Source organism: Salmo salar, chromosome 22, assembly GCF_965601325.2.
Source record: "Salmo salar chromosome 22, fSalSal1, whole genome shotgun sequence".
In the NCBI taxonomy this organism is placed as follows: domain Eukaryota; kingdom Metazoa; phylum Chordata; class Actinopteri; order Salmoniformes; family Salmonidae; genus Salmo; species Salmo salar.
The window spans coordinates 52,378,129-52,666,486 of record NC_138312.1 but is presented as its reverse complement, the minus strand read 5'-3'; the positions used below and the strand labels follow the sequence as shown (position 1 = coordinate 52,666,486).

At 41.7% G+C, this 288,358-nt stretch overlaps 1 protein-coding gene across 1 annotated transcript; it reads left to right on the top strand.

The window, feature by feature from the left end:
* The first annotated feature begins 97,560 nt into the window (after window positions 1-97,560).
* cdh22 (cadherin 22) lies at window positions 97,561-256,884 on the top strand. The gene is made up of 11 exons (XM_045705651.2): window positions 97,561-98,871; window positions 136,830-137,124; window positions 175,586-175,705; window positions 184,204-184,371; window positions 188,052-188,239; window positions 192,037-192,293; window positions 195,156-195,292; window positions 206,133-206,254; window positions 230,219-230,336; window positions 240,332-240,583; window positions 255,033-256,884. The coding sequence occupies exons 1-11, from the start codon at window positions 98,650-98,652 to the stop codon at window positions 255,548-255,550; spliced, it is 2,397 nt and encodes a 798-aa protein (XP_045561607.1). The 5' UTR covers window positions 97,561-98,649; the 3' UTR covers window positions 255,551-256,884.
* Window positions 256,885-288,358: the final 31,474 nt, after the last annotated feature.

Sequence of the window (288,358 nt, the reverse complement as noted above, 5' to 3'; positions counted from 1 at the left end):
GCATATCTTTGGGAGATTAAGCCCTCTGCCTGGATTTACAGAGTTTTCTGTCATTCTGCGTGCGCTTCTTTGTTTCTGCAGCATAATGGGCTTTGTAAGTTAATACCCATGAGACACAACACTACTGAGCTGGGATTGTGATATGTCCCAGTTCGAAGTCGCTTCCACTCTGATTGGAACACACAGAACGAGTGGATTTGGCAGAGACATTAATCGCTGCGGTCCTCCTTTCTTTTCTATATTTCCTCTTCTCTTTTTGAGTTTTCACTCAGAGTGATGCCATTCTGATAAGGATCGTTTTGCATAGTCAACATTGGCTTCTAGTGATGGGGTTCTGATTGACTGATGAAGTCGAGGTCAGTCAGTCGGCTTCTAGTGATGGGGTTCTGATTGACTGATGAAGTCGAGGTCAGTCAGTCGGCTTCTAGTGATGGGGTTCTGGTTGACTGATGAAGTTGAGGTCAGACAGTTGGCTTCTAGTGATGGGGTTCTGATTGACTGATGAAGTCGAGGTCAGTCAGTCGGCTTCTAGTGATGGGGTTCTGGTTGACTGATGAAGTTGAGGTCAGTCAGTCGGCTTCTAGTGATGGGGTTCTGATTGACTGATGAAGTCGAGGTCAGTCAGTCGGCTTCTAGTGATGGGGTTCTGATTGACTGATGAAGTCGAGGTCAGTCAGTCGGCTTCTAGTGATGGGGTTCTGGTTGACTGATGATGAAGTTGGACAGTAGTATACATGGGCTCCAGGGCCCATGGGGCTCTTGTCAAAAGTAGTGTACTGTATTGTATAGGGAAAAGGGTGCCATTTTGGGACTTAATGTCAAATCCCTATAGTGGGGAAACCTAGTCAGTTGTACAACTGAATGCATACTATTGAAATGTGTCTTCCACATTTAACCCAACCCCTCTGGATCAGAGAGGTGTGGGGGGCTGCCTTAATTGACATTGACGGCACACGGGAAACAGTGGGTTAACTGCCCTGCTCAGGGGCAGAACAACAGATTTTTACCTTGTCAGCGCCGGGATTTTATCCAGCAACCTTTTGGTTACTGGCCCATCGCTCCTACCACCCGGCTACCTGCCGCCCCAGTAGTGTACTCCTTTTGTCCACAGTTAACAGTACATGAAGACACATGCCTCTGGTAAAAATAAAGAAATGTGGCGTTTCTTTATTGGATGACCTTAAATGGAGAGGGAAGGATGTCACATGCAATAGCAAACAGTTGCCTGAGTGTTATATTTATGAGATGGGGACTGCCCACGGTTTACAGGTTTTCGATCTGTGAGGTTTCACAGTGGGCAGTGCGGGATGTCACACCTTACTGTTTCATCAGCTAAATTAACCATTAAAGGTAACACGAAAAGTAGCACTTGCCTTATAAGTGTGAAGAAAATATAAGACGTTATGGAAAAGAGGGTAAAGTGAGATGTTTTAGAAAATACACTGCCTTTTGTACAATACTTGATTGTGTCTTAATGCCTGCAGTGCAGTCATGTCCTCTAGTAACCCTGTAGATTGAGTATGAATGTTTTTTTTTAAAGAAAATTACTATTTTTCTTTTTGATTTTTCAAAATATCCCCCAGTAGAACGGGACTACTGTTATGGTCTCCAAACTACATTTTAAACATTTAAAAGTTAATAAAGTTTAATTGTTTCTGTGATTTGCTACTCGATAATTACTTTCCTTATTACTTTGCACTTTTCGTGGTCCTTCATAAGTTTCTTCAATTACCTGATCGGTATAAATTTCCTCAAGTTTACCTACTAAATTGATATTCTGATTTTAAGTTTGATCTTTTGCACCGCAATCAACTCAAACATCTTGAACAAGGAAAAGAAAATGACATTTGAATGAGTGGAATATGGCTCTGCCCATAACTGGCTGGGTTGCTATTTTACAAGGCTATGAAATAATACATCATTCTACTTGTGAAGATGAACTCCTAATTAAACTCCACTTCTTATCTTGCGAGGTGCAGTGTAACAGTGGTTTGGTGCGTTGTTTACGACAGCTGATTTATTTTACAAGGTGGTCTGTAATACGCAGATAAACAGCTCATTATACTCAAGGCTCCAACAGCTCTCATTGATAAAGGACACCTGGCAGTTCAATTTAAATGGTCTGACCTTCGTTCTTATGTCAGTTTCACCCTAGGTTTTACCTGAATGAATGACCGCTTGACCAGAATGGAACCCTTCACCTCTATAGCCGACGTTTCCCTTTTCAGCGTGTCTCTTATAGAGTTAATATTGCAGCCTTTGAAGCTATCCATTTTGTCTTTCCAAGTCCTCATTGTAACAGACAGGGCTATAATCAGTTTGTTGATGTGGGATGCTTGTGGATGCATAACTCACAGTTAAATTCGGTCTTAACAAGCAAACAGCTGCAAAAGGACAATAAAATACTCCTTAACGTGGTATTTTACCACTCCCCGGCTTGTTGCCTGATACCGCTTAAAATATTATTTTACCACATGTATCCCAGTGACCACAAGACAACGAAAAACACATATTTTTAACGTATTTTGCCTATAGGAATGAGTTACATGAGTTTTGTTGCTGTCAATATCAGTCTTACTATGCTCTGTTTTACTAGTGCATTTGAGGAAGTATTTTGAGTGATGGGTCCCCTAAAGTCCCTCCTTTCCATTGGGTGACAGTTTGATAGTGTGTTTATTAAGGCTGGGCCTCCTGTGCTTTTCCTTGTGGCTTCTCAGTGACAATGTCTCTGGTGCACTGAAGCCTCTCCAAGGCACCCTCGCTGTGTTGCGCTAACCAGCCCTACGCTGTTCCAACACCACACGCCTCCCCAGTAGCACAAGTCTCACTTTATGGGCTGCCCAGTCTTCTAATCGTGTCTGAGCCAACTGCATATTTAGGAGGCAACATGCCACAGATGTTTAATGTGCCTCCAACTGCTCAGCACAACAGGTGGTTCTATTCAAATCTTCTGTCTTGAAAGGAGAAACATAGATGCTGTCTTCTCCCAGATTGCTGGCAAAGAAAAAATGGAGGGCATAAAAGGTGATGGGAATGGCAATTGATGTTTTTGGACTGTTGTGGTCACGTTTCAAGATGACAGGTGGTGGGGAGGGGGCAGGAAGGGGTAGGGGGCATGAAGGGAGGAGGGAGCAGGGAGGGGGAGGGATCAGGGGTATGTGGGAGAGGTTTAGTCTCCTTGATGTAACCATACTAAAGCCCAGACTGCGTAGAACATATTATTTTGTATCCAGGCTTAATTGGATTTCAGGATAACAAAAAATGAGAGACAGAAGTTGGTGTCAGTGTATCGGTTGTGTAGTAGTTGTTTGTCGTGGAATATTCTAATCAAGTGAGAGAGACTTTGTCATTTCTTCAAACAATGATCTTTATTTAATATCGATTAATTATTGCAATAATGAAGCTGGTCGATCCCACACTCTCAAGTGTGATGCCGAGAGCTCAACGAGCAGAACCGAGCCACATTACTTTATAGTTAAGACACATCCTCCTGAATACGTGACAAACAACAGATGTCTAGAATAGGTCAAAAGGTTAGGATTTGTATGTGAGAAAGGAGTATCCTCCAGCCAGATAGCATTTACTGTAAAGACTGTTCCAATTATATATAAACCGGGGTTTGGCCCCTAAGACGAGGTTCCTCCCATCAGCTGTCCACACCAGAAACATCTCCCTGGTACCTCACAGTATACAAACACCAACTATTTCTATGGAATGCATGCTGCAGGTTTTATCACCAAGCCATCATAAATCAATTGCTAGCGCCAAGCCCCAGAGGCCCATCTCAGTCCCACAGACACAGATGAGAGAGTACTCATCAAACCTTATTTGATGCATAAGCATTATTAAAACATAATCTTGTCATTTTTCGACCATATGTTCTACTAACCTTGAGGTGCGATATAACGGTCAATGACTTCGAAGTCTTTTTGTTGGCAATTTTGCAAAGATCCACAATTGTCATTGATTTAATTATTTTTATCTGATGTTTTACTGTGGTCCCTTTTAAATATATTATTTAATATATAAATATACATTTTAGTTAATTCACTGTTTTAAAAGGCAGGGCTCCTGAGTGGCGCAGCGGTCTAAGGCACTGCATCTCAGTGCTTGAGGCGTCACTACAGACAGCCTGGTCTTAATCCAGGCTGTATCACACCCGGCCATGATTGGGAGTCCCATAGGGCGGCGTCCGGTTTTGGCCGATGCAGGCCGTCATTGTAAATAATAATTTGTTCTGAACTGACTTGCCTAGTTAAATAAAATTATAATAACAGACAAAATGTTCAGTTAGGCTAAAATGTCAGTCATACCCAGCGGCAAAACTGATCCCTGTGACATAGGTTTGTAATTATGATGTTATTACAAATCTATGATGTCATTGGGACCATTTTTGCCTGCTTGTTAACCTGCTGAGACTGAAAATAAATGTCTGAGCATTTACGATATGAAACCTATAACGTAGTTAGTGAGTTTAATAATAACGAGCATGAAGCAATACAAAATAAGAGAAACGTCTGACATGGAAACATAAACAATACCTGATGACTGCTAACTAAAGAGTGCTATATAAAGGGTAAGTAATCAAGGGAGTAATGAAGTCTAGGTGTGACTGATGATGATGAGACGCAGGTGTGCGTAATGATGGTTGCCAGGTGTGCGTACAGATGGGTTGCCAGGACCGGTGGTTAGTAGACAGGTGACGTCGAGGCCGTCTCTGAGAATGAAATAGAAGTGATAACAACAGATAGCAAGCACAAATGTCCTAGTTGTAAATGAATGCCCCCATCCTATCATAGTGGTGTTAACAGTGAGTGTACAACACTGGGATAATTTAGCTCCTCCCATGTTGCTCCTGAAATTAACTATGGTGTCAGGGAACGGATATTCCTTTCCAAGATTGCACATTTGGAATGAGGCATGGAGGCACTGCTAACGAGCAGCGTGACCACAAACAGGAGCCGTACCTCAGAGAAACCAATGTTGGATTTAATCCAACCTACTGAATGCTATAGGAACATTTTGAGAGGTAATATTTTCTAAGTCACTGTTGTGTAGTTCTAAAATATGGTGAAATCAGTTCAGAATTGTAAGGGTAAATTATTCTAAGTATCTGTTAACTAGCTGTTAAGAATTACTCCATATTACTAACCTAAATGACAGAGTGAAAAGAAAGTCGGTAGAGAATACAAATATTCCAAAACATACATCCTGTTTGCAATAAGGCACTAAAGTAATACTGCAAAATCGGTGACAAAGAAAGTAACTTTTTGTCCTGAATACAAAGCATTATGTTTGGGGCAAATACAAGACATCACCGAGTACCACTTTTCATATCAAGCACAGTGGTGGCTGCATCATGTTATGGGTATGCTTGTCATCAGCAAGAACTAGGGAGTTTTTTGGATAAAAAGAAAAGGAATAGAGCTAACAGACACTGGGAGACAAATCCACCTTTCAGCAGGACAATAACCTAAAACGCAAGGCGAAATATACAGTGGCTTGTGAAAGTATTCACCACCCTTGGCATTTTTCCTATTTTGTTGCCTTACAAAGTGGAATTAAAATAGATTTTTTTTGGGGGGGGGGGTTTGTATCATTTGATTTACACAACATGGCTACCACTTTGAAGATGCTAAATATTTTTTTGTGAAACTAACAAGAAATAAGACAAAAAACTGAACTTGATCGTGCATATCTATTCACCCCGCCCCAGAGTCAATACCTTTTGGTGCAATTACAGCTGTAAGTCTCTTGCGGTATGTCTCTATAAGCTTGGCACATCTAGCCACTGGGATTTTTGCCCATTCAAGGCAAAACTGCTCCAACTCCTTCAAGTTGGATGGGTTCTACTGATGGACAGCAATTTAAGTCATACCACAGATTCTCATTTGGATTGAGGTCTGGGTTTTGACTAGGCCATTCCAAGACATTTAAATGTTTCCCCTTAAACCACTCGAGTGTTGCTTTAGCAGTATGCTTAGGGTCATTGTCCTGCTGGAAGGCGAACCTCCGTCCCAGTCTCAAATCTCTGGAAGACTGAAACAGGTTTCCCTCAAGAATTTCCCTGTATTTAGCGCCATCCATCATTTATTCAATTCTGACCAGTTTCATAGTCTCTGCAGATGAAAAACATCCCCACAGCATGGTGGTGGCAGCATCACGGGGATGTTGTTCTCGGGGTGATGAGGTGTTGGGTTTGTGCTAAACATAGCGTTTTCCTTGATGGCCAAAAAGCTCAATTTTAGTCTCATCTGACCAGAGTACCTTCTTCCATATGTTTGGGGAGTCTCCCACATGCCTTTTGGCGAACCCCCCTCCCCCCCCTACGTTTTCTAATATAAAAATGCCTATCATATTTACAGTTGAAGTCGGACGTTTACATACACTTAGGTTGGAGTCATTAAAACTCATTTTTCAACCACTCCACAAATTTCTTGTTATCAAACTATACTTTTGGCAAGTCGGTTAGGACATCTACTTTGTGCATGACACAAGTAATTTTTCAAACAATTGTTTACAGACATATTATTTCACTTATAATTCATATCACAATTCCAGTGGGTCAGAAGTTTCCATACACTAATTTGGAAAATTCCAGAAAATGATGTCATGGCTTTAGAAGCTTCTGATAGGCTATTGACATCATTTGAGTCAATTGGAGGTGTACCGGTGGATGTATTTCAAGGCCTACCTTCAAAGTCAGTGCCTCTTTGCTTGACATCATGGGAAAATCAAAAGAAGTCAGCCAAGACCTCAGAAAAAGAATTGTAGACCTATAAACACCATGGGACCACGCAGCCGTCATACCTCTCAGAAAGGAGACCTGTTCTGTCTCCTAGAGATGAACGTACTTTGGTGCGAAAAGTGCAAATCAATCCCAGAACAACAGCAAAGGACCTTGTGAAGATGCTGGAGGAAGCAAGTACAAAAGTATCTATATCCACAGTAAAACGAGTCCTATATCGACATAACCTGAAAGGCCGCTCAGCAAGGAAGAAGCCACTGCTCCAAAACTGCCATTAAAAAAGCCAGACTATGGTTTGCTCACGGGGACAAATGGGGACAAAGATCATGGGGACAAAGATTGTACTATTTGGAGAAATGTCCTCTGGCCTGATGAAACAAAAATAGAACTGTTTGGCCATAATAACCATCGTTATGTTTGGAGGAAAAAGGGGGAGGCTTGCAAGCCGAATAACACCATCCCAACTGTGAGGCAGCATCATGTTGTGGGGGTGCTTTGCTGCAGGAGGGACTGGTGCACTTCACAAAATAGATGGCATCATGAGGCAGGAAAATTATGTGGATATATTGAAGCAACATCTCAAGACATCAGTCAGGAAGTTAAAGCTTGGTCGCAAATGGGTCTTCCAAATGGACAATGACCCCAAGCGTACTTCCAAAGTTGTGGCAAAATGGCTTAAGGACAACAAAGTCAAGTTATTGGAGTGGTCATCACAAAGCCCTGGCCTCAATCCTAGAGAAAATGTGTGGGCACAACTGAAAAAGTGTGTGCGAGCAAGGAGGCCTACAAACCTGACTCAGTTACACCAGCTCTGTCAGGAGGAATGGGCCAAAATTCACCCAACTTATTGTGGGAAACGTAAAAAAAAGCTTGTGGAAGGCTACCCGAAACGTTTGACCGAAGTTAAACAATTTAAAGGCAATGCTACCAAATACTAATTGAGTGTATGTAAACTTCTGACCCACTGGGAATGTGATGAAAAAAATAAAAGCTGAAATAAATCATTCTCTCTACTATTATTCTGACGTTTCACATTATTAAAATAAAGTGGTGATCCTAACTGACCTAAGACAGTGAATTTTTACGAGGATTAAATGTCAGGAATTGTGAAACTGAGTTTAAATATTTTTGGCTAAGGTGTATGTAAACTTCCGACTTCAACTGTATATGTTAAGGACAGACAAGGAATACGTTGTGAAATATTTTTGTTGATTGATGTTTTCTTGTTATGTAAGGATGAGTGATTCGCTATATCCTCGACAACTTAAGGTAGAAGCATTCTTCTAAGACAGCATGATTTTTAAATGTTTTATTTCAGATAGCTGTCGAGCCTATCTTTCGGTTTATAATCTAATGCTGAATTGCAGGTTTAGCAGAATATATTGTCTGCAAAGAGTGTCCCAGCGGGATATTGGTGCGCTCTTTTTTTCAAGCGATATTGTGATTTTGAATATTTTCTGGTTGGATTCATAGTCTCTCCTCTTTAACTGTCCTAACTGCCCCATTTTTATAACCACCGATGATCAGGGATTGAGTCTGTTGGAGGGGATCAGTTTGAGCAAAGTGATGTGTGGTATGACTGATTTACAAATAGTATTCACTGTCAAGTAACACGCTTTGTGCAATTAAGATTCGTATGCTACGCCTCCCCTGGTTTAGGCATTCCCCACCGACCAAACACTTGCGCACAACCAGACATTGAATGATTGACTGGAGACAGCTTGTCAATTAAAGAGCATGTCCTAGGATTTTTTGTATGCAGTAAACCCAGTGGATAATGCTGTAAATAATGGTCAAAGAAAACCCCCACAAAAAACTACCAAAACGCCTGGCCCTCACTATAATATCTAATATTCTATTTTTTTATATATATCTCTTTCACCCCAAAACACCCACAATTAAAAACCTAATTAAAAACCTCTAAATAAAGCAAACGAACAACCAGGATTTGGAGGGGCACCCACTGTCTTCAAATGAGACCAACCTCTATGGAACTAATCCCATTTCCCTTGGGGATGGCTCTACGAATCACTGGCTGATAATGGAACATTGGTAATTCCAGTCACAGTGAGGCCTGTGGGTCCCATGGTAATTTCAGTCACAGTGAGGGCTATGGGTCCCGCAGGGGCCCGGGCCACTGGCAGATCCATTATTCATGGTTCAACCTGTGCTTGTAGAGAACACTGACACCTGATCTTCCAAAATCAAACAGGGGCCAGGGAGTGTGCTTGCCCCCCCCCCCCCACCCCGGAATTTCAAGGAGGGTGAGGGGTAAGAGGATGATGGGTGGAGGTACCTTTCTCTGGAAGTTGTCAAGACAATGATTCCTCATCTTGGTTTTCTTTCCCCTTGCTGTTGACAAGCCACAGTAATGATACCGACGGCAAACAATATTGCTGCTGTGGAAGTTGCCAGTAGGTTGCTTTTAGTGATATATGTTTTATTAGTTTGGTCTTAGAATGCTTAGAACCTTTTTTAGGCACGTTTAGAAACTTTTTAGACTGACATCCTGAAATAAATTTTCTCAGATAATGGTGTATTGTCAGTGCAATGGAAATGGCAATAGAATCTCATTTTGGTGTCTGAAATATGTTTGTGATCATTCTCTTTTGGCCCATTTAGGTTATATAGGCACAGTGAATTGCAGCGATCAGATGATAATGCAGCTTTGCAGTCAGCGGGACATGATCAGAGTGAGGGGATTTTGTGAAGTGGTTTCATGCAAAAGGTAGTCTCACCTGTGGATAGTGCACATAGCCACTTTAAGAGCTCATATTGTCTAGAGGAGATTATCTGCAGAAATAAAATCGATCAAATTGCAGATGATTTCCTCAAAAAAAGGTCAAGTGCCAAAGCACCTTTCTATTGTACAGGGCTGGCAATTTACCCAATTTTTGGACCTGAGATTAAGTTGTGAGACAGGGGCCACTTCAATTTCTTACATTCATCACAAGGCTTTATTCATAAAGGACTTAATCCATTTCTGTGAAGAGCATCAATCGTTAATCTTTAGCCACTGAATTGAATAATTAAAACATTTAGATTTTGTACAATCATGCACCAAAGCAATGGCACGAATAGGCTGAAAAAAACATTTATTTATTTATTATTTATTGAATATTTGTACATTTTCAATGAACTGAAAGATGTACAGAGGGGGAAAAAAGTATTTGATCCCCTGCTGATTTTGTACGTTTGCCCACTTACAAAGAAATTATCAGTCTATAATTTTAATAGTAGGTTTATTTGAACAGTGAGAGACAGAATAACCACAAAAAAATCGAGAAAAACGCATTTAAAAATGTTAGAAAATGATTTGCATTTTAATGAGGGTCATTGTCATGCTGGAATACCCATCCACGACCGATTTTCAATGCCCTGGCTGAGGGAAGGAGGTTCTCACCCAAGATTTGACGGGACATGGCCCCGTCCATCGTCCCTTTGATGCGGTGAAGTTGTCCTGTCCCCTTATCAGAAAAACACCCCCAAAGCATAATGTTTCCACCTCCATGTTTGACGGTGGAGATGGTGTTCTTGGGGTCATAGGCAGCATTCCTCCTCCTCCAAACACGGCGAGTTGAGTTGATGTCAAAGAGCTCCATTTTGGTCTCATCTGACCACAACACTTTCACCAGTTGTCCTCTGAGTCATTCAGATGTTCATTGGCAAACTTCAGACGGGCATGTATATGTATTCTTGAGCAGGGGGACCTTGCGGGCGCTGTAGGATTTCAGTCCTTTATGGCGTAGTGTGTTACCAATTGTTTTCTTGGTGACTATGGTCCCAGCTGCCTTGAGATCATTGACAAGATCCTCCCGTGTAGTTCTGGGCTGATTCCTCACCGTTCTCATGATCATTGCAACTCCACGAGGTGAGATCTTGCATGGAGCCCCAGGCCGAGGGATATTGACAGTTCTTTTGTGTTTCTTCCATTTGCAAATAATCGCACCAAATGTTGTCACCTTCTCACCAAGCTGCTTGGCGATGGTCTTGTAGCCCATTCCAGCCTTGTGTAGGTCTACAATCTTGTCCCTGACATCCTTGGAGAGCTCTTTGGTCTTGGCCACGGTGGAGAGTTTGTAGTCTGATTGATTGATTGCTTCTGTGGACAGGTGTCTTTTTTACAGGTATATAGCTGCGGTTATGAGCACTCCCTTTAAAAGTGTGCTCCTAATCTCAGCTCGTTACCTGTATAAAAGACACCTGGGAGCCATAAATCTTTCTGATTGAGAGGGGGTCAAATACTTATTTCCCTCATTAAAATGCAAATCAATTTATAACATTTCTGACATGCGTTTTTCTGGATATTTTTGTTGTTATTCTGTCTCTCACTGTTCAAATAAACCTACCATTAAAATTATAGACTGATCCTTTCTTTGTCAGTGGGCAAACGTACAAAATCAGCAGGGGATCAAATACTTTTTTCCCCCCACTGTAGTAGATGCTCAATATGTAATGTTTGTCTATTTTTTTATCATTTACTGTAAGCAAAGACACATTTCCATTCTGTGTACACTTAAGTTTTCTAATCTTGGAGAAACAGATCAAAAAGGTTGGAGAGAGTCAGAACAACAGTGTTGGGACGTGGATTCGATTGAATGTTGACTTGGGCAGGTATAGGTGCTGCAGGGGCCATCGCTAACCATTAGACCAACCCCAGCCACGGGCCTACTGTACACTACCAGTCAAAAGTTTTAGAACACCTACTCATTCTTTATTTGTACTATTTTCTACATTGTAGAACAGTAGTGAATATATCAAAACTATGAATAGCATATATGGAATCATGTAGTAACCAAAAAAGTGTTAAACAAATCAAAATATATTTTATATTTGAGATTCCGGGGGGGGGGGGGGGGGGGGGGTCGGTCCCCCCGGAGGTCCCCAGAAAGCATATAAACACGTCATAAGCCATGAATTACTTTGGGGGAATTACAGGAAATTAGCTATAAAACCACAACATTTTCTCTCAGTCTCATAATAATAATAATACGTAACAGCCACTGGCAGCCTGTGGCGCGATTTTCAAAACGTTAAAAATCCTATTACTTCAATTTCTCAAACATATGACTATTTTACAGCTATTTAAAGACAAGACTCTCGTTAATCTAACCACACTGTCCGATTTCAAAAAGGCTTTACAACGAAAGCAAAACATTAGATTATGTCAGCAGAGTACCAAGCCAGAAATAATCAGACACCCATTTTTCAAGCCAGCATATAATGTCACCAAAACCCAGAAGACAGCTAAATGCAGCACTCACCTTTGATGATCTTCATCAGATGACAACCCTAGGACATTATGTTATACAATACATGCATGTTTTGTTCAATCAAGTTCATATTTATATCAAAAACCAGCTTTTTACATTAGCATGTGACGTTCAGAACTAGCATACCCCCCGCAAACTTCCGGGGAATTCGCTAACATTTTACTAAATTACTCACGATAAACGTTCACAAAAAGCATAACAATTATTTTAAGAATTATAGATACAGACCTCCTCTATGCACTCGATATGTCCGATTTTAAAATAGCTTTTTGGTGAAAGCACATTTTGCAATATTCTAAGTACATAGCCCAGGCATCACGGGCTCGCTATTTAGACACCCGGCAAGTTTAGCACTCACCATAATCATATTTACTATTATAAAAGTTTGATTACCTTTTGTTGTCTTCGTCAGAATGCACACCCAGCACTGCTACTTCAATAACAAATGTTGGTTTGGTCCAAAATAATCCATCGTTATATCCGAATAGCGGCGTTTTGTTCGTGCGTTCCAGACACTATCCGAAATAGTAAAGAAGTGCCGCGCGCATGGCGCAATTCGTGACAATAAAATTCTAAATATTCCATTACCGTACTTCGAAGCATGTCAACCGCTGTTTAAAATCAATTTTTACGACATTTTTCTCGTAGAAAAGCGATAATATTCCGACAGGGAATCTCCTTTTCGGCAAACAGAGGAAAAAATCCCAAAGGCGGGGGCGGTCGGGGTCACGCGCATAACCCCAGTGTCCCTTGATCGGCCACTTGAGAAAGGCGATAATGTGTTTCAGCCTGGGGCTGGGATGACGACATTCTGTTTTTTCCCGGGCTCTGAGCGCCTATGGACGACGTGGGAAGTGTCACGTTAGAGCAGAGATCCTTAGTAAATGATAGAGATGGAAAAGAAGTTCAAGAAATGGTCAGACAGGCCACTTCCTGTAAAGGAATCTCTCAGGTTTTGACCTGCCATTTGAGTTCTGTTATACTCACAGACACCATTCAAACAGTTTTAGAAAATTTAGGGTGTTTTCTATCCATATGTAATAAGTATATGCATATTCTAGTTACTGGGTAGGAGTGGTAACCAGATTAAATCGGGTATGTTTTTTTATCCAGCCGTGTCAATACTGCCCCCTAGCCCTAACAGGTTAAGTCATTTAGCAGACGCTCTTATCCAGAGCGACTTACAAATTGGTGCATTCACCTTATGATATCCAGTGGAACAACCACTTTACAATAATGCATCTAAATCTTTTAGGGGGGGGAGGGGGGGGGGGGGGGGTAGAAGGATTACTTTATCCTATCCCAGGTATTCCTTAAAGAGGTGGGGTTTCAGGTGTCTCCGGAAGGTGGTGATTGACTCCGCTGTCCTGGCGTCGTGAGGGAGCTTGTTCCACCATTGGGGTGCCAGAGCAGCGAACAGTTTTGACTGGGCTGAGCGGGAACTGTGCTTCCTCAGAGGTAGGGGGGCCAGCAGGCCAGAAGTGGATGAACGCAGTGCCCTTGTTTGGGTGTAGGGCCTGATCAGAGCCTGAAGGTATGGAGGTGCCGTTCCCCTCACAGCTCCGTAGGCAAGCACCATCGTCTTATAGCGGATGCGAGCTTCAACTGGAAGCCAGTGGAGAGAGCGGAGGAGCGGGGTGACGTGAGAGAACTTGGGAAGGTTGAACACCAGACGGGCTGCGGCGTTCTGGATGAGTTGTAGGGGTTTAATGGTACAGGCAGGGAGCCCAGCCAACAGCGAGTTGCAGTAATCCAGACGGGAGATGACAAGTGCCTGTATATAATAAAATATATACTGTGCATTCGGAAAGTTCAGACCCCTTGACTTTTTCCCAATGTTGTTACATTACAGCCTTATTCTAAAACACACAGTACTGCATAACGACGAAGCAAAAACATTAAACAAATGTTTTTAAAGAAAAATCTTATTTTCATAAGTCTTTAGACCCTTTGCTATAAGACTTGAAATTGAGATCAGGTACATCCTGTTTCCATTGATTGTCCTTAAGATGTTTCTACAACTTGATCCACCTGTGGTAAATTCAAACTGGGCAATCGGGTGAGAAGGGCCTTGGTCAGGGTGGTGACCACACAGCCAAGACAACGCAGGGGTGGACAAGTCTCTGAATGTCCTTGAGTGACCTGGACTTGAACCCGATCGAACATCTCTGGAGAGACCTGTAAACAGCTGTGTATCGATGCTATCCTTCCAACCTTACAGAGCTTGAAAGGATTTGCAAAGAATGGGAGAAACTCCCCAAATACAGGTGTGCCAAGCTTGTAGCGTCTTACCCAAATAGCCTCAAGGCTGTAATCTCTGCCAAAGGTGTTTCAACAAAGTACTTAATAAAGGGTCTGAATATTTATGTAAATGTGATATGTAATATATATATTTTTTTAACATTTGCAAATATTTATAAAAAATGTTGTGCTTTGTCATTATGGGGTATTGTGTGTTGATGAGGGAAAAACAACCATTTGAACAATTTTAGAATAAGGCTGTAATGTAACAAAATGTGGAAAAAGTCAAGAGATCTGAACAATTTCCAAATGCACTGCATGACAATTTTCTTAAGAAATATTCCACACCTTCTCTCTGTTATTAAGTAGCTACATACAGTGCATTTGGAAAGTATTCAGACCTCTTGACTTTTTCCACATTTGTTACATTACAGCCTTATTCTAAAAAATTTCAAATTACACACAATACCCCATAATGACATAGCAAAATCAGTTTTTTATAAATGTCTGCAAATTTAACATTTTGGGTGTTTCAAGACTCCAACAAATGTGGTGACAGTCAAATGGGATCCACATAGCCGTAGGAATCATCAGACTGAGTTATTAATTTCACTGCCAGCTCGCCATCCATTGCTGTCCTCCTCATATTTTAGGAGACTAAATCAAAACACACTAGTTAACTAGCTAGCTCGCATTATTAAAAGAGCTGATTTGCAATCAAATCCACGGACAGGAAACTAATAGATGTAACCCAGAATTATTGTAGCTACGCCAACAGCCAGTTGGCCATATATTCAAGCATGGCATTTAGTAGTAAAATCACCAAATATGTTTTAAACAAGCAATAATAGCATATATGGCATATAGATATTAATAAAGCAAATATTTGTCCACATATGCCACATTTGAAGTACAATGGAGATATGACATTCCTCTTAAGATTTTCAGGGGCATCTTTAATTTATGGATGTGTTACACTTCAAATAAAAACAAATTGTAAATCATATGAAGGGCCGTCACCTTTTGAATTAATTTTCTGTTCTGTGTCACTGGGTTGGACAACTCTCAGCTTTAATACCCTTGAAATAAATCTGACTTTAGCCCAACACAAGTCATTACTATCCTGTTTGTGCATGTAATGCCTTGCATAGTAACTATTGTTTGGGCAACATGGAAAGCAAAGCAAGGCTGTTGTCCTAAAGCAAGGCTGCCCAACCCTCTTCCTGGAGATCTACTCTCCTGTAGGTTTTCAGTCCAACTCTAATTTAGCATATCTGATTCGGATAGTTAAGGTCTTGTTGAGCAGCTAATTAGTAGAATCAGGTGTGCTAAATTAGTGTTGGACTGAAAACCCACAGGACCGTAGATCTCCAAGAAGAGGGTTGGGCAGCCCTGTCCTAAAGCTAAGAATGCGTTCCCTTTACAATGATCAATTTAGACAGCCAAAAGTCAGGCATGTTTACCTCCTAACTCCCCGTTTCCCCTTAGGGACTTAGCTCTCATCCATTTATATGCAGATGATACAGTCTTATACTCAGCTGCCCCTCCCCAGATTTTGTGTTAAATGCTCTAAAACAAAGCTTTCTTAGTGTCCAACAAGCTTTCTCTACCCTTAACCTTGTCCTGAACACCTCCAAAACAAAGGTCATGTGGTTTGGTAAGAAGAATGCCCATCTTCCCACAGGTGTGATTACTACATCTGAGGGTTTAGAGCTTGACGTAGTCACCTCATACAAGTACTTGGGAGTAAGGCTAGACGGTACACTGTCCTTCTCTCAGCACATATCAAAGCTGCAGGCAAAAGTTAAATCTAGACTTGGTTTCCTCTATTGTAATCGCTCCTCTTTCACCCCAGCTGCCAAACTAACCCTGATTCAGATGACCATCCTTCCTATCCAGATTATGGAGACATCATTTATAGATCGGCAGGTAAGTGTCTCTCGAGCGGCTAGATGTGTTTTACCATTCAGCCATCAGATTTGCCACCAATGCTCCTTATAGGACACATCACTGCACTCTATAATCCTCTGTAAACTGGTCATCTCTGTATACCTGTCGCAAGACCCACTGGTTGATGCTTATTTATAAAACCCTCTTAGGTCTCACTCCCCCTATCTGTGATATCTACTGCAGCCCTCATCCTCCACGTACAACACCTGTTTTGTCAATCACATTCTTTTAAAGGTCCCCAAAGCACACACATCCCTGGGTTGCTCCTCTTTTCAGTTCACTGCGACTGGAACGAGTTGCAAAAAACACTAAAACTGGACAGTTTTATCTTATTCAAAGACTCAGTCATGGACACTTACTAACAGTTGTGGCTAGATTGTGTGATGTATTGTTGTCTCTACCTTCTTGACCTTCGTGCTGTTGACTGTGTCCAATAATGTTTGTACCATGTTGTATTGCTACCATGCTGTGTTGCTCTCTTGCTATGTTGTCGTCTTAGGTCTCTCTTTATGTAGTGTTGTGTTGTCTCTTTTGTTGTGATGTGTGTTTTTGTCCTATATTTATTTTGTATTTTTTAAATCCCAGGCCCCCGTCCCCGCAGGAGGTCTTTTGCCTTTTGGTAGGCCGTCGTTGTAAATAAGAATTTGTTCTTAATTGAGTTGCCTAGTTAAATAAAATAAAAGCCTATCTTGTTTCTACTCAGAACTCTCAAGGAGGGAATATGGGTTCTTTGAACACTGGGCATTGTTCAACTCCAGTCTCCAGATGGTTTAATAATTAGTTAAGCGTTATCCTATTTACACATACATTAGGCTAATTCTGAAGTCAATATCCCTAACATGCTACAGTATAAGTTTCATGGTGATTTGAGTTTCTTGAATTAAAATCCATTCAATTCATTATCACATCTCTTAAGATCAGCTATTGGTATTACAGTAACAATGTCTTGTCATGTTTTGAATGAATGAAAACACTGAATTAAAATACCTCTGTAGGTCTGCACCACTTAACTTTTGCTGTTTGATGCCTGTGCTGAATTGCATTCATGGAGAGGTATCTTTTTATTATTCTATATAATTCACTTTGTAGTGTTTCATCCTTTTCAAGTCATTATTTAACGTGTCAAAACTTGAAATTGGATTGGGATACTCCAAATGCTCAGAGTATCACTGTATTCATGCATAGTATATTCTGCAATATAAATTGGGTGGCTTGAGCCCTGAATTCTGATTTGCTGACAGCCATGGTATATGAGACCGTATACCATGTGCATGACAAAATGTGTATCTTTACTGCTCTAATTCTGTTGGAAACCAGTTTATAATAGCAATAAGGCACCTTGGGGATTTGTGGTATATGGCCAATATACCACGGCTAAGGGCTGTATCCAGGCACTCCGCATTGCGTCGTGCGTATGAACAGTCCTTAGCCGTGGTATATTGGCCATATACCACACCTCCTCGGGCTTTAATGCTTAAATATGACATGTTGCTGCTTCCTTTTGAAGTTGGAACCAAGTGTTCTGTATCCAATGTACATACATCACTAGGCATTGTTTCAACAAGCAGCAGTTTTTGAACACAAATGTTGATTTGGAAAGTAGTACACCCAATTCTAACATGGTTGCCTGAGTTAACAAGAGGTCTAACGGAGAAAACACTAAGAGAAGCATAAGACAATTAATGAACTTTCATAGCTATTCTTAGTTTAGCCCCTCGACAAAAGTCTTCATTTTCACTTTGCATTCCAATTTCACCATCACAACCTCCTGTGTATTCTCAGCTGCAAGACAATATACAATAGGATTTAACAAATTGGCTATTTGTCTCAGAAATTATTCCGTACTGAGGAATTTATTTTCGAGCAACTCCAGTGGTTGTGATTATGGGTCAGTGTTTGGCCACAAAGAGCCATGCAGGTTTGACGAGAGTGGGCGAGCTGACAGCCAATCAGAACCCAGCTCTGATGTGGAGTGACCCGTGGATGAAGAACACCCCGTCTTCCTCTCCTCTTGCTCTTCCCTTCCCTCCATCACCTAGCTGCAGATTAATGTGTTTGACAGGCCACTGAGAGGAAAAGGCAATAAACGCTACTCAAAGCAGAGGGCTATCATGGGAGCCCTTGTTGGGAGAAAATTACGCATCTTCAGACCCGCAAGGCAGTAGCAGGCAGGCATGACAGAACGCTGTTAGACAGTACTCTCCAAATGCCGTATTGGCCTCATCTGAAAAGGGACGAGAGGCTTGGGCCTGGATGGGCTACATTGCAGATCAGCTGTTATTGGCCCATAGTTAGACGACGTTAGATTAGGCCTCGACAAAGGTCTAATCAGTAAATGACATGATGATCCAGTTTACGGTGGGAGTCTGACAAAGAGGCTGTGTTCCAGTCACTCCTACACAACACTGGGCTTCATCCTTTCCTTGAGTATGTCTACGTGCATGTGTGTTTTATACACACTTAACATTCCGCCTTAGATTGTACATTACACACACCCTTTTTGCTTACGATTTATCTGAATTAACTGGGGAATGCTGATTTGGATTGAAGGTAATTTATCCAAATTGTTCCTTCCTGACCACATAAGTCTAGGATGTCCTTTGTGTCCGTCTTCGATACGATGACAACTCAAGCTACTTTGACTAGGATTTCGATAAGGATGACACAACCTATTATTTCAAATTGTCCTTAAATTGTCCCAATCGAATTGTTTGGATGCTCAGTCACAATAATATAGCTAAAGAACAGAGAGAAACTTTTTTTTCAGGGTTTTGTGGAAGTCTTCTGAGACATGACTCATTGCAAAATAGTGTCTGTGGCTAATTAACATCCAAGCCGAAAGCGAAGGAAGATACTTGTTGAGTAACAGGGCCTCCTTGCTGTGCTTTTACCCTAATTACACAACAAGCCTTTAGTTCCAGAGTTCTCATTAGCTCCTATCAGTTATTCAAATCGATGCACTCAAAGAAATAGTCCATTAAACTGAACTACACCTCCTGGAGGGAATAGCGCTGGAGGGAATACCGGACGTTTTACTGTCTCCTGACCAATTGTGCTTCTGGACATCAGAACATCTATCACTAACCTCGACTTGGATGAGGATTTCTAATTCTATGAGTCGGAGGCGAAGTACATTGATTATGCCGGACCAGGCCTAAATTCCCGACACCTTGAGGAGGAGGAGACGGCATCATAGAGGCGGGATACGTGATGAGACTGTCGGAGAAAGGATAAATCGCCTCTACCCTCCGTTCTATTGGCCAACGTGCAATCACTGGATAATAAACTGGATGAGCTCTGTTCGAGACTATCCTATCAACGTGATCTGAAGAACTGTGATATACTATGTTTCTCTGAGTTGTGGCTGAACAAGGACATGGTAAATGTAAATCTAGCTGTTTTCTTTCTATACATCGGTAGGACAGAACGGGTAAGCTCAAGGGGGGAGGTGGTGTGTGTCTCTTTTTGTTAACTGGTGCGCAATCTCTAATATTAAGGAAGTCTCGAGGTTCTGCTTGCTTTAGTTAGAATACCTCATGATAAGCTGTAGACCATACAATTTACCAAGAGTTTATCAACATTTTTCATAGCTGTCTATTTACCACCATAAACCGATGCTGGCACTAAGACCGCACTCAGCAAGCTCTATAGGGCCATAAGCAAACAAGAAAATGCTCACCCAGAGGCGGCGCTTCTAGTGGCCGGTGACATAAATGCACTGAAATCCGTTTTTATCTCATTCCAGCCAGGTATTCAACATCCATCCATGTCTGAGGACATCAGGAGATGACGTGGAAACCAGCCATTAGGGGCAACAGTGAGCACTGTTACCTTCAAGTAGGTTTCAGTTGTAGAAGGGATGGTGGATAGGCATAAGCATCTGACTCAGCCTGGTTTCTTCCTAGGTTCTGGCCTTTCTAGGGAGTTTTTCCTAGCCACTGTGCTTCTACACCTGCATTGATTACTGTTTGGGGTTTTAGGCTGGGTTTCTGTACAGCACTTTGACATCAGCTGTTTTAACAAGGGCTTTCTAAATACATTTCATTGACTCTGATTCCAAAGGTTGCGATAGAAAGGTATTTTTGATCATTTTTGTTTAAGCTTATCCCAAACCTTAACCCTTACCTTAACCATTCTAAGTTAATGCCTAACCTTAACCCTTACCTTAACCATTGTCGTGTCTTTGGGGTACCATTAAACTGAAGACATGTTTATCAATTAACTCCCTGTAATTATTATCACGCGATTAAACTGATTAATCGTTTAATTGTAATTAACTAGGAGATCGGGGCACCAAGGAAAATATTCAGATTACAAAGTTATAATTTTCCTAATATAACTTTCCTACATTATAACATTATATATTATATTCTATTATAGTATAGGCCGATTATCTTCTGGTTTAAATGGTGTATTTTACCTCGCGTCCAGTCTCATTCCAAACGTCGTAAATTGTTGTATCTGCATGAACCCAGTCTTTACTAAGAGTCATCCATACATCAATTGTCTTAAAATCATTTATTTACTAAACTAATTAATTCACAGAAAGTATACAAACAGTAATTATCATCACAAAGAATTGGTAGAGTAATGTGCCCTAGTGGTCTAAACAGGCGTGGCTGGTGTCTTGTAGAACAATGGATCATAAAATGTTCAGCTGAGGAGGTACACAGAGTTCATCAATATTGACAATTGAACGCTCACTCATTCGGGAACAATTGCAATCAATATATATTTACGCTCAGTGTGTCGTCGGGATCCTTGTTGGAGCGTCGCCCCGTTGGAGAGTTTTGTCCACGTTCTCTCTCTCTCTCTCGGTTAGAATGGATTCATTAATGTCGTCATAGAATGGATGTCTCGTTGGTCTTCGCGTTCAATTATATAATTTACTTAGCTGCAGACTAATAATTAATATCAAAGACTTGTTCTTATTCTGTCGGTATCAATAGTCTAAAAGTTAACCACGTGGTATGGTTCACTTTCAGTAGAGTACTTGGATGGTCAAACCTATTGGCCAACTCGCAATGGAGTGGAGGCCGGGGTCTAAAGAAAGTAGATCAGGCTATGGTTTTATAGTGAACATGTCACATGACACCTGGTCCTGTCTGTGTCCCTGGGGGCGTGCCGATGACTGAGTTAAGCTTGGTACAGAAATATAATTCTATCACATTAACATCAGTACATAGCATCTCAATGTATTACAAATAGCTTTATCCTTATTAATACATTCTATACAACCATGTTGATGCAAGTCTCAAGGCTGAGGTTATTATATAAACCGTTTTATGGTAATATGGCTATATTGTCTCTTCTGAGTATCACAAAATTGTACCAAGCGGACCAGTTCGTAGCTGGATTCTTCACCAATCTTCCATACCTTCTCCAGAACACAAATGTCATTCGGTTCCCCAATTCTGTGAGTTGGAAGAATTTCCTGTGTCTCTCTATGGGACCCCTCTGTGTCTCAACTGGGCCATGTGGTTGTAAGATTCTCCTCTGGAATTTTACAACCCTTTCACACAGGGCCTGGGTGGGGGGAGGTAGGTTGGGCGATGGTGCAAGGGGGGAGGGGGTCAACTGTCCTCCCTGTACTCAGAGGCCAACGTCATGACACCATTCAGAGTTAATGCCTGTACTTAACCCTTACCTTATCCATTCAGAGTTCATGCCTGAACTTACCCTTTTACACTTTGAAATTTGATGTTTGGAACAACTTCGACATTTTGACATTTGAGAAACATGGATGAACCTTTAATTCTGATGCAAGACTGTGAGAACTGGTAGTTTATACCAGCATGTCACCTGTGCAACTAGAGGCGAAAAAACTATAGACCACTGTCGTGTCTTTGGCTATGCCGGATTAAGTGATATGACATGCTAACTTATAAAATGATTTCTCTGTAATTAATATTACCTGATTAAGCTAATCATGTAAATGTAATTAACTAGAAAGTCGGGGCACCACGGAAGAAGGTTTATAGAGCTGTTATCTTCCGAATAAACTCTTAAAATACTTTGTAATATTTTACATCGATAGCAGTCAATATTAACCCTTGTCTTATTTTCAGTCTCATAATGAAAGTTGTAAATTCTTGGCTATCTTCACGAACCCTGGCTAACAAGTTGAATCAGCAATACAAAATTGGGTTTAATTATTTATTTACTAAATACCTAACTAATCACACAGAATTACAAATACACAGAATACAATGATGTCATACAGAAAACGTCCTGGTGGACGGAACCTGTATGAAAGCTGGTTACACAAAGGAAAGGGGGTTGGGCTTGAATGAAAGAGCGGGAAGATTTAGGAACACAGAAACAGCAGCTATGCTATCGTAAATACATTATCTTATGCATTCTAAATTACCGGCCATTTGGAAAAGGAAAATGCAATAAATATTTACTCTGAGCTGTGCTTCGGTAGATTGGTCGTAGATGCTGGCCGGGTTGGCCAACAGACCTTCCTGTCCTCGCAAGAATGTCTCTGGTGGTAAATTGGATACGTGGTGGTATCTTCGTCCGTCTGTTAGACTGGATCCGTCGTCCGTCCTTTCCTAGCCCACGTAAGCAGCGGCCGCTGCTAACTCAACGGCTAGGAAGTAGCACTTCTGTAGTGAATAAGCTCAAAGTTCATACCATTCGCCACCAAAGCTCATGCCGAGGTTGGCTTAGTTCTGTTCTTGACATGTGTGTCCTTCTAACGTAGAGGCTGCAGACCTCCCGTACTGGAACCACTTGTTATCTTTTCGTCAAAGGCTTATATAGTGGAGAGGGGGAGGGAGGTGTTTCATCGTTTATAACCCCTGTCTCTTCACAGGGTTGGGCCACTGATCGAGCAGGGCACTTTCCTTATGAAAACCCAAATCTCTCATTCGGAAGCTAAAATTACATTTCATCTCCTAACAAACATTTTCAATATCAAACATTTCAATTGCATAACAATTCCATGTGACTCTGATAACTAGAGGGCGTATACTTTCTCAGATACAGTTTATGTCGTCCTGTCATCAGTCATAATGTCTCAGATGACAACCGAACTGACATACATACTCATTACGTTCCCAAGCATATTTCCAACTGGTTTTATTAACAAAATATGTGGTACCTTTCCCCATTTGTTTGATGTTCCCAGACTCTCTATATTTAACACAGGGTATTCAAGTCCTTCAGTAGATTCAGAGAGGGGAAGGGGGAAAGGTATTTATGGGGGGGGGTGTCATAAACCTTACCCACAGGCCAACGTCATGACACCACCTTTACACTACACACATAGACGCATACAAAGCTCTCCCTCACTCTCCATTTGGCAAATCTGACCATAACCGCTTGGTATGGTAACCGCTTGGTATGGCAATTGCTTGGTACGGCAACTGCTTGGTATGGTAACCGCTTGGTATGGTAACCGCTTGGTATGGCAACTGCTTGGTACGGCAACTGCTTGGTATGGCAACTGCTTGGTATGGCAACTGCTTGGTATGGCAACCGCTTGGTCCGGCAACCGCTTGGTACGGCAACCGCTTGGTATGGCAACCGCTTGGTATGGCAACTGCTTGGTATGGTAACCGCTTGGTATGGCAACCGCTTGGTATGGCAACCGCTTGGCATCCGACTGCAAGGCGCTACAGATAATAGTGCATACGGACCAGTACATCACTGGGGCCGAGCTCCCTGCCATCCAGGCCCTAAAAAATTGTCCAACTCCAGCCAACCACGTCATAGACTGTTCTCTCTTCTACCGCACGGCACTCAGTACCGATGGACCAAGTCTGGAACCAACAGGACCCTGAACAGCTTCTACCGCTTCTACCCCCAAGCCATAAGACTGCTAAATACACTGCATGACCAAATCTGTGTCCACATAGTGTAGTTTGTCCTAGTTGCTATTGGTTAACTATTTAACTATCTGCATTGACTCTTTTGACTTATCACATACCTTGCTGCTACTGTTTGTCAATTCTGTTGCCTAGCCACTTGTTCCTTACCTCATTACCTTTTCCACATTTTGTTACGTTACAGCCTTATTCTAAAATTGATTAAATTATTTATTTTTCTCATCAATCTACACACAATACCCCATAATGACAAAGAGAAAACAGGTTTTTAGAAATCTTTGCATATTTATAATAAACAAACACCTTATTTACATAAGTATTCAGACCCTTTGCTATGAGACTCGAAATTGAGCTCAGGTGCATCCTGTTTCCATTGACCACCTCTGAGATGTTTCTACAACTTGATTGGAGTCCACCTGTGGTAAATTCAATTGATTGGACATGATTTGGAAAGGCTCACACAGCTGTCTATATAAGGTCCCACAGTTGACAGTGCATGTCAGAGCAAAAACCAAGCCATAACGTTGAAGGAAATGTCCATAGAGCTCCGAGACAGGATTGTGTCGAGACACAGATCTGGGAAAGTGTACCAAAAAATGTGTGCAGGATTGAAGCTCCCCAAGAACAGAGTGGCCTCCATCATTCTTAAATGGAAGACGTTTGGAACCACCAAGACACGTCCTAGAGCTGTCTGCTCGGCCAAACTGAGCAATCTGGGGAGAAGGGCCTTGGAGGTGACCAAGAACCCAATGGTCACTCTAACAGAGCTCCAGAGTTCCTCTGTGGAGATGGTTGTCCTTATGGAAGGTTCTCCCATCTCTGCAGCCCTCCACATCAGGCCTTTATGGTAGAGTGGCCAGACAGAAGCCACATCTCAGTAAAAGGCACATGACAGCTCACTTGGAATTTGCCAAAAGGCACCTAAAGGACTCTGAGACCAAGAGAAACAAGATTCTCTGGTCTAATGAAACCAACATTTGAACTTTTGGCCTGAATGACAAGCGTCACATCTGGAGGAAACCTGGCACCATCCCTACGGTTAAGCATGGGGGATGTAGCATCATGCTGTGGCGATGTTTTTCAGCGGCAGGGACTGAGAGACTTATCAGGATCGAGGGAAAGATGAACGGAGCAAAGTACTGAGTGATCCTTGATGAAAACCTGCTCAGGACCTCAGACTGGGGGCGACAGTTCACCTGCCAACAGGACAACGACCCATAGCACACAGCCAAGATAACGCAGGGGTGACTTCAGGACAAGTCTCGGAATGTCCTTGAGTGGCCCAGCCAGAGCCCGGACTTGAACCAGATCGAACATCTCTGGAGAGACCTAAAAAAGATGTGCAGCGACACTCCCCATCCAACCTGACAGAGCGTGAGAGAATCTGCAGAGACGAATGGGAGAAACTCCCCAAATACTGATGTGCCAAGATTGTAGTGTCACATCCAAGAAGACTTGTGGCTGTAATCGCTGCAAAAGGTGCTTCAACAAAGTACTGAGTAAAGGATCTGAATAGTTACGTATGTAAATATGATATTTCACTTATTTATTCATTTGCAAACATTTCTAAAAACATGTTTTTGCTTTGTCGTTATGGGGTATTGTGTGTAGATTGACAATTGAATCAATTTAAAATAAGGCTGTAACAAAATGTGGAAAAAGTCAAGGGGTCTGAATCATTTCAGAATGCACTGTATATGTACATATCTACCTCGTATCCCTGCACATGGACTCGGTACTGGTACCCTCGTGTATATAGCCAAGTTATCCTTACTCATTCTATATTTATTCCTTGTTATTTTTTTCTCTCTGCATTGTTGGGAAGGGCCTGTAATTAAGATTTTCAGTTTTAGTCTATCCCTGTTTTATGAAACGTTTGACAAATATCATTTGATGTACTCCCCAGCCTTAAAGTACAGCTACACTGAGACACATGACCACGGATGCAATCGTACATGAAGCCCATCATTGTCTGTTTTTGTCCATCAAAAGGACAACTCAAGTCAACTACACCCTTAGTATAGAACCCATAGGGGAAACCTCTGAAGAACCCTTTTTGATTATAGGTCAGGCCTGGGCAATTATTTTCCATGTAGGGCCACATTAAAATATATTATTACAGGATTATACATCATGTGTATGACTGTGTTGACAGATCTATCTACTGTAAATCACGTCCAGATATGCTACTTATTTTAGTTTTTTAACATGCACAGAAATAAACCACTTCCGTGTACGCCTTTTTGGTAGGTATTTTCATTATTAAACATGCAATGAACTACACGGAGGGAAAAGTAGACTGCATTCAACACCACAGACAGAACTTGTGTTAACGGGTATGCACAAAAACACAAAGAGAGAGAGAGTTCAACATTACATTTAAACTACTCTATCAGTGTGAGGAATGAAGTCTCTGATAGGCATTGACTAGAGCAGTGAAGTCAGGTATAGTTTCTGACATTGCTATGCGCAGGATTGCTGAGAGGTGAGCATCAGTAAGAGATGATGCCTTGACTTGTTATATTTCATCACTGAAAATGTCTGTTCACATCCATAGTTTGACCCAAACAGTACAAACATCTTTTGAGCATGACTCCTAATCTTTGGAAAGTTTTGTTCATGCTGAGATGCATAGAACCTCGTCAGTGACATTGTTTTGAATAGTTCTCCAATCACTGCATCAGACTGAAGATCGATAAGCTCAAGTTCCAGGTCAGTGGGAGCGTTATCCACATTGAAGGTGAAAGGAGAGGAAACCAACAGCATGTCATTTTCCAACACTTTGAAATCCTCAAAACGACGAGAAAAATCACTGTTCAAAGCACGCAGCAGTGATGTATACTTCTCCCGCTGGTCATCTGATAGGGAACAGACTAGTTGTGTCGGAAGGTGGGTGAGATTGTTGGCTTCTACTTGACGGGTCAGGAGGAGTAATTTTCCCTTGAAGGCTTTGACAAGGCTGTACATCGGATGTGCAAAAAGGCCCTTTCGTACACATCACTGACAAACTGAAATGGACCACCCACACATACATTGTGGCGAGAAGGCGCAACAGAGCCTTTTCAACCTCAGGAGGCTGAAGAAATGTGTCTTGTCACCTAAAACCCTCACAAATTTTTACAGATGCACAATTGAAAGCATCCTGTCGGGCTGTATCACCGCCTAGTACCGCAACTGCACTGCCCACAACCGCAAGGGTCTCCAGAGGGTGGTGCGGTCTGCCCAATGCATTACCGTGGGCAAACTACCCGCCCTCCAGGACACCTACAGCACCCGATGTCACAGGAAGGCTAAAAAGATAATCAAGGACATCAACCACCCGAGCCACAGCCTGTTCACACCGCTATCATCCAGAAGGCGAGGTCAGGACAGGTGCATCAAAGCTGGGGCCGAGACACTGAAAAACAGCTTCTATTTCAAGGCCATCAGACTGTTTAACAGCCATCACTAGCACATTAGAGGCTATAGGCATAGACTAGGAATCACTGGCCACTTTAAGGAATGGAACACTAGTCACATAAATGCTTACATATCTGGCATTACTCATCTCATATGTATATACTGTATTCTGTACTATTCTATGGTATCTTAGTCACTTAATAATGTGTACATATCTGGCATTACTCATCTCATATGTATATACTGTTTTTTCTATACTATTCTACAGTATCTTAGTCCGTTCCGCTCTGATATTGCTCGTGTATATAGTCTTAATTCATTCCTACTTATATTTGTGTGTATTGAGTATATGTTGTGTAATTTGTTAGATATTACTTGTTAGTTAGTACAGTAATATCGGAGCTAGAAGCACAAGCATTTCGCTACACCCACAATAACATCTGCTAATCACGTGTATGTGACCAATAAAATGTTATTTGATTGCGCAGGCAGTATTGAATCAGGTCGCGGGCCGCATTCGGCCCCCGGGGTGACCTTTGACCAGGCTGTTATAGCTGGAACACTTTTGGTTCCAAGTAGAACCCTTTCCACATAAGCACAGTTTTTGCGTTTTTTGACGCACAACCATCCCCGTTGTCATTCATCCTGCAATGGATGATGACTCCCATTTAAAAAAGCGTTAACCAATCCGAAATACTCAGGCACAATCTCAATGTGGCCACGGCCTTTAGTGTTCAAGCAAACATGGCCGCCGTTTTAATCACATCAAATCGATGCACTCAAAGAAACCGTACATTAAACTGAAACTACACCGCTCAGGAACTCCTACTCCCACTTCATTAGTAGTGGTCACACAAACATGACCGACAAACTTTATCATATTATCTCAGTGAAGCTGCCTCGCCCTCCTGCCAAAATGGCAAACATCAATCTCACCTGTAATTACAGAGATGCCAACCAATTGCAGCAGAGATTGTGAAAGAGGTTGGCAAAGGTCTACGACGTTAACTCCACTTTGACTAGGTTTTCCAGGTAAGGAACATGCAATTTTCTGCCCCTGATTAAATGTTTGAGTGCTCAACTCTGTAAATAACATGGAGCTCACCAGGCTCGGCTGCCTTGGAATAGCTGCAGCCATATTCTCCATAATGAATGTGTAACCTATGATTTTGCCCAGTTAATTATTCAGGAAAGACCGGCGGCGCTATTTACACATGTTTTGAGGTCTAAGTAAAAACAGTCCAGACCACTTAAAGGGTAGGAAGCATGAGTTTTTACTCACCAATGTAACAAGGCTGTGTGGTCAAAGACTTAGTAACTTAGTTGTATACATGATCTGGTTACCTATAAGTACAAACATAGTAATGTTTTGGGGTTATTACATCAGTTCTAAACTATCCACAATATACTATTTCTCAACGTCATATGGAGGATTTACTCTGTGCTACAGAGTTCGTATGCTAACTAACGTTAGCCTCAACTCATGCTATTCACAGATTTTATGACTATTATCTGGTGGAAACCCGTTAGCACGCAGGCTCTGGTGCTTACTTGCAGTGGGCTCAAGACGAAAGAGAAAATCATACCTGTTTAGTACTTCATCTGTTCTCCTGTTTGCTTTATCAACTCTGTCGATTAGGCTACGGGAGTTTTGTAACTTTTAGTGCTAATGCATTAGCTAACATCTGGAATCTATCTACTTTGGATTTTGGCCTGGTGAAGTGCCTGCCTCCCCCTTGCTTTGGTAGCTAACTCTGTCTGCTATCAATCTGTAAGTCTCTGCTCTCTTTACTTTTAATCTGCCATTATGTTTTAGTTGTGTTCTAGCTGGTTTCCAGTAGTTTGGCTCTAGCTTGCCGACCATTACTGTGGTGGTTGGCTAGGCTAGCTAGGTTAATAGCTAATTGGCTAAATGGCTCATGTTAGCTGTCTGGCTAGCTTGCTGGCTAAGATAACTGTATATAACTAACATTCTTTGATATCTGGTTAGATGGCGATATGTATTTCAAAAACTTTGGTTTACTTTAATGTAATAACTTCAAAGTATTTGCTTGTATGAATTAATTAATTAAATTACATTTTCGTGTCAAATCGCCAGTTGGTAACCCATCCCTTATGGGATTAATTAACACATAAACAAACCTTACAATAATTTGCTGTGACAATTCATTGATAATTCTTCTTCCGGTGTTCTTTGCAGTTCGCATCATGTAAAGAATGAAAAAATGTAAGATACAAATCAATACATAATAGCAAATAAGGTTTTCCAAACTACTATATATAGCAGTAAATAAAATATACATAACATATACAGAACAATTTAACAGAAGGCATTTGAACCCAGTCTGGCACAAAGAGGAGATTCATGTGGGAGACAAGTACCCTACACAATCTATATACACACGTGCCATTTACCACATAGAAGCTTAATATTTGTATAATTCAATTATAGGTAGCCCTTTTTCTTTTATTCCAAGCTTTACCTAAATATTCCACAAATGGAAATACACAATGAAAAATAAATTGAACCCACTAGCGATGAGTGCAAACGATTTCTATTGGAGTTTACATTATAGGGAGCCTGGCTTCCCGGGTCCTCCATATTACATCACACCCTGTATTTCTTTTCTGTCATTCTTTGGAATTCTGATCGGTTTTATGTAATAACTCAAAATAGAAATGTGTGGTGTAAATTTGCATTGGGACTTTTAATGTGTATACTAATGCATATCCATATGTTACATGTGGTTACGTTTATGCTACCTACCCCTTTTAAGTCAGTGGTCAAAATCACTTTCGCAGTCAAAAATCAAGCCGAGGGTCTCCCGAGTAGCGCAGCAGTTTAAGGCACTGCATCACAGGACTTGAGGCGTCACTATAGACCCGGGTTCGTTCCCAGGCTGTGTCACAACCGGCCGTGACCGGGAGACCCATAGGGCGGCGCACAATTGGCCCAGTGTCGTCCGGATTAGGGGAGGGTTTGGCCGGTGGGGCTTTACTTGGCTCATTTGCGCTCTTGAGACTCCTTGTGGAGGTCCGGGTATCAGCAGGCTGACTCCGGTTGTCAGTTGAACGGTGTTTCCTCCGACACATTGTTGCGGCTGGCTTCCGAGTTAAGCTGGCGGGTGTTAAGGAGCGCAGTTTGGCGGATCATGTTTCGGAGGATGCATGACTCGACCTTCGCCTTTCCTGAGCCCGTTGAGGAGTTGCAGTGATTAGACAAGATTCGTAAATTGGATCGCAATTGGATATCACGAAAATTGGGGAGAAAAGAGGGCACATGGCTTAAACATTTTTAACATGAACCTAATAGAAACTGTTTTGTAGGAATGAGGTTTATATAGTAGGCCTAATAGCCTACATTATCACACCATATTGGCTATATGCCTGGCCTGCCAATATTGTTATTCTCAGACCATATTATATTGCAAAACTCAACCTTTGATAACAAATAGATTAGTCGGTGTAGCACTTGCGAGACACAGCTGAGCATAAATTTAAATAATTTGCAAATAATTAGCTTTTTTATTTTACTTAAATGATGGTACCTGCTTGTGATGGTCATGGTGCTTTCAATACAACTGGGAACTTGGACAAAAAAATGAGGTCAAATCATAAGGTCAGTGTTGGATGACCGTTCAAAAATATTTTTCCCAGTCAGATCTCGTTTTTTTCTGAGTTCCCAGTTGTCTTGAATGCACTGAAGTGCGCAGCAGAGGGTCCACCACTCATGGTCGCTGCTCTCTCCTTCCTTTCCGCCGGTGAGACTAACCAGAGCAAGGGGACAGTCTTCCACCCGATGGCAAAACTCGAGTCGCACCGCATCTACCTCATGTACAAATTCATGTTGTTCCTATGACCAGAGAAAGTAAAATATTCCTTGATATTAAAATAGACACAGCGAGCTGCTAATAATAATAGAAACGCAGGGCTATCAATACACTTGGCTACTTATTCATTGCAGCTGCAGCGCGAGTGGAAGTAGGGAGAAGTGTGTTATGTTTTTTTAATAGTGTTGAATAAAAAGTGTTGACAGTGCTGAATAAAAACTCACTCTGGGATAAGCATCCCGCTACCGGATATTAAACATGTAGGTACATACAAGTGTCTTATATCGGTTTAAAGTTTAAATTCTTGTTAATCTATCTGCACTGTCTGATTTACAGTAGCCATTACAGTGAAAGCATGCCATGCGATTGTTTGAGGACGGCGCGCCCACATCAAAATATTTTTCCACCGACACAGGTTTCATAAATTCACAAATAGCGATTAAATATTCACTTACTTTTGAAAATGTTCCTCTGATTTGTCATCCAAAGGGTCCCAGCTATAAGATGTCGTTTTGTTAGATAAAATCCTTCTTTATATCCCAAAAAGTCAGTTGAGTTGGCGCCATCGACTTGAGTGAAACATGCAGAGAAACGAATCCAAAGATCTACCGCTAAACTTTGGTAAAACAAGTCAAAATATGTTTCTATTGACTCCTCAGATACCCTAAAATGTAATCAAACTACAATATTTCATACACAAAGAAGTATGTTCAATAGGAATCTGATATTAGCAGGTGCGTCTTGTCTTCCTCGCACGCCCAAACACGAATTTCCAATAGTGTGTCCCAGTACTAAAACTCATTATTCTTCCTCGTTTTGGAAGAAACAAGCCTGAAACCTTGAACATAGAGTGCTGATACCCTGTGGAAGCCATAGGAATTGCATACTGTGTGCGAGATTTAATTATTTCCCTATACTTTCCATTGTAAGAGCATGGGCTCTCAAAACAAAATAAAAATGTTGGATCCTAAAATATCTATTGTGTTATAGTCTCCTACGTTATTGTAACATTTCTACAAACTTCAAAGTGTCTTCTTTCCAATGGTATCAATTATATGCATATCCTGGCTTCAGGGCCTGAGCAACAGGCAGTTTACTTTGGGCACGTCAGTCAGGCGGAAATTGAGAAAAAAGGACCCTAGCCTGAAGAAGTTAAAAACTGCAGCTCTTTGCTGTATTCTTTGACAATCTCTCTCTGGTCATCTATAAAGACAAATTAAATGGTTCAAAATGGGAACCCTTTACCTACCCGGTGCACAGGGCTTCTGAATCAAGTGCACTTACAACCAACAGTGCAACATAAATAATATATATTTTTTATAGGAGCGCAAGTGTTAAAACGGCTACCTGGAGCCTTCTGAGCGGTTGGCTGTAGATGCCCTCACTCACTAGTGACTTAAGTTAACTCTACTTTGGTCTGACCCAACTACAGGCGGTCCTGCAAGAACCAGGCAGATATTATGTCCATATCCATCAGCACACACACACACATAGAAGTGATCTTTGTGGTTTCTAAAGGAAAGGAAAGGAACATGTCAACAGTGGTAATGGAGCTATACACTTGGATCTGTACATGACATAGCATGACACGTACATACAGTATATTTACACATTACTACTACAGATAAGATGTCACCATTTTAACTGTGTGGGAGAGAGAGGGTGTGTGTGAGAGAAGGCGAGAGTGTTTTTCAAGTTTTGTCACGTGCAGAAGTACATAGTATAACTGTGTGTGTTTTTGTCACTCTGTTTTCTCTACCATTACAGTATGTGTCATTGTGTTGTGTGGTTTTGAAGTGGTATAGGCTGTGTGTGCGGAGGACGATGGAATTCTGAAGAGAAAGGTTTGTTTTTGGAAGACTTTGCAGAGTTGGCAGCTGCGGAAAGGGGTGCTGCCTGGGCTCCAGACTGGGTGCATTGCAAACGGTTCCCTATTTAGTGCACTACTTTTGACCAGGACCTATAAAGTAGTGCACTAAATAGGGAATAGGGTGCCATTTGGTACACAACCGTTGATCTGACAGGTGAATATGGTGCGTAGGCAGGTTTCAGGGGAGAACCCACAACCAAAGCATGTCACTTCCCAGGAGAAATGAACGCTCTTTCGAGAGCGTGTTCTGCTCTGCAGCCAAAACTAGGGGTTTAAGGGTTGACAGTGACGTGTTGTTTCTAAACGTGAAGTCATGTTAGATATTTTGATTGACAGCTCAGTCACATATTTCCAAAGTTGATAACGAATTAGGCCTAGTTGAAATATGTATTATTATTTCAATTGTTATCTTCCCCGTACTATTTTGTATTTCCATTGAAAACTCCCAAAAGAGGTAGATTAATGGAGAATCCCCAGCTAACACAATGTTCCTGTAACATTCCCAAAAGGTTATTGTTTAGTTTGCCACAACATTCTTCGAACCAACATTTGTAAACTGGGTCTGCTCTGACCTTTCCCTTAAAAACAATAGCTAGTGCACTTCCTTTGTATCTGGGACTCTGAGGCCTACTATAACAGCTACAGTAAAAGGCTTCTATGACAAAAGGTCAATGTGGCTCTGTTGTTCTTCTGGGCTCCTCTAGATCTTATGCAGAAGGGAGAAGAGGTGATGGATCACCCTCTGAAGGGTAAGAAAGCACTCTGTGTTCTGAACATTAAAATGAGAACACTGGAACTTCTGATATTAGAAAAATACTGTCCACAAAAAGGCCGGTAGCAGTATACTACTAGTATCTTTTCTAAAGTAAGTTTCATAAAAAGTGATAGATAGATCTATCTATCATTGAAAAGCAGATGTTTTAGGCATAGTTATAATGAGACAAGTCGATTCTGGTGTTCATTTTGACTGTTCGTTGCAAAAGTGATATATTTTGGTATTTTAGTAGTAAATCTAGCATTTTTGCCCCTAGTGGTTCAACTCTACCATTGAAATCGTGATGTAGATGTGCTTCTACATCATCTCAAGGGAGGGGTTCGATATGAAATGCACTCCCTTCTAGATATACTGGGTGGTACCACCTCAAGGCTTACTATAAAAGCAGGTGACAGCGTGCCTTATTTGGTAATGGTCTTGGTAAGTGGAGTGTGCCAATATATTTTGCATGATGCTTCCTTGCCTAGACTACTGACGTTACACAAAATTAAAAATGCAGTAAAGCACATTTCTATATATGACCAAATTCAACGTTTTTGTGTACCGTTTCATACACATCGATGTGCTTTTACGAAGAAAAAAAAAAGGAGGCTATGAGGATTATACGCTTATATTCGTGGTTACATCCATCGTAACAAGAAATAGATGAGCATGGTGGTCATGTCAACTCGTTGCATTTTTCCCCCAACTGCTACGACTGATTGGTGGCGCAGTCCTGTTAAAACAGTTGGCTCATAGTTCAAGACTTTTAATCCCACATGGGGAAGAATTTGTTTTTCTTTCTTCCAAATCCTTTTGGAATATTCATCCCGTGCCCACACACTTCTAATTCGTAAAAGTTTTGACCATTTGAAAAAGAGCTACTGTGTAAATATGGCAATGCGGGTTGGATTGAGTTGAGGCCATAATCTTCATTTTCTAGGTGATGATTGCGCTTTGCAAGTGGCAATAGATGGTAAGAACTCGGCTCCTTACTACTTACTATGAGCTAACTGTCCAAAGCCGCGTTGGCTTGTAAAGCACATAATTTTATTATCAGAGCATGCCAGTGGACTTCTGGTAAGTATGCTTTAGGGAGAAAGCGTTTAGGTCAGGTACAACTATGTTTACCCACCCTCAAAATAAATATAGTTGAACAATCCCCCCCACCCACAACTTCTCATTTTTTTTTATTATTTGAAGGGGTTGGGCAAAGGTTGAGAGTTAGCATTTAATCTTGAACCTGGTTAATCTAAAAGACTTCAATTTTGGCCTTGGCCATGGCCGCTCTCTTGCCTTTCCTGTGGAAGGTGCACCTTGGAACAAGAGACCTTGTAAATCAGGTGGTGTGCAATCTCCTCTCCGTGGCAGCTAGATTCACCATTTAACTAACAATGTGGCCCGGCTAAATGGGCCTTGTCCAGTCAACATCTTTGGTCCCTTGTTTTATAGATTCTGCAGTCAAGTCCGTCTCCTCTAATGGCTGAGGCTTGGTAGAACATGCTGCTTTGTTGAACACGATCGAACAGGGAAGGGAACTCTAAAGACTAATGTATGTCATCCCTCGGGATTTCCCACAGCAATGGGCCTGTTTGCCTGTTCTCCCCAAGCAAGAAAAACGGTTACCTTTTAATGTCACTGAGATCATAAGACCGACCATAAAGGCTTGTCGGATGCGATTGGAACATACAGTTTATTGATGACAGACACTCTTTGGCTCTTACTTTGTGGCTTTCGCCCCGTAAACAGAATGAACATCTTTTTTTCTGGTTATGGCTAAGAGAACAGGAGGGAATTCTTTCTGGCAGGGTATGATTAGCAAGTTCTATGCGCAGCAGGCAGCTAATTTTAATATTAATTTAGCTTCTGTTTTCAGTTGAAACTAATGTGAAAATGGAGCAAAAAGTGAAAGCTACCCAGTCGGTTATGGGAATGTAGAAATATAGTGGCCCAATATCAATTGATGTGTCCATGACACTTGTTATGCCAAAATGTGTCCATAATTTCTTCAGTACTACTATCTAATAATTATCTTCTGTGATCTCATCTTATTTCTTTATGTGATAATATGCCACATGTAGCTCTTCAGCAAAAAATATACCTATTTGGTCTTTGTGCATTTAATGTAACAAAACCAAAACATTTTCACAGTGCTTGTTGTGGCTTATCTGTTACTGTCCCTCTTTGCGAATTCTCTTGTGACATGACTTATAAACACCATTTTCCTTTCCTAATTCCCTCTGTCTGATCTGCACCCCTGTCTCAGTTCCCTCCTTCCTTTTGCTGCTATGATCTAGCCTCTCTTTGTCACTCACTCGCCCCTTTACAAGGCAAAACAGAGAGCTGCTTGAGAGCTTGTGCTTATCAGGTCAATGAGTGCCACATAATGGAGAGAAGTAGAAACAGGAACTAAAGAGAGTCAGCCCATATTGGGTGCCACTGGGTTTTCTGAGATACATTTAGAGGTAGTGAACAAGGGTAATGATGTCGACGAACAAGTGCCAGTCTTTCATTGAGGGGAAAGGTTACTCCCGAGTGCCCAGGTATCTCGAGAACATTAACTTAAGGTCAGACCCTGTGACAGTGATTGAAAAGTAAGTGAAACTTCATTGGAACTCTTAAGGGCAACCGGACCAGCATTTCTCTCAGGATACCGCAAAAAAAGCATTTGAGAGAAAGTTTAAATTTGAGTGTTAGAGGCTGTAGGCCTTATCTTTTGGATGTGTTGGCTGTGTGTGTTGGAGAGGGATTTATTCAGACTGACCACTGGCCGTGTGTGTTGGAGAGGGATTTATTCAGATTGACCACTGGACCTTCTCCAAAAGTACAGCTGAACCTTTCTTTTCTCCTCAATGACGCGAGATCGCTGGTCGAATGACAAATCAATAACGTTGATAAGAGGAGTATTAAGACTGACATCTTTGCCATTGTCATTCTTCCATTTCTCTGAAGCTGTTTTGTTGAGGCATTTTCTATTTCTAAAGTTCCCTGGGACAATTATTCTGGAAGCACATCTCAGACATGAGCCTTGCTATCAATAACACACAATAGTGGATTCTCAAATGACGTTCATCCTGGCCGTCTTTGAGAACTTGAATCATAATTATAGTCATATTCTATTTTCTGAAATAGTTCAGAGTTTCCTAGCTTCACTGAGGAGGGGAATATTGATTATCTAATGATAGATGTTCAATCACTTTCTGACTGTATGTAATATTCATTTTTGGACTAGTTTCCCAAAAATGACCGGAACATTGTCCCAAAACAACTGGATCTTTGAGTATCTTTTGCTTTTAGACACATACAGGTGTGTCTTACTCAAAACCTGTAGCACAATATTTGGCTTCAGTGTTGTTATTTAGAACTGTGAAATGTGTGAGACTCCAATACTTACCAATGCAATTAACTGTGCTCATTTTCTTTGGATTTTATATTCTATAAAAGCGTATTGGTCAGTCACTCCTGTGTCAGACACAGTGTGCACAGCAACTGTATTGTAAAGTAGGGGGGGATTATCAGGGAAGTGGTTCAAGTTTAAATGTCACGTGCACAAGTACAGGGAAATGCCTTTCTTTTTTCTTTTCGGGGCTCTAAAACCAACAACGCAGTAATCAATGTAGTACCAAAAATAACACAAGGTAGAACAAAAACATACAATATATTAAAAAAAAAATTAAAATATGAAGAACACGATAAAATAAGCTATATACGGGGTAAGTTCCAGTGTCAGTGGCAATACCATATTTACAATGTGCAGGGATACTGGAGTGATAGAGGTAGATATGTACAGGGGTAAGGTGACTAGGCATCAGGATATATGGTAAACAGAGTAGCAGCACCATATACTGTATGATAATTGTGTGTGTGTGCAGAGTCAGTATAAATGTGTGTGCATCATAGGAGGTTGGTGGCACCTTAATTGGGGAGGATGGGCTCGTTGTAATGGCTGGAGCACAATAAGTGAAATGGTATCAAACACAAGGTTTCCATGTGTTTTATGCCATTCCATTTGCTCCGTTCCAACCATTTATGGTGAGCCGTTTGCTCTTCGGCAGCCTCCACTTGTGTGCATGTGTGTGTGAGCAAATGAAGTGTGTGTGTGTGTGTGTGTGTTGGAGTGTCAGTGTGTAGAGTCCTGTGAGTGCAAAAATAAACTCAGATAGTCATTTTGTAAGCTACATTTTAGTCATATAGCAGACGCTCTTATCCAGAGCGACTTACAGTAGTGAATGCATAGATTTCATACAATTTCATACATTTTTTTATTTTTTTTTCTGTGCTGGCCCCCCGTGGGAATCGAACCCACAACCCTGGCGTTGCAAACACCATGCTCTACCAACTGAGCTACAGGGAAGGCTATTCAGCAGCCTTATTGAATGGTGATAGAAGCTGTTCAGGAGCCTGTTGGTGTCAGACTTGTTGCTCCGGTAACGCTTGCTGTGCGGAAGCAGAGATAAGTCTATGGCTTGGATGGCTGGGGTCTTTAACGTTTTTCCGGTCCTTCCTTTCACACCGCCTGAATCAAAGATGGTGCTGTACTGTATGGCCGTGGTTCTGCGAGCTCCGAACCAACTTTGCTATTTTGTGAATATTTTGGTGTTTATTTTTACTTTTATTTTCACAAAATCTATCCACTATCATTTATTTTAACCGACCAATATCTTTTGAACATCAGAACGGAAGTTACTTACCTAAATTCCGGCTTCAACTTCGACTCATCTGCCCTGGGATTTTTCTGTAATTCCAACCCAGTTTGGCATTAGAGGCAGGAGATGGGGATCCTGGGTAAACTCAAAGAGACTGTTGGCCTTGTTAGAATGGTGTATTGCCAATTACTGCAAAATGATTTCTTTGCATTCTACTGAGCTGATGCCTCACCGACGATGACCGATGGGAAGAGAAGTAGATGTCCAGAGTAAGAACAATAGAAGTTGTTTTATCTTGGACAACAGTCAAACCAAAAGCCAGAACTTTTGTGATCTTAATAAAAAAAATTGTAATACAATAGTTTACACATTTTAACGCACTTCATTAACAAGTTGATTTCTGAACTTGATATTTCATAAAAATGGCTTTTTGTTCCTTTCCAGAGTGAGATGACAATCTGGACAGGATTAAGTTTTTAGGCGACATCAACTGAATCACCAGGGACAGAGAGAAATAAGCATGAAATTGACTTGTAAAAGGCCTCTCTGTCAAAAGGCCTCTCTGTCAAAAGGCCTCTCTGTCAAAAGGCCTCTCTGTTAAAAGGCTCTTGTCCTCTCAAATTCATCTAAATGCACATTGAAATTAGGAAGATTCTTAAACGCTGAGATCTGGTGAAATAAATAGTGCAATTATGCGTATGTGATTTCTGAAGGATTTTCTTTGCTGCATTACTACAACCATAAGGCAGCCTAAACCAACATTTTAACTGTTCTGACATGAATAGGTTTGTAAAGGCATGCCGCCTCTCCAGAAGCCATCTCGTCTTATCGTGACAGCAGCCAAACAGTACACAGTAAGGCAAATTTCCCCTCTTGATGCAAGGTTAATCAGGTGGATATAAATGAATGTGGCACCCAATTCCACACAGCGATTTAGCTCTGTATGCCACCATGTCCATATCCGATTTGCACAGCTGTTTAACTTTTGTGATCAAATTCGGCATTCTCAATTTGTCACAAAAGCATGAAAGAAATGAGTGCTTGGTTGGTTTGTGGTTTCAATGGTATTTACAGGGATTAGGTTTCAGTTGCAAAATCATGTGGCCTTATTGATGTATTTATTGTTGAGCACCTTTTGTGATCGTGCAGTACAAACTGCTATTACCAAAGAAGAGCTCACAAAGACTTAGCCTACATTTGATTGTTCACATTTGAAATTACAGGAGGAGATGTATGCTGCAGGAGATGTATGCTGCACTCTCTTCACCATCCAAGGTCCTGACCTTTTCTTTTTTGGCCATAGTTTGGGAAGTCGTGGGCAGCCAAATCAGAGAACTCAGTACAGACCATACTCTGGGACTTGCATACACAGAACCTCTACACCATCATCACATTGCCATTTCCTGGTATTGATTTGTCCAACCCTTTCATATTCTGCTTGGCCAAGGGATTCAGGACGGTAAACACAACAAAAAAGACAGCATGTCAGTTTTACCAGTTGAATACTAATTGTCTCTTCGATTAAAAAATATCATTTTCAATGAACTTGTACCATACAGTATTTTAAGCTGAAAAGTGGTCATCAAAAAGTACAGTTCTACACAGGTCTACCTCCCGACCCCTTTCAGTTATCGAAACCAATCTAGTTAAATATTTCCATGATCACATTTGATAGACGGTCAATGAATGTAGCTCTTTAAAAATGTTGATAATCTGGGCGACGTGGTTGACCTCTAACCTTCACACAACCTTTGCCTCTTTGTCGTTTCACAACTTCATCGCCATTTCTGAGAAAAATGGGGGTTAGATAAATGTACGGCCGTCACGTTCCACCCCCGTCTCCTCTCTTTTGGCCATTTTGACGCATAATTGGACCGAAGTACATGTCAACATAATGGAGATAAGTTCACTGAAATTAGGCCGAATTGTGTTTTATCTTTTCAAATCTTTAATTCTAATTGTTCTGACGTAGCATGTCAGCATAATGTGCTGTCAGTTAAAAAAGCTAAATCAGTGGGGGCATGAGACGATTGCTCAACATTGTTGGAATTGAGGTTTATGCTGAGATTTATGTTTGTGCCTCTGTCATTCATTGTTGAGTAAAAAGCAGACTGAGGAAAGGACATACAATTGTAGAGCTCTCCTTTTTCAAAAGAAGTGGTGTTCATTATTTTTCAAGTGTCTGTAACACTGTAGATCCTATTGTACTTAGCCTACTCCTCTGCTATAAGCACAATAGCTTAGTCTACTCCTCTGCTATAAGCACAATAGCTTAGCCTACTGCTCTGCTATAAGCACAATAGCTTAGCCTACTCCTCTGCTATAAGCACAATAGCTTAGCCTACTGCTCTGCTATAAGCACAGTAGCTTAGCCTACTGCTCTCTGCTATAAGCACAATAGCTTAGCCTACTCCTCTGCTATAAGCACAATAGCTTAGCCTACTCCTCTGCTATAAGCACAATAGCTTAGCCTACTGCTCTCTGCTATAGGCACAATAGCTTAGCCTACTGCTCTGCTATAAGCACAATAGCTTAGCCTACTCCTCTGCTATAAGCACAATAGCTTAGCCTACTCCTCTGCTATAAGCACAATAGCTTAGCCTTCTGCTCTCTGCTATAAGCACAATAGCTTAGCCTACTGCTCTCTGCTATAGGCACGATAGCTTAGTCTACTGCTCTCTGCTATAGGCACGATAGCTTAGCCTACTGCTTTCTGCTATAGGCACGATAGCCTAGCTTACTGCTCTCTGCTATAGGCACAATAGCTTAGCCTACTGCTCTCTGCTATAAGCACAATAGCTTAGCCTACTGCTCTCTGCTATAAGCACAATAGCTTAGCCTACTGCTCTCTGCTATAAGCACAATAGCTTAGCCTTCTGCTCTCTGCTATAAGCACAATAGCTTAGCCTACTGCTCTCTGCTATAGGCACGATAGCTTAGTCTACTGCTCTCTGCTATAGGCACGATAGCTTAGCCTACTGCTTTCTGCTATAGGCACGATAGCCTAGCTTACTGCTCTCTGCTATAGGCACAATAGCTTAGCCTACTGCTCTCTGCTATAAGCACAATAGCTTAGCCTACTGCTCTCTGCTATAAGCACAATAGCTTAGCCTACTGCTCTCTGCTATAAGCACAATAGCTTAGCCTACTGCTCTGCTATAGGCACGATAGCTTAGCCTACTCCTCTGCCATAAGCACAATAGCTTAGCCTACTGCTCTCTGCTATAGGCACAATAGCTTAGTCTACTCCTCTGCTATAGGCACAATAGCTTAGCCTACTGCTCTCTGCTATAAGCACAATAGCTTAGCCTACTGCTCTCTGCTATAGGCACAATAGCTACATCACTGACTGGAGGAAATTATGGCTGTAGATTATATTGTAGAACAGACATTAGAACAGGCAGTATTAGCAACTTTTTTTTAGAATATGTGTTGCATATGTGGTGTGGAAGGTAGCTGAGTGGTTAGAGCATTGGGCCAGTAACCGAAAGGTTGCTAGATCGAATCCCTGAGCTGACAAGGTAAAAAAAATGTAATTCTGCCCCTGAACAAGGTAGTTAACCCACTGTTCCTAGGCTGTCATTGTCAATAATAATTTGTTCTTAACTGACTTGCCTAATTAAATAAATAAAAATGTGCAGACAGACACAGACCCACAAACATAACTCCTGAATCAGATAGTTTTTTTTTTTTTTTGAGATGCTCCGTCTTACTCTTGTATTAGAATTGTCTGTCCTTCCCTTCATCCCTTAGCACGCTAATGTGAAGCATTATCCTCTCTGTATGAGATACTGTCATGTTGTACTACCCATGTTTTATTTCTGTGTCCTTCTGCTGATGAGATCTCGGCGTGCTATTTGAAAGGACAAGGGAATTTATTTTCTTTCTCTTCCCAGCTCTGTGGTAAATAATGTGTTTTTTCATCACATTTTTCCATTCGTCTGTGTGTTGGAAGAATTTTATGAAAATAAGGAGATGTTTGAAGTTGGGAAGATTTAAATCTCTTGGCCTTTTACTTCAGTTTGCCGGTCTCTTTGATGTGCACAGTACCTACAGATGTAGGATCTTAATTTGAGCCAGTTTGCTACAGTCTTAGAAAAAAAGGGTTTTACCTCGAACCAAAAAGGGATCTCCTATGGGGACAGCTGAATAATGTTTTTTCTCTAAGAGTGTACAGCTGGAAAATAATCATGCAGCAACAGGAAATGTGAATTATTTTGTGGATTATAATGAATAGACATTTTTGTAGGTGACAAACTTCAGAAGTCTTTTTAAACCTCAAATATACTTCAAGTTTTACATTTCCTGCATTGTAGGAAAGATCTCCTGCACAGGGTGTTCAAATTAAGATCCTACATCTGTACACTGCTGATTGAATTTGCAGGAGCTTTTTGGACCTTCAGTTCATAAAATAATATTGATATCACTGAATCCGTTTTATCTTTGGTTGGTGCCTACTCCTATCTGACAATGCCTTGGGTGGCCTCGTAAAGTGTTCTCACACAGTGTTATACTTTACATGCAAGAATGTTGAATGAAAAGCTTGATTGAGTGAGATGTTTTTTTTTCTAAACTGGCTTTTGAAGCGGTATTTACTGGAGATAGGGATGCGTTTGGTCTGAAAGCTTTGCTCAGACACTTGGCTTCCCTGCTAGTCTCACTTAAAGCGTCTGCTGTAGACCCGTTTTCAAAAAGTTTTTTTTAATAGCTCTCCAAATCTCAAACCGCCAATACATCACAGAAATGCGCTGTCGGAACTGTCATGTCTGTCTTTCATTAGAACATTTTGAGGATGCATACCCATCAATATCTAACCTATTTCAATGTGGGAACAAAGCATAAAGTTGTGCTGAAGAAGGTTCATTGTTGAGAAAAAGTTCTTAAAGTCCCAGACTTCTTTTGATAAGGGGGAGGTTCAAATCAAATCAAATCAAATTTATTTTTATATAGCCCTTTGTACATCAGCTGATATTCTCAAAGTGCTGTACAGAAACCCAGCCTAAAACCCCAAACAGCAAGCAAAGCATGTGAAAGAAGCACGGTGGCTAGGAAAAACTCCCTAGGAAAAACTCCCTAGAAAGGCCAAAAACCTAGGAAGAAACCTAGAGAGGAACCAGGCTATGAGGGGTGGCCAGTCCTCTTCTGGCTGTGCAGGGTGGATATTATAACAGAACATGGTCAAAATGTTAAAATGTTAAAATGTTCATAAATGACCAGCATGGTCAAATAATAATAATCATAGTAGTTGTCGAGGGTGCAACAAGCACGTCCGGTGAACAGGTCAGGGTTCCATAGCCGCAGGCAGAACAGTTGAAACTGGAGCAGCAGCACGGCCAGGTGGACTGGGGACAGCAAGGAGTCCTCATACCAGGTAGTCCTGAGGCATGGTCCTAGGGCTCAGGTCCTCCGAGAGAAAGACAGAAAGAGAGAATTAGAGAGAGCATATTTAAATACACACAGGACACCGGATAAGACAAGAGAAATACTCCAGATGTAACAGACTGACCCTAGCCCCCCGACACATAAACTACTGCAGCATAAATACTGGAGGCTGAGACGGGAGGGATCAGAAGACACTGTGGCCCCATCCGATGATACCCCCAGACAGGGCCAAACAGGCAGGATATAACCCCACCCACTTTGCCAAAGCACAGCCCCCACACCACTAGAGGGATGTCTCCAACCACCAACTTACCGTCCTAAGACAAGGCCGAGTATAGCCCACAACGATCTCCACCATGGCACAACCCAAGGGGGGGGCGCCAACCCAGACAGGAAGACCACGTCAGTGACTCAACCCACTCAAGTGACGCACCCCTCCCATGGACGGCATGGAAGAACACCAGTAGGCCAGTGACTCAGCCCCTGTAAAAGGGTTAGAGGCAGAGAATCCCAGTGGAAAGAGGGGAACCGGCAAGGCAGAGACAGCAAGGGCGGTTCGTTGCTCCAGCCTTTCCGTTCACCTTCACACTCCTGGGCCAGACTATACTTAATCATAGGACCTACTGAAGAGATAAGTCTTCAGTAAAGACTTAAAGGTTGAGACTGAGTCTGCGTCTCTCACATTGGTAGGCAGACCATTCCATAAGAATGGAGCTCTATAGGAGAAAGCCCTACCTCCAGCCGTTTGCTTAGAAATTCTAGGGACAATTAGGAGGCCTGCGTCTTGTGACCGTAGCGTACGTGTAGGTATGTACGGCAGGACCAAATCGGAAAGATAGGTAGGTGCAAGCCCATGTAATGCTTTGTAGGTTAGCAGTAAAACCTTGAAATCAGCCCTTGCCTTAACAGGAAGCCAGTGTAGGGAGGCTAGCACTGGAGTAATATGATCAAATTTTTTGGTTCTAGTCAGGTTCAATCCACATAAATACTCACTCACTCACTCACTCACTCACTCCTGCACAAGATGGACCTTGTGTTTGCACTTTAGCTAGCAAATACATTTCAGGAAACTAATAAACTCTTGCAAAATATGAATGACCATCTTGACTGTGTTATATGGTGAGTAGACTGTACAGAGTGGTGGGGTTTGTGTGATGCAACGAATCTGCATCAGCTATACTCTATAGCCCCTTCCGTCTCCTCCGTGCCAGCTAGGGGAGGATGGCCAAAAGCCTTTGTCAAGGCAGTGAGGAGTCTGGAGAGAGGAAAATATGGATAGAGTGAAGAAGAGAAGAAAGGGAAGGTGGAGAGGGGAGGGGTACAGACTGAGTGTGGCTGAGGAAGCCCTAGGCTGTGGGATTGTGGTTAGGCTGTGTGCGTTTATCCAGCTCTGCAGCAGGCTTCTGAAACAGCACCTCAGGAAGACACATTAAAGCGGGTGGCTGCTGTTCCACCCTGATCTGTCTAATACCCCCAGATACACAGGGCTTTGCTAGGGACTCAGGAGGGGTGGGGGCCAGGATCATATCGTTTCAGTGCAGACAATCCTAGCCAGCAGCCATGTAGTTACTTCTGTGATTAACAGATTAGATGGGCCTCATGTGCCTGTGTCTGATGTCACCTAAAGCTGGCACTTGGGTAGACCTGGAAAAGGCTTCCATGTTTAGGTATAGTTGAGCGCTTGAACTGGATGGTTGGTGATTGGTGGTAGGGTGCTTATCAACTGTGATTTTAGAGTTTGGCTTGGAATGGCTCCACTGACTGATAGAGAAGAGCAGCAGGTAGCCTAGCGGTTAAAAGCGTTGGGACAGTAACCGAAAGGTCGCTGGTTCAAATCCTGAGCTGGCTAGGTGGAAAATCTGTCTGTGCCTTTGAGCCAGGCACCTAACCCTAATTGCTCCTGAAGTCACTCTGGATAAGAGTGTCGGCTAAATGACTAAAATGTAAAAAAAAAAAAAAAAAATTGTGGGCTTTCTGTTTGTTAATGTTGAACTGTCATATGGAATACACGTCTGGTGGTAGGACTAAACCATCAATGAGCCTCCAAGTCACACACTTATGATTATATGGATGATGCAAAGTAAGAGTATTGAGAGCAACACAAGTACTTGTGACAGATTGTTAAACGTCTGCTGGAAAAATGGATAAGGGTTACACTGATAACATATAAAATTGAAAACATTGTCAAATACCTGTTGTCATTCAGTGCATCCTGTGCAGCCAACTTGTAAATACGGGTGGACTTTTCGAAGGGGCAGGACCCTGGATTTGAGAGTGATCAGTGCTGATTTTAACATTCAGCATGAAGTTGAGTAGCTGGTCAGCGCATCCGAGATTTGATTCTTGTTTCCTAAAGTAGAGACAAACAATACTAAGACACACTAAAGTTAAACTTTCCTCTACTTTTATTGTTGACTTGTAGAAAAATATGTTATTTTGATTTTGCATCAAGGGTATTTTTAGGTCAAAGTGGTAGAAAATAATATTGTGTCCATGTGTTCTGGAGCCTTTTCCCTAGAAGTCTTTCACGCATGCATTGGTTTGCCAACTGGCAGAGTGTCCTACCTGCATTAGTCTATTGTCAATATCAGGTATTAATCTATGAACAAGTCTTCCTTTGTGATGACATAACTGCAGGGCTGCCCAATGACCCTGGATTCCACTACTCTGGCGTGAAGTTTCCCGTAGGTATAGATCATGGATCAGGTTGTCTTCTCCCAATCCTAACCTTAACCATTAGTGAGGGAAATGCAAAACTGACCCAAGATCAGCGTCTAGGGTTGACTTCACCCTACACTGGATCCCACAGCTGCCACCAATTCCTACACTATAACGGCACAGACTCCTCCTCAGTAGGATCGTCTGAGACACAGACAGAGTAGCAGTTTAAAGAAGATTTATAAAACCATGCGCTTTCATTTGTCTTTTCCGGCACAAGTTGAATTGTTTTTGACCTCTGTGCTCGATTAAGGGTTTACAGTACAACTGTTTCTCAATGAACTTGAGAAAACCTATCCATTTCTCTTCCTACTGTATGTTCAGTAAGGTCAACTCTAGGTGAAAGACAACATGATTGGTGTTAGTTCTACTATTGTTCTAAGAGAATAAATCAGTATCCTACGTCTTAGGCTCCGTGTTTATTTGTTTGCGCTCTGTATTGGCACCACACCTCCAAGGCTACAGTGTGAAGTCTTTCAATGCCTACACAAACAAAGAGACGGAGATAAATCAAAGTTGAAATTTTTTTAACTGTGTGAAGAGGATGTCATTCCACCTTAGGGTGATGTCTTTAGACGCCCCGTGACGTGGTGGATCTGTTTAAGCACAACTGGAGCGACGCAGGAAACTGTCAGAGGCCTGAGGAAACAATCTCTCCGTACACTGAAGTGTTTGATCAGGTGAGCTGTGTGCTTGTGCGTCTCCTCAAGGGCTTATGTTAGTGCTCAACGACAGTTATCTTGTAGGTTTGTTTTCATCAAAGTACACAAGGTCTCACTGTTTGACTGTGCATTATGTCCAAGTCAGAGTCACCATTTCTGTAGTGTTGCTTTGTTATTTGATGCAATCTATACAAACACTGTGCTTTACAAGTGTAGGATCTTAATTTGACCAGTATTGTCGCAGCTAAATTTTTACGTTTAGTCCATCATGTTGCTAGATCAGTGGTTAGGCTATTAGCTGGCCAAAATTAAGCTTAATGAAAAGTGCAATACTGTTAATAAGTGCAATACTGTTAACCGTGTGTTAGTGAATTTCTATAAATCATGAAGCTCATCTGCAAAACTCTCAGCAACAAAAGAGTGATCAAATTTAAGATCCTACGTACAGTATATGCCGTGCGAGTAGTATTTGTTTTTGTGTGAGCCTCAAGCATTGATTTACCATAGCTGTACCCCACTGCATATCGCTTTCTGGTGCCAAACGAAAGGTACTAGTACGAGAGCCAAAATTGTTCCTTTGTAATAAAATAAAATTGCCTTTTGAAATGATCGATTTTTTTTGTTATATCATCACATTCACTTTTATTCACGTATCAATTCTGGATCAAATGTGGGTTGCCAGGTAAACAGAGAAAATCACCCTCATTGTAATCAATGGTCAATCTTCTTTGACCAAGCCACCTATCTACTTGCTGAAGCTCACCAAGCAGCACAACAGACAGGCTATTAGCAAGGGGCCAACTTCACACCCAACCCGTAATGACAGAGTTAATAACGCATGTCTCGGTCCGCTGGCTGACTGCTGTGGGGTAGATGCAGGATGTATCTCTTCGTAAGTACGTTGTCAGGAACAAAGTTTGTGTGATTAGACGGGAGTTAAAATGTAATTAAAAGAGTTTAAATAGACATGGCACCGTCTCGGGGGATCCTGTACCCTACCTTTGGGGGGGGGGGGGGGAGGTAATTAAATAAATGTCTGTGGGTTATTGAATGTGTTCTCGCCCCGAACAAAGTGGTGCCTTCTTACCCCCCCCCCCCGACCTGAGAGTAGAGGATGACAGTTAATGACTCAGTTTTATAAAACCACTTTAGCTCTTGCCTTCACTTCCAGACAGTGTGAGGGTAGCCTCACTTTTCATCCGCGAGGGAAATGGTCCCACCATTTTTCTCCATTCCATTAGCAAATTACCTCCCCTCACTGCCGTTAGATGTACGTCTTCGAAATTAATTCATCTTAACTTGGAAAACAATTAAGTAGACTCCTGTTCCTCCTTTGTTGCAGGTCTGTGGGGCAGATGGAAAGAGTGGAAGAAGGGGTGGAATATTGAGAAGGACCAGAATACCTGAAGAGTATATCATTCTAAAGAAACCAACAAGGTCAGGTGACTATGGTATGAGCACACCATTTAAGTAGCTAATGTTTCATTTGGATTTATACTTATAACCTGCTTATAAACCATTATCAAATACTTTATTATAAACTGGGTGGTTCGAGCCCTGAATGCTGATTGGCTGACAGCCGTGGTATATCAGAGCGTATACCACGGGTATGACAAAACATTTATTTTTACTGCTCTAATTACGTTGGTAACCAGTTTATAATACCAATAAGGCACCTCGGGGGTTTGTGATATATGGCCAATATACCACAGCTAAGGGCTGTATCCAGGCACTCTGCATTGCGTTGTGCAGTAGAACAGCCATTAGCCGTGGTATATTGGCCATATATCACACCTCCTCGGGCCTTATTGCTTTATTAACCATTAGCAAAGTGTTTATAAATGTTCCTGTATACCTTAACATACATGTACATATTACATTCCCAAAAAACGTGTTTTAAGTCAAATTTGGGGTTGACAATATAATAATCAGGAGATTCAAATGAGTACCACAACCAACAACTTTACCTAGTTGCAAGGTTTTCCAGCACATTCAGCCTTAGTTTTGTTGGTTTACTTTGCTTAAAGGAAACCACTGGCCATAGCCGCAGGAAGTAGGGTTGCTGAGGTTGCTGCAACCCCCCCACCCCCGTCGGAGAAAAAGAATCCTCAGGCGTTAAGATTCAAACCTTCTCAACCAACTGTGTGCTGGAATACAAATGTTTATTATACATTTTCATCAACAGACCAATTAACTACTATATAAGTATGCAATCAGTGTACATAGAAATGCTAAATATTATTTCAATTTCCCCAACAGGGTCTTTATCATAAGCACATTCTTTGAGAGATTGGAACGTTAAACCAGTATGTTTGGGATAAATAAATACATTTAGACATGCGCATTGAGCGTGGAAAATGCGCTCTACAAATTAAATGATTATTATGTGATTGATTAATAATGTATTATAATTCACCATATTTACATACGAAAGGAAACGGCTGCACGCACAGTAATCACATCCTGATTATCATAATAAACCGGGAATAGATGAAGAGAAAATCCTCCTCTTGTCGCTAAAGCAGTTCTCCCAATTCTGTCCTCGTGTGTCCCCAATGCTCTGGATTAACATGCAACCAAAATCTGCTGACACATGATTATAGACCTTATGGACCTCCCCAATTTAATATGTCTGTGTCAGTGTCTTTGATATAAGAGGTAACGCCCAGATAAAGAACCCAATCTCTCCAGATTACAGTGTGTGAATTTGTTTACAGCATCTGCCTTTTCAGTAATGTATACCATAATCAGATGGATCCGGGCGACGTGGCTGTTGTGTGTCGCAAGGGCTTCTCGACCCCAAAATGTCTTCCAGACAGGGTACGGTGTACGAACTAGATCTCGCTATGTGTTTATCGTCTTCATGCGTTTGTGTTGACACAACAGTGGATGTAATGTGTATGGCTTTCACTCTCGTCTCTGTTACTTGTTCAAGTAATACCCAAATCCCTTTTAACACCGCTCAGTTGTTTCTGGTGAATGCTAATTTAAGGGCTATAATATAGTACATTTAAGTCCATAGCACTACAGGCTTTTACCAGATATATCCCTTCCACATTGACATGTCAGGACTTAACATAAGCCCTACGTTTTATTCTCTCCTGTGTTTCTTTCCTTTACTGCCCCAGTAATACGATTTTCATGACAACTACTGGATTTTGTCTTCATATCTAGTGTAAGGCTTTCTACCAAGAGAGCATATTTTACAGTGCATTTTGTCTTATTGTTGTCCTGTGCTGTCACTGAGACATATTATCACAGTGAGGGAACAGCATCGTCATAACGGTATAGTACTGAGACATATTATCACAGTGAGGGAACAGCATCATCATAACGGTATAGTACTGAGACACATTATCACAGTGAGGGAACAGCATCATCATAACGGTATAGTACTGAGACATATTATCACAGTGAGGGAACAGCATCATCATAACGGTATAGTACTGAGACACATTATCACAGTGAGGGAACAGCATCGTCATAACGGTATAGTACTGAGACATTATCACAGTGAGGGAACAAAATCATCATAACGGTATAGTACTGAGACACATTATCACAGTGAGGGAACAGCATCATCATAACGGTATAGTACTGAGACACATTATCACAGTGAGGGAACAACATCTTCATAACGGTATAGTACTGAGACACATTATCACAGTGAGGGAACGGCATCTTCATAACGGTATAGTACTGAGACACATTATCACAGTGAGGGAACAACATCATCATAACGGTATAGTACTGAGACATTATCACAGTGAGGGAACAGCATCATCATAACGGTATAGTACTGAGACACATTATCACAGTGAGGGAACGGCATCATCATAACGGTATAGTACTGAGACACGTTATCACAGTGAGGGAACAACATCTTCATAACGGTATAGTACTGAGACACATTATCACAGTGAGGGAACAGCATCATCATAACGGTATAGTACTGAGACATTATCACAGTGAGGGAACAACATCATCATAACGGTATAGTACTGAGACACATTATCACAGTGAGGGAACAGCATCGTCATAACGGTATAGTACTGAGACACATTATCACAGTGAGGGAACAGCATCATCATAACGGTATAGTACTGAGACATTATCACAGTGAGGGAACAACATCATCATAACGGTATAGTACTGAGACACATTATCACAGTGAGGGAACAACATCATCATAACGGTATAGTACTGAGACATTATCACAGTGAGGGAACAACATCATCATAACGGTATAGTACTGAGACACATTATCACAGTGAGGGAACAACATCTTCATAACGGTATAGTACTGAGACACATTATCACAGTGAGGGAACAACATCATCATAACGGTATAGTACTGAGACACATTATCACAGTGAGGGAACAACATCTTCATAACGGTATAGTACTGAGACACATTATCACAGTGAGGGAACAACATCATCATAACGGTATAGTACTGAGACATTATCACAGTGAGGGAACAGCATCATCATAACGGTATAGTACTGAGACATTATCACAGTGAGGGAACAACATCATCATAACGGTATAGTACTGAGACACATTATCACAGTGAGGGAACGGCATCATCGTAACGGTATAGTACTGAGACACATTATCACAGTGAGGGAACAACATCTTCGTAACGGTATAGTACTGAGACACATTATCACAGTGAGGGAACAACATCATCATAACGGTATAGTACTGAGACACATTATCACAGTGAGGGAACAACATCTTCATAACGGTATAGTACTGAGACATTATCACAGTGAGGGAACAACATCATCATAACGGTATAGTACTGAGACACATTATCACAGTGAGGGAACAACATCATCATAACGGTATAGTACTGAGACACATTATCACAGTGAGGGAACAGCATCATCATAACGGTATAGTACTGAGACACGTTATCACAGTGAGGGAACGGCATCATCATAACGGTATAGTACTGAGACACATTATCACAGTGAGGGAACAACATCTTCATAACGGTATAGTACTGAGACACATTATCACAGTGAGGGAACAGCATCATCATAACGGTATAGTACTGAGACATTATCACAGTGAGGGAACGGCATCATCGTAACGGTATAGTACTGAGACACATTATCACAGTGAGGGAACAGCATCATCATAACGGTATAGTACTGAGACACATTATCACAGTGAGGGAACAACATCTTCATAACGGTATAGTACTGAGACACATTATCACAGTGAGGGAACAAAATCATCATAACGGTATAGTACTGAGACACATTATCACAGTGAGGGAACAGCATCGTCATAACGGTATAGTACTGAGACATTATCACAGTGAGGGAACAGCATCGTCATAACGGTATAGTACTGAGACACATTATCACAGTGAGGGAACAGCATCATCATAACGGTATAGTACTGAGACATTATCACAGTGAGGGAACAGCATCGTCATAACGGTATAGTACTGAGACACATTATCACAGTGAGGGAACAACATCTTCATAACGGTATAGTACTGAGACATTATCACAGTGAGGGAACAACATCATCATAACGGTATAGTACTGAGACACATTATCACAGTGAGGGAACAACATCTTCATAACGGTATAGTACTGAGACACATTATCACAGTGAGGGAACAACATCTTCATAACGGTATAGTACTGAGACACATTATCACAGTGAGGGAACAACATCATCATAACGGTATAGTACTGAGACACATTATCACAGTGAGGGAACGGCATCATCATAACGGTATAGTACTGAGACACGTTATCACAGTGAGGGAACAGCATCGTCATAACGGTATAGTACTGCAGTTTGCTTCCCAGCCAAGGGGGATGTTGCATCATGTACAGAATGTTTTCCATCACGTGGAACTGTGGTTTAGAGGGCACTGAGATACAGTATTCTTAGCGTATCATTGGTTTCAATCCATGACAAGGCATTACCCCTCATCCATCAGCCTTACTACAGTTGAGTGGAAGCGGTGCTGCTGTGTGTAGCTAATGCTCTAATTTCAAAACCAAAATAACACCAACGACAACTGTTAACAGTTGAGGTAATGTTAGTGAACCAGGCTGTTTTTCCCCATGGACTACTACAGTGATAGTACAGCGCTACTATTGTTAGATATCTTGTTGTGTATATTTCCCGTGTAGCTCAGTTGGTAGAGCATGGCCTTGCAATGCCAGGGTTGTGGTTTCGATGCACATGGGGGACTAGTATGAAAATGTATGCTTCCACTACTGTAAGTTGCTCAGCATAAGAGTGTCTGCTAAATAATGTCAATATACAGTTGCTACAGTCCTTATTCTTGATCATTGAAACAGTTATATGCTGTCATTAAATTTCACCTCACATACACTTTAAAAATTAGAAGGTACTGTAAATCTCATCTCTGACGCAGAGACGTTTCAAATACTCCAAATTCGACAATTCTCAAAGTTAAATGTAATACTTTCATTGTGTACAGTTGTTACTTGAAATGGTTATATACCTTAATTTAGCTTAAATTCTCTAAAGATACACTTTCCAAAATCAGTGCAGTAACTGTAAATGCAATAGTTTCATTTTGAATGTGTGGGTTGTGATGCTAATCCACAAGACTAGTTACTATACCCAGGGGAAGTCTAAGAGTGGTTTTGCTCCTTAATCTGTCTGTGGGGGTGGACACATGTAGGATCTTAATTTGAGCCGGTTAACTACAGCAGGAAAATAATCATGTAGCAACAGGAAATTATAATTATTATGTGGATTATAATTAGTGGGATTTATTTTGTAGGGGTTGATAAATTTTTCATAAAGGCAAATCAAGTCTGACATTTTTAGTGGAAATTACAAACTTTAGAAGCCTTTTAAAATTGTGAATACACTACAAGTTTGCATTTCCTGCTGTGCAGGAAAATTCTCAGTAACAAAAGAGTGATCAAATTAAGATTCTATATCCTATATATGGTCGAGTTTTAGCGTTGAACGCACGGTGCCAACATTACCTCAGATTACAAAGCAGTTTAGGGATGTGTCCCGAATGGCAGCATATTTTCTATAAAGTGCACTATGTTTGACCATGGCCCATACACAATACAAAGCTTATTTTGATCCTGTGCCCAGAATATGAGAAAAGCACTGAAAGCAGTAAGAAGGAGATTTTACACTAGTTTATGCGATGAGAGTGAATGCAGAACTGGAGACTGGTTAGAGAAGCTCCAAATGCCATACACTGACAGGGGTGGAATGTTTTTTAAAATGTTTTTTTTTTTAAATTGGGTGAAATGAAATAAAAAAGATCAGGCTTGTGTTTCACATGGAATATTACCCATTGATGGTCCACAGTCAAAGTTAAATGTTTTTCATTGAGCAACTTTGATCAGAGACATAAAATTTGATTGAATAGTAGAGCTGAATTATTGTACTCATAGTCTGTTTTAATATTTCAGTGTGCAGATAGTCAAAATGCACTGTATTGTCGTAGAAAGACTAAGATTTTTTATTTATTTTATTTAACCTTTATTTAAGGCAAGTCAGTTAAGGACAAATTCTTATTTACAATGACAGCCTACCAAAAGGCAAAGGCCTCCTGCCGGAACGGGTGCTGGGATTTAAAAAATCTAGGACAAAACACACATCACGACAAGAGAGACAACACAACGCTACATAAAGAGAGACCTAAGACAACAACATAGCAAGGCAGCAACACATGACAACACAGCATGGCAGCAACACATGACAACACAGCATGGTAGCAACACAACATGACAACAACATGGTAGCAGGAATAAACATGTTACAAACATTATTGGGCAAGAAGGTAGCGACAGCAATAGACAGGTAGGCTAGTGGTTAGCGCATTGGGCCAGTAACTGAAAGGTCAGCTCAGGGATTCGATCCAGCAACAAGGTAAAAATCTGTTCTTCCACTGAGCAAGGCAGTTAACCCACTGTTCCCTGGGCGCTGAAGACGTGGATGTTGATTAAGGCAGCCCTCCACACCTCTCTGATTCAGAGGGGTTGGGTTAAATGCGGAAGACACACTTCAGTTGAATGCATTCAGTTGTACAACTGACTAGGTATCCCCCTTTCCCAGTTCAAGACTTGTCTGCAACAGTCCACAATAGAAATACAATACAGTAATCACATTTTGTGTAGGACAAGCACTTGACTACTGTGGCTATGCTCACTATAAGCAGAGTGCACCACTGTATGAATCAGAAATTGTTTACTCCAGTGTATAACAATGATACAGTTAATATAGGCATTTCAAGATATTTAATATAGAATACCACTGCATCAATGGGCAGATATTTCCCTTGATAACATACAGTAATTAATGATGATAAATGATTCAATACAATAATCCTCAGGGCATGACCAGCACTTCTGAGGCACACATTTAAGAAAACACTCTGCTTCTGATAATGATTTCAAATCTTCAAGGTAATGCTCAGGCTCTAACATGGTTAATATTAACAAACTGCAATACTCTTTGCAAGTTCAAACCCTGTAAACCTTCTCACGATATCCTCTTATACCATAGCGAATAGCAGAGGCGATTGTTAAAAGGGTATAAAGTCTCTATTGATTGTGGTTGTGTGGTGCGATACATTTAATCAGTGCATGTTATCTGTGGCAGGTGGCTGGCAGACTGGGTGTTGAATGGAGGCTTGCTGCTGCCTTTATGGATTTTCTATCCATAAAGACGATACAGAGAAGTGTTTTGTTTTTGCATCTGTAAACACTGATGGTGTGAGCACTAGCAGTGCTGTTCTCTTGGAGAAAGGCGAAGCTGTGTTATGTCGAGTGTGGACCCCTCCCTCCAATATTCCGGCTTATTTCTCCATGTTACTCAAGCAAGGTTAACCAAACCCACTCTACTTCTCTTACGGCAGTGCATTCAATCTAATACGATCCCTCAAGCCCCTTTCTCTTTACAACTGAGCTCCAGCGAGCTTTCATTCTCCCCCTTTCTTTCTCTTTGACTTCCGCTAGTCTCTTTCCGCAGAGAAAAAAACGAAACACGCACTGAAAAACACAAAACCCGAATGCAAATTCTGCCATGTGCCTCCTCTGCGTACCATGAGAGAACTTTGCCAAGGGGTTCTTTGAGGAAGCAAAGGGACTTTTAATGAACATGCCCTTTATTGATCTGTGGACAAAACAGCCGTTAATTATGTGAGAGCAAGCATTTAATTGAGGGAGTGAACCGCTGTCCCTGCTCGCTAGGTTAATACGGCACTGAAGAATGAGGAGAATTTGATCGAGTTTAGTGCCGTTGGGGTGAAATCGGTGTACAAATGATCCTTCAACCAATGGGCTGGAGGTTCCTCCTCTCTCTTTTCTTAATTTTTTTTTTTTTTTTACATTTGAGTCATTTAGCAGACGTTGTTATCCAGAGCGACTCACAGTTAGTGCATTCATCTTAAAATAGCTAGGTTGGACAACCACACATCACAGGCATTTTCCCCCAACGTAGCTATCAGTAGAGTCCGAGCTAGAAGGGGGGGGGGGTCAAATGCAAGTGCTGGTTAAGTGTTTTTATTTTTTGATGTGGGGGGTCGTGGTGAGGGGGGGTCGTGGTGAGGGGGGGGGTCATGGTGAGGGGGGGGTCGTGGTGAGGGGGGGGGTCGTGGTGAGGGGGGGGGTCGTGGTGAGGGGGGGGTCGTGGTGAGGGGGGGGGTCGTGGTGAGGGGGGGGTCATGGTGAGGGGGGGGTCGTGGTGAGGGGGGGGGGGTCATGGTGAGGGGGGGGGGGGTCGTGGTGAGGGGGGGTCGTGGTGAGGGGGGGGGGGTCATGGTGAGGGGGGGTCGTGGTGAGGGGGGGGGGTCGTGGTGAGGGGGGGTCGTGGTGAGGGGGGGGGTCGTGGTGGGGGGGGGTCGTGGTGAGGGGGGGGGTCGTGGTGAGGGGGGGGGGGGGTCGTGGTGAGGAGGATTATTTAAGATACTGTTTCTTTCTCTCTTGAAAAGGAAATACCAAATGCTTGCCTTCAGATTTTCAACTGCCTATGTGTTTCCATTCATGGCATAACCTGTACATGTAGACTACAACTGACAGACACTGACTAACCACATAACTAGGAGTGAGTCTAGCAGAGCCACTTTCACTTGTCGTTGGCAGTCATCAGCTTGTGACTCAGTGCTCTTCTCCTTGGGACTCACTCAAGCTGAATGTATCACGCATGGTTTCTCTTTTGACATTGTGCCTTACCATAGAAGTCTCCAAACATGGCTGCCCAATTAAAGATAGACTCTAATTAGCAAATACAGTGACTGAAATGACTAGCAGGGGGTGGAGACTGAAATGACTATAAAAAGGGGTGGAGACTTAAATTACTGTGATAAACAAGTAGAGACTGAAATTACTTTAGAAAGAGGTGGGGCCTGAAATGACGTGGCACTGTCATAGGATTTCACCTTCCCAACAATTCAGTTTGTCAAATTTCTGCCCTGCTAGAGTTGCCCCGGTCAAATGTAAGTGATGTTATTGTGAAGTGGAAACACCTAGGAGCAACAACGGCTCAGCCGCAAGTGGTAGGCCAAACAAGCTCACAGAACGGGACCGCCAAGTTCTGAAGCTCATAGCGTGTAAAAATCGTCTGTCCTTGGTTGCAACACTCACTACCAAGTTCCAAACTGCCAAGGGAATGCTAACTGCCTCGATACATAGTGCCAACTGTAAAGTTTGGTGGAGGAGAAATAATGGTCTGGGGCTGTTTTTCATGGTTTGGGCTAGGCCTCTTAGTTTTAATGAAGGGAAATCTTAACGCTACAACATACAATGACATTCTGGACGATTCTGTGCTTCCAACATTGTAGCAACAGTTTGGGGAAGGCCCTTTCCTGTTTCAGTATGACAATGCCCCCGTGTATAAAGCGAGGTCCATACAGAAATGGTTTGTCGAGATCGGTGTGGAAGAACTTGACTGGCCTGCACAGAGCCCTGACCTCAACCCCATTGAACACCTTTGGGATGAATTGGAACGCTGACTGCGAGCCAGGCCTAATCGCCCAACATCAGTGCCCATTCTCACTAATGCTCTTGTGGCATTAGTCCCCGCAGCAATGTTCCAACATCGAGTGGAAAGTCTTCCCAGAAGAGTGGAGGCTGTTATAGCAGCACAGGGGGGGGACCAACGCCATATTAATGCCCATGATTTTGGAATGAAATGTTCAATGAGCAGGTGTACACATACTTTTGGTCATGTAGTGTATTTCCTGTAGTTTAACATTATTCTATAGGCTTTTGTGGATGAATGTCATGTTTAACTTAAGACCTAGAGAAAGTAATCGTACAGGGATAAGTTGTATGTATCGGTATTTTAACATTTGTGTAAGCTCAATGTGACCCTGGTTCTCATTAAAAGAGGCTTATATTTACCTTCACGCGTTCCAAAGAAACCATGTCAGTCGTTTTCAAGTGCCGCGCTGGCAGCAATTACCAGACCTATCAATTGGTTTTATAAATCTTGTTTTGTGGAGGCTGTGAAATGCATTCTGTTTGCTTTTCATAAGTTGTGACTGAAGATATGCAGTGTACGTACAACTGAAATATTTTAAGGCATGGAATATGGGTCTGAAGAGACCGAAATGTGCTTCTACTCGTTCACAAACATGGAAATTAAAATATTTTTTTATAATTGTAGTTTTCAACTCTTCTCATTCTATGCATTTGCTTTTCATGAAACTGGAAGATATAAAGTCACTAATAATACTTACTATATGTAGTCAATTATAGTGTGTGACAATTAATCCAGAATGTGTTTGAAACCCTTAGTAATATGGAATATATAGTCTGGTTACTTTATCCATTCTGGTACAATCCATGGTCCTTACCCAGTTGAACAATGAAGTGTTGCAATACTGTGCTGAGGACATTAGGGGTGCTAAATTTCATATCAGAGGACTGTCTGGCCAATGATCTTCAAATCAAATGTTATTGGTCACATACACATGGTTAGCAGATGTTAATATGAGTGTAGCGAAATGCTTGTGTTCTGCATAGTTTCCTAAGAACGCGAAGCGAGGCGGCCATCTCTGTTGGCGCCGGAAATGAAGATCTTTGGGTCTTGGCTATGTAATCTTATTTGTTATGACCTAAAGGGCAAAACTGATTCTAGATAAGCAGTCCTAGATGTTTTATATAAATACAGGCCCTGGTTAACAAGGCACATTTGCTTCCAACTCATGACTCATTTAGTTAGGTATAGATTGGACTAAATTCTGAAAACTTTCTCTCTGGGCTCTGCACTGACCTGGATTATGTTATTGAACGTTGTTCTGTGGCATTGTCTACACACACAATCAGATGTCCAAATTGATAATCTGGAAAGAGCCTAGTAGCTACGTAATGGAAATAATGTTCATGGTATAGCTGAAAATATTCAAAATAAACTTTAGTAAACATTAGTATACACTGAGTGTACAAAACATTAAGCACACATGCTCTTTCCTAGGTGAAAGCTATGATCCCTTATTGATGTCATCTGTTAAATCCACTTCATTCAGTGTAGATGAAGGGGAGGAGACAGGTTAAAGAAGGATTTTTAAGTCTTGAGATAATTAAGACATGATTGTATGTGTGTGCCATTCACAGTGAATGGGCAAGACAAATATTTTGCGTCTTTGATCAGGGTATGGTGGTAGGTGACAGGTGTACTGGTTGGAGTGTGTCAAGAATTGCTATGCTGCTGGGTTTTTCACGCTCAACATTTTCCTGTGTGTATCAAGAATGGTTCACCACCCAAAGGACATCCAGCCAAATTAACACAACTGTGGGAGCATTGGAGTTAACATGGGTCAGCATCCCTGTCGAATGCTTTCGACACCTTGAAGAGTCCATGCCCTGACAAATTGAGGCTGACAACTCAATATTAGGAAGGTGTTCCTAATGTTTTGTACATGTTTCTTACCTACTCAATGCACTGTTATCCATCACCATTGAAATGAAGTACCTAATGTTCTCACCTATGGGCATGGTGTTAAGACGAAATCCCTGACTGATACATTATGTGACTGCCCATAATGTCTTTCCTCTGTTGAACAGCAAGCCGTTGCTTGCCTTAGTAGCCCAACAGGGTCTCATTATGAGCCTAGCAGCGCGCCTGTTTGTTTTACATTATTAGCCCAGGGTCCATTTGCTTGATGATGAATGTACATGGTATTGTGTTGCTTGTGTTGGTTTATACTAACATGAGCATTCAGTCTCTCTGTGGGAGCATTTTAGCGCTGTATTTTCAGCCACATTTATTACAGATATGGTTGTATTGATTTGTTTTATTTTGTCGTGTGAAATTTGGCATCCTGTTGCGTTGGTTTACCAATAGGTTTGCATGCATCGTCAACATGTACGGTGTCTATTAGGACAGCCTCAGTCTTTGGTTTTACCAATAGGTTTGCATGCATCGTCAACATGTACGGTGTCTATTAGGACAGCCTCAGTCTTTGGTTTTACCAATAGGTTTGCATGCATCGTCAACATGTACGGTGTCTATTAGGACAGCCTCAGTATTTGCAGGACTTCTTTCAATCTCAGCAGAAATTGTTGAAACATGAACACATGCGCCGAATACAACCGTTGTAGACCTTACCGTGAAAATGCTTACTCATGAGCCCTTAACCAACAATACAGAGCTTTAAAAAAGTATGAAACATTTGCTAAATTAACTAAAGGAAAAATAGTAACACAATAAAATAACAATGAGGCTCTATGCAAGTGGTACCGGTACCAGGTTAATGTGCAGGGGTGCAGGTCAATGTGCAGGTCAGTGTGCAGGGGTGCTGGTCAATGTGCAGGTCAATGCACAGGCTAATGTGCAGGGGTGCAGGTCAATGTGCAGGTCAATGTGCAGGGGTGCAGGTCAATGTGCAGGTCAATGTGCAGGGGTGCAGGTCAATGTGCAGGTTAATGTGCAGGGGTGCAGGTCAATGTGCAGGTTAATGTGCAGGGGTGCAGGTCAATGTGCAGGTTAATGTGCAGGGGTACAGGTTAATGTGCAGGGTTACAGGTCAATGTGCAGGGGTGTTCTTGTCTGCTGAGGAACAGGGAAGCACATGCATAAACTCATGAGAAACAACAGGAGACCATGAGTGTTTCTTGGATTCCAATGCCAAGATTTAACTGAGATTGAAGGATTCTGTGAGTAAAATGTTGACATTGAAAGTAACATAAAGCAGAAACATGTCATACTCTGTGGGATGGCAGTCATTCATCCCTTTGTCGGTCTACAACTTACAATTGTGAAATACTCACACAATATTTGTCAAAATTTCATGAACAATGTCCACAATATGTTTGATTCGATTATATAAGGACCTGTTACAAAATGTTGCTTGATTTGTCTCAATTTCATTTGTGTTTTTTCATATGTGCGAGTAGAGGTATGGGCTTGTTCGTGTACATATTTTGTGCGTATGTTTGTGTACATGTCAGACCTAGGGTTCAAATAGTATTTGTGTTCTTTCATATTCTTGATCTGTGTTTTTCTAAGCTTGCCTGGTGCAAAGGAACCAATGGAATAGTCCCAAAAGTCATCCCCGTACATCTTGCACTCCAGGAAGTCTCAAACAAACCGTCAAAGTATCTGAAAGAAAACCAAATACTATTTAATCCCAGATCTTGTATGTGTGTTTGGTGAAGCTCGCCCCAGCGTTGTCTGTCATTCATTGATTGTGATACTTCACTTCCCTGACCCTGTTGTTTGGGTTGTGGGAAAGGCTCGTCTCGATCCAGACAGCTCCCAGCCGCCTTCCATAAAGAGTCAACAAACACTCCCCTGCACACCCGATTGAATCCCCCACAGGATTTGAATTACTTGCACTGAAGACTCCTGCCTGGAAGAAAAAAAAGTACGGTCCATTTTTAGATCGCAACTGTCCCTGAAGAAAACAGTCAATTCTTGATTGACAAAAAAGTAGAAGTACATTATGCTCAAGACAAGCTGGTACTTTCCATGAAAAACAGGCCACTAACTTCGTAACTGTATTTTTTTTCTTCTCCTTTTAGGCCTGGTTATAACAGTTCTCTGTTCTCCTTATTATCCAGATCAGGGTCCACTCTGCACTTTGAGGCTCTTGGTACATTTATGTTTACATCGCCTCTGAAATTAATCTGACAATAATACTGTTGATGTAGTATGTTCCTAGTCTACACAAATATATATTGGTTTGTAATACAGTTTGTGTTTGACTGTCGACATTAAAAGGTCTTGTAAAGTGAACAGCCTTATTGGTAATCTCAGCCAGCATATACTGAAGTGAAAAATATTAGTGATATTGTGTAGCTGTTGATAGGGGAATTAATGATTGTCAGGTAATATTATCAACTTCGACATGTAATGTAGGTAAATACTGAATTCAGATGCGAATAGGTTTATGTCAAACCGTTTTCTTCCCAAAATGTTCTAACAAACTCTATGGAAGGGACTCAATCAAATGCAAATATTGCTTTTAGAAGAGCCTTTGATTTCCACCATTTTCCACAGTAGCATGACTTGACACTTGATATAAAAATTGTCTTTCCGGTTGCATGCTCTGAAAGACTTCTCAGCCAGGTTTGCGGACAGAACTGAACAGGTCACGCCATGGGAATGCCACTTTCTAAATCAAGTGTCAACTTCCTCAATCCATGATAAGCTGCTGTGCAAATCAAAAACACTTCGGAAAGTGTTATCTGGAAGGACACTATCTGCAATGGTTTGCTTCCTGGTTTGTTTATTGGAAGTAAACAGTGAGAAAAAATAGAATAGACACTGTGCTATTGGGGAAAATCTTGAATGAATTTCTGACCGAATCTAAAATACCTTCAAGTGGGTACCTACAATCCCTCATGTTGGTACTACCAATACAGGACTCATGTATTCATGATGCAAAGCTATTCTGCTCTCACAAATCAATGTGCTTTATTCCCTTCCTGAAACTTCTGCAATTTTCTGTCCGTGCTTCGCTAACAACCAGGCCTCACTAGAGAAATAGAATCATTATGATTCATGAGAACAACAAGTAGCTTAAGCTGGGCCGATAAGAGTAATGGCAAATGCATAGTCTTGTCCTCTTGTGTTAGGTCAACATCATACACCGTTTAAATGTAATTTTTCAGAACCTCTGAGGCCACTGTTCCTATCTGATGTTGATACGCTGGAGGTGGATGACCACCCGTTAATGTCTTGTTTTGGCATCCCTGCACGACAACCTTAGCAGACTCTAATTGCTTGTGTCCTCCACTCTAATGCACTCGTTAATTCCACACCATGGTGATTGCTGGATTCAGATGTGCGGGACGAGATGGAAGATTGCGGCGAGGTGCTAAGGCGGCCGCCATTAATTCTGACGTCGTTTCGCTGACTGTCTCAACCGCTTTTGCGTCGCACTTCTGAATAATTTTGGACCCCAGAAAAATCTTTAGACTTGCTTATTAGCAGGCTGCTATTGTTGTAATGCGACTGACCTTAACCTAGGAAGGATTAATACAACCAGATGGGCCTGCACCGACTACTACAGCATAAAGCTAATTCTCATGCAGTGCACAGAGACTGTGTATACTATAATCACAGAGGGATTGGTAGAGGCAGGGAACAGAGCTAGGGCTGGTTACATCCCAAATGTCACCCTATTCCCTATATAGTCAACTACTTTTGTCCAGGGCCTGTAAGGTTTAAGAGTATGTTAGTAGTGGAATGTTTTACAGGCTTAAATCTGGGTGTTTCCAGGTGTAGAACAGAAAGATGACCTGTGTTTTGGGTTCATTGTTTAGTAAAGCAGGAGTATCTTGATATTTCCAATAGGAGTTTGATGAACATGTCCAAAGACAAGGTAAGACTTATTATTTTCCTCATAGCCACCCTGGACTTGCTGCTCGAGATCCCATTTTCTCTGAAGGCACTCCTCTGTCAAACTTGACCAAAGTTCCAATTAGCACTCCAGATTCTGTACAACCCCTGCCAGCGCTGCTTTATCTTTAAACCGAAGGACAGGGCAAAAAAAATAAACGGGGAATTAAGTTCTCGATTTCCAGACGTTTCCATAGCAACCTGAAAACTGAAGTGCCTGACCCTCATCTGGACTCTCTTAGGCCTCTCGCTTGCCTCCGTTAGCCCTTAAGACTCGCTTCTCTCGCTTACCGGTTGGAGGCTTGTGATTGACATCTGAAGTTTCGGTGCAGTGGAGCTACTTGAGGAGAAGTAGGCCTGCATAATACCTGGAGGATTTACAGCCGAGTGGAGACGCACAAATAGGATAATGACTTGGGAATAACAATTTCAGTGCACCGTGTGGGATCGTGGAGAGGGAGAGAGAGAGGGGGAGAGGAAGGGGGAAAGAGGAGTGAAATCTTAGTGCGATCAAGTGATCAACCTCTGCCTAAATTAGACCAAACATCAAGACAACTTCTGAAAAGAGGAGATTTGTATTTGAGAATATAGTAAAATAACTGCATGTAGGGATTTTTCCACTCTTAGAAGAACCTGATTCATGTCAGCTAAGAAAGCCTGATCTCTCTTTTTCCCTCTTGTCGACGCCTTTAAATCTGGCAGGACTGGACAAGATTTTGACCCTGTTTTATCCAGGCCTTCATCTGTCAGACTGGTGGACTTTGAGTTATAGAGGCCACAGCACTCAGGAGACTTTCCTAGGCACTAATACAGGTGCATGATCTGAGACTGAAGGCAAGGGGTCTAGACAATTTATTATATTTTCCCCATCGCTTCACTACCCCGTCCCTCTATATTCTCTTTGACGTTACTAACTGATCAACAAAGGAGCTAATGAAGCAGAAGAGGGAGACTATTTGCCCGGTAATTAAGAAAAATGAGAGGTGGGAGTTTGAAAACTGCTACCTACACTGTAATTGTTCTCTCCTAGACACTGTAGTCTGTACTTTTCAACCCCTATGCACTCCCATCCCTCATACAGTATGTCATGTCTTTATGTTTTCAGCATGTAATTCACTCAATGCTGTTTCCATTTATGGATGTTAGGCGGGCAGTGGGTTAGACGCCGTTAATGTGGCATCCATTTTCTGTTAAATGCATGCAGTAAACGATTAATGTTCACACTCTAGAGTGTGCTTGTGATAATCTAGATGTATTTTCTCTGAGTTACTCACTCTCGCATAATGCAACTTTGACAGCCCCTCTTATCCTAATCTATCTAAATAGCAATTTACTCAAACAAACAAAATTAAACTGAAAGCATGTCCACCTTTTTAAAACTACTGAGAGTGTTTCCAAAGAAGACAAGGAAGGGATGCCTCAAAGTTTATTTGAAAGATCAATCCAGTTTTTTTATGTGGTTTAACAATAATTGAATGTCTTGGTGAGTCGTTTATGCAAAAGTTTTTAATTGTATCCAAAGGGGATCTTTTGTTTTTTACAAACAAACCAACATGATGAAGACTATTTTCTGAGAACACAAATTGAGAAATGCACTAGCCCTCTGGGTTGTCTCATTATCAAATGCTTCCCCAAATCAGTGTAGTTTTATTTGTTTTAGACATTCCTGACTCCCTAATATGTGCAAGCTTTGACCTGAAACATAGCAAGTTCCTGTTGTCTCATATTGACAGCGGGCTTGATGGGGGGCCAGCGTCATAAATTATGAAAAGGGAAAGCTCTGTGATGTTATACACTGCATGGTTTTTAGTGTTTACTTAGTATTGGCATTTTTTTTCCTTAGTTATAACATGTAGGGAAGGCATTTTCATAAGATACTTTCATAAGATCCATAGGTTTTCCCCACTAAAATATCAGATTTATTGTTAGCCTACAGCTGTTCTTCATAGAGGCCACCTCGAGCTGAGTTGAAATCCGTCGACACGCTACCGGCAGCCTCACACAGAGTTTCTGATAGGCTCCTGATGGCTATAATGCTGTTTATGATGGTAATAATAATAGTAATACCGTAATAATGATAGTGGTCACAATCATAGGTATTCACTCTCTCCCGGCACACCGTCCCTATAGTCCGTTGATTACTATGGCACAGTCCCAGTGGGGTGCACTACCAGCTCTCAATGTTCAAAAGTATGATTCAGCCTGGAGCAGAGTGGATATTAGTTTGTCTTGTTTTCATGCAATTTCCTAGGAAGGCAAAGACTCTGCTTGAGCAGGGGTCACGGGGTGTCTGGTTGTTTCAGGGAGTCAGGGGTCTCTGGTTGTTTCAGGGGTCTCTGGTTGTTTCAGGGGTCTCTGGTTGTTTCAGGGAGTCAGGGGTCTCTGGTTGTTTTAGGGGTCTCTGGTTGTTTCCGGGGTCTCTGGTTGTTTCAGGGAGTCAGGGGTCTCTGGTTGTTTCAGGGTACTCTGGTTGTTTCAGGGGTCTCTGGTTGTTTCAGGGTACTCTGGTTGTTTCAGGGGTCTCTGGTTGTTTCAGGGGTCTCTGGTTGTTTCAGGGGTCTCTGGTTGTTTCAGGGAGTCAGGGGTCTCTGGTTGTTTCAGGGGTCTCTGGTTGTTTCAGGGAGTCAGGGGTCTCTGGTTGTTTCAGGGGTCTCTGGTTGTTTCAGGGTACTCTGGTTGTTTCAGGGAGTCAGGGGTCTCTGGTTGTTTCAGGGGTCTCTGGTTGTTTCAGGGGTACTCTGGTTGTTTCAGGGGTACTCTGGTTGTTTCAGGGAGTCAGGGGTCTCTGGTTGTTTCAGGGTACTCTGGTTGTTTCAGGGAGTCAGGGGTCTCTGGTTGTTTCAGGGGTCTCTGGTTGTTTCAGGGGTACTCTGGTTGTTTCAGGGGTACTCTGGTTGTTTCAGGGAGTCAGGGGTCTCTGGTTGTTTCAGGGGTCTCTGGTTGTTTCAGGGTACTCTGGTTGTTTCAGGGAGTCAGGGGTCTCTGGTTGTTTCAGGGGTCTCTGGTTGTTTCCGGGGTCTCTGGTTGTTTCAGGGAGTCAGGGGTCTCTGGTTGTTTCAGGGAGTCAGGGGTCTCTGGTTGTTTCAGGGGTCTCTGGTTGTTTCAGGGGTCTCTGGTTGTTTCAGGGGTCTCTGGTTGTTTCAGGGAGTCAGGGGTCTCTGGTTGTTTCAGGGGTCTCTAATTGTTTCAGGGGTCTCTGGTTGTTTCAGGGGTCTCTGGTTGTTTCAGGGGTCTCTGGTTGTTTCAGGGAGTCAGGGGTCTCTGGTTGTTTCAGGGGTCTCTGGTTGTTTCAGGGGTCTCTGGTTGTTTCAGGGAGTCAGGGGTCTCTGGTTGTTTCAGGGAGTCAGGGGTCTCTGGTTGTTTCAGGGAGTCAGGGGTCTCTGGTTGTTTCAGGGGTCTCTGGTTGTTTCAGGGGTCTCTGGTTGTTTCAGGGGTCTCTGGTTGTTTCAGGGAGTCAGGGGTCTCTGGTTGTTTCAGGGGTCTCTGGTTGTTTCAGGGAGTCAGGGGTCTCTGGTTGTTTCAGGGGTCTCTGGTTGTTTCAGGGGTCTCTGGTTGTTTCAGGGAGTCAGGGGTCTCTGGTTGTTTTAGGGGTCTCTGGTTGTTTTAGGGGTCTCTGGTTGTTTCAGGGGTCTCTGGTTGTTTCAGGGAGTCAGGGGTCTTCAGGGGTCTCTGGTTGTTTCAGGGAGTCAGGGGTCTTCAGGGGTCTCTGGTTGTTTCAGGGGTCTCTGGTTGTTTCAGGGAGTCAGGGGTCTCTGGTTGTTTCAGGGGTCTCTGGTTGTTTCAGGGGTCTCTGGTTGTTTTAGGGAGTCAGGGGTCTCTGGTTGTTTCAGGGGTCTCTGGTTGTTTCAGGGAGTCAGGGGTCTCTGGTTGTTTCAGGGGTCTCTGGTTGTTTCAGGGGTCTCTGGTTGATTCAGGGGTCTCTGGTTGTTTCAGGGAGTCAGGGGTCTTCAGGGGTCTCTGGTTGTTTCAGGGAGTCAGGGGTCTTCAGGGGTCTCTGGTTGTTTCAGGGGTCTCTGGTTGTTTCAGGGGTCTCTGGTTGTTTCAGGGGTCTCTGGTTGTTTCAGGGAGTCAGGGGTCTCTGGTTGTTTCAGGGAGTCAGGGGTCTCTGGTTGATTCAGGGAGTCAGGGGTCTCTGGTTGTTTCAGGGGTCTCTGGTTGTTTCAGGGGTCTCTGGTTGTTTCAGGGAGTCAGGGGTCTCTGGTTGTTTCAGGGAGTCAGGGGTCTCTGGTTGTTTCAGGGGTCTCTGGTTGTTTCAGGGGTCTCTGGTTGTTTTAGGGAGTCAGGGGTCTCTGGTTGTTTTAGGGAGTCAGGGGTCTCTGGTTGTTTCAGGGAGTCAGGGGTCTCTGGTTGTTTCAGGGAGTCAGGGGTCTCTGGTTGTTTCAGGGAGTCAGGGGTCTCTGGTTGTTTCAGGGAGTCAGGGGTCTCTGGTTGTTTCAGGGTACTCTGGTTGTTTCAGGGGTCTCTGGTTGTTTCATGGTCAGAATTAAGAGCCCTGCACGTACAATCTAAATCGTGTTTTTGACATTGACATTCGATTTAAGTTTCGGCCCATTACGACACTTAGGTGCCAATATTTATTGTGATTTTCACAATTCTACATGTATGGGGATTCGATACTGAGATTTTATTGCGATTTGATGTTCCAAACATATTGCTCACTATATGTCTGCTGCAGAGAGACGAGAGCCATGAGAAAACAACTAGTTTTGATCAGTCAAGGAAATAAAAGTGCAAAAAAGTTATTGGCTCGCCATTTAAAAGAAGATGGAGAACACGCTATAGAAGGACAAATACTGGAGTTTTAGTGCAGGTACAGCCAACTAGTACAAACATAATATTGGGATATTGTCAAAAATAATATCTGCATATGTAATTGTATAAATTTTTTCGCCCAATCACTGAGAATGTTTTTGTTCTGCATATATTTTGAGTTGATTTGTGCATTGTGTTCTCAAAGATGAGGAAGAAAGAGATCTGTACTTGCTGGATTTTAATATTCTGTGGGATAAAGGTATATTCATAGTATTTTTTTAAATTTGTATTTAACCTTAACTGACTTGCTTATTTAAATAAAGAACATATTCTTGTTTACAATGACAGCCTACCCCAGCCTACGCTGGGCCAATTGTGCACCGCCCTATGGGACTCACAATCACAGCTGAATGTGAAGCAGCCTGGATTCGAACCAGGGACTGCAGTGACACCTCTTACACTGAGATGCAGTGCCTTAGACCGCTGCCCCACTTGGGAGTTGTATTTTCTTTAAGTAAGTACATGCAATATTATACATGTTAAGACATACGCAATGTATCTTTGTTTAATATTGCATTAATGTCTTTAGATGAGAAAGTTAGAATAACAATGTTTTTGGCCAAAGACCTCCTGAAGTAGATTCATCTCATCAATTATCTAGCTACTCCATTCAACCAATTGAAATCCTGCACTTTTCCTCCTTCGAATCACTCCTCCAACATTTTATTCGAAAGATAGATTGCCTTTTTTTTTCGCCATGAGGGAATACATTGAATAGATTGATTAGTCAATATAGTAATGGCGACTCGTGTAATGGGCCTGTCAATCATACCGGGGACAGGGCTGTGTGACAGCGAGAGAGTGTGGGAGTGTGTGTGTAGGTACGGAGTATTACTCATGCTATGGCAATGAATGGGGAAGGGGTCTGCTTTTCGAAAACACTGTATCTTGAGGTGACTGAGTTCATCATGACGGGCAGCCTACTTTAAACAAACACGTTTTAAGGCTTAATGAAGCCTTCGTATATCATGGGTTATGCGATGTTCTTATCACCCTATATGTAGTACGACTTAAATATTCAGTGAATCATCTATGTAGTGCTTATGAAGGCTTTACGAATGCTCTGTGAAGCCTTTGTGTGGGCCATAATGACCACTGTGCCTTAGTGCTCATAAAGTGTGATAATGAGCACTATACAACAAGGACAACATGCAGCTAACACATCCTCACTGACTAGAAATGAGACGGCCCCGCACGAGAGCTGCAAATCAAGCAAGTGCTGTATTTAAGCGGTGACATGACAATGTCACCTCACTTGTAGGCACATCCAGAGCTCACGGGATCATGTAGTATTTACCAAGCCCGCTACCCATCCACCACCCTACCGCGTTTGCCAGCTGTTTGGTAGCGAGCAACTGATATTGATACTCAGCTGTGAATATTGCATTTGATCGAGGAGCCATTTGCACAAAGGGATTTCTAATCTGCGCCCCTAATGGCACCCTATTCCCTAAATAGTGCACTACTTTTGACCTGAGCCCAATGGACCCTGGTAAAAAGTTTTGCACTATACACAGGGAATTGGGTGCCATTGGCGACACACACAGTGATTTCTAATGTGAACTCTGGGGATGTGACACCTAAAGGGCGGAAGCGGCTTTGTTACCACAAACTCACACGGCAAACAAATAGGTATCTGTCACGTAGACCATCTGTTTTAATGACTGCTCTTGACATTGTCAGACTCCCTGAAAGTTGGCACGGAACAAATCTGAGTTCTATGTTATACTGTAATAACGACTTCCTCCCGGGTTCATATTTGGCGTCTGAACTATTTATCTTGCCATGTAGATCTCTGAGTTTCTTTTCAAGGAGGCTACTGTGTACTGGTGGTTTTCCCTAGCTGCCACACATTCCAGGGCTGCAATCTCTACATATTTTCTTCTGCTTTCCCTGGAGTCTTGTTAGAATTGGGTTGGGATTGTCAAAATATTTATAAGACTGTGAAGAAAAAGCAGAGCTCTTGTAGGGAGCTCTTTATATTTGTAACGTAGTCTCTAGTAGACAGTGGTTGGTCAGTCAGCCAATTATTGATTTGCAAAAAGGCTCTCTGGGATGATGAGGGAGTGTGTTTTGTGATGATGAGGCTAACCTGTGAAATCAGCTGCAGTGTCCTCATATGATCTACACAGTTTCATCTTTAGCTGTGTGGCTGAGTTGGTAGAGAATGGTACTCGCAACGCCAGGATCGTGGGTTCAATTCCAGCTGCTGCCATTAATATGAAACTACAGTATATGCATGTACAGATGTGTAGGATCTTAATTTGACCTATATTGTTGCAGCAAAAAAATCCTGCAGCAACAGGATTTCTAATTTTTGTCCATAATGTTGCTTGTTCGGTGGTTAAGCTATTAGCTGGCCAAAAGTAAGCTACATGAAAAGTGCAATACTGTTAATATAACCGTGTGGGTTTAATATAACTAATGTGGGTTTTGAAGAGTGATCAAACTAAGATACTGTAAATCTTCAGCAAAACAATTTGTGGTCCCGTATAGGCCAATAAGCTGTCCATGGCGGACCTGGGATTTGAACTCACGCCAAGATAATCAAACATACTCTACAACAGTGGTTCCCAACCAGTGGTACTAGGACCCCTGGGGGTACTTGGCCTATCCACAGGGGGTCCTTGAGAAGAACCATGAGACCACAGACCTACTGATAAAATGACCATGAGGGGGTACACTTGCGCGGTGCTACTGCAAGTGAGAAAGGTTGGGAAACCACTGCTCTAGAAGCACTGTTGATACCAGTTACAGTACTTCAGATCTCAGGGCGGGACTGGCAATGTTATCATAGCCATCCGTTACACACGTGTTAAATAAAATCTGGATTCCATATCATGGGAAAAACATGGCACTTTTTTCAAGACAATTGAAATGGTGTTATTGTCTCCTGTCATGAACCTCAGGACTGTATTGCACTCGACAAGGTTGACCAGGTTGGCCTTTCTCAAAATTGCACATTCATTTCTCTAAATGTCAAAACAAGCTTTTTTTTCTTTAGTAATACAGGTTTCATTCAACCTTTCACTCAGTCAGATGTGTAACGGAACCAATTCACCATCATAATATCTAACTTGGGATGGGGCTTCCTTTTCTCCTTTCTCCCGTGGTCTTCTTCATGGGAATCTAATGGCCACCCAGGGTGTGGGCTTACCTGGACTTGGGGAGGCAGGGAGGTGGCGGGCGGGGAGGCAGAGAGGTGGCGGGCGGGGAGGCAGGGAGGAGGCAGGGAGGTGGCGGGCGGGGAGGGGAGGCGCGGAGGTGGCGGGCGGGGAGGAGAGGCAAGGAGGTGGCGGGTGGGGAGGCGCGGAGGTGGCGGGCGGGGAGGAGAGGCAAGGAGGTGGCGGGTGGGGAGGAGAGGCAAGGAGGTGGCGGGTGGGGAGGCAGGGAGATGGCGGGCGGGGAGGCGGGGAGGTGGCGGGCGGGGAGGCGGGGAGGTGGCGGCGGGGAGGTGGCGGGCGGGGAGGCGGGGAGGTGGCGGCGGGGAGGTGGCGGGCGGGGAGGCGAGGAGGTGGCGGGCGGGGAGGCGGGGAGGTGACGGGCGGGGAGGCGGGGAGGTGACGGGCGGGGAGGCGGGGAGGTGGCGGCGGGGAGGCGGGGAGGTGGCGGCGGGGAGGTGGCGGGCGGGGAGGCGAGGAGGTGGCGGGCGGGGAGGTGGCGGGCGGGGAGATGGCGGGGAGATGGCGGGCGGGGAGGCGGTGTGGAGGCGGGGAGGTGGCGGCGGGGAGGCGGGGAGGTGGTGGGCGGGGAGGTGGGGAGATGGCGGGCGGGGAGGTGGTGGGCGGGGAGGCGGGGAGGTGGCGGGCGGGGAGGCGGGGAGATGGCGGGCGGGCGGGGAGGCAGCTCCGACACATCATGAGGTTGAGGGTTCACACACACTGGGAGTCTGGCCTTCTCTGACCACTGCCCGGTCTAATGGGAATCTTATGGCTGAGTGCGCAGAGGCTCGGGCCCAGGATGTATGGCGGTGGAATGAAAGCATTCCAGCTGTGCCGCTGTCACAGGGAAAATGAACTGCACTGTGAGAGAGAGCAGGGGGGGAAGTGGGGAGGCAGCCTCCAAGAGAAATAAATGGTCAACAATGGGATTGATGATGAAGTGTTCAAATCAGAGCCAAGGTGTTGCTTTTCTTCCCAGAAAGCGAGACCTTCGGAAGTCATTCAGGGCTCCGCCTTGTCTTCTCACACTGATGCAGTGAAGTTTTGTAGCTTTGTCTGTTATTGGCTAGGTGGTTTGGATATTTTCCCAAGTCCCTTTTGCTTTGGTGGTCTGAATATCCGGGTTGTAATGGTGGACAACGCCCCTGGTCAGTCTGTCATGGAAAAATGTGTTCTTAATGTTTTGTACACTCAGTGTATACTGCAACAAAACAAACAGTAGATCATGTTTGTGTACATGGCCTACTGTTTGTTTTGTTACAGTATACACTGAGTGGACAAAACATTAAGAACTCTCACGCTGTGACATAACTCACCCACACTCTCCACTGTTCTAGAGTATGCTCTTTCCATGACAGACTGAACAGGTGAATCCAGGTGAAAGCTATGATCCCTTATTGATTTCAGTTGTTAAATCCATTTCAGTCAGTGTAGATGAAGGGGAGGAGACAGGTTAGATAAGGATTTTTAAGCCTTGAGACATGGATTGTGTATGTGCACCATTCAGAGGGAGAATGGGCAAAACAAAAGATTGAAGTGCCTTTGAACGGGGTATGGTAGTACAGTAGGGGCCAGGCGTACCGGTTTGTGTCAAGAACTGCAACGCTGCTGGGTTTTTCATGCTAAACAGTTTTCTGTGTGTATCAAGAATGGTCCACCACCCAAAGGACATCCAGCCAACTAGAAACAACTGTGGGAAGCTTTGGAGTCAACATGGGCCAGCATCCCTGTGGAACGCTTTAGACACCTTGTAGAGTCCATGCCCCAACAAATTTAGGCTGTTCTGAGGGCAAAAGGGGGGCAGCGAATTTCTTGAGATAATATTTATTTTGTCTCAGGATATTATATCTGGATTTGTACAGCAATGAAGGGAAAGCATGAGATGGTTGTGCTTCTGAAGTCCTCATAAAATGTTTATTGGCCTGAATATATTAAGAGATTAGAGACTTTACATAACATGATTATAAACAAAAACATTCTACTGACCGTCATAAAAAACCAATCTGACGATAGAAATAAGTAAGTAGCATATTTCTTTATTGAGAAAATGGAGAAAAAAAAGGTCCTGGGTTTTGTGTTTTGCGAATACTCCTTGAATAAATTTACCACCATTTATATTTTTGTTTCTTGTTTCATGTTAAGCATTCTTAACTAATAACTTGTTTGGGGATAAGATTCTTGCTATATATCATGTGGGTCAGTAGAAGTACTTTGACAACACACTATCACAAATTATTGTAGACACAAATAGACACAAATAGACACAAATTACTTCTTGTGGAATTCGTGACAGACATACTAAAAAGCTGATTTTTTTTCTTCATGTCCACCACACAATTTGGTATGCAGTGCATTTCAATCACTGATAAAAGCAGTATGTTACATAAGACAGAAACGATAGGAGGGAGGTTGGTCGGGGAGGATGGGTGGGCAAATAACGCAAAGGTCAAGCAACCCAAACGTTGCGTGTTAGAATCACATGATGAACTTTTGCATTTTAGCTAATTAGAAACTTTGCAACTACTTACTAATTTTAACTGCTTAGCTGTTGTGTTCCCTACCCCTAACCTTAACCCCTACCTTAACCCATAACCCCTAGCCTAGCTAACGTTAGCTACAAATTGGAATAAAATAAACATGTAGTGTACACAAATAAAAAAACAATTGTGTGCCTGACACACATTTTGAATAAGTAATTTGTCTATTTTACGATGGTCTGTGATAATGCGTTGACTAAGTGTCAATACGTAGTGTGCATGAAAACACCCAATTAGCACGCTTTCAGACTCAGTGGCTTTGTGGCCTGGTTGTGTAGCTCTTCAGCATATCTCGATCTTTAACAATAAACCGTGAGATAATATAAAGGCATAGTTCAGCGATTGAATTGCGTGCGGTTTTGGTCTACTAATATTAGCATTTAGTGCCATTTTAACAAAACTAAAGTGTAGATGAAGGTCTCTCCTTGTCTTGTCCATAGACTGTTTTCAAGGTAAGCAAACAAGTATCTTAATATATAAAATCACTGAACTATCACTTTGCAATGGAAAACAAAGCACTTGAAGCTGTTTGAGTGGACAGGGTCAGTGGGCTACACTCCCCTGCATATGTATTTGGACAGTGAAGCTACATTTTGGCTCTATACTCCAGCAGTTTAGATTTTAGATGTTTCATATTAGGCGACACTACATGATGTCAGCTTTTATTTGAGGGTATTTTCATACTAACAGTATCTGTTTTACCATTTAGAAATGAAACATTTTATGTACAGTATCCCCATTTGAAGAAGTCAAAATACTTGTAAGAATTCAGTGGTCTAAAGTACTTAAGTAAAAATACTAGAAAAACTCCTTAATTACTTTTTTTGTGGTATCTGTACTTTACCATTTATATTTTTGACAACTTTTACTTTTTATTCACTACTTTCCTAAAGAAAATGTACTTTTAACTCCATACATTTTCCCTGACACCCAAAAGTAATTTTGAATGCTTAGCCAGTGTCACGTCCTGACCAGTATTTAGGTATTATTTGTATTGTAGTTTGGTCAGGATGTGGCAGAGGGTATTTGTTTTGGTTGGTTCGGGGTGGTTGGTTGTGTTTAGGGTGTGTGATTTGTTAGTTCTGGGTGTTGGGTATGTTCTAGGTTGTATTTTCTACGTTCTATCTAGGTTAGGTTTGGGTGTGGACTCTCAATTGGAGGCAGGTGTTTTTATTTGCCTCTAATTGAGAGTCCTATAATTAGAGTTGTAGGAGATTATATGCATTGTATAGCGGTGTGCCTTACAAGCCTGTTAGTCGTCGTTGTCGTCGTCGTGTTTTTCTTGTGTACGTGTTTTGTTTTCGGTTTGCCTTCTTATCCAGTAAATAAAAGAAGATGAGTACACATAACCCCGCTGCGTATTGGTCCACTTTCTCCGACGATGATTTCTCTGTATCGTCTGACGACGAAGAGTGTTACAGCCAGACAGGAAAATGGTCTAATTCTCACACTTATCAGGAGTACATCTCTGGTCATCCCTACTGGCTCTGATCTGGCGGACTCACTAAACAGTGTGAGTGTTGGAACGTGCCCCTAGCTATTGGTAAATAATAAAAACAAGAAAATGGTGCCGTCTGGTTTGCTTAACATAAGGAATTTGAAATGATTTATGCTTTCACTTTTGATATTTAATTATATTTTAGCAATTACATTTAAACCAAATACTTTTAGACTTACTCAAGTAGGATTTTATTGTGTGACTTTCACTTTTGCTTGTCATTTTCTATTAAGGCATCTTTACTTTTTCTCAAGTAAGACCATTGAGTACTTTTTCCACCCCTGGAAATATTCACTCATAGTGTATGAAAGTAGTCAAAAGTTTATTTGGTCCCATATTACTACATCAGGCTTGTGTGACTACAAACTCATTAGATGTGTTTTGGGTTATGTTTTTCCCAAACAGGGGCAGCAGGTAGCCTAGCAGTCAGAGAGGCGAACCGGTTAGAATCTCAGGTCTGACGAGGAAAAAAGCTGTTGTGAAGTGAGCTGGCAACCATCATGGTATCAAATCCTAGATGCTATTGCCTTGAGCAAGGCACTTAACCCCCCAAAACAACTGCTCCAACCTGTTATGCGAGTCATTCAGAGAAGTTGGGATAAAGCAGAAGTCAAATTTCATTTGGACGTTGTGTACAATTGACAAATAAAGTAATCTTAATCTAACCAAATGGAACTGAATGGTAAATAATGTCTTCTGCCATTTGGAGTCACTTTTATTGTAAGTAAGAATAGAAGATGAATAAAAGACACGTCTACATTAATGTGGATGCTACTGTACCATGATTATGGATAATCATAAATGAATTGTGAAGTGGGAAGATTACACAGGCACAATGATCATACCCGCCCAATACTAATCTCCCCTGCTGAGAGGTTTTGAAAAAGAAAATGAGAGCTGCTCAGATGCAATAATTTAAGAACCTAATATCCAACATTTCGACAGACAAACTGTCTTCATCAAGGTATAATGACAAACACTGCGATTCACTAGTTTATATAGTGTCACACAGGTGTCTGTAATCATGGCCGGTTGTGGCCTGATATCATTGGTTAATTCTTAGATATAAAAATAACATACAAAGAACATGAATGGATAGCATGTGATCATAGATACAATTTGGCTACATAGGCCTACAAACATTTACAATGAATAGCAAAATCACAAGAATGGCTTCAGATCAAAGTCTACATTGAGACCGAAGGGAACAATGGTCTTTAGATTTAAAGGCAGCCTCTCGTTTTAACAATACATCATCGAGGTCACCCCCTCTCCTAGGGAGAGTGACATGTTCTTCATCATTTTTCTTACTCATGGCATTATCAAGATGACTTTAGAAGTGTTCAGAAACGTCTTATCTACTCACTTAGAAAGAAAATTACTCCAGTCATCATTCACCATTCAGTTACTATTGGGCAAAACATAACCCAAAACAAACCACAAATGCATCCAAAGAGTTTGTAGAGTCACAAGCCTCTGGTTGCCAGCTCACTTCCTGACAGATTTATTTCCTTGCTAGACATGGTATTCAAACTGGTTCACATCTCTAACCGCTAGGCTACCTGTTGCCCATGTTTGGGCAAAACTAGTGCTGAGTGGTTAGTGCTTTTTAAAAAAAACTATGTATACTGAACAAAAATTGCTGGGGACAATAAAAGACCACTCTAAAATGTGCAGTTTTGTCACACAACACAATGACCACAAGTTTCGAGGGAGCCTGCAATTGGCATGCTGACTGCAGGAATGTCCACCAGAGCTCTTGCCAGAAAATGTAATGTTAATTTCTCTATCATATGCCACCTCCGTCTTTTTTGAGAATTTGGCAGTACACCCAAGGGGCCTCACAACTGCATAGCCACGTGTAACCACGCCAGCCCAGGACCTCCACATCCGGCTTCTTCACCTGCGGGATCGTCTGAGACCAGCCACCCGGACAGCTGATGAAACTGTGGGTTTGCACAAGTGAAGAATTTTTGCACAAACTATCAAGAAACCGTCTCAGGGAAACTCGTTGTCCTCATCAGGGTCTTGAACTGACTGCAGTTCGGCGTTGTAAACGACTTCAGTGGGCAAATGCTCACCTTCAATGACCACTGGCATGCTGGAAAAGTGTGCTTTTCACAGATGAATCCCGGTTTCAACTGCACTGTGCAGATGGCGAGCGTTTTGCTGATGTCAGTACTGGGAACATAGTGCCCTATGGTGGTGGTGGGGTTATGGTATGGGCAAGAATAAGCTACAGACAACGAACACAAGTGCATTTTATCAATGGCAATTCAGTGTAGAATATTGGTCAGTTGGAAACTACAACTCCCTACTACACTGCACAGTTTGGACCTGATCTGATTTTGTCTCTAGAGAAACTGTGCATTAAGTTTAGAAAATACCAAATGAAATGGAGTTCAAATAATTGAACCGAGATTGGTCAATTAGTAGTTTAAAAAGTAAAAATAGGCTACATTTATCTTAATGGCTCCGCACTAGGCAAAACATTACCCCAAAAATATCACACAAGCTTGACGTTGTCATTGTATGCAAGTAATATGGGACCAAATACTAAACTTTTGACTACACTGTAAGTGAATTTGTCCAAATACGTATGACTTCTTCTCATGGGGGGGGGGGGGGGGGGAGATGCAGTGGGATCTTAAATTATTGACACCCTTTATAAAGATTAGTAATAAAGAGTGTATAAAATAAATAATGCAAATACTGAACTATATTCTGTGGTCCAAAAAATTGGGAGATTTATTTTATACTAACACAAATACTCAAAGATTTTGTTCAACAAGTCATCTTTTTTTCTCAAAAAAATTTGGAGGTCAAAATTACTGACGTCTCTAAAGATTCTTATAAATAAAGTAGTCAAAAGTTTAGTATTTGGTCCTATATTCCTAGCATGCAATGACTACATGAAGCTTGTGACTCTACAAACTTGTTGGATTCATTTGCAGTTCGTTTTGCTTGTGTTTCAGAACTTTTTGTGCCCAGTAGAAATAATGGTAAATAATGTATTGTGTCATATTGAGTCACTTTTATTGTCAATAAGAATATCATGTTTTTAAAGACTTCTACATTAATGTGGATGCTACCATGGTTACGGATAATTCTGAATGAATCGTGAATAGTAAGTGAGAATGTTAGAGGGTCAAAGATCGTACTCCCAAGACATTCTAACCTGCCCTGTTATTGGTAATGGTGAGATGTTAGCATGCTGGAGAATATAGACAAATTATAATTTTTTTGCTTCAGTGTCCAAATGCATATGGAGAGGACTGTATATGCGGATGGAGGAGGCTCAACATTGTAGCAAAATACTGATTATGCCCCTGCTGTTGTGTGATTAGCTTAACATCCATCACTTGACAGTCCACGCCTGAGTGATGATGGTTAATGATGTAATGAGGTCCTCCTCAGAGAGACTTGCCATGGCTTGTGGATGTTGGATCACACTGGAGGAGGCACATTGCACGTGGCCAAGCTTTTTCCTCAGCCCGGAGTGACCCGCTCAGCTCACCCTCTGCCCAAGAGGTTTGGGATCAGCTCTGTCGAACCCTTGGCCCTATCCTCGACCCCTTACGAGCCAAAGAACCTGAGCTCACAGGAACTGACTCTCCAACAGTGATGAAACTAGCAGATACCCATGCTTTTCTGCTGTTCTGGGACCATGTGTACCGACAGCTGTCAGCTGCTTTGGACGTCCTCTGTCTGTCAGCGTCAGTGAGCGTTCTGGCCAGGCCAGCCTCAGACAGAGCTTTACCAGCTCTCCCTGCTCTTCCTGCTTTCTCGCACCCCCTGATTATTGACCAAAGCCGGGGCTTCCAGTGTGCCAGCCACCCGTGAGATGAACGATTGAGTAATTGCGCAGCTGGCAGTGCGGGCACCCCATGTGCGTGCCTGCGCCACGGTGGTGGGCAGTGTGGCATGTGCAGCCAGCCAGTAGTCAGGGGGCTGTCTGTACAGAGGGAGAGGGGGAGATGACCAAAAAGAAGGGGGCATAGAAGAGTGAGAGACAAAAATTATGAGGGAGAGGGACTGATGAAGACTGAGAAAGGCTTGGATGAAGACGGAGAAAGGCTTGGATGAAGACGGAGAAAGGCAGGGATGCAGAGAGAGAAAGGCAGGGATACAGAGAGAGAGGCAGGGATGAAGACAGAGAAAGGCAGGGATGAAGACAGAGAAAGGCAGGGATGAAGACAGAGAAAGAAAGGCAGGGATGAAGACAGAGAAAGGCAGGGATGAAGACAGAGAAAGGCAGGGATGAAGACAGAGAAAGGCAGGGATGAAGACGGAGAAAGGCAGGGATGAAGACAGAGAAAGGCAGGGATACAGAGAGAGAGGCAGGGATACAGAGAGAGAAAGGCAGGGATACAGAGAGAGAAAGGCAGGGATACAGAGAGAGAAAGGCAGGGATACAGAGAGAGAGGCAGGGATACAGAGAGAGAAAGGCAGGGATGAAGACGGAGAAAGGCAGGGATACAGAGAGAGAGGCAGGGATACAGAGAGAAAGGCAGGGATACAGAGAGAGAGGCAGGGATACAGAGAGAAAGGCAGGGATACAGAGAGAGAGGCAGGGATACAGAGAGAAAGGCAGGGATACAGAGAGAGAGGCAGGGATACAGAGAGAAAGGCAGGGATACAGAGAGAGAGGCAGGGATGAAGACAGAGAAAGGCAGGGATACAGAGAGAGAAAGGCAGGGATACAGAGAGAAAGGCAGGGATACAGAGAGAGAAAGGCAGGGATGAAGACAGAGAGAGGCAGGGATACAGAGAGAGAAAGGCAGGGATACAGAGAGAGAAAGGCAGGGATACAGAGAGAGAGGCAGGGATACAGAGAGAGAAAGGCAGGGATACAGAGAGAGAAAGGCAGGGATACAGAGAGAGAAAGGCAGGGATACAGAGAGAGAGGCAGGGATACAGAGAGAAAGGCAGGGATACAGAGAGAGAAAGGCAGGGATACAGAGAGAGAAAGGCAGGGATACAGAGAGAGAAAGGCAGGGATACAGAGAGAGAAAGGCAGGGATACAGAGAGAGAAAGGCAGGGATGAAGACAGAGAGAGGCAGGGATACAGAGAGAGAAAGGCAGGGATACAGAGAGAGAAAGGCAGGGATACAGAGAGAGAGGCAGGGATACAGAGAGAGAAAGGCAGGGATACAGAGAGAGAAAGGCAGGGATACAGAGAGAGAAAGGCAGGGATACAGAGAGAGAGGCAGGGATACAGAGAGAAAGGCAGGGATACAGAGAGAGAAAGGCAGGGATACAGAGAGAGAAAGGCAGGGATACAGAGAGAGAGAGAGAGCGAGAGAGGCAGGAATGAAGACACATAGAAAGAAAGGCAGGGATGTTATTGTTATTGTACTGCTGCTCTAATTATTTGTTTTAATTATTTGTTACTTTTAGTTGTTATTCTTTTTTTTTTTTTTTTTTTTAACTGCATTGTTGGTTAGGACTTGTAAGTAAGCTGTTCACAGTAAGGTCTACACCTGTTGTATTCAGCGCATGTGACAAATACAATTTGATTTGATTTGAAGACAGAGAGAGAAAGGCAGGGATGCAGTTTTCTGCTGTGGGCAGATTTTGAAGAGCTTTGCAGAGCCATGCCTGTACGGGAGGGAGGGAGGGAGGGAGGGAGGGAGGGAGGGAGGGAGGGAGGGAGGGAGGGAGGGAGGGAGAAAAGAGGTAGAGAGAGTGAGTGGGGGTGGAAAGCAGCAATTAATGTAATTAGGCTACCAGCTTTAGCAAGGCTCTGACAATATATGTCACCTCTCATTATATCCCGTAAGTAAACACAGGGCTTAATATGAGGCAACGGGCTTCAGCGTTCTTTGGACAGTTTTTCCCTGGCTACCTTGTGTGTGTCAATGTGGATGCTAGTCTCCAGTTTCAGCCAGTTGCATATCATTGACTTAGCAAATAGGCAGGGCCGGTTCCAGGCACACATGGCATAAGCGGTCACTTAGGGCCCGCGACCGCTAGCCTGCATTCCAGGTGACTACCTCATGAAGCTGGTTGAGAGAATGCCAAGAGTGTGCAAAACTGTCATCAAGGCAAACGTTGGCTAATTTAAAGAATCTCAAATATAAAATATATTTTGATTTGTTTAACACTTTTTTTTGGTTACTGCATGATTCCATATGTGTTATTTCATAGTTTTGATGTCTTCGCTATTAATCTACAATGTAGAAAATAGTAAAAATAAAGAAAAACCCTTGAATGAGTAGTGGTGTCCAAACTTTTGACCGATACTGTATATACACTACCGTTTAAATGTTTTGGGTCACTTAGAAATGTCCTTGTTTTTGAAAGAAAAGCACATTTTTTTGTTCATTAAAATAACATCCAATTGATCAGAAATACAGTGTAGACATTGTTAATGTTGTAACTGGAAAATTGTAGCCCACAAAACACCAGTCTCAACGTCAACAGTGAAGAGGCGACTCCGGGATGCTGACCTTCGAGCCAGAGTACCTTTGTCCAGTGTCTGTTCTTTTGCCCATCTTAATCTTTTCTTTTTATTGGCCAGTCTGAGATATGACTTTTTCTTTGCAACTCTGCCTAGAAGGCCAGCATCCCGGAGTCACCTCTTCACTGTTGACGTTGAGACTGGTGTTTTGCGGGTACTATTTAATGGAGCTGCTAGTTGAGGACTTGTGAGGTGTCTGTTTCTCAAACTAGACGCTCTAATGTACTTGTCCTCTTGCTCAGTTGTGCACCAGGGCTTCCCACTCCTCTTTCTATTCTGGTTAGAGCCAGTTTGCGCTGTTCTGTGAAGGGAGTAGTACACAGCGTTGTATGAGATCTTCAGTTTCTTGGCAATTTCTCCCATAGAATAGCCTTCATTTTTCAGAACAAGAATAGACTGACGAGTTTCAGAAGAAAGTCTTTGTTTCTGACCATTTTGAGCCTGTAATCAAACCCACAAATGCTGATGCTCCAGATACTCAACTAGTCTAAAGAAGGCCAGTTTTATTGCTTCTTTAATCAGAACAACAGTTTTCAGCTGTGCTAACATTATTGCAAAAGAGCTTTCTAATGATCAATTAGCCTTTTTAAAAAGATACACTTGGATTAGCTAACACAACGTGCCATTGGAACACAGGAGTGATGGTTGCTGATAATGGGCCTCTGTATGCCTATGTAGATATTCCATAAAAAATCTGTCGTTTTCAGCTACATTAGTCATTTGCAACATTATCAATGTTTACACTGCAATTCGGATCAATTTGATGTTATTTTAATGGACCAAAATATTGCTTTTCTTTAAAAAACAAGGACATTTCTAAGTGAGCCCAAAACTTTGAACTGTAGTGTATATTGTAGAATAACAGTGAAGACATCAAAACTATGAAATAACACATATGGAATCATGTAGTAACCCAAATGGGTTAAACAAATCAAAATATATGTTATATTTGAGATTCTTCAAAGTAGCCACCCTTTGTCTTGATGACAGCTTTGCACACTCTTGGCATTCTCTCAACCAGCACCATGAGGTACAGTAGTCACCTGGAATTCATTTCAATTAACAGGTGTGCCTTGTTAATTTGTGGAATTTATTTCCTTCTTAATGCGTTTGAGCAAATCAGTTGTTTTGTGACAAGATAGAGGTAGTATACAGAAGATGGCCCTATTTGGTAAAAGATCAAGTCCCTATTATGGCAAGAACGGCTCAAATAAGTAAAGAGAAACGACAGTCCATCAATAGTTTAAGACATGAAGGTTAGTCAATCTGTAAAGTTTCTTCAACTGCAGTCACAAAACCCATCAAGTGCTTCGATGAAACTGGCTCTCATGAGGACCGCCGCAGGAAAGGAAGACCCAGAGTTACCTCTGCTGCAGAGGATAAGTTCATTAGAGTTACCAGCCTCAGAAATCGGCAATTAACTGCACGTCAGATTGCAGCCCAAATAAATGTTTCACAGAGTTCAAGTAATCTCACATCTCAACATCAATTGTTCAGATGAGACTGTGTGAATCAGGCCTTCATGGTCAAATTGCTTCAAAGAAACCACTACTAAAGGACACCAATAATAAGAAGAGACTTGCTTGGGCCAAAAAACACGAGCAATGGACATTAGACCGGTGGAAATCTGTCCTTTGGTCTGATGAGTCCCAATTTGAGCTTTTTGGTTCCTACCGCCTTGTCTTTGTGAGACGCAGTGTAGGTGAACGGATGATCTCCGCATGTGTGGTTCCCATCGTGAAGCATGGAGGAGGGAATATGACGGTGATGGTATGGCTTTGCTGGTGGCACTGTCTGTGATTTATTTAGAATTCAAGGCACCCTTAACCAGCATGGCTACCACAGTATTCTGCAGCGATACGCCATCCCGTCTGGATTGCGCTTAGTGGGACTATCATAGTAAAAATAAAGAAAATCCGTTGAATGAGTAGGTGTGTCCAAACTGTGTGTGTATATATAAAAAAGAAACGTCCTCTCACTGTCAACTGCGTTTATTTTCAGCAAACTTAACATGTGTAAATATTTGTATAAACATAACAACATTCAAGAACTGAGACATAAACTGAACAAGTTCCACAGACATGTGACTAAAATAAATTGAATAATGTGTCCCTGAACAAAGGGGGGGTCAAAATCAAAAGTAACAGTCAGTATCTGGTGTGACCCCCAGCTGCATTAAGTACTGCAGTGCATCTCCTCCACATGGACTGCACCAGATTTGCCAGTTCTTGCTGTGAGATGTTACCCCACTCTTCCACCAAGGCACCTGCAAGTTCCCGGATATTTCTGGGTGGAATGGACTTAGACCTCACCCTTCGATCCAACAGGTCCCAGACACGCTCAATGGGATTGAGATCTGGGCTCTTCGCTGGCCATGGCAGAACACTGACATTCCTGTCTTGCAGGAAATCATGCACAGAACGAGCAGTATGGCTGGTGGCATTGTCATGCTGGAGGGTCATGTCAGGATGAGCCTGCAGGAAGGATACCACGAGGGAGGTGTTGTCTTCCCTGTAACGCACAGCATTGAGATTGCCTGCAATGACAACAAGCCCAGTCCGATGATGCTGTGACACACCACCCCAGACCATGACGGACGATCCCGCTCCAGAGTACAGGCCTCGGTGTAACACTCAATCTTTCAACGATAAACGTGAATCCGACCATTACACCTTGTGAGACAAAACTGCGACTCGTCAGTGAAGAGCACTTTTTGCCAGTCCTGTCTGGTCCAGTGACTGTGGGTTTGTGCCCATAGGCGACGTTGTTGCCGGTGATGTCTGGTGAGGACCTGCCTTACAACAGGCCTGCAAGCCCTCAGTCCAGCCTCTCTCAGCCTATTGCAGACAGTCTGAGCACAGATGGAGGGATTGTGCGTTCCTGGTATAACTCGGCAGTTGTTGCCATTCTGTACCTTTCCCGCAGGTGTGATGTTCGGATGTACCGATCCTGTGCAGGTGTTGTTACACGTGGTCTGCCACTGCGAGGACAATCAGCTGTTCGTCCTGTCTCCCTGCAGCGCTGTCTTAGGCGTCTCACAGTACAGACATAGAAATGTATTGCCTTGGCCACATCTGCAGTCTTCATGCCTCCTTGCAGCATGCCTAAGGCACGTTCACTCAGATGAGCAGGGACCCTGGGCATCTTTCTTTTGGTGTTTTTCAGAGTCAGTAGAAAGGCCTCTTAAGTGTCCTAAGTTTTCATAACTGTGACCTTAATTGCTTACTGTTTTTAACCTGTTAGTGTCTTAACGACCGTTCCACAGGTGCATGTTCATTAATTGTTTATGGTTCATTGAACAAGCTTGGGAAACAGTGTTTAAAATCTTTACAATGAAGATCTGTGAAGTTATTTGGATTTTTATGAATTATCTTTGAAAGTCAGGGTCCTGAAAAAGGGATGTTTCTTTTTTTGCTGAGTGTGTGTATATATGTGTGTGTGTGTGTGTGTGTGTGTGTGTGTGTGTGTGTGTGTGTGTGTGTGTGTGTGTGTGTGTGTGTGTGTGTGTGTGTGTGTGTGTGTGTGTGTGTGTGTGTGTGTGTGTGTGTGTGTGTGTGTGTGTGTGTGTGTGTGTGTGTGTGTGTGTATGTATGTATGTATGTATGTATGTATGTATGTATGTATTGTGTATATGTGTATATATGTATATATATATATACATATACATGTATATAAATGTATATGTATACATGTATATGTGTGTATATATGTATATGTGTATATATATGTGTGTGTATATATATATATATATATATATATATACATACACATATATATATATACATATATATATATATATATATATATATATATATATATATATATATACATATATACACACATATATATATATATATATACATACATATATATATACATGTATATATATATATACACACCCACAACTCAGTGATCATAGTTAGAATAGTAGAATACACCAGCTGCAATTTCAAAATGTGGTTGTGTGTCAGCAGTTTTTCTCTTATGTCACTCACTCAATTAGCCATGTCAACTAACAATGTTTTTATTCTTATTTATTCTAGTCAGCTATCTAAACTTGTAGTAATCATGGCTGAATACTGAACAAGCCCTGACCGACAGGAGGTCCCCATTTGTTTGTGTTAGTTATTCTCACTCAGATATCAAATTAACATGACATCAGTCATAATAAAATTTGGAGAATTTCAGGGAATGTGTTTTAAAACAGCAAAACAATTCTCGCACAGGGCCCCCAAAAGACTAGAGCTGGCCCTGCCAATAGGACACTGGGTCTTTTGGATGCAGAATGCCTTTCACAAGGTGAAGGTTCCAAACAATAATAGTCACTGGAGCATTGCTGTCTGGATGCAGTCAATATCTGGGTATCGCAACATCAATGGGGGTTTTAGTAATTCATGAGATCAAATGTGTTGTCTGGAGATGTTTGAATGCATATTTTAGATATTTTAGATATTTTCTCAAATTCTGTAATTTGAGAGGAATGTTTTTACAACGAGTGCATCCAAATTATCTTATGTGTTAAATTAGTACATTTTGGTGTGTAGCTGAAGAGACTTGAAAACACATTTACACAATATGATGATCCAGAAGATGCTTTTAGCAAATACTCTCTTTAATCAAGGTAGATATGGATATTCTAGTCTATTCTGTCATTACCTATCCACAATGCATAGGTGTTTAAAATAAACTAATTTAAGGTAAGCTGTTTTTCAATGAAATTACATTACTTGTTTACTTTCATGGAAATGCTTTTAAACTGTTACAAAAAGTTTTAAATGATTCCACCACAGTTCTAATGCTCCTTGTGTGAGCACAATTTTTATGTTTTCAGCCTACTGAACTCTCAACCCACTCTTCCTCTGTCAATCTTGAATTAGACTACCCATTAAAACTCCAGATAAAGTGAGACCACATAAACATTTCACGCCAAAGCAATGTTTTTTGTTGTGTATGCTGTGTGCTGTGGTTTTTCTCCTCAACACCATGGCCACGGAACCCAAGCAACTGTGACAAATTAGGACTGGAGATGACAAAATAGGCTTTTTTAATAAGCATGGCAAAGGGTATTTGACTCTGGTGGCAGGGCTCACTTGAATAAGCAGACATGGGTACTGCTTTGATGATCGCTTTCATCCATCTGATACGAGATATGGGGGGGGGGGGTGGAAAAGTGAGGGAGGAGGGTATGGGGGGACGTGTAGGGACAGTGTTGAGCAGATACTTAATCGGTGGACGAATCAAAATGAGTAATATAGAAAACACAGGAGGAAGGAGGGGGGGGGGGGGGGGGTTAAAGGAGGGTTATGTGATAACTATTAGCTATTAGCTTCCGAACATAATCCCTCACCCCCTCCCCCTGAGATTGTAATCAATTCAGTCTATTTCTTGGCTGCCTGAAATTACACGTTGTTAAAGGAGCTATGTGGTGATGTTGCAGTGATACTAGGGATGTCAGACGTGTGCTTAAAGACACGGTCACCAACCGGTCAATCAACTGGTTGATCTCCAAGGCATTTCTAGTCGATCTCAAACACTTCTGTAAAAAAAAAAAAACATTGAGTTCCTGTTTAAAAAAAAAAGTTGTCTCGCAATGCATTACCATTTTGAACCATTTCATGTGTCTGAAGGTAAAAACTCTGCTTTCCCGGCTGGCCCAGAGAGCAAATCAATTGCACTGTAGGCATACCACTGGCCAATTGGATGGCTCAGATGACTGTGTCTGCAGTAACGTAGCAGGCATAAAATAAACTACAGCAAGGTTGATACTGTGAGTTTTCAAAACTTTTAAAACTAGAGAGAGACTGTCAATGAATACAGCAAAGAGCTGTTGTTTTATGAGTGAGTTCATGTTTCAAGTTCTTACTCAACTCTGTCAGCACTTTGAAATCAAGACTTTCATAAGCCATAAAATGTGCATTCTTCCTACTTCCGGTCATGCTACAACCAGCAGTGCAGCTGTAATGAATGAGTAGGAAAGTGTATCGATGTGCTTGAGTTGTTATTAGCAGCTTGGGTCTTTTTTAATATGGAGGAATATTTAACTTTCTCTGTTCATTGGCGTTACAACATGAATTTGTACATGAGGTAGAAATTATGCGGTGCAACTTGAGTTTTGCCATCATCTGGAAGACGGTGTCCTTTTTGGTCAGTGTCAGTGGAGGAAAGGGAGAGCAGAGGTATGTTGAGGGATGGACCCTCAGTCTGCTGCTCTCTCCCTCCACTGAGACTGACCATCAGATGCAGGCTCCTTCAGCCCAGTAAAATAAAATAATTTAAATGTATGCTCACTCAGCTGTGCCTCACAAGTAATACAACAACTCATCTATTACCGATGAGATCATATAGCCTACAGTACCTCAAACTTTGAAATATAATTTTAAATGGTCCGATCAACAATTCATTAGCAGGGCAATTCAAGCAAAGCGAATATGCAGTAATAATATGTTGGGCCTATAGCCTACTGCACAACCATCATTGCTACAGTACTGTTTTTAATAGTTTAATGTTGCATAGGCTTACATTAAGTGAATAAAAAATTAAATCTGACCAGTAAATCTCTGCTTTCATCTTGGTGACCACTGGCTTAAAGGAACCTGCGTGGTCATTGTTTTTTACTCGCTTGTTGTACAGGGAACCTCACTAGTGTACACAACAAGAAAATTAACCAGGTGAGATGAGAGAAAGGAGCATGATGAAGAGCTGCAGAGAGAAGGAGGAGCATGATGAAGAGAGGAGCATCATTAAGAGAGGAGGAGGAGGAGCATGATGAACAGGAGGAGCATGATGAAGAGGGAAAAGTTTTGAGAGATGGGGTAATGCAGGGTAGAAAATTAAACAAACAAAGGGAATAACATGACTGGAAGAGAAAGGCAGATGGCTCTAAAAACCTGAAAAATGTCATTATAGAATGGAGCGAAAGGGAGCCGTAGGGAGAGGAAGGTAGCCGTAGGGAGAGGTTGGGAGAGAAAGGGAGCCGTAGGGACTGAAAGGGAGCTGTAGAGGGAAAGGGAGCCATAGGGAGAGAAAGGGAGACGTAGGGAGATGTAGGGAGAGAAAGGGAGCCGTAGGGAGTGAAAGGGAGCCATAGGGAGTGAAAGGGAGCCGTAGGGAGAGAAAGGAAGCCATAGGGAGAGAAAGGGAGACGTAGGGAGATGTAGGGAGAGAAAGGGAGACGTAGGGAGAGAAAGGGAGACGTAGGGAGAGAAAGGGAGCCGTAGGGAGAGAAAGGGAGACGTAGGGAGAGAAAGGGAGCCGTAGGGAGAGAAAGGAAGCCATAGGGAGAGAAAGGGAGCCGTAGGGAGAGAAAGGGAGACGTAGGGAGAGAAAGAGAGACGTAGGGAGAGAAAGAGAGACGTAGGGAGAGAAAGAGAGCCGTAGGGAGAGAAAGAGAGCCGTAGGGAGAGAAAGGGAGACGTAGGGAGAGAAAGGGAGACGTAGGGAGAGAAAGAGAGCCGTAGGGAGAGAAAGAGAGCCGTAGGGAGAGAAAGAGAGCCGTAGGGAGAGAAAGGGAGCCGTAGGGAGAGAAAGGGAGCCGTAGGGAGAGAAAGGGAGACGTAGGGAGAGAAAGGGAGATGTAGGGAGAGAAAGGGAGACGTAGGGAGACATAGGGAGACGTAGGGAGTGTAAGGGAGACGTAGGGAGACATAGGGAGACGTAGGGAGAGGTTGGGAGACGTAGGGAGTGAAAGGGAGACGTAGGGAGTGAAAGGGAGACATAGGGAGAGAAAGGGAGACATAGGGAGTGTAAGGGAGACGTAAGGAGAGAAAGGGAGACGTAGGGAGAGAAAGGGAGACGTAGGGAGACATAGGGAGACGTAGGGAGTGTAAGGGAGACGTAGGGAGACATAGGGAGACGTAGGGAGAGGTTGGGAGACGTAGGGAGTGAAAGGGAGACGTAGGGAGTGAAAGGGAGACGTAGGGAGAGAAAGGGAGACGTAGGGAGTGTAAGGGAGACGTAGGGAGAGAAAGGGAGACGTAGGGAGAGAAAGGGAGACGTAGGGAGACGTAGGGAGACGTAGGGAGACGTAGGGAGACGTAGGGAGACGTAGGGAGACGTAAGGGAGACGTAGGGAGTGTAAGGGAGACGTAGGGAGTGAAAGGGAGACGTAGGGAGAGAAAGGGAGACGTAGGGAGACGTAGGGAGACGTAGGGAGTGTAAGGGAGACGTAGGGAGACGTAGGGAGACGTAGGGAGAGGTTGGGAGACGTAGGGAGTGAAAGGGAGACGTAGGGAGTGAAAGGGAGACGTAGGGAGAGAAAGGGAGACATAGGGAGTGTAAGGGAGACGTAGGGAGAGAAAGGGAGACGTAGGGAGACATAGGGAGACGTAGGGAGACGTAGGGAGACGTAGGGAGACGTAAGGGAGACGTAGGGAGTGAAAGGGAGACGTAGGGAGTGAAAGGGAGACGTAGGGAGTGTAAGGGAGACGTAGGGAGAGAAAGGGAGACGTAGGGAGAGAAAGGGAGACGTAGGGAGTGAAAGGGAGACGTAGGGAGTGAAAGGGAGACGTAGGGAGAGAAAGGGAGACGTAGGGAGAGAAAGGGAGACGTAGGGAGAGAAAGGGAGACGTAGGGAGAGAAAGGGAGACGTAGGGAGAGAAAGGGAGACGTAGGGAGTGAAAGGGAGACGTAGGGAGTGAAAGGGAGACGTAGGGAGAGAAAGGGAGACGTAGGGAGTGAAAGGGAGACATAGGGAGACGTAGGGAGTGTAAGGGAGATGTAGGGAGTGAAAGGGAGACGTAGGGAGTGAAATGGAGACGTAGGGAGAGAAAGGGAGTAGCTAAGTGGGAGAGACTAAGAAAGTGAGAGACAGAAAGGGATAGACTGTTAAAAGTTAGCAGGATAAGAAGTAAGGATGAGTTTTTACTATTAAAGTGTGTATTAAACCACCATAGTAGGCTTCAGCTGCAGAGGCGGAGAGAGGAAGAGTATGGAATGATATTAGAAAAGAAACAGAGGGAGAGGTAGAGAGGAGGAGACTGAGGGGGAGGTGGAGACAGTTGGAGTAGATGAGGATGAGATGTGGAGGTGGAGACAGTTGGAGTAGATGAGGATGAGATGTGGAGGTGGAGACAGTTGGAGTAGATGAGGATGAGATGTGGAGGTGGAGACAGTTGGAGAAGAAGAGGAAGAGATGGGGAGGTGGAGTTGGTAGGAGAAGAAGAGGAAGAGATGGGGAGGTGGAGACAGTTGGAGAAGAGGAGGATGAGATGGGGAGGTGGAGACAGTTGGAGAAGAGGAGGATGAGATGGAGAGGTGGAGACAGTAGAAGAGAATGAGATGGGGAGGTGGAGTCAGTAGGAGAAGAGGAGGATGAGATGGAGAGGTGGAGACAGTAGGAGAAGATGAGGATGAGATGGGGAGGTGGAGACAGTAGAAGAGAATGAGATGGGGAGGTGGAGACAGTTGGAGAAGAGGAGGATGAGATGGAGAGGTGGAGACAGTAGGAGAGAATGAGATAGGGAGGTGGAGACAGTTGGAGAAGAAGAGGAAGAGATGGGGAGGTGGGACAGTTGGAGAAGAAGAGGAAGAGATGGGGAGGTGGAGACAGTTGGAGAAGAGGAGGATGAGATGGGGAGGTGGAGAGAGTGGGAGAAGAGGAGGATGAGATGGAGAGGTGGAGACAGTAGAAGAGAATGAGATGGGGAGGTGGAGACAGTTGGAGAAGAAGAGGAAGAGATGGGGAGGTGGAGACAGTTGGAGAAGAGGAGGATGAGATGGGGAGGTGGAGACAGTAGAAGAGAATGAGATGGGGAGGTGGAGACAGTTGGAGAAGAGGAGGATGAGATGTAGAGGTTGAGACAGTAGGAGAGAATGAGATAGGGAGGTGGAGACAGTTGGAGAAGAAGAGGAAGAGATGGGGAGGTGGAGACAGTTGGAGAAGAAGAGGAAGAGATGGGGAGGTGGAGACAGTTGGAGAAGAGGAGGATGAGATGGGGAGGTGGAGACAGTTGGAGAAGAGGAGGAAGAGATGGGGAGGTGGAGACAGTTGGAGAAGAGGAGGATGAGATGGGGAGGTGGAGACAGTTGGAGAAGAGGAGGATGAGATGTGGAGGTGGAGACAGTAGAAGAGAATGAGATGGGGAGGTGGAGACAGTTGGAGAAGATGAGGAAGAGATGGGGAGGTGGAGACAGTAGGAGAAGTGGAGGATGAGATGGGGAGGTGGAGACAGTAGAAGAGAATGAGATGGAGAGGAGGATGAGATGGGGAGGTGGAGACAGTAGAAGAGAATGAGATGGGGAGGTGGAGACAGTTGGAGAAGAGGAGGATGAGATGTAGAGGTTGAGACAGTAGGAGAGAATGAGATAGGGAGGTGGAGACAGTTGGAGAAGAAGAGGAAGAGATGGGGAGGTGGAGACAGTTGGAGAAGAAGAGGAAGAGATGGGGAGGTGGAGACAGTTGGAGAAGAGGAGGATGAGATGGGGAGGTGGAGACAGTTGGAGAAGAGGAGGATGAGATGTGGAGGTGGAGACAGTAGAAGAGAATGAGATGGGGAGGTGGAGACAGTTGGAGAAGATGAGGAAGAGATGGGGAGGTGGAGACAGTAGGAGAAGTGGAGGATGAGATGGGGAGGTGGAGACAGTAGAAGAGAATGAGATGGGGAGGTGGAGACAGTTGGAGAAGAGGAGGATGAGATGGAGAGGTGGAGACAGTAGGAGAGAATGAGATAGGGAGGTGGAGACAGTTGGAGAAGAAGAGGAAGAGATGGGGAGGTGGGACAGTTGGAGAAGAAGAGGAAGAGATGGGGAGGTGGAGACAGTTGGAGAAGAAGAGGAGGATGAGATGGGGAGGTGGAGAGAGTGGGAGAAGAGGAGGATGAGATGGAGAGGTGGAGACAGTAGAAGAGAATGAGATGGGGAGGTGGAGACAGTTGGAGAAGAAGAGGAAGAGATGGGGAGGTGGAGACAGTTGGAGAAGAGGAGGATGAGATGGGGAGGTGGAGACAGTAGAAGAGAATGAGATGGGGAGGTGGAGACAGTTGGAGAAGAGGAGGATGAGATGTAGAGGTTGAGACAGTAGGAGAGAATGAGATAGGGAGGTGGAGACAGTTGGAGAAGAAGAGGAAGAGATGGGGAGGTGGAGACAGTTGGAGAAGAAGAGGAAGAGATGGGGAGGTGGAGACAGTTGGAGAAGAAGAGGAAGAGATGGGGAGGTGGAGACAGTTGGAGAAGAGGAGGATGAGATGGGGAGGTGGAGACAGTTGGAGAAGAGGAGGATGAGATGTGGAGGTGGAGACAGTAGAAGAGAATGAGATGGGGAGGTGGAGACAGTTGGAGAAGATGAGGAAGAGATGGGGAGGTGGAGACAGTAGGAGAAGTGGAGGATGAGATGGGGAGGTGGAGACAGTAGAAGAGAATGAGATGGGGAGGTGGAGACAGTTGAAGAGGAAGAGATGGGGAGGTGGAGACAGTTGGAGAAGAGGAGGATGAGATGGGGAGGTGGAGACAGTTGGATGAGATGGAGAGGTGGAGACAGAAGAGAATGAGATGGAGAGGTGGAGACAGTTGGAGAAGAAGAGGAAGAGATGGGGAGGTGGAGTTGGTAGGAGAAGAGGAGGATGAGATGGGGAGGTGGAGACAGTAGGAGAAGTGGAGGATGAGATGGGGAGGTGAAGAGGAGGAGATGGGAGGTGGAGACAGTAGCAGAAGAGGAGATAGTAGGAGAAGAGGACGGGATGGGGAGGTGAAGACAGTAGTAGGAGAAGAGGAGGGCATGGGGAGGTGGAGACGGTAGGTGAAGAGGATGAGATGGGGAGGTGGAGACAGTAGAAGAAGAGGAGGATTGCGAGAAAGATGACAAAGTGAGAAAAGAGAAGGATGAGAGGGACTGAGAGAAAGCAAGAGCTGATGGGCGTAATGGAGGGGTGGGGGGGGGGGGTGACTGAGAGGGCCTGTCGCCCGGTCACTGGCCCCACGCCCATCACTTTGCAGTGATCAGTCTCCCAGTCCGTCGTCTGCCGCTTGCCAGCTGTCAGGGGGCCTGCTCTGGGCACGGCCACTGATGTGAAACAGCAGCCATGTTTAAGAATCAATCCACTGCCCTAAAATTTCACGAATGACTGCAGAGCTTGCTAATAGCTTTTGGGGTGAAAGAGATGCCTTGCGACTGTACTGTATCGGCTAGCTGGCTTGCCCCTGCTTGGAAGGTCTTTAATTGACACAGCGCTAATTAGCCCGGCTACTAGCAACGAGCTTCCACGACCTCTCTTGTGTGGCCAAGTTGCGATAGAGAACGAGACTTCTCTCTATCGTGCGCTTTCTCTCTCTCTCCAACTCATTAGGGTTTTATACTTTTTTTGGACCTCATTAAGAGTAAATGCATACGCACTTAATGAAATTCCCAGAGTGAGCTAGAAAAACAAGGATTTGGCAGTCTGGTTGCTGTTTTGAAATGCCAAGCGGTTTGGTTTGGTGTCAAGCAAATGTTTCGGTTAGAGTGCAACTTCAGAGCTGTATGTTCACCCAGAAAAGTTTTTGATACAAATGGTTTCTAATTAATCATATACGCACTGCCAAGCACACAGTTAAAATATCTAGAGTTAAGGGGGCAGGGTAAGCGTAGATAGGCAAAAAATGATTTCATCTGGGTTTTTCTCCCCAAGCCGTTTGCCTTTGAGGCGGAAAGGAATAAACAACGACTTTAACTTTGAAGTCAGCTCTTTAGCTAAAACATACGAGTCTAATTGGAGACATGAAAAATAATATTTTGGATCAATTAAAGTCGAGGAAAAAGACTTGCAAGGATATTTTGGCCGACTTTTGTTCAATATGGACGACGTAAATGATTCATTTTACCATATTAAATTGGATTTAATATTTTCCTTTCATTGCATTTATTTTTCTCTTATTCTATTTATTTCTAATAGAGTTTTTTCCCTCCTAGATGTCAAGGTTTTTCCATTGGATCAAAAAGTCATGTTGAATTGTGACTTGAGTCATCTTTGCCACTTCTTCCTCTAAATGTCACACGTCATAACCTTTTAACATCACAATAATTCATAGATGCAAGACTGAGGAACAAATGGTAGTGCTGCTAGTACTCAGTATTATACAAGACTGAAAACAAAGCTATCAGATCACAGCTTTTCACAACCAAATACATGACACAATCAAATGGAAAGCATCTAACAACGCTATTGTGCAGTCTGCCATGATGCCATGCATTTTATTCATGGTTGGGCTGTATATATCACATCTGATTATGTAAATATACTGTATGTTCACACTTCGCAGATGTTGTACTTTGTATGCAATATCTACAGGTATATATGATTGTGTTCTCCTTACACAACTTGGTCATTGTTATTCAAGGCCATGTTGGAATTTACATTTAGGAGTTCAATATGTGTTCAGGGAGAGTGTCTCATACCTACATTGCAGCACAAATGCGATGCAAACCCTGCCTCAAAACCCTGTCTCGAAACCCTGCCACAAAGCTCTGTCTCATAACCCTGCCTCAAAACCGAGAGGCCTTTAAAACTATGCTTTCCTACTTCCTATTCTTTGGCTTCATTCACAGAGCTCAATTGCAAATACCATGCACAGTGTTCGTTTGACCTCAGTCTGAATTTGAATAATTTTACAGAAAAAAAAAAAATTGCTTGTAGGCATGGAGAAATATTGGAGAGCTTCACCCAGCTAGCACAAAGGCACAGTAGGTTAAACAACTGCTGTCCTGAAGCAGCTCGAAACAGCTTTCCTCCACTTCTTCCTCCCACTGGTGCTGCCATCTCTTTGCCTTGAGGTGGTGACACCACAGACACACTAAAATGTTTTTTTTTTGCCCATTCTAAAGGTTTCACAAAGCCCATTAATCACAACCTCTTTTTGCGAAGCAGGCTCGCCGCAACGCACTGTCTCTTATCTACTCCCGCCACACCGCAACACACCGCCACTTATCTACTCCCGCCTCACCGCAACACACCGCCACTTATCTACTCCCGCCTCGCCTCGCTGCAACGCATCATTACTTATCTACTCCTGCCTCGACGCAATGCACCGCCTCGCCGCAACGCACCGCCTCTTATCTACTCCCGCCTCGCAGCAACGCACCGCCTCTTATCTACTCCCGCCTCGCCGCAACGCACCGCCTCTTATCTACTCCCGCCTCGCAGCAACGCACCACCTCTTATCTACTCCCGCCTCGCAGCAACGCACCGCCTCTTATCTACTCCCGCCATCGCAGCAACGCACCGCCTCTTATCTACTCCCGCCTCGCAGCAACGCACCGCCTCTTATCTACTCCCGCAACGCATCACCTCGCCGCAACGCACCATCTCTTATCTACTTTCTTCACACCGCAACGCCTCACCGCAAAGCACCGCATCTTATCTACTCCCGCCTCGCCGCAACGTACCGCCTCTTATCTACTCCCGCCTCTCTCAGCAGTGTTTGTTTGAGGCATTAGGGGGCTGTTGCCGTGATGGATTGAATTAATACTTTTATCCAATTAGTGTTCCCTCATGCAATTAATCAGCTGGCCGGGGTTAGGGCCGCTTGGTTGGCCGGACTAAAGCAGACAGATGCTAGTGGCCTGGCTCATGAAGAAGAACCATCCCTCTCTTTCTCTCTTCCCTCTATTCTGCAGCATCCTCCCCTCCACACACCTGGTGCTCTCTGCCCTCGTACAGTACTGCGCCATCGCTCTTAGAGCACATTGTTTGGGTTTCTTGTCGAACACAACAACAGACCAGCTGAAAACAGTTCGCTCCAGATAATCCGAAGAAAAACAAACACATTTTCATTATTGTGGCTCGATTTGTGAAGAGCTAATAAAAAGATAAATGAGTTCAGGCTTGAACACGTTTTGTTTGCAGTGCGCGTTTGGAAAATGTATACAATTTCATATACTGTGTAATGAAAGACCCTGCAGTGTTAAAGCCCAACCAGTGATGGATGCCATCTCTGTTCTACAGGAAAATGTGATGGTAACCTATGCTTTCTGGTCTTTTGCAGGTTTTGCCACTACTCTCAGCACTTTATGGGGGTCCTCTCACTGCCTGAACCATCCAGAAGAATTATGGAACAAAATAAGATCTGAGCCAATGGGGTCTCCTGAAGGATACTGTTCTCTAATACTGGAATGAAGTGACAAGAGATGGCAGCTGGACCATACACACAACCCTAGGATCCTTGACCTGGAGAGAACCTTTTGATCTGAGGACCCGAGTATCAGAATGATCCACTTTTCTTTGAAATCCATTGCTAATGAGTTACAAAAAACAGAACAAAGATATTGTGAAAGATAACTAAGCATTTTAGTGAGAATCAGTTCCAATAGTTTGGAGATAGCCTTGGGTATCTCACTATGGGTTTCTGTAAGATTTGAACCTTGTCATACCAGGTAAAACCCACATTGTCCTTGACAATTATACAAATGCCATTTCAATGGTTATCGGTATCATGATCTTCTCAAAGGACCCGATCCATTAAATGATTTCTCAAATTAATGTATTGGAATCAAGTAAATTACCACCTATGGATTGAAAGTGTCAATTTTAATTCTCAGGGAGGTTTTTTTAAATCAATGTCAGGCCCACTCCCTTCACCACAACACTTGTGGGAAAGATTGAAGCTGCCTTAGAACATATGGGAAAGTTTGTCTTGGAAATCTTGAATGCAGTTTTCCCTTGTACCGTAACAAAACACATCTCTGTTACCCGAATGGATTTGATACCAGTGTAGACGGACAGGTGAGATAAGTCAGGGAAAAACCCGATGGAGAAGATTACATGGGAAAGATAAGGCCGGTTCAACATGATTTGCCAAGTTTCTTCTGCACAGAGAAAAAACCTTCTGTAGCCTGTCTAAATTCAATGAGTCATGATGTGCCATGGCATGCCCTGCGTCCTGAGGTGGAACTATTTAAGACAATAGAACTATTTAAGACAATAGAATACTTAAGAATCTTGTGGATTAATTCAAGTGTCCTAGAACAGAGATTTTGGTTGGCCTCTGGGTTTAATTTCTTCAACATTGCCGGTTTGAGGACTCTTTTCACCTCTTTGGAAATCCCCGTCACATGTAGAGCCAAGCAGGATTTTCCAAAATGGCTCCCTCTTGGAGACTGGGAGCATGTAGCCTGTTGACGGCCCTTTGGCTTTTGCATTGCTGTAGTTGTGGATGGTCGGAGAGGACTAGTGGCATGGCCAAGGGAGAAACTAAGGAGCAGCAGCTCATGTCCCATGAACGAGTGAAGAGGGGATGGGTGTGGAACCAGTTCTTTGTGGTGGAGGAGTACACAGGCACAGAACCTCTCTACGTTGGAAAGGTAAGACTTTGAGAGTTTTTTGTGTGTTTAGGGGAAGAACACTTAACATTACAGTTTAAGTTTTTTGCTCTAGACATGATTCATGTCTTATGTGTGAGTTGATTGTGATTTGATTTGTATGACAAGTTAGGATTGGAAAGGATAAGATGTGCTATGCAATCAAATCAGATGGAATTTTGATGCCAACTGCAAAAGAAATAGGGATGGTTCTTGTATACATTTTACTGCATACCCATGTCTGTCTGAATTCAGTCATTTGCAATTGATATTCATATTTTGAACTCCAATCTGAATGATTTTCCTTATAAAGGCGGTGTTAGAATCCCTCTGTCTGCCTCTATTATTTCTCTTAGGGGACAGCAGTCTATCTCTTCAGCCAGGATCCATTATGGGACTTAGTCAGACTTAGAGAGAGAATGAGAGGAGGAGAGAGGGTGAGAGAGAGAGGGGGGTGGCGGCGGAGTGAAGATGGAGAGACAGACAGACAGACAGACAGACAGACAGACAGACAGACAGACAGACCGAGCAAAGATGAGCTCAAAATAACGAGCTAGAAGGAGAGAGAGAAATGGGGGAAAAAGAGGAGGAGAGAAGGGGGGAAAAGAGGGGGAGAGAAGGGTGGAAAAGAGGGGGAGAGAAGGGGGGAAAAGAGGGGGTCTGAAGGGGGGAGAGAAGGGGGGGAAAGAGGGGGACAGAAGTGGGGGAGAGAAGGGGGGGAAAGAGGGGGACAGAAGTGGGGGAGAGAAGGGGGGAGAAAAGGGAGGATGAGGGGGATAGAGCAAGGGGGAAAATAGGGGAAGAGGGAGAGCGTAAAAGGATTCATGCATTTTGAAGTGATTCATTGCGGGAGAGTGTGGTGGGGAAAGCAAGGCGCTGATATATAAATGTGGTCGAGGCATTGCAGAGGGGAAAGAAAGAGAAATTATTTTATTTATAAAATTACCCAGAATGATTGCTCTCCATGAAGCACAAGCCAGGACTATTAATAGTCACTGGGTGGTGGTGTTGCCGGACTCAACCATCGCTAAGGATATCAAATACTTTAATTAGAGCAATCTAGTATTAAATATGGCCAGCATGCCTTTTATCAGCACTGGCCATTTACAACACATTTTCTTCTGAATTCTTCTTCATCCAACTCAGCAAAGATGCCAAGGCTGTCCTACTCCCGCCATTCATTTGCTAATGAAATATGTTTTTCCCTAAATGGTCACTCACATCGCAATAACCTGACAGCTTCGTTCAATACATTTGGGTAATGAAATTCCTTGGTCTTCTATGATTTGAGAACCCTCCTGCTTCCTATTTCCACACTGGTTTTCTGGAGGTAGCTTACTACTGTATACCACATCTAATATTGAGATACAAGATGCACTCGTGACTCCATTGAAATGCAGGGAGATGCACTTACACTGAAAAAAAAATTCTCCAGCAGATTGAAAAAATCCAATCCAAAGCATCACTTTCCACTGATCTATTGTTGAGGGAAAGAGAATAAGACTATGTTCCTCAGAGGTTTTTCTCTCTCTCTCAATTCACTCCAAGGCCTCCTTTTGAAATTCATACATCTTGTACTGTATATTTTGTGTTGCTGCACATCCCTTCTGACCCTTAACATTTATTTCTTTTAAGTTCATGATTCAAATGCTGAAAGCTTTATTTATCCCATTCACAGTGCTTACAGTGCCTTCAGAAAGTATTCACACCCCTTGACTTTTTACACATGTTGTTGTTACGGCCTGAATTTAAAATGGATTACATTTAGATGTCGTGTCCCTGTTCTACACACAATAACCCATATTGTGGAATTATGTCGTTTTTTTATGTTTAGAAATGAATTAAAAATGAATAGCTGTATTCAACCCCTTTGTTATGGCAACACTAAATAAGTTCAGGAGTAAAAATGTGCTTAATAAGTCACATAATAAGTTGCATGGACTCACTCTGTGTGCAATAATAGTGTTTAACATTATTTTTTAATTACTACCTAATTGCTTTACCCCACACACACATACAATTATCTGTAAGGTCCCTCAGTCGAGCAGTGTATTTAAAGCACAGGTTCAACCACAAAGACCAGGTAGGCTTTCCAATGTTTTTTAAAGAAGGGCACCTATTGATAGATGGGTGAAGAAAACAGACATTGAATATCCCTTTCAGCATGGTGAAGTTATTCATTACACGTTGGATGTTGTGTCAATACACCCAGTCACTACAAAGATACAGGCTGTTTCCTTCTCTTGTTATTTTTATGTCTTTTTTTGTGTCTCTCTGCATTGTTGGGAAGGGCCCATAAATAAGCAATCTTACTGTTAGTCTACACCTGTTGTTTATGAAGCATGTGACAATTTGAAACCACTCATGGATTTCACCATGAGGCCAAAGGTGATTTTAAAACAATTACAGAGTTTAAATGCTGTGATAGGACATAACTGAGGATGGATCAACAACATTGTAGTTACTCCACAATACTTACATAAATGACAGAGTGAAAAGAAGGAAGCCTGTACAGAATAAAAATATCTCAAAACATGCATCCTGTTTGCAATAAGGCACTAAAGTAAAACTGAAAAAAATGTCTAGAATACAAAGCATTATGTTTGGGGCAAATCTAATACAACACATCACTGAGTACCACTCTTCATATTTTCAAGCATGGTGGTAGCTTCATCACGTTATGGTTATGCTTTTCATCTGCAAGGACTAGGGAGTTTTTTGTTGTTGATAAAAATGAACAGAATAGAGATAACTAAGCTAGGGCAAAATCATGGAGGAAAACTTTGTTCAGTCTGCTTTCCAACAGACACTGGGAGACAAATTCACCTTTCAGCAGGTCAATTACCTAAAACACAAGGCCAAATGTACGCTGGAGTTGCTTACCAAGATGACATTGAATGTTCCTGAGTGGCCTAGTTACAGATTTTACTTAAGTAGTCTTGACATTCTATGGCATGACATGACAATGAATGTATAGCAACCAACTTGATAGAGCTTGAATATTTTTTTTTACGAATAATGGCCAAATATTCTACAATCCAGGTGTGTAAAGCTCTTTAGACTTACCCATAAAGACTCACAGCTGTAGTCACTGCCAAAGGTAATTCTAACATGTATTGACTCAAGGGGTTGAATACTTATCTAATTAATATATATTAGTGTTTTATTTTCCATACTTTGACAGAGTATTTTGTGTAGATCGTTGACCAAAAAATGACAATTAAATCAATTTTAATTCCACTTTGTAACACAACAAAATGTGAAAAACGTAAAGGGGTGTGAATACTTTCTGAAGGCACTGTACTTGCCCCTTTCCCGTTTTAAGACTTGATGGTGGTTCAGTCAAAACTCCTGTACAGTAATATGCATGGAACCACTTTTTTTTTCGTACTCCATGTGAATCCAGAATCCATTTAGTCTAGTGAAATTACAGTAAGTGAAACTAAGCTATTCACTGGGGTGAAAGTTCATATTGAAAGATTACCTAATAGGGTTATCACGATATAGATTTTCCATCGCAACAAAGAAGGAAACACAAAGCAGATGGTCTTTAAAAACCTGCAGTATGCTAAACATAGAGTTATATAGCTTGTTAAAAAAACTAATGGGACTCTGGATGACAACAGAAGGCTGTGTGTTTGCAATATTACAACATTTATTTTCTAAAGAAATTAAGTCCCCAAGCTGTTTTGTTTCCTTGCCACGATACTTCTGAGTGTCGCAATACTGGTGTCGGGACAAATCTATTACAGGTTGAAACAGAAAGGTGTTCCAAGGTTTACATTCAGATTCATCTATAGCAGAGATATGAAAGTGGTTATTCAATCTCAAGAGCCTTTTAAGAAGTTCAATGTTGACGCTGAACCACATTCAGGAGCTAGAAGGTTACAGCCATGGACAGAATGACATTCTTGTTCTGTGGTTACAGCTACTCACAACTTCTAATGATACATGTGAACTCGTAGAACCCATTGTCAGTTAGAGGCATTCGGATACAATCTGACAGTGATGTATCTGAACCAAAGGTCTAGATTCTTAGAATATGGAACCTATTGTATAAGGGGGAAATGAAATTAATACTTTTTCACCTTTATTGTAGTAACTACTTGTCAGTTTGTTAATTAGATATAGTAAAGCAGGGTTCTAACCATTATAAACTAGCAGATTTAAAGACATTATAAACCAAGAAAGTATTGCATTTACTCTACTGTATATGCTTGGTTGATTGATTGACTGAATGATTCATTCATTCATTTTATTTCTGTGTCATTCAGCATTTGGTGCCCAGCCCATAAGAGCTTACAAGACACTAATCATTAAACACTTGTGCAAAAAAATTATAATGACATTCTACATTTTAAATGTATAGATCATAGTGTTAGAGCATACTGTTTGGTGACACAACCTTTGTCTCAAGCTGTATTCGTTTGTTTCATTGCAGATACAAGATGTCTTAGATTCAGTTAAAGCCACACTCTGTGAGATGTGCATACCACCAAACAGTGGGCCACCAACAAAAAACGTAAGCAATCGAGCAAATGCATCCCATGACATTTTCACATGGACTTGTGATTTCCATGATATATCAGTAGTGATATATCTGTAGTGATCAAGGAATGACTTCAATGTTTAAGCATTAGAGTCAAAATCCTGTCTAAGCTGAGCTATATGGAAATGTTTTAAGAAGGTCATACCAAGGATCATTTTCCTTTTTAATTAAATTTTTTAAATTTTAAGACCTCTTGAAGTATAAAAATATAAGACATTTAAATGTTTCCCCTTAAACCACTCGAGTGTTGCTTTAGCACTATGCTTAGGGTCATTGTCCTGCTGGAAGGTGAACCTCCGTCCCAGTCTCAAATCTCTGGAAGACTGAAACAGGTTTCCCTCAAGAATTTCCCTGTATTTAGCGCCATCCATCATTCCTTCAATTCTGACCAGTTTCCCAGTCCCTGCTGATGAAAAACATCCCCACAGCATGATGCTGCCACCACCATGCTTCACTGTGGGAATGGTGTTCTTGGAGAGATGAGAGGTGTTGGGTGTTGGGTTTGCGCCAGACATAGCGTTTTCCTTGATGGCCAAAAAGCTAAATTTTAGTCTCATCTGACCAGAGTACCTTCTTTCATATGTTTGGGGAGTCTGCCACATGCCTTTTGGCGAACACCAAACGTGTTTGCTTATTTTCTTCTTTAAGCAATGCCTTTTTTCTGGCCACTCTTCCGTAAAGCCCAGCTCTGTGGAGTGTACGGCTTAAAGTGGTCCTATGGACAGATACTCCAATCTCCACCGTGGAGCTTTGCAGCTCTTTCCGGGTTATCTTTGGTCTCTTTGTTGCCTCTCTGATTAATGGCCTCCTTGCCTGGTCCTTGAGTTTTGGTGGGCGGCCCTCTCTTGGCAGGTTTGTTGTGGTGCCATATTCTTTCCCCAAAAAATATAATGGATTTAATGGTGCTCTTTGGGGTGTTCAAAGTTTTGGATATTTTTTTATAACCCAACCCTGATCTGTACTTCTCCACAACTTTGTCCCTGACCTGTTTGGAGAGCTCCTTGGTCTTCATGGTGCCACTTGCTTGATGGTGTTGCAGACTCTGGGGCTTTTCAGAACCGGTACAGTTGGGCAAAAATGTATTTAGTCAGCCACCAATTGTGCAAGTTCTCCCACTTAAAAAGATGAGAGAGGCCTGTAATTTTCATCATAGGTACACTTCAAATATGACAGACAAAATGAGAAAGAAATCCTGAAAATCACATTGTAGGATTTTTTATGAATTTATTTGCAAATTATGGTGGAAAATAAGTATTTGGCAATAACAAAAGTTTATATCAATACTTTGTTATCCTCTCTAGGGTCGGCGGGACGAAATCGTCCCACCTACGTAACAGCCAGTGGAATCCTGTGGCGCGTTATTCAAATACCTTAGAAATGCTATTACTTCAATTTCTCAAACATATGACTATTTTACACCATTTTAAAGACAAGACTCTCGTTAATCTAACCACACTGTCCGATTTCAAAAAGGCTTTACAACGAAAGCAAAACATTAGATTATGTCAGCAGAGTACCCAGCCAGAAATAATCAGACACCCATTTTTCAAGCTAGCATATAATGTCACAAAAACCCAGAAGACAGCTAAATGCAGCACTAACCTTTGATCTTCATCAGATGACAACCCTAGGACATTATGTTATACAATACATGCATGTTTTGTTCAATCAAGTTCATATTTATATCAAAAACCAGCTTTTTACATTAGCATGTGACGTTCAGAACTAGCATACCCCCCGCAAACTTCCGGCGAATTTACTAACAATTTACTAAATTACTCACGATAAACGTTCACAAAAAGCATAACAATTATTTTAAGAATTATAGATACAGAACTCCTCTATGCACTCGATATGTCCGATTTTAAAATAGCTTTTCGGTGAAAGCACTATTTTGCAATATTCTAAGTAGATAGCCCGGCATCACAGGGCTAGCTATTTAGACACCCAGCAAGTTTAGCCTTCACCAAACTCCGATTTACTATTAGAAAAGTTTGATTACCTTTGGTGTTCTTCGTCAGAATGCACTCCCAGGACTTCTACTTCAATAACAAATGTTGGTTTGGTCCCAAATAATCCATAGTTATATCCAAACAGCGGCGTTTTGTTCGTGCGTTCAAGACACTATCCGAAAGGGTAAAGAAGGGTGACGAGCACGACGCATTTCGTGACAAAAAATGTCTAAATATTCCATTACCGTACTTCGAAGCATGTCAACCGCTGTTTAAAATCAATTTTTATGCCATTTTTCTCGTAAAAAAGCGATAATATTCCGACCGGGAATCTGCGTTTAGGTAAAAAGACGAAAGAAAATAAAGCACGGGGTCGACTCGTGCACGCGCCTAAGCCCATTGTCCTCTGATCGGCCACTTGCCAAAAGCGCAAATGTGTTTCAGCCTGGGGCTGCCTCGATATCATTCAGCTTTTTCCCGGGCTCTGAGAGCCTATGGGAGCCGTAGGAAGTGTCACGTTACAGCAACGATCCTCAGTCTTCAATAAACAGAGACAAGAAGAACAAGATCTTGTCAGAGAGGGCACTTCCTGTAAGGAATCTTCTCAGGTTTTTGCCTGCCATATGAGTTCTGTTACACTCACAGACACCATTCAAACAGTTTTAGAAACTTTAGGGTGTTTTCTATCCAAAGCCAATAATTATATGCATATTCTAGTTACTGGGCAGGAGTAGTAACCAGATTAAATCGGGTACATTTTTTATCCGGCCGTGTCAATACTGCCCCCTACCCCCAACAGGTTAAATACCCTTTGTTGGCAATGACACAGGTCAAACGTTTTCTGTAAGTCTTCATAAGGTTTTCACACACTGTTGCTGGTATTTTGGCCCATTCCTCCATGCAGATCTCCTCTAGAGCAGTGATGTTTTGGGGCTGTCGCTGGGCAACACGGACTTTCAACTCCCTCCAAAGATTTTCTATGGGGTTGAGATCTGGAGACTGGCTTGGCCACTCCAGGACCTTGAAATGCTTCTTACGAAGCCACTCCTTCGTTGCCCGGGCGGTGTGTTTGGGATCATTGTCATGCTGAAAGACCCAGCCACGTTTCATCTTCAATACCCTTGCTGATGGAAGGAGGTTTTCACTCAAAATCTCACGATACATGGCCCCATTCATTTTTTCCTTTACACGGATCAGTCGTCCTGGTCCCTTTGCAGAAAAACAGCCCCAAAGCATGATGTTTCCAGCCCCATGCTTCACAGTAGGTATGGTGTTCTTTGGATGCAACTCAGCATTCTTTGTCCTCCAAACACGACGAGTTGAGTTTTTACCAAAAAGTTATATTTTGGTTTCATCTGACCATATGACATTCTCCCAATCCTCTTCTGGATCATCCAAATGCTCTCTAGCAAACTTCAGACGGGCCTGGACATGTACTGGCTTAAGCAGGGGGACACGTCTGGCACTGCAGGATTTGAGTCCCTGGCGGCGTAGTGTGTTATTGATGGTAGGCTTTGTTACTTTGGTCCCAGCTCTCTGCAGGTCATTCACTAGGTCCCCCCGTGTGGTTCTGGGATTTTTGCTCACCGTTCTTGTGATCATTTTGACCCCACGGGGTGAGATCTTGCGTGGAGCCCCAGATCGAGGGAGATTATCAGTGGTCTTGTATGTCTTCCATTTCCTAATAATTGCTCCCACAGTTGATTTCTTCAAACCAAGCTGCTTACCTATTGCAGATTCAGTCTTCCCAGCCTGGTGCAGGTCTACAATTTTGTTTCTGGTGTCCTTTGACAGCTCTTTGGTCTTGGCCATAGTGGAGTTTGGAGTGTGACTGTTTGAGGTTGTGGACAGGTGTCTTTTATACTGATAACAAGTTCAAACAGTTGCCATTAATGCAGGTAACGAGTGGAGGACAGAGGAGCCTCTTAAAGAAGAAGTTACAGGTCTGTGAGAGCCAGAAATCTTGCTTGTTTGTAGGTGACCAAATACTTATTTTCCACCATAATTTGCAAATAAATTCATAAAAAATCCTACAATGTGATTTTCTGGATTTTCTTTTCTCATTTTGTCTGTCATAGTTGACGTGTACCTATGATGAAAATTACAGGCCTCACTCATCTTTTTAAGTGGGAGAACTTGCTCAATTGGTGGCTGACTAAATACTTTTTTGCCCCACTGTATATTTATACTGAGATCAAGTGAGAGATCATGTGACACTTAGATTTCACACAGGTGGACTTTATTTAACTAATTGTGTGACTTCTGAAGGTAATTTGTTGCACCAGATCTTTTTTAGGGGCTTCATAGCAAAGGGGTGAATACATATCCATTTTTAGGGAGTGAATACATATCCGTTAAAAAAAAAAAAATGTTAACAAGTCATTTTTTTCATTTCACTTCACCAATTTTGACTATTTTGTGTATGTCCATTACATGAAATCCAAATAAAAATATTTTTAAATTACAGGTTGTAATGCAACAAAATAGGGAAAACTCCAAGGGGAATGAACACTTTTGCAAGGCACTGTATTTTTAATCTTTGTCCTTACTGCTATTAGCCCATACAAACACATTGGATATGTCACGTCCTGACCAGTAAAAGGGGTTGTTTGTTATTGTAGTTTGGTCAGGGCGTGGCAGGGGGTGTTTGTTTTATGTGTTTCGGGGTTTTTTGGTTAATGTTCTATGTTAGTATGTTTCTATGTTCGTTCTAGTTTTTCTATTTCTATGTTTAGTTTATTGGGTTGACCTTCAATTGGAGGCAGCTGTTCCTCGTTGCCTCTAATTGAAGGTCCTATTTAGTAGGGGTGTTTTTTCATGGGGTTTTGTGGGTAGCTGTTCCATGTGTAGCTGTGTGCCTTACAGGACTGTTTCTCGTCGTTGTTTTGTTTAAGTGTTATTTTTGGTTTTCTTCATAATAAAGATGAGTATTCACATTCCCACTGCGCTTTGGTCCCATCCTTACGACGAACGTGACAGGATAACAGATTCACTACATGGATCAACAGATAGTCCCCCCCAAAAAATCTAAATGAAGTTTGTTCTGAAGTGTCTATCCTATATCTGATATAAGAAAGATCAGGAAACATATATTTTTTGTACATTAAACCCCTTATTTTTGCCACTAAACATTCTCCATTTATACTTCCATAACTTTTTTGGACTGGTTCCAGGTGACCTTCAGACAAGTCTTGTGAGGCCTGTGGGCGTCCTAAAACAAAACTACTGACATGGACGTGTTCGTGGGAGTCTCATCTTTCCATAATAGTTTATGCCAAAGCGCCCGGACACTACAGACGATTTTGTGAGAAGGCCGTCTCATGGTCTGACAAACAGCGCTCTAGCTCTGTTGCCTTTCACTGCAGATGTGGATGTGGTAAATACAGCAGGCAGATGTAGATGTGTTACATAGGCAGATGCGGTGGATTGAGAAAACCCAGATATCTCTAGCTTAAACATGATTTACATGATGATTTTAACCATACATAATTTGCTTGCAAGGTCTCCTATGACAACACATCCACACACACAGGAATCATATGTCATTTTTTTGTGTATGATAGCCTTCTTACAGTAAAGTACTAATTTATTTATAAGTTATTACTACAACTTAAGTACTGTCTTTCATGACATGAAATTACTGAAAATCTGACAGACTGTGGCTTTACCTTTCATTTAATATTTTTAGATTTTCAGCACAATCAATGTGCTAAAACAATAACAACAACGAAAAAAGGGTTAAAATATGGGATAACTGTGAATGTCATTTAGCTTTAGTCAGACTGACTACATGTAAACTGTTCATTGTTGTTATTGTTCATGGACTGTAATGCCTCTTTGATTGGCTGTGATAGTACAATCGTCTTTGACGACATGTTTAATCAGGATGTGTGTAGGAAGTGTTTGATCACATACATCTATTTCAATAATTTATTTTGGCATGAAGTTCCAAGCACATTTAAAACGATGTGGACTGGATGGAAAGGATTACAATCTTAGAAGATCTGTTCTAATATCAGGGAATACGGTCTTGGGAAGATGTGAAGGAACAGGGTGATATTTGCCTGGTTCATTTTTGCATTATTTCATGGCTCCTCTTTTCGCTTCATGTCATGCTATACATCTTGGATTTCACCTTATTGCTGGAACGTTGAAGCAGTCTGCTTATATCAGTTAGATTGAATGGAATGGAAGTGATATAGGCATCAGATACAGTTGATTTAGAATAACTTCCAGATAGTGTTGATTAGAATAACTTCCAGATAGTGTTGATTAGAATAACTTCCAGACACTGTTGGTTAGAATAACTTCCAGATACTGTTGGTTAGAATAACTTCCACATACGGTTGATTAGAATAACTTCCACATACGGTTGATTAGAATAACTACCAGACACTGTTGATTAGAATAACTTCCAGACACGGTTGATTAGAATAACTACCAGACACTGTTGATTAGAATAACTTCCAGACACGGTTGGTTAGAATAACTTCCAGACACGGTTGGTTAGAATAACTTCCAGACACTGTTGGTTAGAATAACTTCCAGATACTGTTGGTTAGAATAACTTCCAGATACTGTTGGTTAGAATAACTTCCATATACTGTTGATTAGAATAACTTCCACATACGGTTGATTAGAATAACTTCCACATACGGTTGATTAGAATAACTACCAGACACTGTTGATTAGAATAACTTCCAGACACGGTTGATTAGAATAACTTCCAGATACTGTTGATTAGAATAACTTCCAGATACGGTTGGTTAGAATAACTTCCAGATACTGTTGATTAGAATAACTTCCAGATACTGTACATTACAATAACTTCCAGATACGGTTGATTAGAATAACTTCAAGATACGATTGATTAGATTCACTTTGAGATACTGTTGATTAGAATAACTTCCAGATACTGTTGATTAGAATAACTTCCAGATACTGTTGATTAGAATAACTTCCAGATACTGTTGATTAGATTAACTTCGAGATACTGTTGATTAGAATAACTTCGAGATACTGTTGATTAGAATAACTTCCAGATACTGTTGTTTAGAATTTCTTCCAGATAGTGTTGATTAGAATTTCTTCCAGATGCTGATGATTAGAATAACTTCCAGATACGGTTGATTAGAATAACTTCCAGATACTGTTGATTAGAATAACTTCCAGATACTGTTGATTAGAATAACTTCCAGATACGGTTGGTTAGAATAACTTCCAGATACTGTTAATTAGAATACCTTCCAGATACAGTTGATTAGAATACCTTCCAGATACGGTTGATTAGAATACCTTCCAGATACTGTTGATTAGAATTTCTTCCAGATGGTGTTGATTAGAATTTCTTCCAGATGGTGTTGATTAGAATATCTTCCAGATACTGTTGATTAGAATATCTTCCAGATACTGTTGATTAGAATAACTTCCAGATACTGTTGATTAGAATAACTTCCAGATACTGTTGATTAGAATTTCTTCCAGATGGTGTTGATTAGAATTTCTTCCAGATGGTGTTGATTAGAATAACTTCCAGATACTGTTGATTAGAATAACTTCCAGCTACTGTTCATTGGAATAACTTCCAGATACGGTTGATTAGAATAACTTCCGGATGGTGTTGTTTAGAATTGCTTCCAGATAGTGTTGATTAGAATAACTTCCAGATACTGATACAGTTGACTAGAATAACTTCCAGATACTGTTGATTAGAATTACTTCCAGATACTGTTGATTAGAATAACTTCCAGATACGGTTGATTAGAATAACTTCCAGATACGGTTGATTAGAATACCTTCCAGATACTGTGGATTAGAATAACTTCCAGATTCTGTTGATTAGAATAACTTCCAGATACGGTTGATTAGAATACCTTCCAGATACTGTGGATTAGAATAACTTCCAGATTCTGTTGATTAGAATAACTTCCAGATACGGTTGATTGGAATAACTTCCAGATACGGTTGATAGGAATAACATCCAGATAGTGTTGATTAGAATAACTTCCAGAGAGTGTTGATTAGAATTTCTTCCAGATAGTGTTGTTTAGAATAACTTCCAGATAGTGTTGATTATAATTTTTTCCAGATTGTGTTGATTAGAATAACTTCCAGATACTGTTGTTTAGAAAAACTTCCAGAAACTGTTGATTAGAACAACTTCCAGATACTGTTGGTTAGAATAACATCCATATACTGTTAATTAGAATAACTTCCAGATACGGTTGATTAGAATAACTTCCAGATACAGTTGATTAGAATAACTTCCAGATACGGTTGATTAGAATAAATTCCAGATATTTTTGATTAGAATTTCTTCCAGATAGTGTTGATTAGAATAACTTCCAGATACTGTTGATTAGAATAACTTCCAGATACTGTTGATTAGAATAACTTCCAGATACGGTTGATAAGAATAACTTCCAGATAGGGTTGTGTCACGGCTGTCTGAATGATCAGACCAAAATGCAGCGTCTGTTTCCTTCCACATATTTATTAAACTGTGAAACTTAATGCAATACACAAAATAAACTGAAGGACAAAACAACAAAGCGTGACGCAGGAGGAACAAGCACTACTCACAAAATATTATCACCCACAAAAAACAAGTGGGACACACATCAACTAAATATGACCTCCAATTAGAGACAACAACAACTGGCTGCCTCTAATTGGAGGTCATGCCAAACAAAAACCAACCTAGAAATACAAAACTAGAAATTAAACATAGAAATACAAAAATGGACAAACACCACCTGTCATGCCCTTACCTACTCTACCATAGAAAATAACAACTTACTATGGTCAGGACGTGACAGGTTGATTAGAATAACATCCAGATAGTGTTGATTAGAATAACTTCGAGATACTGTTGATTAGAATAACTTCCAGATACTGTTGTTTAGAATTTCTTCCAGATAGTGTTGATTAGAATTTCTTCCAGATGCTGATGATTAGAATAACTTCCAGATACGGTTGATTAGAATAACTTCCAGATACTGTTGATTAGAATAACTTACAGATACTGTTGATTAGAATAACTTTGAGATACTGTTGATTAGAATAACTTCCAGATACTGTTGATTAGAATTTCTTCCAGATAGTGTTGATTAGAATTTCTTCCAGATGCTGATGATTAGAATAACTTCCAGATACGGTTGATTAGAATAACTTCCAGATACTGTTGATTAGAATAACTTCCAGATACTGTTGATTAGAATAACTTCCAGATACGGTTGGTTAGAATAACTTCCAGATACTGTTAATTAGAATACCTTCCAGATGGTGTTGATTAGAATTTCTTCCAGATGGTGTTGATTAGAATATCTTCCAGATACTGTTGATTAGAATATCTTCCAGATACTGTTGATTAGAATAACTTCCAGATACTGTTGATTAGAATAACTTCCAGATACTGTTGATTAGAATTTCTTCCAGATGGTGTTGATTAGAATTTCTTCCAGATGGTGTTGATTAGAATAACTTCCAGATACTGTTGATTAGAATAACTTCCAGCTACTGTTCATTGGAATAACTTCCAGATACGGTTGATTAGAATAACTTCCGGATGGTGTTGTTTAGAATTGCTTCCAGATAGTGTTGATTAGAATAACTTCCAGATACTGATACAGTTGACTAGAATAACTTCCAGATACTGTTGATTAGAATTACTTCCAGATACTGTTGATTAGAATAACTTCCAGATACGGTTGATTAGAATAACTTCCAGATATGGTTGATTAGAATACCTTCCAGATACTGTGGATTAGAATAACTTCCAGATTCTGTTGATTAGAATAACTTCCAGATACGGTTGATTAGAATACCTTCCAGATACTGTGGATTAGAATAACTTCCAGATTCTGTTGATTAGAATAACTTCCAGATACGGTTGATTGGAATAACTTCCAGATACGGTTGATAGGAATAACATCCAGATAGTGTTGATTAGAATAACTTCCAGAGAGTGTTGATTAGAATTTCTTCCAGATAGTGTTGTTTAGAATAACTTCCAGATAGTGTTGATTATAATTTTTTCCAGATTGTGTTGATTAGAATAACTTCCAGATACTGTTGTTTAGAAAAACTTCCAGAAACTGTTGATTAGAACAACTTCCAGATACTGTTGGTTAGAATAACATCCAGATACTGTTAATTAGAATAACTTCCAGATACGGTTGATTAGAATAACTTCCAGATACGGTTGATTAGAATAACTTCCAGATACGGTTGATTAGAATAAATTCCAGATATTTTTGATTAGAATTTCTTCCAGATAGTGTTGATTAGAATAACTTCCAGATACTGTTGATTAGAATAACTTCCAGATACTGTTGATTAGAATAACTTCCAGATAGGGTTGTGTCACGGCTGTCTGAATGATCAGACCAAAATGCAGCGTCTGTTTCCTTCCACATATTTATTAAACTGTGAAACTTAATGCAATACACAAAATAAACTGAAGGACAAAACAACAAAGCGTGACGCAGGAGGAACAAGCACTACTCACAAAATATTATCACCCACAAAAAACAAGTGGGACACACATCAACTAAATATGACCTCCAATTAGAGACAACAACAACTGGCTGCCTCTAATTGGAGGTCATGCCAAACAAAAACCAACCTAGAAATACAAAACTAGAAATTAAACATAGAAATACAAAAATGGACAAACACCACCTGTCATGCCCTTACCTACTCTACCATAGAAAATAACAACTTACTATGGTCAGGACGTGACAGGTTGATTAGAATAACATCCAGATAGTGTTGATTAGATTAACATCCAGATAGTGTTAATTAGAATAACTTCCAGATACTGTTGATTAGAATAACTTCCAGATACGGTTGGTTAGAATAACTTACAGATACTGTTAATTAGAATACCTTCCAGATACGGTTGATTAGAATACCTTCCAGATACGGTTGATTAGAATACCTTCCAGATACTGTTGATTAGAATTTCTTCCAGATGGTGTTGATTAGAATAACTTCCAGATACTGTTGATTAGAATAACTTCCAGCTACTGTTCATTGGAATAACTTCCAGATACGGTTGATTAGAATAACTTCCGGATACTGTTAATTAGAATACCTTCCAGATACGGTTGATTAGAATACCTTCCAGATACGGTTGATTAGAATACCTTCCAGATACTGTTGATTAGAATTTCTTCCAGATGGTGTTGATTAGAATTTCTTCCAGATGGTGTTGATTAGAATAACTTCCAGATACTGTTGATTAGAATAACTTCCAGATACTTTTGATTAGAATAACTTCCAGATGCTGTTGATTAGAATAACTTCCAGATACTGTTGATTAGAATTTCTTCCAGATGGTGTTGATTAGAATTTCTTCCAGATGGTGTTGATTAGAATAACTTCCAGATACTGTTGATTAGAATAACTTCCAGCTACTGTTCATTGGAATAACTTCCAGATAAGGTTGATTAGAATAACTTCCAGATACGGTTGATTAGAATACCTTCCAGATACTGTGGATTAGAATAACTTCCAGATTCTGTTGATTAGAATAACTTCCAGATACGGTTGATTAGAATACCTTACAGATACTGTGGATTAGAATAACTTCCAGATTCTGTTGATTAGAATAACTTCCAGATACGGTTGATTAGAATACCTTCCAGATACTGTGGATTAGAATAACTTCCAGATTCTGTTGATTAGAATAACTTCCAGATACGGTTGATTGGAATAACTTCCAGATACGGTTGATAAGAATAACATCCAGATAGTGTTGATTGGAATAACTTCCAGAGAGTGTTGATTAGAATAACTTCCAGATACTGATACAGTTGACTAGAATAACTTCCAGATACTGTTGATTAGAATTACTTCCAGATACTGTTGATTAGAATAACTTCCAGATACGGTTGATTAGAATAACTTCCAGATACGGTTGATTAGAATACCTTCCAGATACTGTTGATTAGAATAACTTCCAGATACTGTTGATTAGAATAACTTCCAGATACGGTTGATAAGAATAACTTCCAGATAGGGTTGTGTCACGGCTGTCTGAATGATCAGACCAAAATGCAGCGTCTGTTTCCTTCCACATATTTATTAAACTGTGAAACTTAATGCAATACAAAAAATAAACTGAAGGACAAAACAACAAAGCGTGACGCAGGAGGAACAAGCACTACTCACAAAATATTATCACCCACAAAAAACAAGTGGGACACACATCAACTAAATATGACCTCCAATTAGAGACAACAACAACTGGCTGCCTCTAATTGGAGGTCATGCCAAACAAAAACCAACCTAGAAATACAAAACTAGAAATTAAACATAGAAATACAAAAATGGACAAACACCACCTGTCATGCCCTTACCTACTCTACCATAGAAAATAACAACTTACTATGGTCAGGACGTGACAGGTTGATTAGAATAACATCCAGATAGTGTTGATTAGATTAACATCCAGATAGTGTTGATTAGAATAACTTCCAGATACTGTTGATTAGAATAACTTCCAGATACGGTTGGTTAGAATAACTTACAGATACTGTTAATTAGAATACCTTCCAGATACGGTTGATTAGAATATCTTCCAGATACTGTTGATTGGAATATCTTCCAGATACTGTTGATTAGAATATCTTCCAGATACTGTTGATTGGAATATCTTCCAGATACTGTTGATTAGAATAACTTCCAGATACTGTTGATTAGAATTTCTTCCAGATGGTGTTGGTTAGAATAACTTCCAGATACTGTTGATTAGAATAACTTCCAGCTACTGTTCATTGGAATAACTTCCAGATACGGTTGATTAGAATAACTTCCGGATGGTGTTGTTTAGAATTTCTTCCAGATAGTGTTGATTAGAATAACTTCCAGATACTGATACAGTTGACTAGAATAACTTCCAGATACTGTTGATTAGAATTACTTCCAGATACTGTTGATTAGAATAACTTCCAGATTCTGTTGATTAGAATAACTTCCAGATACGGTTGATTGGAATAACTTCCAGATACGGTTGATTAGAATAACATCCAGATAGTGTTGATTGGAATAACTTCCAAATTCTGTTGATTAGAATAACTTCCAGATACGGTTGATTGGAATAACTTCCAGATACGGTTGATAAGAATAACATCCAGACAGTGTTGATTTGAATAACTTCCAGATGGTGTTGTTTAGATTTTCTTCCAGATAGTGTTGATTAGAATTTCTTCCAGATACTGTTGATTAGAATAACTTCCAGATATGGTTGATTAGAATAACTTCCAGATACGGTTGATAAGAATAACATCCAGACAGTGTTGATTTGAATAACTTCCAGAGAGTGTTGATTAGAATTTCTTCCAGATAGTGTTGTTTAGAATAACTTCCAGATAGTGTTGATTAGAATTTTTTCCAGATTGTGTTGATTAGAATAATTCCAGATACTGTTGGTTAGAATAACTTCCAGATACTGTTAATTAGAATAACTTCCATATAAGGTTGATTAGAATAACTTCCAGATACGGTTGATTAGAATACCTTCCAGATACAGTTGATTAGAATAAATTCCAGATATTTTTGATTAGAATTTCTTCCAGATAGTGTTGATTAGAATAACTTCCAGATACGGTTGATTAGAATAACTTCCAGATACGGTTGATTAGAATAACTTCCAGATGGTGTTGTTTAGAATTTCTTTCAGATAGTGTTGATTAGAATAACTTCCAGATACTGATATGGTTGACTAGAATAACTTCCAGATACTGTTGATTAGAATAACTTCCAGATACTGTTGATTAGAATATCTTCCAGATACTGTTGATTAGAATAACTTCCAGATACTGTTGATTAGAATAACTTCCAGATACTGTTGATTAGAATTTCTTCCAGATGGTGTTGATTAGAATTTCTTCCAGATGGTGTTGATTAGAATAACTTCCAGATACTGTTGATTAGAATAACTTCCAGCTACTGTTCATTGGAATAACTTCCAGATACGGTTGATTAGAATAACTTCCGGATGGTGTTGTTTAGAATTGCTTCCAGATAGTGTTGATTAGAATAACTTCCAGATACTGATACAGTTGACTAGAATAACTTCCAGATACTGTTGATTAGAATTACTTCCAGATACTGTTGATTAGAATAACTTCCAGATACGGTTGATTAGAATAACTTCCAGATACGGTTGATTAGAATACCTTCCAGATACTGTGGATTAGAATAACTTCCAGATTCTGTTGATTAGAATAACTTCCAGATTCTGTTGATTAGAATACCTTCCAGATACTGTGGATTAGAATAACTTCCAGATTCTGTTGATTAGAATAACTTCCAGATACGGTTGATTGGAATAACTTCCAGATACGGTTGATAGGAATAACATCCAGATAGTGTTGATTAGAATAACTTCCAGAGAGTGTTGATTAGAATTTCTTCCAGATAGTGTTGTTTAGAATAACTTCCAGATAGTGTTGATTAGAATTTTTTCCAGATTGTGTTGATTAGAATAACTTCCAGATACTGTTGTTTAGAAAAACTTCCAGAAACTGTTGATTAGAACAACTTCCAGATACTGTTGGTTAGAATAACATCCAGATACTGTTAATTAGAATAACTTCCAGATACGGTTGATTAGAATAACTTCCAGATACAGTTGATTAGAATAACTTCCAGATACGGTTGATTAGAATAAATTCCAGATATTTTTGATTAGAATTTCTTCCAGATAGTGTTGATTAGAATAACTTCCAGATACTGTTGATTAGAATAACTTCCAGATACTGTTGATTAGAATAACTTCCAGATACGGTTGATAAGAATAACTTCCAGATAGGGTTGTGTCACGGCTGTCTGAATGATCAGACCAAAATGCAGCGTCTGTTTCCTTCCACATATTTATTAAACTGTGAAACTTAATGCAATACACAAAATAAACTGAAGGACAAAACAACAAAGCGTGACGCAGGAGGAACAAGCACTACTCACAAAATATTATCACCCACAAAAAACAAGTGGGACACACATCAACTAAATATGACCTCCAATTAGAGACAACAACAACTGGCTGCCTCTAATTGGAGGTCATGCCAAACAAAAACCAACCTAGAAATACAAAACTAGAAATTAAACATAGAAATACAAAAATGGACAAACACCACCTGTCATGCCCTTACCTACTCTACCATAGAAAATAACAACTTACTATGGTCAGGACGTGACAGGTTGATTAGAATAACATCCAGATAGTGTTGATTAGATTAACATCCAGATAGTGTTAATTAGAATAACTTCCAGATACTGTTGATTAGAATAACTTCCAGATACGGTTGGTTAGAATAACTTACAGATACTGTTAATTAGAATACCTTCCAGATACGGTTGATTAGAATACCTTCCAGATACGGTTGATTAGAATACCTTCCAGATACTGTTGATTAGAATTTCTTCCAGATGGTGTTGATTAGAATAACTTCCAGATACTGTTGATTAGAATAACTTCCAGCTACTGTTCATTGGAATAACTTCCAGATACGGTTGATTAGAATAACTTCCGGATACTGTTAATTAGAATACCTTCCAGATACAGTTGATTAGAATACCTTCCAGATACGGTTGATTAGAATACCTTCCAGATACTGTTGATTAGAATTTCTTCCAGATGGTGTTGATTAGAATTTCTTCCAGATGGTGTTGATTAGAATAACTTCCAGATACTGTTGATTAGAATAACTTCCAGATACTTTTGATTAGAATAACTTCCAGATGCTGTTGATTAGAATAACTTCCAGATACTGTTGATTAGAATTTCTTCCAGATGGTGTTGATTAGAATTTCTTCCAGATGGTGTTGATTAGAATAACTTCCAGATACTGTTGATTAGAATAACTTCCAGCTACTGTTCATTGGAATAACTTCCAGATAAGGTTGATTAGAATAACTTCCAGATACGGTTGATTAGAATACCTTCCAGATACTGTGGATTAGAATAACTTCCAGATTCTGTTGATTAGAATAACTTCCAGATACGGTTGATTAGAATACCTTACAGATACTGTGGATTAGAATAACTTCCAGATTCTGTTGATTAGAATAACTTCCAGATACGGTTGATTAGAATACCTTCCAGATACTGTGGATTAGAATAACTTCCAGATTCTGTTGATTAGAATAACTTCCAGATACGGTTGATTGGAATAACTTCCAGATACGGTTGATAAGAATAACATCCAGATAGTGTTGATTGGAATAACTTCCAGAGAGTGTTGATTAGAATAACTTCCAGATACTGATACAGTTGACTAGAATAACTTCCAGATACTGTTGATTAGAATTACTTCCAGATACTGTTGATTAGAATAACTTCCAGATACGGTTGATTAGAATAACTTCCAGATACGGTTGATTAGAATACCTTCCAGATACTGTTGATTAGAATAACTTCCAGATACTGTTGATTAGAATAACTTCCAGATACGGTTGATAAGAATAACTTCCAGATAGGGTTGTGTCACGGCTGTCTGAATGATCAGACCAAAATGCAGCGTCTGTTTCCTTCCACATATTTATTAAACTGTGAAACTTAATGCAATACAAAAAATAAACTGAAGGACAAAACAACAAAGCGTGACGCAGGAGGAACAAGCACTACTCACAAAATATTATCACCCACAAAAAACAAGTGGGACACACATCAACTAAATATGACCTCCAATTAGAGACAACAACAACTGGCTGCCTCTAATTGGAGGTCATGCCAAACAAAAACCAACCTAGAAATACAAAACTAGAAATTAAACATAGAAATACAAAAATGGACAAACACCACCTGTCATGCCCTTACCTACTCTACCATAGAAAATAACAACTTACTATGGTCAGGACGTGACAGGTTGATTAGAATAACATCCAGATAGTGTTGATTAGATTAACATCCAGATAGTGTTGATTAGAATAACTTCCAGATACTGTTGATTAGAATAACTTCCAGATACGGTTGGTTAGAATAACTTACAGATACTGTTAATTAGAATACCTTCCAGATACGGTTGATTAGAATATCTTCCAGATACTGTTGATTGGAATATCTTCCAGATACTGTTGATTAGAATATCTTCCAGATACTGTTGATTGGAATATCTTCCAGATACTGTTGATTAGAATAACTTCCAGATACTGTTGATTAGAATTTCTTCCAGATGGTGTTGGTTAGAATAACTTCCAGATACTGTTGATTAGAATAACTTCCAGCTACTGTTCATTGGAATAACTTCCAGATACGGTTGATTAGAATAACTTCCGGATGGTGTTGTTTAGAATTTCTTCCAGATAGTGTTGATTAGAATAACTTCCAGATACTGATACAGTTGACTAGAATAACTTCCAGATACTGTTGATTAGAATTACTTCCAGATACTGTTGATTAGAATAACTTCCAGATTCTGTTGATTAGAATAACTTCCAGATACGGTTGATTGGAATAACTTCCAGATACGGTTGATTAGAATAACATCCAGATAGTGTTGATTGGAATAACTTCCAAATTCTGTTGATTAGAATAACTTCCAGATACGGTTGATTGGAATAACTTCCAGATACGGTTGATAAGAATAACATCCAGACAGTGTTGATTTGAATAACTTCCAGATGGTGTTGTTTAGATTTTCTTCCAGATAGTGTTGATTAGAATTTCTTCCAGATACTGTTGATTAGAATAACTTCCAGATATGGTTGATTAGAATAACTTCCAGATACGGTTGATAAGAATAACATCCAGACAGTGTTGATTTGAATAACTTCCAGAGAGTGTTGATTAGAATTTCTTCCAGATAGTGTTGTTTAGAATAACTTCCAGATAGTGTTGATTAGAATTTTTTCCAGATTGTGTTGATTAGAATAATTCCAGATACTGTTGGTTAGAATAACTTCCAGATACTGTTAATTAGAATAACTTCCATATAAGGTTGATTAGAATAACTTCCAGATACGGTTGATTAGAATACCTTCCAGATACAGTTGATTAGAATAAATTCCAGATATTTTTGATTAGAATTTCTTCCAGATAGTGTTGATTAGAATAACTTCCAGATACGGTTGATTAGAATAACTTCCAGATACGGTTGATTAGAATAACTTCCAGATGGTGTTGTTTAGAATTTCTTTCAGATAGTGTTGATTAGAATAACTTCCAGATACTGATATGGTTGACTAGAATAACTTCCAGATACTGTTGATTAGAATAACTTCCAGATACTGTTGATTAGAATATCTTCCAGATACTGTTGATTAGAATAACTTCCAGATACTGTTGATTAGAATAACTTCCAGATACTGTTGATTAGAATTTCTTCCAGATGGTGTTGATTAGAATTTCTTCCAGATGGTGTTGATTAGAATAACTTCCAGATACTGTTGATTAGAATAACTTCCAGCTACTGTTCATTGGAATAACTTCCAGATACGGTTGATTAGAATAACTTCCGGATGGTGTTGTTTAGAATTGCTTCCAGATAGTGTTGATTAGAATAACTTCCAGATACTGATACAGTTGACTAGAATAACTTCCAGATACTGTTGATTAGAATTACTTCCAGATACTGTTGATTAGAATAACTTCCAGATACGGTTGATTAGAATAACTTCCAGATACGGTTGATTAGAATACCTTCCAGATACTGTGGATTAGAATAACTTCCAGATTCTGTTGATTAGAATAACTTCCAGATACGGTTGATTAGAATACCTTCCAGATACTGTGGATTAGAATAACTTCCAGATTCTGTTGATTAGAATAACTTCCAGATACGGTTGATTGGAATAACTTCCAGATACGGTTGATAGGAATAACATCCAGATAGTGTTGATTAGAATAACTTCCAGAGAGTGTTGATTAGAATTTCTTCCAGATAGTGTTGTTTAGAATAACTTCCAGATAGTGTTGATTAGAATTTTTTCCAGATTGTGTTGATTAGAATAACTTCCAGATACTGTTGTTTAGAAAAACTTCCAGAAACTGTTGATTAGAACAACTTCCAGATACTGTTGGTTAGAATAACATCCAGATACTGTTAATTAGAATAACTTCCAGATACGGTTGATTAGAATAACTTCCAGATACAGTTGATTAGAATAACTTCCAGATACGGTTGATTAGAATTTCTTTCAGATAGTGTTGATTAGAATAACTTCCAGATACTGATATGGTTGACTAGAATAACTTCCAGATACTGTTGATTAGAATAACTTCCAGATACTGTTGATTAGAATAACTTCCAGATACGGTTGATTAGAATAACTTCCAGATACGGTTGATTACAATAACTTCCAGATGGTGTTGTTTAGAATTTCTTTCAGATAGTGTTGATTAGAATAACTTCCAGATACTGATATGGTTGACTAGAATAACTTCCAGATACTGTTGATTAGAATAACTTCCAGATACGGTTGATTAGAATAACTTCCAGATACGGTTAATTAGAATACCTTCCAGATATTGTTGATTAGAATAACTTCCAAATTCTGTTGATTAGAATAACTTCCAGATACTGTTGATTGGAATAACTTCCAGATACGGTTGATTAGAATTTCTTCCAGAGAGTGTTGATTAGAATTTCTTCCAGATAGTGTTGTTTAGAATAACTTCCAGATACTGTTGATTAGAATTTTTACCAGATTGTGTTGATTAGAATAACTTCCAGATACTCTTGTTTAGAATAACTTCCAGATACTGTTGATTAGAATAACTTCCAGATACTGTTGGTTAGAATAACTTCCAGATACTGTTAATTAGAATAACTTCCAGATACGGTTGATTAGAATAACTTCCAGATACGGTTGATTAGAATATCTTCCAGATGGTGTTGTTTAGAATTTCTTTCAGATAGTGTTGATTAGAATAACTTCCAGATACTGATATGGTTGACTAGAATAACTTCCAGATACTGTTGATTAGAATAACTTCCAGATACTGTTGATTAGAATAACTTCCAGATACGGTTGATTAGAATAACTTCCAGATACGGTTGATTAGAATAACTTCCAGATACGGTTAATTACAATACCTTCCAGATACTGTTGATTAGAATAACTTCCAAATTCTGTTGATTAGAATAACTTCCAGATACTCTTGATTAGAATAACTTCCAGATACTGTTGATTAGAATAACTTCCAAATTCTGTTGATTAGAATAACTTCCAGATACTGTTGATTGGAATAACTTCCAGATACGGTTGATTAGAATATCTTCCAGAGAGTGTTGATTAGAATTTCTTCCAGATAGTGTTGTTTAGAATAACTTCCAGATACTGTTGATTAGAATTTTTTTCCAGATTGTGTTGATTAGAAAAACTTCCAGATACTGTTGTTTATAATAACTTCCAGATACTGTTGATTAGAATAACTTCCAGATACTGTTGGTTAGAATAACTTCCAGATACGGTTAATTAGAATAAATTCCATATACTTTTGATTAGAATTTCTTCCAGATAGTGTTAATTAGAATAACTTCCAGATACGGTTGATTAGAATAACTTCCAGATACGTTTGATTAGAATACATTCCAGATTCTGTTGGTTAGAATAACTTCCAGATACTGTTGATTAGAATAACTTCCAGATACTGATACCAGTTGACTAGAATAACTTCCAGATGGTGTTGTTTAGAATTTCTTCCAGATAGAGTTTATTAGAATAACTTCCAGATACTGTTGATTAGAATTTTTACCAGATTGTGTTGATTAGAATAACTTCCAGATACTCTTGTTTAGAATAACTTCCAGATACTGTTGATTAGAATAACTTCCAGATACGGTTGATTAGAATAACTTCCAGATGGTGTTGTTTAGAATTTCTTTCAGATAGTGTTGATTAGAATAACTTCCAGATACTGATATGGTTGACTAGAATAACTTCCAGATACTGTTGATTAGAATAACTTCCATATAAGGTTGATTAGAATAACTTCCAGATACGGTTGATTACAATACCTTCCAGATACAGTTGATTAGAATAAATTCCAGATATTTTTGATTAGAATTTCTTCCAGATAGTGTTGATTAGAATAACTTCCAGATACTGTTGATTAGAATAAATTCCAGATACTGTTGATTAGAATAACTTCCATATACTGTTCATTGGAATAACTTCCAGATACTGTTGATTAGAATAACTTCCAGATGGTGTTGTTTAGAATTTCTTTCAGATAGTGTTGATTAGAATAACTTCCAGATACTGATATGGTTGACTAGAATAACTTCCAGATACTGTTGATTAGAATAACTTCCAGATACTGTTGATTAGAATAACTTCCAGATACGGTTGATTAGAATAACTTCCAGATACTGTTGATTAGAATAACTTCCAGATACGGTTGATTAGAATAACTTCCAGATACGGTTGATTAGAATAACTTCCAGATACTGTTGATTAGAATAACTTCCAGATACGGTTGATTAGAATAACTTCCAGATACGGTTGATTACAATAACTTCCAGATGGTGTTGTTTAGAATTTCTTTCAGATAGTGTTGATTAGAATAACTTCCAGATACTGATATGGTTGACTAGAATAACTTCCAGATACTGTTGATTAGAATAACTTCCAGATACCGTTGATTAGAATAACTTCCAGATACGGTTAATTAGAATACCTTCCAGATATTGTTGATTAGAATAACTTCCAAATTCTGTTGATTAGAATAACTTCCAGATACTGTTGATTGGAATAACTTCCAGATACGGTTGATTAGAATTTCTTCCAGAGAGTGTTGATTAGAATTTCTTCCAGATAGTGTTGTTTAGAATAACTTCCAGATACTGTTGATTAGAATTTTTACCAGATTGTGTTGATTAGAATAACTTCCAGATACTCTTGTTTAGAATAACTTCCAGATACTGTTGATTAGAATAACTTCCAGATACTGTTGGTTAGAATAACTTCCAGATACTGTTAATTAGAATAACTTCCAGATACGGTTGATTAGAATAACTTCCAGATACGGTTGATTAGAATAACTTCCAGATGGTGTTGTTTAGAATTTCTTTCAGATAGTGTTGATTAGAATAACTTCCAGATACTGATATGGTTGACTAGAATAACTTCCAGATACTGTTGATTAGAATAACTTCCAGATACTGTTGATTAGAATAACTTCCAGATACGGTTGATTAGAATAACTTCCAGATACGGTTGATTAGAATAACTTCCAGATACGGTTAATTACAATACCTTCCAGATACTGTTGATTAGAATAACTTCCAAATTCTGTTGATTAGAATAACTTCCAGATACTCTTGATTAGAATAACTTCCAGATACTGTTGATTAGAATAACTTCCAAATTCTGTTGATTAGAATAACTTCCAGATACTGTTGATTGGAATAACTTCCAGATACGGTTGATTAGAATTTCTTCCAGAGAGTGTTGATTAGAATTTCTTCCAGATAGTGTTGTTTAGAATAACTTCCAGATACTGTTGATTAGAATTTTTTTCCAGATTGTGTTGATTAGAATAACTTCCAGATACTGTTGTTTATAATAACTTCCAGATACTGTTGATTAGAATAACTTCCAGATACTGTTGGTTAGAATAACTTCCAGATACTGTTAATTAGAATAACTTCCAGATACGGTTGATTAGAATAACTTCCAGATACGGTTGATTAGAATAACTTCCAGATGGTGTTGTTTAGAATTTCTTTCAGATAGTGTTGATTAGAATAACTTCCAGATACTGATATGGTTGACTAGAATAACTTCCAGATACTGTTGATTAGAATAACTTCCAGATACTGTTGATTAGAATAACTTCCAGATACGGTTGATTAGAATAACTTCCAGATACGGTTGATTAGAATAACTTCCAGATACGGTTAATTACAATACCTTCCAGATACTGTTGATTAGAATAACTTCCAAATTCTGTTGATTAGAATAACTTCCAGATACTCTTGATTAGAATAACTTCCAGATACTGTTGATTAGAATAACTTCCAAATTCTGTTGATTAGAATAACTTCCAGATACTGTTGATTGGAATAACTTCCAGATACGGTTGATTAGAATTTCTTCCAGAGAGTGTTGATTAGAATTTCTTCCAGATAGTGTTGTTTAGAATAACTTCCAGATACTGTTGATTAGAATTTTTTTCCAGATTGTGTTGATTAGAAAAACTTCCAGATACTGTTGTTTATAATAACTTCCAGATACTGTTGATTAGAATAACTTCCAGATACTGTTGGTTAGAATAACTTCCAGATACGGTTAATTAGAATAAATTCCATATACTTTTGATTAGAATTTCTTCCAGATAGTGTTGATTAGAATAACTTCCAGATACGGTTGATTAGAATAACTTCCAGATACGTTTGATTAGAATACATTCCAGATTCTGTTGGTTAGAATAACTTCCAGATACTGTTGATTAGAATAACTTCCAGATACTGATACCAGTTGACTAGAATAACTTCCAGATGGTGTTGTTTAGAATTTCTTCCAGATAGAGTTTATTAGAATAACTTCCAGATACTGTTGATTAGAATTTTTACCAGATTGTGTTGATTAGAATAACTTCCAGATACTCTTGTTTAGAATAACTTCCAGATACTGTTGATTAGAATAACTTCCAGATACTGTTAATTAGAATAACTTCCAGATACGGTTGATTAGAATAACTTCCAGATACGGTTGATTAGAATAACTTCCAGATGGTGTTGTTTAGAATTTCTTTCAGATAGTGTTGATTAGAATAACTTCCAGATACTGATATGGTTGACTTGAATAACTTCCAGATACTGTTGATTAGAATAACTTCCAGATACTGTTGATTAGAATAACTTCCAGATACTGTTGATTAGAATAACTTCCAGATACGGTTGATTAGAATAACTTCCAGATACGGTTAATTACAATACCTTCCAGATACTGTTGATTAGAATACCTTCCAGATACTGTTGATTAGAATAACTTCCAGATACTGTTGATTAGAATAACTTCCAGATACTGTTGGTTAGAATAACTTCCAGATACGGTTAATTAGAATAAATTCCATATACTTTTGATTAGAATTTCTTCCAGATAGTGTTGATTAGAATAACTTCCAGATACGGTTGATTAGAATAACTTCCAGATACGTTTGATTAGAATACATTCCAGATTCTGTTGGTTAGAATAACTTCCAGATACTGTTGATTAGAATAACTTCCAGATACTGATACCAGTTGACTAGAATAACTTCCAGATGGTGTTGTTTAGAATTTCTTCCAGATAGAGTTTATTAGAATAACTTCCAGATTGTGTTGATTAGAATAACTTCCAGATACTCTTGTTTAGAATAACTTCCAGATACTGTTGATTAGAATAACTTCCAGATACTGTTAATTAGAATAACTTCCAGATACGGTTGATTAGAATAACTTCCAGATATGGTTGATTAGAATAACTTCCAGATGGTGTTGTTTAGAATTTCTTTCAGATAGTGTTGATTAGAATAACTTCCAGATACTGTTGATTGACGAATAACTTCCAGATACGGTTGATTAGAATAACTTCCAGATACGGTTGATTAGAATAACTTCCAGATACGGTTAATTACAATACCTTCCAGATACTGTTGATTAGAATAACTTCCAGATACTGTTGATTAGAATAACTTCCAGATACTGTTGATTAGAATAACTTCCAGATACTGTTGATTAGAATAACTTCCAAATTCTGTTGATTAGAATAACTTCCAGATACTGTTGATTGGAATAACTTCCAGATACGGTTGATTAGAATTTCTTCCAGATAGTGTTGTTTAGAATAACTTCCAGATACTGTTGATTCGAATTTTTTTCCAGATTGTGTTGATTAGAAAAACTTCCAGATACTGTTGTTTATAATAACTTCCTGATACTGTTGATTAGAATAAATTCCATATACTTTTGATTAGAATTTCTTCCAGATAGTGTTGATTAGAATAACTTCCAGATACGGTTGATTAGAATAACTTCCAGATACGTTTGATTAGAATACATTCCAGATTCTGTTGGTTAGAATAACTTCCAGATATAGTTGATTAGAATAACTTCCAGATACTGATACCAGTTGACTAGAATAACTTCCAGATGGTGTTGTTTAGAATTTCTTCCAGATAGTTTATTAGAATTTCTTCCAGATATTGTTGATTAGAATAACTTCCAGATACTGTTGATTAGAATAACTTCCAGATACGGTTGATTAGAATAACTTCCACATACGGTTGATTAGAATATCTTCCACATACGGTTGATTAGAATCACTTCCACATACAGTTGATTAGAATCACTTCCACATAGTGTTGATTAGAATAACATCCAGACAGTGTTGATTAGAATAACTTCCAGATTCTGTTGATTAGAATAACTTCCAGATACTGTTGATTAGAATAACTTCCAGGTTCGGTTGATTAGAATAACTTCCAGATTCTGTTTATTAGAATAACTTACAGATACTGTTTATTAGAATAACTTACAGATACTGTTACGGTTGACTAGAATAACTTCCAGATACTGTTGATTAGAATAACTTCCAGATACTGTTGATTAGAATAACTTCCAGATACTGTTGATTAGAATAACTTCCAGATACTGTTGATTAGAATAACTTCCAGATACGGTTGATTAGAATAACTTCCAGATTCTGTTGTTTAGAATAACTTCCAGATTCTGTTGTTTAGAATAACTTCCAGATACTGTTGATTGGAATAACTTCCAGATACTGTTGATTGGAATAACTTCCAGATGGTGTTGTTTAGAATTCCTTCCAGATACTGTTGATTAGAATAACTTCCAGATATGGTTGATTAGAATAACTTCCAGATACTTTTAATTAGAATAACTTCCAGATACGGTTGATTAGAATGACTTCCAGATTCTGTTGATTAGAATAACTTCCAGATACTGTTGATTAGAATAACTTCCAGATACTGATATGGTTGACTAGAATAACTTCCAGACACTGTTGATTAGAATAACTTCCAGATACTGTTGATTGGAATAACTTCCAGATACGGTTGATTAGAATAACATCCAGATTCTGTTTATTAGAATAACTTCCAGATACTGTTGATTAGAATAACTTCCAGATACTGTTGATTAGAATAACTTCCAGATACTGTTGATTAGAATAACTTCCAGATACGGTTGATTAGAATAACTTCCAGATAGGGTTGATTAGAATAACTTCCAGATTTGGTAGATTAGAATAACTTCCAGATTCTGTTGATTAGAATAACTTCCAGATAGTGTTGATTAGAATAACTTCCAGATAGTGTTGATTAGAATATCTTCCAGATACTGTTGATTAGAATATCTTCCAGATACTATTGATTAGAATATCTTCCAGATACTGTTGATTAGAATATCTTCCAGATACTGTTGATTAGAATAACTTCCAGATACTGTTGTTTAGAATTTCTTCCACATAGTGTTGATTAGAATTTCTACCAGATACTTTTGATTAGAATACCTTCCAGATACGGTTGATTAGAAGAACTTCCAGATACGGTTGATTAGAATACCTTCCAGATACTGTTGATTAGAATAACTTCCAGATAGTGTTGATTAGAATAACTTCCAGATAGTGTTGATTAGAATAACTTCCAGATATGGTTGATTGGAATAACTTCCAGATACGGTTGATTAGAATAACTTCCAGATAGTGTTGATTAGAATAACTTCCAGATACGGTTGATTTGAATAACTTCCAGATTCTGTTGATTAGAATTTCTTCCAGATATTATTGAGTTTTTTAGATTATGCCAATTCCTTATAACAAATGTAGTACATATGAGTCATTTAGCACAGTGGTTCCCAAACTGTGGGCCACGCGCCCTAGGGGGGTGCGAGGGGTCAGCAAGGGCAAGAGGGCGCGTGGATACCCCCCCCCCCCCCCCTCAAAATGGAACTTTTTAATGGAACTCAGTCCAGCTTTGAATTTACTCTTGAACGTTATAATAGTAGAATGCACAAGGTGCCATTTATAAATTGGGTATTGGATCATCAGTTCCTCTTGTCATGTCAGTCATTACATACTATAGAGAGCTATTTATAACATGTCAGAAATGTCCACATCAACTATCCCATCTCAGTCATTACATACTATAGAGATCTATTTATAATGTGTCAGAAATGTCCACATCAACTATCCCATCTGTCATTACATACTATAGAGAGCTATTTATAATGTGTCAGAAATGTCCACATCAACTATCCCATCTCAGTCATTACATACTATAGAGATCTATTTATAATGTGTCAGAAATGTCCACATCAACTATCCCATCTGTCATTACATACTATAGAGATCTATTTATAATGTGTCAGAAATGTCCACATCAACTATCCCATCTCAGTCATTACACACTATAGAGAGCTATTTATAATGTGTCAGAAATGTCCACATCAACTATCCCATCTGTCATTACATACTATAGAGATCTATTTATAATGTGTCAGAAATGTCCACATCAACTATCCCATCTCAGTCATTACATACTATAGAGAGCTATTTATAATGTGTCAGAAATGTCCACATCAACTATCCCATGTGTCATTACACACTATAGAGAGCTATTTATAATGTGTCAGAAATGTCCACATCAACTATCCCATCTCAGTCATTACATACTATAGAGATCTATTTATAATGTGTAGGAAATGTCCACATAAACTATCCCATCTCAGTCATTATATACTATAGAGATCTATTTATAATGTGTCAGAAATGTCCACATCAACTATCCCATCTGTCATTACACACTATAGAGATCTATTTATAATGTGTCAGAAATGTCCACATCAACTATCCCATCTCAGTCATTACATACTATAGAGATCTATTTATAATGTGTCAGAAATGTCCACATCAACTATCCCATCTGTCATTACACACTATAGAGATCTATTTATAATGTGTCAGAAATGTCCACATCAACTATCCCATCTCAGTCATTACATACTATAGAGATCTATTTATAATGTGTCAGAAATGTCCACATCAACTATCCCATCTGTCATTACACACTATAGAGAGCTATTTATAATGTGTCAGAAATGTCCACATCAACTATCCCATCTCAGTCATTACATACTATAGAGATCTATTTATAATGTGTCAGAAATGTCCACATCAACTATCCCATCTCAGTCATTACATACTATAGAGATCTATTTATAACATGTCAGAAATGTCCACATCAACTATCCCATCTGTCATTACATACTATAGAGCTATTTATAATGTGTCAGAAATGTCCACATCAACTATCCCATCCCAGTCATTACATACCATAGAGATCTATATATAATGTGTCAGAAATGTCCACATCAACTATCCCATCTGTCATTACATACTATAGAGAGCTATTTATAATGTGTCAGAAATGTCCACATCAACTATCCCATCTCAGTCATTACATACTATAGAGAGCTATTTATAATGTGTCAGAAATGTCCACATCAACAAGCCCATGTCAGCTACCGTTGTCACACAAATATCACATGAATTCACATTAGACATGGCAAAATGTATAGAATTTCAAGAAAATGTGTATTTAAACTACACTATTTTCTTTGGACCCAATGTCAATGAGTAGAATTGTAGGAAATAAGCTTTAAACCTGCAACATTCTTTCCACCAACAAGAGCGGTGTGAATAGTTTGGGTAATGAACAGTGCTTGTTCCCATAGAAATAGACGTGGTGCGCGTTCACAGGGGGGCCGTGGGATGTTCCCCAATGCTGGAACGGGGGCCCCAAGTCAAATTGTTTTGGAACCCATGATTTAGCAGACGCTCTTACGACTTACAATGAATGCTTTTATTTTTACATAGCAAGGTGAGACAAGGACATTTTCCCGCGGTATATCCTGATCTCCTCTTCAATCAGCTGCCTCATTTTGATGTCCTTTCAGTAGGCTGGCTTGCCCTGAGGCCAAAGCGACACCATTGGTCTTCGTTAGTGCGCTGACCCCTATTTGGCAGGGCAGTTCCATATCTATGTACCCGTCTGTGTGTGTATTTCTGTGTGTATGTGTGTGTGTGTGTGTGCATGTGTTTTTCTGTGTGTCTGTATGTGTGTGTGCATGCCTGCATTACTGTATTTGTCTATACACTCGTTGCTGAGGAAGCAGGCAGCATGTACAGTATTGGAGAGTTGACCAAAGGTGCACGGGCGATTTGATTATTGAAGCCACAAGGCATGTCCCAAATGGCACCCTATTCCCTACATAGCGCACTACTTTTGACCAGAGCCCTATGGACCCCTATGGACCCTAGTCAAATGTAGTGCACTATGTAAGGAACAGGGTACCATTTAAGACGAAGACCCTGTTGCCGTCTAGAGTGGGAGGTGACATTATGAGTCCTGTTTATAGACATATTGTTTTCTTCCAACTGCCAAGTGCCAACACTATTGTTGTGATAAATAGCTACTTTTTCTTCATGATGGGGAAGGCTTACTGCAGGCCTAGAATGCGTCCCAAATGGCACCCTAATCCCTATTTAATGCACTACTTTTGACCAGGCCCCATAGGGGTGTAGTGCACTACATAGGGAACATGGTTCCATTTGGAATGCGTCCCTACTGTTTTGTTTGGTTGGAAGGGGAATTTAGCTGGCAATGGCATGTTGACATTGCTGATGGTTATGATTGCTAAGCATTAAGTGAAGCCCTGGCTTTGACCTTTTGTTTGAAGTCCGCAGCTTAGCCACAAAATCACTTTGATGAGGACATACTGACGGATGGACTGACACATTGAGCCTGAAGGGGGAGAACGAGCATGATCTGTGAAAAAAAAATCACATTTGCGCTGCGTTGTTGCCACGTGTGCCTACTCACAACAAAATACAATGAGCTCCAAAAGTATTGGGACAGTGACATTTTTGTTGTGGTTTCAGCTCTGTACTCAATCACTTTGGATTTAAAATAATACAATGAATATGAGGTTAACGTGCAGACTGTCAGCTTTAATTTGAAGGCATTTTTATCCATATCGGGTGAACCGTTTAGAAATTTGAGGACTTAAAAAAATAGTCCCCCCATTTTAGGGGACCAACAGTATTGGGACAAATTCACTTGTGTATTACACCCAAAAGTATTCGTTACATTTTGAATGCTTAGCAGGACAGGAAAATTGTCAAATTCATGCCCTTATCAAGAGAACATCCCTGCTCATCCCTACTGCCTCTGATCTGGCGGACTCACTAAACACACATGCGTCATTTGTAAATTATGTCTGAGTGTTGGAATGTGACCCCAGCTATCTCTAAATAAAAAAACAACAATATGGTGCTGTCTGGATTGCTTAATATAAGGAATTTAATGACGGCCTAGGAACAAGGTTAACTGCCTTATTCAGGGGCAGAACGACAGATTTTTACCTTGTCCGCTCGGCGATTCAATCTAGCAACCTTTCGGATCGTGGCCCAACTCTCTAAACATTAGGCTACCTGCCGCCCCGGTGTGATGAGAGGATTTGGGTTTGCGCCAGACATAGCATTTTCCTTGATGTCCAAAAAGCTCAATTTTAGTCTCATCTGACCAGAGTACCTTCTTCCATATGTTTGGGGAGCCTCCCACATGCCTTTTAAGCAATGCCTTTTTTTTGGCCACTCTTCCATAAAGCCTAGCTCGGTGGAGTGTACGGCTTAAAGTGGTTCTATGGACAGATACTCCAATCTCCGCTGTGGAGCTTTGCAGCTCCTTCAGGGTTATCTTTGGTATCTTTGTTGTATCTCTGATTAATGCCCTCCTTGCCTGGTCCGTGAGTTTTGGTGGGCGGCCCTCTCTTGGCAGGTTTGTTGTCGTGCCATATTCTTTAAATTTTTTGTATAATGAATTTAATGGTGCTCTTTGGGATGTTCAAAGTTTTGGATATTTTTTATAACCCAACCCTGATCTGTACTTCTCCACAACTTTGTCCCTGACCTGTTTGGAGAGCTCCTTGGTCTTCATGGTGCCACTTACTTGGTGTGCTGCTTGCTTAGTGGTGTTGCAGACTCTGGGGACATTCAGAACAGGTGTATATATACTGAGATCATGTGACAGATCATGTGACACTTAGATTGCACACAGGTGGACTTTATTTAACTAATTGTGTGACTTCTGAAGGTAATTGGTTGCACCAGATCTTATTTAGGGGCTTCATAGCAAAAGGATATGCACACACCTTTTTTCCATTTATTTTTTAGAATTTCTTTAAACAAGTAATTTTTTTCATTTCACTCCACCAATTTGGATTCTTTTGTGTATGTCCGTTTCATGAAATCCAAATAAAAATCAATTTAAATTACATGTTGTAATGCATAAAAATAGGAAAAACGCCAAGGGGGATGAGTATTTTTGCAAGGCACTGTAGGATGCCCTATTGTATATGTATGGACGAAGTGTGTGTGTGTGAGAGAAAGCGAGGGAGAGAAATGTGAGTATGATTGTGTATGCATGACTGTGTGTGTGCATGACATTTGTGTGGGTGTTTATTTGCAAACAGTACGTGTGTGATCGGAGAGCAAATATCGACTGTGATGGTAGAAAACCCTTTACATTCTACTGAACACATTGTAACCACAAGACTCTCTAAAGATGTTTGGATGTGTTTGGATGATGCATCACTGTTGATCCTTGTCTTCAGAATCTGCTCTAATATTCTTGAAAGACTTGATTGCAGTAAGTTGTCTCAAATTGATCAAAGACAGTAAGCAATAGAGAGACAGTCAGACAATGTAAAGGCAGACGTCACATATCTCCACATATTGGAGAGCTTTCTACTGTCTTTTTACCGACTGGGCTATTGAAGTTTATTTTATTATCGCTGAAATATTGATGCCCCCAAAAAGAGTAGATTTTCTCTCAGTGTGCATTTATTTGACTTGGGGACTATTCCAAATGAAAAGAAAGAGGGGGCTATGTTTTGCATTATTCCCCTGTTTTACGACAAATACCTAATGAAAACCCCCGCGAGGGCGATCGAGTCCTGTATTTAATTAAGCCTTTATAAAATATTAACGTGGGAGACGGGCGTTTTCTCCCTCAATTCCCGCCTGTTTTGCGAGATGGGTCCTACAGGCTATGGAGCCCGAGTCCTGCATTCTAATTTCATATTGGAAGGGAGTAGCAGTTCAGATGTGCAGTAAAGCCACAGGATGCATAGGGGGCTGCTAGAATGTCTTTTAATCACTTTAGAAGAAGTCATGGCAGATTTATAAGGGCTCTTTAAGTTCATTTGTCGGCCCCAACCGTGTTCATGTTCGTACCGCAACTTTAAAAACCTTTAGAAATTACTTCTAATTTGAGGGGCCCTAATTCTGTGAAGGGCACGCCATGTGGGGATTGTGTAAATCACCGGTAGCACTGCAGTGTCTTTTGTCATGGTACTGTTGATGACAACCCTAGAGGGAGGCGAGGGCTTCTCCTCTTTCCTCTCTTACCAGCTGTGAAATAGGAACTTTGCTTCTTGATGACTAGAGAGAAAATCTGACATAAAAGAAAGAGCAAAGCCTTGACAGTTCTGTAAAGGGCATCCTATAAAGTGGCTCAAATGTATATAATAAACATGTTGTGATTGGCAGGTTCAAGGCTGTTTTTTTTTATATGACATTTTGACAATGGTGTAAAGTACTTCAGTAAAAATACTTGAAAGTATTACTTAAGTCGTTTTTTGGGGTATCTGTACTTCACTTTACTATTTATATTGTTGCCAACTTTTACTTCACTACATTACAAAATAAAATAATGTACTTTTAAACGCCATACATTTTCCCTGACACCCAAAAGTACTCCTTACATTTTGAATGCTTAGCAGGACACGAAAATGGTCTAATTCCCACACTTATCAAGAGAACATCCCTGGTCATCCCTACTGCCTCTGATCTGGAGGACTCACTAAACACATGCTTTGTTTGTAAATTATATCTGACTGTTGGAGCGTGCCCCTGGCTTTCTGCACAAAAAAACAAGAAAATGAAGCTCTGGTTTGCTTTATATAAGGAATTTGAAATTATTTGTACATTTACTTTTAGTTTTGATACTTAAGTATATTTTAGCAATTACATTTACTTTTGATACTTAAGTATATTTAAAACCAAATACTTTCAGACTTTTACTCAAGTAGTATTTTACTGGGTGACTTTCTTTTTTAGATGAGTAATTATCTAATAAGGTATCTTTACTTTTACTCAAGTATGACAACTGGGTACTTTTTCATCCACTGCATTTCGAACATATGTTATTTTGGAGTATGGAATTCTATACGTACATGTTTGTTTATCAGCTGTATCTTTGAAGAGAAAGTGAAGGATAATTCTACATGATGCTGATGCTGTGAAATCTGAGTACTGCATTCACAGTAGTGTCAACTGTCAGTCAATGAAATCAATGCATTTTCTAAATATTTTTTAAATAACGACGTATACCTCCTAAAAGCATAAAATCTCAGCTTGACTTTAATTGCCTTAATTGACAGATCCACACGGATTCGGACGAGGGCGAGGGGAACATCAAGTACACCATCTCCGGGGAAGGAGCGGGCACTATCTTCATCATCGACGAGCTGACGGGCGACATCCACGCCACCGAGCGATTGGACCGTGAGGAGCAGAGCTACTACACCCTCAGAGCTCAGGCCCGGGACCGACTCACCAACCACCTGCTGGAATCCGAGTCAGAGTTCATCATCAAGGTCCAGGATATCAACGACAGTGAACCCAAGTTCCTGGAAGGGCCATATATTGGGAGTGTGGCGGAGCTTTCACAAATGGGTAAGAGGATAACCAGGGAGGAGTATCTGTATGTGGGTCTTGACACAAACCAGTTCGCCTGGCATCTACTACCATACCCCTTTCAAAGGCACAATCCATGTCTTTAACATGTCTCCTCCCCTTCGTCTTTACTGATTTGAAGTGGATTTAACAAGTGACATCAATAAGGGATCGTAGCTTTCACCTTGTCGGTCTATGTCATGGAAAGAGCAGGTGTTCTTAATGTTTTATATATTCAGTGTACATTTGAAGAGTTGTGTAGATGGTGCGATTTTTACCCAGGTCAGAATGCTACCCAACCCAGTCCCAAGATAATGATCACCAGATGGTTTGATAGTTTGTGAGGAAGTGGGAGACGTTGTTTATGCCTGTGTGTGATTGTTTTCGATGTACAGCAGAACATTGTTTGCGTGTATGTGTGAGAGGGAGTCTACTTGTGAGAAGGGGATACTAGAATAAATGTAATGGATCTCGCCCTCCTTCGCCTCTGATTGGAATTAATTCCTGCTACCGCAGCACGTTTTGGCCCTTTTCTGTCGGCAATGCTTATTGAAACAGGAGAAAGAGTAGAGAGAGAACAGAAGAGAGAGGGAGAGAAAAAAAATATAGAGTGAGAGGGGGGATGGTGGTTAACGTTCAAACCCTCCCTCCTCCTCCTCCTTGTTACCCCACCTTTCAGTCAAATTACACATTAAGTGAGTGTGCACTTCATGTTTTATACATTGAGTAAAGTGTCAAGGCTAATGAGAACTGCAGTGCTTAGTCAAGCATTTCCCTCCGTTTTGTTTTCTGGTCATATTTCCTCTTCCTGTAGAACAACAGCTAATGGCGTTGATCTGGCACCACTGTGATAAGGTCAAAGTCACCGCGGTGCATGGTGACAGACTGTCAAGTACTGAAGCAGACCTCAACCCAAACACAGCCTTTTGGGGGCCCTCTGTGAAATGTTGTTGCACTTTTACTGCTAATTTCCTTCTTATGCCATGTTAATATCATATCTCAGTGAGAGTGACTAACAAAATCAATGGGGGCCCACTGGAGGTCAGGGCCCCTGGGCACGTGCCCTTCGTGCCCGGTCGGTCATTTGACCATGATTACTACAAGTTTACATACAGTAGCTGGCTAGGCTAACTTACCAATCTAATAAATGTTAGCTAACAATAACTGAGTGACTGTCAGTGACTGACATAACATGAGAAAAACTGCTGATGCACTACCCCATTTTGAGATTGCACCTTGTGTATTCTACTATTCTAACTCTTAACAGTGAGTTGAGACCCGAACTGAGTTCCTAAAAACAAAACCGTCCAGTGGCCCTAATCGACCGCTTATGCCTGGGGCCGGCCCTGCGCAGGGCAATTAGGGCCACTGCATAGGCCTACTTGATGGTGTTCACACTTGAATATTATGTTGGCTAAAGTATACATATATATCTTCACCTACAGTACTGTATGACTTGGTAATAGTAGTAGCAGTCCTTGAATGGAACAACTTGCATTGTTTATGGAAAATGTGAACTATATGAAAAATTGTGAAATAATGTTGAAGTCAATTTCTATTAATTATAATGGAAGTGTCATAAAAATATTATTATTTTTTCGCTTTCTAGACATGGTTGATTTGTGACTTATTACCATTCAGATTAAATTTGAATATGTTCATTTCAAACTTCAGATGGCTTCTAGGAGGTCATTCTGTACATGTCCCATACATTAAACTGCCACCATTTCACCAAGCATTAACATTTGACTGATTGATTTGCAAAAAGCATCATTTATTTCTGGTGTCGTTGTACTGTAATCAATCTATCCAGAGACTGTAACCACTCTACCCAGAGACTGTAACCACTCTACCCAGAGGCTGTAACCACTCTACCCAGAGGCTGTAACCGCTCTACCCAGAGGCTGTAACCGCTCTACCCAGAGGCTGTAACCGCTCTACCCAGAGGCTGTAACCGCTCTACCCAGAGGCTGTAACCGCTCTACCCAGAGGCTGTAACCGCTCTACCCAGAGGCTGTAACCGCTCTACCCAGAGGCTGTAACCGCTCTACCCAGAGGCTGTAACCGCTCTACCCAGAGGCTGTAACCGCTCTACAAAGAGGCCGTAACCACTTTACAAAGAGGCCGTAACCACTCTAGCCAGAGACCGTAACCACTCTCTATCAGAGACCTTAACCACTCTTTACCCGAAGACCGTAACCACTCTCTACCCGAAGTCCGTAACCACTCTCTACCCGAAGACCGTAACCACTCTCTACCCGAAGACCGTAACCACTCTCTACCCGAAGACCGTAACCACTCTCTATCAGAGTCCGTAACCACTCTCTACCCGAAGACCGTAACAACTCTCTACCCAGAGGCTGTAACCGCTCTACCCAGAGGCTCTAACCACTCTACCCAGAGGCTGTAACCGCTCTACCCAGAGGCTGTAACCACTCTCTATCAGAGTCCGTAACCACTCTCTACCCAGAGGCTGTAACCACTCTACCCAGAGGCTGTAACCGCTCTACCCAGAGGCTCTAACCACTCTACCCAGAGGCTGTAACCACTCTTTACCCAGAGACCGTAACCGCTCTACCCAGAGACCGTAACCGCTCCACCCAGGGACCGTAACCGCTCTACCCAGAGACCGTAACTACTCTCTATCAGAGACCGTAACCACTCTCTATCAGGGACCGTAACCCCTCTATCAGAGACCGTAACCTCTCTATCAGAGACCGTAACCACTCTCTATCAGAGTCCGTAACCACTCTCTACCCGAAGACCGTAACCACTCTCTACCCGGAGACCGTAACCACTCTCTACCCGGAGACCGTAACCACTCTTTACCCAGAGACCGTAACCGCTCTCTACCCAGAGACCGTAACCACTCCACCCAGGGACCGTAACCGCTCTCTATCAGAGACCGTAACCTCTCTATCAGAGACCGTAACCTCTCTACCCAGAGACCGTAACCGCTCTACCCAGAGACCGTAACCACTCTCTATCAGAGACCGTAACCACTCTACCCAGAGACCGTAACCGCTCTACCCAGAGACCGTAACTACTCTCTATCAGAGACCGTAACCACTCTCTATCAGGGACCATAACCCCTCTATCAGAGACCGTAACCTCTCTATCAGAGACCGTAACCGCTCTACCCAGACACCGTAACCACTCTCTATCAGAGACCGTAACCACTCTCTATCAGGGACCGTAACCCCTCTATCAGAGACCGTAACCACTCTCTACCCAGAGACCGTAACCGCTCTACACAGAGACCGTAACCGCTCTACCCAGAGGCCGTAACCGCTCTACCCAGATACCGTAACCTCTCTATCAGAGACCGTAACCTCTCTATCAGAGACCGTAACCTCTCTATCAGAGACCGTAACCATTCTACCCAGATACCGTAACCACTCTCTACCCAGAGACCGTAACCACTCTCTACCCACAGACCGTAACCACTCTCTACCCACAGACCGTAACCACTCTACACAGAGACCGTAACCTCTCTACCTAGAGACCAAGCCAAATAATTTAATGTTTTGAAAAGTTATCCTAGATCAGGATTCATTGTTTGAATGTAAGATACCAATTTCAGAGACCATAACCGCTCTACCCAGAGACCGTAACCACTCTCTACCCAGAGACCGTAACCACTCTCTACCCAGAGACCGTAACCACTCTCTACCCAGAGTCCATAACCGCGCTTTATCAGAGACCGTAACCGCTCTCTATCAGAGACCGTAACCTCTCTATCAGAGACCGTAACCTCTCTATCAGAGACCGTAAACCCCTCTATCAGAGACCGTAACCTCTTTATCAGAGACGTAACCTCTCTATCAGAGACCGTAACCTCTCTATCAGAGACCGTAACCTCTCTATCAGAGACCCTTTTACCTCTCTATCAGAGACCGTAACCTCTCTATCAGAGACCGTAACCGCTCTATCAGAGACCGTAATCTCTCTATCAGAGACCGTAACCTCTCTATCAGAGACCGTAACCTCTCTATCAGAGACCGTAACCTCTCTATCAGAGACCGTAACCTCTCTATCAGAGACCGTAACCGCTCTATCAGAGACCGTAACCGCTCTACACAGAGACCGTAACCGCTCTATCAGAGACCGTAACCTCTCTACCCAGAGACCGTAACCTCTCTATCAGAGACCGTAACCTCTCTATCAGAGACCGTAACCGCTCTATCAGAGACCGTAACCTCTCTATCAGAGACCGTAACCTCTCTATCAGAGACCGTAACCACTCTATCAGAGACCGTAACCTCTCTATCAGAGACCGTAACCTCTCTATCAGAGACCGTAACCTCTCTATCAGAGACCGTAACCTCTCTATCAGAGACCGTAACCACTCTATCAGAGACCGTAACCTCTCTATCAGAGACCGTAACCTCTCTATCAGAGACGTAACCTCTCTATCAGAGCCCGTAACCGCTCTACACAGAGACCGTAACCTCTCTACACAGAGACCGTAACCGCTCTACACAGAGACCGTAACCGCTCTACACAGGGACCGTAACCGCTCTACACAGGGACCGTAACCACTCTCTACCCAGAGACCGTAACCACTCTCTACCCAGAGACCGTAACCAATCTCTATCAGAGACCGTAACCTCTCTATCAGAGACCGTAACCACTCTACCCAGAGACCGTAACCTCTCTATCAGAGACTGTAACCTCTCTATCAGAGACGTAACCTCTCTATCAGAGCCCGTAACCGCTCTACACAGAGACCGTAACCTCTCTACACAGAGACCGTAACCGCTCTACACAGAGACCGTAACCGCTCTACACAGAGACCGTAACCGCTCTACACAGGGACCGTAACCACTCTCTACCCAGAGACCGTAACCACTCTCTACCCAGAGACCGTAACCAATCTCTATCAGAGACCGTAACCTCTCTATCAGAGACCGTAACCACTCTACCCAGAGACCGTAACCTCTCTATCAGAGACCGTAACCGCTCTACCCAGAGACCGTAACCACTCTACCCAGAGACCGTAACCGCTGTACCCAGAGACCGTAACCGCTCTACCCAGAGACCGTAACCACTCTCTATCAGACACCGTAACCACTCTCTGTCAGACACCGTAACCACTCTCTATCAGACACCGTAACCACTCTCTATCAGAGACCGTAACCACTCTACCCAGAGACCGTAACCGCTGTACCCAGAGACCGTAACCGCTCTACCCAGAGACCGTAACCACTCTCTATCAGACACCGTAACCACTCTCTATCAGACACGGTAACCACTCTCTATCAGACACCGTAACCACTCTCTATCAGAGACCGTAACCTCTCTATCAGAGACCGTAACCTCTCTATCAGAGATCGTAACCTCTCTATCATAGACATTAACCGCTCTACCCAGAGACCGTAACCACTCTCTATCAGAGACCGTAACCACTCTCTATCAGGGACCGTAACCCCTCTATCAGAGACCGTAACCTCTCTATCAGAGACAGTAACCTCTCTATCAGAGACCGTAACCGCTCTACCCAGAGACCGTAACAACTCTACCCAGAGACCGTAACCACTCTCTATCAGAGACCGTAACCACTCTCTATCAGAGACCGTAACCACTCTCTATCAGAGACCGTAACCACTCTCTATCAGAGACCGTAACCACTCTCTATCAGGGACCGTAACCCCTCTATCAGAGACCGTAACCACTCTCTACCCAGAGACCGTAACCGCTCTACCCAGAGACCGTAACCGCTCTACCGAGACCGTAACCGCTCTACACAGAGACCGTAACCGCTCTACCCAGAGGCCGTAACCGTTCTACCCAGATACCGTAACCACTCTCTACCCAGAGACCGTAACCACTCTCTACCCACAGACCGTAACCACTCTCTACCCACAGACCGTAACCACTCTCTACCCACAGACCGTAACCACTCTACACAGAGACCGTAACCACTCTACCCAGAGACCTACCGTAACCACTCTCTACCCAGAGACCTACCGTAACCACTCTCTACCCAGAGACCTACCGTAACCACTCCCTACCCAGAGACCTACCGTAACCACTCTCTACCCAGAGACCTACCATAACCACTCTCTACCCAGAGTCCGTAATCTCGCTTTATCAGAGACCGTAACCGCTCTCTATCAGAGACCGTAACCTCTCTATCAGAGACCGTAACCTCTCTATCAGAGACCGTAACCGCTCTACCCAGAGACCATAACCACTCTATCAGAGACCGTAACCTCTCTATCAGAGACCGTAACCTCTCTATCAGAGACCGTAACCTCTCTATCAGAGACCGTAACCGCTCTATCAGAGACCGTAACCTCTCTATCAGAGACCGTAACCTCTCTATCAGAGACCGTAACCTCTCTATCAGAGACCGTAACCGCTCTACCCAGAGACCGTAACCTCTCTATCAGAGACCGTAACCTCTCTATCAGAGACCGTAACCTCTCTATCAGAGACCGTAACCTCTCTATCAGAGACCTTAACCGCTCTATCAGAGACCGTAACCGCTCTACCCAGAGACCGTAACCGCTCTACACAGAGACCGTAACCTCTCTATCAGTGACCGTAACCTCTCTATCAGAGACCGTAACCTCTCTATCAGAGACCGTAACCGCTCTATCAGAGACCGTAACCACTCTACCCAGAGACCGTAACCTCTCTCTATCAGAGACCGTAACCTCTCTCTATCAGAGACCGTAACCACTCTATCAGAGACCGTAACCGCTCTACCCAGAGACCGTAACCTCTCTATCAGAGACCGTAACCTCTCTATCAGAGACCGTAACCACTCTATCAGAGACCGTAACCTCTCTATCAGAGACCGTAACCACTCTATCAGAGACCGTAACCTCTCTATCAGAGACCGTAACCTCTCTATCAGAGACCGTAACCTCTCTATCAGAGACCGTAACCACTCTATCAGAGACCGTAACCTCTCTATCAGAGACCGTAACCGCTGTATCAGAGACCGTAACCTCTCTATCAGAGACCGTAACCGCTCTACACAGAGACCGTAACCACTCTATCAGAGACCGTAACCTCTCTATCAGAGACCGTAACCTCTCTATCAGAGACCGTAACCGCTCTACCCAGAGACCGTAACAACTCTACCCAGAGACCGTAACCACTCTCTATCAGAGACCGTAACCACTCTCTATCAGAGACCGTAACCACTCTCTATCAGGGACCGTAACCCCTCTATCAGAGACCGTAACCACTCTCTACCCAGAGACCGTAACCGCTCTACCCAGAGACCGTAACCGCTCTACCGAGACCGTAACCGCTCTACACAGAGACCGTAACCGCTCTACCCAGAGGCCGTAACCGTTCTACCCAGATACCGTAACCACTCTCTACCCAGAGACCGTAACCACTCTCTACCCACAGACCGTAACCACTCTCTACCCACAGACCGTAACCACTCTACACAGAGACCGTAACCACTCTACCCAGAGACCTACCGTAACCACTCTCTACCCAGAGACCTACCGTAACCACTCTCTACCCAGAGACCTACCGTAACCACTCTCTACCCAGAGACCTACCGTAACCACTCTCTACCCAGAGACCTACCGTAACCACTCTCTACCCAGAGTTCGTAATCTCGCTTTATCAGAGACCGTAACCGCTCTCTATCAGAGACCGTAACCTCTCTATCAGAGACCGTAACCGCTCTATCAGAGACCGTAACCTCTCTATCAGAGACCGTAACCTCTCTATCAGAGACCGTAACCTCTCTATCAGAGACCGTAACCGCTCTACCCAGAGACCATAACCACTCTATCAGAGACCGTAACCTCTCTATCAGAGACCGTAACCTCTCTATCAGAGACCGTAACCTCTCTATCAGAGACCGTAACCGCTCTATCAGAGACCGTAACCTCTCTATCAGAGACCGTAACCTCTCTATCAGAGACCGTAACCTCTCTATCAGAGACCGTAACCTCTCTATCAGAGACCGTAACCTCTCTATCAGAGACCGTAACCGCTCTACCCAGAGACCGTAACCTCTCTACCCAGAGACCGTAACCTCTCTATCAGAGACCGTAACCTCTCTATCAGAGACCGTAACCACTCTCTATCAGAGACGGTAACCACTCTCTATCAGAGACGGTAACCACTCTCTATCAGAGACGGTAACCACTCTCTATCAGAGACGGTAACCACTCTCTATCAGAGACGGTAACCACTCTCTATCAGAGACGGTAACCCCTCTCTATCAGAGACCGTAACCTCTCTATCAGAGACCGTAACCTCTCTATCAGAGACCGTAACCGCTCTAACAGAGACCGTAACCGCTCTACACAGAGACCGTAACCGCTCTACCCAGAGACCGTAACCGCTCTCTATCAGAGACCGTAACCACTCTCTATCAGAGACGGTAACCACTCTCTATCAGAGACGGTAACCACTCTCTATCAGAGACGGTAACCACTCTCTATCAGAGACGGTAACCACTCTCTACCCAGAGACCGTAACCGCTCTCTACCCAGAGACCGTAACCGCTCTCTATCAGAGACGGTAACCGCTCTCTATCAGAGACGGTAACCGCTCTCTATCAGAGACGGTAACCACTCTCTATCAGAGACGGTAACCACTCTCTATCAGAGACGGTAACCACTCTCTATCAGAGACGGTAACCACTCTCTATCAGAGACGTTAACCACTCTCTATCAGAGACGTTAACCACTCTCTATCAGAGACGGTAACCACTCTCTATCAGAGACGGTAACCACTCTCTATCAGAGACGGTAACCACTCTCTATCAGAGACGGTAACCACTCTCTATCAGAGACGGTAACCACTCTCTATCAGAGATGGTAACCACTCTACCCAGAGACCAGTGGCGATCAGTGCAGTTTAAGATGAGGGAGGACACTTTTTTTTCAGGAGCACGGCCCTCCATTTACCCAGTTGAATGTAACATTGATAGCTTTAGGCTACTACACGATAGTTAGTTTTCATGAAGTTGCGACAACCTAGCCTATGAATGAAAGTTTACAACGTACGTGCACACAGGCCAGTGACACATGTATAGACAGTAACACATTCAATAATCCCTTGCACTCTCCTGACTGGATTTCCAAGCCAAACATTTCCAAGCCAAACCATATCATAACTGCTACACACAGCCTACTTCGTTGTCACCATATTGGCTAAAGTAACTTCATAGTCAACATAGCTAATAGGACTAACGCATTAGGAAATCCCCTACAATCATGCAGTAACGTTACAGTGTACAGTCACTAAGCAGTTAAGCTCTTACACCGTCGGACCCCGGTGGCAGTGAATTAGTAAAACCAAAAGCGAGTAACCCAATAAAATACTACATGAGTAAAATTATTTGCTTTTAAATATACTTAAGTGTCAAAAGTAAATGTAATTGCTAAAATATACTTAAGTATCAAAAGTAAAAGTATGAATAATGAAAAATTACTTATTACTTATAAAATGATTTATATTAAGCAAACCAGACAGCACAATTTTCTTGTTTTTAGAATTTATGGATAGCCAGGGTCACACTCCAACACTCAGACATAATTTACAAATGAAGAATGTATGTTTAGTGAGTCCGCCAGATCAAAGACAGTATGGATCGCCAGGATTGTTCTCTTCATAAGAATGTGAATTGGACCAATTCTTTCTTGCTAAGCATTGAAAATGTAAGAAGTACTTTTGGGTGTCAGGAAAAATGTACGGAGTAAAAAGTACATTCTTTTCTTTAGGAATGTAGTGAAGTACAAGTAAAAGTTGTCAAAAATATAAATAGTAAAGTACAGATACTCCCAAAAAATACTTAAGTGGTATTGAAAAGTATTTTTACTTAAGTACTTTTCACCACTGCTAGATGTCACCTTTTTTTCTAATAGTGTAGGTAGGGAATAGGGTGCCATTTGGGACACATATTTAGCCAGTAGCATGCACATGGGACACATCTTCAGCTAGTAACATGCAGATGGGACACATCTTCACCCAGTAGCATGCCCATGGGACACATCTTCACCCAGTAGCATGCCCATGGGACACATCTTCACCCAGTAGCATGCCCATGGGACACATCTTCACCCAGTAACATGCCCATGGGACACATCTTCACCCAGTAGCATGCCCATGGGACACATCTTCACCCAGTAACATGCCCATGGGACACATCTTCACCCAGTAACATGCCCATGGGACACATCTTCAGTCAGTAACATGCCCATGGGACACATCTTCAGCCAGTAACATGCCCATGGGACACTTCTTCACCCAGTAACATGCCCATGGGACACTTCTTCAGCCAGTAACATGCACATGGGACACTTCTTCAGCCAGTAACATGCAGATGGGACACATCTTCAGCCAGTAGCATGCCCATGGGACACATCTTCAGCCAGTAGCATGCCCATGGGACACTTCTTAAGCCAGTAACATGCACATGGGACACTTCTTCAGCCAGTAGCATGCCCATGGGACACATCTTCAGCCAGTAGCATGCCCATGGGACACATCTTCAGCCAGTAGCATGCCCATGGGACACATCTTCACCCAGTAACATGCACATGCTCGCTGTGCTGTTTTATTGCCTTGGTGGAAAGCTGTTGTGTAATAAGAAGAACAAGAAGATGAAAGTAATGCGGCATATTCATTTTCTCTTAACGCTGCTGTCATGTTCTTCCTAACATGGCCCTGCCATAGCTCATAGCCCTTACAAGAGAGAGCCCGGGAACCAACATTTTTTTGTTTACATATCATTCAAAGTCTGCTTGTTGTTTCAGATCGGTTAACGCCAAGGAGGAGAGGAGAGGAGAATAAACTAGGCCTGTCAGGGCGAAGATTAATTCAGAGGGATCATTCGCCGTTGTCCTGCGAAAACATGGTCTGGCTAATGAAATCTGAGTCTTAAATCAAATTTGCCTTGCGACGGCGATTGAATTTTGCACTGAGCCGTGTGAATGTCTTCATGTTCGGACTATTGGTTGAACAGGGAGAGTCAGGCTGCTGTACAGGCTGTTTCACCTCTGTATTAAGGGTCCTGTGAGGATAGTGGAACGTGTTCTATGTAGTTAGGTGTTGCAGGAAATGTAGTACAGCTTATACTTTCAAACTCATCTTACTCAGACCTTACCAGAGATATACTTGATGTTTCAATTCCACCAGGATTCTACCTAATGTAGATCCATGATAAGCGATCAAAAGGTTGATAAAATTGATGAATATTGTCAGAACAATAGTGGTAGAATTAGCATTAGCATATTTTTGTGAGTGCTACTCTCTTTGCCCACCTATGGTATGTTCATGGGTTCTGTAGTGTCTTCCTATGTAATGTTGCTGCCCTATTATGCACACATGTATCTGCTACAGGGTAAAAGCAGCAGCTAGCAGAGCAAATTGTGGCTAGCTGCGGGGTCAGGCAGTTCGTTCAATGCTAATGCGATGAGCCAGTGCTAACGGTAGCCTGAGAGAGCCCTCCACACGATGAAGGCTTCTATCTATGCCTTTTTGATTGTCTGTTCAATTTAAAAACACCAGGACATCATCTCTCTTTAAGAGTCTTTTTTATTTTCTAAATAAAATGGCCCTGGCATTATTGTAAATTATGCGGCCGTGTTAAAAGCTAATGTTACCTACCGCTGTCCATTTGCGAGCCGTGGTCAGCCGTCCATTTAAAGTCCAAAAGCCATAGTTACTTTTCCCATAGCTCTAATTTGGCTCTGATAAAAACAGTGATTATATGTCAAGATGGACAATTCTGAAAGAGGAGATTTTATTCACACAGTCCACTCAGAAGTTGGTAATGGTAAACAAACTACCATAGGTCTACTAGCTCGGTGTTGAGGAGGTGGTTCAAGCATGAGGGTGCGGAGGTAGATAAGTGCTCACAGCGTGGCTGCTAGGCATTGTTTATGCGACTGAGAGGAGTATGGTTTATCTTTCCAAGTGGTATGCTCAAGATGGAAAAACCCACTTTGCTGAAAAAGATAATGTATTATATTTGATGTGCACATACTGTACTGGTGCGTGCAGGGCAGTGTGTATATCTCTGTTTGTACATGTTTATGGAGCAAGATTGTATACAGCAGTGACTCGACCAGTGTGAAACAGTTCTGAAAAAAACGGCACTTGAAAAATAATAATGGCACTTTGCGTCGCCTATGGCTTTGCAGTACACCACACAATATACTTGCTGGAGATATGTGTTTGCGACATGGATTTTTCAACTTTTTAACAAATACCAGTCTTTTAGTTTTTTTGCTGACAATTTGAAAATAACATATTGAGAAGGGCTTGAATTGGATCAAACTCTGCCTTTTGTTAGCGCTATAGAAAGAGAAGCCATTAATATTTGAATGGGATCCATCTCCTCGCTCTTTCAGACCATGGCAGCCAAAGTAGGGGTTTAAATATTTAGCTTTGCTTTATACACCATGCCTACAGTTTCAAAAACTTGCGCTACATGAAAAAGTGATGTCAAACTTATTCTGTACATTTTCTCAATGATCCACAGCACTATTGAGAATTGTATTTCTTACATTTTGTTTGTCAGGAACAAACAATGATGCATCATTTTTCTGGACTCTTTAAAGGCCCAATGCAGCCATTTTTATATCAATATCAAATAATCTCTTGGTAACAATGAACAGTAAGTACCTTACTGTAATAAATTGTTTTCTAGCAAAACATTTTTTATCAAATGAGAATTTTACCAGGACTGTCTGAGTGGGGAGGGGAAAACAGGAAATGAGCTGTTATTGGCAGAAAGGTTTGGTACTCTCTTTGTTATTGGTCTATTAACCAATCTACCACATGGTGATGTCACCATGGAAAGCTGAAACTCCCGCCCATGCAAACCCGCTGATTAGAAGGTCCCTTGTAGATTGTAATTTCAACCAGCAACTATCAGGAAACAACACTGATCAAATGGTTTCACACTTTTACAGTGTTGGTTCCATCAGCTGCTGTACAATATGCTATACAACACAGAAAAAAACTGAATTTTGGCAGCACTGATACTTTAAAATGTCACCCTCAGACATTATACATGCTGCCTAATTTGGATATTTTCCCACTAATCAGATCAGGTTTTTTGCCATAATTGGGAAATAATATCAGAATTGGGCTGTCTTTGTTAACGCCACCAGAGACCTCCAAGTGGATAGATAATACAAATTCTATATCCATGTGGATCAAAAGTATAAAATACAAACCTCATTGGACATTGATCATTATAGTTAATCCAAAAAAACCTCTAACATGTCTTACAATTATCTCTGACCCATAATCCCCTAAAGGTCACACTCCTTGACCTAACAGAAAAGGTCAAGAAAGGTTACCTTCCATTCTGCACGGTAACAACCTTACTTGTAGAGCAGGGCCTTCAATTAGAACAGACCTTCAAATGCTGTTTGAAATCTTACAAATTATTTCAGCATTTGCCCTAGACTGCATGAAGTGCCGGATAACAAACTGGGTGAGCGCCATTCGAGACTATCCTATTAACAGGACCTGAGGAATTGTAATATCCTATGTTTCTCTGAGTTGTGGCTGAACAAGAACATGGATAATATGGCTTTTGTATGCATTGGAAGGATCGATTTATCTGGATGTCCAGCCCTTATATTTAGCCTCACAATTAAGTGTTTTATCATTTTCCTTTCAGGACAACCAAGTAGAACAGAAATACATTTGATATAAACAGTTACATTTATGACATGAGTTTCATTGACAAATGTTAATAAAAAAAAATAAAGTCCGCCAAAAACCTGATAAAAATGAATTTATATTAATGCTGTAAGTACAGACATTCTTTGCTCACTGGGAAATAAGTATCCAACTAGTCAGTGAGAACTATGTGGAGTTTGTGACAGCAACAATGCAAGCTTATTACAGTGTTATAGACACTATGTCCTGGGATTCAATATGATCTTCCATGTAGAAGAACCCCTTACTTTCTAACAACTCTTGTGTAGCTTTTGATCGTCATCATAGAAAGCTTTTAATAGTTTGTTGCTCAAACCATTTGGACTCTGCATAAGTTTTTGTAAAAAAACTACCCAGCCTTGGGCCCCTTAGGGATCCGTCGATGTCTGTAAAACAGGTTAACATTCACAAGGCCGCAGATTAGCAGGATACATGCGCTGACCAGCTGGCAAGTGTCTTCACTGAGATTTCCAACCTCTCTTTGACCCAGCCTGTAATACCTACATATTTCAAGCAGACCACCATAGTGTCCAAGAACACCAAGGTAGCACTCAGATCTGTAGCCAAGAAATGCTTTGAAAGGCTGGTCATCGCTCACATTAACACCATCATCCCAGACATTTTGGACCCACTCCTATTTGCATACTGCCCCAACAGATCAACAGATGATGCAATCTTTACTGCACTCCACACCGCCTTCTCCCATCTGGACAAGAGGAACACCCATGTGAGAATCCTGGACTTTCTGACAGGCCACCCCCAGGTGGTGAGGGGAGGCAACAACACATCCGCCATGCTGACCGTCAGGGGCGTGCGTGCTTAGTCCCCTCCAGTACTCATTGTTCACAGATGACTGCGTGGCCGCGCACGACTCCAACACAATAATTAAGGCGCTACAGAGGGTAGTGGGTACGGCCCAGTACATCACTGGGGCCTAGCTCCCTGCCATCCAGGACCTCTATACCAGGCGGTTTCAGAAGAAGGCTAGCAGTACCGATGCACCCTGAACAGCTTCTACCCTCCAGCCATAAGACTTCTAAATAGTTAGTCCGGCTAACTATTTGCTAAAATACTTAACTATCTGCATCAACCCATTTTGCATAATTTGTTTGACATCTGATGAACCCAGGTCTGGTATAAAAAGCAAGGACGCATATCTCCAATTGCTAAATGTATTATCATAAGTGTGTATGCACTTGCAGTTTCTGGACTATTGTATCGGTCCATGAAGTCAGGCAAGCTCAATAAAGCACAGATAAAGAATTTGAAATTATTTAAAATAGTATTTGAACCTAGGTCTGGTATAGAAAATTGCTCAAATTGTTGTAATTTGTGGGTATGCTTTTAAGACACAGTCCATTCGGAAAGTATTCAGAATCCTTGATTTTCTTCCAAATGTTGTTACGTTACAGCCTTTATCTAAAATGTATGAAATTGTTTTTTTCCCTCCTCAATCTACACACAATACCCCATAATGACAAAGCAAAAACAGCTTTTTTTTAAACATTTTTGCAAATGTATTAAATATAAACTGATATCACATTTACATACGTTTTCAGACCTTTTACGTAGTACTTTCTTGAAGCACCTTTGGCAGCGATTACAGCCTCAAGTCTACACCAGTATTTGGGAAGTTCCTCCTATTCTTCTCTGCAGATCCTTTCAAGCTCTATCAGGTTGGATGAGGAGCATCGCTGCACAGCTATTTTCAGGTCTCTCAAGAGATGCTCGATCAGGTTCAAGTCCGGGCTCTGGCTGGGCCACTCAAGGACATTCAGAGACTTGTCCAGAAGCCACTCCTGTGTAGTCTTGGCTGAGTGCTTAGGTTCATTTTCCTGTTGGAAGGTGAATCGTTGCCCCAGTCTCAGGTCCTGAGCGCTCTGGAGCAGGTTTTCATCAATGAGCTCTCTGTACTTTGCTCCGTTCATCTTTCCGTCAATCCTTTTTCCCAGTCCCTGCCACAGAAAAACATCCCCACAGCATGATGCTGCCACCACCATGCTTCACTGTAGGGATGGTGCCAGGTTTCCTCCAGATGTGACACTTGGCATTCAGGCCAAAGAGTTCGATCTTGGTTTCATCAGGCTAGAGAATCTTGTTTCTCATGGTCTGAGAGTCCTTTAGGTGCCTTTTGTCAAAGTCCAAGCGGGCTGTCTTGTGCCTTTTACTGAGGAGTGGCTTCCAAATCAAATCAAATTGTATTTGTCACATGCGCCGAATACAATAGCTGTTAAGCTGTTTAGAAGTCTTTTGGACCTAGACTTGGCGGTCCGGTACCGCTTGCCGTCTATGACTAGGGTGGCTGGAGTCTTTTACAATTTTTAGGGCCTTCCTCTGACACCACCTGGTATAGAGGTCCTGGTTGGCAGGAAGCTTGGCCCCAGGGATGTACTGGGCTGTACGCACTACCCTCTGTAGTGCCTTGAGGTCGAAGGCCCAGCAGTTGCCATACCAGGCAGTGATGCAACCAGTCAGGATGCCATCTGGCCATTCTTCCATAAAGGCCTGATTGGTGGAGTGCTGCAGAGATGGTTGTCCTTCTGGAAGGCCCTTCTCCCCCATTGCTCAGTTTGGCCGGGCGACCAGCTCTAGGAAGAGTCTTGGTGGTTCCAAACTTCTGCATTTTAAGAATGATGGAGGGAGGCCACTGTGTTCTTGGGGACCTTCAATGCTACTGATATTTTTTGGTACCCTTCCCTAGATCTGTGCCGACACAATTCTGTTTCGGATCTCTACGGACTATTCCTTCATCCTCGTGGCTTGGTTTTTGCTTTGACATGCGCTGTAAACGCTCTGACCTTATATAGACGGGTGTGTGCCTTTCCAAATCATGTCAAGTCAATTGAATTTATCACAGGTTGACTCCAATTAAGATATAGAAACATCTCAAGGATGATCAATTAGCAAAGGGTCTTAATACTTATGTAAATAAGGTATTTCTGTTTTTTCTTTTTAATAAATTTGCAAAAAAAATCTAAAAACCTGTTTTTGCTTTGTCATTATGGAATATTGTGTGTAGATTGATGAGGGGATAAAAACAATTTAATACATTTTGGAATAAGGCTGTAACGTAACAAAATGTGGAAAAAGTCTAGGGATCTGAATACTTTCGGAATGCACTGTATTTGCACGAGTCACACTCACGGTGACCCCAAAGTGGTCCTTTGTAGCTCAGTTGGAAGAGCATGGCGTAGGTTCGATTCGCAGGTCGACCCATACTTAAAAATGTATGCGCGCATGACTGTAAATTGCTTTGGGGAAAAAAGCGTCTGCTAAATGGCATTTATTATTATTATTATATTATTTATTATATTAATGGTCAACACAGCCTCAGACAGGAGCATCAGTGGGTGAACATTGTGTGAACTTTTTCGCTGCTTTAATCCTGTGATTGATGTGGTTTCCTTCAAAGGGGACCCTGGCCAGGAAAGAGAAGCTAGGACATGAGATTCGTTTCACAGCCTTCAAAGCCCTACCTGATGCTACCTGTGTTGATTGGCAGGGCATAGCACAGGGCTTAGGGTAGAGCACAGATCCCATAGTAGAGACTAAAGTAAGCATATGGTCTATATAACCTTTCTATGCTGTGGAGAGCTGTAGATTGCAGAGGTTACCATCATGACAGTGACAGCCTATCCAGGCTAAGTGCAGGTGAGACGTGAAATGAGAGAGATCACAGTGAAAAGGAATGGGATGGTCCGACCGCGTGCTTCGATCAATATGGCCCACGTCCAAGTCTATTTGTTTGCCTAGGAACATCCAGTGTTACAGACTCAACCCCTACGTCGTAACTCATTGATTTTGACGTGTCTGAAGTCGCCGAGCATGAATTGACATGGAAGTGGGGAAGTCTGATGTGTCACCTGGGAGAGCTGGATGGACAAAGGCAGAGCAGGCATATCCACTTTCAAGGGACATTTTTCATGCCTTGAGTGACATGACCTAGACATTTTAGTCGTGCAGTCTTTTGGACGTACAACATTGCTCTCATGTAAGGATATTAAACTAAAGCACCAAGACCCTTTTTCATCCTAAGAACCGTCTTTTGGAAGAATGGGTTCTTTGATTCTTTGGAAGGCAAGAATGTTTCTTTGGAAGGCAGGAAGTGTTCTACATAGAACACATCTGAATCTGAATACGTTTTTATTGTATTTTTTTCTTTCTTTTAAATAGTGCCTGAGTATTGGTGTTTACCTCAATGTTTAAACTTTAACATCAGCAGTGTTGTGTCTTTACTATGGATTAAATGATATGACATGCTATTTTATAAAATCAATTCTCTAATTAATATTACCTGATTAAACTAATCATGTAAATATAATTAACTAGGAAGTCGGGGCACCACGGAAGAATGTTTATAGATCTGATGTCTTCCGAATAAACTCTTAAAGACCTGGTAATCTTTTATATCAATAGCAGTCAATTATTAATCGTCACCTTATTCAGCCTCATCTGATCGTCGTATATTCTTGGTTATCTTCACGAACCCTGGCTAACAAGTTGAATCAGCAATACAAAATTTGGTTTAATTATTTATTTACTAAATACCTAAATAATCACACAGAATTTCATATGCACAGGATGGATCATAGAATGATTAATAATTATGTCCTAAGAGAAAACGTCCCTAGCGGACGAAACCGATATGATGGCTGGTTACACAAAGAAAGGGGATAGGGTTTGAATGAAAGCGCGGGAAGGCTGAGGAACAAAAGGATTGGGTCTCTATCGGACCTTATGAAGCTATGCTATCGTAAATACAGAATCTTATGCATTCTAAATAACCGCTCATTCGGAAAAGTAAAATGCAAGAAATATATTTACTCTGAGTTGCGCTTCAATAGATTGGTCGAAGATTGAAGGCTGGGTTCCTTTGAAGAATATTTCTGGGCGGATACATTGTAGTCTGTCGTCTTGTGGTAGAACGGTTACGTTGTAGTGCCGTCGTCGTGTGGTAGAAGGGATACGTTGTAGTATCCTGTCGTTCTGAAGAGATTGTTTGTCCTTTCCTAGGCCACGCACATTTACAACTGCTGCTGATAACTCGACGTCTAGGATGTATCACTTCTTTAGTGAATAAGAGTTCAAAGTTCATACCAAGTTGCCATACTATAAGCTCATGCTATATTCTGGATTGTGTAATCAAATTCCTTCCAGCGTGGCAATCGTCATCTCCACGTTGAAATTCGCCCTTCTAAACGTATGGACATTAGTCCTCATGTCATCGGGAACACAATGTTAATTTCGTTAGGTTGTAGTCGTTCAACCATTCGCAACCAGAGGTCACGCTGAGGTTGGCTTAGTTCGCCGTGAATTGGGTCACGGGGGCTCTTATAGAAATGTAGAAAAGGGGTTGGTTCATCATTTCCAACCAATGCCTATTCTCTCATTTTAAAAACTACATTTACATTTCATATTTTCATAAATAGTTTCATATTTCAATATTTAAATTGCACAACAGTTCCATGTGAATCTGATAACTAGAATGTGTAGACTTTCCAAGATACAGTTTGTTGTCCTATCATCAGTAATAATGTCCCAGACAACAACTGATCTGACATCATATTCTTTAAGTACCAACGGACAATTCCAACTGGTTGGATTACATAAAGATTGTTCTTTTCCCCAACCTTTTGATGTTACAATGCACTCTCTATGTTAACAAAGGGCTTTCCAAGAGTCCATTCTGTAGAGTGGAGAGAAAAAGCGGGAAAGGTATTTATGGGGGTGTCATAAACCTCCCCCAACAGGGAAACGTCATGACAGCAATTTGAGTAATCTACAAAAAAAATAGGTGTGAGATGTTTTAAGCTGTACCTACACTACATAACCAAAAGTATGTGGACACCTGCTCGTTGAACATTCCAGAATCATGGGCATTAATATGGAGTTGGTCCCCCCCTTTGCTGCTATAACAGTCTCCACTCTTCTGGGAAGGCTTTCCACTAGATGTTGGAACATTGCTGCGGAGACTTGCTTCCATTCAGCCACAAGAGCATTAGTGATTTCGGGCACTGATGTTAGCTGATTAGGCCTGGCTCGCAGTCGGCGTTCCAATTCACCACAAAGGTGTTCAATGGGGTTGAGGTCAGGGCTCTGTGCAGGCCAGTCAAGTTCTTCCACACCGATCTTGACAAACCATTTCTGTATGGACCTCGCTTAGTCCACGGGGTCATTGTCATGCTGAAACAGGAAAGGGCCTTCCCCAAACTGTTGCCACAAAGTTGGAAGCACAAAATTGTCTAGAATGTCTTTCTATGCGTTAAGATTTCCCTATACTGGAACTAAGGGGCCTATCCCAAACCATGAAAAACAGTCACAGACCATTATTCCTCCTCCACAAAACGTTACAGTTGGCACTATGCATTCGGGCATGTAGCGTTCTCCTGGCATCCGCCAAACCCAGATTCATCCGTCGGACTGCCAGATGGTGAAGCGTGATTCATCACTCCAGAGAACACGTTTTCACTGCTCCAGAGACTAATGGCAGTGAGCTTTACACCACTCCAGCTGACGCTTGGCATTGCGCATGGTGATCTTAGGCTTGTGTGCGGCTGCTCGGCCATGGAAACCAATTTCATGAAGCTCCCAAAGAACAGTTGTTGGAAAGGTGGCATCCTATGACAGTACCATGTTGAAAGTCACTGAGCTCTTCAGTAAGGCCATTCTACTACCAATGTTTGTCTATGGAGATTGCATGGATGTGTGCTTGATTGTATATACCTGTCAGCAACGGGTGTGGCTGAAATAGGCGAGTCCACTAATTTGAAGGGGTGTCCACATACTTTTGTATATATAGTGTATATTATGGGAATGTTTGTGTATCTGGTAATCCCTTAATCATTTTACATACAGTACTGACATAGTTGATATCTTTGCCATGATTTCCGTATTTCAAATGAGTATTTTCTGTGGTTCTTTTTTGGCAGAGAGTAGGAGCATAGAAGAGAGTCTGAGTAACCCAGCAGTGTATGTATTGCATGGTACACAGCAAATTGACCTGTGTTACCTAGTGGTTTTCAGTGTACCATTACTAATGTTCATTCAGGAGTTAAATTAACACTCAGTGACTCTTAAAGAACCCCAATGTAGGGGTTAATAACTATACTGCAGTTAAGTGTGATTGAATAATTTTTACTCTGAATACAGTAAAAAAAAAATACAAAGCCCTCCTGTGCATAAACTTCGCTGTACCTTACTTCATTGTTAATTTATAGACATACGAGATACCAGACCTGGTCTCAGGGATGGCTAACTCTGGAGATCCCTTCTATCTCCACTGAGTTAGGTAAATCTGCTTTTAGATTTTCCTTGCAGCTTACTTGTGGAATAATCTCCAAAGCTACCTAAAATTGGATGAATTGGTCAAATCAAATCAAATATACTTATAAAGCCTTTTTTTACATCACCAGATGTCACAAAGTGCTTATACAGAAACCCAGCCTAAAACCCCAAACAGCACGCAATGTAGATGTAGAAGCATGTTGGCTCGGAAAAACTCCCTAGAAAGGGAGGAACCTACGAAGAAACCTAGAGAGGAACCAATCTCTGAGGAGTGGCCAGTGCTCTTCTGGCTGTGCCAGGTGGACATTATAAGAGTAGATGGCCATAAAGGACAGATCGTTCTTCAAGATGTTCATAGATGACCAGCAGTGTCAAATAATAATCACAGTAGAGGGTGCAACAGATCAGCACCTTAGGAGTAAATGTCACTTGGCTTTTCATGAGAGAGCGAGAGAGAGAGAATATTGAAAACCAGATGTTTTAGGCATAGTTCTAATGAAACAAGTTAATTCTGGTGTTAACTTTGACTGTTAGTTGCAAAAGTGATGTAGATTTGGTTCGGTTCAGTATGAAATGTGTATACTGGGTGGTACCACCTCAAGGCTTACTATAAAAGCAGGTGACAGCACACCTTATTTGGTAATGATCTTGGTAAGTGGAGTGTGCCAATATATTTTGCATGATGCTTCCTTGAGAGAGAGGTGGGGGGTCGAAAACAGCAGGTCCGGGACAAGGTAGCACGTCCGGTGAACAGGTCAGGGTTCCATAGCCACAGGCAGAACAGTTGAAACTGGAGCAGCAGCATGACAATGTAGCACATCTGGTGAACAGGTCAGGGTTCCATAGCCATAGCAGAAAATGGATCAGCAGAACGGCCAGGTGGACAGGGGACAGCCAGGAGTCATCAGGCCAGGTAGTCCGAGGCATTTTCCTAAGGTTCAGGTCCTCAGAGAGAGAGTTAGAGAGAGAGAGGAGAATTAGAGGGAGCATGCTTAAGTTCACACAGGACACCAGATAAGACAGGAGAATTTCCCCAGATAGGACAGACTGACCCTAGCCCCCCAGCACATAGACAATTGCAGCATAGATACTGGAGGCTGAGACAGTAAGGGTAGGGGACACTGTGGCCTTGTTCGGCTTATACTCCCGGACAGGGCCAACCAGGCAGGATATAACACCACCCACAAGCACAGCCCCCACACCACTAGTGGGATATCAACAGACCACCAACTTACAACCCTGAGACAAGGCTGAGTATAGCCCATGAAGATCTCCTCCACCGCATGAGCCCGAAAGGGTGCAAAACCGGACAGGAAGATCACGTCAGTGACTCAACTCACTCAAGTGACGCACCCCTCCTAGGGATGGCATGGAAGAGCACAAGTAAGCCAGTGACTCAGCCCCCGTAATAGGGTCAGGGCAAAACATTCCAGTGGCGAGAGGGGAGCCGGCCAGCCAGAGACAGCAAGTGCGGTTCATCACTCCAGTCTCTTGCCGTTTACTTTCGCACCCCTAGGCCAGACTACACTCAATCATAGGACCTACTGAAGAGATGGGTCTTAAGTAAAGACTTAAAGGTCGAGACCGAGTCTGCGTCTCTCGCATGGATAGGCAGACCATTCCATTAAAATGGAGGAGGAGAAAGCCCTGCCTCCAGCTGTTTGCTTTGAAATTCTATGGACAATAAGGAGGCCTGTGTCTTGTGACCGTAGTATACACAGAGTAGGCAATTTTGGGGCTTCAACATGTTTCATCGACATGTAGAGCTGTGTGTCGTCCGCATAGCAGTGAAAGTTGTCATTTGGAAATGCAATGTCAACACCAAGAGGTAGAATATATAGTGAAAACAATAGTGGTTCTAAAACGGAACCTTGAGGAACACAAACTTAAAATTGATTTGTCAGAGGACCAACCATCCACAGAGACGAACTGATATCTTTCTGACAGATGAGATCTAAACCAGGTGCCTCAAGGACAATTCAAAATGCTGATAGAGGACCATTTTACTGAAGAATGTTTAGTTTTTTTATGACTCTTTTACTTTTAGTGTATTGATCTGTATGCATGGCTCATCTGAGAAAGTATCCTTGGTTTCAGCATGACTCCCTGATGAAAATAAATAAATAAATAAATAAATAGAAAAACACTCAATCACACCCATCATTACTGTATTTCCCAGCATCCTTTATTGCAGGTTGATTTACAGAATTGTTTGTTGCAATATCTGTGTTTATGCATGTGCATTGATTGGTTGATTAATCGTATGCTACACAAAGAGAAATAACATAAACGTTTCTAAACAAATATGTTAGTAGTTGTATAAATTGGACCCGTTACTGAGATGGTTGTTCCAATTTAGGTGATTTATGTAGTCTCAATATCTATCAATATTCGCTACTTTTGCAGTCATTCTGAATGTGGGTTGCGGGTGATTAAAAGTTCAAATTATTCGATATCCTCACTTTGGCTGGATTCCACTTTGCAAGCCAGCATAATGTGACTTGCAGGTCTGATGCGGCCTTGGTTTCAGACCACTGTGTTACGATTTAACTAAGCCTCCAACAAAAGGCCTTATGATATATGTAACATACTGTCATAAAGAGCTTAATTTTAAAGATAACATAAGATAAAAGGTTCTCTGTAGAATCATTCATAGAGGGTTCTAGGAAGAACCTTTAGATGATAAAAGGGTTCTTGGTAGAACCATTTATAGAGGGGTAGCAGTAGCAGTTGCATCACAAATCACCTAGCAACCACACCAGGTGGCATGTTGGAAGATCAGAGTCAGTCTGGTGGAAGTCCTAATCAACCACATGGCTGGCTATGTTTTGCTACCACTGAAAACATTGGGAAGATTGACCATTATTTTATTTTTCTAAGGACGTAGAAAACAGTGGCAGTGGGAGAACCTATTCAAGTAAGTAAATATATTAAGGAAATTAGATAAAAAATAAAATATAATATTATTTTTACTACCGAAACTTTGTGTGCAGGCTAACTCAAATTAGCTGCTAACATAATGTTAGCTGGTGAGCTAGCTAACTTTACATACTGTATAGATTCAGGTAGCTAAGTGAATTACATATCACCAGCTAGTTAACTTTATATTCACTAGTTAGCTATCGTGATGTATTTATCATTGTAAATTAAAAACACAAACTCGAAAAGCTAGCTAAAAGCAATGGAAGAGGGTGAGTGGATTAACTAACAGCTCCAGCTGTCAGAGAAAGAAGAGAGTAGGCTACGCTGGATATGGCAGAAACCTTTGTGGGAGGACATTATGAATATATTCTCCAGTTCTAGTCCCTAGCAAGACAAACTGTGGGGACAAATATATAGCAACATGATATTCAGTGCTGTCTAATTTGAGTGTAATGAAGCCTGTTTCTTTGTGATGTTTTCTGTCGTCAGATACAGAGAGCTGTGAAACCCTGTTTGCAGATGAAGAGGTCCCAATGAATGATCCAAGAGAATAAGGGTACATCCTTGTATACCAGTGGTCCTTGTACACCAACCTTTTCTGAGTTGAGATCACTTTCTGATTCAAAATGCACTATTGTAAAGTGGTTGTTCCACTGGATATCATAAGGTGAATGCACCAATTTGTAAGTCGCTCTGGATAAGAGCGTCTGCTAAATGACTTAAATGTAATGTAAATGTGAGATCTATCCCTCAGATTTTTTTAAAGCATGGCTTAAAACATATAAGCCTAAGCAACATTAACCAATTAAAAACAGGTCTGTAGCGATGAGGTTTGCGCAGTAGACTATAGGCCCCGATACATTATCACTGCATATTGGCAAAGCTTGAATTGCCCTGCCAATGTGTTCTTCTCAGACCATTTTGAAATTATATTTAAACATTTTAGCTACATTATCACACTGGTAATAGACCATGTGTTATATTACTTGTGAGGCACAGCTGAGTGAGCATAATCATTTGCTTATTTTTTTACTGGACTGATGGCCTGCATCTGATGGTCAGTCTGAGGGGAGAGAGGGAGCAGCGGTGAGGCTGCCTCTCACCTGATTCACCGTATTTCCTCTCTCCCTCCGCTGAGAAAAGGGGATACAGTCTTCCAGCTGATGCCCAAACTTAAGTCACAATGCATTATTTCTGCCTCATGCACCAATTCATGTTGTTACTCCTATGACCATAGAAAGTGTAATAAATCCTCGATATTAAAAAAGACAAGCTGCAAATAACAACTCAAGCTTATCGAAACGCGCATTTTATGGCTTATAAAACTGTTCACCAAAGTGTTGACAGTGCTGAATAACAACTTAAACATGAACTTAATCATAAAAACAGCAGCTCTTTGCTGTATTCGTTGAGTCTCTCTCTAGTCATGGTTTTAAAAGTTTTGAAATCTCATATTATCAACTTTGCTGTGCGTTTGAGGCTTCTTTTTTTACAGTCTATGGCGTGAGAAACTGGGCCGACACAGTGATCTGAGCTATCTGATTGGCCAGCGGTAGGCCTATAGGTGCACTTGATTTGCTCTCTGGGCCTGCTGGGTAGTTCTACCTTCAGACACATGAAAAGGCTAAAAATGGGAACACTGCCTTCCCGGCATTTGGGCTGCTGAATCAAGTGCATTTACCGCCAACAGCGTGAAACGAAAATAAAACAAATAGGAACGCAAGGCTTTAGTGTTGGGTCTTTTGCAGAAATGTTTGGAGATCGACTAGTGGATCGCGATCTTCCGTTTGGTGACCACTGTTGTATAACATGAGTTACGTGTACCTATGTTAGCAATGTTGTAAACAAAAATACAGTTTAATAGTCACACACAATGTACGTATAAACCTATTACAACTTGAGCAGGCCAACCTTGCTGGTTGTGCAGGCTTCTGTTCTAGCCCTGCAATAACACACGTGATTCAAATAATCAAACCTAATTAGTTGATAATCAATTGTGCTATTTCTGGGCTGGAACCAAGTAGAACAGCGATCAGTTGAGCGAGGTTGGCCACCTCTGGTGTTGTCTTTTTTTTGTTCATCTGAAATGATGCTTTAGTAATAATAACCTATTTGTTACTAAGATATCTAACCTTTACATATGAGTTAGCTTACTTGTACACTTTGAAATGATATTAAATAAAATGTTGATTCTTTGAAGTGAAGTGTTTAAAGTTGTTTTAATTGTTAACTTAAAAATATTATTCAAGATGAACTAGTGTCAATGTTGATTAATCACATCACAATCACAGATCACAATGAAGAGGGGAAGGGAATCTGTCTCTAATTTGTCTGTTTTTCTGTGTTTTATTCGCAAATTAACATTACATTTTTGTTCAGTTTTAAGTTCTCCAATTTGTTTTATTTGATTGCCACGCTATCTCAGAATATCAGCCATGTGAACCCATTTTGCAGCTGACTATAATGGCATGCAACGCCAAAGCACCATAGGCCTACAGTAGTGCTTCCCAACTCCGGTCCTCCAGTACCCCCAACAGCAGATATTTTGGTTGTAGCCACTTTAAGGGCCAGATGATTCGTTGACAAGTTGAATCAGGTGTGCTTGACCGGGGCGACAATATTTTTTTTTTTAAGTGGTTTTCCAGAAATCCTGGTTGGAGGATTCCAGATTTCCTGCTTACTGCCCTCCTGATTCAGGTAAAATGCCAACTGGGATTTTGGGAATACCAGGGAATTTATTGAAGGTTCCTGGAATTTTTCAACCCTATTTGGGGGTACTCAAGGACCGGAGTTGGGAACCACTGGCCTACAGTATGATGGCGTTAACCTTATGGGCATTTGCAATGCACCCCTTGACGTTGTGTAGCTGAAGCAGAGAATCGCTTAAGTCACATGTTGTTTACATGTCACATGTTGTTTACATATTGTTCAGCTGTATGTTCTCAATGTTAAAACTACATCAGTAGACAATGTGTATGAGGCTAGTCATTATACTAGATTTTGTACATGCCTTGTGCTAACATGAAATTGTTTCAGTGCAAATCCAGCACTTGTAATCTAGGTGGTGAAATGTCTGGAAGCAGGAGATGATGGGGTCCATAGCTTAAAATATACACACAACCACTACCACCAAGTTCAATGACAGATACTGTTTTTCCAGAAGGTCTGAGTGGCACTTGGAGGTGTCACTGTGATAATGAAAATGGTTTACCTAAGACTACCACAACAATCACATTGTCTATGCTAAATATGTTTAAATTGTAAAAGAAAGAAAGAATAGTTTGGCTATAAGAAATACACTGCTCAAAAAAATAAAGGGAACACTTAAACAACACAATGTAACTCCAAGTCAATCACACTTCTGTGAAATCAAACTGTCCACTTAGGAAGCAACACTGATTGACAATAAATGTCACATGCTGTTGTGCAAATGGAATAGACAAGAGGTGGAAATTATAGGCAATTAGCAAGACACCCCCAATAAAGGAGTGGTTCTGCAGGTGGGGACCACAGACCACTTCTCAGTTCCTATGCTTCCTGGCTGATGTTTTGGTCACTTTTGAATGCTGGCGGTGCTTTCAATCTAGTGGTAGCATGAGACGGAGTCTACAACCCACACAAGTGTCTCAGGTAGTGCAGCTCATCCAGAATGGCACATCAATGCGAGCTGAGGCAAGAAGGTTTGCTGTGTCTGTCAGCGTAGTGTCCAGGGCATGGAGGCGCTACCAGGAGACAGGCCAGTACATCAGGAGACGTGGAAGAGGCCGTAGGAGGGCAACAACCCAGCAGCAGGACCTCTACCTCCGCCTTTGTGCAAGGAGGAGCAGGAGGAGCACTGCCAGAGCCCTGCAAAATGACCTCCAGCAGGCCACAAATGTGCATGTGTCTGCTCAAACGGTCAGAAACAGACTCCATGAGGGTGGTATGAGGGCCCGACGTCCACAGGTGGGGGTTGTGCTTACAGCCCAACACCGTGCAGGACGTTTGGCATTTGCCAGAGAACACCAAGATTGGCAAATTTGCCACTGGCGCCCTGTGCTCTTCACAGATGAAAGCAGGTTCACACTGAGCACGTGACAGACGTGACAGAGTCTGGAGATGCCGTGGAGAACATTCTGCTGCCTGCAACATCCTCCAGCATGACCAGTTTGGCGGTGGGTCAGTCATGGTGTAGGGTGGCATTTCTTTGGGGGGCCGCACAGCCCTCCATGTGCTCGCCAGAGGTAGCCTGACTGCCATTAGGTACCGAGATGAGATCCTCAGACCCCTTGTGAGACCATATGCTGGTGCGGTTGGCCCTGGGTTCCTCCTAATGCAAGACAATGCTAGACCTCATGTAGCTGGAGTGTGTCAGCAGTTCCTGCAAGAGGAAGGCATTGATGCTATGGACTGGCCCACCCGTTCCCCAGACCTGAATCGAATTGAGCACATCTGGGACATCATGTCTCGCTCCATCCACCAACGCCACGTTGCACCACAGACTGTCCAGGAGTTGGTGGATGCTTTAGTCCAGGTCTGGGAGGAGATCCCTCAGGACCATCCGCCACCTCATCAGGAGCATCCCCAGGCATTGTAGGGAGGTCATACAGGCACGTGGAGGCCACACACACTACTGAGCCTCATTTTGACTTGTTTTATGGACATTACATCAAAGTTGGATCAGCCTGTAGTGTGGTTTTCCACTTTAATTTTGAGTGTGACTCCAAATCCAGACCTCCATGGGTTGATAAATTGGATTTCCATTGATTATTTTTGTGTGATTTTGTTGTCAGCACGTTCAACTATGTAAAGAAAAAAGTATTTAATAAGATTATTTCATTCATTAAGATCTAGGATGTGTTATTTTAGTGTTCCCTTTATTTTTTTGAGCAGTATACATTTTATTCAATGGGGCTAAGCAAAGCAGAGATGACACACAAAATACTTTTCATTTCACTCATACAACAAAAGAGCCTATTATTAAAGTACAATATGTTTACAATATAATAAATAATAGTATTTTACATGTTGTTCCAAGTTACATTTTAGTTATTAATACATGTACATAAATAAATGACTGGGAAACTGTGTTTCTGTTTAGTCAGCAGTTATTGCTACACTCTTCATTCGGTTTAAGGGGACACTACTTAAATGGCACAACAGAATCATTCAGATTGACCAAGGAACAGCATATGTCAACCATTTTGTCTAACTGAGGGACCTCTCCTTTCCTATCTGGAAAAGGACAAAGTAGTAGAAGTAGAAAATAATGCTGATGCAGCATTGCGCATCTTTTACAGTGGGAATACAGTCGACAGACTGTAGGAAGTCAGCTAGTGAACCTACAGTACATAAACAAATGAAAACTACACCTGCTGTTAGAATATCACTTATTCAGGTCACCTATACCATCAGGGCTATTGAATGTTTGGTTGTGTTTAATTAATTCAGGTGTTTTAGTTTAATATAAAGATTACATATTTTGTTGTGCTGGAACAACCAATAGTCAACACAGCAGGTTGTCCTATCCCATTGAGGCCTATGCTGTAACGTCCATACATTTGACCTCTTATGAATAAAGTTCTCAACAAATGATCATTGGGTCACTGGAGGTTTTTTGGACAATAATGTCCTCCTCCAGGCTAGATTGACGCCATATTGTAAAATGCATGCCTCCCCTTTTTCGTAGGCCTAGATTAGATGGTTACAAAGGTCATTTTTATTGATCTGTTTGTCAGTGTCAGCAGCGTAGGCCTAGGCTTCACCATGATTTATCGTCTTAAAAAAGATTAAGCTAATGTCTCCAGTCATATAAAGTGTAGTAGAATTGCATGAAATGTGTTTATCAAAGGAAATACTTTTCCTGTGAAAGGGAAATAAAAGCAACCTCTCTGATATAGTCTATAGGCCTATACCACTACACGCTCAATCATGCAGTGATTATTAATTAATAGCCTAATAAATTGACTTTCCAATCTACTCATCACATTAAGAATAGTAGTCTTACATTAGTCTGCAAATTGCTCAGAGAAATGTAGGTCCCTGATATGCATGCAATGCTTTATTATAAAGGTGCATTTTTATGGTAAAACATTTGCTTCCGCAAAACTTTAACTCACCCGCCGCCTATGAGAGAGACGCATGCTAATAGCTAGACTACAAGCTATGTAGCTAGCAAATGTTGGCTAACTTAGTCTTGTTGTCAACACCTGGTTAGCATAACAGCTAACAGCTACACTAAACTCTAAATAGATCAGACTGACAAGTGATGAAATGATCGTAGCAGACCCTGTACTGACGGCTGTCTGGGTTCAGGTCTTGACGGGCAAAAAGGTTTCTTCGCTTTTCTGACAGCTCGTGAGTCTTATCTCCTTAGTGTTTCATGTTTGCTGTTGAAAATGTTTTTTCCCTATGTTCTTTCCTGCCTTGTTAGAGCAGCCAAATACCGCACAGAAATTGTCTGTGGTGATGAATCAACTAGTTTTAGGCACTGTTGTAATGCAGCTTGGGGTAGACGCAGCTGTTGTTGTCGGAATAATTGATGTGGTGGTCTTCCAACATGGCCGCTAGGGGGTGTTTAATGTCGCCTGGCAACCCTCTATAGAGGCTACTAGGAAGAACCCTTCATAGTGGGTTCTAGGTAAAACCATTTATAGAGGGTTCTATGAAGAACCCTTCATAGAGGGTTTTAGGTAGAACCCTCTGCAATGGGTTCAACCTAGCACCAAAAGGGGTTGCATTATGGGAACAAGCTGAATAACCCTATATATGGTTCTACTTAACTTTTCTAAAAGTGTGTATTTCATTACACACACAGCTGTAAGCCAATTCCAGTACAGTTTATTGTTTCAAAGAGATTATGTTCATATTGACCATTGCATTATTCAACATTGTTCTCACTATGTTTCATACTTCTTCAAGTGTACTTAACAGACCCCCTCCTTGGTTCCCTGGCCGCACAAGTGTCTGCTCTGTGCTGTTAGCATTAAATCGATTGCTTTTAGACTGAACTGTAGCTGTGGTTCGCGGGAGCCAACTGAAGGCCAGCGGCTCCACAATACTGTCTGGTAAACAAATAATGACACAATCTGATAAAATAACAAAGGTAAGGGCTAATAAAGGCTAAATGTATTTTTTTCTGTCACGGGAGATGGGAAATATTATCGCTAAATCCTCAGGGGGACCTCATAGAAATGTTCAGTAAGCAGGCCATTTACTTTTATGACACAGCAAATTTTTCCCCTCATCTTTTTTTTCCCTTCCTGTCCTTTTACGTGGACCGCTGAGAAATGAATCACTCCAGGAAGTAGTGGATAAATAACTTTTCATGTGAAAACACCTAGGCTTTTATGGCTTTACTAAATGATCCATAATACGGGAGCACTCAGTCCTGCAGATTAGGGCGGGCCGAACCGGGGGAGGATGCTGCGTTAGCTGCCGCCACGCAGCCATCGCCGACGCGCCTGAGATGGGCACAAATCTCTTTTACGAGGCTGCCTCTTAAATATCTGTCAGTCTAGTGTCTCACACATGGCACTCTTCTACAGCTCCCCACACAGTAATTGAACCATCTCCTTCTGAGTGTAGAATGCTGTGGGAAGCCGTTTGAACAGACTGTGTTGCTGCCATTAAAACAGGCCTATGCATAAATCTTGCCAGTAGGGGCGAAAAAGAAAGCTATCAACCCAAAACCCTCCATTCGTTCCGAAGGTAGCTGGCCTTAAAATGTTTTTCAGCCAGAAGAGGACTGGCCACCCCTCAGAGCCTGGTTCCTCTCTAGATTTCTTCCTAGGTTCCTACCTTTCTAGGGAGTTTTTCCTATCCACTGTGCGTCTACTTTTGCATTATTTGCTATTTGGGGTTTTAGACTGGGTGTATGTATAGCACTTTGTGACAACTGCTGATGTAAAAAGGGCTTTATATATATATATATATATGTATATATGTATATATATATATATATATATATATATATATATATATTTGTGCACATACAGTACTTACCTCTGCATGTATTTGTAATCCACAGTATATTCAAGTTCAAGTTTTATTACACTCATATAGCAGTCAATACAAACTGAAATCCATGAGCATGTAATTTAAGCAAAAACAATTTTAAGTGTCATGCAGGATGGGAGCTGAAGGATGGATGGTAATTTATCTTGGATTTGAAGCAGTTCAGATGGAATTGAGAGCGGAGGAAGCATTGATGGTCTCGGAGGTAGCCAGTCAGTTGGCGTCAGAGAGACAGAAAGGTCCACTGCGCAGCCTCAGCTACATACCTCGCTGCCCCCTCAGGTTCTACTTTCTCCGGCTTTGTAGATGGTTAGCTAGATTGAGGCGACTCCACACTAACACCGTGTAGCACCCACTTGGGGGATGCTACTCAAGAGCAGCCTCAAAGGTGCTGGAAGCTCATCACACAATGTTCATGGTCAGAAAAAAATGGCTTATTACGCTTCAATTGCCGCTTCCTTAGTATATCACTGTGGGTGCAATTACTCAGAGATGCTCCAAACACCTGAGGCTTCCAACTATTCATGTTTTAAAATGCTGATACAGGATATTACCATTTTTGTTATTAACACTGTATTATTTTGTAACTAACAGGACCACAACCAACAGCACCACATTTTGCATTGTTGTCCAGTAGGCTATGCTTATTGGCCATTTCAAATCAAATCAAATGTTATTTGTCACATGCTTCATAAACAACAGGTGTAGACTAACAGTGAAATGCTTACATACGAGCCCTTCCCGAACAATGCAGAGAGAAGAAAATAGAGAAAATAACAGAAAAGTAATAACACTATGTATAAATACACAATGAGTAACGACAACTTGGCTATATGCACAGGGTACTAGTACCGAGTCCATGTGCAGGGGTATGAAGTAGTTAAGGTAGATACACTACAAAAGTCTATGGTCACCCCTTCAGCAATGGGTGTGGCTATTTCAGCCACACCCATTGCTGACAGGTGATTCAAATCAAGCACAGGGCCATGCAATTTTCATAGACAAACATTGGCCGTAGAATGGCCAATGAGCTCAGTGACTTTCAACGTCGCATCGTCATAGGATGCTACCTTTTCAACAAGTCAGTTTGTTAGATTTCTGCCCTGCTAGAGCTGCCCCAGTCAACTGTAAGTGCTGTTATTGTGAAGTGGAAATGTCTAGGAGCAACAACGGCTCAGCCGCATAAGATCACAGAACGGGACCGGCAAATGCTGAAGCGCATAGCGGGTAAAAATCGCCTGTCCTCGGTTGCAACATTCACTACCGAGTTTCAAACTTGAAGCAACGTCAGCACAAGAACTGTTAATGGGGAGCTTCATGAAATGGGGCTATTTGGTTAACTATTTAACTATCTAACTATTTCAGTCTTATGGCTTGGGGGTAGAAGCTGTTGAAGGTCCTGTTGGTTCCAGACTGAGTGCATTGGCACCTTGACTAGCTGCATCACTGCGGTAGCAGAGAGAACAGTCTATGACTTGGGTGGCTGGAGTTTTTGAAGATTTTTAGGGCCTTCCTCTGACACCGCCTGGTATAGAGGTCCTGGATGGCAGGGACCTTGGCCCAAGTGATTTACTCACTACACTCTGTAGCACCATGCGGTCAGATTCCAAGCAGTTTCCATACCAGGCAGTTATGCAGCTAGTCAAGATACTCTCAATAGTGCAGTTGTACAACTTTTTGGGGATTCTGAGGGCCCATGCCAAATCTCTTCAGCCTCCTGAGGGGGAAGAGGCATTGTCGTACCTTCTTCACAACTGTGTTGGTGAGTGTGGACCATGATAATTCCTTAGTGATGTTGACACTGAGGAACTTGAAGCCCCATCGATGTGGATGGGGTCATGCTCAGTCCTCTGTTTCCTGTATTCCACAATCAGTTCCTTTCTCTTGCTGATGTTGAGGGAGAGGTTTTTGTCCTGTTACCACACTGCCAGGTCACTAACCTCCTCTCTATAGGCTGTCTTATCGTAGTCAGTGATCAGGCTAACCACCATCGTGTTGTCAGCAAACTTAATGATGGTGTTGGAGTTGTATGCGGCCACGCAGTTGTGGGTGAACAGAGAGTTTAGGAGGGGATTAAGCACCCACCCCTGAGTTGCCCCCTGTCTTGAGGGTTAGCGTAGCGGATGTGTTGTTGTCTACCCTCACCACCTGGGGGCGAGAATCCAGTTGATCCAGTTGCAGAGGGAGGTGTTCAGTCCCAGGGTCCCGAGATTAGTGATGACACTATGGTGTTGAACGCTGAGCTATAGTCAATGAACAGCATTCTCACGTAGGTGTTCCTCTTGTCCAGGTGGGAGAGGGCAGTGTGGAGTGCAGTAGCGATTGTGTCATCTGTGGATCTGTTGGGGCGGTATGCAAGACTTTTCTCTTGATCAGATGGTGGGGGGCCGGAACATAATTACAGTATTTAATGTCCCTGGATTAGGGTGTCTGGAATGATGGTGTTGATGTGAGGCATGACCAGCCTTTCAAAGCATTTCATGGCTACAAATGTGAGTGCTACCGGGCGATGGTCATTTAAACAGGTTCCCTTGGCATTCTTGGGCATATGGACTATGGTGCTCTGCTTGAAACATGTAGGTATTACAGACTGGGTTAGGGAGAGGTTGAAAATGTCAGTGAAGGCACTTGCTATCTGGTCAGAGCATGCTCTGAGTGCATGTCCTGGTGATCCGTCTGGCCCCGCTAGGTCCTACTCGTATCGGCTACTGATAGTGAGATCACACAGTCATCCGGAACAGCTGGTGCTCTCATGCATGGTTTAGTGTTGCTTTCCTTGAAGTGAGCATGGAAGCATTTTGCTGGTTAGGTAGGTTTGCATCAATGGGCAGCGCACGGCTGGGTTTCCGTTTGTAATCCATAATAGTTTGCAAGCCCTGCCACATCCGATGACCGTCAGAGCCTGTATAGTAGGATTCGATCTTAGTCCTGTATTGACGTTTTGACTGTTTGCTGGCTCGGAGGTCATAGCAAGATTTCTTATATGCGTCTGGATTTTGTCCCACTCCTTGAAAGCGGCAGGTCTAGCCTTAAGCTCAGTGCGGCTGTTGCCTGTAATCCATGGCTTCTGGTTGGGATATGTACGTAAGGTCACTGTGGGGACGATGATGTCGATGTACTTATTAATGAAGCTGGTGACTGATGTGGTGTACTCCTCAATGTCATCGGAAGAATCCCGGACCTTATTCCAGTCTGTGCTAGCAAAACAGTCCTCTAGCTTAGCAACCGCGTCATCGGACCATTTACGTTACTGGTACTTCCTGTTTGAGTTTTTGCTTGAAAGCAGGAATCCGGAGGATAGAGTTATGGTCAGATTTTCCAAATGGTGGGAGAGGGAGAGCTTTTGTATCCGTTTCTGTGTGTGGTTGTAAAAGTGATCTAGAGTCGTGTCGCCTCCAGTTGCACAGGTGACATGCTGGTAAAAAATGAGGTAAGACAGATTTCAGTTTTCCAGTGTTAAAATCACCGACCACTAGGAATGCCGCCTCTGGATGTGCATTTTATTGTTTGCTTATGGCCCTATACAGCTCGTTGAGTGCGATCTTAGTGACAGCATCAGTTTGTTTTGGTAAATAGACAACTATGAAAAGTATAGATGTGAACTATCGTGGTATATAATATGGTCTGCAGCTTATCATGAGGTATTCTAACTCAGGTGAGCAAAACCTTGAGACCTTCTCTTTGTCTCAGGACATGAAACCCATTGAAAACCTGTGGTTTGAATTGAAGAGGGCGGTCCATAAGCACAGATGAAGGATATCAAGGATCTGGAAAGATTCTGTATAGAGGAATGGCCTAAGGTCTCTCCCAATGTGTTCTCCAATCTCATATTTCTTTTTATAAAAAGGCTGACTTCTGTTATCCTCGCAAGGTGATGTATTGAAATATATTAAAAACAGGGGTGACAATATTTTAGGTCCCTATCTTTTTAACCAAAAAAGATATAACTTGTTAAACAAAATATCTTTCTCTGAGCAATTGTATACTGAACAAAATATAAACGCAACATGTAAAATGTTGGTCCCATGTTCCATGAGCTGAAATATAAGATCACAGAAATGTTCCCTACGCACAAAAAGCTTATTTCACTCCAAATTTTGTGTCCAAATTTGTTTACATCCCTGTTAGTGAGTATTTCTCCTTTGCCAAGATAATCCATCCACCTGACAGGTGTGGCATATCAAGAAGCTGATTAAACAGCATGATCCAGGCTGAATCACATCCGGCCATGATTGGGAGTCCCGTATGGCGGCACACAATTGGCCCAGCATTGTCCGGGCTTGGCCAGGATAGGCCGTCATTGTAAATAAGATTTTTTTCTTAACTGACTAGCCTAGTTAAATAAATAAAATAATACATAAATACACTATGTAGGGAATAAGGATGCCAGTTGGGATGCAGAGATAGCCTTCAGAATTCCTTTATTATTCTTGTGGAGCAGTGATGTGAAGTTCCACAGTATATGCAATATTAATGGCCAGGACGTGCTAAGAGCAGGTCTATACAAACCTACAGTAGCCAGAGATTGAAAACAGTCAACGTGAAGCTCAACTGAAGAGGAGGAGGACCCACAAACAAACAGGAAAAAATGCTTGTTTAAAAAATATGTTCACTAAGTGCATATCTGCCATTACGCTGAACTGTAACAAATAAAAAAAGCTAATAATTACTCCACTACCTTCTATCTCATATCAAAGCAATTTACTTATCAAGTTTTATTTAGAGACAGCAAAACAAATCTTTAGATGATGAATAACGGACACTTTCTTCATTAAAATACTTTTCTCATTACTGTAATATTTTGTTCTGTTTTCCTATTGGGTTAGTCAAAAACTTTTATTGAAATCCCCTTGAGGCTGTCACAAAGTAGACTGCCTAAAACAGACAAACACCCCAGCCAATAACTAATGACTTAGGTGCTTCTGCTTGTGAAAGCTGAGGTCAGTCAAGGCATTAATAAGGACTCTAGCTGCTGCAGACTATAACTCCTACTTCCCTATTTTAAAACACAATAACTTAGCATTTGCATTTATATAGTTCTTCCAGCCGCCTCACTCCCAGGCAGCCCCGAAATGGCTTCACGCTGATTATTACCTGGGGAAAATTAAGATAACAAAATAACCCCATGAATGGGAATAGCGTCCCAGCTTTACCAGCGCACAACCAGGTATGCAGAAATGCACAAACCCCCCATTTCCAGCAATGCAACATTTTTAACTGCTTAAAATACCTTCTCTTTTTAAGATGATAAGGACAGTTTCAAACTGATCTCAGCCAGACAATGACACAAACCCCTTTGTTTGAGGATAGGCAGGGTGTCTACTTTAGCATTTTAGGAGTGATAATGATGGTATTATACAACACAGTACATACTTAAAGACCCCATAAGAACAGCATCAATAGATCCAGCCTTTGAATTATTCGACATGAGGTGAAATATGAATCACTAAAAGCTGGAATTAGGTTAAACTCAAAGGGCTACACTGATGAGGATTTAGCGGTGCAATAATAGGAAACCAGCTTAGAGTTCGAGAACATCGCAGAATTCCTAGGCTTCAGTTCCATGCCATTGCATGGAAAACATTCCCCTTAGCTAGCTATGCTAATAGCTAGCACAAGCCGCCATGGAGAAAAGTTCCGGGCCCTGCTAGCAAGTGAAGATTAAGGAGAAACCAAAAAGGTGGAGACAGATACTGATCTGAGGCGCCTGTGGTAATGTCTGGGTGGCTTTTAATATAATACACTATCCTTTTCCCTGCACCACCCTCGGGAGCGACTCTCATGACAGGAAACAAACAGAACGCTGACACATTCTGCTAATTAGCATAATTAGCATAAGGCATGACAGGGCTCTGGGAATGCTACAGCTGTGACCTTTTGTGGACAACACCAGCTGTCAGTAATTACCTATAGCTGGGCCAAGGATGGAGGCTGACTCTCCGTCCTTGAGGGGCCATTGCTGCCACCAACCCAGTCACCCCAAACAAGATGTTTCTCCACAGAGAAACACCGCTAAAAGGCTAGTTGAGTTTTTCTTTCCCCACAGGACTGTGGCCCATTAAGCTTTATAGGCTTAAGGCTTTGCTTTGGCTAAAATGTGTGACTAAATGTAAAATATAGGCTTTGCAGTGCCAGAGGCTTGTGGCTCCACACAATTTACTTAGAACAGACAAGAATTATGATTCAATGAAACAACTGTGTCCCCCAATAAATATTTTTTTTAAAGGCGTCATGGAAACTATTCAGGTTCATAAATGGTTGTAATCATCATTAGTTGTTTGTTTGATTTTTAATATTCTTCCATCTGTCTTTGAAGATAGAGTTCTTAAATATCTTGATGCGCTCTTTCATCCCGGATAACGCTCTGTCACGAAGGAGAGGTCGTTTAGGAGAGGTGTTCTGAAATAACACATTATTTTCAGTAACAAACAATATGCAGTGAATTAAAATAGCTCTCCAGCCTGCCCTCTCTCCCTATCTCACGCTTCCTCTTCCTCTCTGATTCACTATCCATTTGTTTAAGTGAAGGGCACGCCTGGAGGTCCTGAAGCCTTGTGTTATTGTGCTGTTCTGACATGCAATTCTCCCGCAGGAACATCAGTGATGAAGGTCACTGCATGGGATGCAGATGACCCTACGTACGGGAGCAGTGCCAGGGTGGTGTACAGTGTGCTGGACAGAGAGAGCTTCTTTACCGTGGACAGACAGACTGGTAAGGGCAGACTCCTGGCATGACCAGACAGAGTCAAAGATGATGTGTATACAATGTATTAATTGTAGTAATACTTACATACTATATATTACTTGTGGTAATACTTGTATTTTACAAGTATTACTTGCAGTATTATACGTGTAGTGTTACAGTATTGAGTGAAATACACAAGTATCAACCCCATGCTTTATCCACGGAAATGATAGTGAGTTGATATATTTCTTGTCTCATACCTCATATTGTGTACTTAAATTCAGCAAAAAAAGAAATGTCCTCTCACTGTCAACTGCATTTATTTTCAGAAAACTTAACATGTGTAAATATTTGTGTGAACATAACAAGATTCAACAACTGAGACATAAACTGAACAAGTTCCACAGACATAATACAATAATGTGTCCCTGAACAAAGGGGGGTCAAAATCAAAAGTAACAGTCAGTATCTGGTGTGGCCACCAGCTGCATTAAGTACTGCAGTGCATCTCCTCCTCATGGACTGCACCAGATTTGCCAGTTCTTTCTGTGAGATGTTACTCCACTCTTCCACCAAGGCACCTGCAAGTTCCCAGACATTTCTGGGGGAAATGGGCCTGGCCCTCACCATCTGATCCAACAGGTCCCAGACATGCTCAATGGGATTGAGGTCTGGGCTCTTCACTGGCCATGGCAGAACACTGACATTCCTGTCTTGTAGGAAATCACACACAGAACGAACAGCATGGCTGGTGGCATTGTCATGCTGGAGGGTCATGTCAGGATGAGCCTGCAAGAAGGGTACCACATGAGGGAGGAGGATGTCTTCCCTGTAACACACAGCGTTGAGATTGCCTGCAATGACAACAAGCTCAGTCCGATGATGCTGTGACATACCTCCAAATTGATCCCGCTCCAGAGTACAGGCCTCAGTGTAACGCTCATTCCTTTGACGATAAACGCGAATCCGACCATCACCCCTGGTGAGACAAAACCGCGACTCATCAGTGAAAAGCACTTTTTCCCAGTCCTGTCTGGTCCAGCGACGGTGGGTTTGTGCCCATAGGCGACGTTGTTACCGGTGATGTCTGGTGAGGACCTGCCTTACAAGCCCTCAGTCCAGCCTCTCTCAGTCTATTGCGGACAGTCTGAACACTGATGCGTTCCTGGTGTATTCTTGGTGTAACTCGGGCAGTTGTTGTTCCATCCTGTACCTGTCCCGCAGGTGTGATGTTCAGATGTACCGATCCTGTGCAGGTGTTGTTACACGTGGTCTGCCACTGCGAGGACGATCACCTGTCCGTCCTGTCTCCCTGTAGCGCTTTCTTAGGCGTCTCATAGTACGGACATTGCAATTTATTGCCCTGGTCACATCTGCAGTCCTAATGCCTCCTTGCAGCATGCCTAAGGCAAATTCACACAGATGAGCAGGGACCCTGGGCATCTTTCTTTTGGTGTTTTTCAGAGTCAGTAGAAAGGCCTCTTTAGTGTCCTAAGTTTTCATAACTGTGACCTTAATTGCCTGCCGTCTGTAAGCTGTTAGTGTCTTAACGACCATTCCACAGGTGCTTGTTCATTAATTGTTTATGGTTCATTGAAGAAGCATAGGAAACAGTGTTTAAACCCTTTACAATGAAGATCTGTGAAGTTATTTGGATTTTTACGAATTATCTTTGAAAGACAGGGTCCTGAAAAAGGGACATTTCTTTTTTTGCTGAGTTTATATTTCTCAACATTTAAGGATACATATTGAAATGAAAATAGTTGCGATTAAATCTCTGAAGTGTTATATTACAGTCTGTCCAGATGCGGATTCTCTAATTGTCTCTCCCAGTCAGCACATTTGGGTGAATTCCCTTTTGGTCTGAGGGCCTGTACCTGGGCTTGAATCGTAGTCTCTCAGGCATATCCCAAGGTTTGTGTTGCCTGCAAATGTCCTCCTGGGAGCAGCACTAAACTTTTAATGATTCCTTTTTTTGGTCTCCCCACTTTGATTCGGTTGGCCCTAGTGCCTAGATGATAAATGGCCTTGTCTCGGCAACGTTGGCCTGGAGACTTGCAGATCGTACCAACTCTTGTCCCCCCCCTTCTTTTTTTATCGACATTAACCATTCAAATAGGTGCAGGGGGAAGAGGTCATCAAGAGAACAGAGCAGCTGTGAATTTCCCCTCATTAATGTCGCCCCAGTCATTCAAAAGAGTGTTAATCCTTCACTATCTTTTTCTCCGTTCCAGATACATGACTAGAATATGATCAATGGTCAATGTCTGAGGGATTTTTCGAAAGTAGCAGTCATTTGAATGTATTTGAACTTCAGAGTGGTATTTGGTATTGAAGTTCAAGTGAGCTTCTTCTCAGGATGAAAGCCTGAGGATTCTATTAAATTATATTCCATACATTTCTAGGAAAGAGACATAACTACCTGGCACTCTGATCTCAGACACTGTCATAACAATACATTTACATTTTGGTCATTTACTGTAGCAGACGCTCTTATCCGAAACGACTAACAGGCAAATACACAGGACTCATAGTCATTGACAATTGATGTGCAATATATAGTATGCTATGAATGAGATCCCCTTTCAAGCATGTTACAAATGTTAGCAGTCAAGAAACATTTGATTGTTGAATAAGTTCTGACTAAGAAAGAGCTGATGCAAAAATATGCATTTCTGATGCTCCCCATGCCCTTTGTTATTGAAAGCTATTATTATGTGCCTCCATATCCGGCAACTGAATTTGCCTGTGCACTGTATGCTGACATACAAGCATTGCCTGCAGCTACCTGATGTTAAATGTGAGTGCAATCTCTAAGTTGTGTGTCTAGCTGAGTAGCACAATGCAAGGCACTGGGAGAGGTGCCATCAACTAAGAAAGGGCAACAATAGAATTTGATGTGGATAACCCACCAGGGAATAGAGTTTGGCTCCCGCTATTTGACCAGAGAGTAGACTCTTCCCATTGCCATCTCGTTCAGTTTATCATGAATGAATGAATGAATGAATGAATGACATTTTCTTTTTGTGTGAAATCGCCAATTGGCAACCCATCCCTTATGAGATTAATTGACACATTAACAAACTTGACACATAAAAAATAATTAATTGACACAAACAAATAATTACATCCCCAGAGCAGTAAAATAATATATATACATACATATACACATACATGCATACATACAGTGCCTTGCAAACGTATTCATCCCCTTGGCATTTACAACCTGTGATTTAAATGGATTTTTATTTGAATTTCATGTAATGGACAAAGACAAAATAGTCCAAATTGGTGAAGTGAAATGAAAAAAATTACTTGTTTAAAAAATTCAAAAACATAAAAGTGGTGCGTGCATAAGTATTCACCCCTTTTGCTATGAATCCCCTAAATAAGATCTGGTGCAACCAATTACCTTCAGAAGTCACATAATTAGTTAAATAAAGTACACCTGTGTGCAATCTAAGTGTCACATGATCTCAGTATATACAGTTGAAGTTGGAAGTTTACACTTAAGTTGGAGTCCTTAAAACTCGGCTTTCAACCACTCCACAAATTTCTTGTTAACAAACAATAGTTTTGGCAAGTCGGTTAGGACATCTACTTTGTTCATGACACAAGTCATTTTTCCAACAATTGTTTACAGACAGATTATTTCACTTATAATTCACTGTATCAAAATTCCAGTGGGTCTGAAGTTTACATACACTAAGTTGACTGTGCCTTGAAACAACTTGGAAAATTCCAGAAAAAGATGTCATGGCTTTAGAAGCTTCTGATAGGCTAATTGACATAATTTGAGTCAATTAGAGGTGTACCTGTGGATGTATTTCAAGGCCTACCTTCAAACTCAGTGCCTCTTTGCTTGACATCATGGGAAAATCAAAAGAAATCAGCCAAGACCTCAGAAAAAAATGGTAGACCTCCACAAGTCTGGTTCATCCTTGGGAGCAATTTCCAAATGCCTGAAGGTACCACGTTCATCTGTACAAACAATAGTGCGCAAGTATAAACACCATGGGACCACGCAGCCATCATACTGCTCAGGAAGGAGACGCGTTCTGTCTCCTAGAGATGAATGTACTTTGGTGCGAAAAGTGCAAATCATTCCCAGAACAACAGGAAAGGACCGTGTGAAGATGCTGGAGGAAACAGGTACAAAGTATCGATATCCACAGTAAAACAAGTCCTATATCGACATAACCTGAAAGGCCGCTCAGCAAGGAAGAAGCCACTGCTCCAAAACCGCCATAAAAAAGCCAGACTCTGGTTTGCAACTGCACATGGGGACAAAGATCGTACTTTTTGGAGAAATGTCCTCTGGTCTGATGAAACAAAAATAGTACTGTTTGGCCATAATGATCATCGTTGTGTTTTGAGGAGAAAGGGGGAGGCTTGCAAGCCGAAGAACACCATCCCAACCGTGAAGCACAGTGGTGGCAGCATCATGTTGTGGGGGTGCTTTGCTGCAGGAGGGACAAAATAGATGGCATCATGAGGAGGTAGAATTATGTGGATATATTGAAGCAACATCTCAAGACATCAGTCAGGAAGTTAAAGCTTGGATGCAAATGGGTCTTCCACATGGACAATGACATACAATGACAATGACATACTTCCAAAGTTGTGGCAAAATGGCTTAAGGACAACAAAGTCAAGGTATTAGAGTGGCCATCACAAACCCCTGACCTCAATCCTATAGAACATTTGTGGGCAGAACTTAAAAAGTGTGTGCGAGCAAGGAGGCCTACAAACCTGACTCAGTTCATTCCTCTCTGTCAGGAGGAATGGGCCAAAATTCACCCAACTTATTGTGGGAAGCTTGTGGAAGGCTAACCAAAACATTTGACCCAAGATAAACAATTTAAAGGCAATTCTACCAAATACTAATTGAGTGTATGTAAACTTCTGACCCACTGGGAATGTGATGAAAGAAATAAAAGCTGAAATAAATAATTCTCTCTACTATTTTTCTGACATTTCACATTCTTAAAATTAAGTGGTGATCCTAACTGACCTAAGACAGGGAATTTTTACTCGGATTAAATGTCAGGAATATTGAAAAACTGAGTTTAAATGTATTTGGCTGAGGTGTATGTAAACTTCCGACTTCAACTGTTTATACCTGCTCTGAAAGGCCCCAGAGTCTGCAAAACCACTAAGCAAGCAGCACCACCAAGCAAGCTGCACCATGAAGACCAAGGAGCTCTCCAAACAGGTCAGGGACAAAGTTGTGGAGAAGTACAGATCAGGGTTGGGTTATAAAAAAAAATGAAACTTTGAACATCCCACAGAGCACTATCCAAACAGGTCAGGGACAAAGTTGTGGAGAAGTACAGATCAGGGTTGGGTTATAAAAACAAATCTGAAACTTTGAACATCCCACAGAGCACCATGTTTTACTCTGAGAATGGCAGAATGGTGAACTTACTAAATGAAATGAGAGGTTGACTGTGTGATATTAGGTTGATACTTGTGTAAATATTTTCTGTCTGGATTTTAATGATTACTTCCAACAAACCATGTACTGAAGAGAGGCATGGTGGCAACACTATGACATGTATGGATACAGTCCCTCCAGATCGATCCATTATAAAAAAAAATTGGAACGAATATGGCACCACAACAAACCTGCCAAGAGAGGGCCGCCCACCAAAACTCACGGACCAAGCAAGGAGGGCATTAATCAGAGATACAACAAAGATACCAAAGAAAGCCCTGTGAAGGAGCTGCAAAGTTCCACAGCGGAGATTGGAGTATCTGTCCATAGATCCACTTTAAGCTGTACACTCCTCAGAGCTGGGCTCTATGGAAAAGTGGCCAGAAAAAAGCAATTTCTTGAAGAAAATAATTAGCAAACACATTTGGTGTTCGCCAAAAGGCATATGGAAGACGGTACTCCGGTCAGATGAGACTAAAATTGAGCTTTTTGGCCATCAAGGAAAATGCTATGTCTGGCACAAACCCAACACCTTTAATCACCCTGAGAACACCATTCCCACAGTGAAGCATGGTGGTGGTAGCATCATGCTATGGGGATGTTTTTCATTGGCAGGGACTGGGAAACTGGTCAGAATTGAAGGAATGATGGATGTTGCTAAATACAGGGAAATTCTTGAGGGAGCCTGTTTGTCTTCCAGAGATTTGAGACTGGGACGGAGGTTCACCTACCAGCAGAACAATGACCCTAAGCATACTACTAAAGCAACACTCGAGTGGTTTAAGGGGAAACATTTAAATGTCTTGGAATGACCTAGTCAAAGCCCAGACCTCAATTCAATTGAGATTCTGTGGTATGACTTAAAGATTGCTGTACACTAGCAGAACCCATTCAACTTAAAGGAGCTGGAGCAGTTTTGCCTTGAAGAATGGGCAAAAATCCCAGTGGCTAGATGTGCCAAGCATGTAGAGTCATACCTCAAGATACTTGCAGCTGTTATTGCTGCAAAAGGTGGCTCTACAAAGTATTGACTATGGGGGGTGAATAGTTATGCACGCTCAAGTTTTCAGTTTTTTTTGTCTTATTTCTTGTTTGTTTCACAATAAAAAATATTTTACATCTTCAAAGTGGTAGGTATGTTGTTTAAATCAAAAGATACAACCCCCCCCCCCCCCCAAATCTATTTAATTCTAGGTTGTAAGGCAACAAAATAGGAAAAATGCCAAGGGGGATGAATACTTTTTGTAAGCCACAGTAAATACATACATATGTAACCGGTGTGAAATGGCTAGCTAGTTAGCGGGGTGTGCGCTAATAGAGTTTCAATCGGTGGCGTCACTTGCTCTGAGACCTTGAAGTGGTTGTTTCCCTTGTTCTGCAAGGGCTGTGGCTTTTGTGGAGCAATAGGTAATGATGCTTCAAGGTTGACTGTTGTCGATGTGTGCCAAGGGTCCCTGGTTTGAGCCCAGGTAGGGGCGAGGAGAGGGACGGAAGGAACACTGTTGCACATGCATAACATATACAGATAATTAAATACAGAAAAATGAAACAGAAGGCCTTTGAACCCAGTGTGGCACAAAGAGAAGATTCATGTGGGTCATTGTGAGTCTAGGATCTGTATCTAAATATATATATGGGTGGAAATTGCACTGAAAGGAGCAGAATTTCACCACATGCCCTGGTTTTCTATTTTCTTTTCTGTTTTAAAATATTGTACTTAACCCTGAGGATGGGTCACACTTTGGATAGTCCGGATTATATCAACAAACTATCTGTTGATAAGCAACTGCTTTCTACGGTTAGAGTTAAGTTTAGAATAAGTGTAAGGGTTAAGATTAGGGCTAGGTTTAGGGTAAGGGTTAAGTTTAGGGTTAGGATAAGGGTCAAGGTTAGAGCTAGGTTTAGTAGATAGTTAGTTGAAATGTTACTGATAGAGCATCTGCAGATGGACTATCCAAATAAAGTGTTAGCTGAGGATGTAATTCAGATTGAGCTCTGGCTGTATACTGCCAATGGTACGGGGACGTTCTTTTCCGCCAGGTTCTTGGAAAAACATACCTTGGAAGGTAAAGGGGAAACATATTGTATGGAAAAAATACACATGGTGCTCCTCGAACTACAAAAAGCTGGTATTTGTCATTACACTGTCATGGTTTTAGAATGTCCGCCATGTAAATTGGTTATGGTGATCTGACCTCAGTCATGAGATTAGTTTAACCCCTTTCAACTCCAGGGATTGTACTGATATGGACATGCCCAAATGTAGATGCTAATAACTTAATGTACTGTTTAGGAGAGGGATATGCAGTGTCATTATATCGATCAGAACAAATGTGAGATTAAGACAATTCCAAGTCTTATCAGTGGCAAAATATTGTATATTTGTTCATACCAGTATGAAATAGAAGGGGGCCACCAAAGTTCCATTTTTTTTTAACCTCAGACTAATCCACTTCCAACTATAGTTACTTCAGTAGAAATATAAACCTGGCTAAACACAGCAGTAGGTCTGTACTCCAAGGGCGTTGTTAAAGCATCGGAACAAAATGCTCACTGGAGTAGGATTAAGACAACTCATGAGATTGTTGTGGTTTTCTCTCTTAAATCCACTCCTCTCCGACTGCCAGAGAAAGACGTGCACAGGCTTTTTCTCCGGAACATAAGCCTCATTCTTCAATTGTGTGTGCCTTCATTTTGGCCCATATATATTATGAATTTTAATAGAGCTCAGCCGTAAGGATATGTGAATGGAGCCACGGATGTGACACGATCTACTCTATCAAGACGAGTCGAGAGGGCGAAATGGAATGTGCCGCACTTGTGCCTCTAATAGGCTGTGTTTACACAGGAAGCCCAATTCTAAAAATTGGTCTTTTGACTAATCACATCCGATCTTTTCACATCAGGTCTTTTTCAGAGCTGATATGTTTGGTAAAAATACCAATTAGTGAAAAAAATATCAGAATTCGGCTGCCTGTGTAAACTCTGAAATTGATATTTGCGACCAGAGAAGATGTAACGGGCTATCGTATATGAGAGCTAAGAGCTAACTTGACCTTTCCCTTTGGATCTCTCTCTCTCTTATCAGGACTGATTCGGACGGCTGTGGCCGATCTGGACCGGGAGACGCAGGATCGCTACGAGCTGGTCGTCATGGCAACTGACATGGCAGGGCAAATGGGCGGTCTTTCCGGCTCCACCACGGTGACCATAGTGATCACAGATGTTAATGACAACCCACCACGCTTTCCGCAGAGTGAGTCACTCTCATATTGATGGCAGCGGTGAACTTACACCCATCAGTAATAGAAGTACCCCCATCAGTAATAGAAGTACCCCCATCAGTAATAGAAGTACCCCCATCAATAATAGAAGTACCCCCATCAGTAATAGAAGTACCCCCATCAGTAATAGAAGTACACCATCAGTAATAGAAATACCCCCATCAGTAATAGAAGTACCCCCATCAGTAATAGAAGTACCCCCATCAGTAATAGAAGTACCCCCATCAGTAATATAAGTACCCCATCAGTAATAGAAGTACCCCCATCAGTAATAGAAGTACCCCCATCAGTAATAGAAGTACCCCCATCAGTAATAGAAGTACCCCCATCAGTAATAGAAGTACCCCCATCAGTAATAGAAGTACCCCATCAGTAATATAAGTACCCCCATCAGTAATAGAAGTACCCCCATCAGTAATAGAAGTACCCCATCAGTAATAGAAGTACACCATCAGTAATAGAAGTACCCCCATCAGTAATAGAAGTACCCCCATCAGTAATAGAAGTACCCCCATCAGTAATAGAAGTACACCATCAGTAATAGAAGTACCCCCATCAGTAATAGAAGTACCCCCATCAGTAATAGAAGTACCCCATCAGTAATAGAAGTACCCCCATCAGTAATAGAAGTACCCCCATCAGTAATAGAAGTACCCCATCAGTAATAGAAGTACCCCCATCAGTAATAGAAGTACACCATCAGTAATAGAAGTACCCCCATCAGTAATAGAAGTACCCCCATCAGTAATAGAAGTACCCCCATCAGTAATAGAAGTACCCCCATCAGTAATAGAAGTACCCCCATCAGTAATAGAAGTACCCCCATCAGTAATAGAAGTACCCCATCAGTAATAGAAGTACCCCATCAGTAATAGAACTACCCCATCAGTAATAGAAGTACCCCATCAGTAATAGAAGTACCCCCATCAGTAATAGAAGTACCCCATCAGTAATAGAAGTACACCATCAGTAATAGAAGTACCCCCATCAGTAATAGAAGTACCCCATCAGTAATAGAAGTACCCCATCAGTAATAGAAGTACACCATCAGTAATAGAAGTACCCCCATCAGTAATAGAAGTACCCCCATCAGTAATAGAAGTACCCCCATCAGTAATAGAAGTACCCCCATCAGTAATAGAAGTATCCCCATCAGTAATAGAAGTACCCCATCAGTAATAGAAGTATCCCCATCAGTAATAGAAGTACCCCCATCAGTAATAGAAGTACCCCCATCAGTAATAGAAGTATCGGACTCCATGGAGTGGTCAGAAGCACTCTGAGAAAATCATTTCACTTATATTTATCCACATGTCAAACACTCCGCTAAGAAGGGTTAGGCAATCATCTGATGAAAGTGGTTTTGGGAGTTTCCATATGTCTGCATACGATAAGATGGAGCCGATTTAACAATTTTAACATTCCAGTGGTATGGATTTATGTTGGTGACATCCGTTATTTATCAGCTGGAGAAAGGTCAAAGGCCATAATGTAATAACATTATGGTCAATATACAGGACCCTGTTTGAATACTAGTAGAGTGTTTATTATCCCCGGGGAGCAATTCATTTTGTAGCACGTAGTAAAAACACATTGAACACATGACAATAAATATACAGCAAAGCAATGCATACAGCAATATGTACACAGCTAACAGTAACAATACAGCGTATGGAGAAAGCTGATAGCAGCTGGCATGAAGTTTAGACCTATTAGTTTTGAACGTGGGGAGTCTGTATCTGCGCTTTGAGAGAAGCAACATAAATTCATCAAACAGGGGATGCTGGGTGTCCCTCAGAATGGATTGCGCCATGAGTATCACTGGTGGCTGATACTACAGGTGAGAAAGGTCTGCAAGGTCAGTTAAGTTGGTGATCCAGCTACTTTGTTTCACAATGTTACCCAGCCTGTTCTTACTGTTTAAGTTTACAATGTGAAAACAGCAGATCATATTGAATGTTAAAATGGATGCATTACTACAGAAGTCTTTCCTTCCTACCTTTCTTGAAGTGCTTACTGATCTGGATTGGTGAAAGTAATAGGTTGGTGACCTTGCTTACTCTTATCCAATCACTTAGATACAGTAGGTGCTTAGCTCAAGGAAATAAGGAAGGAAGGATGCATGTGTAAAATATTTAATCAGGGACTTAGGCTGTAAAAATGCTTAGAATATTTAGAATTCTGAAACTTTTCTATTTGATTTCTCAGATTGTATTTGATAAATGAATCTCAGGTGAACCAATTTGGACCCAACTTGTACTACTCGCTACAGCAAAAAAAGACAAAGTCCATTTCAAATGTGTATTATATTTCATTGTACATTTCACAATGGTGCTCAGTAAAAGGATGTTTTACTTTAATCTGTATTTCCTGCTGGGGGAAATCTTACCTATGACGCTAGTACATAATTTAGAAACTTCAACAACCCTTTCTATTGTACCCTGGACATCTTAGTGGAATTGAAAGTTTAGTTCTTTTGTAAACCCTCTGCATATAACCAGCTCATAATGAATGACAGAAAAAGGTACTTCCTGTTAAGACTCCAGACTCTATAGCCTGTGAATAGCGGTGTTATTGCACTTTCCCACTTTTCCTCTCCCACTTTTGTGAGATAAACAACAATACATGTTATTAAAGCTAAGAGAGCTCAGTCTAAGTTCAAGTGTCATGACGCTCCAGTCGTGATGCTCTCATCGCTTTGTCTCACATAATCTGATTTCGTTTCCTGGCTGTCGCCTATGTGATTTTCTCTCTTCTATAACTTCCTAGCGCTTTCAAAATGCTGTCTGCGGTTCGAGGATACATCGTTTTATTAGAAAAGAACAGAGTTGTGTGACAAGTGCAGCTGTTTTACAGGGTTGGGGTCAATTCCATTTACATTTCCTTCATTCAGGAATTAAACAGAAGTTCAAATTCCAACTAAATATTTACATAGGGAATCATTGAGGAAAATTGGAATTGGAATTTCCGTTTTGAATTGACTGAACTGAAATGTAATTGACCCCTGCGCTGATATCTCACACAAAATGTTGCTTTGTGCTGTGGAAGTGCTGTGGTCAACAAAAAGTTGATTAAAAAGTATATTTTGGAAATTTTACAGGAGGGTATTGAAAGAGTAAGCGTAAAACCTTCCATACATAGACTCCACGCCCTGCCAATGATCACCCGGGGTCAGCATTTTTACCAGACGTGGTTAACATAATCGCATAGTGCCTTGGTCTAACATGAGCAAAGATCCAGTGCATTACTTAAAGGGAATGCTGAGGGCCAATTGGGTTAAGGGTCAAGCATTGGGGGCGGATGGATTCATGTGCAACTAAGTTGGCGCTACAGAATAAAAATCCTGGGTGAATTTTCTTTTTGCTGAATTTTCTTGCCAATGGGAAGAGTGCTCGTATATACAGTAAATGGTGGGCTTGTATGTATTTGTCCTTCTTCCACTTCCTTCCTCTCATCTTCACCATCGACTCTACCGCTACACCTTCTCGTTAACCTTCTCCTTCTCTTCCTCCTCCCTTTCTTCACCCTTCCCCTAATCTTCATCCTCCACGCTCCTGTCACCTTTCTCTTCACCCTCTTCCATTTTCTCTCCTCTTCTTCCTCCACCCTCCTCCTCCTCCTTTTCCACCTACTCCTCATTCCTCTCCTTCAGAGATGTACCAGTTTTCGGTGTCTGAGGGGGCGGCCGTGGGGACGCCGGTGGGGAGGGTGATCGCCACAGATGCAGACATGGGGGAGAACACGGACATGAGCTACCTGATCAAAGACGAGGAGGGCGGGGAACTCTTCAAGGTTACCACCGACGGAGACACGCAGGAAGCTGTCATCACTATCAAAAAGGTGGGAGTAGAATGTAGCTGATTTGGGATCAGTTTGGATTTGGGGGCAGAGATAGCCTTGAGGTTAATGTAGCGGGCCAGCAACCGGAGGGTTGCTGGTTCAAATCCCAGTGCTGACGGTGTGAAAGAAAATCTGTCAGGAGTGAGCAGGCAACTGGAGGGTTGCTGGCAGTAATATCTCAGGTGCCACCTATTGCCAATTTTTCCTTGAGCAAGGACCTAAACTGCTCATTGGGCACTGCGGCTGCCCTCTGCTCCAGCCATTGTAATGTTTAAGTCGGAGCGTTTGAGTTAAATCAAATCAAAGTTTATTGGTTGCTTACACAGATTTGCAAATGTTATAGCATTTTATATTTATATTTTAGATTCTTCAAAGTAGCCACCCTTGATGACAGTTTTGAACACTCTTCGCATTCTCTCAACCAGCTTCACTTGGAATGCTTTTCCAACAGTCTTGAAGGAGTTCCCACATATATGTATGCTGAGCACTTGTTGGCTGCTTTTACTTCACTCTGCGGTCCAACTCATCCCAAACCATCTCAATTGGGTTGAGGTTGGGTGATTGTGGAGGCCAGGTCATCTGATGCAGCACTCCATCACTCTCCTTCTTGGTCAAATAGCCCTTACACAGCCTGGAGGTGTGTTGGGTCATTGTCCTGTTGAAAAACAAATGATAGTCCCACTAAGTGCAAACCAGATGGGATGGCGTATCGCTGTAGAATGTTGTTTTAGCCATTCTGGCTAAGTGTGCCTTGAATTCTAAATAAATCACAGACAGTGTCACCAGCAAAGCAGCCCCACACCATCACACCTCCTCCTCCATGCTTCACGGTGGGAACTTCACATGTGAAGGTTATCCGTTCACCTACTCTGTGTCTCACAAAGACACGGCGGTTGGAACCAAAAATCTCAATTTTGGACTCATCAGACCAAAGGACAGATTTCCACCAGTCTAATGTCCATTGCTCGTGTTTCTTGGCCCAAGCAAGTTTAATCTTCTTATTGGTGTCCTTTAGTTGTAGTTTCTTTGCAGCAATTCGACCATGAAGGCCTGACTAACACAGTCTCTTCTGAACAGTTGATGTTGAGATGTGTCTGTTACTTGAACTCTGTGAAGCATTTTTTGGGGCTGCAATTTCTTAGGCTGGTAACTCTAATGAACTTATCCTCTGCAACAGAGGTAACTCTGGGTGTTCCTTTCCTGTGGCGGTCCTCGTGAGAGCAAGTATCCTCATAGCGCTTGATGGTTTTTGCGACTGCACTTGATGAAACTTGACATTTTAATGTCTTAAAGTAATGATGGAATGTTGTTTTTCTTTGCTTATTTGAGCTGTTCTTGCCATAATATGGACTTGGTCTTTTACCAAATAGGGATATCTTATGTTTACCACCCCTAACTTGTCACAGCACAACTGATTGGCTCAAATGCATTAAGAAGGAAAGAAATTCCACAAATTAACTTTTAACAAGGCACACCTGTTAATCGAAATGCATTCCAGGTGACTACCTCATGAAGCTGGATGAGAGAATGCCAAGAGTGTGTTGTCAAAGCTGTCATCAAGGCTACTTTGAAGAATATCAAATATAAAATATATTTTGATTTGTTTAACAGTTTTTTGGATACTGCATGATTCCAAATGCGTTACTTCATGGTTTTGATGTCTTCCCTATTATTCTACAATGTGGAAAATAGTAAAAATAAAGAAAACCCTTGAATGAGTAGGTGTCCAAACTTTTGACTAGTACTGTATATATACGGTACAGTCACTGGCCTACACGCAATACCCCATAATATCAAAGTGGAATTATGTATTTCACAATTTTTACAAGTTAATTAAAAGTTGAAATGTCTTAAGTCAATAAGTTTTCAACCCCTTTGTTATGGCAAGCCATAATAAATTCAGGAGTAAAAATGTGCTTCACAGTAAGTTGCATGGACTCACTCTGTGTGCAATAATAGTGTTTAACATGATTTTTGAATGACTACCTCATCTCTGTACCCCCCACATACAATTATCTGAAAGGTCCCTCAGTTGAGCAGTGAATTTCAAACACAGATTCAACCACAAAGACCAGGGAGGTTTTCCAATACCCCGGAGAAGAAGGAAACCGCTCAGGGATTTCACAATGAGGCCAATGGGGACTTTAATCCTTAACAGTCATGATTCCATCTACTGTAAGTAAGATACTAAAAAAATCCCCATCAAAATCCGTTAGTTTAAGCTACAAATATCAGTTTTTTTTTATCTGCCTATATCAGCCTTTTTCATCCGCCTATATCAGTGGCTAAGCTACAGCACAGCGGAGTTTGTCAGACCATGAGACATCCAGAAAATCCGTCTTCACACAAAATGTCTGTATCGTCTGAACTGTTTGGTTGAACTATTATGAACCCTCTATGGAAAGGGGAGACTCTCACGAAGACAATGGTGTTCTCCATGTTGCTCTACGGACCCAACAAGTGTCACTGGACTCGTCTGAAGTCGGTAACGCTGATGTGCTAACTTCTGTCTGTGGTGTCCGAACCGTTTGAGCTACAAACTAATATGACCCCACTATAGAAAGACGAGACTCACGAACACTGAGCTTTCTTGTATCTTCTAAATATAGGAAAGACACTTCAAGACCTCATTCCTTATGATTTATTTTTTGACTCTTTTTTTGCCATTTATGAATGTGTTATTTCATGTGTTTTTATGGGCTTTAATAGTAAAGGCCGAAATCTATTTTTTTTATAGAATTGTTTTTTTAAAGAAGGAAGCCTGTACAGAATAAAAAACACTCCAAAACATGCATTCTGTTTGCAACAAAGCACTAAAGTAACACTGAAAAAAATGTGGCAAAGCAATTAACTTTTTGTCCTTTCAAAATCCAATAAAACACATAATTGAGTACCACTCTCCATATTTTCAAGCATAGTGGTGGTTGCATCATGTTATGGGTATGCTTGTAATTGTTAAGGGCTGGGGAGTTTTTCGGAATTAAAAGATAAATGGAATGGAGCTCAGCACAGGCAAAATCCTAGAGGAAAACCTGCTTCAGTCTGCTTTCCACCAGACACTGGGAGATTAATTCACCTTTCAGCGGGACAATAACCTAAAACACAAGGCCAACTCTACACTGGAGTTGCTTACCAAGAAGACAGTGAGTGTTCCTGAGTGGTCGAGTTACCGTTTGACTGAAATCGTTATGAAATTTTATAGCAAGACCTGAACATGGTTGTCTAGCAATAATCAACAACCAATTTGACAGAGCTTGAAATATTATGAAAAGAATAATGGGCAAATGTTTCACAATCCGGTGTAGAAAGCCCAGAGACTTACCCAGAAAGACTCACAGCTGTAATCACTGCCAATGTTGATTCTAACATGTATTGACTCAGGGGTTGAATACTTATCTAATCAAGATATATTCGTGTTTTATTTTTCATAATTTTTTTTTACAAATGTTAGAATGTTTCTTCCACTTTGACATTACAAAGTATTTTTTGTAGATCGGTGACAAAAAAAATACAAATAAATCCATTTGAATCCCACTTTGTAACGCAACAAAATGTGAAAAGAGTGAAGCGCTGTGAATACTTTCTGAAGGCATGGACAGTATATGAATAGAAAAGGTTTGTACAGCAGTAGAGCTCAGATTTCCTTATTGCTGTTTAGGTATTTGATAGACATGGCAATCCTTATATCTGCTCAGTTTACACTTAGGCACCCTATAGCGTCTGCCTGAGGGGTGAATTATTTCCCCTTAGAGTGACATGTCATTGCTTTAGCTCTTCCCTGTTTGTGCTCCGTTCAGCCACTGGACTTCGAGAGCAAGCGTACACACAACGTGGTGGTGGAGGCTGTCAACAAGCACGTGGATCCCCGATTTTTGGAGCTTGGCTCTTTCCGCGACCAGACAATCGTGCGGGTCAGCGTAACTGATGCAGACGAGCCGCCTGTCTTCCTCCCTGCTGAGGGGGCCATCATGGAGGTCCAGGAGGATGCCAGGCTAGGTGCACTGGTGGGCACAGCTACCGCCAAGGACCCGGACAAGGAGAACGCACCTGTCAGGTATGGATCATGGCTCCTTTTTTCAAATCCAATACAGTTTATTATTTCATTCAGATAGTTCTTCATTAACTGCTTCAGATGGGTATGTAAGTATTGCTACAGATAAACCTACAGATAAGCCTAGAATTGCTAGAACAGGTTATAAGAACTGGTAGAGATATGGCTATAAGAACTAGTAGAGATATGGCTATAAGAACTGCTAGAACTGGTTATAAGAACTGGTGGAGATATGGCTATAAGAACTAGTAGAGATATGGCTAGAAGAACCGGTAGAGATATGGCTATAAGAACTGGTAGAGATATGGCTATAAGAACTAGTAGAGATGGCTATAAGAACTGCTAGAACTGTTTATAAGAACTGGTGGAGATATGGCTATATGAACTAGTAGAGATATGGCTAGAAGAACCGGTAGAGATATGGCTATAAGAACTGCTAGAACTGGTAGAGATATGGTTATAAGAACTAGTAGAGATATGGCTATAAGAACTAGTAGAGATATGGCTATAAGAACTGATAGAACTGGTTATAAGAACTGGTGGATTTATGGCTATAAGAACTACTAGAGATTTTGCTAGAAGAACCGGTAGAGATATGGATATAAGAACTGGTAGATATATGGCTATAAGAACGGGAAGGGATATGGCTATAAGAATGTGTAGAGATATGGCTATAAGAACTGGTAGAACTGGCTATAAGAATGGGTAGAGATATGGCTATAAGAACTGGCAGAAATATGGCTATGAGCCTGGTAGAGATATGGCTATAAGAACGGGTAGAGATGTGGCTATTAGAACGGGTAGAGATATGGCTATAAGAACGGGTAGAGATATGCCTATAATAAGACATACCATTAGTATAATGTATGCTTCACAAGTAAAGAAGCAGAACATTCAACAAATAGAAACTTGTTCATAGCTACAAATGACCCGACCATATGTTTGCAATGTCATATAAGACCCCCAAATAAGGACTACATTACTGCATTTATAGGACTGATTTAAATGGCATCTTATATCAACAAACACACGTTTAGATGTACATGGAGCTTGGGATTTGACATTTCTTTTTAAATATGGTAATATACACACAATTGGAAGATCGCTCCATGACACAATTTGAATCATGAAAACATTGATTCATCCATTTGTACAATGCCAGAATCACATTACTCTAGGCTACTGCATTGACTGTTGACCATGCTATAGGGTTCCTCAGTATCTCACACATCTTTGTGCATTCGCTCAGATCCCTATTTATGAACAGAATGATATTATTTTGTGCCAGAGCCTCCACCTCAGGTCTTGGGTGGAGGAATAATAGCGGTGAGGCGAGTGGAGCTTCACGCACACCGACACACACAGACTGTGCAAATTACCTCTATTAAAAATGCATGAGGCTGAACTGAAAGTGCTCCAGGTGTAATAAAGTACAACACAATGGCAGTGCCACTGCCTGCTTGTTGGCAGGCGAGAGCCAACGGGTTCGAGGGTACCCTGGCGCTGCGCCATGCCCATCGGTACCACTTTAATCATCTCGATTGGACGGAACTAACCCCGCCACCTGGTGCCCAAGGGCCCATCACTCTCTCCCACACTCCTGTCACCCTGCTCCGGAGGGCACCGATCGGGTATTGCTGGACACTGGCTGGCACTAGCAGGCAGTAACGGGCGCTGTACCAAGGGGGTAAGAGTTCCAGAGGAATGAACACAGCCTCTGGAAACAAAATCTGGCCTCGTGTGAACAGAAAATGTGTTTGTTTTGTTTGTTTGGCTCTTTATCAGGAAGATGGAATGGCGTCTTGAAACTGAAGTGTTTGGGTAGATGTGTTTAGAGCTTACAGATCATATTAGTGCTTACAGATCTTCTGGAAATGTGTACTTCTCCATTAATATTTTAAAGTGATGGCATATTTGCAAATGTTATAAGATACACTGGTAATATCTGGTAATATCTTCATGATCTCCCTTCACCAACTACTATAGCAGTTTTGAAAACTGAAATATAATTTGATGTCATTTATATAATTATTTTGTAGGTGTCACCGTTTGTCACTAATTCTTGCATAAATAAAATAAATTTTAATGATAGAATTAACTATACTGTTGATTGATGTAGTGTAAACATGTATAAACGTTGCTGCTATGAAATGTGTTGTTCCTTGTATAGACTACAGATTCAGAGCGGGCAGACTCTAATGTAATATGACTAGAATAATCTGTGGATGCAGTATGCACCTCAACACCTAGACTACATGAAGCTCATCTCACTGTAGCCCTTTTAGCTGTCTTGTACGACTTGTACAAAGACCCGACTGGTCCCTTTGATGAGCTTTTTGTCCAAAAGGTAGAAAAGGAAATGATTATGCTCATAATATTCCATTAAAGTCCCGACGGGCACACGAGCCTGCTCAAGAGAAAAAAATAAACTCCTCACAGGGTTTTGTTGGCTCTATACTCTTCTGAGCGCTCCTCGTGGAGCCAACCACAAGGATGTGCAAATGTATTTTGCTTTCATTGGAGTGCAACATGAAATATTCATTTTTATTTTTTCCCCTCCAGCATGGGCTGAAACCACAGACTTGTTTAGGGATGTAGGTGCAGTAGGGACACAAGCACTGTGACAGGTTTCCTATACAGATGCTAAATGGATAATTATTTTCATCCTCTTTTTAATCTGGCTCACAGTTTCCCTACATTTGAAAATGCTAATGTATAGCCATAATCCGATGTCAACGGCAACTGGCAATATCCCAATGGGCCACAGTGTTAGGGCAGCCACCGAAAAAGTATTGCAGATGGTTTAGAATTGGATTTTACACTGTTCAAATACGTACTCCCCTTTTTTCTTGCTCTCCATACCAGGTTCTCCATTGACCGAAGTACAGACCAGGAGCAGATTTTCCACATTGATCCAGTATCGGGCGCCATCACCCTGGGCAAGATTCTGGACCGAGAGACGGCTGGCTGGCACAACATCACTGTGACAGCAGTGGAAGCAGGTATATGCTCCAGTTCTATGAATGTGTATTGCATTGTATACATAGAGAGACATAACATATTATCAGCCTTGTTATAAGACATCATAAAGGCTCATACAGTGGGGGACAAAAGTATTTGATCCCCTGCTGATTTTGTACGTTTGCCCACTGACAAAGAAATGATCAGTCTATAATTTTAATGGTAGGTTTATTTGAACAGTGAGAGACAGAATAACAACAAAAATATCCAGAAAAACGCATGTCAGAAATGTTATAAATTGATTTGCATTTTAATGAGGGAAATAAGTATTTGACCCCCTCTCAATCAGAAAGATTTCTGTCTCCGAGGTGTCTTTTATACAGGTAACGAGCTGAGATTAGGAGCACACTCTTAAAGGGAGTGCTCCTAACCGCAGCTTGCTACCTGTAAAAAAGACACCTGTCCACAGAAGCAATCAATCAATCAGATTCCAAACTCTCCACCATGGCCAAGACCAAAGAGCTCTCCAAGGATGTCAGGGACAAGATTGTAGACCTACACAAGGCTGGATTGGGCTACAAGACCATCGCCAAGCAGCTTGGTGAGAAGGTGACAACATTTGGTGCGATTATTCGCAAATGGAAGAAACACAAAAGAACTGTCAATCTCCCTCGGCCTGGGGCTCCATGCAAGATCTCACCTCGTGGAGTTGCAATGATCATGAGAACGGTGAGGAATCAGCCCAGAACTACACGGGAGGATCTTGTCAATGATCTCAAGGCAGCTGGGACCATAGTCACCAAGAAAACAATTGGTAACACACTACGCCGTGAAGGACTGAAATCCTGCAGCGCCCGCAAGGTCCACCTGCTCAAGAATACATATACATACCTGTCTGAAGTTTGCCAATGAACATCTGAATGACTCAGAGGCCAACTGGTGAAAGTGTTGTGGTCAGATGAGACCAAAATGGAGCTCTTTGACATCAACTCAACTTGCCGCATCAAAGGGACGATGGACGGGGCCATGTACCGTCAAATCTTGGGTGAGAACCTCCTTCCCTCAGCCAGGGCATTGAAAATGGGTGGTGGATGGGTATTCCAGCATGACAATGACCCAAAACACACGGCCAAGGCAACAAAGGAGTGGCTCAAGAAGAAGCACATTAAGGTCCTGGAGTGGCCTAGCCAGTCTCCAGACCTTAATCCCATAGAAAATCTGTGGAGGGAGCTGAAGGTTCGAGTTGCCAAACGTCAGCCTCGAAACCTTAATCACTTGGAGAAGATCTGCAAAGAGGAGTCGGACAAAATCCCTCCTGAGATGTGTGCAAACCTGGTGGCCAACTACAAGAAATGTCTGACCTCTGTGTTTGCCAACAAGGGTTTTGCCACCAAGTACTAAGTCATGTTTTGCAGAGGGGTCAAATACTTATTTCCCTCATTAAAATGCAAATCATTTTATAACATTTTTGACATGCGTTTTTCTGGATTTTGTTGTTGTTATTCTGTCTCTCACTGTTCAAATAAACCTACTATTAAAATTATAGACTGATCATTTCTTTGTAAGTGGGCAAACGTACAAAATCAGCAGGGGATCAAATACTTTTTTCCCCCACTGTACATGCTTATAACAAGTTTTAAAGCATTATACCTGTATGTTTTAAATTAAGTAAGAATTGGTAATATGCCTTTGACTGAGAGGCTGATACAGGGCCATGATACATAACACTATCATAAGAATGACATAGCACCTGTCATACCAGTTTATAACACCCAGCCTTGACCCAATAGTAACTGATATGATACTAATCTGAAGTTTGGTTTGTTTTGCTTTTTCATATATAATAAGGCTCTACGTGAAGTGATTGTTATGATATTGCTATGGAATCACAGATGACCAACAGATATCGTCAGCACCAACAAGCTGTCACATAATCCAAAATAAAAGCAGAACACATGTAACATTGTTTCATCTTGTTCAATACTTTTTCATTCGCAAAGAAAATGAAGAATGTAATACCCTGACGGTGGAGTAGCTGGTGGCAAGCTATTCTTATACCCTAAGAACTAAACGTCGTGCAGTGACAGGAATACACAGAGTACTTTTTCCAATCTTTGACAGATGAAGTGAAGTTGGGATTGTATTGAAAGCACAAGAGATTGCATTCTGCATCTGGCTAGTAATATCTACCTGGCCTCACAGGATGAAATAAACCATTTCAGCACAACAGTGAATTCTACGTCTCTCTGTGTTTGTTTTTCTCCCTTAAAGGGATAGTTCACCCAAATTACAAAATTACATATTGGTTTCCTTACCCTGTAAGAAGTTTATGGACAAGGTATGACAGCAATCCATGCTTTGGTTTAGCTTTCCTGGCACTGTTTCCACATGCTAAAGACTTAGCATTTGTATGAAAAATCCCATTCATGTCATAGGACTGATATTTGCATTTTTCATGCATCATGTTTAAATCATCTTTAAGTAAATTTGTTAAGCTTCACAATCAATTTTAGATACTTTTGATGATTCGGACATGGTGCGCTAAAAGTGCTAATTTCAGTCCCATGACTTGAATTGGATTTGTGCCAAAAAAAGGCTAAAATGTTAGCATGTGGAAACAGTGCTAGGGAAACTAAACCAAAGCATGGATTGTCATCATAACTTGTCCATAGACTGCTTACAAGGTAATGAAACTAATGTATAAGTTGTGTGAACTATCCCTTTAAGTGTAAAAATGTAGCCTTATACTGTGTGTTATAATTATACGTGTACGAATATAATTATTCATGGTAGTTTGGGATTGTGCTTTCTCCAAGTGCTCTACACGACACATTTGTTTGCCTTGCAAGCAAACTTCTCACTCAAACATGTGGAGCAAATGAGCATTTGGGAGTCTTTCAGCATCTGCTTGGTGTTGTAATTCTCAAGACAAATTGTTTGCTATTGTGCTCTTTCTCTCTGTGCTCACATTATGACATAGGCACATTTTAATGTTAATTTACCATTTAATTGTGTGTGAGAGAGTAATTTGAGCCTATATCAGGCATAAACACAGGGCTGTGCTTGACAGATAAAGCCCTTCCTTGCTTCTCTTTTTTTTTTTTACCCAGACAAACAAAGTCGACAGTTGACTTCATCAGAAATTCTCTCTAAATGTTTCTTATCGCCAGCGGCTCATTGATTCTTGAGCACATTGAGCAGGAGTCAAGAGAAGTGAAGCAGCAAACCACCAGGACAAAACTTTTTTTAAAGAACTCTTTCAACAGTTTTGTGCAACTTGGTTTTATGACTCCTCAGCTAGTTATGGTTGGAGTGGCAAAAGGTTGAATTGAACAAGGCCATTTTAAGATTACAGGAAAATAACATGACCCCTCATTATCCCCCAACTCCGTTATTGACATTGAAACCGTGTGATTGCTAGCTACAGTACATCAGCATTGTTGAATCCTTTCTTGAATGAGTTCCATGGTTGGTCATCATGTTGCAGGGGGGATTGACCCCGATTTGTAACGAGCAAGGCCAGAACAAACAAACATATTATACTTTAAGAATGATATCACCATGTCAGAGGCAATCATACAGCATTTTCTTCCTATCGGAGTGTCAACTCAATTGTTCGCAACAAAGTATCAACTCAATTGTTTTCATTCACATATGCTTAAAAATCCCTAGAACGTGTCTTAATTCAGAGCTTGAGACGTCCAAAACTGTTCATTACCAGCTTTCAAGTGGTAAATACGAGTGTGAAACTTGATCAGAAGCATTGTATCCCCAGTTTCCTTTGTTGGATATTTTGGAGTTTCCTAGTTCCAATTTGCGCATGAAGGCAGCATAAAGGTGGTTCCCTCTGCAGTGTACTGTATCTAGTTCTTCCCTCGATGGGAGACCAAAGAGCTGAGTAGTAATGTCAAAAGCAGCTTTTTGCATCTTCTGCAGACTCTTGACAGACCTGCCGGGGAAGAATCCTATCAGGGCGGCAAGACTGACACATCATTTCAAAGACCTGTGATAGATAGTATGATATCACATTGCAAACTGTTTTTTTTTCTCCCAGAGACAGTTAAATGGGGGGGAAATGTGTACTTGTCCCACCCTTAGGGTAAAAAGATACCTGAGTAGTTTGAAAGTCTTTATCTTTCAAGAAAATATATTTAAAGCGAAGGTTTCACATTGCCCCTGACTTGGTGCAGACTGCTTCCTCGCAAGGAAATATCTTAGAATTTGTAAAGTATTGAAATGTTGCAACTGTATAAAAGTAATAGAAATATGACAAATAGTGGCCATTTTGTCTAATTGGATACGACATACTAATGAACGTGAACACTTGAGAATTAATTTGCACAAAACATTATGTGTTAGGCTGTGTAACAGTTCAAATGAGAAGGGACATTATATAACAGAGGAAATTATTTATGCTTACCATTGAGCCAATGATGACGAAGGTGAGTTTGTTAGGATTCATTTAGTAATGGTGTGCTCTGTGGAGGACATTTCAGACAGATATTCAGACTGATCATACATCAGAGCCACACTGACCTGTGGGATTTGTCTGTGATTGTATAATCTACGCGATGTCCTTATCAAGACTGCTTAGCGATATTTTGAACTTTTGAATATTGTTTTTGTGATCAATGTATCATGTCAGCCAGTTGTATTTAATGGATTGGATTCATATTGTGCTTTTCCAAGTGCACAAAGCTCTTGACATTGTTCAGAGGTAACGCACCTCATACACTACCATGTCTAGCACCTTTGTGTAAGGCTGTATGCTAATGACTGGTGTATATTCATTACAAGTGATTTTCCTAAAGGGACAGTTCAGCAATTTAACATTTATTTTCTTACTTTGAAAGCAGTCTCTGGACAAGGAGTACTTTGGTTTTGTTAAAATGTAGCATTTTCTTAATTTCTTTAGATTATTTGGGCATTACATTTTAACCCCAGTATGTATTCCAGTCACTTCTTGTCTTTCAAGGTAAAATAAATAGCTACATATGTATTGCTGAACTATCCCTTTGAGTTAACATTAGATTTGCACAGGACTGTACATTATTAACTAAACATTTCCTATTGAGTGTATGCATCCTCATGTGTTTTTGGTTAGTGGCAATGTTTAGTATAACGTCACATTTTGTGTTTTGATAGTGTTTTGTTTTGCTAGCAAAATGACCATATATGCTCCCATTCTCTACTTCACTGTGCTTTCACCTCAGAAGGGAGGTAAAACAAAGACAGAATAACTCAGAGTCCATTCATATCCCCATTTCCCTGTTGACCCAATTTACATTTAGAACAAACTGTTTCCTGTAGCAATCATCCTAAACAATTGTTCATGAATCTACACAATTCCTTTATGTCTAAGGCCTGGTTATGTGGTATGGTGGTTCTGTGGTATGGTGGTTCTGTGACATTGTTATGTGGTATTGTGGTATGGTGGTTTGGTGGTATGGTGGTTCTGTGGCATGGTGGTTCTGTGGCATGGTGGTTCTGTGGTATGGTGGTTATGTGGTATGGTGGTTCTGTGACATTGTTATGTGGTTTGGTGGTGTGGTGGTTCTGTGGCATGGTGGTTATGTGGTATGGTGGTTCTGTGACATTGTTATGTGGTATGGTGGTATGGTGGTTCTGTGGTATGGTGGTTATGTGGTATGGTGGTTCTGTGGTATGGTGGTTATGTGGTATGGTGGTTCTGTGACATTGTTATGTGGTATGGTGGTTCTGTGGTATGGTGGCTCTGTGGTATGGTGGTTCTGTGGTATGGTGGTTATGTGGTATGGTGGTTCTGTGACATTGTTATGTGGTTTGGTGGTATGGTGGTTCTGTGGTATGGTGGTTATGTGGTATGGTGGTTCTGTGACATTGTTATGTGGTATGGTGGTTCTGTGGTATGGTGGCTCTGTGGTATGGTGGTTATGTGGTATGGTGGTTCGGTGGTATGGTGGTTGGGGGGGCTGTGACATTGTTATGTGGTATGGTGGTTTGGTGGTATAGTGGTTCTGTGGTATGGTGGTTCTGTGGTATGGTGGTTCTGTGGTATGGTGGTTCTGTGGTATGGTGGTTCTGTGACATTGTTATGTGGTATGGTGGTGGGGGATGGGTGGGTTGGGATGGTGGTATGGGTGGGGTTCTGTGACATTGTTATGTGGTTTGGTGGTATGGTGGTTCTGTGGTATGGTGGTTATGTGGTATGGTGGTTCTGTGACATTGTTATGTGGTATGGTGGTTCTGTGGTATGGTGGCTCTGTGGTATGGTGGTTATGTGGTATGGTGGTTCGGTGGGGTGGATGGTGGTGTCTGTGACATTGTTATGTGGTATGGTGGTTTGGTGGTATAGTGGTTCTGTGGTATGGTGGTTCTGTGGTATGGTGGTTATGTGGTATGGTGGTTATGTGGTATGGTGGTTCTGTGGTATGGTGGTTATGTGGTATGGTGGTTCTGTGGTATGGTGGTTCTGTGGTATGGTGGTTATGTGGTATGGTGGTTCTGTGGTATGGTGGTTATGTGGTATGGTGGTTCTGTGACATTGTTATGTGGTTTGGTGGTATGGTGGTTATGTGGTATGGCGGTTCTGTGGTATGGTGGTTATGTGGTATGGTGGTTCTGTGACATTGTTATGTGGTTTGGTGGTATGGTGGTTCTGTGGTATGGTGGTTATGTGGTATGGTGGTTATGTGGTATGGTGGTTATGTGACATTGTTATGTGGTTCGGTGGTATGGTGGTTCTGTGGCATGGTGGTCACGGGCTTCCTTTCCAGACTCTCTGAAGAAGACTCTCAGTATAATGTTATTTCAGCAAGAAATCTGCTATCAAGATTTTTAACATCTGCTGAGCAGCCACCAGATGTACAGCGTGTCAATAATCTGTTGAAATCCACTTTCTTCATGTCTCTGATATTTCTTCAAGACAAATTTAGAACAGATCAGCTCACCAGTGAGGCAAATAAAAACAGTCTGCTGAAAACGACGGAGGATCCCCCCACTGAGGTTTAAAGTGACCAATGACCCAGTTTCCCAATGTTCCTCAGTTTCCCAATGTTCCTCAGTTTCCCAATGTTCCTCAGTTTCCCAATGATTCCAGTTTCCCAATGTGCCCAATTTTAGCTTTTCTTTTTTGTTCGTGGGATTGAAATGTAATGCGCACTGATTATTGCCATTCTCCTATCTGCTCTGTAGGTCCACTGTGGAGGGCTGAATTAAGGTAGATAAGACTGTGAGAGCACATCCATTTATATTCTTGCTGCTCAGGCAAAAACCGCTCAATTAAAATATAGCATTGATGTGAGGATTATGCTATTAGTGGAGTGAGTATTCTCATCAGCACTACTACCACTTCAATGAAAAGCAAGTGATAGCTAGGAAATGTGTGCAGTAGGATGGCATGGGCTATCTGGGGTATCTGGGCTATCTGGGACATCTGGGCTATATGGGGTACCTGGGTATATGGGCTATATGGGGTATATGCTATATGGGGTATATGGGGAATCTGGGCTATATGGACTATCTGGGGTACCTGGGTAATCTTGGCTATATGGGGCGTCTGGGCTATATGTGGCGTTTGGGCAATATGAGGTACTTGGGCAGTCTGGGCTATATGGGGTGTCTGGGCTATATGGGGCGTCTTGGCTATATGGGGTAATATAATAATATAATATAATAATATAATATTACACTCTGGTGTACGTGGGCAATATGGGGTATCTGGTCTATATGGGGTATCTGGGCTATATGGGGCATCTGGCCTATATGGGGCATCTGGGCTATCTGGGGTACCTGGGCAGTCTGGGCTATATGGGGCGTCTTGGCTATATGGGGTAATATAATAATATAATATAATATAATAATATAATATTACACTCTGGTGTACGTGGGCAATATGGGGTATCTGGTCTATATGGGGTATCTGGGCTATATGGGGCATCTGGCCTATATGGGGCATCTGGGCTATCTGGGGTACCTGGGCAGTCTGGGCTATATGGGGCGTATGGGGCGTCTTGGCTATATGGGGTACCTGCGCTATATGGGGTACCTGGGCTATATGGGGTACCTGGGCTATCTGGGGTACCTGGTCTATATGGAGTATCTTGGCTATCTGGGGTACCTGGGCTATATGGAGTATCTTGGCTATCTGGGGTACCTGGGCTATATGGAGTACCTAGGCAATATGGAGTATCTGGGGTATCTGGGCTATCTGGGGTACCTGGGCTATATGGAGTATCTTGGCTATCTGGGGTACCTGGTCTATATGGAGTACCTAGGCAATATGGAGTATCTGGGCTATCTGGGGTACCTGGGCTATATGGAGTATCTTGGCTATCTGTGGTACCTGGGCTATATGGACTACCTAGGCAATATGGAGTATCTGGGCTATCTGGGGTACCTGGGCTATATGGAGTATCTTGGCTATCTGTGGTACCTGGGCTATATGGACTACCTGGGCAATATGGAGTATATGGGGCGTCTGGGCTATATGGGGCGTCCTGGGATATATGGGGCGTCCTTGGCTATATGGGGTACCTGCGCTATATGGGGTACCTGGGCTATATGGGGTACCTGGGCTATCTGGGGGACCTGGGCTATATGGGGTACCTGGGCTATCTGGGGTAACTTGGCTATATTGAGTATCTTGGCTATCTGGGGTACCTGGTCTATATAGGGTACCTGGGCTTGGAGTCTGGGGTACCTGGTCTATATGGGGTACCTGGGCTATATGGAGTATCTTGGCTATCTGGGGTACCTGGGCTATATGGAGTACCTAGGCAATATGGAGTATCTGGGGTATCTGGGCTATCTGGGGTACCTGGGCTATATGGAGTATCTTGGCTATCTGGGGTACCTGGGCTATATGGAGTACCTAGGCAATATGGAGTATCTGGGGTATCTGGGCTATCTGGGGTACCTGGGCTATATGGAGTATCTTGGCTATCTGGGGTATCTGGGGTACCTGGGCAGTCTGGGCTATATGGGGCGTCTGGGCTATATGGGGCGTCTTGGCTATATGGGGTACCTGCGCTATATGGGGTACCTGGGCTATATGGGGTACCTGGGCTATCTGGGGTACCTGGTCTATATGGAGTATCTTGGCTATCTGGGGTACCTGGGCTATATGGAGTATCTTGGCTATCTGGGGTACCTGGGCTATATGGAGTATCTTGGCTATCTGGGGTACCTGGTCTATATAGAGTATCTTGGCTATCTGGGGTACATGGTCTATATGGAGTATCTTGGCTATCTGGGGTACCTGGGCTATATGGAGTACCTAGGCAATATGGAGTATCTGGGGTATCTGGGCTATCTGGGGTACCTGGCCTATATGGAGTATCTTGGCTATCTGGGGTACATGGGCTATATGGAGTATCTGGGCTATTTGGCCTATCTGGGGTACCTTGGCTATATTGAGTATCTTGGCTATATGGGGTACCTGGGCTATATGGGGTACCTGGGCTATCTGGGGTACCTGGTCTATATGGAGTATCTTGGCTATCTGGGGTACCTGGGCTATATGGAGTATATTGGCTATCTGGGGTACCTGGGCTATATGGAGTATATTGGCTATCTGGGGTACCTGGGCTATATGGAGTACCTAGTCAATATGGAGTATATTGGCTATCTGGGGTACCTGGGATATCTGGGGTACCTGGTCTATATGGAGTATCTGGGCTAACACTGACTGAAGACTGCAGTTTAGACCATGTTGAAATCTTATGGTGTATTTTTCCAGCCATATCACTGTTTATTGTTTACCAAAACAGTGGTGTGTTTTGTGGTTGTTTGAACTGCAGTTTGTCCCTTTAATGGAACGCATTTCGTGTTATGGATTTGAAACTGTAAATGGCTGACAATTAAAGAGGCATCGCTAAATGGGGACTGTACACACTCTTACATATATAGATATGTTAGAACATAATTACATCCTGTAGATACCGAAATTGCACATGAGATTGCAGTGATGACTCACTTTCAACTGGAATTGACTCCCGTTCGAAGCACCCCACTGTAAATGGTTCAGAAGCAAAATGGAAACTCGTCAAACATAATCAAATAATTAGGAGTTGGAATTAAAATGCAACGACAAGTCGGAGTTCCGAACCCACAGAGTCTTGTAATTAGGGTAGTAGGGCTAATTTGAAATGGATTTTGATTGCGCTAATTATGTAATCGTCTCCCCTCCCTCATTTCGATGTAGTCTTTTAAGAAGTTTGCAGGAGAATAGGGGTGTGCACTCGTTGCTTTGTTAATCTTTTAACAAGGGTGTGATCAAAATAATTTTAAGTGCATTAATTCATATTTCAATGATTAAGTCAGGCCCCTGGTGTACTCTAATCATTAAACTTGTAATTTTTTATTTATTCATTATTTGATAGCTGGAGCTCTGATATGAAAATGGGCTCGCTCATTTGTGTTAGCCCTGACTTGTGTCAGAAAAGTGTTATCCTGGTAATGGAGGTAATTTCAGGATACATTAAAAGCTGTCATCACTTAGTGAAAATGCACGAGCTGACTGATGGCTTCATTGGGTATATGTTGTCTTTCGTACAGTCTTCCGTTGAACACAACAATCAACCGTATGTCATCACTCAACCGTGTGTTTATAAGAGAATGCACTACACAATATTATAACCTTCTGTTTTCTCAGAACTCATTCAGCTTTGTACCTCAGAAAGCTATACTGTAGATATGATGTACAGTTTTGGTTGGTAGCAAATATTTATTTAACTCACTTTCTTTGCAATTATAGACATTGGCAGTTCTGACCGTAGCAATGTCAAGTTCATTTTGTCAGTACAATAGAGTACTGTTGTAGTACACATTAGAACAGTACAAAATCACTATTGTGTAAAATATTCAATACTAACACTGTAAATAAATCTGTTCTCTTTGTAGATAATGTATCCCAGATATCCCATTCGTCAGTGAGCATTCGTATCCTGGACGTGAACGATAACCCTCCTGAACTGGCCAGACCTTACGAGGCGTCCATCTGTGAGGACGCTAAGCCGGGTCAGGTAAGGGCAAATTCTAAAGTAATGCATTATTACCATGTAACTAATGTGTTACAACATAATTACTACAGCTTAATAATGGGTTTCCCAAACATGGTCCTGGGGGCCCCACCTGGGTGCACGTTTTGGTTTTTGCCCTAGCATGACACAGCTGATTCAAATAGCATGCTAATCATCAAGCTTTGATTATTTGAGTCAGCGGTGTAGAGCTAGGGCAAAAAACAAAATGTGCACCCGGGAGGGTGGGGGTGGGGGGAGGACGAGTTTGGGATACCCTGTCTTAATGGACTACAAAGTGCTTGCTGTATGAATGCTGTGTGTGAATGAAGTTGCTAGTATTTCCTGTCATAAGCATAATCATTATTTTTAGTAGATGAACAAATATATTACCATGACTCAACCACAACTCTGAGTACAACAGCAAGAGGGGACGAATAAAACAAATCCCATTGAGGAACTGACTTCATTGAAAATATTTTGTACTCATTTGGGATTTGTATGGTGTACATCCAGAAATGTAATGTAATTTAACATCACGACCTAGGACTTCAATATCACCGTTGTGAAACAGCCCATGGTTGCATTGTGCTACATCCAGTTTTGTTTTAGGAACTATGCAGTGTCAACAATGCATCTCCTCATTTCAACTATCTCTGCTGTTTTAAATCTGAAATGTTGTTTTCAAAACTGTGTGCAAAACGTAAATCCCTGGGGCCTTGCTATAAACTAGTAGACCGTTGGATGCTTGCCACCTAAGAGTGGTCGGCAATAAGTTTGTGTTGGTTGTAGGGCACAGCCAATCATTTTCCCTCTTTGTCAGAATTGTTTCATTATTGCCTAGTTTCTCGTTTGGACCTTTTTCAATTGGACAGCATGATCTATTTGACACTTTGTTCCAAAGGCAATTTATAAATGCTGTTTTGGGCACGGGAAGCAGCTTGCCAAACTATTCTCACGCCAATACTTGAGTTATCAGTTATAAAAGGAAGATGTATTTGTGTGCTCTGCATTTGTGTTTTCTTGACTGAAGAGGTAACAAAGAGCTGAATGTTTTGAAAATAAAAAGCATTGTATTTGGGACAAATAATTCGCTAAACCCCAATAAAATATTTGAGCAAGTTGAGGAGGCTAAACTGCTTGGAGTAACCCTGGATTGTAAACTGTCATGGTCAAAACCTATTTATGCAACAGTAGCTAAAATGGGGAGAAGTCTGCCCATAATAAAGTGCTGCTCTGCCTTCTTAACAATCAACAAGAAAGGTCCTACAGGCCCTAGTTTTGTCACACCTGGACTATTGTCCAGCCGTGTGGTCAGGTGCCTCAAAGAAACCTTAAATGTACACGGAGAGCTAACATTAATATGTCAGTCTCTCCTGGCTCAGAGTAGAGGAGAGATTGACTTCATCACTACTTGTATTTGTGAGAATTATTGACATATTGAATGCACCGAGGTGTCTGTTTAAACTGCAAGCACACAGCTCAGACACCCATGCATACCCTGCAAGACATGCCACCAGATGTCTCGTCACAGTCCCGAACAGACTATGGCAGGTGCACAGTACTACACAGAGCCATGACTACATGGAACTCTATTCCACATCAAGTTACTCATGCAAGCAGTAAAATCACACCGTGTGGAACGACTACACATGATAATATACACACTATACACACACGTACACATGGATTTTGTGTTGTCGATATATGGTGCTGTAGTAGATTAGTGGCCTGTGGGCATCTACATAATGTGCTGTGAAATCTGAGGGGAAATGTAATGTGATGTTCGGGCGGCAGCGTAGCCTAGTGGTTAGAGTGTTGGACTAGTAACTGAAAGGTTGCAAGTTTGAATCCCCGAGCTGACAAGGTACAAATCTGTTGTTCTGCCCCTGAACAAGACAGTTAACCCACTGTTCCTAGGCTGTCATTGAAAATAAGAATTTGTTCTTAACTGACTTGCCTTGTCACACCCTGACCATAGAGAGCTCTTGGTTCTCTATGGTGTTGTAGGTCAGGGCGTGACTAGGGGGTGTTCTAGTCTTTTCATTTCTATGTTGGTGCTCTTGGTATGCTTCCCAATTAGAGGCAGCTGATGTTCGTTGTCTCTAATTGGGGATCGTACTTAAGTTCTCCATTGTTCCCACCTGGGTTGTGGGATATTGTTTTGTGTTAATGTGTTGAGCACTATGACTTCACGTTCGTTGTATGTTTATTTTCTTCTTAGTTTCACTTTAATAAAATATGTGAAACTCAAATCACGCTGCCCCTTGGTCCGACCTTTTCTACGAGCATGACATGCCTAGTTAAATAAAGGTAAAAAAATATATAAAAAAATTGTACAGTGCATGCGGAAAGTATTCAGACCTCTTGACTTTTTCCACAATTTGTGACGTTACAGCCTTATTCTAAAATTGATTAAATATTTAAAAAATCCTAATCAATCTACACACAATACTCCATAATGACAAAGCAAAAACAGGTTTTTAGAAAATGTAGCAAATGTATTAAAAAAAAAAAAATTACTTATTTACATAAGCATTCAGACCTTATAAGGTCCCACAGTTGACAGTGCATGTCAGAGTCTAAACCAAGCCATGAGATCGAAGGAAATGTCCATACAGCTCCAAGACAGGATTGTGTCGAGGCACAGATCTGGGGGAATGGTACCAAAACAAATCTGCAGCATTGAAAGTCCCCATGAACACAGTGGCCGCCATCATTCTTAAATGGAAGAAGTTTGGAACCACCAAGACTCTTCCTAGAGCAGACCGCCCGGCCAAACTGAGCAATCGGGGGAGTAGGACCTTGGTCAGGGAGGTGACCAAGAACCTGATGATCACGCTGACAGAGCTCCAGAGAAACTCTGTGGAGATGGGAGAACCTTCCAGAAGGACAACCATCTCTGCAGCTCTCCACATATCAGGCCTTTATGGTAGTGTGGCCAGACAAAAGCCACTCCTCAGTAAAATGGACATGACAGCCCGCTTGGAGTTTGCCAAAAGGCACCTAAATGACTCTGAGATCATGAGAACCAAGATTCTTTGGTCTGATGAAACTGAGATTGAAATCTTTGGCCTGAATGCCAAGTGTCACGTCTGGAGAAAATCTGGCACCATCCCTACGGTGAAGCATGGTGGTGGCAGCATCATGCTATGGGGATGTTTTTCAGCGGCAGGGACTGAGAGACAAGTCAGGATCGAGGAAAAGATGAATTGAGCAATGTACAGAGAGATCCTTGATGAAACCCTGCTCCAGAGCACTCAGGACCTCAGACTGGGGCGAAGGTTCACCTTCCAACAGGACAACAACCCTAAGCACACAGCCAAGACAATGCAGGAGTGGCTTCGGGACAAGTCTCTGAATGTCCTTGAGTGGCCCAGCCAGGGCCCGGACTTGAACCCAATCGAACATCTCTGGAGAGACCTGAAAATACCTGTGCAGCGACGCTCCCCATCCAACCTGACAGCGCTTGAGAGGATCTGCAGAGAACAATGGAAGAGACTCCCTAAATACAGCTGTGCCAAGCTTATAGCGTCATACCCAAGAAAACTCGAGGCTGTAATCGCTGCCAAAGGTGCTCCAACAAACTACTGAGTAAAAGGTTTCAATATTTATGTAAAAGTCATAGTTCAGATTTTTTTATATACATTTGCAAACAATTTTTTTTTTAACTGTTTTTGCTTCGTCATTATGGCGTATTGTGTGTAGATTGATGAGGAAAAACAACAATTTAATCAATTTTAGAATAAGGCTGTAACATAATATGTGAAAAAGTCAGAATGCACTGTATATAATTGCCTTCATTTTGCTGGACCTCAGGAAGCATCCATAATACATACAAAGACAAAGGTGGGATTGAATCAGTTGGGTGAATATGTCAATTTAGATCAATATTATGCCATTTAGCAGACTATTTTATGCAAAGCGACTTACAGTGAGTGCATACATTTTCATAATGGCGGCCCAAGTATAAAATACATGTACTGTATCAGTTTTCAATATAATGTACAAAAAATATGAATTGAGTTACTCCTTTTGGAGGATGGATTAGAGGAGTATGTTATTTTGATTCGTTGCCGTCATGCGATTTGATATCCTTCATCTGTTCCATTTAGCTATTTTTTTACCAGCTGTGTTGATATTTACTACGTAATATTCAACAGCCGATTTAGTGGAGAGATTACACAATATCATTGAAGTTGGCCAGAAATGAATGCATAATCTAAAGGCCATGATCTTAGAACAGTTGGTGGCAGATTGAAGAGAATAGACAGAATATACACGTGTAAATATAGCGATAATCCATCTATCCGGAGCCCTGATTCTCAACTACCATTAAAAATGGACAGGGTCATTAAGGTATTTTATTTTACATTCAGTCAACAGGCCCGGGGCTCAGCTGGAGCCAATTACGCTGAGCGGAGCAAAGGAATAATTAAAAGACTGGGAATGTGTCCAAAATGTCACCCTCCTCCCTATATTGTCCACTACTTCTGACCAGTGCCTTATGGGACCTAGTGAGAGGTAGTGCACTATATAGGGTGCCATTTGCGATGTCTTTAAAGCGTGGCCTCCTTGCTGGAAGCTACATGTGTAATGAGGCCTAGGCCTCCCCTCCTCTTGATCTGCAGACTTTTTTTAAATGCTCATCGCCCTCTGTGTTCGCCACGTTTCGCAAGAACATTGTGTGGTCTGATCTCTCTCCATCTCGCTCCTTCCTCACTCCCTCCTCCATCTGCGAGCCAACATTAACCTTCAACACATAATCACAGGGACGACCGTTAGTCTTGTGGTTGAGATTCCCACCCCCGACAGTGAGGAGGTTCTTTCACAGGTCCATTTAGATTGCACATTGACATTTGGAAATATTTTTCATTCGACTTAAATATTTAATTTTTCATGTAAGCAATAGAAATAAAATGGATTTCTATTTATGTTGGATGCACATTTTAAGCAATAAGGCCAGAGGGAGTGTGTTATATGGCAAATATACCACGGCTTAGGGCTGAGTGCTAGGACACAGCCCTTTGTCATGATATATTGGCAATATATCACAAACCCCTGATGTGCCTTTGACCTCTGGGAGATTAAACGAAAATGTTGTTATCTTTAGGTCAGAGGGTTTCTCGTGTTCATTCTCTGCCTTGGCAAAACTACAGATTTGCTGCACTCTGTTGTTTTCCAGGAATGTAGGTTTTTCTCTGTGTTTTTCCCCCAATTTTGCTGCACCCTAAAATTTGACAATTCGTGTGAACAGTTCTTAGATGCTAAGTTTCTCTCATTCTTAGTCCTGGTGTATGAAGTTGAAGTGTACTTTGTACTTTTGCATGGTGTTTCTTCATTGATTGGTAATTGACAAGTCCACTCCTGAAAGGGAGAATGAATCAATTAGAGGTCGACCGATTAATTAGGGCTGATTTCAAGTTTTCATAACAATCGGTAATCGGTATTTTTGGACACCAATTTTCCGATCTTTTTTATTTATTTTTTTATACACCTTTATTTAACTAGGCAAGTCAGTTAAGACACATTCTTATTTTCGATGACGGCCTAGGAACGGTGGGTTAACTGCCTTGTTCAGGGGCAGAACGACAGATTTTTACATTGTCAGCTCGGGGATTCGTTTTTGCAACCTTCCGGTTAGGTGTCCAACGATCTAACCACCTGCCTTACATTGCACTCTACGAGGAGCCTGCGTGGCAGGCTGACTACCTGTTACACGAGGGCAGCAAGAAGCCAAGGTAAGTTGCTAGCTAGCATTAAACTTATAAAAAACAATCAATCTTAACATAATCACTAGTTAACTACACATGGTTGATGATATTACTAGTTTATGTAGCATGTCCTGCATTGCATATAATTGATGCGGTGCCTGTTAATTTCTCATTGAATCACATCCTACTTCGACAAGCGCATTTGCGAAAAAGCACTGTCGTTGCACCAATGTACCTAACAATAATCATCAATGCCATTCTTTAAAATCAATACACAAGTATATATTTTTAAACCTGCATATTTTGTTAATATTGCCTGCTAACAAAGATACCCCCAAAGCTACCCCAAGTCTCAGGCCTCAGTCGATCCTCCTCATCGACCCTGTGGCATTTGACAGACTAGATGCAAATAGACAGATATCATGTAATGCCCTGTAGTCCAATATAGTGCCGTTTAGTGCCATATATTGCCATGTACTGCCATATAGTGCCGTGTAGTGCCATACAGTGCCGTGTAGTGCCGCATAGTGCCATATAGTGACATAAAGTGCCATGTAGTGCCATATAGTGCCGCGTAGTGCCATGTAGTGCCGCGTAGTGCCATATAGTGTTTCGTAGTGCCATATAGTGCCATATATTGCCACGTAGTGCCACATAGTGCCATATAGTGCCGTGTAGTGCCACATGGTGCCACATAGTGCCATATACTGCCGTGTTGTCCCCTCGAGTGCCATATAGTGCCATGTAGTGCTGCATAGTGCCATGTAGTGCCGCGTAGTGCCATATAGTGTCATATAGTGCCGCATAGTGCCATATAGTGCCATGTAGTGCCGCATAGTGCCATATAGTGCCGTGTAGTGCCATATACAGTAATGCCATGTAGTGCCATGTAGTGCCGTGTAGTGTCATATAGTGCCGTGTAGTGCCATATAAAGTAGTGCCATATAACATGGCCAAGATGTTCAAATGTTCATAGATGACCAGAAGGGTCAAATAGTAATAATCACAGTGGTTGTCGAGGGTGCAACAGGTCAGCACCTCAGGAGTAAATGTCAGTTGGCTTTTCATAGCCGATCATTCAGAGTATCTCTACCGCTCCTGCTGTCTCGTAGTGCCATATAGTGCCAGATAGTGCCATATACAGTAGTGCCATGTAGTGCTGTTTAGTGGCATATAGTGCCATATAGTGTCATATAGTGCTGTGTAGTTCCATATACAGTAGTGCCATATAGTTCCATATACAGTAGTGCCATGTAGTGCCCTGTAGTGGCATATAGTGCCGTGTAGTGGCATATAGTGCGGCGTAGTGCCGTGTAGTCCCATATAGTGCAGTGTAGTGCCATGTAGTGCCGTGTAGTGCCATATAGTGCAGTGTAGTGCCATATAGTGCAGTGTAGTGCCATATAGTGCGGCGTAGTGCCGTGTAGTGCCATATAGTGCCATATAGTGCAGTGTAGTGCCATGTAGTGCCATATAGTGAAGTGTAGTGCAGTGTAGTGCCGTGCCGTGTAGTGCAGTGTAGTGCCGTGTAGTGCAGTGTAGTGCTGTGTAGAGCCATATAGTGCCATATAGTGGCATGTAGTGCCGTGTGTATAGGAAAAGACCAGGTGGAGAGGCACATACTGAGTATTTCCCCGGCTAGAGGAGCCTGTCAACTCAACACAGCACTTCTCATAGCCGAGCCAGTGGGTTGGCGAGACAGATCACCAAGGTTCAGTCCTCCACAGTACTTCTCATAGCTGAGCAAGTGGGTCGAGCCAGATCCTCCACACTACAAGTAAAATGACTAATGCGAGGGCCCTCTGAAACACGCACACACTGGCTCATGCGCACGTGTGCATGCCCAAATCCGCAATCACATGCACACACAGATCTGTGCACAGTCACACACATACAGAGACAAATATACACACAAACACATTTGCAGGCACACACACACACATTTGCATGCAAACAGACAATCTGACTACCAGACAGTCAGATTTGCAAGCAAGTCTTTTGTGAGCTGTGTCTGAGATTAAATGAATCATCTTTTTACTCGCAGAAAATAACATTAGCAAAAATGTATTGCTGATTAACATGCAAATACAACCTGACAGACAGACAAGCATACAAAGACACTGTCTAGATTCAACAACCCTCAACAATTTGTGTCTCGGAAAAAACTAAAGCAATTTATCTTTGTCTCGCACAAAGACTAATGTTTATTTACTTGACTGTTTTGTTTCATTCCAACTAGGGTTGAATATTTTCCCGATATTTTACAAATGTTCAATCACAAGAATAAATCACTTTTCTCCCGGGTAAACTGGTATTTCCCGCCAAAACCGGAAGTGTCATTCATAAGCTCCTGAGTGGGTCAGCGGTCTAAGACACTGCATCTCAGTGCTAGAGGCGTCACTACAGTCCCTGGTTCGATTCCAGGCTGTATCACAACCGGCCATGATTGGGAGTCCCATAGGCCGATAGGCCGGCACACAATTGGCCCAGCGTTGTCTGGGTTTTGCCGGGGTAGGTCATCATTGTAAATAAGAATTTGTTCTTAACTGACTTGTCTAATTAAATAAAGGTTACATTTAAAATATATATGTATATATACTTTTTTAAAGCAGTATAAAACATATAAATAGGCTTATGTTTGGATTTGATTAGAGCTTTGATCAAAAATTCAAGCCTGCTCCTACCTGACCCTGATGAGCCATTCATGAAATATATTTTATGAGTCTTACATTAAAGACATTTAAAGAGCCCAAGCCCAAAAAAGCCAAAATGATTGTGCTGTTATCAAGTACATACTGTACAGTATATAATATAGGATGCACATTACACATGACAGAAAAACATAAAAGCCCATAGATGTAGCTAGCTATATGCTCTCTTGGGTAAATAAATGAAACTAGCTCCAGTAGGCTAATATTTTTGAGTGTGAACTGTATTACTGTACTGTACTGTATTATACTGTATTATATGGACTGGAATTACCATGATAAAGCATGGAGAGAATGTTCTCTTGCAGTACATGTGGACAACAACACTTTGAAATAGAATAGGGCCTATTTATATAAATAGTAGGCTGACACATACAGTTCATTCGGAAAGTATTCAGACCCCTTGACTTTTTCCACATTTTGTTACTTTACAGCCTTATTCTAAAATGTATTAAATAAATAAAACAATCCTCATCAATCTACACACAATATGCCATAATGCCAAAGTAAAAACAGGTTTTTAAATTTTTTTGCAAATGTATTACAAATAAAACACAGAAATACCTTATTTACACAAGTATTCAGACCCTTTGCTATGAGACTTGAAATTGAGCTCAGGTGCATCCTGTTTCCATTGATCATCCTTGAGGTTTCTACAACTTGATTGGAGTCCACCTGTGGTAAATTAAATTGATTGGACATGATTTGGAAAGGCACACACCTGTCTATATAAGGTCCCATAGTAGACAGTGCATGTCAGAGCAAAAACCAAGCCATGAGGTCGAAGGAATTGTCCGTAGAGCTCAGAGACAGGATTGTGTCAAGGCACAGATCTGGGAAAGGGTACAAAAACAGTTCTGTAGCATTGAAGGTCCCCAAGATCCCAGTGGCCTCCATCATTCTTAAATGGAAGAAGTTTGGAACCACTAATACTCTTCCTAGATCTGGCCGCCCATCCAAACTGAGCAATTGGGGGAGAAGGCTCTTGGTCAGGGAGGTGACTAAGAACCCGATGGTCACACTGACAGAGCTCCAGAGTTCCTCTGTGGAGATGGGGGAACCTTCCAGAAGGACAACCATCTCTGCAGCACTCCACTAATCAGGCCTTTATGGTAGAGTGGTCAGACGGAAGCCATTCCTCAGTAAAAGGCACATTGAATGCCTGCTTGGAGTCTGCCAAAAGGCACCTAAAGGACTCTCACACCATGAGAAACAAGATTCTCTGGTCTGATGAAACCAAGATTGATCTCTTTGGCCTGAATGCCAAATGTCACATCTGGAGGAAACCTATTACCATCCCTACGTTGAAGCACGGTGGTGGCAGCATCATGCTGTGGGGATGTTTTTCAGCAGCAGGGACTGGGTCGCTACACGGTCGCCAGGTGTACAGTGTTTCCTCCGACACATTGGTGCGACTGGCTTCAGAGTTAAGTGGGCATTGTGTCAAGAAGCGGTGCGGCTGGGTCATGTTTTGGAGGATGCACGGCTCTCGACCTTCACCTCTCCCGAGTCCGTACGGGAGTTGCAGAGATGGGACAAGACTGTAACAATTGGATACCATGATATTGGGGAGAAAAGCTGTAAACAAAAATATATACCAAGCAAATGGTCAGTAACTGCCCATTTGATCGAAAATTTGTTAATGTAATTTTTGCTACAATAAATATATGCTTAATCATGTGACTAGTATCCTACCTCTATTGTGTTTTGGAGAAAATTGGGGTCATGTTAAAAGTAACTGCATAATGTTACTGTGAAACCAAGGTAAATAAAAGCCATTTTTTCTCAGTTCCACACTATGAGCTGTTACTGCCTTTTTGCTTGGTAGAGCAGTATTCTAGTTTAGCTTTTTCTGCATGGGACTCCAAGAGCTAAAGAGCGTTTTTTAAGGAGAGAGGCCAGCGCAGCACAGGTGTGTGCGTATTGCACAAGAGACAGAGACTATAAATTAGAAGCTTATTATGCATAAGCCATCATTACTTAACTAAATATAAAGCTAATACTGCAATGAAGGTATTTCTTGAAAGAGGTAGGCTAGAACATCTATATATAGGACTATATATCAATCTAGAACAGGATTATCTATTTTGGATGCAATTTAAATGGAGTTGATTGAGAGAGAGCAAGACTGCGAGAGAGAGAGTGGTCACGCTTTCAATGATTTAAAGCATCAATATTCGACTGATAGGCTTTTTTAAAACTCTGCAGCTGGAATAAAAACAAATAATAATCATTACAATGAAAAAATAAGGTGACCCCCGAAAGTCAGATAAGGTAAATTAGACGCACATTCGGTCTTTATATTGCTGTAGCTAGGCTATGCTGACGGGCCTACCTGTCAGAAGAAAAAAAGTTCCCATGATGAGATGATAAGTCTACATGCATTGTGAACTGTACTCCGTACTGAGATGGGCTGTCTGTCCCCACCCTGAGCATTGATGATTCATCATGCAGAGGCCATAGAGAAGACAGATTTAGACATCACATATACAGTAATTTAACAGTTCCATTTCACGCTATGCTGTTTCATTAAATCATTTATGATAATTTACCGCTTTCTCGCTGTTACTTATCCCGGGAAAATTGAGTGGTTTTGTGCCGTAAACCCTGGTAAATCTCGGTAACCTGGGTTCCCGCCATTCAATCCTAATTCTAACCTCCCCGTAATGATTACGAACCCCCTTTGTGGCGATTTAAAGATTCATTTATCTTACCTTGATTAATGTTACCCTCTTGAAGTTTTGGGAAAGCAGACCGCCTGTCCGGACCTTTACCCAGGTTAGCCCAGGAGAAGATGGCCTAGTAAATCTACCCTTCTTTCTTTCCAAGGCTGTCTGAGATTTAAGGGGTCAGACAGGGGACTGTTAGATAGAAATCTAATTAGGTGATTGTGCTTGAGGGAGCTTCTCGCTCTGCTCAATAAACTCCCACACACTCTCGCACTCTTCTCTCTCTTTTTCTGCCTCCCTCTCTCTCTCTCTTTCTCACTCTATCTCGCCTTAGAGAGCTCCCTACTGTGGGAGCATTGTCACAGGAATCCACATTCTGGTGATTGTTTTTTGCCCTAGATGCCCGTTATTATGACTAGCAATGCTAAGGCAGTCATCTCTCATCCAACTAGAGGCTCTTGTTTACACTTTGTCATTTGATTCCTTTATGACAGATTAAACAAAAGCGGGCCGAGTTCAAAGAGTCAAGCCGAGAAACAATTTGGCCACCGTTGCTTTTTGTAAACTCGCTGATAATTTTTTCTAAATCTATCGTTTGAACAAAATGTAATGGGATAGGGTTGGTATTTATGTGTGCTGTTGTGCAGGGATAAGGCTGGTATTTATATGTGCTGTTGTGCAGGGATAGGGTTGGTATTTATGTGTGCTGTTGTGCAGGGATAGGGTTGGTATTTATATGTGCTGTTGTGCAGGGATAGGGTTGGTATTTATATGTGCTGTTGTGCAGGGATAGGGTTGGTATTTATATGTGCTGTTGTGCAGGGATAGGGTTGGTATTTATATGTGCTGTTGTGCAGGGATAGGGTTGGTATTTATATGTGCTGTTGTGCAGGGATAGGGTTGGTATTTATATGTGCTGTTGTGCAGGGATAGGGTTGGTATTTATATGTGGTGCTGCGCAGGGATAGGGTTGGTATTTATATGTGCTGTTGTGCAGGGATAGGGTTGGTATTTATATGTGCTGTTGTGCAGGGATAGGGTTGGTATTTATATGTGCAGTTGTGCAGGGATAGGGCTGGTATTTATATGTAGTGTTGTGCAGGGATAGGGTTGGTATTTATGTGTGCTGTTGTGCAGGGATAGGGTTGGTATTTATATGTGCTGTTGTGCAGGGATAGGGTTGGTATTTATGTGTGCTGTTGTGCAGGGATAGGGTTGGTATTTATATGTGCTGTTGTGCAGGGATAGGGTTGGTATTTATATGTGCTGTTGTGCAGGGATAAGGCTGGTATTTATATGTGCTGTTGTGCAGGGATAGGGTTGGTATTTATATGTGGTGCTGCGCAGGGATAGGGTTGGTATTTATATGTGCTGTTGTGCAGGGATAGGGTTGGTATTTATATGTGGTGCTGCGCAGGGATAGGGTTGGTATTTATATGTGCTGTTGTGCAGGGATAGGGTTGGTATTTATATGTGCTGTTGTGCAGGGATAAGGCTGGTATTTATATGTGCTGTTGTGCAGGGATAGGGTTGGTATTTATATGTGCTGTTGTGCAGGGATAGGGCTGGTATTTATGTGTGCTGTTGTGCAGGGATAGGGCTGGTATTTATGTGTGCAGTTGTGCAGGGATAGGGTTGGTATTTATATGTGGTGCTGCGCAGGGATAGGGTTGGTATTTATATGTGCTGTTGTGCAGGGATAGGGTTGGTATTTATATGTGCTGTTGTGCAGGGATAGGGTTGGTATTTATATGTGCTGTTGTGCAGGGATAGGGCTGGTATTTATATGTGCTGTTGTGCAGGGATAGGGTTGGTATTTATATGTGCTGTTGTGCAGGGATAGGGTTGGTATTTATATGTGCTGTTGTGCAGGGATAGGGTTGGTATTTATATCTGGTGCTGTGCAGGGATAGGGCTGGTATTTACATGTGCTGTTGTGCAGGGATAGGGCTGGTATTTGTGCTGTAGGTGGTAAGCGTCAGTATGCTTTCTGGCTTGTTGTTTATGTGAGTGGAGAGGACATGATGGAAAACGTCTGCATCTTCAACAGAACTTAGCATATTTGTCGCCTTTGAAGGAAAGATGACAGTGAGAGTTTGTCCATAGTTCCTACACAATTTTCCACAGCTCCAAACAAAGGAAAGTAATACAAAAAAATCTCTATTCACACTGTATTGGGTAAAAAAAAAAATATAAATATATAATATCAAAGTTGCTATATGCCTTTGCATAACAACTTCCCAAATGAAAGCCTGGCGGTTGAGGAGTGATTGTGTCACGACTTCTGCTGAAGTCGATGCCTCTCCTTGTTCGGGTGGTGCTCGGCGGTCGACGTCACCTGTCTTCTAGCCATCATTGATCAGTTTTTAATTTTCCATTGGTTTTGTCTTGTCTTCCTACACACCTGTTTCCAATCCAATTAATTACATGTTGTGTATTTAACCCTCTGTTTTCCCTCATGTCCTTGTTGGTGATTGTTTGTGATGTTATGTACGTGTGTATTTTGTATCGGTGTGCGACGGGTTATTTTTCCCCATGTTATTTTGTACATTGGTTTTGGAGTTTGTTTTTTGTTATTAAATACTCCAGTTTAACCAATTTTGTTTCTCCTGCGCCTGACTTCCCTGCCACCTACATACACGATTATGACAGATTGTAAATGTTCTGAACAATGCTTGTCCATAAATACTCTATAGACCTACTCACTAGTGTAACAAGTTCCCTTCTGCCTACAAAACTCGAACAAAATAATGAATGGCTAGGTCACTGCAGAGCTTAGGGTCTGTTCCATATGTCTATCACTTCAAAGACATGGAATTGTACCTAACAGTATGGCTTTTTATGTCGATATGTTTAATTTTAGAGCGAGCATATGAGAGCAGTGGTGGAAAAAGTATCCAATTGTCATACTTGAGTAAAAGTAAAGATAGCTTAATAGAAAATAACTCAAGTAAAAGTAAAAGTCACCCAGTAAAATACTGCTAGAGTAAAAGTCTAAAAGTATTTGGTTTTAAATATACTTAAGTAAATGTAATTGCTAAAAAATACTTAAGTATTAAAAGTAAATGTAAAAGTACAAATCATTTCTTATGTAAAGCAAACCAGATGGCACCATTTTCTAGTTTTTATTTATTTCCAGGTAGCCAGAAGCATTACTTAGACATCATTTACAAATGAAGCATTTGTGTTTAGTGATTCTGCCAGATGAGCCTTCAAAATTAGTACTTTTGGGTGTCAGGGAAAATGTATGGAGTAAAAAGTACATTATTGTTTTTTAGGAATGTAGTGAAGTAAAAGTTGTCAACAGTATAAATAGTAAAGTAAAGTACAGATACAAAAAAATACCTAACTTAATTAGTACTTTAAAGTATTTTTACTTAAGTACTTTACACCACTGAGCAAAACAGACTGCCCAACTGACGTCTCAAATTTTTAAAACACGCAACCATCTTAAAGAGAGGAGACAACATATACAGTGAGGGAAAAAAGTATTTGATCCCCTGCTGATTTTGTACATTTGCCCACTGACAAAGAAATGATCAGTCTATAATTTTAATGGTAGGTTTATTTGAACAGTGAGAGACAGAATAACAACAAAAAAATCCAGAAAAACGCATGCCAAAAATGTTATAAAATGATTTGCATTTTAATGAGGGAAATAAGTATTTGACCCCTCTGCAAAACATGGCTTAGTACTTGGTGGCAAAACCCTTGTTGGCAATCACAGAGGTCAGACGTTTCTTGTAGTTGGCCACCAGGTTTGCACACATCTCAGGAGGGATTTTGTCCTACACCTCTTTGCAGATCTTCTTCAAGTCATTAAGGTTTCGAGGCTGACGTTTGGCAACTCAAACCTTCAGCTCCCTCCACAGATTTTCTATGGGATTAAGGTCTGGAGACTGGCTAGGCCAATCTAGGACCTTAACGTGCTTCTTCTTGAGCCACTCCTTTGTTGCCTTGGCCGTGTGTTTTGGGTCATTGTCATGCTGGAATACCCATCCACGACCCATTTTCAATGCCCTGGCTGAGGGAAGGAGGTTCTCACCCAAGATTTGACGGTACATGGCCCCCCCGTCCATCGTCCCTTTGATGCGATGAAGTTGTCCTGTCCCCTTAGCAGAAAAACACCCCCAAAGCATGTTTCCACCTCCATGTTTGACGGTGGGGATGGTGTTCTTGGGGTCATAGGCAGCATTCCTCCTCCTCCAAACACGGCGAGTTGAGTTGATGCCAAAGAGCTCCATTTTGGTCTCATCTGACCACAACACTTTCACCCAGTTGTCCTCTGAATCATTCAGATGTTCATTGGCAAACTTCAGACGAGCATGTATATGTGCTTTCTTGAGCAGGGGGACTTTGCGGGCGCTGCAGGATTTCAGTCCTTCACGGCGTAATGTGTTACCAATTGTTTTCTTGGTGACTATGGTCCCAGCTGCCTTGAGATCATTGACAAGATCCTCATGTGTAGTTCTGGGCTGATTTTTCACCGTTCTCATGATCATTGCAACTCCACGAGGTGAGATCTTGCATGGAGCCCCAGGCCGAGGGAGATTGACAGTTCTTTTGTGTTTTCATCCATTTGCGAATAATCGCACCAACTGTTGTCACCTTCTCACCAAGCTGCTTGGCGATTGTCTTATAGCCCATTCCAGCCTTGTGTAGGTCTACAATCTTGTCCCTGACATCCTTGGAGAGCTCTTTGGTCTTAGCCATGGTGGAGAGTTTGGAATCTGATTGATTGATTGCTTCTGTGGACAGGTGTCTTTTATTCAGGTAACAAACTGAGATTAGGAGCACTCCCTTTTAGAGTGTGCTCCTAATCTCAGCTCATTACCTGTATAAAAGACACCTGGGAGCCAGAAATCTTTCTTATTGAGAGGGGGTCAAATACTTATTTCCCTCATTAAAATGCAAATCAATTTATAACATTTTTGACATGCGTTTTTCTGGATATTTTTGTTGTTATTCTGTCTCTCACTGTTCAAATAAACCTACCATTAAAATTATAGATTTCTTTGTCAGTGGGCAAACGTACAAAATCAGCAGGGGATCAAATACTTTTTCCCCTCACTGTACTACACTAAACCAGCTTATAAATCCTTGATTTTTTCCCCCACAAGATCTATCTTCTGGAGAATGTTACCAAGCCCAGACAAGGGAATCATGTTCTCCAGGACTTAAAGCCACACTTTACGACTCTCCGAGTCTTCAGCCTTGAAAAGTGTCACGGTTAGAACTGGGGTTATTTGTTATGTGAAGTCCGTACGGAGCTCAAACCGTAACTAAGAAAAATGTGTCCGTGTGTACAGTACGTGTGTAAGAGAGAGTCGAGAGACGCATGCTTGTGTGAGTGGATGCCCCTGTTCTCTGTGTGTGTGTGTGTGTGTGTGTGTGTGGATGCCCCTGCTCTCTCTCTCTCTCTCTCTCTCTCTCTGTCTCCCTCTCGCTCTCTCTGTGTGTGAGTGGATGCCCCTGCTCTGTCTGTCTGTCTGTCTGTCTGTCTGTCTGTCTGTCTGTCTGTCTGTCTGTCTGTCTGTCTGTCTCTCTCTCTCGCCCTCTCTCCCTCTCTCTCTCTGTGTGTGTAAGTGGATGCCCCTTCTCGCGTTCTCTTGCTTTCTCTTGCTGTCTCTGTGTATGTGACTGGATGCCCCTGCTCTCTCTCTCTGTGTGTGTGTCTGTGTGACTGGATGCCCCTGCTCTCTCTCTCTCTCTCTCCTCTCTCCTCTCTCTCCTCTCTCCGTGTGTGGATGCCCCTGCTCTCTCTCTCTCTGTGTGTGTGGATGCCCCTGCTCTCTCTCTCTCTCTCTCTCTCTCTGTGTGGATGCCCCTGCTCTCTCTCTCTCTGTGTGTCGATGCCCCTGCTCTCTCTCTCTCTCTCTCTGTGTGGATACCCCTGCTCTCTCTCTCTCTGTGTGTGGATGCCCCTGCTCTCTCTCTCTCTCTCTCTCTGTGTGTGGACACCCCTGCACTGTCTATCTCTGTGTGTGGATGCCCCTGCTCTCTCTCTCTCTCTCTGTGTGTGGATACCCCTGCTCTCTCTCTCTCTCTCTCTCTCTTTCTGTGTGTGGATACCCCTGCTCTCTCTCTCTCGCTCTCTTTTTGTGTGTGGATTCCCCTGCTCTCGCTCTCTCTGTGTGTGGATACCCTTGCTCTCTCTCTCTCTCTCTCTCTCTCTCTCCGTGTGTGGATACCCCTGCTCTCTCTCTCTCTGTGTGTGGATACCCCTGCTCTCTCTCTCTCTCTCTCTGTGTGTGGATACCCCTGCTCTCTCTCTCTCTGTGTGTGTGTGGATACCCCTGCTCTCTCTCTCTGTGTGTGTGGATACCCCTGCTCTCTCCCTCTCTGTGTGTGTGTGATACCCCTGCTCTCTCTCTCTCTCTCTCTCTCTCTCTCTGTGGATACCCCTGCTCTCTCTCTCTATCTCTCTCTGTGTGTGTGGATACTCCTGCTCTCTCTCTCTCTCTCTCTCTCTGTGTGGATACCCCTGCTCCCTCTCTGTGTGGATACCCCTGTTCTCTCTCTCTGTGTGTGTGTGTGTGGATACCCCTGCTCTCTCTCTCTCTCTCTGTGTGTGTGTGTGTGTGTGTGTGTGTGTGTGGATACCCCTTCTCTCTCTCTCTCTCTCTCTGTGTGTGGATACCCCTGCTCTCTCTCTCTCTCTCTCTCTCTCTCTCTCTCTCTTGTGTGTGTGGATACCTCTGCTCTCTCTCTCTCTCTCTCTCTCTGTGTTTGGATACCCCTGCTCTCTCTCTCTCTCTCTCTCTCTCTGTCTCTCTCTGTGTGTTGGTACCCCTGCTCTCTCTCTGTCTCTCTGTGTGGATACCCCTGCTATCTCTCTTTTTTTTTATTTTTTTTATTTATTAAAAGAAACACAAGGGTAACATTAAAGTATTAGAACATGAAGGACAAACAATACAGCATCAAGACACTATCAAACATGTATCAGTCTTTCCGCAACAGAGCCATCCTTACGTGTGAGGGTGCGTGTCCTTGATAGTGATATAAAATATATGACATAGTTTCCTTTTTCATGATCACAATCTTGTGAAATCCAAACCCTCCAAGATCCCCCCACAGTTCCCCAATAGCTGTCCCTCAACCATTCGAGACCCCTCCCACAGTTCCTCCCCCCGAATAATAAAAAAAGACAATTAATTCCATTCCACACCCCCAAGAACCCCCCAATGCACCAACAACCAAGAGAATGAACTAAAGAGAAAAAAGGAAAAGACAGAAGAAAACAGCAAACAACAATGCAAAAATAAATAAAATAATAATACATTTAAAACAAAAGACATCAAGGACAACTGAAATCATAACAGCAATGCCAACTGTATATGTTTGTCTGCATGTCTGGCACTATTACATGTATGTGTGTGTTCTTGTATGTGTTTATTTGAATGAGAGTGTGTGTATATGCATGTGTACAAACACCTGCACAGCATCAGCCTCAGGCAAACCGGCATTAGTTGTAAAAACACTGCCACTTAGTGTCATTCAAATGTACTTTTATTATGTTTTATTTGGACTTTTTTTCCCCTTTATCTTTTGACCATCATTCTCTCTCTCACACAGCAACTCCACTCCCACTTGTCTCCAATTCCACATACTAACCCTCAGCTTCCCTCAGCCCATCCCATCTATCTCTGCTGGCCACCCACTTCGTGTTTCTACACAACACATATCTTTCAACTATGCTGTGATGTTTAACGTATAATTTCAATCTATCTAATCGAATGGAATCTACAGATTGCGTGTTGAAGATAAATACTTTTACTAAGAGTATTAGTATATTAGTAATTGACTGACCGGTCTCTCCAGATCTCCTAACAGTACTATTTGTAGGGTCAATTTTAGATCAATGCTATGTATTTTCAGCCATTCCTGAACCTGAGACCAGAAACAGGCTACCTGAGGGCAATACCAAAAGAAATGGTCTATTGATTCTGTATCCTCACAAAAAAATCTGCAGAGCTTTGATGATTTTATGCCCCAAATATTCAACATTTTGTTGGTGGCAAGAATTCTATATAATAATTTTAGCTGAAAAGCACGAAGTCTTGAATCTTGCGTTGTTTTTTTATATCAACTCATACACCCTGTACCATGGAATCGGTACATCAAAAATCTCTTCCCAACTATTTTGCAATCTGTATGGCACAGTTGTCAACATCCTGGTCCTCAAATGAAACTGGTATACTTTCCTATTTATGCAATTTTTTTCCTCCACCAGTTTTGATCCTTTATATTGGGCAGACAGACCAGTTCCCTACCTCCTCCCGCTGCCAGCCGCCTCCTCCATTTTTTGGGGCAATGCTGTAATCAATTGGTTGTACTCTTGGATTGAGCAGACCTTCCCGTACAATTCTGATAACTCCATGAAGGACATAACTCTACCATTACAATTTACAATATCATTTAAGAACAAAATACCCTTTTCAAACATCTTTCCCATAAATACAGGTATTTTATCAACCAGCACATTTGAGTTCAGCCATAATACTTGTTGTAACATTTGTTCTATCTTTTCAGGGGGATGAAATTGAAATTGTAGCCAGCTCTACAATGCTTGTTTGAAAAAGACAGATACTTTGAAAAAATAATAATCTTCAATTAATTGAAAATGAGACATGGCAATCTGCACAAAGGCAAAAAGGCCATTTTTAAACAATGGATGAGCTTTTCTTATTAATCTACTTGAGAACCATATAGGGTTAAAATAAAACTTTTTTGTCTGGTTTAGCATCCCAGATAAAGCGAAATATTTTTTGCTCATATGATTTGAAAAACAAATCATCAGGAGTAGGCAGCGCCATAATTAAGTGAGTAAACTGAGATATGACTAAGGAGTTAATCAGGTCAATTTTTTCATGGTTGCAGGTTCTTGTCTATTTTTACAAGTTTTCTATTAAAATTCATTGTGGCGAGCAGATTTATATATTTTGTGATATGAATACCGAGTATGTCTACTTCACCATCAGCCTATTTTATTGGTAAGCTGCAGGGTAATGTAAAAGTTGTATTTTTTAAGGATCCAATACGTAATATTGTACACTTATCATAATTAGGTTTTAGTCCAGAGAGTACAGAAAAGTTATCTAGATCTTTAATGAGACATTGCAGGGATCTACTGTAGGACAGTTGGTAGAGCATGGCACTTGCAATGCCAGGGTTGTGGGTTCGATTCCCATGGGGGGCCAGTATGTAAAAATGTATGCACTCTACTGTAAGTTGCTCTGGATAAGAGCATCTTCTAAATGACTAACATGTAAATATAAAATCTAGCTTGTGGACTTACATAAAACTTGAGTCATTGTCATACATGGACACCTTTGTTTTTAAGCATTGGATTTCTAATCCTCTAATGTTGTTATTAGATCTGATTTTAATAGCTAGCATTTCGATGGCCATAACAAATAGATATGGTGACAGCGGACACCCTTGTTTTTCTCCTCTTGACAATTCAAAACTCTCTGAGAAGTAGCCGTTATTTACTATTTTACACCTGGGGTTGCTATACATTATTTTTTACCCATTTTATAAGAGAATTACCGAAATTGAAAAAATTCAGGCATTTATAAATAAAATCCAGTCTTACTTTATCAAAAGCCTTTTCAGAATCCTCTATAAATACCATTCCTGGCTTCTTATATGTTTCATGATGTTCTATTATTTCTAGTAGTTGTCCTATATTATCTCCAATGTATCGTCCATGTAAAAAACCTGTCTGATTAGGATGAACAATACCTGGCAAATCCCTTTTAATTCTGAGTGCTATGCATTTTGCTAGTATTTTTGCATCACAACATTGAAGTGTAAGGGGCCTCCACTTTTTTAGATAGACTGGGTCTTTATATTTGCCATCTGGGTCTTGTTTTAATAATAGAGAAATCAGACCTTCCTGCTGAGAACCTGCCAGACTACCATTTCTATAGGAGTAGTTAAAACAATCTAACAATGGAGCTTTTAGTAGATCAAAGAATGCTTGATATACCTCTACCGGTATGCCATCAAGCCCTGTGGTTTTTTCCAGACTGAAAGCATTTAATAGCCTCAAAAAGTTATTCCTCTGTAATATAGGCCTTCGCACTGATCTTTCTGTACATTTGTTAATATTCAATTTTTTATATTATTTGGAAAGAATTCCTTACCGTAATCTTCATTCAGTGGGAGAGGATGAGATGGAAAAGAGAACATCTGCCTAAAATAATTAGCTTCCTCTTTTAAAATATAATTCGGAGAATCATAGATGACTCCGTCTTCAGTAACGAGTTTCTGCAAATTCTTTTTGTTAGCGTTCCTGTGTTGGAGATTCAGGAAGAATTTTGTGCATTTTTCTCCATTTTCCATCCAGTTTGCTTTATTTTTGTAATAGATTACATTAGATCCTAATAAGTTCCTCAAGTTCTTTTTGTTTTTCCTATAACTTATTTTATATATCTGTAGTATCGTTTTTATTGCTATCTACCTGTACTATTAGTTCATGGATTTCCCTTGGTAGTCTTGTTTCTTTAGCCAGAAACTGCTTTTTTATTATTGATGAATATTGAATTGAATGACCCCTGAAGGTACATTTAAAGGTATCCCAAACAATAAGGGGATTTGTTGAACCTATATTATACTGGAAAAATTCAGTTATAAATTATTTTGTCTTAGTTAAAAATAAGTTGTCCCCCAGTAAACTTTGATTACATTTCCAATATCACCATCCATGTGGAAAATCTATGAGAGTTATGTGAAGGCCAATTAGATGATCCGATCGCATTCTGTCTCCTATTAAAACTTTTTAAACCTTTGATGAAAGAGACAAGAAAGTAGTCAAGATGACTAGCTTGATTAAGTCTCCTCCATGTATGTCTCACTAGGTCTGGTTTTTTTAGTCTCCAAATATCCACTATTTCTAATGTGTCCATAATATTTGTGATTTCCTTAAGGGCACGGTGATGATAGTTTGTAGAGTGATTACCTTTACGGTCCATTGAGGTACTTAACACTGTGTTATAGTCTCCTACCATAATGATTAGATCATTTGTTGCCTGTAAGTTCAATAAATTGGTATAAATGTTTTCGAAGAAGTGTGGATCATCCTGATTTGGACCATATAGATTAATGAGCCAAATCTCTTTTTCGTCCACTTTCATATTCAAAAGGATCCACCTTCCTTGTGAATCATTCCTGATTATTTGCACATTCAGATCAAAATGTTTGTTAATTAATATCATCACACCTTTTGAGTTCCTTTGTCCATGACAGAAAATTATTTCACCACCCCATTCCTTTTTCCACGCAACTTCATCTAAGGATGTAGAGTGAGTTTCCTGTAAACAGTATATGTTATATTCCTTTTCTTTTAGCCACGTAAAGACTGACCTTCTTTTTTTATAATCTGCCAAACCATTACAATTATAACTAGCTATACTTATTTCACCCCTTACCTTAACTAGATACTATTCTCAGTCTAAATTGACCATAATTAGTGCTTGTAAAGTTACTGCCATCAGAGGTATTATGAAGGTCAAAACTAGAGCTTTCAAATGTCTGATATTTAGAATTCAGGAAATAGGTTCTAGCAATATATTTTTATTCCCTTGCCTGTTTGCCTGTGATCCAATGCCACAGATGTTAGAAAATTAAGACAAATGATGTGTGTCACAAATCTGAGTAGGTTGATGTGTATGATATTGGATATGATATAATGAGAGTGTATGATGTCTGTATAAGAGTAAGACTATAATGTGCGATGTCCAAATAAATAATAACTCTGCCAATTTGCATGTTTGAGTGTCAATGTGTGTAACATGTAGTGCGTATAGCCTTAATATTCATAATTGTAATCCATATCGTATCACCATCATAGTTCCATCATAATTACCTTTAACATAATTGAAAAACACATCCCAGCATTTCCATAGCAATTGATGTTTCACATGATCATGAAAGAGACCTTGCATTACTCGAGACAGCTTCACTACAGTACAAATGTATTCAGTACAATATGTTGTTATTCTCCAATGCCCCTATTTTGATGTCTTCCCCTTGTTTGTTGTAAACATATATAAACTTGTAGACAAATACATAAAAAAGATAGACAAACAATAAACACATTAAATTATAAGACAGTTCTTGACAATAGAGAGAAGGAGAGAAGAGAAAAGAGAGAAAGAGAGTGTGAGAGAAGAGCACGAGATCAGGTGTGTGTGTGTATGTATAAGTCTGTAGGTCCCTGCTCTCTCTTTCTCTGTGTGACTGGATGCCCTTGCTCTCTATCTCTATGTGGATGCTCTCTCTCTCTCTCTCTCTCTCTCTCTCTCTGCCCCTTGTCTCTCTCTGTCTGTACTCTGTCGTTTTGAGAGGAGTGACAGAAGGACAGAGTCTCTTCCAGTTTGTACATGAGCCACACAACTGCTCAAGAGATTCTGCATTGAGGAAATGTCCCTGGCCTCCTAATTTGTCATTTGGATTTCACAGACTTAGCCAAGTGAAATAAACCCAGAACTGTACGCATCTTTTGACAAGCGTTTAATGGGAAAAGTGAACTTTGTATTTTAGGAGGATTGCCTGAAGTGTTCCTTTTATCGCAACTCCTCCTCCTGTTATTTTATACAGTCACTTAATTCAATAACTGCAGCTGATTTGGTAAACCACTCTTAGAAGTTCACCACGTTTCCCTCGATGTGCTACTTCTCTCATCGGTCTGTGGCACACTGATTTTAATGTGAAAACGTAATTTATCAACCGGCGGTTCGATGCTGGCCGCACTGAAATAGAATAAAGTATTAATTGTCATTACAAGGCTGTCTTGTCTTGAGGTGAAAATATGGTTGGGAGTGGGATGGTGGCTTGTGTTCCATGCATCTTGATTTCCTTCCTCTCTGGCAGCTCATTCACACCATCAGCGTGGTGGATAGGGACGAGCCGCAGTCGGGCCAACGCTTCTCCTTCACCCTGGCTCCGGAGGCCACCAACAACCGCCACTTCACCCTGTGGGATGTCAAAGGTAAGGGGTAAGAATTCATAAATCAAAGGACTTCCAGCTGTTACAGAGTCACTCTGAAGGGTATTCTGAAGGATGATACTGTACATCCTGGTGTCATGCCTTAGACGGTCTTTGAGCCTATCAGTGAATGCTTTTAGAGTAGGCTGTACCGTATTATCAAATGAATAGGTCCAACTGTGTAGCATAAAAGGTCGTTAACATATTTTGAAATATAAAATGACTGTGTAGCTACACTAACATGTGGCACATGGGAATTTGGTATATGGACACACTGTTTAGCTTAACTTGCCACTGCATTAGAAAACACCACATAAGGACATCCATACAGAGTGGTGACTTTGCATCCATCTTTTTTGTTGTTGCAAAACATTGACCCACGTAGCCAAGAGGGATTACATGTTCGCAAGCAAATCCCTCTTTGGAGATGTGTACCTAAGTGAATGTGACACGTGGCTAAATCAAGATTGATCTGACACAGTGAAAATGTCAGGCGAGTGAGCCAGGGAAATGTCAACGGAGGCTGCGGCGTGGTGTGGTGTAACCCCAGTCACGCGCCAGGGCAGGGGGTCCTGAGTACGGGGAAACATGGGGCTCAGCGTCCGCATGGGTCCACTCACCCCTCCACACAGGCAGGCTCACGGGTTCACGTATACGCAGAGATGCAGGCAGACAAACACATGCACATGCATAGACACAGGTTATTTGAACCAATCACTCATGTATACACACAGAAAAATCTGTATGCTGGCAGCAAACACACACACATGCACACACACACACACACACACACACACACACACACACACACACACACACACACAGTGCTTAAAAGTATGCTCTAACACAGAGACACGCAGTGACTCAGACCTTTTTTTTTCTCCTCCCATCTCTCTTGTTTTCCACTGTACTTCTGTTTTCATGGACACGTTTGTCAACCTGTCAGATTGGATCTGTCACTTTCTCTCTCCACCATCACGGCTTCACATTGCATTCTGTCTTTGAGCTTTGATACATCAGGACAAACAGACACTCTCTTTTATTCCATCCCTTAAAACTGTTATACTCATTGTTTGTTTGGATGTCTGTAAAGCTAATCTTGGCCATTGAAGAAGGTCTGGAGTTATTGCAAAAAATAGAGAAACGTCTTGCTTTATTTTACTGACTATTTTACTGCATTTTCCCCATAGGTAAATATTATTTATGAAGCTAATGAAAGACGTGTGTTTTGTTTTGTCTTAGCTTATCAGTTTTTGTTAATTTACTCAACTGATTACTGTAAATTAACGTGACATTCAATAACAAAAACTGTTCTGTATATATTTCACTCCATTAAAACACACGTAATTAGCTTAATCATTTCCCTGTCGCCTCATAAAATACATATTAAAATATACAGACTGTTTCCACAGCACTCGTCAATGCACCTATTAGTGCAATGAAATTCCGCTTTATTTTCGATGAGTTTAAGGTGGTATTGGCATGTTAATAATGAATACTCTCTGGTACCCATCTCAAAGAATTCAACACCATTGGTAACTAAATGGTCCAAAACAATTATTGTGTCAATCTCAAAGAAACTAAAGTGTATTAGTTCATTAACATTTTAACAAGGAATTTCAAAGTAATTACCTGCTATATGGTTATCATATCTTTCTGAAATAAACAATACAACTAGGATGGAGCCATCCCTTTTCAGTCCACACCTTCTCTTTTTCAGATAGAAAGATGCACTGAAATAGGATGCTGAGTAAAGGTCAGAGGGACAATGTCAAAGACATTATACTCAGCAAAGTTACTGTAATAGGAAGAGTGTACTGCCTGCCTGTAACAGTGTTGTAGCTACGTCCATAACAGTGATGTCTGCCTCCTGACAGTGTTGTAGCTACGTCCATAACAGTGATGTCTGCCTCCTGACAGTGTTGTAGCTACGTCCATAACAGTGATGTCTGCCTCCTGACAGTGTTATAGCTACGTCCATAACAGTGATGTCTGCCTCCTGACAGTGTTGTAGCTACGTCCATAACAGTGATGTCTGCCTCCTGACAGTGCTGTAGCTCCGTCCATAACAGTGATGTCTGCCTCCTGACAGTGTTGTAGCTACGTCCATAACAGTGATGCCTGCCTCCTGACAGTGTTATAGCTACGTCCATAACAGTGTTGTAGCTACGTCCATAACAGTGATGTCTGCCTCCTGACAGTGTTGTAGCTACGTCCATAACAGTGATGCCTGCCTCCTGACAGTGTTATAGCTACGTCCATAACAGTGACGTCTGCCTCCTGACAGTGTTGTAGCTACGTCCATAACAGTGTTGTAGCTCCGTCCATAACAGTGATGTCTGCCTCCTGACAGTGCTGTAGCTCCGTCCATAACAGTGATGTCTGCCTCCTGACAGTGTTGTAGCTATGTCCATAATCCATAACAGTGATGTCTGCCTCCTGACAGTGTTGTAGCTACGTCCATAACAGTGATGTCTGCCTCCTGACAGTGTTGTAGCTACGTCCATAACAGTGATGTCTGCCTCCTGACAGTGTTGTAGCTACGTCCATAACAGTGATGTCTGCCTCCTGACAGTGCTGTAGCTCCGTCCATAACAGTGATGTCTGCCTCCTGACAGTGTTGTAGCTACGTCCATAACAGTGATGTCTGCCTCCTGACAGTGTTGTAGCTACGTCCATAACAGTGACGTCTGCCTCCTGACAGTGTTGTAGCTACGTCCATAACAGTGACGTCTGCCTCCTGACAGTGTTGTAGCTACGTCCATAACAGTGATGTCTGCCTCCTGACAGTGCTGTAGCTCCGTCCATAACAGTGATGTCTGCCTCCTGACAGTGTTGTAGCTACGTCCATAACAGTGATGTCTGCCTCCTGACAGTGTTGTAGCTACGTCCATAACAGTGATGTCTGCCTCCTGACAGTGTTGTAGCTACGTCCATAACAGTGATGTCTGCCTCCTGACAGTGCTGTAGCTCCGTCCATAACAGTGATGTCTGCCTCCTGACAGTGTTGTAGCTACGTCCATAACAGTGATGTCTGCCTCCTGACAGTGCTGTAGCTCCGTCCATAACAGTGATGTCTGCCTCCTGACAGTGTTGTAGCTACGTCCATAACAGTGATGTCTGCCTCCTGACAGTGTTGTAGCTACGTCCATAACAGTGATGTCTGCCTCCTGACAGTGTTGTAGCTACGTCCATAACAGTGATGTCTGCCTCCTGACAGTGTTGTTGCTACGTCCATAACAGTGATGTCTGCCTCCTGACAGTGTTGTTGCTACGTCCATAACAGTGATGTCTGCCTCCTGACAGTGTTGTTGCTACGTCCATGACGGTGATGTCTGCCTCCTGACAGTGTTGTTGCTACGTCCATAACAGTGATGTCTGCCTCCGGTGATGGATTTCCCAGTGTCTTATATGCAAGTCCATCCACACTAGCTATTCTGACTATATTTGTCAAAGCCTGCTACTGTATGCTTTGTTAAATAAAGGTTAAATAAAAACATACAAATACATTTATTGTTACATGTGTCTCCCCGAGAGGCTGTGCACCAGTGAGGTTTCATTTCAAATCATGACGTCCTCCCATTTTCGCCCCTTGGTTTCATTTGACTAAAAAGAATGTGTGACGATGCAGACCTGGCTCTCAGGAGAAGACAGGCTATGTGCACACTGCCCACAAAATGAGGTGGAAACTGAGCTGCACTTCCTAACCTCTTGCCAAATGTATGACCATATTAGAGACACATATTTCCCTCAGATTACACAGACCCACAAAGAATTCGAAAACAAATCCAATTTTGATAAACTCCCATATCTATTGGGTGAAATAGCACAATGTGCCATCACAGCAGCAAGATTTGTGACCTGTTGCCACAAGAAAAGGGCAACCAGTGAAGAACAAACACCATTGTAAATACAACCTATATTTATGATTATTTATTTTCCCTTTTGTACTTTAACTATTTGCACACCATTACAAAACTGTATATAGACAGAATATGAAATTTGAAATGTCTTTATTCTTTTGGAACTTTTGTGAGTGTAATGTTTAATGTTTATTTCACTTTTGTTTATTATCTATTTCACTTACTTTGGCAATGTAAACATGTGTTTCCCATGCCAATAAAACCCCTTAAATTGTAATTGAATTGAATGCTCACTGACAACAGCTAGCAATTCATGTGTTCACTCTAAAAAAAGACATGGTTGAAGTGTATGGGCTTGACACATGTGATTCCCTTGCTCCATGTCCTTAAATACTGTGGGGGACTGCAATAGCATCGAATAGTCCCCACGATATGCAACTGTTCAGGGAAGTCAGGAACCAATACACACAGTCAGTCAGGAAAGCAAAGGCTAGCTTTTTCAAACAGAAATTTGCATCCTGAAACTCTAACTCCAAAAAGTTTTGGGACACTGTAAAGTCCATGGAGAACATGAGAACCTCCTCCCAGCTGCCCACTGCACTGAGGCTAGATGACATGGTCACCACCGATAAATCCATGATAATCGAACATTTCAATAAGCATGTCTCTACGGCTGGCCATGCTTTCCTCCTGGCTACCCCAACCATGGCCAACAGCTCCGCACCCCTCGCAGCTACTTGCCCGAGCCTCCCCTGCTTCTCCTTCACCCAAATCCAGATCGCAGATGTTCTGAAAGAGCTGCAAAACATGGACCCGTACAAATCAGCTGGGCTAGACAATCTGGACCCTCTCTTTCTATAATTATCCACCGCCATTGTTGCAACCCCTATTACTAGTCTGTTCAACCTCTCTTTCATTTCATCCGAGTTCCCTAAAGATTGGAAAGCTGCCGCGGTCATCCCCCTCTTCAAAGGGGGTGACACTCTAGAACCAAACTGTTACAGACCTATATCCATCCTGCCCTGCCTTTCTAAAGTCTTTGAAAGCCAAGTAAATAAACAGATCACTGACCATTTCGAATCCCACCATACCTTCTCCGCTGTGCAATCCGGTTTCCGAGCTGGTCACGGGTGCACCTCAGCCACGCTCAAGGTACTAAACGATATCATAGCCGCCATTGATAAAAGACAGAATTGTGCAGCCGTCTTCATCGACCTGGCCAAGGCTTTCGACTCTGTCAATCACCGTATTCTTATTGGCAGACTCAATAGCCTTGGTTTCTCAAATGACTGCCTTGCCTGGTTCACCAACTACTTCGGAGATGGAGTTCAGTGTGTAAAATCGGAGGGCCTGTTGTCCGGACGTCTGGCAGTCTCTATGGGGGTACCACAGGGTTCAATTCTCAGGCCGACTCTTTTCTCTGTATATATCTACGATGTCGCTCTTGCTGCAGGTGATTCCCTGATCCACTTTTTTGCAGACGACACCATTATGTATACATCTGGCCCTTCTTTGGACACTGTGTTAACTAACCTCCAAACGAGCTTCAATGCCATACAACACTCCTTCCGTGGCCTCAAACTGCTCTTAAACGCCAGCAAAACCAAACGCATGCTTTTCAACCGTTCACTGCCCGCACCCGCCCGACTAGCATCAGTACTCTGGACGGTTCTGACCTAGAATACGTGGACAAGTACAAATAACTAGGTGTCTGGCTAGACTGTAAACTCTCCTTCCAGACTCATATCAAACATCTCCAATCCAAAATTAAATCTAGAATCGGCTTTCTATTTCGCAACAAAGCCTCCTTCACTCACACTACCAAACTTACCCTAGTAAAACTGACTATCCTACCGATCCTCGACTTCGGCGATGTCATCTACAAAATAGCTTCCAATACTCTACTCAGCAAATTGGATGCAGTCTATCACAGTGCCATCCGTTTTGTTACCAAAGCACCTTATACCACCCACCACTGCAACCTGTATGCTCTAGTCGGCTGGCCCTCGCTACATATTCGTCGCCAGACCCACTGGCTCCAGGTCATCTACACGTCTATGCTAGGTAAAGCTCCGCCTTATCTCAGCTCACTGGTCACGATAACAACACCCACCCTTAGCATGCGCTCCAGCAGGTATATCTCACTGGTCATCCCCAAAGCCAACACCTACTTTGGCCGCCTTTCCTTTCCGTTCTCTGCTGCCAGTGACTGGAACGAATTGCAAAAATCGCTGAAGCTGGAGACTTACATTTCCCTCACTAACTTTAAACATCAGCTATCTGAGCAGCTAACCGATCGCTGCAGCTGTACATAGTCTATCTGTAAATAGCCCACCCAATCTACCTACCTCATCCCCATATTGTTTTTATTTACTTTGCTGCTCTTTTGCACACCAGTATCACTACTTACACACCATCATCTGCTCATCATCATCTGCTCATCTATCACTCCAGTGTTAATCTGCTAAATTGTAATTATTTTGCTACTATGGCCTATTTATTGCCATACCTCCTCATGCATTTGCACACACTGTATATAGACGTTCTTTTTTTCTATTGTGTTGACTGTACACTTGTTTATTCCATGTAACACTGTGTTGTTGTTTCTGTCGCACTGCTTTGCTTTATCTTGGCCTGGTCACAGTTGTAAATGAGAACTTGTTCTCAACCAGCTTACCTGGTTAAATCAAGGTGAAAAAATAAAAATAATAATAAGTAAAACATTTTTTTTTAAATTATTTCAGAGTTGATGATCTGAGGTATCTATCTTTGGCAAAATGGGAGTGTTTACTTCAAATAATGTCTATTTAGCCTGTATAACCCATCTATGCATGAACAAGTAAATGCTTCTGAACTGTTAATTTGATAATTTGGGGTGGCAGGTAGTTAGAGCGTTGGGCCAGTAACCAAAAGGTTGCTGGATCAATTCCCTGAGCTGACAAGGTAAAGATCTGTTGTTCTGCCCCTGAACAAGGCACTGTTCCCCGGTAGGCTGTCATTGTAAATAAGAATTTGTTTTTAAATGACTTGACTAGTTAAATAAAGGTTAAATAAAAAAATAATATAAAAAATGATGGATGGTAGTAACCATATGACCAAATTGTCACGTCCTGACCAATATTTAGGTATTATTTGTATTATATTTTGGTCAGGACGTGGCAGAGGTATATTTGTTTTGTATTTTGGGGTTTTGTGTGTGGTGTAGTGGGGTGTTAGTTGTTGGTATAGGTTCTAGGTTTGTTTTTCTATGTATAGTTAATTGGGGTTGGACTCCCAATTGAAGGCAGGTGTGTTGAGTTGCCTTTGATTGGGAGTCCTAAATAATAGGTTGTGTTTGTCTTTGTGTTTTGTGGGTAGTTGTATTTTGCACTGCGTTTATTTATGCCTGTAAAACTGTCACTAGTCTTATTTCGTTTTCTTGTTTTTCCTCCGTGTTCACATTCTTTTAATAAATTAAGATGATGAGCACTAACTCCTCTGCGTATTGGTCCACGTTCTCCGACGACGATTTCGCTATATCGTCTGACGACGAAGAAATCTGTGACAGAACTACCCACCACAACAGGACCAAGCAGCGGAGTAAAGATTGGGACGCGGAATTTATGGATTATTCTGAGAAGTGGACTTGGGAAGAGATATTGGCCGGAGTGGGCCCGTGGAAGAAGGCTGGGGTGGAACAGGAATGCTACGTTGGGACACGTCTGGCTAGGAAGCCGGAGAGGCACCCCCAATAATTTTTTTGGGGGGGCACACGGGTAGTTTGGCTGGGCGTAGGAAGAGCCATAAGCCAGCTATGCGTGAGTGCAGGAAGGGGCGAAGAAGGTGGAAAGCGCCGTGTTTCGCACTATCTCGCCCATACGCACGCACAGCCCAGTCCAGTCCACCCTGTACCAGCACCCCGCTTGTGCAGGGCTACTAGTTCCATCCAGCCAGGACGGGTTGTGCAGGCGGTGCGATCACAGCCACCTGTGCGCCTCCATGGCCCAGTCTTTCCGGTTCCTGCCTCTCGGAGTATCCCGGAAGTGAGTACTCCCAGTCTAGTACGACCAGTACCAGCAACCCGGACCAAGCTTCCCAATAGTCAGCCTAGTCTTGTTCAGCCTGTTCCCGCTCCCCGCACTAGCCCTAAGGTGCGTGTGCCCAGACTGGCACATCCAGTACCAGCCCCACGCATCAGGCATCTAGTGCGTCAGCCCAGCCTCGCCAGTCTGGTGCCGCCAGAGCTGCTCGCCAGTCAGGAGTCGCCAGAGCTGCCCGCCAGTCAGGAGTCGCCAGAGCTGCCCGCCAGTCAGGAGTCGCCAGAGCTGCCCGCCAGTCAGGAGTCGCCAGAGCTGCCCGGATCTACCAGAGTTGCCCGTCTGCCCGGATCTGCCAGAGTGGCCCGTCTGCCAGATTGGCCCGTCTGCCCGGAGCTGCCAGAGTGGCCCGTCTGCCCGGAGCTGCCAGAGTGGCCCGTCTGCCCGGAGCTGCCAGAGTGGCCCGTCTGCCCGGAGCTGCCAGAGTGGCCCGTCTGCCCGGAGCTGCCGGGCAGCTTGGTTCCGGGTCGCAGGTAGACCCCTCCGGGCAGACGGGCCACTCTGGAGCTGCCAGAGTGGCCCGTCTGCCCGGAGCTGCCAGAGTGGCCCATCTGCCCGGAGCTGCCAGAGTGGCCCGTCTGCCCGGAGGGGTCTACCTGCGACCCGGAACCAAGGGGGTCGGCCTGCGACCCGGGACCGAGGGAATCTGCTTGTGACCCAGAACCGGGTGAGTCTGGCTACGATCCCAAATTTGAATTAAGTAACTGTGACTGTAATGAGTCTGCCTACAGACCGGGACCGAAGGAGTCGGCCTACGACCTGGAACCGAAGGAGTCGGCCTACGACCTGGAACCGAAGGAGTCTGCCTACTGTCCAAAGCCAAGCAAGTCTGTCTACGGTCTGGAGGGCAGTAGGCCAGAACCGGAGCCATCTCCAATATAGGTGGGTTGGGGAGGGGGGGTGTAGCACAGTGCCGTCGTTGACGGCAGCCACCCTCCCTTCCCTCCCTTTAGTTTAGGGGGTTTATTTTTGTATTGGGTTTTCTTTATGTTGGTGCATTCGGTGTATGCACCTTTGGGGGGGGGGGGGTAATGTCACGTCCTGACCAATATTTAGGTATTATTTGTATTATATTTTGGTCAGGACGTGGCAGAGGTATATTTGTTTTGTATTTTGGGGTTTTGTGTGTGGTGTAGTGGGGTGTTAGTTGTTGGTATAGGTTCTAGGTTTGTTTTTCTATGTATAGTTAATTGGGGTTGGACTCCCAATTGAAGGCAGGTGTGTTAAGTTGCCTTTGATTGGGAGTCCTATATAATAGGGTGTGTTTGTCTTTGTGTTTTGTGGGTAGTTGTATTTTGCACTGCGTTTATTTATGTCTTTAAAACTGTCACTAGTCTTATTTCGTTTTCTTGTTTTTCCTCCGTGTTCACATTCTTTTAATAAATTAAGATGATGAGCACTAACTCCTCTGCGTATTGGTCCACGTTCTCCGACGACGATTTCGCTATATCGTCTGACGACGAAGAAATCTGTGACACAAATGGTCTACCTGAGCAGAAGCAAATGTATTTATTAAGTAGCACCTATTTTATTTTTCCACATGGCTGTACTGAATTATCTTGATTGATTCCTCTGTCTGTGTGGAATTCCAGACCATAGAATTAACATTTTACTGCAGTGGGCTAAATCAGGGTCATACAGAGTGTTTCTTGGTAGTCTTAAACAAATCTACTTTGAAACCAAAGTATACACCTCACACACATGGTTATGGACTTAACAAAATGACACCTGTACCATGTCAGATATAGAGTTGAAATGTATTACATTTTGAGTTTCCGTCCCAATATTAGACGAAGCAGACCAACTCTTTAGTCGTTTAAAAACCTGCTGTATGTAAAATATTGTGTACTATAGCTTGGAAAATAACTAAATATGACTCTGGAATACTGGTAATGAAATACTGGTATCATCCCGGCACTAATATTATCTCATATATCTCTATGTTCCAGACAACACTGCAGACCCTGTGCTCAGGCTTCAACCACCACGAGCAGATAGTTATGAAGGTCTATGTTTGACATAGGCTACCCTTGTATAATATTATATCTCTATGTTCCAGACAACACTGTAGGGATCCGGACCCAGCGCTCGGGCTTCAACCGCCACGAGCAGAACGTCTACCTGCTGCCTATCCTGGTGGTGGATACCGGGCCTCCTGCTCTGAGCTCCACGGGCACCCTGACCATCCACGTGTGTGGCTGTGACCCGGAGGGCGCCATCCAGTCCTGCAATGCCACCGCCTACGTCATTAGCGCCTCACTCAGTCCCGGGGCCCTCATAGCTCTACTGGTCTGCATGCTCATACTCATAGGTAAGCAGCGACGAAACCCCTTCTTGATTGAGGTTGCCAACATAATAGTTATAAAAGTGAAATTCCAGTCTATTTGGCACTTTAGGCAATCAAACGCTCATGGTTTTTGAAAGAAACAAATTCTATTTGAACCCAGGTCTGAAAACATCTGTTTTAGCTCGCAAAGAAGTGAGCATTTATGTAAAGAAACTATGCACAAAACAAACAACACTATGACCGGTTGGTCTGCTTATACAGTTTTTGGGGCAACATAATTGCACACTTGTTGAGATTTCTGTCTATTTCATTAATGAGATGGCCCTTCTGTTGGAATAAGTGAACTGTAAAGACACAAGCTGGGCATAGGATCAATTTCAAGGATACAGATTGTTTGTTGGGATAAAGTATGGAATAAAGTATGTTTACAACTGGCATTAAAAACATCTGCTCTGGATAATCTGATGGGGGTCTATAGGGACACAAAAAATGCTTTTGTTTTAAAACAGACAAATAGATAGTATACAGTATATGGGTGTAAAATATGATAATTCTGCTATATGTATATCACATATACAGTGCATTCAGAAAGTTCAGACCCCTTGACTTTTTCCACATTTTGTTATGTTACAGCCTTATTCTAAAATTGATTAAATATATTTTTTCCTCATCAATCTACACACAATACCCTATAATGACAAAGCATAAACAGGTTTTTAGAAATTGTAGCAAATGTATTCAAAATAAAAAACGTAAAATATCATATTTACGTAAGTATTCAGACTATTTACTCAGTACTTTGTTGAAGCACCTTTGGCAGTGATTACAGTCTCGAGTCTTCTTGGGTATGACGCTACAAGCTTGGCACACCTGTATTTGGGAAGTTTCTCCCATTCTTCCCTGAAGATCCTTTCTAGGTCTGTCAGTTGGATGTGGAGCATCGCTACGCAGCTATTTTCAGGTCTATCCAGAGATGTTCGATCAGGTTTAAGTCTGGGCTCTGGCTGGGCCACTCAAGAACATTGTGCCGAAGTCACTCCTGCGGATTCCGTCTGGCCACTCTACCATAAAGACCTGATTGGTGGAGTGCTGCAGAGATGGTTGTCCTTCTGGAAGGCTCTCCCATCTCCACAGAGGAACTCTGGAGCTCTGTCAGAGTGACCATCGGGTTCTTAGTCAACTCCCTGACCAAGGCCATTCTCCCCCGATTGCTCAGTTTGGCTGGGTGGCCAGCTCTAGGAAGTATTGGTGTTTCCAAACTTCTTCCATTTAAGAATGATGGTGGCCACTGTGTTCTTGGGGACCTTCAATGCTGCATAAATGTTTTGGTACCCTTCCCCAGATCTGTGCCTCAACACAATCCTGTCTTGCAGCTCTACGGACAATTCCTTCAACCTCAGGGCTTGGTTTTTGCTCTGACATGCACAGTCAACCTTATATAGACAAGTGTGTGCCTTTCCAAATCATGTCCAGTCAATTGAATTTACCACTGGTGGAATCCTACCAATTTGTAGAAGCATCTCAAGGATGATTAATGGAAACAAGATGCACCTGAGCTCAATGTCAAGTCTCATAGCAAAGGGTCTGAATACTTATGTAAGGTATTTCTGTTAAAAAAAATTCTCAAAATCTGTTTTCACTTTTCATTATAGGGTATTGTGTTGTAGATTGAGGGGCATTTTTTATTTAATTCATTTTAGAATAAGGCTGTAATGTACAGTAACATAATGTGTAAATAGTGAAGGGGTCTGAATACCTTCCGAATGCACTGTATGAGTATATGGGAATTATTCAAAACAATGTGGATAATATAGAGACCATAAGACCAAACTAAAATCTACCACTACCAATGTATCCCTCATTTTCTTATCCTTGTCTTAGTGTAGACAGTTCATGATGCAATCCCACCAAACAATATACCCCTGTAGCTGTATCCCTCATTCATGAATTGCATGTATCTATGATTTGTTTTACATTTATTGTCACCATTTCCTTATCATTCCTTCAACATTTCCTTATGCTTGACTAAGGATATACAGTTCATGATGCTATCCCACCAAACAGCACTTATCCAAATGTGTGGCACTTATCTGAACGATAAACCAAGTAGTACTAAAACTGAGTGTATCACCCCACCACAACTATCATTGTTAGGCTTTAATGGACAGTCCACCTTTTAGGGTTACTTTTTTCTCTCATCTCATGTAGAACAGGCTGGAAAAACAAGGACAGATTACATTAAAAGGTGATGCATTTCTTTACTTTTCCATCTTTTTCCTTCAAACGGGTAACTGCTGATGTTGCAGTCAGAAAACTCAACCCCCTTTCATGAGAAAAAGTTTTGTCCAAGTGGAGAGTGTATACAATTCAATGATATCAAACCACTCTGCTTCCCAGAATATGGAGGTAGGGGGAGCTGAGTGGAGAGAGTGGGAGGCCTAGAAGAACTAGGAGGAGAGGGGGGGATTGCTGCATCAGCCCTAACGTCCCCCTGGAACAACGCTCTTTAAATAGATAAGGCTTTCCAGACGTTCTCAGATACAAGCACTCACATGCACGACTCTCAGCAGGAGTGCTAGGCGAGAGAGGATTTTGGATTGTCATGTTTAAACATTTAATGAGTCGCTTGCCTCGTCAATATTGCCCGAAACGTTCCTCTTTCGGCTGCGGTTGAAACGCAATAACGCAGTGTACATCGTTGTCAGTTTATTTTCGGTTCCCTTGTCTTACTTCACTAACATGTTTCACATCTTGTTTGTTTTGAATGATTGATGAACAGGCTGGGACTAGGTCCCTAAATGGCACCCTAGTCCCCATATAGGGCACTACCTTTGACCAGGGCAGTGGGATTGGGGGGGGGCATTTGGGACATACCTTAGGTCACCCGGGGTCTCTGAATCAGGGAAGGGGTATTGTTTTTAGGGTGGTTTAAATGAGAGTACGGTTAAAGTTATGCCTCCGTTAACTTAAGCGTAGTGAGTTTAAAAAGCCACTTATATTTTATTCATTGTGGTTTTTAAAAGCCTTTTGGCCCTCAACCAACACATTATGGTTATGTTCAAATCGTAAGGAGACAAGCTTCACTACAAAAAGCATTGGTTAAAAGGTACTGTGGTTTTGGTGGTGCTATAGCTATAGAGTATTTACAGTATTCCATTTAGATTGTGCTATATTGAAACGCATACAGTTCCTTCAGAAAGTATTTACACCCCTTGACTTTTTCCAGATTTTGTTTTGTTACAGCCTGAATTTAAAATGAATTCAATTTAGATTTTGTGTGACTCGCCTACACAGTGAAACTATGTTTTTACAAATTAATTAAAAATGTTAGGCTGAAATGTCTTGAGTCAATAAGTATTCAACCCCTTTGTTATGGCAAATGCATTAAGAAGGAAAGACATTCCACAAATTAACTTTTAACAAGGCACACCTGTTAATTGAAATGCATTAATTGAAGCCTCATGAAGCTTGTTGAGTGTGCGAAGCTGTCATCAAGGCAAAGGGTGGCTACTTTGAAGAATCTCAAGTATAAAATATATTTTGATTTAACATTTTTTTGGTTACTACATGATTCCATATGTGTTATTTCATAGTTTTGATGTTTTCACTATTATTCTACAATGTAGAACATAGTAAAGATAAAGAAAAACCCTGGAATGAGTAGGTGTGTCCACCCTTTTGACTGGTACGGTATTTTAAAATATATTATCATATTTTTAAATCCCATAAATGAACGTGACATACATTTTAAAATATATTATCATATATTTCAATAACATATGTCACATTTATGAAAACTGCCAATTCTTATATATTTCAACATATATGTGACATACATACATGGCATACATGGGCATAAATGTTTGTACCATATATGGGCATATACTGTATCTTTCCACCAAATATGGGCATATATGTTTCCAGCATACATGGGCAGATATGTTTCCACCATTTATGGGCATATACTGTATGTTTCCACCATATATGGGCATATACATTTCCACCATTTATTGGCATATACTGTATGTTTGCACCATATATGGGCATATAATATATAAATAATATACAGTTGAAGTCGGAAGTTTACATACACCTTAGCCAAGTATATTTAAACTCAGTTTTTCACAATTCCTGACATTTAATCCTAGTAAAAATCCCCTGCCTTAGGTCAGTTAGGATCACCACTTAATTTTAAGAATGTGAAATGTCAGAATAATAGTAGAGAGAATGATTTATTTCAGCTTTTCTTTCTTTGAATAACATTCCCAGTGGGTCAGAAGTTTACATACACTCAATTAGTATTTGGTAGCATTGCCTTTAAATTGTTTAACTTGAGTCAAACATTTCGGGTAGCCTTCCACAAGCTTCCCATAATAAGTTGGGTGAATTTTGGCCCATTCCTCCTGACAGAGCTGGTGTAACTGAGTCAGGTTTGTAGTTCTGCACACAAATGTTCTATAGGATTGAGGTCAGGGCTTTGTGAAAGCCACTCCAATACCCTGACTTTGTTGTCCTTAAGCCATTTTGCCACAACTTTGGAAGTATTCTTGGGGTCATTCTCCATTTGGAAGACCCATTTGCAACCAAGCTTTTCTTCCTGACTGATGTGGGATGGCAGGTAGCCTAGTGGTTAGAGCATTAGACTAGTAACCGAAAGGTTGCAAGACCAAATCCCCGAGCTGACAAGGTAAAAATCTCTCATTCTGCCCCTGAACAAGGCAGTTAACCCACTGTTCCTAGGCCGTCATTGAAAATAAAATGTTTTTCTTAACTGACTTGCCTAGTTAAAATAAATATGTCTTGAGATGTTGCTTCAATGTATCCACATAATTTCCCCTTCCTCATGATGCAATCTATTTTGTGAAGTGCACCAGTCCCTCCTGCAGCAAAGCACCCCCACAACATGATGCTGCCACCCTCGTGCTTCACGGTTGGGATGTTGTTCTTCGGCTTGCAAGCCTCCATCTTTTTCCTCCAAACATAACGATGGTCATTATGGCCAAACAGTTCTATTTTTGTTTCATCAGACCAGAAGACATTTCTCCAAAAAGTACGATCTTTGTCCCCATGTGCAGTTGCAAACCGTAGTCTGCCGTTTTTTATGGCGGTTTTGGAGCAGTGGCTTCTTCCTTACTGAGCGGCCTTTCAGGTTATGTTGATATAGGATACGTTTTACTGTGGATATAGATGCTTTTGTACCTGTTTCCTCCAACATCTTCACAAGGTCATTTGCTGTTGTTTTGGGATTGATTTGCACTTTTCGCACCGAAGTATGTTCAGACAGAATGTGTCTCCTTCCTGAGCGGTATGACGGCTGCGTGGTCCCACGGTGTTTATACTTGCGTACTATTGTTTGTACAGATGAATGTGGTACCTTCAGGCCTTTGGAAATTGCTCCCAAGGATGAACCAGACTTGTGGAGGTCCACCATTTTTCTTCGGAGGTCTTGGGTGATTTATTTAGATTTTTCCATGATGTCAAGCAAGGTCGGCCTTGAAATGCATCCACAGGTACACCTCCAATAGACTCACATGATGTCAATTAGCCTATCATAAGCTTCTAAAGCCATGACAGCATTTTCTGGAATTTTCCAAGCTGTTTAAAGGCACAGTAAACTTAATGTATGTAAACTTCTGACCCACTGGAAATGTGATACGGTGAATTATAAGTGAAATAATCTCTGTAAACAATTGTTGGGAAAATGACTTGTGTCATGCACAAAGTAGATGTCCTAACCGACTTGCCAAAACTATAGCTTGTTAACAAGAAACGTGTGGTTGAAAAACAAGTTTTAATGACTCCAACCTAAGTGTATGTAACCTTCCGTCTTCAACTATACATATATTGCCATATATTTCTTTGCCGTATGGGGAGAGAGCGGAACGAGAATGGACAGCACTGTGTTAACAGCCAACCTTGTGTGTTAATGGGAGAGATGTACTGGAGCAAAACAACTGACTGCTTGTGTGGTGGCAATGACTTCCCAATGATCCACCCACACACAGAACACACAGACAGAGCGTACACACACACACACACACACACACACACACACACACACACACACACACACACACACACAGAGAGAGAATAGAACCACACACAGAGCCTAGACACACATACAGAACACACACAAACTCACCCATTGTTCTGTACATGTTTATGAGTGTGGTTGGGTTGGAGAAACCAGCTCCCCGGAGGCGCCCAAGCAACCTATTAGATCAATTGTGGCATGATGAGCGAAATGAAAACAAATTTCTGCCTAATTAGCAACAAATAAACAATCCCTCCATCAGTTAATTTAGTGGGTGACGTGATAAATCCATTTTGGCGAGGCATCTGCGCACATCCGTTCCAATTAAGCCCCATCTGCCAAGATGAACCCTTGGCCTCGTGCGGCTAGGCACAGCCCAAGGGTAAATTAGCCGTCTTGTCAGGACCGCTTATCAGAACATCTGTACACAGAGGAACAGCCACATGTTGGCAAGGCAGGTACTATACTACAGGGTTTGGCCACTGTTTGCAGGACATATACAACAGGCTGTGATGCATTATTCCATGCATAACATGGAAAATGTGACTTTGCATATCATGCGCTATATCACCGTCGCTGTAATACGGCGAATAACCGTAATATAGAACGTTCAAGTTAATATCTCTAAGAGGAATGAACCAGCCAATGTATTACCTCTGATTTTCCATTTCCACTAAGAGAAGAAAAACACTGTCCCCATCTCGCATGCAGTTTATATCACTCACACAGTTTACCAAGCACACCACTGATTGGTTAGTAGAGGAGTCGTATAATCAAGATCTCCGCCTCCCATTACCCTCTTCACCATTGGGAATTGAGAGTAATAATCAAGTGCATGTTTGGCATGCACAGCAGCATGCATCAAGAGGTTAGTATGACCCGTGTCTATTGGCTGGACCCGGCTATTAACTGTCTCCAATGATGGGGAATGCGGAGGAAAAACTCCCACAATGATCAAAGACATCCATCTCCCCATGGCACCATGGAGACAATGTAGGTTAAGAGAAGTGGCTAGATGAAGAGTTATTGTACAAGAGGCTCTAGACGATCAACAGTCCTCATCTTCCTTTCTTCAAACGCAGCTCTCCAGATGGGAACGCAGGCCATTTTCTCTACGACTCCCAGTCTTATTTTTCAAGTCATTTACAGCAAATGAAGACAAGTTTTTTTTATACAGATTAATATGCTTGTCACTGTTGCATTTTGCTCTTTCACATAAGAGGAAAAAAAAACATGAAAGAAAGGTGAAACAATCAGAGTTTCAGCGTCATGTTCCGACTCTCAAGGTCACGGTTAAGGGTAGGACTGTATATTCCCTAAGGGCCTGTGCTTTGCATCAAGCTGCGAATCCAATAGAAGTCTATCAAATCCTTCAAGATATAAGGGTTCACTGACATACCCAATTAAAAAAAATAGTGTACTGTCATTCATTTTCTTTGAGTTAATTGTCAGGCCATATCTCTCACATTCACAATGTGTGACTTTAGTAGTGTGAGGGGTTAGAGCACTAAAGGCCTAGTGCAGTGGAAATTCAGATTTTTTCTGTGTTTTGGATCATATACTATACAACAGCTGATGAAATTAACACTACTTGCTTGTTGAAAATGCAGTCAACACATGACCTTCTAATGAGCATGTTTTGCATGGAGGGAGTTTTGGCTATTTAATTTAACTAGGCAAGACAGTTAAGAACAAATTCTTATTTTACAATGACGGCCGAACACTCCCTTAACCCGGACGACGCTGGTCCAATTGTGCACTGCCCTATGTGACTCACGATCACAGCCGGTATACAGCCTGGGATCAAACCAGGGTCTGTAGGGATGCCTCTAGCACTGAGATGCATTGCCTTAGACTGCTGCGCCACTCAGCTTGCTGGTGACATCCAAACCTCTGCCAATAACAATTTTTAAATTACGTATCCCTCCCATTAGGTCCCTCCACCACTTTGGTGGCCTTACCCACTCCACTCAGACCACTCCTAGACAGTCCTTGCATTTCTTTGCTTGAGTAATAGTTTTTTTTGCCAAATAAACTTTTTATTTATTTTTGACAATTTTAATGGAAAACTGTTATAGTAAGGTACTTCATTGTTACCCAGAAATGAGATATAATGAGATAAAAACATCTGCATTGGGCCTTTAAGTATCTTGTGCCGACCGGATAGCGAAGTTACCAGTATAATAGATCCATAGAGCCAAATCCTTAAATAAAAAAAATACAACCATTTTTTGTGCATATTTTTGGCCTGACTTTATATTTTGGGATATGATGGAGTTAGACAGTTGAATAAAGCTTGTGAGGCATTTATAGATAGGTGATATTCTTTAAGATTCTTAATATTAATTGAAATAAATGGCTGTGCATATCATATACAGTATGTCTGGGCAAGCGGTCATTGTTAAAGACAATTGGCTTGCTAGTGTGCATTCTCAATGACGAACACTATCACAACTATGAGGGTTTCTTTTCCCTTGCCTGGTAATGTTCTCTTGAACAGTAATATTGCCTTGAAACACCCATTACCGTGACCTCAAATGTTTCTTTTTCATTTCTTTTTTATTCCATTTCTTCTCAAGCTCCTCATCCGTGGATAAGCTTGGTTAGTGTTCCTATCTTCATTTAGTGTCTTTGCCATCTATTCAGCATACAATCTCCACAATTTTGTGTTCCAGCCCGGAACCGCCCCGCGAACCCATTCAATCCGGCCCGCTGCCCGTGGGTAGTTTGGTTTTCCCGGGAAAAAACAATCTCAATCGACGTTGAAATGACCAAAACCAAATCGAAACTGTCTATGAATGATAATAGACCTACATTTATGGTCTCTTCACTATCCAGCTTGCTAACGGTCATCGAAACAAAAGCTAGAGAGTCAGGGAGGATTGAGATTCCAAAAGCAATGCACAGAGGACTATTTTTAGCAAATTGTGTCTGCAAGGAAATAACATCAATCACGTTTTACACCGCTAGGTTAACACGTACAGTATGCGAGAGAAAGGCCATGGTAAGTGAACCACACACACACACATACACACAGTGCCTTCAGAAAGTATTCATTCATACCATACATACTTGACTTATTCCAACAGCCCGGCTTAAAAATTGAATTTCTCACCCATCTACACTTAATACCCCATAATGACAAAGTGAAAACATGTTTTTAGAAAGGTTAGCAAATTTCCTGAAAATTAAATACACAAATATCTAATTCACATAGGTATTCACACCCCTAAGTCAATACATGTTAGAATCACCTTTGGCAGCATTTACAGCTGTGAGTCTTTCTAGGTAGGTCTCTATGAGCTTTGCACACCTGGGTTGTAAAAGAAATATTCAAGCTCTGTCATGTCGGTTGTTAATCATTGCTCGACAGCCATTTCCAAGTCTTGACATAGATTTTCAAGCCAATTTAAGTCAAAACTGTAACTAGGCCGCTCAGTAACATTCAATTTCATCTTGGTAAACAACTCCAGTGTATATTTGGCCTTGCGTTTTAGGTTGTTGTCCTGCTAAAAGGTGAATTTGTTTCTTCTAGGATTTTGCCTGTGCTTAGCTCTGTTCCACATATTTATATCTGAAAAAACACCCTAACAAGAACGCCCTAACAAAAACGCCCTAAAAATATCCATAACATGATGCAGCCACCACCATGCTTTAAAATATTAAAAGTGGTACTCAGTGATGTATTGTGTTGGATTTGCTCCAAACATAACGCTTTGTATTCATGACATAAAGTTCATTTTTACTTTAGTGCCTTGTTGCAAAAAGGATGCATATTTTTATTCTGTACTGGCTTCCTTCTTAGGTTAGTATTGTGGAGTAGTTTTCTCCTATCACAACCATTAAACTCTGTAACTGTTTTAAAGTCGCCATTGGCCTCATGGTGAAATCCCTGAGTGGTTTCCTTCCTCTCCGGCAACTGAGTTAGGAAGGATGCCTGTATCTTTGTAGTGACTGGGTGTACACCATCCAAAGTGTAGTAACTTCACCATGCTCAAAGGGATATTCAATGTCAGATGTTTTGTGAAGCATTGGAAAACCTCCCTGGTCTTTGTGGTTGAATCTTTGTTTGAAATTCACTGCTCTACTGAGGAACCTTACAGATAATTGTATGTGTGGGGTACAGCAATAAGGTAGTCATTCAAAAATCATGTTAAAAACTGTTATTGCACACAGAGTAAGTCCATGCAACTTATTATGTGGCTTGATAAGCACTTTTTTACTGCTGAACTTATTCAGGCTTACCATAACAAAGGGGTTGAATATTTAATGACTCAAGATATTTCAGCGTTTATATTTGTAATTAATTTGTAAAAATGTCTAAAAACATAATTCCACTTTGACATTATGGGGTATTGTGTGTAGGCCAGTGACACAAAATCAAAATTTTAAATTCAGGCTGCAGAACAACAAAATGTGGAAAAGGTCAAGGGGTGTGAATACTTTCTGAAGGCACTGTATATTTAGATAAATTAAGTTAATCTTTCTTTTTAGAGTTTATCAGTGATACTGATAATAGGATTCACAGTTGCATTTTAGGATACATATTGTACCATTTAAATGGCAGTAGGCCTACCATACTGATACTGGAAACAAGACAATTATTTGTAAAGTCTAAACCAATGAGTTGGCAGAAACCAAGGTCAGAATTTAATTGAAATCACTCAGCAGTGAAATGACAACATTGAACAGTGAACCATCATATTTTTGTATAAGAGATCTAACAATGAAAGAGAAGGATTTATATATTGAATTTGGTCAAGTTAGTATGGGAGAGGTGGAAAAACTATTGCTATCCATCAATAATGATAAGCCACTAGGTAAAGACAACTTTAATGGGAAACTATTGAGAATGGTAGCAGACTGTATTGCCACCCCTATTTACTTTAGCTTCGTGGAAGGAAGCTAAAGTAATTCCACTGCCTAGAAATTGTAAAGCACCCTTTGCTGGCTATATCAACAGTCCAATCAGTTTGCTGCCTGTTCTTAGTAAACTGATGGAGAGGATTGTGGTTCACCAAATACTATTTTTCAGAGAATAAGTTACCTACTGACTTTCAGCCTGCATATAGAGAAGGGCACTCAACTTGTACTGCACTGACTCAGATGACCAATGATTGGTTAAAGTAAATAGATAATAAGATGATAGTTGGAGATGTATTGTTAGATTTCAGTGCAGCCTTTGATGTTATTGATTGTAAATTGTTATTGAAAAAGCTCACTTGCTATGGCTTTACATCACCTGCCATCACATGGTTGGAGAGTTATTTATCCAATAGAACCCAGAGAGTATTCTACAGTGGAAGCTTCTCTAACATCAGATATGTACAGTGCGGTGTCGCTCAGGACAGTTGCCTTGGGCCGTTACTCTTACACTAAGCTAAAATGACTATCTATGTGGATGATTCCACACTCTACATGTTAGCAACCAAAGCATGGACCTCACTGAAATTCTAAATAAGGAGTTAGTCAGTATCAGAATGGGTGATTAATAATAAACTGGTCTTAAATACATGTATAACTAAAAGCATTATATTTTATTCAAAACATTTTCTAAGACATAAACCTCAACTGGAGTTGTACATAAAGGGTGTGATCATTGAGCAAGTTGCGTTTGCTAAACTCCTAGGTATAACATTGAATGGTCAATGATGTTGGTCAACTCATTTTAACAACGCTTTTGTGAAGATGCGGAGGGCTATGTCTCTTATAAAAAGATATGTGTTTTTATAGGCTCTGGTCTTGTCCCATCTTGATTACTGTCCGGTAATATTGTCAAAGCAAAGGAAAACCTAGCATTTCTGCAGCTGGCTCAAAACAGAGCAGCACACCTTGCCCGTATCTGCACATACAGAAGTAACATCAACAACATGCATGCCAGTCCTTCCTGGTTGAGAGTTGATGAGAGATTAACTGCCTCTCTTCTAGTTTTTTTTTATGAGAAATATTACTGTGATGAAAATTCCAGATTGTCTGCATAATCAAGTAACATTCAGCTCAGACACCCATACATACTCCACAAGACATGCCACCAGGGGTCTCTTCACAGTCCCCAAGTCCAAAAAAACGAATTCACGGCAATGCACAGTTTTATACAGAGCCTTGATTGCATGGAACTCCCTTCCCTTAAAATGAACAGCTGTACAGAAAGACTCATGTGTAGGCCAAATTACAGAGGAGGAACTTCTTAATGCAATTCCAGTGGGTCAGAAGTTTACATACACTAAGTTGACTGTACCTTCAAACAGCTTGGAAAATTCCAGAAAAGGATGTCATGGCTTTAGAAGCTTCTGATAGTCTAATTGACATAATTTGAGTCAACTGAAGGTGTACCTGTGGATGTATTTCAAGGCCTACCTTCATACTCAGTGCCTCTTTGCTTGACATCATGGGAAAATCAAAATAAATCAGCCAAGACCTAAAAATAAAAAATAAAGTGTAGACCACAAGACTGGTTCATCCTTGGGAGCAATTTCCAAACGCCTGAAGGTACCACATCTGTACAAACAATAGTATGCAAGTAATAACACCATGGGACACGCAGCCGTAATACCACTTAGGAAGGAAACACGTTCTGAACGTACTTTGTTGCAAAAAGTGCAAATCAATCCCAGAACAACAGCAAAGGACCTTGTGAAGATGCTGGAGGAAACAGGTACAAAATGATCTATATCCACAGTAAAAGAGTCCTATATCGACATAACCTGAAAAGCGGCTCAGCAAGGAAGAAGCCACTGCTCCAAAACCGCCATAAAAAGCCAGACTACGGTTTGCAACTGCACATGGGAACAAAGATCATACTTTTTGGAGAAATATCCTCTGATCTGATGAAAGAAAAATAGAACTGTTTGGCCATTATGATCATTGTTGTGTTTGGAGGGGAAAGGGGGAGGCTTGCAAGCCGAAGAACACCATCCCAACCGTGAAGCACGGGGGTGGTAGCATCATGTTGTGCTATATATATATAATATAGGAAATGATGCGGATAGGAAATGATGCAGACAATTACATTGATAGATTGTGGCTTCTATCAGCAATATTGAAGCTGATCTACCCCCTTAAAAAATCTCTTCCATTCAAGCAAACAGCAATATTACCTTTAAAACAAGGATTAAACAAAAACTCCTGAAACGGTAATGACTATGAAGGGAATTACACACAAACACATGCACACACAGACACACTCTAACAGATACATCATTTTTATGATTTATTGTTTGTATGTCGTTGTATTTTAAATATGTGTAACTGTCCTTGTCTGTCAGTGTATCAGTGCTTTGTTACTTGTAATGTTTTTTTGTGGACCCCAGGAAGTGTAGCTTCTGCATAGGATAATGCGGATCCTAACAAACAGAAGAAAAACAGTTTTCACATCAATCCCAATAATTGTAATGGTCATAGCAGTATTATTCATAGTAATGGTTATATTACTCCATAATAGTCATGATATACATTAATATTGTCTGAATATTCATATCGTCATTCTAATTATCTTATCTTTTTATTTCCACAATCGATAGACACTTTTGATTAGAATGTTGTTGTCATAGCGATGACATTTGCTTTGGTGGTAGACATTAAGTTATAGTTAATTCATTAACGAATCAAGCTACAGCCCCTCCAGAATAACGATATGTCTGGAGAAGGGGGCTATTGCTAAGTGGAAGTTTTCTAATCAGACATAAAGGAGGTGATTAAAAGAAGTAAGCTTGGATTAAAGCCTTCATTGATTTATTGAGGTGGATACAGCTTTTGTTTTTCCTCCGTCTCATTAGACTATTAAGTGATCCATCTCAATTGTTTTCCTTTTTAATTCAGACCTCATTTTTCAGTCATTAAACCCTCTCTAGGTAGAGCCCAATACAGTAGATCTCTGCTATGATTTTCTGTCTGGTTCTACCGCAGCACGTTTCACTTGAATAAGTATTGATAGACGGATCAGCCTCTATTAAGCATTTGAAAACATATTTCTGGGCAAGCAAAATTAAAGATTGTGTTCGTGCATCCCGTGGAGAATCGATGCTCATGCATTGGAAATGTTACCCTTTGTTATTTCACTTCACTTGGCTGTCTTTTTGGGGTGAAATCAAAGTTAGAAAACCAGAGATGGAAAAGGGGAAACTTTTTCCTGATATTGACAAAAAAGGCTGTTGAAATTTTATTAGCCACTTGCATAATCCAATAACTCTTCATTAATTGTGTTATTCCCCATTGTGCTTGAGAGAATCTTTACAAAAGGGCAGATGGCCCCCGATGTTTTTGTTCATTCCTATAATTCATTAGTCTTCTCCCTGTTACGTGAAATGACTCTCTACCATCTACTCTCAAAAAGTTTCTCCCTACTCCAGATAATAATCCAGATCTTTGGCTCTGACTTCCCCGCTGTAATCCCCTAACCCCCTTAATCCCTAATTCCATGCTCTTTCTCCACCTCTGCAGTCCTGGTGCTGCTAATCCTAACCCTGAAGCGCCACCGCAAGGGCCAGCGTATGTCAGAGGACGAGGAGGACATGCGCGACAACGTCATCAAGTACAACGACGAGGGCGGCGGCGAGCAGGACACGCAGGCCTATGACATGAGTGCCCTGCGCAACCTCTATGACTTCCCCGAGGCCAAGAGTGGATCTTCTGAGTCAGGCCCTGATCTGCATGCACTGCCCCAGTGGATCCAGGGGCGGGTGAGCGGCGATGGCGGGGCAGCCGACTTCTCCCTCTTCAAGGGCTACATCCGCAAGAAGGTGGAGCAGGCGGATGCCGACCTGTCAGTGCCGCCCTACGACTCGTTCCAGACCTACGCCTTTGAAGGCACCAGCTCGCCGGCCCTCTCTCTCAGCTCTATCCACACCCTGTCCACTACGTCCGAGCAGGATTTCTCCTACCTCAGCGACTGGGGGCCACGTTTCAGGCAGCTGGCGGGCTACTACGCCCCGGGACATCCTGAGGAAGAGGGCTCCTAGCAGTGTCCTCAGCCCAGACCTTTGCCTTCTCCTCCTCTGTCCCCAGCACCGTATCAAGGGAGCCCAGTGTCAACACTGTCCTATAAAGCCCTCCTCCATCATCTCCACAGCAACAGAACTGAAGCCCAGTTGATGTGTTGGAAATCGATTAGGTTAAAAAATCTTTCTTACTTTGAATCTTTAAGTTTGACGTTTTTCAAAGCAAAAGAATGTTTTCAAAGGTTTTGAAACTCCAGGGTGAAAGGTGGGCTGTTTAAATGAGGGATAAAAGCAGGTGTTATCCATTCACTTTTCCCTTAATTCCAATAAGGAAGAGAGGAGTATGACGTAATAGAATATAAGTGGGGCGCCACAGGTTACAATACCATTACCTTTCAAATTAGTTTCTGTGTATGTTCTGTCTGGAATTTAAGACTGGGTTCATTTTTAGCTGTGTGAGTGGACGTTCTGAGGACATTCCGAGAAATATGAACATTATGAAACAGCAGGGGGTCAAGTAATTTTTTTTCAAGACAAGGCAAACTATCTGATATGTATTTATTTAAGAAAATATTTACAATATGTATTTATTCCTTTGTATTTATTTATTTATTTTGTCCATAATCACCGCACCACTTGTAACAATGGACATCAGTGAAGAATGATACAGAAAGAAAGAAGAAAAGTTTATTATGGTGAGAACCTGAGGAGAGAAGAGCTTCTACAGAAGCACTTAGCATAGATAGGACTTTACATACTGCTTTCACAAAGGTGATATTTGGGTCACAGACAACTACAGTATTGGAAATATTTGTATTTATTTTTCAGGAACACTTTTGTAAAATAAACAACTGAAGACAGAGCACGACAGAAAAGAAAAGAGTGAGAGAACAAAGGATGAGACAATTCAGTGCACAGATTGGTTTTGTGTTGACATACTTTCACTGTATTGTGAAGATTTGTAAGGGGTTATGAAGGTTGTGGGACATTATGTGATAACCGGGTTTTTGCTTTTCTTTTTCAGCGCCATTTAAAAGGCTATAAGGCACAATCCACACGAGTGATCCAGGACTATATGAAATGACTGTTGGTTTCATGAATTTGGCTATAAGCTAACTCTTCCTGAGGAGTTCATTTTCATTCCAGTATTTGTATGTGTGTAATATGCGAACAACTTGTTTTATATTCTGAAAGATTTGATCGCTTTTGTTCTTTTGGGTCTATTTTAGAAGATGGATGGATATGTGAAGGGGTGACAGGTGCGGAGATGGAGTTCCTCTACCCACCATCCAGAACCTATTTAATGTTGACCTTAAACTTGCAAATGTATGGGAAATAAAAATCAATAAATATTTTATCGTTTTGTTTTTTTAAATACTCTGTTGGCTATTTCTCCACACTGCAAAAACAGACATCCCTATGATCTAATATAATTTTAACATCATAATCTTGTTTTATTATGTCATTCTTTGTGAGAGTCGCTACAGTTTTCCGGGGGGGGGGGGGGGGGGGATGTAGGGGACAGTTTGATATTATAATAGCTGATTTAATACAGTGAAACTTTACCCTCATAATTATGGTATGATGACACTTATTGACTGAAGATATTTATATTTTTAGGGATCTATAGTCCTGCATCCAGGAAGTAATTGTATAGCTTGGTTCCACTAGAGAGAGTACAGTCAGAATGTGTAAGTCTAATTACTGCTGAGGATGGGTAGAGTTTACCTGAGGATCCTGAAGCATATGGAGTTCAGTCTCTCATCTTTGTGGTCTGTGGTGGTGGCCAAGTCATACCATGTCGTGTTTCACTTCAAAGGACTAAGGGCTCAATTCAAACCCTAGTGTAGAAGATCTATGTTGTAGCGCAGTTGACCTTTAAAGGTAATTTCCAATTGAGCCGACATATGCAGTGTTTACCGCGAATGCTGTCTCTGCGAACGCGGTAACAATGCCTTTAAATGTCAATCACTCTACCAATTGCAGGTCTTCCGCGCTATGGACTGAATTGATCAGTAGGAGGTCCATTGTGAGTTTAAAGTTAAAATTTCACTTGAGTGTTGAGTCAGCCGTTTTGACTAAGGATGTTGAAAAATGTTGGACAGTGGACATTTAACCGGCAGATTCTTATCCCAAATTATATCCTTAATCCTTAACCTACATCTTCCCTTAACCCTAACCTTAATAATGCAGTGCTATTCAAAGTAGGGTTCGCGACCCCTAGAGTGTTTTAATTGAGTAAATGTTTATTTTCGTTTTAATGAGTGATGAAAATGCAATGAATTAAAAGGTTATTTAAGGTTGTCATTAGATTTGAGGTAGGGTGAGGTTGTGACAAACTTGTGGGGAATAAAATGGGGCTCCTGAAAATATTTGAATACCACTGCCTTAAAGGGATAGTTAACTTTTTTCTAAACTTAAAAAAGCAAACTCTCCCTTTAACCTTAAACCTAACCCTAAACCTACATGTAACCACTGTCTGTCTGTACCTTACCTTGATTTAACCCCTAACATTAATCTAATTAATCTGCCTGCTGAATATCTACAGTACTTCCAAAACATTGACAAGTCGGAGACTTCTAATATGTCTATCCTTCAAGGTCATTGTCACGACCGTCGTATGAATAATTGGACCATGGCGCAGCGTGAGTAGAGTTCCACATTTTAATGATAGTGAAACTTCCCCCCAAAAGGTGCGGACTCCGACCGCAAAACCTGAAACTAGATGGGGAGGGTTAGGGTGGGCAACTATTGTCGGTGGCGGCTCCGGTGCGGGACGTAGCACCCGCTCAGACAGTGGATCCGGCTATGGAGCCGGGCTGAACGCCCTGCCTGGACTGGGCACCGGCGCAGAGGAAGGCTCCGGCCATGGAGCGGAACTGGACGCCGTGCCTGGACTGGGCACCGGCGCAGAGGAAGGCTCCGGCCATGGAGCGGGACTGGACGCCGTGCCTGGACTGGGCACCGGCGCAGAGGAAGGCTCCGGCCATGGAGCGGGACTGGACGCCGTGCCTGGACTGAGCACCGGCGCAGAGGAAGGCTCCGGCCATGGAGCGGGACTGGACGCCGTGCCTGGACTGAGCACAGGGGGAGAGGAAGGCTCCGGCCATGGAGCGGGACTGGACGCCGTGCCTGGACTGAGCACCGGCGCAGAGGAAGGCCTCCGGCCATGGAGCGGGACTGGACACCATGCCTGGACTGGGCATTCGTGCAGTGGAAGGCTCCGGCCATGGCACCGGCGCAGGAAGCTCCGGGGTCCGTGGACCGTTACTGGAAGCTCTGGACTGTGAACCGTCGCTGGAGGTTCCGGGCTGTAGACCGTCGCTGGAGACTCCGGACTGTACACATGCACTGGCGGACGAGTGCGGGGAGCCAGCACAGGTTGCACTGGATTGATGACACGCTCCTCAGGGCGAGTGCGGGGAGCCGGCACAGGACATAACAGGCTGGGAAGGCGCACTGGAGGCCTGGTGCATGGAGCCGGCACAGGTTGTACCGGACTGATGACACACTCCTCAGGGCGAGTGCGGGGAGCCGGCACAGGACGTACCGGGCTGGGAAGGCGCACTGGAGGCCTGGTGCTTGGAGCCGGCACAGGTTGCACCGGACTGATGACACGCTCCTCGCGGCGAGTGCGGGGAGCCGGCACAGGACGTACCGGGCTGGGAAGGCGCACTGGAGGCCTGGTGCGTGGAGCCGGCACAAGTTGCACCGGACTGATGACATGCTCCTCAAAACGCCTGCGCTGCAGCATAATCCTAGCCAACATCTCTCTCCGATATCCCTCCTCAAACTGCTCCATCGACTCCCAGACAGTCTCTGGCTCTCTCCTCGCCTTGGCCGACCGCCCCTTGTGCTCCCCCCCAAAGAACTTTGGGGTTGCCCTTGGGTTGTTTGTGGCCGGCGTCGTCGCTGTCCTCCTTTACTCCTCGGCGACTCCCGCCAAGGAAGGGTCTCGCATCCAGTATCTCTTCCCATGACCAACTCTCCTTCACCTCTTGAGCACGCTGCTTGGTCCTGACTGGGTGGGATATTCTGTCACGACCGTCGTATGAATAATTGGACCATGGTGCAGCGTGAGTAGAGTTACACATTTTAATGATAGTGAAACTTCCAAAACAACAAAAATATAACGATCGTAAAATACATAGCGCACATAGGCACTCATACAAAACAATATCCCACCTAGCAGGTGGGAAAAAGGACACACTAAGTATGATCCCCAATTAGAGGTAACGAAATTCAGCTGCCTCTAATTGGGAACCATACACACACACCAACATAGAAATATAATACCTAGAAACCCCCCTAGTCACGCCCTGACCTAAAACACCATAGAGAACCCAGAGGGCTCTCTATGGTCAGGGTGGACAGTCATATTGAACCAGAACAAGATTAGTAAAAAACATTCCAATAATAACATTTAAACTTGACTGTTGGCTGGAAATATACAGTGGCTTGCAAAAGTATTCACCCCCTTGGCATTTTTCCTATTTTGTTGCCTTAAAACCTAGAAATAAAATTGATTTTTTTTTTGGGGGGGGGTTGTGTCATTTGATTTACACAACATGCCTACCACTTTTAAGATGCAAATAACTTTTAACATACAAGAAATAAGAAAAAAAAACGGAAAACTTGAGCGTGCATAACTATTCACACCCCTCCCTCCCAGAGTCAATACTATGTAGAGCCACCTTTTGCAGCAATTACAGCTGCAAGTCTCTTGGTGTATGTCTCTACAAGCTTGGCACATCTAGCCACTGGGATTTTTGCCCATTCTTCAAGGCAAAAGTGCTCCAGCTCCTTCAAGTTGGATGGGTTCCGCTGGTAGACAGCAATTTTTAAGTCATACCACAGATTCTCAATGGGATTCAGGTCTGGGCTTTGACTAGGCCATCCCAAGACATTTAAATGTTTCCCCTTAAACCACTCGAGTGTTGCTTTAGCAGTATACTTATGGTCATTGTCCTGCTGGAAGGTGAACCTCCGTCCCAGTCTCAAATCTCTGGAAGACTGAAACAGGTTTCCCTCAAGAATTTCCCTGTATTTAGCGCCATCCATCATTCCTTCAATTCTGACTAGTTTCCCAGTCTCTGCAGATGAAAAACATCCCCACAGCAGGATGCTGCCACCACCATGCTTCATGGGATGGTGTTCTCGGGGTGATGAGAGGTGTTGGGTTTGTGCCAAACATAGCGCTTTCCTTTATGGCCAAAAAGCTCAATTTGAGTCTCATCTGACCAGAGTACCTTCTTCCATATGTTTGGGGAGTCTCCCACATGCCTTTTGGTGAACACCAAACGTGTTTGCTTATTTTTTTTCTTCTTTAAGCAATAGCTTTTTTTCTGGCCACTCTTCTGTAAAGCCTAGCTCTGTGGAGTGTACAGCTTAAAGTGGTCCTATGGACAGATACCCCAATCTCCGCTATGGAGCTTCAAAGCTCCTTCAGGGTTATCTTTGGTCTCTTTGTTGCCTCTCTGATTAATGCCCTCGTAGCATGGTCTGTGAGTTTTGGTGGGCGGCTCTCTCTTGGCAGGTTTGTTGTAGTGCCATATTATTTCATTTTTTTAATAATGGATTTAATGGTGCTCCGTGGGATGTTCAAAGTTTCTGATATTTCTTTATAACCCATCCCTGATCTGTACTTCTTCACAACTTTGTCCCTGACCTGTTTGGAGAGCTTCTTGGTCTTCATGGTGACGCTTGCTTGGTGGTGCTGCAGACTCTGGGGCTTTTCAAAACAGGTGTATATATACTGAGATCATGTGACAGGTCATGTGACTCTGAGATTGCACACAGGTGGACTTTATTTAACAAATTATTTGACTTATGAAGGTAATTGGTTGCACCAGATCTTATTTAGGAGCTTCAAAGCAAAGGGGTGCATACATATGCACACACCCTTTTCTGTTTGTAATTTACATTTTTTTTTTTTAAGTTATTATTTTCTTTTCACTTCACCAATTTGGACTATTTTGTGTATGTCCATTACATGAAATCCAAATAAAAATCAATTTAAATGACAAGTTGTAATGCAACAAAATAGGAAAAACGCCAAGGAGGATGAATACTTTTGCAAGTCACTGTATGCGACTTGAACAAGAAAAGCGAGGGCGAGAGAGCTATATGTGGTCAGAGATTTGATGTGGTTAGGAGAGATTGGATCTGGTCAGGAGAGATTAGATGTGGCCAGGAGAGATTGGATGTGGTCAGGAGAGATTGGATGTGGTCAGGAGAGATTGGACATGGTCAGGAGAGAAAGGATGTGGCCAGGAGAGATTGGATGTGGCCAGGTCTAATCGTAATGTGGGATGACACGGCTATACTGAACAAAAATAGTAACGCAACATGCAAAGTGTTGGTCCCATGTTTCATGAGCTGAAATAAATTATCCTAGAAATGTTCCATATGCACAAAAACCTTATTTCTCTCAAATGTTGTGCACACATTTGTTTACATCCCTGATAGTGAGCATTTCTCCTTTGCCAAGCTAATCCACCCACCTGACAGGTGTGGCATATCAAGAAGCTGATTAAACTGCATGATCATTACACAGGTGCACCTTGTGCTGGGGACAATAAAAGACCACTCTAAAATGTGCAGTTTTGTCACACAGCACAATGCCACAGATGTCTCAAATTTTGAGGGAGAGTGCAATTGGCATTCTGACTGCAGGAATATCCACCAGAACTGTTGCCTGAGAACTGAATCTTAATTTCTCTACCATAAACTGCCTCCAACGTCATTTTAGAGAATTTGGCCGTACATCCAACGGGCCTCACAACCGCAAACCACGTGTAACCACGCCAGCCCAGGACCTCCACATCTGTTTTCTTTACCTGCAGGATCATCTGAGACCAGCCATCCAGACAGCTGATGAAACTGTGGGTTTGCTCAACTGAAGAATGGTCGCACAAGCTGTCAGAAACCGTCTCAGGGAAGCTCATCTGTGTGCTCATCGTCCTCACCAGGGTCTTGACCTGACTGCAGTTTGGCGTTGTAACCGACTTCAGTGGGCAAATGCTTACCTTCAAGTAGCCACTGGTACACTGGAGAAGTGTGCTCTTCACGGATGAATCCTGGTTTCAACTGTACCGGGCAGATGGCAGACAGCGTGTGTGGCATTGTGTGGGCAGTTATGTGAACTGTAACTTAGTAAAATCTTTGAAATTGTTGCATGTTGCATTTATATTTTTGTTCAGTGTATTATTAATCATAACTCCACGACGACAGCACCGGATGACGTGATGGCATAGCCTACATTCCTCTAGACTGTTGCCTATAAACACCCAGGCCATTAGAGACATAGGACAAGAGACGGGAACTGAATGAATTCCTCATCAGTGAAATGTCAGCAGGATACCGCTGAATGACTAATTCAATGTAGAAGGTTAAAGAGTAAGCACTGCCTAAGGGGGAATATCTGTTTCTCCCAGGACTCCTGGTCACTCCACTCTCCGCCCATAAACGAGCGTCTTCACGGAGGCAGCAGTGGCCATTTTTCAATAATAGGCTATAGATGCTAACATATTAATGTGTCGTAATAAATCACAGACTGTCCAAGGGCAACATGAGGACATTGTTTTGTTATGCGTGTGGATGAAAAGTGATTGACAGTGCTCTGGGGAAATTTCTGGGCTGACACTAAAGTCCCCCCACTTTTCTCATTGGGATTGATAATGACAATTGATTAGACATGGTGAAAATATGAATGTACTATAGAACTTATTTATTAATAAAATTGGCAGCGGAGCACTATTTACTTTTCGAAGGCACAATGGAAAAACAAAGCTTTCAAAGAGGGATGGAAAAACAAACCTACATTTTCTTTACTTATGTCATGAAATGCAAGACTGCTGTAGGTTAAACCTGATGTCATTTAAACCTGCTAGATGGAGAGAAAAAAAACGTTTCAGGGAGTTTAAACATTTTCTAAAAACGTATATTTTGAGACTGAAAATACTTGCTGAAATTCTGATTATGTTGAATTATGCACAACCCAATTAATTTAGATAATTTAGCAATGGGAACATTGGGCCCTGTTGTATGTACAACTTAATTTCATAAATCAAAACATATGTTTTATCACTTAAACTTCAAGATTCCTTGATTTAAAATGATGACCTTTTTTATTTTGATACTGTAGTTATTTATTTAGATTATGATTGCCAGTAATTACATTTTGATTAAATTAGTTAGCACATGCCTTGTTATACCACTGAAACCTCCAGATAGTTTTATTTCTTGTTTGAAAAGTTTTCAAAGAATAGAACCCTACCAGCTGTATGATATCTGCGATAATGGACTTTTTGAAGACCCTGGGACACTGCACTTAGCCCAGGAAAATCTAAGATAGATTTTATCCCATGGTTAAGTTATTGCTGACATTTGCACATTCTCAAGTGGGATAGCACCAACCTTTACCCAGGTTAGCTGGCCCTACTTGTGAGTCTTGGCACCAACTTTTTTCTATTGTCACATCATTTGAATATTCTACTCCAGATTAAAAATGAGTTTCAGAGAGCCCTGGGTTAACACATGTTTGTGTGGAAGGGAGGGTAAGCTAGCCCTGGACTAATTTTAACCCTGGAAAAACCACCAAATGAACATCTAGAAAATATTGATACAAATCAATTAGTACAGGTTGAGTGTCTGTTCTGTCAATACACTATAATATAAGAGACAGATATTTACTTTGTTCAGGACCCAATTAGAAAGAACAATCTGCTTTGTTCTGAGAATCAGACCACACCACTTATAAGATGATGTTAGACTAGACTCCATAGCTGACAAAACGCCATCCACAGCACAAGGGCCAGAATGTGTCACTTTATGAATTAATGTTTCTCTTTTAATGTCGATTGAAAGGAACAGGACAATCTTAATAACACAACCTTGATGGCTTGCCCTACCTCACATTATGCTGCTCACTATGTACAGTATTATTGATGTCAATCTGTTCTGATCTAAAGGCACAAAGGACAATTCAAAACAATGCGTCTTGAGTTACAGTATAAACTGGGTGGTTCGAGCCCTGAATGTTGATTGGCTGACAGCCGTGGTATATCAGACCGTATACCATGTGAATGACAAAACATTTACAGTTGAAGTCGGAAGTTTACATACACTTAGGTTGGAGTCGTTAAAACTTGTTTTTCAACCACTCCACAATTTTCTTGTTAACAAACTATAGTTTTGGCAAGTCAGTTAGGACATCTACTTTGTGCTTGGCACAAGTCATTTTTCCAACAATTGTTTACAGACAGATTATTTCACTTATAATTCACAGTATCACAATTCCAGTGGGTCAGAAGTTTACATACACTAAGTTGACTGTGCCTTTAAATAGCTTGGAAAATTCCAGAAAATTATGTCATGGCTTTAGAAGCTTATGATAGTCTAATTGACCTAGTCTAAGGCCTATCTTCAAACTCAGTGCCTTTTTGCTATCCATCATGGGAAAATCAAAAGAAATCAGCCAAAACCTGTAGACCTCCACAAGTCTGGTTCATCCTTGGGAGCAATTTCCAAACACCTGAAGGTACCACGTTCATCTGTACAAACAAGAGTACGCAAGTATAAACACCATGGGACCACGCAGCTGTCAAATCAAAGTTTTTTTGGCACGTGTACCGAATACAACCGGTGTATACCTTACAGTGAAATGCTTACTTATAGGCTCTATACAACAGTGCAATTAGGTGAACAATAGTTAAGTACATTTTTTACATTTTTTTTTTTACATTTTAGTCATTTAGCAGACGCTCTTATCCAGAGCGACTTACAAATTGGTGCATTCACCTATAATATCCAGTGGAACAACCACTTTACAATAGTACATCTAAATCTTTTAAGGGGGGGGGTTAGAAGGATTACCTTATCCTATCCCAGGTATTCCTTGAAGAGGTGGGGTTTCAGGTGTCTCCGGAAGGTGGTGATTGACTCCGCTGTCCTGGCGTCGTGAGGGAGCTTGTTCCACCATTGGGGTGCCAGAGCAGCGAACAGTTTTGACTGGGCTGAGCGGGAACTGTGCTTCCTCAGAGGTAGGGAGGCGAGCAGGCCAGAGGTGGATGAACGGAGTGCCCTTGTTTGGGTGTAGGGCCTGATCAGAGCCTGAAGGTACGGAGGTGCCGTTCCCCTCACAGCTCCGTAGGCAAGCACCATGGTCTTGTAGCGGATGCGAGCTTCGACTGGAAGCCAGTGGAGAGAGCGGAGGAGCGGGGTGACGTGAGAGAACTTGGGAAGGTTGAACACCAGACGGGCTGCGGCGTTCTGGATGAGTTGTAGGGGTTTAATGGCACAGGCAGGGAGCCCAGCCAACAGCGAGTTGCAGTAATCCAGACGGGAGATGACAAGTGCCTGGATTAGGACCTGCGCCGCTTCCTGTGTGAGGCAGGGTCGTACTCTGCGAATGTTGTAGAGCATGAACCTACAGGATCGGGTCACCGCCTTGATGTTGGTGGAGAACGACAGGGTGTTGTCCAGGGTCACGCCAAGGCTCTTAGCACTCTGGGAGGAGGACACAAGGGAGTTGTCAACCGTGATGGCGAGATCATGGAACGGGCAGTCCTTCCCCGGGAGGAAGAGCAGCTCCGTCTTGCCGAGGTTCAGCTTGAGGTGGTGATCTGTCATCCACACTGATATGTCTGCCAGACATGCAGAGATGCGATTCGCCACCTGGTTGTCAGAAGGGGGAAAGGAGAAGATTAATTGTGTGTCATCTGCATAGCAATGATATGAGAGACCGTGTGAGGATATGACAGAGCCAAGTGACTTGGTGTATAGCGAGAATAGGAGTGGGCCAAGAACAGAGCCCTGGGGGACACCAGTGGTGAGAGCACGTGGTGCGGAGACAGATTCTCGCCACGCCACCTGGTAGGAGCGACCTGTCAGGTAGGACGCAATCCAAGCGTGCGCGGTGCCAGAGATGCCCAGCTCGGAGAGGGTGGAGAGGAGGATCTGATGGTTCACGGTATCAAAGGCAGCAGATAGGTCTAGAAGGATGAGAGCAGAGGAGAGAGAGTTAGCTTTAGCAGTGCGGAGAGCCTCCGTGACACAGAGAAGAGCAGTCTCAGTTGAATGCCCAGTCTTGAAACCTGACTGATTAGGATCAAGAATGTCATTCTGAGAGAGATAGCAAGAGAGCTGGCCAAGCACGGCGCGTTCAAGAGTTTTGGAGAGAAAGGAAAGAAGGGATACTGGCCTGTAGTTGTTGACATCGGAGGGATCGAGTGTAGGTTTTTTCAGAAGGGGTGCAACTCTCGCTCTCTTGAAGACGGAAGGGACGTAGCCAGCGGTCAAGGATGCGTTGATGAGCGAGGTGAGGTAGGGGAGAAGGTCTCCGGAAATGGTCTGGAGAAGAGAGGAGGGGATAGGGTCAAGTGGGCAGGTTGTTGGGCGGCCGGCCGTCACAAGACGCGAGATTTCATCTGGAGAGAGAGGGGAGAAAGAGGTCAAAGCACAGGGTAGGGCAGTGTGAGCAGGACCAGCAGTGTCGTTTGACTTAGCAAACGAGGATCGGATGTCGTCAACCTTCTTTTCAAAATGGTTGACGAAGTCATCCGCAGAGAGGGAGGAGGGGGAGGAGGATTCAGGAGGGAGGAGAAGGTAGCAAAGAGCTTCCTAGGGTTAGAGGCAGATGCTTGGAGTTTAGAGTGGTAGAAAGTGGCTTTAGCAGCAGAGACAGAAGAGGAAAATGTAGAGAGGAGGGAGTGAAAGGATGCCAGGTCCGCAGGGAGGCGAGTTTTCCTCCATTTCCGCTCGGCTGCCCGGAGCCCTGTTCTGTGAGCTCGCAGTGAGTCGTCGAGCCACGGAGCAGGAGGGGAGGACCGAGCCGGCCTGGAGGATAGGGGACAGAGGAAATCAAAGGATGCAGAGAGGGAGGAGAGGAGGGTTGAGGAGGCAGAATCAGGAGATAGGTTGGAGAAGGTTTGAGCAGAGGGAAGAGATGATAGGATGGAAGAGGAGAGAGTAGCGGGAGAGAGAGAGCGAAGGTTGGGACGGCGCAATACCATCCGAGTAGGGGGAGAGTGAGAAGTGTTGGATGAGAGCGAGAGGGAAAAGGATACAAGGTAGTGGTCGGAGACTTGGAGGGGAGTTGCAATGAGATTAGTGGAAGAACAGCATCTAGTAAAGATGAGGTCAAGCGTATTGCCTGCCTTGTGAGTAGGGGGGAAAGGTGAGAGGGTGAGGTCGAAAGAGGAGAGGAGTGGAAAGAAGGAGGCAGAGAGGAATGAGTCGAAGGTAGACGTGGGGAGGTTAAAGTCACCCAGAACTGTGAGAGGTGAGCCATCCTCAGGAAAGGAACTTATCAAGGCGTCAAGCTCATTGATGAACTCTCCAAGGGAACCTGGAGGGCGATAAATGATAAGGATGTTAAGCTTGAAAGGGCTGGTAACTGTGACAGCATGGAATTCAAATGAGGAGATAGACAGATGGGTCAGGGGAGAAAGAGAGAATGTCCACTTGGGAGAGATGAGGATTCCAGTGCCACCACCCCGCTGGCTCGATGCTCTAGGGGTATGCGAGAACACGTAGTCAGACGAGGAGAGAGCAGTAGGAGTAGCAGTGTTATCTGTGGTGATCCATGTTTCCGTCAGCGCCAGGAAGTCTAGGGACTGGAGGGTAGCATAGGCTGAGATGAACTCAGCCTTGTTGGCCGCAGACCGGCAGTTCCAGAGGCTGCCGGAGACCTGGAACTCCACGTGGGTCGTGCGCGCTGGGACCACCAGGTTAGAGTGGCAGCGGCCACGCGGTGTGGAGCGTTTATATGGCCTGTGCAGAGGAGAGAGAACAGGGATAGGCAGACACATAGTAGACAAGCTACAGAAGAGGCTACGCTAATGCAAATGAGATTGGAGTGACAAGTGGACTACACGTCTCGAATGTTCAGGAAGTTAAGCTTACGTTGCAAAAATGTTATTGACTAAAATGATACAGTACTGCTGGCTGGTGGAGTAGGCTAGCTAGCAGTGGCTGCGTTGTTGACTTTGAACGTGTAGCTGGCTAGGTAACCTCGGTAGTTTCAGTACTACACCTTGTCATGATACAAAGCAACTTTGTAGCTAGCTAGCTAACATAACACTAATCAAGACGTTCCTTGTAGTGTATTTAGTTTCAACAATGCTGCTCGTCGGTAATAGTTGGCTAGGTTAGGAAAAATGGCGTCGCGGGGGACGGAAATAGCTGGCTAGCTAACCTCGATGGCTGGCTAGCTAACAATTATCAATTAACAATTATCAAGTTATGACAAAGACAACTAGGTAGCTAGCTAGGTAACACTGCACTAGTCAAATCGTTCCGTTGTTTAGTATTAGTAACTACAGCGCTGCTAGTCCGTAACGGATGGCTAGCCGGCAGTGGGTTAATGATGACTAGGTGTGTTGAGTAAGTCTGGCGCCGCGTCTGGCTAGCACACCTCGATAATACTCAAACTCAAACTACACAATTATCTTAGATACAGAGACAGCACAGACAACTATGTAGCTGGCTAACTAACACTAACACCACACTAATCAAGTCGTTGTAATGTAATAGTTTCTGCGGTGCTGCTAGTCGGTAGAAGTTGGCTAGCTAACAGTGATGACTAGCTAGCTAGCAGCTAGCAGTGTTGACTACGTTAGGAGGACGAAGATAGCTAGCCTCGATAATTACTCAGTTACTCTAAACTACACAATTATCTTTGATACAAAGACGGCTATGTAGCTAGCTAAGAAGAATTGCTCAGATCAAACAAATCAAGCCGTTGTAATGTAGCGAAGTGGAATATTACCTGTGGAGCGAAGCGTGGTGCGACTGCGAAACAACAGTAAATGTGCAAGGGCACAGGTTGGTCGGGCCAATTGAGGTAGTATGTACATTAATTTATAGTTAAAGTGACTATGCATATATAGTCATACCGCTCAGGAAGGACCACTCAGGAAGCGGTCCTTCAGAAAGCGGTCCTTCCTGAGTGTCATACTGCTCAGGAAGGAGAAGCGTTCTGTCTCCTAGAGACGAACGTATTTTGGTGCGAAAAGTGCAAATCAATCCCAGAACAACAGCAAAGGACCTTTTGAAGATGCTGAAGGAAACGGGTACAAAAGTATCTAACCAACAGTAAAACAGGTCCTATATCGACATAGCCTGAAAGGCCGCTCAGCAAGGAAGAAGCCACTGCAACAAAACCGCCATAAAAAAGCCAGACTATGTTTTGCAACTGCACATGGGGACGAAGATTGTACTTTTTGCCCTCTGGTCTGATGAAACAAAAATAGAACTGTTTGGCCATAATGACCATCGTTATGTTTGGAGGAGAAAGGGGGAGGCTTGCAAGCAGAAGAACAACCGTGAAGCACGGGGTTGGCAGCATCATGTTGTGGGGGTGGTTTGCTGCAGGAGGGTCTGGTGCACTTCACAAAATAGATGGCATCATGAGGCAGGAAAATTATGTGGATATATTGAAGCAACATCTCAAGACATCAGTCAGGAAGTTAAAGCATGGTCGCAAATGTCATACCACAGATTCTCAAAGTTGTGGCAAAATGGCTTAAGGACAACAAAGTCAAGGTATTGGAGTGGTCATCACAAAGCCCTGACCTCAAACCTATAGAATATTTGTGGGCAGAACTGAAAAAGCGTGTGCAAGCAAGGAGGCCTACAAACCTGACTCAGTTACACCAGCTCTGTCAGGAGGAATGGGCTAACATTCACCCAACTTATTGTGGGAAGCTTGTGGAAGGCTACCCAAAACATTTGACCGAATGTCATGGTAGTCATAGGGTTGAGACCAAAATGCAGCGGGTATATGTACACTCATCTTCTTTTATTAGGATAAAGAAGGGAAACCAAAAACAAACACGTATACAAAAACACAACGACGATAGACAGTCCTGTAAGGCATAATGCTAAACACGGAAATAACCTCCCACAAGGTGACAGGTGAAAACAGGCTCCCTAAGTATGACTCTCAATCAGCAACAACAATGTACAGGTGTTCCTGATTGAGAGTCATACCAGGCCAACACAGAAATACAAAACTAGAACAGCCCCTTAGAAATACAAACACATGAACATACCCAACACCCCGGAACACATAAATCAAATACCCCTCTACAATACACACACACCCCGAACCACCTAAATCAACTACCCCCTCTACATCGACACTACACCAATAAACCCCAGAAACACTCTACACAAAATATCCCTCTATCTAAACACATACACAAAACCATGAAAACAAATACCCTCTGCCACGTCCTGACCAAACTACAATAACAAATAGACCCCTTTACTGGTCAGGACGTGACACCGAAGTTAAACAATTTACAGGCAATGCTACCAAATACTAATTGAGTGTATGTAAACTTCTGACCCACTGGGAATGTGATGAAATAAATAAAAGCTGAAATAAATCATTCTCTCTACTATTATTCTGACATTTTACATTCTTAAAATAAAGTGGTGATCCTAACTGACCTAAGATAGGGAATTTTTACTGGGATTAAATGTCAGGAATTGTGAAAAACTGAGTTTAAATGTAGTTGGCTAAGGTGAATGTAAACTTCCGCTTTCAACTGTATTTGTACAGCTCTAATTACATGTGTAGCCAGTTTATAATAGCAGTAAGGCACATCTGGGGTTTGTGGTATATGGCCAATATACCACAGCTAAAGGCTTTATCCAGGCATTCCGCATTGCCTTATTGCTTAAGTATATACTATTTGATATTTTATGAGGATGTCATTTAAATATCACAATAAAGTTCTGATGTGACCAAACCCTATATTTAGAGGTCACAGGGAAGTCCTCTAAAACCCCTAGACACTGACTGTAACTAAAGAACTGATTTGACACTGACTCCATATTACTAGTGCTGAGACTATACCTCTATGGCAGCTATGTCACTTTGAATAAAAAAGGACGTCAGTGCTATGGATACTGTAATCTCCAATGGAGAAATGGTATTGTCTCTCTTCTCCTGTGGCTTGTGTGTAAAGTGTATTCCACCATGCAGTGTTTATTCCACAGTTCATCATGTTGTATAATGTCAGCCATCTTCACAATCAGATAAATATTAAAGGGTGGTTATCTGTGCTTTCGGGATGCCTCCTAGAACCCACAGTGCAAAAAATGCCTGCATAGAGAGCCAGTGATGATGAACATATATGAACATTTGGGAAATGTAATACTTTTTGGCCCTGAATCTTGTATGTATTGGGTAAATATGCATTTGCTAAGGTAAATAAATGCTCAAATACTTTTCATTATTTATGAGAAAAAACATCTTAGCAAATGCATTTAACATAATATATCAACATAATATTAAATAATGCAGTTAGCAATATTTTATAAGGTTAAGTTAATATAATAATTAGAAACCTCTGGATTACGGTGATGCTGTACTCTGTTTACCTTATTTGGGATAGCTAAATTGGATTAAGATTTTTATAGAAGTCTTTGTTTTTCCACATATCTGCTGCTTTTTTAGCTGTAAACTGTCTGGCTTGCCATCCCCCCTCTCTCTCTCTCTCTCAATCCTTTTCTCCGTAATTTCAGAACTGGCAAAATCCCTATTCTGCTCCAGAGAAAAGCTGACAATCTAACTAGCTAGTTTACACAGTTGAAAGATAGCTTGATCCTCTCGCACGTATCTTTGTAGATGCCCCTTGAGACCCTATTTCTCTAGGCTTGCTCTATCTTGGGCCTCTCCAATGCTGTTAGATGTTGCTTCCCTCCAGGCCAATGGTTCACCTAGGTTGACATCAACTGTCATACATTCTATTTCAAAATGTTTCATTTTTTTTCCGGAAATTCAGCTGTCACAATGCAGGAACTCCCTCAGGGCTGTATTCAAAAGCAGCATTCAGAAAGCCAAAGACGATCCTTTTTTGATGTCATCATATGCACACACAACAGAGACCAGCATGTTTTCAATATGCCCTCGAAGTGGCATTTCAGGGGGTGGTGCCAATTCGAATTTGAGTAACCTTGTGTGTCCAGACTGAGAGAACTTATTATTTCTTTCTTTTTTTTGACAAATTCAATACATAAAACAGTAGAGAAATTATTATTTATTTTAAAGCCATCACCCACCCAACCCCTTTAGAGGACAAAAGCAACCTTGTTTTGTACTCTTGTTTTTACAGATATTTTGCTACATACATTTCACACAAATTACACTTTTCCACACAGTATTACATCACAGAAATACAGTTCAATAGACATGTGGCGACCCGTCATTCAGGGCAGAGACCCACCTGTTTTGAGACCCACCGGTTTAGCTAAGAAAAAGGCAAAGGGTGGCTACTTTGAAGTATCTCAAATATAAAATATATTTTGATTTGTTTAACACTTTTTTGGTTACTACATGATTCCATATGTGTTATTTCATAGTTTTGATGTCTTCACTATTATTCTACAATGTAGAACATTTTTAAAATAAAGAAAAACCCTGAAATGAGTAGATGTGTTCAAAATTTGTGACTAAATAAAAAAACTAAAGTGGCTGTTTTGCATTTTATTTTGGCATTAATTCGTGTTACATATCTGTTCGCAAGCAATGTAAAAATAACAATCCTTGAGTTAATAAAGCCGCATACGAACATGGCTTTTTTCTTGAGTAAGGCAGCTCCAAAATGCAGGTGTTTCAACCTCAGGTTCTTTTGTGATGGAGGAGCAGCCAGCGGAAGCACAGGGTTTAGGAGTTAGTAATCTTCTCCAGTTGCTCCATGATTGGCTCAGTGTTCACTCATGTGGACATTACGTCACCGCATAATCTACAGGGAGAGCTAGGCAGTTCAAGACCCCTTGGGTGCTGCCATAGATTAACAATAGAAGTGCCCATCCAAGAAGGCTCAAGGTCATTGGCTACAGATAAAATTACGTCAAATCACGTTATATCTACCGTAGCTTTGATTGGACTGATCATATCAACATCATACTTTCAAAATCTTACCTAATGTAGCAAGCTAGCTAGCTAGATAAGTGGTCATCATCATGACGTGTCAATCTACTGGCAAATCTATTTTAATCCTTGTCATTTGAAGAGTAATTATAAATAAAATGTATCAGTGTTCATCGGCCATTAGACATAAACATTACACAAATTGGATATCGCAAATTCAACAATGAGTGGTCTGGAAGGAATCAGTAGCTAACTGCGAGAGTTACAAATCACTATTTTGCTTCCCCTCCCTGCTATTCGGTTGAGAGTGTGTGTGTGGTCCAAGTCTGGGTTTAAAGATTTAAAACATCTGTCTGAAAGGGTTTCATTTCCAAGCTTAAAAGGATAAACATTCATACCGCATACCATGGCCCAGAAAATGTTGAATACATTGGCCATACTCTCAATCCAGCATGACTTCTGCCACTTTCAAAACAACTGGAAACTCGGAACTGGGAAATCTCTGACTTCCAACTTCAGTGCATTCAAGACAACCGGGAACTCCAAAAAAAAATGAGCTCCAACTGGGAAAATACATTTTGAATGGTCATCCAACTCAGGCCTCTTTCTGGAAATCCGACTTTCCGACCTGAAGATCACTGACATCCTGATTCAACATTGGTTTTTCCCCCGTGTTCCCAGTTGTCTTGAAAGCACCATAAATGCCAGACTTTGATGACAAACGTTGATGACAAATTTTGCCCACAAGAAGGACCGCCACGCCACTTTCCTGTTCAAGTGAGCACAGCACAACAACGGTGAGTCCAAAAATATGTCTTGTTTGCTGCTGCATAAATGTTGTAATATGCCAGGGAGATAGGTATGCTGTAGCAAAGAAAGCAATACAAAGTGTATGTTGTGTAATAAGCTGTTAGTAGCCCATGTGTCTCACCCTAAGAATTTGGTCCATCTCCCCCTCAGAACTTAGCCTACTGTTCTGACTTGGTAGTGCTATAGCCTGTTTTATAGAAATGTCATCATCGATTATTTTAAGAGCTTTAATTGTCTAAAACTCATATTATTGAAAGCGAAAGCGGTTCTTATCAAGTTACACAAATCCACAAGGAGTCAATAGAAACCACATATATTTAAGCGAGTCAGCCATATCAGCCATGGTTTTTAAAAAGGCAGTAAATGAGGCTGAATTAACTGCCAGATAAGGCTCCGCTGATAGCCAGGTGTAGTGGTTGTAAGGATTTACTCCATGATGCTAAAAGCTCCACTGTCAGAACAGAACAGGCCCTAACATTTTGTGTCACTGTTTGTCACTGTTATAGCACAATGAATGTATTGTTTAGTGTTGTGTTGTGGCTTTGCTGGCATGCATAAAGAAAATTGTTGAGTTTGCCCCACCAAGATTTACATGCTAAAATCGCCACTGTACACACCACACACAAAAAGGCATTCAAACATCTGCGGCACACATGATCAGTGGTGTAAAGTATTTAAGTAAAAATACTTTAAAGAATTACTTAAGTCGTTTTTTGGGGTGTCTGTACTTTACTATTTATTTTGACAACTTTTAATTTTACTACACTACATTCCAAATGAAAATTATGAATTTTTTACTCCATGAATTTCCCCTGACATCCAAAAGTACTCGTTACATTTTGAATGCTTAGCAGGACAGGAAAATGGTCTAATTCACACACTTATCAAGAGAACATCCCTGGTCGTCCCTACTGCCTCTGATCTGGTGGACTCAGTAAGCACATGCTTCATTTGTAAACGGTGTCTGAGTGTTGGTGTGTGTCCCTAGCTATCTATAAATAAATAAAAAACTAGAAAGTGTAGCTGTCTGCTTTGCTTAATATAAAGAATTTGAAATTATTTATAGTTGTACTTAAGTATATTTTGCAATTACATTTAGTTCTGATACTTAAGTATATTTAAACCAAATACTTTTAGACTTTTACTCAAGTAGTGTTTTACTCTATGACTTTCACTTTTACTTGAGTCATTTTCTGTTAAGGTATCTTTACTTTTACTCAAGTATGACAATTAGGTACTTTTTAAACAACTGCACATGACACTCCAGAGTGGCACAGCGGTCTACGGCACTGCATCTCAGTGCTAGAGGTGCACTACAGACCCTGGTTCGATTCCAAGCTGTATCACAACCGGACGTGATTGAGAGTCCCATAGGGCGGCGCACAATTGGCCCAGTGTTGGCTGGGGTAGGCTCTCATTGTAAATAAGAATTTGTTCTTAACTGACTTGCCTAGTTAACTAAAGGTTAAATAAAAAATGAAATACATACCCAGCCACTACAAATCATGAGCTTTTAATGGCTGAGCTAACTTACAAGGCTACCAAGACAGTAGTAGTAGTAGTAGTAGTATGGGCCAAATCCGACCCACATGTTACCACTTATCAGATGGCCCAGTTAGCATTTGGTAATATGGTGAAGGTCTGGTTTTCATACCTAAACCAGATTAAATGGCCAGTGTAAGGTGACACTGTTGGCAGTGACCTAGTCCGGAAAAAAACATTCAGACCAAAAGTCGCCCAGCAACTATGGAAACTTGTTATGGTCACATACTGTGTACCTCAAGCAGGAGCTCAACCATAACAAAAAAAGTGTCAACCCTGGTCGTATCTTCCAAAATTTGGACCGGATCTAGCCCATATGACGTTTCAGTGCCAGCACTCAAACATAATGTGCTGCTAAACAACCAGATCTGACCAGCTGACAGGGTAGTCTGCTCTATCCAGCATAATCCCAAGACATGACTTGTGAGCAGTGTTCCTGTATGGGAAGAAAAGATGTCTAGCCAGCACTGTGGAAATGTAGCCACTTCATCAGTGATGTCCACTCTAAAGATGAATGGTCATATTAATGGGCGCCCCAGCACCTGATCTCTCCTATGGGATGTGCTCCAATACTGTGTAGCTTCTCTCACAGTGGGAGGTAAGAAGCTATTCCGGCCTGCAGCTATTAACTTATGTGCCATAGGCACAAGACATACATTACCAGCCAAAAGTTTGGACACACCTACTCATTCCAGGGTTTTTCTTTATTTGTACTATTTTCTACATTGTAAAATATTAGTGAAGATATCAACACTAATGCCAAGAGTGTGCAAAGCTGTCATCAAGGCAAAGGTTGGCTACTTTGAAGAATCTCAAATAATACATATATTTTGATTTGATTAACACTTTTTTGGTTACTACATGATTCCATATGTGTTTTTTCATAGTTTTGATGTCTTCACTATTATTCTACAATGTAGAAAATAGTCAAAATAAGGAAAAACTCTGAAATGAGTAGGACTGGTAATGTTGGTACAACCTGTATCACAGGTACAAGTGAGGACAATTGATCCAATTGTATACTTCTATGTGCATGCTGCAAGCCTTGCTAAGATGAATTGTCCTCAAAACAGATAGCGTATTTCATGTTTTTAGATCGCCAAACCTGCTGAGGATGTTGTTAAGTTCCCTTCTTAATGTCCTCTCTTCTGCGATGCAATACGCTCTCATTGATATTCACTATTTATTTATGTGGCATACATTCAAACCTGATTGATACTTGTTTGTCCAAAATGATTCACTATTTAGCTTTAAAATGAACATTTATGGTTAAACAAAAATGACCAATCAATCAATGTGACACATGCAATGCCATGAAGGTGCCAGAATTCCCGAGTGAATGACAAGTAATTAAGTGATAATGCCCGAGAATCCGGTGTTTGGAGGATATATTGGCACGGGTGTTGTTAGGCCCGAGACGAAGTCAAACTTTGCCAATATATCCTACAAACACCAGCTTTGAGGCAGTTATCACTTTTCTACAACGGTTACCGACATTTTCAAATAATGATTGACATATTTAATTAAAAATAATATTTTGATTAAATATTCATACTTATTTCATCCTTCCACAAAATATAGTCCCGACACAAATCTAGGGTTGCTACCCAAGCTGGCAGTCATTCGTTCTATATGTTTCTGTATCTATGGACGCGACCCAGTCATTCATTCTAAGTGTTCCCTTCAGTGTTGCCAACTTAGTGACTCTGTCACTATATTTAGTGAGTATTCAGACCCCTCTAGCGACACATTTTCAAAAAAGCGACTAGCGACAAATCTAGCGACTTTTTCTGGTGTTATTGGAGACTTTTGGAGACTCTGACGTGAAAGCACTTATCGTTCTTACTCTTCTCAACGAGCAGCGGGTTCTCCCGTGGGCCCCACCCCGTCCTTGCGCAGCAGTCCCTCCCAGCTGCAGTCAGAGCAGGAGATGTTCACCCCTTCGCGTCCAGACTGCAAATGAATTGCGCATGCGGGAAGCCGCCGCTGGCTGTAAATGTAAAATGTTCTTTGTCTAAATTAAATCACTGCACAAAAATAAATCACTGCATTTGACTCACAGAGCCTCAGTCACTTACTCACCTTGTCCACTGTGTGTGCCTCTCTGTGAAATAAACTAAACATCTAGCTGGCTAGGTCATCATGTCTCAGTCTAAACTGTACACTCAAAAATACAGAAAGGAGTGGGAATCAAACCCTGAATTCAAAGGCTGGTTGAAGCCGTTTATTGGAGATGATACACGGGCATACTGCCTGTATTGTAAGGCTGATTTCTACGCCAAACTTAGTGATGTAAAAAAACACATGACAACTCAAAAACATACTCAAAAGGAAAAGCCTTAAAACAGTTTCCACCCAAAACCAGCTGCCGTTTATGGTTAAAAAAATGTACCTGCAAAGAAGTCTGAGGCCACCATGGCATTAGCTATCGCTGAACACTGTTCCATGCTGGCATGTGATCACATTGGAGAAGCATGTAGAGCTGCTTTCTCAGACTCCACTGATGCTACCCACTTCAAAATGCACAGGACAAAGTGCACAGAAATGATTAATGGTGTTCTAGCACCATACTTTCTGAAAAAGTTGGTCGCAGATGGTGGTGACCAGCGTTTCAGCCTCCTCCTTGATGAGTCCACGGATGTAAGTGTTTCTAAGTACCTGGGGGTTGTGATAAGGTACTTTAGTGACACCAAGCAGACAATTGTATCAACATTTCTGGGTCTTGTTGAGTTGGAGGGAGGGAGGAGATGCTAAATCTGTAGCCTGTGTTGTTGTGGCTTTCCTTGAGAAGTGTTGTCTTAAAAAAGAGAAACTCCTGGAGATAGGGACTGACAATGCTTCTGTTTTGACGGGGATTAACAATGGGGTCCATAAAGTGCTGAAGGAGGAGTATGGCCTCAAATATCTGGTTCTTATTCGCTGTGTGTGCCACTCTCTGCAGCTTGCTCATTTGTAGTTCTAAACATATTTAGGGTGTTTTTTACTCACTTTTTGTCTCTCCCATGACGTTATTCCTCTCTCCTACAGCGTCCATCACAATTACATGCTCATGGCCAATTATGCAAATTAGGTGATGACATCATTTAGCGACTTCTAGTAACTTTTAGGACAGCCAATAGCTACTTTCCTTACTGAGGAGTTGGCAACACTGGTTCCATTGCCATACTGGCTGGCAACGTTCTTACTTGCTAGCTCGCCAACTACGGCTAACTTACAGTCACGTCAAAAAGTGCAGCAAGAATAACAGAAAAGTAGCTTCATTTGCATTTGTTTAAGCTGTTTTCTAGTGACATTTATTTGGATACATCCATAATAATTAGCTAATGAGGCGCGATTTTACCTGGCATAGAAAATGTATTCACTCGTCAGGACACTGTTGGAGCTAGCCAACAACACAGCTAACACAGTCACTTCAAATTGAAGCTGGAAAGACTGCAAACTACAGTAGCTGCACTTCGTTTCTTTTTACCTTTTTTCAACTGACATTTCTTTGCATATATCCATAAAAATGATGCCAGCTAATTCATGATTTCGACTGGCTGAGAAACGCTGCCTTTCTGTCTGTCTCGTCCCGACTTGTTCTTTACTATGGGACAGCTGGAGATCGAATTTGAATATTGAAACAATGTTGCAAATGTCGGAGAGACAGATAGCAAAGTTTATACAAATCTCCGCTGTTGAAAACTAAATGTTAGTCTTAATGAAATGTGAGATAATGTCTGGCTGCTTTTTATAGTGGAGATGAAGTTTATAACTTGCTGGGCTGATGAGACAGTGGATTGCGCAGTCAAATGGAACAGAGTAAATAGGCATTTTAACATCCTAGATTTAGCTGGTGGTAACTTGTGGAATAGACACCGGCTGGAATGAGCTTTTAACCAGCATTCAGCGTTCAGGATTAGACCCACCCGTTGTATAATCATGATGACTGATGAATGATAACTAATCACAGATAAACAGGTTGCCAAGGCCTGGACTTGAACATGCCAACTTCCTCTTATGCACGCTCATGCCTTGGTCTGAATGGCCCCAAAATTGCAATTGGAAAAATGTCAGTTACAAAGTGTAAGACACATAATATTACTTTAATTAAGCCACAAAATGCTTTTTTTCTCCATTCACGTTCACACCATGCGCCACCTAAGAACCTATCCCTACGCTCACTTGAGAGGATCCTTGAACGTCGGCGACTCTGAGAGGTGGTGTAACATACCACTCTCAATAGATAAGAATTTGCATGTGCTAATAATAATGTGAAGCTTCTTAATCCGGTCTTCTGCGCTCAAAGCAAAACCATGGACAAGTCCAATAATTGGAAAAGTAGAATATCGCTCTCTGGTTTTAATGAAAATAAACAGTGTATAATAGACTTTCTGCAATTTTGAGGCATGGAATGACATGGTTTCATGCACCATTATAATGGGCACACAAATGGAGAGAGAGAGTGGAGGCAGATGGAATTATGGTGAGAGCAGAGGAGCCGTGACTATAGGGTACATGGAGCTCATCCATATGCCTATTCATTTACCTGGGAGACAGTAAGAGGTTATTTTCCCTATCCGCTTGAAGTGGCGCGATATATAAGGAAGTTGTGATATATAAGGAAGTTATCTGTTCACACTTCCACACCGTTCACCTCTGACATTTGTCGAGAGCAGACAGGTAGCACCGACATGGTCCTCATGCATTATTGAAAACATCGCAGTGAAGAAGAGGCCATTCTGTGGTGGGAGAGAGTCATTGGTGAGTTACTCGTTGTGCTATCCCAGGGAAACATCTCAGCCTTGAGTTGTGGATGAAGGGGTTTCATATGGATGACAGTTTGATATACTGTACACTCAGTAGCGGTCGGTGACGTTTAAGATGAGGGAGGACGATACAAAATGTTGTGAGCGTGGCCTTATTTCTATTACAGTATATTGGATGACTGTCATTCATATTCCATTCACCCAGTTCAATGTAACATTGATAGGTTTAGACTACTACATGATGCTCAAATTGTCCCTGTACCTATCATGAGGTTGCTACAACCTAGCCTATGAATGGAAGTTTGCAAGGTGTAGGTGCGCAGGTCGAGAGACAAATTTGATTAATCAAGGTAGTGACACATTCAGTACCGCCTTGCACACGCTTGCCTGCATCTAGCTGATCTAGGGTGAAATCATTAGTTCAACAGTTGCAAACCAGAGACTCTATAGGACAAATTCAGGAATGTTTATCCCCGTTTCGTTCAGTTTGCTTCAGTTTAAGAAACTGTTGTCTACAGAATCGGCGGAATCAATAAAACCCTGATCACACGTAAACACAGTCCACTTTCATAGCAGCCACATACAAACAGCATGATAATTTTGCTCATTGTATAATTCCTTCTTGGATCTATCTACGCACTCTCCTCCTCTCAACTTTTCCCTTCACTTGTGGACTTCAGTTCACAACACATCAGCTGTTTGTGACCAGGCAAAGTCAAACCTTTTTATCATAACCGCTAACCACTACACACAGTCTACATCATTGTCACCATATTAGTTCGTTTTAGTAGCTATGTTGACTATGACTAACACATTAGTGAACCCACTGCAATCATTCAGTAGAGTGTACAGTCAGCAAGCAGTTTAGAAGTTACACCGGCGGGCCCTGGTGGCAATAAATTAATGAAACCAAAAGCTTACCTTGACTTGGAAGAGTTCCAGTGTTGGATAGGCATAGTGAGCTGGTTAACATAGCATTCATCTCTGTTTGAGTCGGGTGTTTGAGTAGGCTAAACTATCTAGCTGTGTTCGCTAGCTAAGTGAAATTGAAAAAAATACTATGAAATATAGCTAGTTCTCTCTTTTGCTTCCACTTCATTTTTAAAGAAATTAATTTGTTAAAAACTGTTCAACTATTGTCTTTCACTTTGAGTCAATTCAAAGTGTGGCAGCAGGTAGCATAGTGGTTAGAGCATTGGGCCAGTAACCAAAAGGTTGCTGGATCAAATCCCTGAGCTGACAAGGTGAAAATCTGTCATTCTGACCCTGAACAAGGCAGTTAACCAACTGTTCCCTGGTAGGCAGTCATTGTAAATAAGAATTTGTACATAACTGACTTGCCTACTAATTAAAAAAAAATTAACTTCTCACTTCATTTTATGCACTGCAGTTCTAGCTAGCTGTAGCTTATGATTTCAGTATTAGATTAATTCTCTGATAATTTGTTTGGGTGGACAACGTCAGTTCATGCTGCAAGAGCTCTCATAGGATGGAGGATGTCCTCCAGAAGTTGTCATAATTAGTGTGTAAGTCTATGGAAGGGGGTGAGAACCATGAGCCTCATAGGTTTTGTATTGAAGTCAGTGTACCCAGAGGAGGATGGAAACAACCGGCTACACCACTGTGCTACCCTACAGAGTGCTGTTGAGGCTAATGTAGAACTTCATTGCAAAGCCGTGTGTTTTAATCAATTTTTTGTTGGCGTGAAAATATTTAGTATAGTTTTATCTAAAAGGGATAACTTTTTTAATGTTTCACTATTTTTATTTTTATGAAATTCACTGAGGATGGTCTTCCCCTTATTCCTCTGAGGAGCCTCCACAGTGTACACTATTAAACAGCATATGAGCACATGTAAACGCTAATACTGGCAACTCCCATTGTAATTACTGTATGTACCACCCACTTCCAAATCTTCTCAGCTGGTACAACTTCTATCAAAAGTCCAATTTCAGTAAAACTACAGAAAGAAAGGTTCAAGGTAATTCTTAACCTAGGAGAGGATGTAGGAAAGTCATCTACCTCAACTGTTTTAGCAAAAACCCTCCAATTCCCTCTACCCTCCCTTTTCCAAAAACAAATTTTGGAGACTTTGCCCAGATGCACTTTAGCCGTGCTCCCCTCCCACTCCAACATGATTCCCCTAACAGAGATATAACAAATAACAGAATAATTAGAAGAGATTCTATGTTGCGACTGGGCATTAGCATGATAACAGAAATGTAATTAGTAAAACCTCCAAAAGAAAAGGGGCTGTCGACAGGGATGCCTACATTGTCTTTTCACTTTTGGAGCACGGCCGATTAGAGGAATTGTCATGTTGTAAGACTCATTGCGGCTTTGAATGAGCCTTTGTTGGCTTTGCCGAATGAAATAATGTGAGCCTCCTATCTTGGTATTGGTACATGGAGAAGTTCTAGGTTTATTGGTGCTGTATAATTGCATTTTATTGTTTCTTTCTTTCACCTCTCCCTTCATCTCCCTGCTCTTTGTGGTTTATACCCCATTCTGCCTGAGAGAGAATTCATTATTATGTCTCAGTTCTGTACAGTAAATTTGATCTCTTTTCATTATGCAAATCAATTTCATTTCAGCTAAAGGCTGGAGAGCAAAGGAATCAAAAGGATGAAAAGGACACATAACGAAATTCATTCGAAATGAAGCATGAGAGTCTCCCTGGCCCTCGTTCAATAGATCAAACCCCACCATTTTGTGTGCTCAGTGTTACATCCATAAAACATTTGGAGTTGATTTAGGTTGACACCTGTTTTGCCCTAAAACAGTTATGCTCCTTGAACAATGTCAGGGGTGAGAGACAGGGCTTTGGGATATAGTATCAGAGTGATGATCCCTTCAATATCCTCTCTACATGTCAACATTGTAAAACTCAGCTAGGAAGTACAATTTGCCAAAGCCAATTATTTTTACTTTGTCTCATGTAAGATTGATGGAAGGAGTCAAGATCTTCACAGTGCTGGCATGAGTACTTATAACGGGATGAAAATTAACATAATATACCAATTCACCCAAAGCGCTTAACACTGGAATAACCTAATGATGTAACGCCTAAAATGCTAAAAATAATAATAATAGCTGCTTCTTTTCTATTACGTCATGGCTAGGGCCTGGAGTTTTCCTAACCACGTGGCCTGGCAGGAAAGACCTCTGGGCTCTAGCCATTTCAGTGCTTCATCATTCATTACAACTGAGGGGTGAATGTCGTGATCTGTCCCTCCATTTAATCTTCAATCACCCTCAAGAGTTACAAAATCACTTGGACATCCCCCCTTTGATTAAAATGTGCCTTTCATTTGGGAGTCATTTGTACTACACGCACTACACATGCCCCCTCCTCTGGCGGGGCTCGCTTCCCCCTCCGCCCCTGATCAAATTAATTAACAACACCAGAATCTACAGCCAAATGGCTCCATGACCGATATGAATGTATCGGACTCGGCCCCCGCGGTGGTGGGTTGCAGCCTGTCTCCACATGGGGCCCCGACAGACACTGGGCTGTGTACAAGCTGTCTCAGCAGGCCCAGCCACGACATCGCCCGCCACACAAGACAAATGCCACCGGCAAGGTTATCACACAGCCTCTCATGTCCTCTCGTTTTGCTTTTTGTTATGAAATAAAATGACGAGGGACGTCATTTCATGCTTTTTTAGCTCCGACTGGGTGGTTCAGCTGGGCGATTCGATTGATAAATTTAGCGACATTACAGATTGCAGTTGGTAGGATGTAATTAAAGTCTATTAAGGCTTGTTTGAATGAGAGCTCTTTCAAGCTAAACGTGTCTGTCCGGGGATGACAATGGCTATCCTTCCATACAAGTTAATAGCTTTGAAGGTTGTTGGATTGGGGGAACAGTACAAGAGGCCTTGTCTTAGGTACAGTAGAGCTATCTACATGGGGCATTTCAAACTTCACCTCACTACATGGGGCATTTCAAACTTTACCTCTATACATGGGACATTTCAAACATTATCTCTATACATGGGACATTTTAAACATTATCTCTCTACATGAGACATTTCAAACATTACCTCTATACATGGGGCATTTCAAACATTACCTCTCAACCTGGGGCATTTTAAACATTATCTCTATATATGGGGCCATGCGATTGAGGGCCATGCAGTTGCCATGCCAAGCAGTGATGCAGCCAGTCAAGATGCTCTCAATGGTGCAGCTGTAGAACTTTCCGCCTCCTGTAATCCACGATCAGCTCCTTGGTCTTACTGACGTTGGGGGAGAGGTTGTTGTCCTGGCACCACACTGCCAGGCCACTAACCTCCTCCCTGACCACACTGCCAGGTCACTGACCTCCTCCCTGACCACACTCCCAGGTCACTGACCTCCTCCCTGTAGGCTCTTTCAACATTGTGTTTTCTTGTCAAGTTGTTGGTATTTTAATGTATGCTTTTTCAAATAAATACAAATCCTAAGAACAACTGTGCTCCCATTTGCCCATGTTTCTTGGAGATCCTTTGAATGGTAAATGTTTGTGATACTCTCTACTCATCCTGTGGTATAAGCACACATATAACAAATGAATGTCACATGACTTAAGGTGTCTGTGAACACTCTATGAAGGCATACGACATGGTTATGACGGCAATCATTCCATTCAATGTTATAATGTGACACAGAGGTTGGCAAATGACATGACTCCATGTTATAACATCTGGTATGTAGACTCTTATGTAGCATGTAATAACATTTGACATACATTATCATGCAGACTGTGTAATAAAAGAGTAGAGCATATGACAACCGGATGAACAGTCATTTTTAACACCCATTATAACCGGTTTTATAACATCTCATGCCATGACTCATAACTATTTCAATCTACTTATGACAGCTTATGACAGCTTATGAGAAATGTTATAATATGTTATATAGCTGTAATGAAGGCTTTATGAATGCATGCATAAGGACACCTACAGTAAAGTTTTACCTAAATTACATTCTCTATCACTAAAGACATTTGATATGCATTGTATTGATTGAGTGGTATGCCAATTTGTTGTTAATGACTTGTGACTTATTGATGATGCACTGTCCATATAACTAGGCTGATCATATCTTTATATTTGTGTTTTATATTGGATGACATCACATTTGATGTATATTTCTGCATATGTACAAAGATGTTCATATAAGCCTAAACTTAAACCTAAGCAGTACATCAAAATCTTCATAAAACACATATTCCATAGGTGAATCACTAAGCAGCAGAAATATGCATAATTGATATACACTCAGTGGCCAGTTCATTAAGTACACCCATCTTGTACTGGATCAGCCCCCCTATGCATGGGGAAGACCATGATCAATGGTATACATGTACATACACTGTCAACTGAAATGATTTTCACTGATAGCAACACCGGTGTTGCTATCACCGGTGCTTCTACATCTGCATTACTTGCTGTTTTTCTTGCTGTTTAGGGTTTCAGGCTGGGTTTCTATACAGTACTTTGTGACATCTGCTGATGTAAAAAGAGCTTAATAAATACATTTGATTGATTGATTGATTGATTGTTGTGAGTGAAAGTTACTTTTCAGTGTTATCAGCATTTAGTAGAAGTAGCTGCATTTGGTCTAGTGATAAAAACGGGCCTGACCTGTCCATGATACATCTCCTACACTGATTGGCTAAAAATAAATCAGACTAGCGTAGGACATGACCAAGGTGCTCTGATGGTACAAAATGTCAATGCTTTTTTCAATTCAACTTTTTCAACAGGCCAGCCTTTTGGTATACTTATGGAATTACCAGCATAACCTTCTTTGCATCAATTCTCAATATAAATCTATTTTCCCGCCTTTGCACATAAACACATGAACCTCGATGTTCATATTTTAGTTGGACCCCTAAATCTAACGTGTATTAAATAGGCACACTCATTATACACACACCTATATATGTTTTTCATCTGAGTCTAGCGGAGAAGAAAGAAGAGATGAACCAGAAGAGAACCATGCTGCTCTCCCAGAAGCTTGGCTGGTTGAAGTTTGCTTTATGTGACATCTTTTCGAGTGCTAACCATTTACAACTCTTTGTTTGAGAATGAAGAGATGGAAGGATGTGCCACCCAACAAATGATCAGTGTTTGTACGTCATTAATCATTAATCATTCAAATACAAATAAGATTGAGATGATTTGGTTCTGCTCTACCAGAGAGGGTAAAAAGATCATTACACTTCCAATGCCCAGAGAAGAAAAAAAAAACATTTTGAAGAATACACCCAACTACCCAAACCCCCATCGCAGTGCTTAGGTAGTTACGGAAAGGACATCATTAAGACATCACTTATATCATCTATATTGATCTGAAAGATTTTTGAATGGAGTCTTTTGATAGAGTTGTCAGAATGCAGTCTTAGACTTTTGACAGAGTGGACATCATAGCACGAGGAATCGATAACATGCCTGTCAGGCGTGGAGTTCTCGGTAATTATGGACCATAACGATCCAACGTATGCCCCATTAGGTACTATTTCTTCAGAGTTCATATTTCCATATTACTACATTAATTCAATATCGTCATGCGGAATTAACGTACAACCTGTAATGTGGATTGGATGGCTTTGTGAGCCAAATGTACCAAGCTACAGTATGTTTCTATGACATTGACACATGCTACAGTATGTCTCATGTCTCATGAGATTCATGGGTATAACAGTTTCTGTATATAGGCTGTCTGGGAACCAGATCTTGGTTCTAATACTATTTGAAATCTTTAAAATACTTTTAAGCATTTGCTGTAGTCTGCCTGGAGTTATTAATGGACGGGGTTTGCCATTTTGGTGACTATTCTATTGGTCCATTAAGCCAGGAAAACTCAATAAATCACAGATGAAGTACTTGAAATGATTTCAATTTGTATTTAAACCCAGGTCTGCCGGTAACTATGTACTATTGTGTAGATTTTATAGGTCCAGCTAAAATTCTTCATATTCTCTTTGGTTTGTAAATCTTGTGGCATCTTTTTTAATGGATAACATGTGTCCCAACCTGCCATAATATATAGGCCAGATTTAATCCAATGAATAATTGCATTACATTCTTCTGAGTTATAAAACATCCACTAATATCTTATCCTCTTCGACACCACACACCAAGTATTATGTCTACCATCTATTAACATGATTGTTGATCTTACTTGCATTCACCATGACTCTTAATTGCCACGATATGTGCAATTAACAAGACTGGCTAATGACCACTCACCCTCCTAATGTTGTTCTCATTGCTACTTAGACAGATCAGCCCGATATTAGTATCTGAGACCGAGAAGACAGCTAAAATAAATAACGATCATTACGCGGGCCGCGGTGTTCTAACCAACGTGGCACTAGAAGTAACTTGCTTGTTTCAGTCGTTGGTGTTGCTTCATGGGTTCCTCTGGTGATTTTTTCTCAAATAAGATTTATTGATGAGTAAAAATAGGTTGTGAATCTGATTTATAACAACACAGCCGGTGATCTCACAACCGGGCCATGCCTATGGACTGCAAGAGCTGTTTTTCCCCGAATATGTATATCTGGCATATAGCCAGCACATCCCCTCCCTTTGTTTTTATGGTTCTGCAGGACAGTGCTAATTTGTGTTAATTTCTGCATGCACTCCTCTGATAAACTGGGATAGTTTAATAGTTTGTTTTGACACAAACTGAAAATAGGCAATCAAGTATAGTGTGGAAAATCAATGAACCATCTAACCACTGTGAAATATATTTTCCATAACTAAAAATATTGTAGACTAGAGTACACCAGCTGTGTATGTAAAAGATGCAACAACAAAAAACTGAGAATGACTGATCTACAA

Bases quoted from the DNA above. Each gene is read 5' to 3' on its own strand.
- cdh22 (XM_045705651.2), top strand. From the start codon at position 98,650: ATGGCTCCCTCTTGGAGACTGGGAGCATGTAGCCTGTTGACGGCCCTT. The intron at 98,872-136,829 runs GTAAGACTTTGA...CTTAATTGACAG, and splicing joins AACCTCTCTACGTTGGAAAG to ATCCACACGGATTCGGACGA. The intron at 175,706-184,203 runs GTAAGGGCAGAC...CTCTCTTATCAG, and splicing joins TACCGTGGACAGACAGACTG to GACTGATTCGGACGGCTGTG.